Source organism: Nymphalis io, chromosome 17 (genome assembly GCF_905147045.1).
Source record: "Nymphalis io chromosome 17, ilAglIoxx1.1, whole genome shotgun sequence".
NCBI lineage: Eukaryota > Metazoa > Arthropoda > Insecta > Lepidoptera > Nymphalidae > Nymphalis > Nymphalis io.
Genome location: NC_065904.1, coordinates 6,638,408 through 6,852,561, shown reverse-complemented (window position 1 = coordinate 6,852,561; position 214,154 = coordinate 6,638,408). Strand labels below are relative to the sequence as shown.

The following is a 214,154-nucleotide window of genomic DNA, read 5'->3' as shown; positions in this document are numbered from 1 at the left end:
ATACTGCTCCAGCCGAAGATTACCAGTGGTTTATAGCCGAGCAGTCTAGTCAGCTCGCGATCATGGCCAGGATTTTATTGGAACTGGCCAGCACCCAGAGGCGATTTGACACCTTGACTTACCCAAGCCAATGGAAAATTGCTATGATGATACTCCATGTAAAGTACGAAAAAATTGGATAAAGTAAAAAATAGCAACCTGTAAATGTCCCGCGGGCTAAGGCCTCCTCTCCTTTTTGAGAAGGGTTGGAGCTTAATTCACCACGGTACTCCAATGTGGGTTGGTGGATGGACATGGCAGATTTTCATTTTTATTTCGCTCAGCACGAGATAATTATAGACACAAATGAAGCGCATGAAAATTCAATAATGCTTGCCCGGAGGTGAACTCGCAATAATTGCTTAAGATTCTCTCGTCTTCTAACTACTGGGTGATCACGGCTCTAATAAATTGAATAAAAATGAAATTAAAGTAAAAGTTTCTTTAAATGATAAAATTATTTTAATCAGTGTCTTTAAATAGTGATGCTTAACATTTTAATTACGAATCCCCATTCGGGTTTTTCTTGCGAAGAGCTCTGGACTCCTTTTTTAAGTTTTTAAATGTTCACCTGTAGATCATAAAGTGAGCTTCTCCAAAAAACGTCTCACGAAGTTTTGCCATCCCGTAAGCTTATATATAGGCCTATAGGGAAATCTGCCCTTGCCCGCATCTTGTAAACGTGAGAAAAAGTGAGTCTACCTCATGACCTCATCAGCACCCTGAACGCGCATTACCTTTGATAAATAGATTGAAACCAAAATTATTGTCACGTATTATTTCATTTAGAAATAATTTTAGAAAATAACAGTACTACTGTTATTTTCATATATCACTTAGTCTTCTTCTGCCTAGCGTTTTTCTGGCTTAATAACGCTAGGATCCGCTTTCCTACATTTATGTCTCGTCATATCACTTGGTTAAATATACCTAAAATCAACATGAAAATGCTTAATACCAAGCGGTCTACCTCTAGTAGAGCTGGGCAGTATTAGAAATGCGTGTAATTGAAATACGTATTTAGTATTTCATATACGTATCTCAATAATTACTTCTTGAAAATTATTTTCGTTGTTGATATTTCAAATACTAATGGGTTCGAAACACATTTTCACATAAATACATTTAGCGATATTACTACTCGAGCTTTACAAATCTATAATTTGACAAAATTATACAATTTTCCTCAGTAAAAATAGTGAATATTATCAAATTGTACGCTTGTACAGTTTTATTATTAAGGGCTCTGTATCTTGTACTTATACCATATTCCAGATTTACATAACCAATATGGTCCGGGAGGCAACGTTGCATTTTAGGTAGTGATTTTACGCCGATCGATGGCCATCATTTTCAACAGAACTTGAATGACTAATAAGTGAACCAAGCATCAGCTGACGCACCCGCGGTGGGTTTGCTTGTGTGTGTGGGTTGCGAGAGTGGTAAAAAAATGTATTTGATTGTATAAACAATAAGTTTAGAAATCCTTTTAACTTTTACAGTAACAGTAACAGCCTGTTAATGTCCCACTGCTGGGCTAAGGCCTCCTCTCCCTTTTGAGTAGAAGGTTTGGAGCTTATTCCACCACACTGCTCCAATGCGGGTTGATAGAATACACATGTGGCATAATTTCAATGAAATTAGACACATGCAGGTTTCCTCACGATGTTTTCCTTTACCGTCAAGCACGAGATGAGTTATAATCACAAATTAAGCACATGAAAATTCAGTAGTGCTTGCCCGGGTTTGAACCCACGATCGTCAGTTAAGATTCACGCGTTCTAACCACTAGGCCATCTCGGCTTTTTTTAACTTTTTTAACTTTTTAAGTATAAGGTAATAAGATAAAATACAAACAAGTGTTCAAATTAATTATATTTAAATTGATGGCAAATAAAAAAGATCTTAATAGCCTCATTTATTGTAAAATACAATTTTATATTTAATAATTATAAAATGCAAAGTTTTATCGACATAAAAATTACACTAATGTTGAAATAATTCAATATAACTATTACAAATTATAAAAATAACAACAAATTCATATAAGAATAGAAGGCATTTATTTTAAATACATATTTAAATTATTTGACAAAACTTTGTAAACTTTATGGCTTTCTTAACTCGTAAAACTGAATCATATTTTACATTAAAAGAAACATTTCTATATAATATAACTTAACTTACATGTGTAATATTTAACACCTAATATAATTATATATACAGCGATACATAGATGTAAATAAAACATGCATATATTAAAATTACATTTCATAATTATCTACGTTCGTTAATGAATTGTTCGTTTACAAATCTTCTTATTTTCAATTCTGGTAACTGTATAAGAAATTACTTTGCACTGGTCTATTGTACTACACAGTCATGTATTACATAAACTCATCTCCATGTCGAAGAAAAATCACAGCGATGATTCAACTAAATGCAACGGAATATATACTATTCCGATCAAATATCAATATTACAATACTGTGATCATATCGTTATCATACGTCACGTAGGTCATTTTACCGTTTGTCTCGTCATTTTCAAATCTCAAACAATTCTTAAGCTCAAAATACTCATTTACAAATAAGAATTACAATCATAGTGCCATAAAAAATTATTAAAACGAAAAATTGATTTAAGACGACGGACAAAAAATTAAAATCCAGAAATAACAAATAAAGTCCAAGAAAAGCAAAGGGAAATCCTTATTACTAGTGCAGATTAGTAATAAGGACTCATCACGCTACGGACGTATTTTATGAACAAATGAAAAAATTAAATATAATTTGAAACATTATGTATCAAATCTATTAAAGAGTCTGCGATAAGATAAATCATATTTAAATATCGATTATGATAAAAAGTAAGAATTCCATACACTCAAAAATTCAAAACACGTAACAAAGTTTCAGATTTCAGTGCGAAACATGCTTTGAATTCTCTCTCTCTAATTGATGGAAAAAAAACCTTAAGAATCAATCCATTAGCAGTTCAATTTTCAAACTCGATAAATTTATATTTATATATTTTTTGCACGCGAAGTTATTGATAATATTTATGAATATATATCAGACAAAATACACCCTGTCCTGTAATTTGCTCGTTAAAAAAACGTGATGTCGTAACGCAAAAAAAGTTATCACATATACGCACTTCTATGAATAATTATTATTTAATAGTTACAAGTAGGTTATAAACAATTGGATCGGATTTTAATGTTTAGTTTTGTGTTAAAGCTATTTAATGGATTTTAGTGTTATGTACCAATGGCAGAAATAAAGATAAAAAAACAACTTTGACCTTGAATTGACATTAAGTCGATGGTCGAGATGTGTAATATTGGTTTTCATTATGGATTCGAGAAAAAATGGCGTTTTGAACGCTGACTTTTTATTGGAACTTTGGTAGTAAAATTAAAATCGATGTAATTAGATAAGTGAGAATGGTTTTGTATTTTATAAGTAAATGTATATTATTCATGAACTGTTTGTAGTGTATGATATAATAGAGCTAAAAGCAAATCACGCGTAATGTTTACGATTTTTTTATCTTTACTACTGCTGTCATTGGAATACAGTATACGAGTTAAAAAGGCACCATTAACTATAACGGATCAGAAGCTTCAGAAAACCGGACAGTAAGGACAATGTAAAAATATGACATATCTCTCATAGTGTTTCAATCAAAAAAATTAAATGTTATCAAGGCGACAATTCGAAATATATAAATAACCTGGCCATAATTTATATTATATAACAAACATACACTTAAAAAAATATGTTTGGTCATAGACATTTATCTTCTTATCGTACATTTTTATTATAATTATGAATAGAATTTATTTTATTAAAGTGAAAAAAGGGAGGCCAGTTCGTTGTACTCATTCAAGAAATTTAAAAACATTTTCAACATTACTTTTAATATCGCAATTCTAATTAAGATTAAGTCTCAAACATAAATTGTGATCACTTAAATTAATTAATTTAATTTCCATAATTTTAAAATTTAATTGAAATTGACATTAGATCAATAATCTAAAAACTTTTAAAACAAGCGATTAGCCGCGAAAATTTATAATCTTAGCAAAGTTTATTTAAAATGTTCAAATATATAGCAATAATGGCAAAGCTAATAAAAATGGTTTAATAAGGCCAATCATTCCTTTTAGCACCGAATTTCGTCTCGTAATCAGTCTCATCTTCAAAAAACATTCATATATTCAGTTTAATGCTAAAATATATAAACAAACAGTTACCATATAGCTTCAACAATATGATAAATGAATAAAATATGTTCCTTATCATAATATAATATAAAACATATTTAACATTCAATAAAACTAACTGTCACAACAGCAAATTGTAAATTTATATTTGAAAAAATAAATGTTATCGATATATATTTAGTGTTGCAACACTGCAGCTACTAAAATCTCATAAAATGTTTATTAACCGTCACAAATAGTAGCCAATGTAATTTTGTCGTGTAAAATTAAAAAAAGATCACTCGAAATTAAATACACAAGCCACACTTATTGTTACAAAATGTTATACAACAATGTCACAACATTTGTTCCATTCTTCATTTCAATATGGAAGCTTTGAATGCATCAAACAATTCATTACATAATCTATCGTATGTTAATAAATGTCAGAGTATTAATTAATATTTAATAATATTTTAAAACATTTTATAATTGCAGCGTGGCAACACCAATACACAATGTGATTAATCTTACAATAAAAATTGTATCTTTAGTTAACATCATTAAAAGATAATTTAATATCATCTTTGGTTTTGAAGCGATGCAAGAAATTATTATTAAACTTGAAAATACAAATGTTATCTAAAATGTATAAATTTATAAATAAGGATCACTTCCGCTCGCCAGATCATATTCATTTTAAACGGAAATATGTCAAATAAAATATTATAAACATTTCAAGTTTAACAATGATTCCCTAGCAAAAATCATTTATAATATATATATATATATATATATATAACTTTAAAATTATATCTATATTCTAGAATTGACTAAACACAGTCACAATAAAATCTTTCCTAAAGGGCAAGTTCATATCTGTCGTTACCGTAAGATTAACGTAGTTTCATTTCACTAAAACTATTTATAAAATAATTCTTAAACATAAAACCCTAATGTGATCTAATAAAAATTGCATGGAGGTATTGTTTATAACAGACAAAACTGTTAAATCATTTGATTGCACTACATTTTATACATATTTACAAATAGCTATTACAAATTAAAAAAAAAAAAAAACTAAGGCAAATGCGCAAAGGAACCACAATACACATACAATATAGCTAATTTTATATAACATGTCATTTTCTTGTTATGTGCGTATGCGCAACGAATTTGTAAAGTGATAAAACTTACGTCTACTATACTATGAGGTTATCTTTAAGCGATGCTTAAATCGTCGAGATACTATAAGATATGGCGGGCGTTAAGCTGAACGCTGTGTTAAATAAAGTATATAATTTATTGGTCAATGAAGTTTTAAAGATTTTTTTTAGCAATATATCTAATTTAAATATTTAAATATCGTGTAGGTATCATGTATATAAGAACATAGCTCAGCAAAACATTAACTTTAAGGTTAAGGTTTTTTTTTTTTTTATCCGATACATATCGTCATCATTCCAAAATAGTTACACAACACCAAATAATAATAATACAATCGAGATTGATGTCACTCGTTCTATTAAATGTTTTTCGTTGTGTTAAAAGAAAACCTGTCTTATTACCATGAAAAAACATTGACATCAGCTCACTTGTACTCGTCCATGAACCGCTTGCACATATGCACGAGATCGATGAACTTCGGTCGCATGTTTGGGTCGAGCGCCCAACACTCCTTCATGAGATGCCTGAATATTTCTGATGGGCAGCCCTCCGGTATTTGGAAACTGTCAATACAATTATATAAATAAGTATCATATTGGTATTAAAATTATTTATCTTTAGTCATAAATGAAAATAACACATTATAATGGTTACATTATGACAGAACAATTTAATTTTTGAATTTTTAATTATAATTATTTATGATTAAAAATAAAACTCATAACATTTATTTCAAATCAAACTCGTATTATTTTATTTTTTTCAATTTAATACGTTTCATCTTAATTCCTTTTGACACACACACTTTTTTTTAGAATTGTTTTTTACCCGTCACTTTCGCGAATCTAAATTTAAATAAGTATAAAAATCAACATAAAAAGGAGGTTACATTCTAAACAATATATATCAATTGAACTAAAAATATTTTTAACTCGTTACGACGATGACGCATGTGACGTCACAATGTTAATTTGCCTCTTTGTGACGTCGACTTTAAAAGAATACAAATGAATTTATTTTTCATTTATAAATACCAAATTTAAAAAATTGAAAAAAGTCACTTTTTAGCATCTTCATTACTACAATTTATAAAATTATTCGAGATCTCGACCAATAATATCGCTACAATTCAATGTTCAACTTGTCGATTTGTCTTGACTCTTCTCGTAGTTGGAATAGGCTATACATATTGGTGGTACAGCTTTGTGCAAGCTCATCTGGGTAGGTACCACCCACTCATCAGATATTCTACCGCAAAACAGCAGTACTTGGTATTTTTGTGTTCCGGTTTAAAGGGTGAGTGAGCCAGTGTATTTACAGGCACAAGGGACATAACAACTTAGTTCCCAAGGTTGATGGCGCATTGATGATGTAAGCGATGGTTAACATTTCTTACAATGCCAATGTCTATGGGCGTCGGTGACCACTTACCATCTGGTAGCCCATATGCTCGTCCGCCCTCCAACTCTATAAAAAAAAATACTCGTATATTAGTGACCTAATAAACATTAGTAATAGAAAGCTGCACTGCGTACTATGTATACACAAACAAGTTACCAAGAAGCCCTCTCCCTGGGTCGCTCCACGTCGAACTTGGGCACCTCGTGTCGCGCGCGAGTGAAGATCTCCCACGCCGTCACACCGAACGACCACACGTCGCTCTTTGTAGAGAAGTGCCACGGCTCCACGGCGGACTCGGGCGCGTACCTGTGTGTGTCGCGAGCTTTATAATAATCTAATATATCATACTGGATTTATGGCCTGGTTGTGTGGACAAACACATCTATCTCGTCACCATCTACACCGGCTTGATTATAATAAAGAGTGCTATAGCCAACAAACGGCAAGAACTACATAACTATATTAATAGTAGAGATACCATCAACATCAGATGGACCAATTTCTCGTCAATATAGTGGCCGTAGGAACGAATAACTTTCTTTATATAAAACAGGAAGGCGTACAGGCAGATGGGCCACCTCATGGTAAATTGTCACCATCGTCTATAGACATTGGCGCCGTAAGAAATATTAACCATTCCTTACATCGTCAATGCGCCACCAACCTTGGAAACTAAAATGTTTTGTTCCTTATGCCTATAGCTACACTGGCTCACTCACCCTACAAACCGGGACACAAAAATACTTAATATTGCTGTACCTACCCAGATGGGCATGTTTAAAGCTCTACTATCAATCTAAAAAAACATATAAGTGTGTTTTATTTGCAGTTCAATCATATATTTATACTTACGGTTAAAGTTTCGATTGCTTTTCTTAAAATATTGTATGTAAAAAATATTGTATTTTTATTTACTACATTACTAATACAAGTAATTTCAGTACAAACCAATTAATCGGTAGCAATCGTTCGGTCTTGATCCTATATGCGTTCTCCTCTTTAGGTATAATCCTTGCGAGTCCAAAATCTGATATCTTAACGTGATACTTGTTGACCACTAGGATATTACGCGTAGCCAGGTCTCGATGTACGACATTTTTTGCAGATACGTGATCCATACCCTAAAATATAAAACATGATATAGTAAATGTTAAGTAAATTACTGATATTCGAGTATTTTTAATTATAGTTATGAATGTCAAGATGACTAATAATTTATTTAAACAATAGTGTATTCAGTATATTTAATTAATTTAAGGCGTATTATTTTAATTGTATTATACCCGCATTTTTTTTAATTATACAGATATTTACCGTAGCTATATCTTTTGCATATTTAAGCAGATGCGATATACGTAATTTGTCCCCTTGGAACTTAAGGTAATAGTTGAGTGACCCTTCCTCCAAATATTCCATAACGATAAGAACATCAGACCCGTGGTCCCAGGAGTAGCCGAGGATTTCCACTATATTTATATGTTGTAGTGACTAAAATTAAATAAGAAGAATATAAGTTTTCAATAAATAACAACGATCTTTACGAATAACAAAATATCACATATTTTAATAAGGCAGCAAAGCACAAATTTATTGCAATGGACTTACTTCGATGGCAGGACGAGTAAAAATAAATAAACTACTTTGACCTTCAATTGACGTGACATCATTGGTCAAAATCTAAAAGAATATTTGGTATGCTGTAATTCTTATTGAAACTTTGGAAGTCAAATTAAAATAAATATAAAGAGTTAATAGAAATATTTTGATCAATATACATTTATTGATATTGATTGAAAAGCCGAGATGGCCCAGTGGTAAGAACGCGTGAATCTTAACCGATGATAGTGGGTTCAAACCCGGGCAAGCACCACTGAATTATCATGTGCTTAATTTGTGATTATAATTCATCTCGTGCTTTACGGTGAAGGAAAACATCGTGAGGAAACCTGCATGCGTCTGATTTCACTGAAATCTGCCACATGTGTATTCCACCAACCCGCATTGGAGCAGCGTGGTGGAATAAGCTCCAGTACCTTCTCCTCGAAAAGAGGAGAGGAGGCCTTTAGCCCAGCAGTGGGACATTCTAAGGCTGTTACGGTACAGTTACATTTATTGATAATACAACACGTATTATCAAAAAATGTATATTGATCAAAAATAAAATTTTACTGAATCATATAGCCGAGCCAATCAGCAAATCGCATGGCATAATAAAGTTAAAAGTTTGTTTAGTTCTACCTCTTCTGTCATTAGAATATACGTTAAATAACAGTCAGAGGTTGAGAATATTTAAAAAAATTGTTCATTGTCCCTTGATTGTCCTCAGTAAAGCATAAGTTATCTTTATGATAACATTTTTACGTGTTTTTATTTACGGTACTGAATTTTAACTTACTTTCATAATTTCGAGTTCGTTCTTAAAGTCCTCATAAAGACTGCCATTCCTTTCGGACGCCTGCCTGGTCAGTTTTTTAACAGCTACTTCTTTTCGTTGAGATTCTTGGTTGTCTCGCTCCATCCATCCTTTGAATACGTGACCATAGTTACCCTACAACGGACGTACAATTAAATAAATATCTCTCGGACAGTAAGTGCAGTATTTTATTATGTTATAGGTTGGAGTCGTTAAGAGATCACCACCGCCCATAGACATCGGCGATGTAAGAAATATCAACCATTTCTTTCCATCAAACTTGGATACTAAGACGTCGCGTTCGCTGTGCCCGGAGGTACACTGGAACGCAACAATACTAAGGGTTGCCGCTTAGCTCCCACGACTAGGAAAGTGAGGCGGGGCGACTCACGCTGCCGATCTTCTTGGTGACGGTGACGAGGTAGGTCTTGCCCTGCGACACGATGGACTCCATGAGGCGCGGCGCGGCGCAGGCGGCGAGGTCGTCGTGCGCGTCGTGCGCGTCGTGCGCGGCGCACGCGCTGCTGCGGCCGCTGCGCGCGCTGCGGCTGCGCGCGCTGCGCAGCGCGTACGTCAGCGCGTTCATGCTCTCCAGCGAGTTCGAGCTCTTGCTGTCCGCGAACTGACGAGGAGACGAATTTATGGTAGGCGCATTCGCCGATCGAGCACTCGACCGCCTCTACCTCGTATGGAGACGAGGAAGTCGCTCACCATTAAAATCATTCATGGATCGTTCATTTATGGAACGTTGGCATCGGAGAAGTTAGCATGTAATATATGTATGTTTTCAATTTATTTGTAAAATTTACGATTAATTATATTAAGCGTTTCTTTAAGAGAATAATATTCGATTATCGTTGTTATTGTTATACCAGTTGTATACTTTTAACGGTATCGCTACGCCACCAGACATTTGTGTGCATGATCATGTCTGTTTGTCCTGAGTCTGGGTGTAATTATCTATATAAGTATGTATTCACAAAAGAAAAGTAGTATATGTAGTATATCGGTTGTCAGGTTTCCATAGTACGAGCTCTGCATAGCTTGGGATCTGATGGCCGTGTGTGAATAATGTGCCAGGATATTATTTATTTATTTATTTTGCTTACCGGATTATCGTACTGATCCGACATGGTGCCATTCATGGAGGCCGCACTGCTGTCCACTGAGATTAACGATTTATTACTGCCAGCGTCGCTCAACTCGCTCGGAATAAACCTATCGCCTAGAAAAACGAAAATAGTTATTCCCTGATCCAAAATTATTTCTTATTTTTTTCACTCATTATAAGATAACTATAAGGATGCCACTTACTTGACACTGTTTCTGCGTGCTCCATGTGGTCTAAAGATATCTTTGGCTCTTCATACTCGTGAAGCGGTACGTACTCTGCGGTATATAAATCAATATTAAAATTAAATATTAAACAAGTGTTTTGTCATAAAGACCTTAATGATGTGAAATATTATACCATAAAGAATAATTTTAGTAGAGCACATTTTTTAATATCAATAGTGAAACACGCTTTATTACCTAATAAAAAGTATGTATATAATTATTATTTTAGCAGGATAATATCTTGCAGGTTAACAAGGATGGATGCCAGAATTTGCTGCTACGATTACGTAAATAGTCAAATGTCATTACTTTAATTTTATTCTTTGTGGTTAATGACTTACTTACTATATTATTATATAATATTACTTATTTATGCAAATGCTAAGCATTATTTGAATATAACTGTAATTGATTATTTAATAACTTATTTTTATGTACTTCGTTAAATTAATAAATCTGTAATAAGAAGTGAAAAATAATATATTGCTTAAAGTTTGCACCGACTTTCGACATTTTTTTAGTACAATTAATAATGACCTCTTAATTAAAAAAACTTAATGACATAAATTAAAAATCTTTAAAATTTACTAAAAGTGAGTTTTATTTTTTTGTGCATATTTTTTAAAAGATATAGATATAAAAATCTGTGTTCAGCAATCGTAGAAAAAATATGTATAGGGATCTGTTGCCGTACCGCGATGCAGCATGTGGTTCATGTCCCGCATGATCTCCTGCGGGCGCAGGGGGTCGCTGTGCCAGCACTGCCGCAGCAGCGCCCACACCTCGCCCGGGCAGCGCGACGGACGCAGCAGCCGGTCGCCCATCTCGTAGCTCTGCGGGACACCACGCACATAAACTGATATCTCATCTATGTAACCTGACTTTAAGATATTGCCGTACCCAGTCGTAGCACAAGAATAAAACTGCGAGGAAAAATAATATTGTTTACCAAAAAACAAGTAAAAAATATCAATTAGAGACAGGAACACATATACACTGTTATATATGTGTAACAGCTTACCCTTGCAGTCAGCACGGGGTTGGTGTCCGCCGGTGACTGTCCATAGGAGAAGACCTCCCACAACGTGGTCGCGAATGCCCAAATATCACCTACTACTGAACGCTTTGCGAGATTCATATCAGAGAAAAATTCCACCGGCATCCAATGTACACTGTGAACAAAAAAAGCACTTAATAGTAATTTCTTGCTATTTAATTTTTTTTAACCTTTCATATTGTAATGGATATTGTATGATTGAATTCAAATTAATCAAATATTAAATCTAACCATAACATATGTATGTTATACAAATATTATACAAATATTATACAAATATTATACAAATGTTACATAAATTATAAAATGAAATCAATTCAAAATCCATTATTCAACAGAGAAGCATTAGACTTACTTATTAATTGTTAAATTAGAAACTACCAACGGCGTGAAAAACTCAGAAGCGGTTGAATATGTTGATAGATGATTCAGTATGTTACTCACTCTTGCGGCGTGTATTGTCTAAGACTGGGGCCCGACAGCTTGACGATGATCCTGTCAGCTTGGTGAGACGCCAGCAACAGTCGCCGACACCGTATCCCGCCGTGGACGACACCCGCCTCCGACAGGTCCCACAGCGCTCGAGCCAAGCCTGCGGCTACCTTCTTCAGGTGTAACGGCTTCACAAGTTCTTCGTTTTCTCTAAAACATTATATATTTACATAATTAACATAATTTTTATCTTTTGAATAAGCACTTTCTTTCCTAAAACCTCATAGACACTAATAATCAGACGTGACTGGGGTCAAGTGTTAACCCTTTTCTCGATAAAAATTTAAAATGTTCTAATGAATTTTAATTTCCTGTCATAATCTGGATTACATTGTATTAGTAAGATTCTTTATTAAATTATAAATACAACAAGAAAGTCCTGGATAGTCATTTAATTTGAAATACGATTGAATAATAATTTTTTGCCAATTATTAGCACCAAATTTCTCCTAACTAAATTTCAAATAATATTTTTAATATATGATATTTGTATTGTAATGCTATTACTAAAAAGTATATCAGGAATTTCACGACCTGTATTTCATAGCCCCGTTTGGTAACATCTTTCTTTAGTATTTTTGAATATATAATTGAAATTTATATGAATATTCTTGGAGATGATACCTTAGGTAGACATCAAATGGTCCATAAGGCAAAAATTCAAGCACCATGGCTGTGGGCGAGCTGAGAGTAACGCCGTACAACCGGACAATCGAACTTGACTGCACGCAAGCCCATTTACTCGCTAATTCTATGAAATCCTGTAAAAAAAAACATAATTATTATACCTTCTAATAAATTAATAAATTACTATATAAATGTGAAATATATAATTAAACATTTTATACATATGTACATATTAAAGCGAAAGTTGGTGTGTTTTGAAAAAAATCAATCTTACTCTTTTTGTTATAAGTATTTTTATTTTTATTCTAATTATTATTTTTGCAACACCTGCAATTCAGAAGACACTCGATTTGTATAACTTTATATTGAATGACTTAATTGTTTTTATTAGTGTACTCCTTGCTGGTGTTGATATTATAATAAAGTAAATTAATTAAAATACTAGATTGAGAAATGAATAAAACAATAGAAGTACATCGAGAATGTTTTTTAAGGTGTCATATGTATAAAACTATGTTTAGAAACTCAGCAAAGTACCATTGAGAAATGTAAACTATTTGGGATTATTTTTTTGTTATATATATTTACAACCTTTATCTAAGCTGGCACCAACCAGAACACAGCAATACAAATTATAAGTAAAATAAATGAAAAATCAAATCAACAGCCAATCATTGTCCACTGCTGAACATAGGCCTCTCCCAAGGTGCGCCAAAGCTCCAAAAACAAAAGCTAAATTATAAGTAGGCAGTTGTTAATAATACTTAACTATTAATTGACGAAAATATTGAATAAATAATTATAGAATTACCTTTAAATAATCATTAGCTCTTTCCCGCTGAAGTGTTTTGAAAGCAACCAGAAGCTTTTTAGTTTCATCGAGCCTCCATAAAGCTTTGTATGTAGCTGTGATGTTTTCTGATCCCACTTTTTCAGAACCTAAACACAAAATTGATTATTGCTTTGCTAATCAACAATTTAGCAACTATTACTACATTACATATATTAGTTATTATTTTTACCTGTATACAAAAGTATGTCTTTGTTCGGTAAGCATCGAGGACTTTTGTTGTCCTTCAATATATCTTGCAACTCTGCTTGGTCTATCCTAACACCTTTCTTCAATGGTTCACCGCACAGAAGTAATTGAGATTTATCTAAAATGATTATTACACGTTAGTTTGATTAGAAATATGTATTCATCATAGACAAATATTATCTATGGTCTATTCCAACCACAAACAAATTAAAGACAAATAAACAACTTTAACCTTGAATCGAATCGATATTATTGGTCGAAATATCGAATAAAATCTATGATAGTCAATGTGGATTCGCGAATAAAACGGTCTTTTGAATATCGGTAAAGTTGTTATTGAAACTTTGCCGGAGTGAATCATTATAATATTATTCTAATTTCCTTTTAATATTAAGTATTGATTGTTTTTTTTTTTTATTTATTACACGAACTCCCGCCCCTTTTTACTATCGAACGGCCAGGCAAACGCGACCAAAGCGCCATAGGTACACAGTGGAAATTCCCCACCTACGTACGAAGCGCTTTGAATCGACATTCATCATTCGCACTGCGAAACTATGGAATGCTTTGCCTGAGTCCGTATTTCCTGATAGCTACAATGTTGGTGTCTTCAAATCCAGAGTTTGTTTATAGGCAACAGGTTTCTTATAGGCAAGCGTGCTACATCTTAGACCGTGTCGATGCTTAACATCAGGCAAGTCAACGGTCAAACGCTGGCTTATTCATTATAAAAAAAAAAAAAATTTTTTTAGGTTTTGATTTATTGAAAACAAGTATGTCATGTTGATAATTTATTAAATAAATAATATACCAAGAATACGATTTAATTATTATTAATTTATATAATATATTGTTTAATTATTATGTCACTTACCATATTCAGAAGGAGGAATACACTCATTTAAAAATATCCTTCCTTCATTATTCTGGTGACAGCCGACCAGCCTTTCAATGCTGAAGTATTCCTCTTTATTGAATATGTAACAATGTCCTTTGAACTCTAATCTGTATGTCTCTGTGGTACTGCAATATAAAAATATATACATTTACAGATAAAAATATTATTATTGTTGTTGTTTTTTTTTTTGGTGAACTAATTATTTAAAGCATATTATAATTTATATTTTAAGCACAATAGACTATTGTTTTTCTTAATTAAATTAATTAAAAAATTACCTGTTCTTTGTACAAACGTCTAAATAAAATACATTGTAGTCGTCTTGACACTGTCTTATGATATAGCACCCATGTTTCTTACTGCGTTTTTCTTCCAATTTTCGGTACGAAAATGCACCGCTGGAAATAAATTTAAAACAAAAACATTTTTAACATATGTACATTCAAATATAAAGTATTTGTTAATGTGTTTTGTTACTTACCCGACCGGACCATGACATTTTATCCTTTGCAATTCTTTCAATGAGGGAGTCTCGTCGTCTTTTGAAAGGTTGAAAGTCCATTTCACCATCAATCTGGTAAAAATAAAATTAATTATAAATAACAATTAGATTGAATAAAAATTATATAAATAAAATATTGATTTCACTTACCGATAATATCCATCGCATAGTGATATAAATGATGATAACTGTTCTTCAGATTTGAATTTAAAAAACAATGGCGTCCCTCTTCTAGAAACTTCCAAAGAATGGTCACCGTTTCTAGTCAAATATATCAACTCTTCTATCGTGCAAACATGAAACCACTGAAAGAAATAAAAAGTTATTTCATTGATCACTGATTAGTGTGTTTTATTTCAAATATAGTCGCAGTATTTTCCTAACTTACATCTCTTTTTGTAGTATTGAATATTCGTATGCCGGGCTGGTGGGGATGGAACGGTGCGACGACAACTTTCACAGATACTACATCGCTACCATTCTGCCAAAGAACGTTATCATACTCTTCTGCGAGATAGTTAGGCGCTAATCCATATAATTGTTGCAGGTAAAGATTTTTGACATAACTGCAATTTAAAAACAAAAAATATGATATTTTTATATTGAAATGCTGACGTTGTAAATATATATGTTGGCTTGATATCATTGCCTTCAATACTGAAAATTGTGGATGTGAAATACAAGTTTAAGATTGTTACTTGACAGCAAGTGTTAATTGAATATACATTAGCGCAATTTTAGCATCGTGATTCGAGTTATATAGTATTTTTATAAATTTAATTTGTTTATTAATATTTCAAACGTGACTCTTTTATTTGTGCATTTATTAATTTCATGAGTGTGTCAGAGATATCGAATTATGTTTTTCGTATTAATTTTATTCTTATCGTCTTAAATGAGTCATCTTTACGGGTCCAATTTAAAATTAAATTATGATAGAATATATCCTTATTCAAACCTATATACATATTTGTATATAAAAATTATTCTAGTTTTTGTTCGTGATCTAAAATCTCGCATAGTATTCAAACGATTGGTTTATAGTATTATGTCGATTTTGTGGCTTGAGTTTCTATCAAACTACAATTGACGTACAATAGATGTCTCGTTGTATCAGATGATTGTTTGTCTCTAAGCGTTAGGGCAAAGTTCGTTGCACTGCCTCGAGTTATCCGTGATACGGGTATGTGATACCGATCTTTATTGAGACTTCCGAATTGACTCGATCTCCATACGCCTCATGCGGTACTTTAAGTGGGATTGAATTCACCCGAACCGACTGATTGTACAGGCCAAAACCTATACAGGTAGAAGATATATACCCAGGGAATGGATGAGATACGACCACGGAAGTCAAGAGTCCTCGTGGGACGTGACGACGGGACGGGACGACGTGACCCCTCATCCACTTTTACAAGAGTCGCCTCATCATTTGATTCAATCTGTTTCAATCAGCATTTTGACTATCTTATATCCTTATCAAGGCAGATAAACATGGTTATTTAGGTTTTTGATATTAAATAAAAGCAAGTTGGGTTTTATCCTATTACACTTCAAAGGGTAAAAGCTTAAAAAATTGGCTCAAACTCTTGATATTCATCATGCGAGTAAACCTGACGTCGCTTTTCACAATATTCATTATTTTTTTTATAGAATAGGTAGGTGGACGAGCATATGGGCCACCTGATGGTAAGTAGTCACCAAAAGCCCTTAGACATTGGCATTGTAAGAAATGTCAACCATCGCTTACAGCCAATGCGCCACCAACCTTGGGAACTAAGATTTTATGTCCCTTGTGCCTGTAATTACACTGGCTCACTCACCCTTCAAACCGGAACACAACAATATCAAGTATTGCTGTTTTGCGGTAGAATATCTGATGAGTGGGTGGTACCTACCGAGACGAGCTTGCTCAAAGCCCTGCCACCAGTAAATTTTCGAAAACTTAGTCGCTCTTAGATTAAAAGTAACGTGTTTCATAACACCTAATATAAAAGAAGCTACAACAATATTATTATAGGCTACGTAGCAGGTAATAATTCTATTCACACCGCTTATACTATACGTTAATGCATATCAATATATCTGATCAATTCAATTACTTAACGTACATGTTTTTGGCTTGAATTGTGAACGGAAATTTAAATGAAACTGTCACTCGGTGGTGTCACTTCCATCAGTGATAATGTATTTCTCTGAAAATAAAAGACCTACATACTTAAAATTTGGCAGGCGTGCTTCGTTTCATCAGTTAGCTTCAAATAAGAAAGGGATAAATATATTTGAACTTCGTTTAAAAAAAAATCTATAAAAATCGTGGCATTAAAGGGTGTTTACTCCTTTTCATGGGAGTCTTCATTCTTCCACTCTTTTTAAATATGATCCAACAGATTCGAAGTTTTACTGATATGTTTTTAATATGCATGCCAATTTATGGCTTTGTAGCATCCATTTGCTATTGACAAGTCAATTACAATAAACGAAATCAACACCTAAAGAAGTTGACCTATCAACGAAAGTACGATCGACGAATATCAACGATGATAGACAACGAATAAATCAATTTGTTGCTTCTATATTAAAAAGTTTTAAATTTGACTATACTTTGAGACATATATTCTAAAAAATAGAAATAAATGCCTTGAGGTTTCTGGCAATAGAGCAACCCCATCACATTCCGTTGGTTTCGTAAGGGCCGATAACGTTTAACATATCCCATAAAAGCATTCCCATGGACTGGCTGGATGGTCGAAAAAGTCAGTCATATCTTTCCTTTACCTCAAATTGATGGCAAGCGAATGATGATGATAAAATAATTGAGTAACTAAAGAATTACATATTTAGCATTTTTATTTAAACTAAAATAGTTAAATGTTTAATACGATTTGTATATTTAATCATGTATATTACAAATTACAACAGCAGTGAATTTTAAAGAATCGCGTAAGCAAGATAACCCCAGATAAAATATTATTAAACTCTACAAAAAAAGTTTAAACCGGAAATTTCATTGATATATGAGTTTAAATACGTAGCTTTATTTTTATAACAATTTTAACACTGAATGCAAAAAAATACTTACTTTACATTGTGCCCCACGGAGCACAACTGTGGGAGATAATCATGGGCATACTTTTTCGGGAAAGGTCCATGTCTTCTGACGATAACCTTTGGGATATATTTCTTGTAATTACGAACCACATCATTCAAGGGCAATTTCTCTTCTAGTATTGCCCGAGTCCTGAAACAAAACAATCCATCAATACTTTGATGATAAATTATCGTGGAGCTGACAAGCAAAATTTCTATACGACTTTCTCATGTGGAAGAAATTATCAATTGTGATAATTATGACAAAGCTCTGATTCTAGAGTCCAGAGCTCTGACTTTTGTAATAATTTATTTTTTTATATTTAATTTAATTTATATGAATTGCACACTCGTTCGAATGTCATTCTAAATTATCACAGAAAAGGGATCTGCCAGTATGTTTGTCAATTGACAATGCTTTCAAAATGTTTTAAAAATGTACTGTTTGTCGTATAATGTAGTTTTTGTTGTGTCTCATAAACATCGTTCGTTTATATTTCTTATAAGAATGAAGAAAATCGATGAGGCACGTCTCTTTTATTTCAACGGCATTTGAATATTATTTTCGAGAATGTCGAAGCTCGCGCCCACCATCATACACAAAATTCTACGTCAAGCATTTAATATTATATATAAAACATTTACAAAATCGTTTTCGAAAATATATCGAATAGATGCATCTTGAACCAGGAGCATTTGACTTAGTAGATTTGTTTACATTTACACAAATCATACGTCCCTCGATAATGCAAAGCCTTGGATGTCTGCCTCATGTCTGGATTTTTTTCGATTACATGACGATTTCGACCATCAGCCCGAGTAGCAAAAATAAGCAGTTAATTTAATAATTTTACAATTTTTAACCCTTTTTTATTATTACAAATTTGAAAAGGGGTAACTCAATAACGCGGTGACATACCCTATGTATGTATGTATCCTCAATTAGCTGGACCAAATCGATTCGTATTGACCTGAACTTTAATCGCTATCGATACGAGAAAATCATTCATCAAAATATTCGACAACTCCTTAGCCATATTATTTTATTACATAAAATAAAAAGCAATACTAATATAACAAAATATACTTTATAAAAAAAACTAGATCGTTAGTACTGGTTACAAGATTATTTTTGTATAAATATACATATGTTATATACCATGCTCGTATAATTACAGTTAATAATAGATCCAAGTCTAGGTATTATAAAATAAGTGTCTATAATCAATAAATGAAATCAATGTTTTAATGTAAATTAATAAAAATACTTTTATAATATTGCGTATATTTTTTACACAATAATATATTGTTCTAGTGCTATGATGGCGCAGTGAATACAAAATATGACTATCAATGCTGGTCACCAGTTTACGACCGTACGTACATGCAGTCTTGAGGTTGAGTATTACTGAATTTTAAATTACCCACATTAATTCAGGTATTACAAGAGGTCCCTCAGTGGTCGTATCGTATTTCTCGTTCTATCGGATTATTAAATTGCGAAAATAGAAACATGAGGGATAGTATGACTAGTCGGCTATTCCTTTAAAATGGTGCCGTTAACGATTAGATGAACATCATCATCATAAAATAATAAAATTATCATGAACAAACCTTATATTAAAATAAATTATAACAGATATTTAGTATTAAATATCTTATAAAAACATTTTAAAGATGCAGACATATTCATAAATATAGCTTTTGTCGCGGAGACAGCTATCGCTGATTATGAGAACCATTGTTTCATTGGAAGGTAGATAATGATTTTTTATAGACTATTGTTTAATAGAGCATTTATCAGAGCGCAATGTTACATGAAACTTAACAACTATACATAATATTTAAGAAATTGTTTTTTTTTTTATTTATTAATTATAATTGCTCATCTAAAATCCTACAAAGCACTCGGTGCCTTATGTGGATCACCCAATTTAACTGTTACTACAATTCTTTGAAATACTCGATATATTTTTTTAGTTTTGTGAGTAGCTACACAAATGTAGTAAATGTACAAAAGTAATTAAGTAACTCATAGTTATCGGTATTGACCCCATACTGTCAAAAAAGTCATAAAATTGCGTGGTAGTATTGTGTTCGCCATTCATGTAAATAATAACATAAAAGAGAATAGTTTCTAATTATTTTTTACTTCGAAAATAATTGTGCTCGGTGAAAAGGTTCAGTTTTATATATAAAGGTTGAGTATATATCACATAGAAAAACGTATTTACGATAAACTTACTTGCGAATACTTTGATTTTATTTTGATGATGACGGGGAAAATAAAATATGGATGTCTTGGTTGTACCGTCAAAGAATCAAAATTGCTAGCATATGTCAGAAACCGAATGCATCGAAGACATCGTAGAAATTGCTCAGTGGTAAAATAAAAAAAGCTAAAATATTTAAATTTCAGGTTGCGTAAATAGAAAGAAGTACGTTTGTGTTCAATTCATTAACAAAAGACAGAGAAAGTAGATTATGGTCTACATTATTCTGATGCAATTGAAAGAAATAGGAATAAGCCAAATACGACAATCCTACATCCTCTTGATATATAGACATGACCGATTCGTGAATTTAATACTTGTAGCCAAAAACAGCAATAACGTAAATAACTTCTAATCGCAAAGGAAAAACTTTGATCATGTGAAGAACTTTGCCTAAATATGTTAATTAATAAAAATAAAAAGCAAATATTAGATCGAAAATAAATAAAGTGAATTTCAAATCGGTGGATATTTTTTAATACAAAATAAATTCAAAATTTAAATAAATTAAACTGTTATAAGTTCTGTTCAATGCCAAATAGTAGCGTTCATCCAAAGTGTAATGCACATTGAACTGAAAAACATGTATTTTCTAGTAAAATATTTTATTTAGTTTTATTTATTTATTTTCCCTATATTCTATTGATACAAGCATATAAGATGAAGTTTTGTAAAGTAAACTATAAATGCCCCATAGCTAAGCATAAAACTCCTTCTCTTTTGGAGAAGGTTTGGTCACTATCTCAGCTATGCCACTCACCTCACTGATCCAGGATAAGCTGATAATTGAGGCAGAATTTGATATGACAGATGCAAGTTTGGTAGCATTGTTTCCTACATTAATACAGGCTCAGATTTTGTAAAATCATTTAAAAGCAAACACTACCTGAATATTAATACATCTATTTAAGTAAATGCTTTCACCAATCGCGATATTAATTTTGTAATCAACAAATTAAATTCATGAAACTTAATGTTGATAGAGATTTAAACCACTTTCAGTTAAGATCCACATATCCTGGTACTGGTGGTACATCTACTGGTGGTAGGGCTTTGTGCAAGCTCGTCTGGGTAGGTACCACCCACTCATCAGATATTCTACCGCAAAACAGCAATACTTGATATTGTTGTGTTCCGGTTTGAAGGGTGAGTGAGCCAGTGTAATTACAGGCACAAGGGACATAAAATCTTAGTTCCCAAGGTTGGTGGCGCATTGGCAATAAGCGATGGTTGACATTTCTTACAATGCCAATGTCTAAGGGCGTTTGGTGACCACTTACCATCAGGTGGCCCATATGCTCGTCCACCTTCCTATTCTATAAAAAAAAAAAAAAAACCTATTTACTGAATCATCTTAGCTTGCAGTTTAATGAGTATTCCGCAATATAAACACCTTTTTTCACTAAAATTTGCAATTTTATAATTTAGGCATTATTGCACCCTTAACAATCAGTATATTATATATTAATATATTTTGCAATGAAAACAAATTGTCTCATTTACTTCTTCGATATTATACCTTGAATATTTGTCTGTTTATTAGTCAAAAGCAAATTATAGAGCTTTTAAATTAATTGCTTATATAACATTTGCAATTCAAATACATTTATAAATAATGTGTACTTAAACAGTCATACCATAGTACTAATTACATTCCAATAAAAATATTTCATAAATGTAATTATAAAATTAAACATAACTTGTTGATAAAAAATTAAATTACTTTCTTTATAGATATTATTATGATATCTTCTTTAGACGAGCCGGTTGGTGTGGTTGGTAGATACTTGCTTTTCACGCCGAAGGTTGTGGGTTCGATTCCCACCCAGGACAGACATTTGTGTGCATGAACAAGTCTGTTTGTCTGTGAGTCTGGGTGTAATTATCTATATAAGTATGTATTCACAAAAAGAAAAGTAGTATATGTAGTATATCAGTTGTCTGGTTTCCATATAACAAGCTTTGTACAAGCTTAATTTGGGATCAGATAGCCGTGTGTGAAAAATGTCCCAGGATATTATTATTATCTTCCCCCTGTTACATATAATTACTTAATTTTTTATCATTATGTAATAAGTGTGCACATATTATGTATTAACAAATTCTTTATCAGATAACAATTGTAAGAGTTTCAAAACTTATTGATAAAAAACATCAGTTGTATCGTCATCATATGTAACTAATTTCATTTTTTATACACTATTTCATTTAAAAGTATAAAACCAATATTAAGCAAAAAAATATTATGACATAAATACCATAAAAAAGTAATTAAATGGTGCCATAATATATAACTCACATATATGTTATTAGTAATTAATATAATGTTAATAATTACATGTTCTCCTAACATAAAATTTAGTAATTTTAGTTTATAAAATGTGATATGATGATAGATATAACAAAATAATTTTTTTTATTTAATTACAAAAAAATAACTAATTAAAGTAATACAAACATCAAAGAAATACTAATTTTCTTAATGATGCTTGTGATATAGTTTAATTCTATTATGTTCAATAATGAATGAATAGTAGATATTATTATCTTAATGTTGCTGAACTTTTGACTTTATCATTGATAATATATGGTTTGTATAATGCATGTGTCTGATATATATATGTATATGTAACTACGTTAAAAATAATAGTAAATGTCGTCATGTATATACATTGAGATGGAAAATGTTTCTTTTTTTTATTTTTTACATTTTTTGCTTATACTTTACTTGGTGGTTAGGCTTTGTGCAATCCCTTACAGGAAGTACCACCTACTCTTTTCATAATCTACTAAGCTGCAATACTTGATGGATGAGTAGGCCAGTGTAACTACAGGCACAAGGGACATAACATCTCTTGTTCTCAAGACTGATGGTGCATTGGCAACATAAGGGATAGTTAATATTTCTTATAGTGCCACTGTCTATGGGTGGTGGTGATCACTGACCAAAAAGTACTATTAAACCCTAACCCAACAACTGTTAATAAGCAACAAATCCATACCTATTAATAAGAAATAAATTGTGTAAAGCTATATAATCCTAATAAAGTTTAAATACACAGATATTTGTAATGTTATACATTACAATGAATAGGTTAATTGATTTACTCACATATCTGCAATACCAAGGCCCAGCAACTCTTGTTTATGTTCGGGATACTTGATTTCTGGTATTTTGTTCTCATTGACATCATTGCGAGCTTGTTGGAAGTAATAGTCATATGTTGTTTCATCTAAAGTTATTAAGAGTCCAAGGCGAGGTACCTATTAAAATGTTCACTCAATTAAAAGACGGAACTTCTTTGATCTCTATTTTTTATAAATACTCTAAAAGTTTAATTAAAATTTTCAGATAAGGGCTTATATTAGCTAATATTAATTTGACTTTTGAAGTAAAACAAAAATATATTTTATTTGTTAGGAGCTTATGGTTTATATTAATACATTCAGTAGTAAAGTCAAATGTAATTTTCAAGTATAATTTATTTGGTCCTTATTTTTACTTCATTATCGATTAGATGTAGGATATTATGGAACCTTACCTTGAACCGTATTCTCAATTCATAATCTCGTGAACTCGAAAGAACTTTGCTGTTATCTTTGAGGAAATACTCCGTACCTCTGATCCGTAATGCAAATAACGTACGCGTTAGTGGAGGAATGTTATACTTCTTGCATAAAACTATACACAATTCTTCTGCAGTAAAAGAACTTGAACAGGGTATTATATTAGGCGTCGAATCAATCACCACCGACACTTTAACTGTCTCGACCGCTGCCATGGTTTATTTTGTAAACTAAATCACAAAAAACAAGACGCCAACAGTGATAAGACTCAATCTATTTATATTTTTGAGGGATAACATTAAATTTTGTTTGCTGTATTTCGGTCATCTTTTCTTACATTCGCGATAAATAATGCACATAATAAATCAATGAAATAAGTAAAATGTTTATTTATAAACCAACTAAGGTCACCACTGCTAGCCACTAGCTAGTTAGGGATGGCCTAATCATGTCTATGGCCTATAGTGATGCTCTGTTAATATCGAATTTACAAAATAAAATATAATTTATATTATTGACTTTAAAAATTTAAGTGGAAATTTTTAATAAATAAAAATAGCAAATCAGTTATTAATAAATATTTTTACAGAAATATTTAATATTGCTATATAATATTAGGTAGGTACTTTGTACACTCTGTCAAACGCAAACTGGCTAGTTGAGAATCAAGTTCATCAAAATATTTTTATCTAATATGAGTTAAATTATTGTTTGTTAAATAATTGTACCATTTTTCTCCTGCTCACCATATAATATATTTGCCTTGGTATGTAATATTTATAAACCCTTAAAATAAAATTTTAAGTGTGAATGATGCGTACTCGGTATGCGGCTCACTTCGATTTAAATTAACTTTATTAATGAATTATCAATATTACTTTAATAGCATTGAAAATATGTATAAATGTTTTCTATTTTATATTTACATTTATTAAAGCAACTATAAATATTAAATTTTAACAGTTTTCCATAAACTAAATTATCCACAGAATATATAATTTGATGGTAGTTTTATTTATGTCTCTTCTCAAAACAATAGCAACATTAAAATTAATTTTCGTCACTCGCCGCCATTTACTAAGGCACGTCTTTGTTCATATCTTGCAGCTCTTTTTTTTAAATTTAACATATATTATAAACAGTTTCAGTCTTGATTTTCCACTTACGATGGTAAGTTTACAATCATTCATCGTTCTGTTCGATAATATTTGCAAAAAGCATTCAATTTTACTTACTACACGTGTGGATCTTTTATGTGCCGGTGAAGCTTGAATTCTTTTATACTAACCGATGTAGAATTTTGAAATAAAAAATCAATTTATTTTATCTTATAAGAAATGTCTTAAAAGTTATATTTTCTTCTAAAAACATGTATAAAAATGTTATACTCTGATTACGAACTTAAAAATAAGTGTAGGGTAGATATACAAAAACTTAGAGCTGTATTTGTATGATTAGAATGGTTTTTTCCAGTCTCATGTTTATAGCTTGATATTTTATTGTTATTGTTGTATCCTAATTTCAGATGGATGATGAATGGGACGATACCTGTGATGTTGTAAGTACTTAATAATAATTTATGTTCCTATGTAATCTAAAACTATAGTTTCTTGTTATTCAAATCACCTCAAACTTAACAGCTAAAGAAAATATAATATATATATTAATAGTGTGTTGAGTGAAATATGTCTTTAGTTTTATTTTGATTTAAACGAAGTATGTAGGAAGAATATGATATCATTATTTATGTTTTATATGCATATACAAAGCAAGAATTTATTTTAACATTAACAACATTAATATCATATTACTGTATTTGAGATTCAATAAATTTTTATACCATGACGTTTTAATTATTTCATATTCCTTCCTTTATTTTCGAACATTAAGTAAATATTTTAAAATACTTATAAGAGAAAATGACATTATTCTATATTTATTTGGGTGTAGGGCTTTGTGCAAGTCCTGGGTAGTTTAGGTTAATCACTCATATATACTATCGCCAAATAACAATGTTTAGTATTGTCGTGTTCCAGTGTAATTACATTCACAAGGGACATAAAATCATGGTTCCCAAGGTTTCCAATGCACCACGCATTGGTGATGTAAAGAGTCGTTAATATTTCTTACAATGCCAAAGTCTATGGGCAGTGAAGCTGAAATTAAGAGCATAGAGGTTTCTTTCATAATTTAAACATCAATCAAAATTTTGATCAAAAGCTTTATTCTACTGTTTATGAAACAAAGTAGGTTAATGTAAAATTATCTTAAAATAAATAATTAAATTTTACAAGATTAATAGTCATAATGATATTTTGATTTCAGGTGGTACAACCGCCTCCAGCTATTAACAGCTACAGTGATAACAATGTGGATGAAGGTCACAGCTTGTCCAGGGGCAGAGGGTTTCCTTCTTTCATAGAAGACAATGATGGTACAATCTAAATTATAATGTTGAATTATTAAAGCTAAATTGTAATATTATTCATATTTATTAGAAGATTTATTAATAGATTTATCTGATTTTTGTTGACTAATATAATACTAGTTTTAGTGAAATAATAAAAGCTTATAATTGTTACAGACTTTAATAAAGGGGACAGTAATGGATTTGGCGAGCGTCGAGGCCGCGGCGGAAGAGGTGGTCGTGGTCGAGGCGGGCGCGGGGGGCGTGGCGGGGCTCGCGACCGTGGAGACTACGAGAATGGTGGTGAGTAGACGTTGTTTAATACTTAATGCTCTTAAAATTACTTACAATGCTTATTGAAAAAGACTATACTAAAATTAGTTTTTTTTTTTTCACTTTGAAAAGCATAAGTGAAAAATAGAAATTTTAGTTTGTAGCAGTAATACAATATTAAGATTTTTTACATACTTTTATTTATGGTCCACAAAACAGATTATAACTAAAGACACATTTAATATATAAGTAAACATTATAAGCAAGCTAAGTTATAACCCAACAATTTACATTTATACTTTACTAATATGAATTTATAAGGACAATATATTATTATTTTAAAAAAAAAAAGGAATAAATAAAGTGAAAAAATTTATCTTACATAAAGTGTGGGTGCTTCGTATTAAAATTTTTATTATCTACAATAGTTCATTTATACTAATATTATAAATGCGACAATAAATGACTCTTTGTTACTCTTTCACAATTAAATCTGTGAATATATTTTATAAACAAAACAAAATTAATTTTAAATACATTTATTGGAAAATTATAAAAACTATTTATATCAGTGATACGCCTGACCGTAACATGGGAATAGTCTCAGATTTGATGAATTAATTAAAAAAATATTGCAACATTGGAATTTAAACTATTTTGCTTATGTTAACTACAGTGTAAACTCCATGTAACGTCATTTGATTTAACGACAAACTCGAGTGTCGAAATCACTCAACTTTGGTTCGTTTAACTTGTTTCCATACAATGACGCACTCCACGTATATATATACCCACTTCAATAACGACAACAATATGATCATTATTAAGTTGTAAACAGTACTTTCCAAATTGCCCAAATTAGTAAGAACTACATAAGCGTTGTCATCTGGTTTTTAAGATTAATGTTTTTTGTTTCTTACTTTTATATTTGCCACTGCTGGGTTAAGGCCTCCTGTCCCTTTTTGAGGAGAAGGTTTGGAGCTTATTCTACCACACTTCCAATGCGGGTTGGTGGAATACACATGTGGCAGAATTTCGATGAAATTAGACACATGCAGGTTTCCTCACGATGTTTTTCTTCACTGAAAAGCAAGAGATGAATTATAAACAGAAATTAAGCACATGAAAATTCAGAGGTGCTTGCCCATTCTTACCACTGGGCCATCTCGACTTTTAGTAAATAATATTATAATACATAGTATAATATTATTGATTTATCTTTTCTCCATTTAACGACAACGTTATTAATAACGACATAAAATGCGCAGTCCCTTGTGTCGTTAATGGTAAAAAACAATTGTTCCCTAAAATTTTTATGTCACTGAAGGGCCAGGGCACCACTTAATATTACAAGTTCCTCATTACAACCTCTTAGGCACTTAAGTTAATTCAATAAAACACTGTGACATGTGTCACATATTATTTTTACCTTAAATTATTTTAAAGCTTTGTAAATTTTTGCACATACATGAGTAAATATTCTCTAAATTTCATATACTAGGTGATAATTATGATAATGGAGAGAGAGGTGATAGACATGAAAGAGGTGAACGTGGGAGAGGCAGAGGAAGGGGGCGTGGGGGAAGAGGAGGTGGCCCTCGGCCCAATGGTGGTGGAGAAGGTGAGCTTACAGAAGGAGGTGAGGATGAGGCGAAGAAGCCCCCAGTAACCTATGTACCACCGGAACCAACAGAAAATGAGCAGGAAATATTCAGCAGTACCATCAGCTCCGGAATCAACTTTGATAAATTCGATTGTATAGCTGTAAAGGTAGTTCTGCTAAAAAATTTATTACATTGTAAATCATAAGTAATTATTTAACTTAACATAACTTGTGCATGTAATAATAGTTTAGTAACAGAAGTAGCCTGTTTTTAAAACAAATTAATGTGAACAAAACACTAAAATATAATGTGTAAATTATTATAGTACAATTAATTCCATAGGTAACTGGAGAAAATCCTCCACGTGCGATTGACAGTTTCGAAACGGCAAATCTTCGAAAATACGTGTTAGATAATGTTCTTAAATCAGGGTACAAGAAACCAACCCCCATTCAAAAACATGCTATCCCTATCATAATGGGTGGAAGAGATTTAATGGGATGCGCTCAGACTGGATCTGGGAAGACTGTAAGAAATAACCTTTTTACTAATTTTTAAGTGTTTCGTTATTAATATGACAGTCTAAAATAAAATAATCTATTTCAGGCTGCATTCCTACTTCCAATTATTAATACACTACTGCAAGATCAGCGTGAGTTAGTCACTGGACCTAATGGATGTGCACAACCACAAGTGAGTTTACACCTTTTATTAATATGAGTTTTTTTTTTTACAATTAACAGGCCAGCGTTTGACCGTTGACTTGTCTGATGTTAAGCATCGACACGGTCTAAGATTAGCACGCTTGCCTATAAGAAACCTGTTGCCTATAAACAAACTCTGGATTTGAAGACACCAACATTGTACCTATCAGGAAATACGGACTCGGGCAAAGCATTCCGTAGTTTCGCAGTGGGAATGATGAATGTAGATTTAAAGCGCTTCGTACGTAGGCAGGGAATTTCCACTGTGTACCTATGGCGCTTTGGTCGCGTTTGCCTGGCCGTTCGATAGTAAAAGTTGGTTATATATATAATTTTTGAGTTTGTTCTTGAAGACATTAATATAAGGAAAATTTTGATTTAAAGAGGTTTAAAGACTTTCTTATACCTAAATATAAAATATATATATAAATATAATCTGTGTATATAAAAATTCATCTATGCTTGCACTATATAATTTATATAGTTTTGAAACTGCATTATTAATTAAATCATTTCTATAATTGTGAAATGACTATACAATATACTATATTTTTGAATAACCTTATAATTACAGATACTTAAACGTTTTGTAACAATGATTTTTTGTGTAACAATGAGTAACAATGATAATTTCAGGTTGTAATCGTGGCACCTACACGTGAATTAGCACTGCAAATATTCAATGAAGCTAGAAAATTTTCATACGGTTCAATTTTGAAAATAGCCGTTGCATATGGTGGTACAGCTGTACGACACCAAGGCGATAACATTGCCGTAAGTGTTTGTATGATCTTAATATAAAAAAATAGTTTTTAAAGAAACTGCGAAAATAAAAATCGCTACACTGGCGAAACATATAGTAGTTATTGATTTCCCGAAAAGATTAAACTGATTTGGATGAAACTTCAATTAAACTTGAAACTCTAATTAACTTAGATTCCAATATAATTTTATTTCTTAATAAAGTAATACCTAATTTCAATGATTTAAACTGTGTTCTATTTATGGAGATTTGGGCAAAAATTTAACAAAATGTTTTTATGAAAAGAGTAGTCTTTTCTTATATATTTAAAAGTATATGTTCTTACTTCCTTCGAGTAATTATAAAATTTAATATTACTTTAATAATAATTATTATTATGTAAATAACAATATTATTCTTTTCAGATAAAGTAGCAATCATATGCTTAACATGATAATTCTTATGTTATGCATGTGTAGTTTGCTGTTTCAGAATTAACATATTAACATTTGAATATTATCTATCACAGCGAGGCTGTCACATCTTGGTAGCAACGCCGGGTCGGCTTCTCGATTTTGTAGAACGTAACCGAGTATCATTTGATGGGGTACGATTTGTAGTGCTCGATGAGGCAGATCGTATGCTTGACATGGGCTTCATGTCTAGTGTGGAGAAGATTATGGACCACCCTACTATGGTGTCTTTAGTGAGTATTTTTATGTGAAGTGGTATAAAAAATAAATGAATAGTAAAAAAAATATTACCTAAAGAATATATAACATAATTTGTTTCTAGTAAATGATGTCCAAAAAATTTTATTTGTAAAGCTTCTATAGAGTAAGTTAATCTATGTATTATTCACAGACTGAACGACAAACGCTGATGTTCTCAGCTACTTTCCCAGAAGATATTCAACACTTAGCAGGTCGCTTCCTAAATAATTATCTGTTTGTGGCTGTGGGCGTTATAGGCGGAGCCAGTACTGATGTAGAACAAATCTTTCATCAAGTCACCAAGTACGAAAAACAGAATATGCTTAAGAAGCTCATTGAAGAGAATGGTGGGTATTATGTTATGTAATATATATATAATAATATTTTATTTACTACACAAAAACTCGTTTAGTATACAAAACGGTTATTTTAGGTATTACTTACCTGCTTACTAGATTGTCATTTATTAGCTATCATTAATGTCTTTATTAACTTGAAAATTCATCCAAATCAGTTTCAATACAACTTATATATGTTAGAAAATAAATAATAGTAATTAAACATAGTGTTAGTTTGACTCATGTATGACTAAGTGCAACACTGACTGACTGACATAAGATACTTTGACAGTTACATGAGTTATCGTGAGTCAGTAGAACGTGGTTGGAAATCATTGTAATGAGACACTCGTTTGTTCCGCACGTGCATATTGGACGAACAAATTATACTAAAATATACGAGGTACCTCGGCTTCTGCAACATATATTTTTTAATTTTTCAGACGGAAAACGAATACTCGTGTTCGTGGAAACAAAGCGTAATGCTGATTTTATAGCGGCCATGCTGTCAGAGCAGCAGATGCTGACTTCGTCCATCCACGGCGACCGCATGCAGCGCGAGCGCGAGGAGGCGCTGCACAACTTCAAGAGCGGCCGGCACTGCATCCTCGTCGCCACCGCCGTCGCCGCGCGCGGCCTCGGTCAGTTCTCGCATTTAAATACGGAATTCTGCATTTCCACATTGTTTGACGAGTCGGTTGGCGTGGTTGGTAGATTCTTGCTTTTCACGCCGAAGGTTGTGGGTTCGATTCCCACCCAGGACAGACATTTGTGTGCATGAACATATCTGTTTGTCCTGAGTCTGGGTGTAATTATCTATATAAGTATGTATTTATAAAAGAAAAGTAGTATATGTAGTATATAGTAGTATATGTAGTATACTGGTGGTAGGGCTTTGTGCAAGCTCGTCTGGGTAGGTACCACCCACTCATCAGATATTCTACCGCAAAACAGCAATACTTGATATTGTTGTGTTCCGGTTTGAAGGGTGAGTGAGCCAGTGTAATTACAGGCACAAGGGACATAAAATCTTAGTTCCCAAGGTTGGTGGCGCATTGGATATGTAAGCGATGGTTGACATTTCTTACAATGCCAATGTCTAAGAGCGTTGGTGACCACTTACCATCAGGTGGCCCATATGCTCGTCCGCCTTCCTTTTCTATAAAAAAAAAAAAAAATATTAGTTGTCTGGTTTTCATAGTACAAGCTCTGCTTAGTTTAGGATCAGATTTCCGTGTGTGTATAATAGTCCCAGGATATTATTATTATTAACTATTAAAGTTTGTAGTTCTTTAATGGAATCGCCATTTTTTTAACAACACAATACTTGGAATAGAAAAATTATAATTAAATTTTTCATTTGGTTACAGATATAAAAAATGTGGATATTGTTGTCAATTACGATCTCCCTAAGAGCATAGACGAGTATGTGCACAGAATCGGAAGAACTGGTCGTGTCGGCAATCGGGGGATGGCTGTATCATTCTTTGATTCTGATCAGGTAATTATTTATTTAGATAATGATTATTATTTATATAAAAGCCGAGATGGCCTAGTGGTAAGAACGCGTGAATCTTAACCGATGATCGTGGGTTCAAACCCGGGCAAGCACCACTGAATTTTCATGTGCTTAATTTGTGTTTATAATTCATCTCGTGCTTAACGGTGAAGGAAAACATCGTGAGGAAACCTGCATGTGTCTAATTTCATTGAAATTCTGCCACATGTGTATTCTACCAACCCGCATTGGAGCAGCGTGGTGGAATAAGCTCCAAACCTTCTCCTCAAAAAGGGAGAGGAGGCCTTAGCCCAGCAGTGGGACATTAACAGGCTGTTACTGTATTATTTATATTTAAACCATTGACTTTCTCAACCATTGACAGTTAAAATTTTGGTTTAAATTAAAAAAAAAACAGTTGAAGTATTCAGTAAAAGCTTATTTTAAATTAACAAATAATATTAGATAAATTTGTTTTCTTGCACAGGATGTAGCCCTGGTAGCTGACCTAGCCAAGATACTACGCCAAGCAGATCAGCCCGTACCGGACTTCTTAATGGGAGGAGGAACTGCCACTTATAAGGGTAACAAGTATGGTGGCAGTGATATTAGGGTAAGTAATAATATTTTTAACCAATTTTACTATGTAAACACATTACAACTAAATTACTTCACTTCGTAGTAGGGCTTTAAACAAGCCCATCTGGCTACTGCCTGCTCGTCACATTCAAACAGCAATACTGAGTGTTGCTGCCTATTTTATTTTAAGTTTGTCTATTATAAATAAAAAAGCTGTATTAACTAAATAATATATATACATAAAATTTTTGTCTTATTAATATGAAGGGTGTACACTATTAGAAATTTGAAATGACGTTTTAATTATAAAAGCACAACACGCTATTAAATAACATTATTATAAAAAAATCCTTTAAATCAATAAATTCTGTTATCACACCTTAAGCGAGCGTTACTACCTGACGTACAGTCAGTCGTCAACTCAGCGTCAGCGAGTGTCACACTGTTTATTGAATAACAATAAACAGATAAACAATCCCAATAATATGCTATAACGCTGTACATCTGCACTAACGCCGTGGACAGATTTGCTACATGTTGAATGAATGAAATAAAATGGCGGAATTCTTAGTTCATATGATATGCGATCATTATTATTAAATTTCTATATTTTTGTCCTTGCTCACAATTATAGAAGACAACTTTAAGCGAGGTATGTGCTTGTCTCCTTTTTTAACATTTTTGATAATTTATAAGATCAAATATTTAGTATTTCTATACAGTATGAGAAAGTTCTCGGTTCTTATCATAAGCAATCAGTATATTTCAATTTTCATAGTTTTGCCCTTGCTAGCAGTTATAAAGGACACTGTTTTCTCAACTTCCCTTACCCTATATAAACATCAGCATAGCATAAAAATGCCCACACACTTATATTTTAATCTAAAATCATACAAATGCAGTTGTCGATTCTTAGTTCGGCTTATACAAACCTGAATATATTTATAAATGAACTTTGCATTTGTTTATTTTCAGAATTTCAACAATGCAAGCACAACGGTCGATCAAGGCCAGGAGCCAGACGAGGATTGGTAGATGTAAAGGACAACTTGATATTATTATGTAATTATGTTTCCAGTGATTTTGATTATACTGTACAACAAGTGGTGCGTGTATATCATTGGTGCTTGCGGGGGTTCGAGATTGAGTGTCTGAACATAATTTTAAAAATATATGTGTGTGACATACGTAGAAACAAATTATTATCTATAATAAAATTCAAAATACATTTTTTGAATTTAATGTTATGATCATGAATGAAACCAAAAGCACATCTTGAAAGTTTGAAAGTATGTATTTATTTTGCGTTCGTCAGAAATATCGTAACTATATTTGATTAAAATCTGGATATTTGTTATCGCGACGTAAAATAGATTTTGTTTGATGAATATTGTAGTCATTAGTCTTAAAGCCAGCTAATAATTTGTTTCTACTTTAAATCTGTCTATACAGTATCCCTAAGTACAATAGAAGACTGTGTTTTTCTGTACAAGTATTGTAGATTAAGGACGTAACACGTAAGTTTCAATAGCCTTATAAAGTGCTCTGTTTTTTTTTTTGTGTTGCACAATGTTTTTGATTTGAATGCTTACCATTTGATTGTACTTATTATGTTAGTTATTCTTCAAGTTACTCATGGTATTGTTTTTATTTTTTTTTAAGTGTGTTGATTTAAGTTTTTCTTTTTAGATTGTTACATCCAATTCGATAACGTTTAAAAACAATCGTAAAATGCGATATTTTATACGAATCTGTGATGTTTAATGTTAAAGTTGCTCAGTTTAAATTTTAACATAGTTACACATAATGTTAAGTCTATTTACTGCAGCTTTTGTTTACAAAACCTGACTCGTTCAAAAATTCTATATTTTATATTGTTTAGTTTAAGAGAATCTCATAATAAATACTAAACTCGAGACAAAGATGAAACGAAATGTCCACGGACTATTTTTAATGAGAATATTTCGTTTCTTATATTTTATTGTACAAAAAAAAAACTATATTTCAATTAATCTGTGATGATTATTATAAGTAGAATAGTTTGACTTCCAATACAACTTACCGTAGGGCATTGTAATATTTTAGTTAACTTGAATTAAAAACATATCTTTTCTGTATGAAAAGAAACATTTATATTGAACCGATTATGCAGGGTACACCATCATAATACAGCATGTATTTTGAAAGTCCTAAATGAGGACAGAAATAGTACAAATGTGTAACTATGTATACATTACGACTTAAGATAAATTTTAGTTTGTAAGACGCTTGTTTCCTTTTACTTTATGAATAAACAACATAATTTCAGTGCATGACAGTTTTATTTTTTACCATTGTCTCAATGTCTATATGTTTTCTTCATTAATAAGGTTAGTAGTGACTAGTTTTATTTTTATCGGTACAAGTTATTTATTTAATGTTTAATGAAAAAATGTACATTAAACTTAATGAGTACAATACAATATAATACTGAAACATTAACCAATAAAACTTTCCACTAATATGTAAAACATAAAAATTTTAAAAATTAAAGACCAACAATGATTAAAGATTTAAATTTCATGAAGGAAACAAAATCTCAACAATTACATTTACAATTTATTAGTATATTTATTTTTTTATATTATACACAAATATGCATATGTTGTGTTGCATGAATACGTGTATTTATTTTAGGTCATGGCGAATGGTGAACTTCCGCTTAACTTTTGGCTTAGCGTCACTATACTAATGTTAAACGAAACCATTCACTCTCGTGTTCAATCTATTTAACTGTCACAATCTATTTTTTTTAATTTACGAGATTATGTGTTCTTAGGTACGATCATAATGGTACGATTACTCGATATACATCTGTATGTATAGCATAAATAAATGAATAAGTTTATTTTAGAGCGCAGATTTGAAATGATTTCAAGTTAAAGTCAATTAAAGTTTTTGGTCAAAAGAATTCTCTCAAACTATAAAGTTTTCAGCGTATGTTATACGAATTTAATATAAATCGCTTATAGTAACGAAATATGCTCATTTATAAAACGTAACATACGCTTTGGATATATTGGTATAAAAGTTTTTTTAAAAATATAATCTAATATATACCAACATAATTTTAACAATATGTAATAAATATTACATACATAACATGAAATTAAAAAAAAAAAACTTGCTTAAAGCTGTATAATGTCTAATCTAGTTGTATATTCTATAATAAAGAAAAACTACTTTTGTTAAGTACAATTGATAATTATGATTTAATTTACACATAATAGTTTTTTGATTCTGGCATAGCTCACTAACATATTTAACCTTTTTAAACATAATTTTATAATTTATAAATATCTATATATATGATATACGTAAATTAAACTAAATTTTTAATATCACAGTTGGATTTTGTGGAAATATAATATATTAATTTAGATGTAGCTTTTCAAAATACTTTAATACATTCAAATTATTTTGTGTTCACCACACGTTTCACCACCATAGAACTGCACTTGTTTAGTGTCAAGTACAAATGATATTCCTATATAAGATAATTAATTTTTTTGTTAGAAGTTGTTAAGGCCACCACTAAATTTGAAAATACCATAAAACTTACACAAAAATTTGTTCATAGTGAGCATTTTACGAATAAATTGTTTCTTTACATAGAAAATTTTAACGAATTATGTATCTGTAACAAAAATATTGAAATAAATATAGGATTAATGTTATTTATATATAAATTTCAAATTAAACTAGAATCAATACAGGTATATTTTGTGTTATATTTACCAACAGAATTAAGTAGAGAATCATTTCCAGGTGATCTATTCCACAAAAAATATTGTACAAATCTGTAACAATTAAATGTCTATTTAATGATTTTATATAGTTGATTCAATCAAATTCAATTTCTTGGCTTAATCAATCAGTCATCTAATAAGTGTAGCGTTATTAACACGTGTTAAATCATTCGTTTACTATCGGAAGTTGTTCCTATCCAACGAAATTATCTGACCTAGGTAAGTCATAGTAGTCAGTCAGCAATACTTGATATTGTTGTGTTCCGGTTTGAAGGGTGAGTGAGCCAGTGTAATTACAGGCACAAGGGACATAAAATCTTAGTTCCCAAGGTTGGTGGCGCATTGGATATGTAAGCGATGGTTGACATTTCTTACAATGCTAATGTCTAAGAGCGTTGGTGACCACTTACCATCTGGTGGCCCATATGCTCGTCCGCCTACCTATTCTAAAAATAAAAAAAAAAATAAAAAAAAAAAAAAAGAAAAAGTATATTCACGAACAACTTTGATATGTTTTCTTTTAACGCATATCAATCCTAAAACATTACGTCCGTCCAAGTTCATACGGAGACTAACAATCTAATACCTACTAGTAATCTTTTAACCTATTAAACGCCAGGGACCCACGTAGTGGGTTCACTCTTGTCGCAATTGAGGGTCCGGGAGGGTTCCCGGGCCCGCAATTGCGACTGCGTAGTAGGCTCATTTTAAAAGTAAGTTTTTCTTCGTAAAAATGCAATAATAAAATTGTATGGCCACTCTAACAAGACCTTCTTAGTATACGCTTTGGTTTTTATGTTTAGACATTTATTTTTTCAATACATTCTATCTTCTTCTTAGATACCAAAGACCCATGTCGTGGGTTGTTTTGCAGGTGTAGAAAACGTTGAAAGAAATAAAATACAAAAGAAAAACTTTATGAAGGTCGAAATGAAATATAAAAAAATCTACACACTTGTTTTGTCGTTTTGTTTGCTTTGGTGCGAAATATTTTGTTATTTCTTGAATATTTAATTCGTTTATTTTTTTTGGAATATTTAATAGTTATTAAGAAAAAAAAGCTCACTAATTCCAATATTTTTTTTATAAAATGGAATTTTGTTAATGGATAAAAAGGTACAGTGAATAATGTATTATTGCTGCGACTTTTAAGATTTTTATGATTAATTGAGTGAGTTATTTACATCAATTTATATGATTTCGTGTTATATTTTTTAAAAGACCAATTCGAGATTTTTTAAAACCAACTGTTTGATGCTTAACTAAATATTTATTTATTGGAATTTGCGCGAAGTTAAGACGGTGTCTTTACATAGAGACCTAGGGGCCAATTCTAATAACTCGTCCGAGTCTAAATTTTTGCCGAGGTTAAAGGCAGTTCTCAAAACGATGACACATACAAAGGTATATTAAAGGTTCATTCCATTGCAGTACACCTTAATGTTATGTATTGAATTTTTTTACATTTTATTTCTTTCTTCAAACTTAGTTAATATCCCTCTCAAGAGAAATTCGCAGTACATATTATAATGTACAAATGCGCAAACACAAGTGCACTCATTTTATTCGATGGGACGGCAATCCAGCATCGAGCATGCTGGATTGCCGTCCCATCGAAAAAAGAGTTCAGGCGCAAGACTAGCATTAGTATTATAATATGTTGTAATAAATGTGGTAACCAACCGCGACACACGCGTGCGCGGACTGACACACTGACACTGGCTATGTGTTATGATTACACTCACTAAAATCTATCTTTTAAATAATGTTAAAAACAACTTACCCCAACAAAACTATACAGATCACCATCATCGAACTGCTGAGAATATATATAGCTCCAGGGAAAGTCGCTAATGTATACGCGTATAGCGAGTTAAATATAATCGGATATATCATAGGACATATACTTTCAGCTGTGCTTACTAGAAATAAAACCTTCGCAATGTCCTCCACAGGAATCGTTTTTGTCAGAAATGATCGTACTAATGGTCCCGATAGACTTCTGAAAATTGATACTCCAGAACCTGTAACAATAATGTTTGAAATTAATAAAAACAGTTATAAAATGAAAGGCAAAGCCACTGAGACAAATTCCAAAGAATTTGCATTAACGGTGTTTCGAATAATTAATGATTTGACACTATATCAAATTAATATATATATATTTTCAATTATCAACGAGTACGGCGTTCTTAAGTGCTCCTGACTTGTTTGGTTACTTCTCCTCATTTATTTATAAGCTGCACGTTATTTTGTTTACATAAAAAAGTGGCCAGTCGTACGTATCCCAGCGGACATCCTTTTTCTAATGCAAAGACCGTTAAAACTAACTGAATAATGACGGCATGAGTTTATAATAATTATTTTTAACATTACTTGTCATACGGGACCGCTTATTAAATCTTCTTGTACAATTTTATTGCAATGAAACGTTGGATTCACAAAAGAGTATCTTATATATATGGTCATGCAATAACAATTTTTTTTATTTTGGGTTTTAAAATGAAAGTGCTACCAAACGTTAACCGTGTTAAAGTGAGATATGGCCAATATAGATAAAACAATCTTAAGTGTAAACATTATCGGTTGTGTTATTGTGAACAACTTCATAAAATATATAAGCAAATATAACTTACTTAAGTACATGTGCCAGGATTTGGTTGCAAATAATTTTATTAAATTATCCGCTATAGCAGTGATCGATATGAGTATTGCAAAGATTATGTCTCCAAGGCGAAGTACTTTTTGTACCACGATCACACCAAAGAAACCTCCTATGAACAACATTGCAGTGCTAACTGCTGAATACTTTGTGTATTCTCGTAATGACCAATGCAATTTTTGTCTTGTATACAGATACTCCAAACCAACTGTTCCAAAAACGGCCAAAACCATGAGTACCCTGACAAGACATAGGAGGAAAATTTGAGCCCTCTGACGATTAGGTCTTTCTTTCAAACATTCTTGAACCATTTCCTTAATAAGTAAAAAGTCTATGATTTTCGATACCCCACCCTGTAATAGATTTTTACTTTAAAGCTAGTAAAAAACATTTTATTAATATTTAGCTTAGGCACTAGCCCAAAATGTTTTTTTATTAAATATTATTTAATTTAGTAGAAGAAAATATAAATGATAATAATAAATAGAGAAACCTACAATCAGTTGAGCTAACTACCTATATATTATAGGAAATTTACCTGTAAAGCACCATTTAAAGATTCCTTTATCCATACGTTGGTAAAAGCATACGCTATTGTACTGATTGTAGCAGATAGCAAAAGTAAATATGTGTTCCCAATTTTTAATATAAGATGAGTGCTACACGTGGCTCCGAGCACAGTGCCTAATGATGTAGTCGCGTCTATCATTGTCATTCTGAGAAGAATATGTAAACAAATAATATAATTTTAATGCAAATAGGAAATTCCAAAATAAAACCTTGCGACGCCATTTCTCGTATATTAATTAAATTCAGACAAGCGCTGATTTTATAAATAAGCAAAAAGGTCCTGCAGATGGCTGACCTTAGACATTTATTTAGTTTCGACTCCAAAAAAGGAGGTTCAGTCAGACAAATTTTTGAAGTCAGTTTTTTTAAATCGATTAATTTGACATTGCACCTTACCATCATTCCGTAATGTTATGTCTTTCTAGCAATCAAAACTAGAAGGTATTCATCGGTTGTTCTACCACTAAACTAAACGACTATACCTTGTATTGATGTGTTTTGCTTTCAAAAGCGAGATGTCATTATTGTGTCCCGTGCTTGACAAGAGACCTAACATCGTAAATGCTGTTTGCGGGCGGGTGGACAATATAAGAAACGTTTTATAAATGTAAAGTTTCAGCTTGAGTTCAACTCACCCTTCCCGCCCGGTGACGCTGTAGAGGCCGCTAGAGCCAACAGCAATACACATTCCGAAGAAACAAAAATGTCTACGAGCAGACTTGACCAACATCAGTTGGCATTAAACATTTGCCCGTCTTCTATATTTAAATTAAAAAAATCTTCGATATTAAATTTTGATGAAAGTTGTCTCTCAAAAAAGACAAATTAATTATTCACAGACGATATTTAATTCTAGAAAATCCAAAAATGTCGTAATTACCTCAATAACGTACTACTAGAAGAACTGGTATCGCTTACATAGCAGTAAGCACCCGTAAATAATACTACAAATCCACCACTAAGAGAAAATGGAACTGCAGTTAATATTAGCCACCAAGGGCCTAAGCTATCCATCATCCCAAATATAGTTAGCAAGATGTTTGTCATTGTCAAACCTACAAAAAAAATGAAATAACAACTAAGGTTAAAAAACGATTCTAGCTAGTGTTTAATTACGATTTACTTTTTCCGGAATAGATAAAAGAAGATAAAACAGACAAGCAAACATCACCTTGCTTATAGGCCTTGCCTGAATTACTTGCCCTCAAACATTCCCAAACGGCAAAGGTGGCTGTGTATTTGTATTATTTTTATTATTTTATTAATATATCAAAAAAGTTAACTTAAATAGACTTATCAAAATATATTGTCAAATTCAAAGTTCAGTGTTTTATTACGCTACAAAAATACTCTCACCAAATAAAGGCCAAACTATTAAAAGTTTTCTGCCATAGGTATCGGACCAGACACCGAGAAACAAAGATAGAAAAGCTGGGAACACATACTCCAGCACCATCTTTACAGTCGTCACATATGTAGAATATTTCTGCACTACTTCCTCTAACTGTGATGTCGCATTTGTTTTAATGGGTGAAAGGAATGGCTCGCATTCCGCCACAGAATAATTTAAATAATGCACACACGTTCTATAAAGAATGATATTACTGATAGCTGGTCCTAAAAACAATACAGTTTTTAATTATTAATGTTAATAAAATAAATTGTAATAAGAAACAAAAATCTTGATTTTAGGAAGAAGTATTAAAAATTAAAGGAAAAGTTATTTACCTGATAAGGTCACGGCCACTATACAGAGAAACAGCGGTAATTCAATTGTTGTTGAGATCGACCTTTTTGGTATTGGTAGTCCATTAACAGAATTGATGTCATATTCGTATGACATTTTAGTATACTTTAGTAGCTAACCTGGAACGAGGTCAAAGTATATAGATATGTATTAGCTCACTGACATTTTAAATAACTAGAATGTTAATTAATTAACCAAAGAACATAATAACATAGCAACTATAACAAGAGCTATGTTTAAATAAAAACATTACAATAAAAATACTTACTGTTCTTTGAATATGTGATATAGTAAATTTCATTCGACGTTTTTATTAAAACAATAGCGAATACTGACTACAAAATCCTTTGTTATCGCGCAACGAAATTATCATTTATTATCACAACTATGATTCAATCGCAAATAAAGTCAGACATGAATAATAATATTGTATGAATTGCAATATTAAAATCTATCTTGACAGCTGCTGTTGTTCCATTACATACTTACTTCGATAAACAAAGAAATCCCGTATAGCGTATTGGCAATGAACTTCGTCTGTATGTCACTAATTACCCTGAAGGCAATTCTTGTTTTAATACACGATGACTCACAGTAATCATTGGGATTGCATGTATTAACAATAGTGTAGAGCGGTAGATATTATCTCTGTTTTATTAGTAAGCTTTGATTCGTGTGAGTGAATACAATAGGCTTGGTGGTTGTGATTTTAAATATTAATATTTAATATATAGCTGTTGCTTTAAATAAAACACATGTAGAATATTTATTTCTTTATTAAAATTGTTGTAAAGCATTTATAACAATATATTATAAAGTTAAACGGCCTTACTCTTAAATGTTGTTAAGCCGGGAGCTCGGTTAAACGCTGATTTTTCTCTTTCTGTCATCGTTGATTTGACATTCGAAAATAGACAACATTGTTGATCTAATCCAATCTAGGGGCAACAACATTTATAGGTAAAGCCGAAAATGTACAAGCAATAATTATGGCATTGAACACAAAATACATCATATATTATATTATTTAAATAACTATTATTTGTGAAAATTCTCATTTTTTAAAAACGGGTTAAGAGGTTAGTTTTGTGTGGTAACGACCTTTTTATTACAAAATATTTTGTGTGATAATAATTGAATGTTTTGCAAAAAATTAAACCTGTATTGGCAAGATTAAAACAAAACTTTAAAATTATCACAATTATTATAATTATCTCAAAACTAAATAAACATTTTAAGTACGTCACAAAAATATTGTATTTATTATTATTAGGCCTTGGTTTAGAGAATGATTTATTACGATGATCAAAGTTTTAAAAGAAATTAAATTATATACATATTACATATATCTCTCTGCATGAGAATATTTTGGTAAATAACAAAACGAAAGGATCTTTAAACCTTACTCTTATCCCGACCGTGCAGGACCGTAATAAATCTTCTTAAAACGGTTTGCCGATATACTGTGCAATCATTAAAGTTTTTTCATAATATATGAAAGTAATAAAATATCCAAAAAATATGTACTTTTTAGGTCTTAGTGTGACGCGGAGCAACCAATCTTAAAAGAGAAATAAGGCTTTTGATATCACGTCAGAGACGATGGTTATACTATACCTATTATTTTATTTCACGATATTTTGAGATAAAATTATGATAACACAAAAGCAAAGCTATTAATGAACCTTATATTACTTTGTAAGTAATCTTTTAATTGCATTAGCAATTATATTAACTTCGGCGTGTGTTATGTTCTATGTAGCGAGCGATATATTTATCTTAAGATAGCATAAATATAATAATATCCACGTGTGCTCGAAAAGAAAAAGAAAATAAATCACTTTTAGGTCTTTATTCGAAATCCTAATAATTGATTTTTCAACTGGAGTGAAAGTGAAGTTAATTACAGTTGAGCTTGAAAATCATCTATTAAATATATCGTAAAAGGTGCGTCGCGACTTACGCGTCAAAAGATAAAAACGATAAGGAGGTTTTATAGTTAATATTTTTAAACTATCTCATGATTTTTGTTCATGTATTATTAAACAATATTTAATGTAAAAATATAAAAAATTACTTAAATACTATGCTAAAGTTATATTAAATATATTTATTTTTATGACTTTAAAAATATAGTAAAAGCATATAAGCATTCATTTAATAATATTTCATGATATTTTACACATATTACTAGTAGTCGTACTACACAAAAAAATTAAGTCCAATCGATTTTAAATTTTAAATCAAATAAATCACCACATTTTATTATAATGTCGTGTATTTATTACACACGACAAATAACCTTTACGTAGTTATTATTTTATAGTAACATGCTTCGTTCGGAAACATATTTTTATTTTTACACCTTAATTTTATTTTTCTTTATAATATCAACAATGCGAAAATCTTCAGTATAATTTATGTTTTAAAATTGGATTGGACTTTCAAAGGCATTTTTATTAACAAAAAATGTTATAAAATAATCTTTTTTAAAATATAATAAAAAAAGTTTATAAGTGCATTCATTAGTAGTCAGTAAAAATATGCATAATATTTGTAACGAATAAAATCCTCACAATCTATTTAATAGTACTTGAGTTAATAAAATGATAAGCGTTACTAATGTAATTACATTACATATGCAAATAAACTATTTACTTTAATCTTAGCTACAATAATAAGCATGTAAGTCATCTATCAAACTAAAGGTCAAGATTTTGATACACTTTTATTGCCATGTAAGAAAGTAGAATAAAAAAAATATTGGTATTAATTTACCGATTTAAAAGTCAGTCTAATATGTATGATATATTTAAAGGCGGTCTATGTACTAACTAAATAACATACATCCTATTGAGTAAATAATTTTAGTTTTATTTCGGTAAATATATTTTTTGTTATGTTATTTCGTCATTTTATTTTTTTATATAGAATAGGAAGGCGGACGTGCATATGGGCCACCTGATGTTAAATGGTTACCAACACCCATAGACATTGGCATTGTTAGAAATTTATAAAATTTTACATCACCGATGCGCCACCAACCTTGGGAACTAAGATGTTATGTCCCTTGTGCCTGTAATTACATTGGCTCACTCACCCTTCAAACCGGAACATAACAATACCAAGTACTGCTGTTTTGCGGTAGAATATCTGATGAGTGGGTGGTACCTACCCAGACGAGCTTGAACAAAGCTCTACCACCAGTAAATAATATCACAGTATATTTTATATAATTCATTACTGAGATACTTCGAAAAGAAAAAGGTACAAAATGTAAAATGAAGAATATCTCATCTAGTGAAGTTTTCTCCAACATTATATTATGCTTATTTATATGTTACCAATATTTTTTATAATTAGACGATTTATATGTCATTTTCGCATTTATACTTTAAACAAAAATACTGAAAATACAAAAAAAGTGTCAGATTTGTATCTATTTGTGATCTAACTATCGAGTGCCTACTTATGTTAGTAATGTTTACTTCAATGTTCATAAATTATTATCTACGTTACTTTTTTATTATTAAATATCACTCTCGTCACTTAAAAAAAATATTCCACGTCTGCTTAGATGTCTGATATTGATTTAAGTTCCACTCACCAAAAGGTAAAACTTCAAAGTAATATCTGTACCCACAAATAACTTTCGACTAAAAAACCAATAATTTAAGTGTAGAATATTACTTGTAAAACAATGAAAACGAGTAGAGCTGTACGGCAGTTGACTCTACTCCTTGATCTACACGTGTATCCCCTTGGCTCTGTGGCTTGAGGGATATAAACTACAATAATATGATATAAGGTTAATTGACATTTGTGTTGCTTAAGGCACGAGTACGATATAGACGTGCCAACAATGTATGCATATTAATTATAATATTTTGTGACGTTTAAGCACCAAGATGTCATTAATTGTTACGCAATTACGATTCGTTGGACAAACTGTCATAAACTATGGACGATTGTCGCCATCTGTAGTATTGCACAAATCTGAAAAGAAAAAAGTATTTATTAATTATTTGTGATTTTTGGTTATATTTGACATAAAAGGGTATTTTCCGCTTTATTTTATTTAAAACAAAATTAATTACTGAACAAATTAAATAAAAAAAAACTCAATCAGTTGTTATTGAGATATGTTAAATTATAAAAAACGTACATGAATATACATATTGAAAGAAAATCATTTTATGAACGAAAACATTTTAAAAATAGCAGGGCATACAACTTTTAAATGGAAAATTATTAATGAATGAATGAATTACCCAATGTTTAAACAACAAATTATTTAAACAAAGTAATATATCTTATAAAATAAACAAATGCTTCAAATGCAAGTAACACTTTGTTTTAAATATATATAATTTTGTAGTATAATGTAATAATAATGTCCTCCAGACCGATAACGACCACCGCGGCCAATCTCAAGAGAGGTTAGCCAACTAAGCAGGAGATATTATAGTGCACAAGTGTGTGCGCAAACACAGGTGTACTCTTCCTCCACTCTCATAATCCGATGGCACGGCAATCCGACACGACCGAAAAGAGTTCAGACGCAGGAACAACGGCTTTAAGTGCTTTCCGAGGCACGAGTCGTAATAAAGTAAAAAGTATGACAAGATATTTATAAAGATTATGCATCTAACACTTAATCTGTACATACAAACATAAAACACATATTGATGATAGATGATGTTCTAACCGATAGCACCACGGCGATCATTCTTAAGGGAGAATGGCCATCTGCGCAGGACTTATTATAGTGCAGTGTGCAAACATAAGTGCACTCTATTCCCTCGCTCTCATAATCTGATAAGACGTTAAAGTATCACGATCGGAGATATTCCAGGCACAACATTAACGGGTTTACGGAATCCCGTGCCGAGAATTACTCGACAAAAACCCAAACACTTATTTGTACGAAACTTGTTACAAGCCAGGCCATTTTTTAAGCATTTTTTGTAACGTTTATCTTAATTTACACTCACATTGAATCTCAAACTCTTTTCGAAATCTATCTACTAATAAGTCTGGATGATGTCTGTCTGTCAGTACGAAACGTAATTATAAATCCTATAAGATAAAATTTGATATGTAAGATAGCTTAAGGTACGATGGGTTTGACATGCCGCAAGGATAAAAAACCCGTTAAAAAAGAAAAAAGTCTGGATAGGATAGACTCCCCCTCGTTAGCGATTCTACTGCTGACGAGGGGGATTCTATATACTATGTATATATTAAATAGGTGTTGTGTTTTGATTGTGACCCAAGGCACGTGAATTGTATTCTACATACGTCATATCTGACCGATGTTTTTGCGTTGCAACCCGGGAAAACAGGACTAAGCTTTCATGAACCTAATTTGTTTTATAATATTAAATCATTCCCCGGCGGTGAAGGGCATCATAAGGGAACATCATAAGGGCACTTGCATGTGTCCAATGAAATTTATGTGGCAATATGTATACAATATGTATATCCATAAACCCTTGCAGTAGTGTGGTGGAATAAAAAGCTCTAAACCTTCTCCTCCTGAGTAAGACATTTAAGTGGGAACATAACACATACTAACTTACTATTTTTTTTGTTTAAAATGTGAGAGAGAGTTCTATCACAGACACAAGGGTCATTAAACTTAGATCACATGTTTGTACATCCATTTTATGAATGAATGCAGTTATTCACTCGATTCATATTGAAGTACATAATTCGATTAAATGCGAAGATTTAACAGGGACGTTGTTATCGTAGTCGAGTTTATCATAATTAAATTGCATGCAACAATATCCGTACAGCGCAAGGTCAGTTCAGCAGACTGTAGTATTACACCATCGCTTATAAAATACAACGTAAATTTGAAATCGCATTTTTGTACAACAATGAAACTTCAACATAAACAAAAACAGAATTCATACAAGTAAGATTTTTCTATATATTTCAAAGGTGATATGCGAAATTATTCTATCCATTTTGTATGTGTGCATAAAATATACGAATGTCAGTAGGTACATAATTAAAGAAATGTCCTTATTTGTATATACGATTAAATAACGAATCATCAAAATCGCTCGGCTAAGCCCTACAAATAAAAGTAGACAAAGTCTTAGCTATAAAATTTTAATTCAAATGCTTTACAATATTAAAACAACCCAAATCGTTATCGATATTCAAAACGTGTATCCACCAACAATTTTACAAAGGCGGATTTGTAGATTTTGTAGGTGTACCCGTATTGCAGAATAGTGTTGTGGTGCTTACCCCACAACTCTGCTCCAATGCGGGTTGATAGACATACATGTGGCAGAATTTCAGTATAATTAGACACATGCAGGTTGCCTAACGACGTTTTCCTTCACCGTTAAGCACGAGATGAATTATAAATACAAATTAAGCATATGTAAAATTCAGTGGTGCTTGCATCATCATTATATTGTGTAATAAAGATATATAATTACTAACAGTTATCATACCGATCACTATAAAATATATTTGTGTTTATTTATGTGCACACTACGTTGCATGTCGTGAACTCATTAGAAAAACACCGACAATTTTACAATATGTATATTTTTTTGTTGGCGACAATAGGTACATATGTATATGTAACTTTTGTCGAATGCGTATTTATAAAATCAAAAGTAATAAACTTAATTCGCATGCTCTTGCGAGTACTTTTAAACTTTCATTTGACAAGAAACATTAATAAATTTTTTTTTTTTTTTATAGTAAAGGAAGGCGGACGAGCATATGGGCCACCTGATGGTAAGTGGTCACCAACGCTCTTAGACATTGGCATTGTAAGAAATGTCAACCATCGCTTACATATCCAATGCGCCACCAACCTTGGGAACTAAGATTTTATGTCCCTTGTGCCTGTAATTACACTGGCTCACTCACCCTTCAAACCGGAACACAACAATATCAAGTATTGCTGTTTTGCGGTAGAATATCTGATGAGTGGGTGGTACCTACCCAGACGAGCTTGCACAAAGCCCTACCACCAGTAAAATAATTAAATGTAAAGTTATCACTACAAAGTGACGTTTGACGAGCCGGTTGGCGTAGTTGGTACATACTTGCTTTTCACGCTGAAGGTTGTGGGTTCGATTCCCACCCAGAAAAAGACATTTGTGTGCATGAATATGTCTGTTTGTCCTGAGTCTGGGTGTAATTATCTGTATAACTATGAATTTACAAAGTATATAAAGAAAAGTAGTATATGTAGTATATCTGTTGTCTGGTGTCCATAGCACAAGCTCTGTCTGTCATACCGAAATTAAAAGTATATATTACTTTTAAATTTTAGACCTTAGGAGAATTCAAGGAGCAGCTTTAATATTCAATAAAAAAATTAAAACGAAACCTTTAATGAACAAATAAATATTGGGTAAGAACTGCCGTCCCTACAGGAAACCGCCCTAAGTACTTGCGATAACAAGTCATCGTGTATACACCATTGTAAAAAATGTAGTCTAATCAATTGTTCTGTCAATTTTAATCCTAAATTTCACATTCAACGAAATAAAATATAAAAGAATTTTATACCTGAGGAAAGACTGGACAAGAATTTAAAACTTGATCTCGACTTTATTTATCTCTCGCTCACACACTATTGCTGTCTATACTCATAACTGCGTACCTCCTATAGCTGCGGTTGTCAATTGTCAATTAGTATGTATAGTGATAATACAAATGTGACTGATGTGATTTATTTAAATTAGGTAGGCGAACTGGCAGATGGGTGACATGACGGTATGTGGTCACCACCGCCCATAGACATTGGCACTGTATAAAATTTTAACCGTTTCTTACATCGCCAATGCGTCACCAACCTAACATGTTATGTTTCTTGTGTCTGTCGCTGTCTCACAATCAACCCGTTACAATATTAGCATGTTTAGTCAATATATTATAATAGGTAATAGATATTTAAATGCAAATGAATTAGTTGTAACTAATTTTTATCGCAAAAATTTTAGTCTGCAAAATATCATTTCGTTACAAGCAAGGTGATTGACCTTAAATGGAAAAATAAATGCGCTTATATCCTTTATATTATTTATATTGTATTTATGGCCGAATGCCAACCTCCGTCCATCGCAGTAAAAAATTAAAAAATAAGCTAAATTGAAACCGTGCAGGTTCTCTCTAAAAATATTGTATATACTTTTGGTGACCACATTAACCTTAAGTTATTTCGTGTATGTTGCAAATATTATGGATTATATTTAATAAACAAATACTCTCATGCTAATAGAAATTGGGATTACAAATGTAAAAAGAAAGAAAGAAGAAATTTACTCTGGTCTGGATAAGCACCACCCACTTATAACATATCCTAACCAAGAAACAATGCTTAGTATTGTTGTTTTCCGGTTTGAAGGGTGAGTGAGCCAGTGTACATAGCTACAGGCACAATGCCCGTAACATCTTAGTTTCCAAGGTTGGTGGCCGAATTGGCGATGTAGGGAAAAGTTAATATTTCTTACAGCGCTAATTTATGGCCGATGGTGACCACTTACCACAAGATAACCTATTTGTCAGTCGTTTTTTTTAAGTCGAACCGACTTTCCCATTTTCACTGGAATTGAAATAAAAATAAACCAGCTCTTACACCGAAAACCACGTGATCTATTGTTGTATTCCTTGTGTCTGTAATAACTGACTCAGGTGCCATTCAAACCGAAACAATAATATAAAATGTTGCTGTTTAGCGATAGGATAACTATAAAGTGTATAACGACGCAGACGGCCTGCCCTTACATATTTTACATTATGTCCGCCATTTATAACGAACGTGTGATTAATAGCAACAGTGTAAAACCGGTCCTCGCGTCCTGACTTGTACCTCCTGTGCATTATACTTGTTATGAATCCTGATCCTCACTAAACTTTTGACACAGTATTAACACAGGACAGAAGAAATAGCCCAACTCACAACATTTTTATCTGGTAGGAATAGTGCCATGTGTGTTGTTCTAAAACCGTGAATGCCCCTATCAGTTGGGGATAGGGGCGAGGAAGGTGGGACAAACCGGGGTATCTGCCCTGGGCGGCAATACCAGGGTATGCAAAATAGAACAAAAAAAAAACTTGTTACTTGCATCCGGTGCACATCGTTCTATTAATTAATTATTGATTTGATTTTAAAAACCTTTCAGTTGAGTTTTGATCACATCCTGGAGGAGAGTTAACAATCGGGAGAAAAGCGTAAATCGGAGGCTGGTCACTAGTGTAATGTGTTTTTCTATCTGAGTATTGTAATCATTGTTAATAATTTTAATAAAAAAACTTATTAACATATTTATGCAGTTCGTGCATCTCTTTGTGCATGCAAGGCAATTATAAATAATCAATTTACACATATTTGCAATTCAAATTAGATATTTAGGTTAGCTCACGACTTTGTAAATCAACATACGATTCGTAGGGATTTTTTTTTAAATCTATTGGTATATATCGATATATATTATACACAAGTAAATTTGTAGTTAAAATACAGCAAATTAATGTAATTCCTATAGAGATGGTGGTCACTAAATAACGATACATATTCTTAGTAATCATAAGTGTAGTTTTTAATACAATTAAAATTTTAGGAATACTGATGTACAATCTAAATCAGACTCGTATGTGCATATGTATATTGTACAAAACTTTAACATATATAATACTCACTCGACCAGTTCAGATGTATGAAATTTTAATTAGTTTGTGTAGATAATTACACCCAGACTCAGGACAAACAGACATGTTCATGCACACAAATATCTGTCCTGGGTGGGAATCGAAACCACAACCTTCGGCGTGAAAGGCATGCATCCACCAACCATGCCAACCGGCTCGTCATAATCAATAATGTTTAAACGCAGATAAACCAATAATAGTTAATTATATTATAGGCATTTTAATATATCATTAATATATAATATAAGTTTTTACTCACCCTAATAATATCCCACATATAGTCGTTATCACCGCACTCAGCACGTATATAGCTCCTGGGAATGATGATATTGTGAAGGCATATAAGGAGTTGTACATTGCAGGTGATATAAGTGGACTGATGCCCTCTATAGTGCACATAAGCGCGAACACCTTCGCTATATCTTGCGCCGGTAGTATCTTCGTCAGCAGCGATCTTATTAGGGGTGATGATAACCCTCTGAACAGGCTTATAGCAGAAGCTGAAAATGATAATTTTGTTACAAGACTTCCGTAACAACTAGAAAGATCGATCGATCTTAAATCTATGAATCATCTTAAATCCGTATCATTTAAATGGACTTTTAATAAATAGTTAAATGCATAGTTTAGTTATAGTGATAATTAATTAATAACGTTATTTTTTATTATTGTTGTTTGTTGTTATGATATTTTAAATCAGTATATATATCAGTGCAGCTTTATATATAGCCACCGATCACAGAAGGAGTAAAGACAAATAGATAAATTTGAGTTTGAATTGACGTGATATCATTGGTCTAGTAATCTATGGTATTCATAATGGATTCGTGAAAATGGAATAGCGTTGTATTATAAGTAAATATATATTAATCAAAAAGTGTTTGTTTGTTAACATAGAAGAGATTTTATAAAATTTCATGGAATAAGTTTTTTTTTTATAGTAGAGGGAGGCGGAAGAGCATATGGCCCACCCCATGGTAAGTGGTCACCAATGCCCATAGACATTGGCATTGTAAGAAATGTTATCGTTCGCATTGACAATGCGCCACCAACCTTGAGAACTAAGATGTTATGTCCCAAACCAGAACACAACAATAGCAAGTATCGCTGTTTTGCGGTAGAATATGTGATGAGCGGGTAGTACCTACCCAGACGAGCTTGCACGAGCTTGCACACACACACAAAATTCAGTGGTACTTGCCCGGGTTTGAACCTACGATCATCGGTTAAAATTCACGCGTTCTTACCACAGGGTCATCTCGGCTTACTTTGGATATAAATAATAAATATCACTTGTACGGAAAAAAATCTGAATAAAATGACTGCGTAAAATTCCAAGCCGAGATGGCCCAGTGGTAAGAACGCGTGAATCTTAACCGATGATCGTGGGTTCAAGCCCGGGCAAGCACCACTGACTTTTCATGTGCTTAATTTGTAATTATAATTCATCTCGTGCTTTACGGTGAAGGAAAACATCGTGAGGAAACCTGCATGTGTCTAATTTCACTGAAATTCTGCCACATGTGAATTCTACCAACCCGCATTGGAGCAGCGTGGTGGAATAAGCTCCAAACCTTCTCCTCAAAAAGAGGAGAGGAGGCCTTTAGCCCAGCAGTGGGACATTTACAGGCTGTTACTGTAAAATTCCAAACTAATAATAACAGTGATAAATAAATATGTTCCACGTTATACTTTGATATTGTGTTTCTACGCTGGCTTTCAATGTTAATGCACTACTCATTAGTAAACGTAATGCCACAATTTAAATTAAATCTAAATAGAAAATATTGAAAAAAATCTTAATTTAAAAATTAAAAGAAAAAATTTTTATTGCAACATTTGTTAATTTATGTTTTTTAATTGAGTAGACAAAATTATGTATGAGTTATATGTATATATAAATACATACGTATGTATATGAAATAAACATATATACATAAATTAAAGTGGTTTTGGTAAACTAACTACTTAAATGGAAGAAATTAAACAAAAATAATTCAACCTAATGTAATCGTCTAAGAAAGCGCACGGGCGAATACAAAGTTACAAGCGCCGGTGAAAATTGATCTCTATACGTGATGTTAAATTCAATTTTCAAATTTTTTTTTAAGTACTTAAGTAAACAAAACTCAATTAAAAGCTAATTTAAATATCAAAAGCATTTAGGTACAAAACAACAATCGCTATTGACTCATACCTCCTCAGAACTCGATACATTCAAATTTATTTTTAAAAAAAGATAAAGTCAAATTTCATAATAAAACCGCAAACCATTGCGTTTTGTTTTTTGTCTCATTATCATCGTACATTATAAAAAAAAATACGAACCAGTATTTTAATTTAAAGCAAACCGATGGAGAATTAATTCAATACATAATATTACTTATGTCATATTAAAACTGGTTTTATTATATTATAATTATTTCAATTCAAGTGCAATATAAATAGTCGACGCTATAGTAAGTAGAGATTAAGACAAATAATGGAATATTTTTCTTCCGTTTTTCAATATTTTGTAAACGCTCGAATGTAAATATTAATATAATAATTATATTACAAAACAAAACCCCGTTAACTAACTTATTATTAGAACATGACAAATATATATTGAACTTCGATTTTGTTGAAATGATAATATTTCGTATGAAAACTGTATTGTTTTATAACATTAATTAAATATATTAACAGATAACTTACCCAGATACATTTGCCACGATACTGTAGCGAATGTTTTAATTAAATAATGAACAGTTGTCGACATGAAAGCGACGATAGAAAACGCCAAATCGGTTACTTTGAAGAGTCTTTGCACCAATACAACACCGAAGAACGATCCGAAGAATGATATCGTCGTGTTGACAGCTGAATATATCGTATACTGTTTTATCGCCCAGTGCAGTCTTTGCCTCGTGTACATGTACTCCAAGCTCATGAGACCATACATTATAAATATTGAAAAGCTGTTGGCAAATGTTAGTAGAAGAATTTGGGCACGTCCATGATTTGGTCGCTTTTTGAAACATTCGACTAACATCTCTTTTATAAGTTTAAAGTCTAATACTGTTGAAATGCCTCCCTGAAACAACGAAAAGAAAACTTAGGGTCACACTTGATATAGTATACCTGTTTTAAAATGTCGGTTTTCACGAACAAATATAGGCATAACAGCGCCTTTAAACAGGGCCCTTAAAACGTATAATAATGTTTATAAAGAGGCAGATTTAGATTTGTTTGGTGATGGCAGGGGAGCATACAAATTTAAAATAAAAGAATATTATGACGGATTGCATATTTAAATTTAAATGTCAAAGTACTGCCACGAATGGTCCATTAATTAACTCTTTTTGTTTTTATTTTTTTGTTGCGTTTTTGTGTATAAATTTTTTATCATAATATATATAGCCATATATATATATGGCTTGATATAAGGCCGCAGACCCGGAGGTCCTGGGTTCAATTCCCAGGTCGGGCCAATAAAAAGTTATTGGGTTTTTTTGTCAGAAAATTCTCAGTAGCAGCCCGGAGTATGGAAGTTGGAAGTGTGTACACTCCCGTGCCTCGGAAAGCACGTAAAGCCTTTGGTCCTGCGCCTGAACTCTTTCCGATCGTGTCGGATTGCCGTCCCATCGGATTATGAGAGTTAGGGAATAGAGAGTGCACCTGTGTTTGCGCACAAACTTGTGCACTATAATATCTCCTGCGTAGTTGGTTAATCTCTCTTGAGATTGGCCGCCGTGGCCGTGGAAATTGCATTATGAGTTAGCCTATAATTGCGATGTATAGTGTTAATGTGTGTCATTATTTGGAATTGTTATTTTCTGGGACAGACATGTAAAAACATTGTACATTGTGTTGGCTTTCTATTAAAAAAAAAAAAACATCCCTAGCCCGCGACAAGGTAGCTGCGAATTTAAATGTATGCAAGGCGTCTACCAGGCTAGCACTATAAGTCTTATCGAATATAATACATTATAATTGCAAATGTGATAGAATAAACATTAAAAATAACTATAATATTAGGCTAAAAAATAACATACCTGAACAGCTCCGGCTAATGATTCTTTCAAGCAAACATTGGTAAAAACATAAGCTATTACGAACAACATCGCTGATATCAGCAGCAAGTATACATTTCCAACAGCTCGCAACACATACGAACTTGCCACGGCACCTATAACACTGCCGGCTGATACTGAAGCTTCGACTATCGTCATTCTACGAAATAAGAAACAAAATATAATGCATGCAACATAATTCTATATCAGGGAAGTACGTTCGAAATCGTTAATAAAAAAGGGCGACAGGAATCAGGGTGTCGATTTGTCACTTTTACTTAAGTAACGTACGTTTTATTTTTGTTATGAGATACAGGACGGTCCAATACATTCACCTAGGCCGCAAATTTCAGATAAACATACGTCCCCGATGAGCAAGTCGTTCATAGTGATAAGCGTTAAGTTTAAGGCTTTAAGGCACTTCAGACATATACCAAACTCAGAACTCAATAAACAATATTTTATGACAAATCTTTCAGTCATTAAGTATGGATATGGAACTTATGATGATTAAATTGTAATGAAAGATTGAAACAGGATGCATATGGATGATGAAAATAAGCGGGGAAAGTAGCGAAAGGACAAAAGGCAAGCACAGTGCACAAGGGGTGTGAGATTACGCGAGCTATATTTATAGGATGCGCCGAATCGAGCAAGTTCTCGTATATCCTCTTAATTTGAGAGAACCTTCTTAGTGTATTATTTTTAGGGAGGTTTTTATATGATTACATTTCTTACCTAAGAGATCTCTTTTCTTTAGTAGAAATGTCGCTCACGTAGCAGAAGGAGCCCGTGAACATAGCCGTAAAACCACCAGACAAAGATACTGGTATGGACGTGAGGATAAACCACCATGGGCCTAAACTGTCCATCATACTGTAGACCACGGTCAGACCACCACTCAGAGACATGCCTAAAAAATAATTAATATAAATCATGACGCTATCCGTAAATTATTATATCAATCCGTTATTTCAATTTAAATATAAATATACATTAAATCATGCTATTTTCAGTTGTCATTTGACGCGAATTATTTACTGTATGTCTTTTTGTTTTCGCTACTTTTTTTATTTCACACAGTCAGACGAAACTTCTAGAATACAACCGAAACTTGTCATTTAGAAACACAATGTAAGCCTAGACGATATTCATGTATCCGAAATGTATTTATATAAGTATTACTGTTACAGAGTTAAAATGTAAGCTTTCTGATAATAAGCGGGAGTTTAAAAGATTTCGAGAGAACATTCCCTTCAAACTTCCCACTTCCCACAACCTTCACCTGCGATGTTACATCTAAACACACAAACATTAAGTTTTTAAAAACAATATAATATGCTTGTCAAAATGTACATTTTATAACCATTTTGCACAAGTTGTACGCGAAGCAATGTGGTCGTGCTCTTTTCTCTTATTATAAAAATGTTTAATGAACTTTTAGATACTAATTTATCATTTCTACTACATATAATTGAAGTGAAAAAATCTTTAGGCGCGTTGCGCTGGTTTATCGAAGGTGAACATCACGGTAGCATGCGAAAGAGACTCCGTGGCGCTCCTCGTTAAGACGGAAAGGGTTCCGCTGATTTTTTAGTGGATATTCCGATGTTCGAGGCGCACTCGGCGCCTTGGACACCGGCGAGCCCCACATACGTAACAGGAAGCGCGTAACGCGTTTTACCAGTGAAAAAAAAAGAAGATTTATCGTAGGTGATAGACACGTGGCTTCGCGTCACCGAAATGCTAATGTTAATATAATATAATGTTTTTTTTTTCACTATTAATAGGCCAGCGTTTGACCGTTAACTTGCCTGATGTTAAGCATCGACACGGTCTAAGATGTAGCACGCTTGCCTATAAGAAACCTGTTTACTCTGGATTTAAAGACACCAACATTGTACCTATCGGGAAATAGGGACTCAGGCAAAGCATTCCAAAGTTTCGCAGTGCGAATGATGAATGTAGACTCAAAGCGCTTCGTACGTAGGCGGGGAATATCCACTGTGTACCTATGGCGCTTTGGTCGCGTTTGCCTGGCCGCTCGATAGTAAAAAGGGGCTGGAGGAATCAGTTCATGTAATTCCTGAGCACATTCTCCGAAATGTATCCGATAGAAGACTGAGAGTGAAGCAACCACACGTCGATGTTCAAGACTTTGGAGCCTAGAGTCGACCAATGCGTCGTCTCCTATCAACCTTCTGGCACGCCTCTCAATCAACTCTAGAGCCTGAAGGTGGTTCTTGGCAGAGCCATCCCAAAGGTGAGAGCAGTACTCCATACATGACCTCACTTGTGTTTTATACAAGTTGAACAGTTGTTCTGGTGTAAAGTAACGTCTCACTTTGGAGAGGATACCAAGTTTTCGAGCGGCTATTTGGGCTTTGGAATCGATAAAAGAGCCGAAATTTAGAGTCGAATTTGCCAAGATGGTTAGTTATAGGTACAGATACATTTCGGAAGGAGTGAGGTAGCAGGAATTCCCTCTTTTTGGCGGAAAACAAACACGCCTGCGTCTTAGATGCATTGAACTTGACCAGATTGGCATCGCCCCAATCGGACACTGCCTTAAGGGTCACGCTCAGGCGCTCTACCATGGCCTCTCTCTGAGCTTGGATTTGGGCCTCACTAGCTCGCGCGTTGGACTTGTAGCTCTCGACAATTGTGCAATGATCTGCGTACCCATGGATACCGGACAACAGCAGATCATTAATGTGCAGCAGAAATGGTGTCGCAGAGAGCACTAACCCCTGGGGAACACCGGCATTTATAGCCATTTGATCCGACGAGTAGCCATCAACCACTACTCGTAACGATCGATTCCTCAGGAAGTCAGATATCCACGCACATAGGCTAGCAGGTAGGCCATATGCAGGAAGCTTGTTGATAAGGCCATCATGCCAAACCTTATCAAAGGCCTTCGAGATATCCAAAGAAACAGCAAGTGCTTTCCCGTGTTTCTCGATGGCCTCACTCCAGATGTGTGTGACGTACACCAGAAGATCACCAGTGGACCGGTTTCGGCGAAACCCGTACTGTCGGTCACTGAGAATGTCATTGGCTTCCAGGTACGTCAGGAGCCTAGTATTTAGGATACGTTCCATTGTCTTGCACAAAATGGACGTAATCGAGATGGGTCTGTAATTAGCAGGGTCAGCATGACTGCCCTTTTTAGGCACGGGCTGCACGTTAGCAAGCTTCCAGGACTTAGGCACTTGACCAGTCTCAAGAGAGAGGCGAAACAGACGTGTCAGGATAGGAGACAGTTCAGGCGCACAGTTCCTCAGGACAATTGCTGGAATGCCATCAGGTCCACTTGCCTTGTTCACGTCTAGACTGCGTAGCGTTTTGCGAACTTCCTTTTGCCGAATGCGTATATCACTCATATGAGTGTCGGCGGTAGGTGTTGCTGGAGGTGTCGCGCTACTAGCGTCAAGACGTGAAGACTCCGCAAATAGAGACGCAAACACATTTGCTTTCTCTTCAGCGGTGTGAGCAAGCTTCCCGTCAGGCTTCTGAAGGGGAGGCAGTGAGGGCCGACAGAAGTTCGCTTCAACCGCTTTAGCTAGGGACCAATACGCTTTGCTACCCGAGGGGTACGAAGCCAGTTTGTTCCCTATTCGACTAATGTGATCGAAGCGTGACTTTTGCATAGCTTTCTTGCATGACTTGGCGGCTTTATTAAGGGCTGTCTTTTTTTGGCGTATATCCCTCGCTTTACGGTTACGAGCATCAATCCAAGCCAGGTACGCTTGATGCTTCAACGCTTCAGCGCGTCCGCATTCAGGATGAAATCGTTGAAAGTTCAAATAATTTAAATATTGTGGAAATTAATGAGGATAATAATGATTGAAATTTATGTAAATACCAACAGTATACACAAATAATATGTGTATTTTAACTATTATTTAGTTAAATTAAGCTGTATTTATATTTTGTACCGATTTTGCGACATACTGTGTATTTTTGATGAATAAAAAGGTATATAATAAAAAGGAATAGAATTATTAGGTCGAACTACCTACTGCCAATAGATGCGGAAATTGGACAAACAAATTTAACAGTTTTAAGTTTTCACTTCTATCGGCAGTCGCTATGACAGCCTGTTTTTTTTTTCTAAAACATTTTCTTTGTTTAAGATACATATTGAAATGGTTCGCTTTTTAGGTACCTATTGCAAGTTTTTTGCCCTCTATGCGATCTTGATTTCAATATCACATTTTTAAAAGGTCGATACATTACAAAGTCAACAAGTCGATAAATTACGCTTTGAATTTTAATTTAAGCCTGAATAAAATTATAATAAAGGTAGCCATATTATGAAGAAAATGAAACATGTACAAGCAAGTTAGTTTATTTATAATTTTAAATAAAAATTTAATATTCGTTACCTTCCCAAATAAAATAGATCATTGTACAATTTAATTATTTTATTGCAATAGAGCTGTGATTGTACGTTTATTTTTTTATGTTATATAAAGATAAATAACAAAAACATATTTTGGAAAAATATTCTGTCGGCCTTTATAAGAAAGATTGTCATAACTTCAAACTAAACAAACATTATTAGTTAATAGTAATATTCGTTATTTATATATTCGTTATATATATATATATATATATATATATATATATATATATATATATATATATATATATATATATGCGCCGGGACGGCAAATGACTCTACTCCACCTGATGGTAAGTGGTAGTAGAGTCCAAACGCGACAACGGCCAGTACAGTCGGGAAGAATGTTCTGTACTAGCCGTCCCCGCCTTGCCGGCCCGCAAGATGCCCGCATGATGAAGAAGGAAGGGGGAAGCAGGAATTAGAGAGAATAATTCCTCAGAGCACTCGCCGTGATACAGTCGATAGAAAGCGCTGGTAGTGCGGCTATCTCGCGACGCAATTGTAAAGGTTCAAGGGTGTTTGTGACCTTTACGTCGCCAATAATGCGTACTGCACGTCGCTGCAACCGGTCCAAGGCCTCCAGTAGGTACTTAGCGGAGCCATCCCAAAGGTGCGAGCAATATTCAACGCAAGACCGTACCTGTGTTTTGTATAACAGGCACAGTTGTTGTGGCGTGAAAAAACGCCGCACCTTGTTCAGAACTCCGAGTTACCGTGAAGCTGTTTTTATAATAGCCTCGATGTAATCCCTTGGACTAAGGTCGCAGCGAACGTCCATCCCCAGCATGGCGATTTTACTTTGTATCATCAGCGGTGTGCCACAGAGGGAGGGATGAGGGTAAAATGGTGACTTTTTCGCTGTGAGAGCGCATACCTGTGTTTTCTTGGCATTAAACTCAACAAGATTATCAGAGCCCCATTTGGCGATGAGCTCTAACGTCCTATCGAGTTCAATGACAAGATTCTCCCGCCTCTCCTCAGTTTCCGCCCGCCCAGCCACTGCGCGTCCGTGGTATCCACCATGCACTGTACTATCATCTGCATAGCAATGTATGTTCCCAAGAGAGAGCATATCATTGATATGCAAAAGAAAGAGTGTGGGAGATAGCACAGATCCCTGGGGGACCCCAGCATTCACTACATAGAATTGTGAAGCGCAACCATCAACTAAAACACGAAGGCTACGCTTGTGTAGGAAGCTGGCAATCCAGGTGCATAGCTGAGCAGGCAGACCATATGCCGGTAGCTTGGATAGAAGACTTCTGTGCCAGACCCTGTCGAAAGCCTTAGAGATATCGAGGCTGACAGCCAACGATTCTCCATGCTTGTCGATAGCTTCACCCCAGAGGTGTGTTACGTACGCTAGAAGATCACCTGTGGACCGTTTTGGTCGAAACCCGTACTGACGATCATTAATTAAACAGTGATCTTCTAGGTAATGGATCAGTTGGTTGTTTAGAATCCGTTCCATCACCTTACAAAGTACTGAGGTGATAGCTATTGGCCGATAATTTGCCGGGTCAGACCGATCCCCTTTTTCGGGAACCGCTTGCACATTAGCTCTTCTCCAAGCCTCCGGCACACATCCCGAAGAGAGAGAAAGTTGGAACAGGCGCGTTAACACAGGAGACAGCTCCGCTGCGCACTTCTTCAGCGCTATGGCTGGTATTCCATCGGAACCGCTAGCTTTCCGTATATCAAGTGATTGCAGCTCCGTACGCACATCACGTTGCCTGATTTTGATGTCAGGCATCGTGTGGCCACATGAAGGTATTGTTGGTGGCTGCGCACTACAATCATCGATCACAGAGTTGTCGGCAAAGAGTTTAGCCAGGAGGTCGGCTTTCTCCTGCGGACTGTGAGCTAGCGATCCGTCCGGATTTCTGAGCGGTGGCAGCGAAGGTTGGCAGAAATTGTTTTGCACAGACTTGGTCAGACGCCAGAAGCTACGGGAGCACCTAGGATGCGAAATAAGGTCATGACCAATCTGTACAATGCCCTGTGCATCCGCTCTCGTGTATGCCTTCCTACAGGACTTGGAATTTTTATTGTAGTTTGCTTTCAGTGAGTCAATGTTAGATGCCCCGCTAATGCAGCCGATGATGCGCGATATGCGCACGCGCGATATGCGCCTGCATATCGGGCGTGGATCAATAAATGACGCTCCTTTCTTTCTTTTGTTATATTTTATTGTTTGCTGTGTTGTGTTATTGTTTACTAATACAACACAGCAAACAATAAAAATAAAATCGACTTGTTAACGAAGTAAACAATGTGTTACAATACTAAGAAGTTTTTGTATTACAAGTTTTGACAAAATTAAAGGAAAATACAAATTCAATTACCTTATTATTAATGTATTATATTTCATTTATACTTTATTAAAGTTAAAAAAAAGAAATCAGTAGGATATTGTGAAGATACATTAATGCTGATACTGCGTTATGTTAAACAAATGATAAATATCCATATAATTAATAAATATAAGTATTTATTTAAGGATGTGAGTAAAACTTGTTTGCATAAAACATCTGATAAAAAAATGTGCATTAATAAATTATAATGTCCATGACATATTTAGTTTATAAATTGCATTTGTATACTGTATATGATTTCATTCCTGTATATAGCCTTTATTTGGCCATAGAGTTCTTGCCAACTGACGTACTGCCGGAAATTTTACTTTTTCTTTTTGTTCATAAAATAGCGCAAATGCCACGTGCGAAAGCGTGTTAAATAGCCGTTAATGTAAGATTATTTTATTTAAAAAAAAGAATAAAGATTTTTATTGTTTATTATGTGATTTTAAAACCCTGTCATGACTTCGCGAGTGTAATAAAAAAATGAGCTGTACAAAGACAATTAAAAATTTACAATTTTCACAATTTTGTAAGCCGAAAAGAAAAAAAGAGAGAGAAGAATATTCTTAGGCATTATTCAAAAAATGGATATACTATAATTAAAACATTTTTTTTCACGGTATTCTTGAACAATGAGATGAGCTAGCGAAGTTCGCGACAGAACATGTGCAACAAACACTTGCATTTAAAATAGAACTGTTTTGTGCATCACGAAAAATATTTTCAGTGTGTCTTTACAATACTAAAGGAAGGTTGCTTCCAAATTGTTTTATATATATATTATAATGTATTTATTATAAGGTTTTACTGATTTTTAATAATTATTTTGAGATTTTTAGATAAAAATGGTAATATTTTTAACTAAATTAAAACTGGTTGGAAATTATTGAGTAGAAAAAAAAGTCATAAAAAAAACAAAACGTGGGAGAATGGATTCTCTTGATCGTGGTTAGTGCTATTGTATGAATTATAATTATAATACAGTTGTAAAATATTAATTAGTAGGTAGTACCTAAGTCCTACCTATGAGTACCTATGTGGAGCAGTAACCTACTAGTTACATGTGAAAGAGAATAAAGTGTTAAAAGTTATAAAGGATTGTTTTACTGGAGTAATCTTACTTTATAGACTTGGCTGTATGTTGATAGTCAGTCAGTAGTGTTACCAATCGATATAATAGGATCCCACAGGTCGCAGTGCGCAAGCGCACAGTGTGGACGTGTTGTTTGTGTATTAAAAATAATTAATTTACAGTAATATACAAAAGTAAATCCTAGTTCTAAGTACTCTGAATTCATTTTGGTCTGCCGCGCGCTTGTACGGTGTAACAACATCTGCTATCAAACGACTCAAAGAAACACGGAGCTACTATGAATAGTTTACTGCGCTCACCAAATGGAGGTGGCATATGCCGTGGAAGTAGTGATTCCCAATTGAACATGAGTACTGCTTCTGATACTTCGCAAGTTACTTTCAGAAACAAACGTAAACTCCACAGTGAAAATGAGTGTATCATGGATGAATTATTTGAGTTAAAAAAACAAATGGCAGATATGATGGCCCTCATCTCTTCAACCAGTAGCATTCAAAACGACAACATTAATAAGCTTTGCCAGGACGTAACCGCTATTAGAAACGAGGTCAATACTATTAGCCACACCATGGCTAGTATGACCATATAACAAGACAAACTACGGACAGACATGCACCAACTCGTCACATCTGCACAAGACACGGAAAAAAGAGTCAAGCTTTTAGAGTCCGAAATTGATCTACTGAAACTATCTGCAACACAAGACAGCAACAAAATGTTAGTAACATGTGAATCATATGAAAAATTAATAAATGAATGTCAAGAACGTAATATAAGGAGCAAAAACATCATCTTAGCTGGTATAACAGAATCCAGTGCTGACAATAGTCTGCACTATTGTGATATACAAGCACGACATGATATACAAGAAGTATCAAAAATAATTAAGTTACTTATAAACGACTGTCCTGACCCTCAACAAATATACAGACTTGGCAGATACCAACCAACTAAAACTCGCCTTATAAAAGTATGCTTCTCTTCTGAAAAAATTACGAAACAACTACTCCGTAATAAAAGTACTGTACGACTAAGTAACGTTAAAATATTTTCTGATCAGACACCCTATCAAAGAGAATTTTTAAAGAATCTACAAACAGAGCTCCAACACCGAACTGCCAATGGAGAGTGTAACTTACGCATTAAATATGAAAAAGGGGTCCCCAAAATAATAAAAACGCAGCCAAAAAACTATACAGCCACAATAACGAAAATCTAGGTATGTCTTTTAACAATAACGTATCGTATCAAATTGCACATACCTATTCAGAAATCAAAACCACTAGCAAATCAATCAAATGTTTTTATGCAAATGTACGCAGTATAGTTAAACCGGGTAAATTTGATGAGTTAAAATGTATCCTACAATCTTTTCAATACACAGTACATATTGTTGCTCTATCCGAAACGTGGATAAAAGATAAGGAAGAAGCTAGTAGACTTCAATTACCTGGATACTCACACTACTACAACTTTAGACAACATTCAAGGGGAGGTGGCGTGTCAATGACAAACATTGACATGACATATTGACAGTTTAAATCACCATCTTCTAGGGGAAAGCTGTACCAATGATAACCACTTTCTTTGGGTACATATTGACAAGTATTGTATGGATGTAGGTGTCATATATAAACCTGACAGAACAAAATAAAGTGAATTTCTCGAGGAGTATTCACTGCAACTACATAGAAGAAAGAGAATGTTAATTTTTGGAGACTTTAATTATGACTTACTGAAACCCAATGCTGCGGCTCGTAATTATCAGCTTACTTTAAGAGAGAATGCTATCCAAATTTTAAACAAAATCAATCGTGACTACTGCACTCGTGAGACTAATACAACAACAACTATATTGGATCACGTATGCTCAAGTGTTAAACAAAATGAATTCCACTTAGCAATCATAGATTCAGCAATTGCTGACCACAAACAGATTTTCTTAGAAGTAAAGAAATGTCAACAAGTACCAGTTAAACGAATACAATACAATGCAATTGACTACAATAGGTTTTTTAGATCTTTCCAGGAGATGAGCAAAGACAACGTTAACAACACATACACAAACTTGGAGAGGAAAATATTGACCTGTTTATCAAATAGCAAAGTTAAAAAAATCAAGGTATTAAACCCACCCAAACAGGATTGGATCAACCATCCCGGTTGATCCAATCCGATCAAGGTCATAGATGCAATAAATAAAAGAAATAAATTATGGCAGTTAAAAAATAAATCTGACCCCAGATATAAAACTATAAATGAAGATTTGGACAAGCAGAAGAAATTGGTTACCGAAATTATTCAAAATTCAAAACACAATTATTACCTTAAAACCTTTAATACCTGCTTAAATAAGCCTACCAAGATGTGGAATTTAATAAAAAGTCTGTCCATCAATAACATCAAAAGCGTACTATCACCACTTAGACTCCAAATTGATTCCAACGTTATTGTTGATGAGACGGAAGTATGTGAACAGTTTAATTTGTATTTCTCTATGATTGGGTTAAATTTAGCAAATAAGATTATTTCACTATATCCTATACACCACACTCCACATTTGGTTAAAAATGGAAATGAAATTTCAAAATTTGAACCCGTTACCATAAATGAAGTACAGAAAATAGTAAAGGATTTAAAAACAAACAGCAGTTCTGGCCTAGATGGAATAAGTATTAAATCTGTTAAGTCTATTGAGCTGCTGATGGCCGATGAACTAAGTTGCTGCATAAATGAATGTTTTGAAAATGGCATTTTCCCAGATAATTTAAAGACAGCAAATCTGACACCTATATATAATTCAGGAAGTAAATTAGATCCAGGTAACTACCGACCCATTTCTGTTCTACCTGTTCTTTCAAAAGTCTGTGAAAAGTCAATCTATAATCGCTTGTACACATTTCTAACCCGTAATAAGATTTTATCTCAAAAGCAATATGGTTTTCGACAACACTCAAACACTCTTTCAGCCACAATTGACCTCATCACCCGAATTAAAACCAATATTGACAAAAAAAAGATAGTATTAGGTGTTTTTATTGATTTCAGAAAAGCATTCGATACAGTAAGCCATGATATACTACTGCAGAAATTATCTAATATAGGCGTAACTGGAAAGACCCTTGAGGTGTTCAAATCTTACTTAAATAATCGTCACCAAATTGTGAAAATAAATGACAAACAAAGTAGTCCAAGACCCATTCTGTACGGCGTACCTCAAGGTTCCATTTTGGGACCTCTAGTATTCCTAATATATATCAACGATATACAAGATATTGGGTTAAAAGGAGATTTGGCTCTTTACGCCGACGACTCTAGTCTTTTCTATTATGGTTCCTCTATTACTGACATTATCAACGACGTTCAGGACGACCTACAGCTTCTTGATATATGGTTTAAACGTAATTTGCTGACTATTAATATAGAAAATACAAATTATGTAATATTTACTGCAAAAAACAAGAAGATAAAAGCCTACACTGAACCTACTATTAATTCCGAACAAATAAATAAAAAGACGTCGGAAAAATATCTTGGTTTGATACTCGATAATAAGCTGACATGGGAACCACACATCCAAAAAATCAAATCAAAATTATCATCCTTGACCGGAGCTCGTCGTGGTGTAGCGCGATGTTTACCGCGAAAAGTAAAATATCTGATATATAACTCATTGGTGAAACCACATATCGATTACTTAATTGAGATCTGGGGGACTGCGGCGAAAGTACACCTTAAGAAAATACAAACCGCTCAAAATAAATTGATTAAAGTTTTATTTAACTACAACCTCCTAACATCATCTGAAAAAATTTATAAAAATACTAAAATACTAAATATCGCTCAAACATATGCCTATAAAACATGCATATTAGTACGAAAAATATTGAATAAAGAAATCCACACAAATTTAAATTTTAAAACAAAATCAGCTGTACAAAGAATTCAATTGCGTAACGCAGATCATATTACCTTGCGCATCCCTAGAACTAATTACGGAAAAAAAAATATTACTTTCGAGGGAGCTAAGCTGTACAACGGGTTACCGAGAGACATTAATGAGCCCACATCTATGGCAAGTTTCAAAAGACGTCTAAGATTTTATATAACAAACAACATAGTACAATAAATATATATAAATGATAAAACAATAATTCTAAAAAATTCTAAAAACAAAAAAAAAAAAAATTGTCTAAAAAATGAAAAAAAAAGAAAATGGAAAGAAAGGAAAATATATATTAAAAAAAATAATAATAATAATAATAAAATAAAATGATGAACAGATTTCAATAAATATGCCGCATCCATACTTTTGTATTCCTGAGGTGACATGGCGGGTGATATGTTTAACAAGCTTGTCGATTGTTGAAAAATTTCTGCATCTACCTTCTTTCTTATGAATTTTTGTAACACTGTACGCTTAGATTTTTATATTAGTTTGTAACTTTCTCATGTAAGTGAATTTCTGTAATTCTTTATGAGAAATAAAATTCTTTAAACTTAAACTTAATATTATGTCAAGAGAGTTTTTTTTTTTTTATGGAAATATAGATTATGTTGTTTATTAAAAACAATGATTAAAGAATTATATCTTACATTTTGCAATGTCTGCTTTATTGTACTCAAATTGAACTTGCAATTTGTACTTTAAAGTTAAAAGTTGATTAGTTCTTTCATCATGTATTAATATCCTACTAATATTTTCGATGTTTGTTACTACTTTGTTACTCACACAAAGGTGGAAGCTATTATATAATAATAAAATAAAGTACTCACCAAGTAAAGGCCATACAACTAAGGGCTTCCTTCCATGAGTATCAGACCAGACTCCAAGGAAAAGAGACAGGATAGCAGGTGCAACTGATTCTATTATAGTCCGCAGCATAGATACAAATGTTGCATATTTCTGTACTTCTTCTTCTAAATGTTGACTGCCATTGTTCCTAGTTGGTGACAAAAATACCTGACACTCGTCTTGAGTGTGGTTTAAAGAATGAACACAGGTTCTGTACAAGACTAAGTTGCTTATTGCAGCACCTGCAAGAAAATAATTTATTTAACAAGCAGAAAAAACATGTAAATATGTGTAAACAAACAGAATGGTATTTGAATTATAACAAAAGCAAAATAAATTACTTAGCTTGATTTTATTGAATGATTATATGTCGAACTTAACTTACTCAAACTTCACACAGATTTACAAAAACGATTATAACTATATATAATAAAACATTTTTAGGATTAACTTTAAATAATTGCCTTGCTTACCTGACAATGATACCGATAACATGGTGAAAAATAAAGGAAATTCCATGGTGATTCGAAACGGCCGAGGCGGTGTCTCAATAACCGAATTAATATTCGAATTATTTTCGTCAATATTTTCATTTTCTTGAGTCATTTTCGAAATCTATTTGATTCAGTAGTACGTAATTAATTCTTTGGTTTTGTCAAAATCTCTTTATTTTTAAAGAAGCGGAATTAAGTGAATGCAGAGTATAAATCTGCAAGGTTTTGATGCATTCTCTTCGACACTGTTCACCCGTCGAAATCCACGAGCAATTTAACTTTAAACTCATGACGCTGTGCCGTAATATTTGCTTGTTATTGTTTTTATTTTCATCTGACTCAAATAATAATGAATATGACATTTAACGCATCCTGCTTTTTTTTCTCTTGGAAAAAGCAAAGGTATTACAATAAACATGCCCTGAGATGTATTGATATGTATGTAAATTACCATAAACATAATTTACGCGAGCAAATTACAGTCAAAACTGTCAAATATATTTTTATTCAAGATTTTTCGGAGATAATGACATAAGGATAAATGAGTATTATTTACCTCAACATGTGCTGAATTAAATTTATTTTTAATAGACAAATATTAAAACTAATTTATTAAATATTAACCAATACAATAAGTATAATAAGGATTTCTTATCATGAATTAAAAATATATATATTTGAAATACATTTTGAGATGTATACAAATTATTATCTTTGATTATTCACAATCCCGTAATAGAGCAGCGTAGAATAAACGCCAAAACTTTCTATTTAAAAGGATAACCAGAAGATTTCTTAGAACATTAACGGGCAATTACTATACTCTGATAGACCTCCAATAATATAATTGATATTATTACCGGTTATGCTTTAACGATAAATTTGGAAATCGATAATTTTACCGGTTTGTAGCTTGCAAAATACTTTCTAGAAGATACGCCATAAAAAGAAAAAATATATATCTATCTTCAATCTTGTCTATGACAAATCTTACGAAGGCGAGCTTTTCGGATAACAATTTAACGTTTATAACGCTTTACTCAATTTAAAAAAAAACTATAAAAATAAAATTATAGGTATTTGGATTTATAAGGTAAGTGTCATTATGTTCATTCTTTAATTTTGGCATTTAATGTTCTATTATCACGAAAACGATTTTGATGAGTCGTCGTCTGTCATACTTGCATCCGCCGTTAGTTGCTTCTTAAAAAAACTTGTTATAATTTTGCTAATTATATGGGAAATTGATTTAATTGTTTATTATCAAAGAATACAATTAAGATGGAAAGAATGCGTCGTATCAAACACTTTCGTACAACACGTACCGACCTATTTTTAGATCGGCTTTCTTTTTTATACAATGCAGTGATTTGGTTATTAGCCGGTTGTGAATAATTTCTTAATAAAAATATAACTTTATAACTTTGACATTGTTTTAGGTGTTGGCAAAATTTTAGTTCAAGATGGCTGTAAATGTATACTCCACAAATGTGACATCGGAAAATCTATCCAGACATGATATGTTAGCGTGGGTTAATGATTGCCTTCAATCAAACTTTGCTAAAATCGAAGAGCTATGCACCGGAGCCGCTTATTGTCAGTTCATGGACATGTTGTTTCCTGGTAGTGTTCCTATGAAGCGTATCAAGTTCAAGACAAACCTAGAACATGAGTACATTCAAAACTTCAAAATATTACAGGCAGCCTTTAAAAAAATGTCTGTGGATAAGGTAATTATAAATTAATAAAATTTTAATAATCTGTCTATTTAAATAAACTATCAATACTTTGAAGACCGGTAACCTAAACCACTCAATTTTCAATAACGAAGGTAAAGTAGGATGAAAAAAAATTGTATTTGAAAAGCATATTTGTGATATTTATTATTGGAAATTTCACTTCACATTTCATTATTAACTATAATATTGTTTCTATTTTTATTGCTTAGATAGAATAACAATACTTTTTTATATGTAAATTTTTGCTTTCATTCTGATGATTAATATTTAATAACAACTAAGGATAATTTGAGATTGCAGATATGACTCACATATGCACTTTGGTTTGTCTTATCTGTTGATGATACTTATACTTCAAAGAAAGTAAAAACATTATAATTTCTAACAAAATACAATATTCTTATAAAACATGGGTTGCTATTTAGAAATGTCATTATTATAAATGTTATTTCACCATAGAAATATATTCGTTTAGTTTTCATTGGTAAAGTTGTTAGTTGATTAGATTCATATTAATTATAAAGCCAATTAATGTACAACAAATGAACACAGAGAATAATTTTCACATCCTTGATCTGCCTTGATAAATATTTTAGTATTGGTTTGATGTCATTTTGTAGGTAATACCAGTGGACAAGCTGATCAAGGGGAGGTTTCAAGATAATTTTGAGTTTTTGCAGTGGTTTAAAAAGTTTTTTGATGCCAACTATGATGGAAGGGAGTATGATGCGTTTGAGGCCCGGGGTGGTTTAACGATCGGGTCGGGCGCGTGCGAAAGCGGCGTGCCGCTGTGCGCGGGCGTGGTCCCACCGCCGCCGCGCGCGCGCCGTGCTGTGCCGATGCACCACTCGGGCAGTACGCATCCCGCTCCTCTAATCATTTCACGCACATAGACATGTCATGCATGACCGGCTCATTTCATTCTCACATCTACAAATTACTGATTTAATTGTCTGCTACTATGCTATTGGTCCATGCAGACGGTCTAAGTGCTTGCACAACTCGACCTCCCGTACAGGTAGCCAACACCCTATAGACCATTTCTTTCTTTTATTTTACTTTCCTTTTTTCTTTCGTAGATAGTACCCATTGACAGACTGGTGAAGGGTCGGTTCCAAGATAACTTTGAGTTCTTGCAATGGTTCAAGAAGTTTTTCGATGCTAACTACGGCGGCACCGAGTACGACGCCATGGCGCAACGTGAGGGCCTGCCCATGGGGCACGGGGCCGCCGGTGCGGTGCCTCGGGCCGCGCCTCCGTCAGTAAAGAAACCGGCGGCGCCCGTCGCTAAAGTCGCCGCTAGACCCCAAACCAGTACTATTTGTTTACTTTATTAGTTGTTTTCCTTTTAATATATAAAATATAGCATAGTATTTAAATATGCAGTACAAATATTCCTATCAATTATTATATTATTATTAATTTATGTATGTATTTGAAATAATTGGCAATAACAGGAACCATTGCGAATTCTTTTTATTTTTTATAAAACAATAAGTCATATGTAGAATATAATATGTGTAATAATACCGACCCTTAACATGTTACTCACTATTATCATTTGTTATTTTTATGTATTTTTTACTTCCATCTTCGTACTATTCATTTTTTTCATTTGGTTTAATATTTATGCTTAATTTTGAAATTATTTGAACATACTTTACTTTTTAATTATTATTTGATACCTATTTTAATCCTCATAAAGTTTATCAATGGAATGCGTTTGTATTGTTTGAGCAAATTCAGCTCAATTATATCTGTCAAATTAAGAAATTAGTTAAAAGTGCAATGATATATTAAATAAATATAAAGGCTGAGTTTAAAAAATATATTAAAATTGTAAATATACTGTCTATAAATGATTACTGTAGGTTTTTGTTTAATAGAAAATAATCTACAAATTAAATAATTTTTCTGCAGTTAGCAAGGCGAACAGTACAGTAAGATCTCCACCGGTCAACTTATCCAGAATAAATCAAACTGGAAAAGGCGACTCCAAAGTAATTGATGAACTCAATCACCAGGTATCTTTAATATATGTAAATACAGTAACAGCCAATGAATACCCCTCTGTTGGGCAATGGCTATTACTGTGTAAGATGCTTAAGAGCTGAGCTGACCCAGTATATAGAATATGAGGAACTTAGCTGCAGGTTTCACTGAAGTGGATCCAGATCTGAGAGAGTGTGAGCTTGGTTGAATAACTCCAAACAATGGATGAATTTTTGAGTTAATTTAGCTTAGATTATTAGTTGGATATTATTGTTTTATTTTTTAACATTTGTATATAAGTAAGATTTAATGACATTAAATTATATTAATTTTTCCATTTATCAAAATTATCAATAGCCATAGATCAATTCAAATTTCATAATTATAACAACAATTTGTATTAAAATTTGGTATCCTATCTTTATTGAAAGTGATGACAAAAATTTAAATAAATTTATTTATAGTAAAATGTGTAATACACGCGACATATGGCGTCCATACAACACGTGATTTTTCTCGGTCAAGGCATACTCGTTTACTAATCGGAACATGCCTCTATATGGTATGCAGATTATAATTAAGAGTGCAGAAAGTGTAACTGTATATTTTGTTATTTAAGATAAACGAATTAAAAGCAACAGTCGACGGCCTTGAAAAGGAAAGGGACTTCTACTTTGGAAAACTTCGGGATATAGAGGTGATCTGTCAAGAGATGGATGAAGAGCACAATGCTCCAATAGTTCAAAAGATTTTGGACATCTTATATGCAACTGAGGTATACCATAAAATAAAACATATATTATTTAACCGTGTAATAATGACATATATCCTAAATTGAAATGTTTTGATGATGCAATATAGTTATTTATAGTACAGGATAATATTAATAATTTCCTTGTTATTGTAATGATCACTTTGTTGCATTTCAGGATGGATTTGCGCCCCCAGAGGAAATGGATGGCGAAAATCCTCACCCACCAGAGGAAGACGAATATTGAAAACACAACATCTATGCGTATCATAGTGCTCTTTGTATATTATAAACTCGAAATTATATCGCTTAAAATCATTGACAGCAACGAGTGCTTTGTATTTCACAGCCAATGAGTCAACAGTAACAGTGTAATAGGTAATAAATTAACATAGGACAGTGGCCCAAAATGGCTTTATGTAGTTCCTAACTTATACATAAATATTTGGAATTTATCGAATGACTACCAGTAATTCAATGTTACATGGATTTGAATATATTTATACCTCTGTATATATGTAAGATGATGTCAATGCAGTAATGTACACATGGCTGTGTCATACATAAGCACATTCTTTATTTATTAGGAGCATATTTTCTTGACTGAATTTCTGTCTTATCTTTTATGTTTCGGTAGAATCATTACTTTGAAACAAAGAGTTATATTTGTATGAAGGATAGGTTTTTAATGTGCAATGTGGTGCAGAAAGCGTGCTTATATGTATTGTCTTGAAACTGATCGTAATATTTGGGCCACTGTTGCCTGTTTTAACGTGCATTTAATAGGTTGTTATAAATGGAAGAGATTTACTGTTACTTGTTCAATTGTGTTTTAACGAAATTTACTGTAATTAAATTTGGTCGTAAAATTACTCTATTATACAACAATTAGAGTGTGAGTGAATTAGATCTGATAAATTTTGAATTACTTTTATTGACGATTATTTACAATAAATTGGGTAATTGACATGTTTCAAAAATAGTGCATATAATATAGCCTAGGGAATACATAATTGACTACATTTTAGTTAATCGAATAAGAATACCATGTTTTTGCACTAATAGTAACGAATAATAGAAACTATGTTAATGATCAGATTGATTTGTTAATAGGTTAGGAAGTGTCTTAGCAAATACGTTGCGATACTAACGACTTGTTGGCGGGAAAGATGTTATCGCTGGTTACACTTAATAGATAATTAATTTATTTACTTCAAAAGCATACATAAATTGCCTTTACTGCAAATATTAAATCATAATTATAAAATAGCCTCTGGATATCAGATCGTCGAAGTCTTATCAAATAAATAACTACATTAATATGAAAGTATTTTATTTCATGCAAAGATCATGGTACGTTAACTCAGCATTTCCTCAAAAATAAAGACATTAATTACATCAACTACGTTCCGACCTCATAGCTGTGTCGCATCGATTTTCGCTTTCATAGATTTTATTTTATTGCTTAATTCTCATAACACATCAACCGGGCACATTTCCTTTATTATTGTATATCTTAAATTAAAATCAAGATTCTAAAGTTTTTAACTTTCAATACAGTATCAAATTATTATTTCAAAATCGTTCTATTAATACTTGAAAAATTAGTCTATTAATATTACAAACAGTAAAATGTGTCCAATTGAAAACTACAATGACAGTATAATTATATAAGACAGAATACATTGTAACTCAACCCCTAGTGCTGATAGCATAGTAGACCATGCGAACTATCACATTGCAGGGCCTCGCTTCGGTGTTTAGTTCTTATGGAAACATTAATTGAAAACAAACATTACAAGTTAATTAATATATAAAAAATAACAAAAGCGCATGAGTTATAAAAACCTTAAATTTATTCATATCTCTAGTTTGACACAAGAATCTTTCAAACTGAGCAAGCACCATGTCTTGCTTGGCGGGAAAGGAAAACACTGAGGAAACGTGCATGTGGCGGACGAATTGTGCCCCGTGTATCCAACACGTAATAAAGCAGCGTGGATCCAGAGCAGACTGGCTTTACGGGTTGCTACTATTTATTTAATCTTATCGGGAAAGTAAAGAAAAAAATTAACCATTATCTCTATTTATTTTACAATAATTCTTATTACATTATTTCTTTAATATTAGCTATAGAGGAATTGGTCGTCTTTAAATGTCATACTTAAATTGAATAAAATTCGTACTATGTACTTATATGTACATATTACATTAAATGCATTTAACATTTTAAAGTGTATTCATTGAAAATCAATAAAAATATGATTCGTTTCTATAGTAAATAAATTACGCAACATAATAATGTATATTAAATATAAATATCTCGAAACAAATATTATCATGATATCTTAATATATTATTAAAGCGGTCCCGCCGATACGGCAAAAAAGTAAAGAGGAATTTCATACTCTTACAACTTATCCCAAAATATACTTTAATTTGTATAAGTTGAAAATTATTATTTTACAAGGTAGTATACATACTATTTGACAATTAACAAACTAAGATCAATTCATTTTAAAGTTTTTTTTCTAACTCTTAAACTTCTGCTGGATATATTACTAATATTCAAACTTGACTGGTCAGTTGTTTTTTCATTATTTTTTCTAGGGGTTTGTCGGGTCCTGTTTAAAGTGGCATTCTTAATTGAAGGGTTCTTAGCTAGTTTTGTATCCTTATTAGATGTCTCTTTAGTTTTTTTATTTGCTGCTGGATGTTTTTTCTGCACAACCAGTGCATTACTCGTTTCCTTTGAACTCTTGGATGATCTCCCACGTTTAGGTTTGGTAGCACTATCACTAACTTGGGTATTTAAATTAGCCTTTTCTTTTTTTTGTTTTAGGCGGAGACTTTCTCTAGAAGTATTACATTCGTTTCTATCCTGTGAAGTTTGTTTAATAGTTTTTGGGTCTTTGGTTTTAACTGGTTTCACATTCGACTTTTTAACGTCTTTACTCAAATCACTTTTTAATTTGGTTTCTTTATTTTGTTTTGAGGTAGATACTACTTGCTCCTTTTCTTTTTCTTGTTCCTTTTCTTTTTTTTCTTCATTTTGTTTAGACCTAGTTGTTCTATTTAGCATTTCATTATTATTTTCTTCATGATTCTCTTGATAATTATCAGGTTGTTTTCGTTTGGAAATCCTACTAACATCTGACCTACATGACATACTGCTATTGATACCCTTATTTTGAAAACTTCTTACAGTTAGAATAGAACCTTTTACTACATTCTTTTTATTGAGATTTAAGTTTGAAGTATTATTTACAGTTTTATTTTGATTATTGGTATCTGAAAAAAAAAATTATTATTAATGACTTCATCCTTAACATAATTTGTTTAAATTGATGTATGATTCTTAAATGTTTACCTGGCTTTGGTAGATTTCTAGATCTCCATGGTGTTATAGTTCTTTCTTCTATGTCACTTTCAAAGTCTGTATCCCAAAATGACTTTACACAGCTTGACACAGTTGTCTTATTTTGACCTAAAAAAATTAATCATTATATGTTATTTTAAAGATTATGCATATTTACCTGTTTAGTTATTTTTTACTTTTGAACATTATCAATGTACTTACATTGTGGTTTATTTAATTTATTAGTATTAACATTAATATTGCTAGTTATTGGTTGCAATTTTGGTATTACTACTTTACATTCTGTAGTAAATTTTTTATCTTTAATTTTTGGTTTTACTTGGACTTCCTTTCCAGTAAATTTCACAGTACTTTTTTCATCTGTGTCTAATAAAGAATTATTTACTTGTTTATTGTTGGTTTTGTTGTTATTTTGAGTAGTTTTAAATATTTCTTCATCTGTATAAGTGTCACTACCCTCACCATTGTTGCACATTGATATTACAGATGCCACATCCCATTTATCATTACTATTGTTATCATGGTTGCTTTTATTTAATTCTTTCTTGTTTGTAGCAGCTGTGACATTCATTTGATCCGGACGCACAATCTTATGTATTAAATCCAAAACATTATCATCTCCAACATCACGACTAAGACAGGATTGTGAAGAAACTAACTTTCTCACTTTGTTTTTTTCTCTGCATGCCCTGTATATTTTGGTTTGTGGGCTATTTGTTGCCAAATTATCATTACTCATATTTTTACTTTCAGCAACATCTAAATTTTGTGTGAATAGTTTCCTTTTTAAGAAACTTGGCTTCATTGAAACATCTGTAGTAGAATTGTATGTTACTTCTGCTTGGTTAGAACAGTCAGGTTCTAATTCATTAGTATTTTGTAATAAATTTTTGTTTTGTAATTCCAATGCAAGTCTATCCTCAGAATTGGGATGTTGTGGTAATTTATCAAGTGGTAACTCAATTTCTAAACTTCCAGTGAGAGGCTGACGAGACTTCGCTATTAATATTTCTTGCTTTTGATCTTTTTTCGCAATAGAGGTTTTTCGTATGGGCATTTGTGGCTTTTTAAAATTAAAATCATTTTTCTGTATATTATCATTAGACATGCAGTCATTCAATTTTATCGGTGAAATGATAACCTTATTTCTCTTTCTGTCAGATGCATTTGTTTCTTCAACCTCTAAAACCCTTTTACGTTGTTGTATAGTATTTTGTTGATCATTAACATTTCTCGTTGTATTTTCTGAAAAAATTTCTTCTCTGTCGCTGTCAGTATCTTGATTTATAGTATTACCTGTTCCTATGCAGTGATTATCTTTATAGCTATTATTACATGGTATGATATTTCTTATTGACGTTTCATTACTTATTATTTTTGATTTATCAAACCTTTGTGATGGCAATAAAAATGACGATCCCTTTGTAAATCTCTCTTTTAGAGTAACAGTAGAAGTATTTTTAGTGTTTTCTTGAGGTATATTGTTGTGGCTTAATGAATTAACTGCAACCATATTTCTAAGAGAATTCTGTTTGATATTATCTGTACAGTCTTTAAGCATATCACTTTCTCTTATGGAAGTCCTGAAATGTGACAAATCATATGATTTCAAAGGTCTATGTACGGATCTTGGTATGTTTTCTTTGTGAAGTATAGTTCTAGATGATCTACAATCATCACTACTGATTGATGAATCACTGCCTTGCTCTCCCGAGTCTTCGCCTGATCTCTTTCTATTACCTTTCAGAAATAACTTTAGATTACGCCTTTTCTCAATTTTTTTCCTGACTCTATTTTTCAAAAATTTATTGTAAGCTTCTTTTATCATTCTTAAATCATATTTGTTGAATTTCACATTTTTAAATGCCAGTGCAATGTCTGCAGCACTGACACTTGCATTAGAATCTAAAAAATGTACACCAAATTCATTAAAATTATTATTATATGCACAAGTTAGTTGATCTAAAAAAGATAGTTGTTAAAATTAAGTTTCAACAAAAAATTTTTGAATCACACATGCTTTAGCAGTTATTTAAGCTGAAGACAAAATAAATATTTAACAAAAAAATTTTAGAATGGTGATAATTGTTACCAAGAATATTATATACTATAGCTTTGTCATTTATCTACTATTGTTTTCAATTTTTATGCACTGCAATATTATGATATGAAAAAAAATTACAAGCATCTAAAAATAAATAGGTACATATTTTAAAAAAAGTGGTACAACAATATATAACCAATATATAAGAAAAAATAATGGTACCAATGCTCCTCATAGACACTGGTGATCCACTTCTTCCATTAAAAACAGATCTCTGAGAGTTCATGCCACGAGTGTATAATGAATTGTGAAAATTTTGTATGCCAGAATCAGGAAAACTTCTGAGTGACATTGGAGATGTTTCTCTCCTATAATACATGCTTCTATGATCAAGACCTCGCATTCCATATCTTTGCCTTTCCAAATGTGGCATATTAAAAGTAGATGTCATCATATTGCTTCGAAAAGTATAGCCTGTTATGTTTGTATTATTAAAATTCGAGTTAGAATGGATAGCCTGCAATTAAAATTAAATTATTACTATAAATACCACAAATATTAAAGTTTGAAATACATAATTTGTTGTTTAGCAGTGTACACATCTATGATTTGTATGTAAAACTCATATATTATAATAATAAAAGTCAATAATACAATAACATTAAAAACTAAAAAACAAACCTTTAATATAGTACACTAAGTTTAAGAATATAAAAAGTGTAATAATAAACAACAGTTTATTAAGAACATAAAACAAAACACAAACAAACTTACAGTTGGATCGCGTTGATATTTAAGAACATTAGGCATTAAATCCTCGTCACTGTCCGACATTTTAATGTCATTTATTTAAAGTTTTCATACATACACAATTAAAATTTTACATTAGTTTGTTAATGACTATCACAAAATATCGCCTAATACAGCGACAGCGAGCGTCGATTTTATTCAAATTTCAGATTTAACGGACGTTTCCATGACGTGATTGAGTAATAGATAAATTATACACAGAGAGAGCTCAGATAAAATTATAAACTATTCCTAGCCACAACATAGCTCAAAGATGACAGATTATATTATTATAAATATATTTTTTAATTCTTTATTCTTGGAAGTTGCAAATGCAAGTACTTTGTGCTTATGGAATTTTAAACAAATTTTGTAAACAAGAAGTGAAACTACATTTATTTGTTATTACTTGAATATGTATTTATATGATTGCTTTAAATGTATATCATTGCTTGAAATATTAAAAAGGGAAATGTTGTTATCGAAAGTTTAAATTGTTATCTTCCAAGAAGATATGTTCATGTCCAAAAATAGGTAATTATTCATTCATTTGGTATCTAAGTTACTATAGCTACGTTTACTACGTTATTCGTTTTTAGTATATTGCTAATCTGTGATTGTGACAATGTCAAAGTGTCAATGTCAACGGAATTCATTTGCAATTCACACAAGAAAAAAATATAACCATGCTGTTTTTATTAATTGTTAACAAATTATGAGTGTTTATTGATTATTTATTAAGAAATGGCTTTTAATACTCGCTTATTTGTGGGTAATATACCTGATAATTTCAATGAAAAGGCTCTACGAGATGCATTTTCATCATATGGGGACATAACCAATTTCGATTTAAAATCTAAGCCTGGTATAGAAAATGATAAAAAAACTTTTGCTTTCATAACAATAACTGCGTCAAATTTTAATGTAGAATCATGTAAGTATTGCTAGATGTATAATTTTAGACTGAAAAATCCATTTAAAATATTTAATTTTAGTTTATAATAAAGTTATTTTTTTTAATATTGATACCCGATTTTGGCTTCGGCAGTCATTCTTAATGAAGATTATGTCAACTGTGCAGAGCAAATATAGTAACACACTTCCTTGCTGCTACTGACAATTACTTGACAGAAAAATATTTTAACCATAATAATGGATCAGTTTATTGCAATAGAGAATGAGGACCAACTACATATAATGCTTACATTGCATTTCGCGCTTTTATTTTAAAGGTATAAAGCATTTCACCAATGAAGAATTTCAAGGAAACAGATTACATGTGACTAGAGCTCGTGAGAGTTTTCTGGAACGGTTACAAAGAGAAAGAGAATCACAGAAAAATGACAATAAACAGGTAATTTGTTAATTTTGTAACATAATAGTTTTATACAAAATAGTATTCTTGTCAAACATATAAGTATTTTTTTCAGATTGAAGAAACAGCAGTAAGCTCTCTAGCTAATACCTTTCCTAAAATTAACAAGCCAAGTGTTAATAAAAGGAAATTTATCGATGATGAAATAGATGATACACATATTGTTAAGAAAAACAAAATAAAATATGACGAAAAAGCTAACAACTTATCTTCAAACTTCTCCAATGATGATTATAATAAAAAACAAAAATTTTCATCAGTACCTTCTAATCATGAAAATAATAATGATAAAAAAGATAATAGCTTATTTCAAAATGATGAAAAGAAACAAAACTCAGACAAGAAGAGATTGGAGTCAATGAAGAGAAAGAGACAGGAATTCAGTGAAAAGAAAAATATTATAAAATCTGGCTTAATAAGTATAGTAAGTGATAGAATATATACATTTAGTTTTTTTTAAATTGAATTGAATTTAAGTTTGGTATGTTGATGGTCAATAAACATAGCATGAACTTTGACATGTTGCTTTGTAAGTATTTTTACTTTCTTCAACATGTTTATTAACAGGAAAAAAATCAATTAAGTATGTACATATAAAATATATATTATCAATTAACTTATCAGTTTACAAAAATGACCCATGACAGTATTGTATATTTGTACCTTAACTTGATTGTGACCAGCATCAATCATTAGCAAAATTTCAGCTTAATTTATTATGTATAAGCTGAAATTATTATGTAATTATAAGCATAATAATATAATATGGGAAAATCATACTTGATTAACACACTGAATATATTGAGTAATATTATTAACAAGACCCCTTTATTTTCAGGATAAAAAACCTAATAAGAAAGTGATATTTTCGGATACAGAGGAAGATAATTCAGCTAAAAACAGTGTTATACCAAATGGTGAAAATGCCAAACAAACTCATACTGGAAAAACAAGTTTATTGACGAAGCTAGTGATGAGGAAATAAATTTTGAAATAAAAAAGCAGTTTGAGGGTGTAAAAGGACAAAAAGTATGTAGTTTAATTGTATATATTTTTATAAAACAAAATAAAATTAGAGTCAAAATTTCATTAAATTATGTTAAATTTTTTTAGGTATTAGATTTACAATCAAGATATAAAACAGATAAACGTTTTACTTTGGACGAAAGGTTTGTTGAAGATGATTCAGCAAGTGAAAAAGAAGATAATGTAGAACAACGAGAAGAAATTGAGATAGGGCAAGCTGACGAAAAGTCTAAACAACTAAATATTTTACAAGATGTACTTGGAGTAACTATTAAAACTAGACAATATGATACAACCAACAAAACAAAGTATGTTTTTTCTGTAGCAAATAATTGTTTAAATCATTCTCTTTTAATGAATTACTAAATTTTCTTATCTTCTCATATCTTATGTTTCAGAACAAAGCTAGGGATGTTGAGATTTGACCCAATGCAACCAGAGCATGCTAAATATTTAGCACCAGTTGAAACAAAACAAGAATCATCTAAAAAATCTAAGAAGAAAAAGTCCAGAAATATAGAATCGAAAGAAGAGGAAACCACACAACAACCAGAACCTGTTGTGGAAAAAGTTGAAGTTTCAAAGGAACAATTTTATAAAATAAGTGATACATTAAAGGAAGCTATTACTCAGCCCAATTCATTTAGTTTGAGGAGTTTGTTTACAAAGGATGATAATGTTCAAGAAGGTAGATAGATTAAAACTGTTAAATAAGATTATTACTAGGCATGCATCCAATATATCAAAACGAATTCAAAATCCGATTTCAAACACAAATCGATTCGTATCGATTTCACAAACTAAATATCCAATATCAAAAATTGACCTAGCCGAAACAAACGCGAACGATCTATACATTGATACCACTAAAAGATTTTGAATCGACAAATTAAATCAGTGGATATCACCAAACGAATTGTTTATGGTATCCAAATGCAAACTGATTGTTGTGTAATATGAAATTAGCTTTCTCTCTTTCTAACCAATTAGAATAAAGCAGAATAAAAAGATAGTGCGAATTTTGCAATTCGGATTTCAATTTGTTTTGGTTCTGCTATGGAAATCTATCACACATCGTCCTTACTATTAAGTACTTATAGACTATATTTGGCGTAACCGAAATATATCTGAAATCGTTTTGTAAACCTGATTTCAGGGATAAATATCAGTTTCAAACTGAAAACTGTTGTCAAACTGATATTTATGATATGACTAATTATAACGAATGTTTTAATTTTAACTTGTTATATATTTTACATTGACCAATTGTATAGTCTTAAGTTTTAAAGTTTAAATTAATACATATTATAGAATATTTTATATTAAAAATCATCAATCAAATATTAGATCATTTTAATAGTTGATTATTTTTGATTACATTCAGAAACTCCGGAAGAAGATCAAAATTACATTCCTCTGCCAAGTAAAAACATATCAAAAGTTAAAAATCCAATGGAACCTGGTGAGAAAAATCCATTTGTTTATGATTCTTCCGAGTCAGAAAATGAAGAAGACACCAATCAAAATGCTAAAATAGTTGTGGAGGAGAAAATTGAAACTAAAATGGTCTGGCGAGAAAAGTTTTTCTTTTCATCAGATGATAACAGGTTGAAAGGTAAAGATAAATAAATTCAATGATAAGTTTTTATTCTTAGTGGTTAATTATTTGAGATATTTGCATTTCACACATTTTTTTTCTTAGATGGACTATTATTCTTCAGTAAGACTCATGAAAACACTATACAGAAAGAAAGGAGAGAATTAAAATCACTTATGAAAAAGAGGATTTATAATAAAGAAAGAAAGAATACTATGTTCCAGAAAAAAATTGGTGGAAGAAAGAAAACTATGAAAAAAAAATTTAAGAAAGGTTGATATTCAAATAAATAAAGATGTCACATCTATACTTTTATTTTTAAATTTAACATGTTTATAAATCATTGTAATTATCTCCTCTTCCAAGTAGGCTTCTTCCTTGCACCAGGTTGTCCTGGCTTCTTTCGTTCACGACGTCTATGATCTCTTGTTAATAAGCCAGCTAACTGCATAGACTCAAGCATGTCCTTATCAACAAAACTCCGTAATCCCCAAGCTATTCCCCATCGTATGGCTCCTGATTGTCCTGATGGCCCCCCACCTTCGATGTTACACACTATGTCTACTTTATCCTGCATACCAGTGAAAATTAATGGAAATATGACTTGCTCTCTTGATTGTGTATCTTCAAAATATGTTAAATCTTGTCCATTAATAGTAATCTTTCCAGTTCCTGGGGATTTAATAGTGACATCACCCCTGGCTTTCTTACGCAAACATTCATATGTTGTTACAAATGCATTCCCATTTTCATCATAATTTGGCTTTGGGATTTCTAAAGCAAATTTTTGAGTTGCTAAGGGTTTTCTAAACTTCTCAATGAACTCTTTATATATATGAGAATGAGGCAAAGAAACAAGCCTGTCCATGGCTAATTTAAAATTGTCATATTCTAAATCAGTTATAGTTTCAACTAACAATAGTTCTAATTGGTCCTTAGTTAGCCAAACACTGCCAGTCATATTCAGATTTAATTTTTCATCTGGTATCTCTCTTTTTCTAATTACTTTATCCCCATACTTGTACAAGTCTTGGATATTTTCAGTGATATCATACAATAATTTAAAAAAATTTGGCTTACCAGTATAGAACAAAAAGTGGTGAGGCCGTCCTGCTTCATCAAATTCGGCCGCTTTACGTGCCGGAAAAACTTCTTCTGGTGGTTTCATCAATGGTCGAGCAGCGCGATCGTAAATGCCACTGGGAAATAAGTATTCGATAGCGCGATCAACATCTTTTTGAGTAAACGTTTCTGGATCCTCTCCCATCATATTTGCAAGATGTCTTTTGCCAATATTGTATTCGAATTGCTGTTTCTTCATAAAGTCGTCATGTTCCTTAGCTCTTTTTAAGTAGGCTTTCATAGCTTTGCTTACCTTTTTTTTCTTGCTTAAAGTCTCCCAGTCAGTAAAGTTGTTATAAAAATTATCATGGGATGTTGTTTTAGTGCTATAATTGTACACATTTTGTAAAATTAAACTCGACCGACTCGCTATAGGCAGCGCCTGTTTTAAAGTAAATTTTATGGCAAATGACATTTTATTATAACATAAAAACATTTTCAGAAAAACATTTTAGTCCGTTTAAAATAAGAGTTGTATAATATAAATGCTTTAAAAAATATAGCACTAGTTTAGTAAGATATTATTACTTCATAACCTAGTTATTATTATAATTGAAGTTGACGTTTGTTTAGCCTTTCCACTTTTTCCAGTAGTGTTTCCAGAGTCATACTTTAAATTGTCGTGCTTGTAAAGCCTCTAGTACACGTAAGGCCTTTTTTTCGACAATATATTGAGTCAATAACCAAGTCACATTAGACACTGCTTACACGACAATTAGCGTATTATTCAAACATTCTCTACGTTTATATATTCTTTGATTCATTTGATATTGATCGTTTGATGAGAAAAGAGAATGGTGGTAAAACATCGAAATAATAATTTTTATATGTTGATTGGGCTTTGTGCAAGCACGCTTGGATAAGTACCACCCACTCATCAGATATTCTACCGTTAAAAAGCAATACTTAGTATTGCATCAACGCGCGCCCTCTTCAGAATCAAATTAATCTGTAATCGTGATCATTGATTACACGTTGTAATTGTAATCGTTAATCTGATTACATTTTGCCCAAGTTTACTCATACTATTTGCTATCACGGCATACGATTCGGTCTTATATTCTAGGCGCACCAATAGATGTTTCACATAAAAAAAGTAGCATCAGGGTATAACACAAATCATCATCACTTGCTAGTAGGGTTTTGTGCAAGCCCGTCTTGGTAGGTACCACCCACTTAATATTAATATGTTCTGGTTGGAAGAGTGAGTCAGCAGGTGTAACTACAGACTGAAGGGATATAACATCTTAGTTTCCGCGATTGGTAGTGCATTGGCAATGCCACTTATTATTTATTGGGCTTTCGATAGCGAGATCCTGAGTGCTTACAATATATATTTTTCCATTTCAATGCATGTAATAACAATAGTAATAACAAAGGTGTACGTTTTGGATTGCTGTTGAATCCCAAAAACTTTTTACTAGCCTTATCAGCTAGCCACTGGACCAGCGATACTCAACTTTTACTTTATAGAGGCCACAAACAAGTATTACTCATGGTGTCGCGGGCAGCAAACAAAAAATATTTAGGTAATGATTTCTTAGGTTTCCAATTAAATTAAACAACTATGAACAGATTTATCGTGATCGTGTTATATTTTAACATTTTATTTCATCGTTTCATGACTTTTAAAACAATTTGCAATGTCCGAGTTTACAAGCAGTTGTTTAATTCAAATTATTTAGGTATTAATAAAAACCTTTGATATTTAAAACACTACAAAATAAAGTAAATTAAGTGGGCCAACCATAAAACGCCGGCGGGCCGCAGGTTGAGTACAGCTGCACTAGAGCAACAAGGCAGTCATATTATTTACACGAAATATTCATGAAACATATTTTTACTCTGTTAAATATTCTTATAATACATAAGAATATTTAACGTGATTTTTTACAGCTTGGACACACAAATTCTTGGTATACTTGTGTATTACTTACCCTCACTAGTACAGTATTATATGATATCTGCCCTTATATTAATATTTGCATTATAAAAGTATTAAAATGTATGCAATAAAAGACAAAAATATTGTTTATATTAGGTTTTATTACATTTCTTACATTTTACACACTAAAATAAAAAATCTATAAAATCTATTGCTACAAATGTGTCGAAATAAAAAAAAAACAATCAACTCAATACTGTGTCACATAAACCGGATTATTCATTAATACTTAAAAAACGTCAATATAATTAACACTATTTTAATAACACGATATTATATAAGTTTCTATACAACCGGTTATTGAGGAAATATTTTATTTCACAAAAATATAAACTACATTTTCTTATATACTTGTGTTTATGTGTGTTAAAACTGAATACAATTTTTCTTCTACATTTTTTGATTGTGTTACCGAACGTTATTGTATTGTATTTCAAATAAAATAATGTATGAATATCATTTTAAAATGATATATCTCATAAATAAATAATAAATAGAGTCGTGATGTAAATATAAAATTTTGTGCATAACTTTTATTTTATGTTCAAAGTTTTTAAGAAGTAAATAAATAATAATTTTAAGAAGTAATTTTAAAATAACTAAAATTGCTAAATAAATGTAGACAAATAAATATACTATTATACTTTTATTACTTAATAAATAACACAGTTTTAGTTCTTAGATTTCAAAATTACATAAAACGTCCTTTATGTTCAACGTGGCATATAATTTCGTCAAAACATTTAATATTTTTTTTGTTTTGTACGGAGTGAATAGCGAAATAAATTATTTAAGGGGTGGGATGTACCATTGCATAATTCACTACTTTATACTTCTAAAGAATTTTTTTTTTTTTATAAAATATATTTAAATACGAGACAAATGCGTGATATATTCATACCAGAAATACTGATTAACATTAAAATCAAAGCAATATAAAACAAATAAAAATGGTCATGATATTATATAGTTGTTATTATACTAACAACTCATGATGATACTTTAAGTTACAAGTTAATTTTAGAGATAAAAGGCACGGTAGTGACCTGAAAATTAAATATTGTCGTATGTATAGGCGAAACTTGTATATTTTTATTTTAGGACAAAAATATATAAAACGAGATTTTTTAAATTGACCTAATTTCTTAATTATCAGTTCATAAAAACAAAACAAAATATAAAACAGGAATATCTATAATACATTAATATGTATTGTAATGGATAAGACTATACAAATAGTGGAATGATTATTTAGTATATATATTAAATTATATACGATAATTATAGCCGCCGCACTTGACACGAAATGGCGATTGACAAATGCCATAGACTAAAGTTACAGATATATAAAACCTTTGGTTCAAAATTAGTATTGAGTCGCTTATTTACAATAATATTTCATCATCAAAAAACGATAAACAATATAACAAGGCCTTGGGAATTGCGCACCATACTCGCTTACAATTTACATACACTTATATAATACGGACATTTAAGTTAAATAGAAGAAGTGACTGAAAAGCAAATGTCTGCGAGCATGTGTGAAAAAATAAAAAAAAAGTAATTAAACTAATTAATTTCTTGCATATATTGCTACTTTTTATTTTGCGGTTTACGTTTTTTTTCAAGTCATCGAGTCGGTTTTGTCGTGTCATTCAAAAGTACGGCGACTATACTGATAAAACATCACTTTTAATTGATAAAATGGTCTTGCAGACAAAATACTTCTCGAAGTATTTAATATTGATGTAACGTTATCGAAAATTAATCATATATTGGTACTCTTTACATTCTATGCACATATTAGACTAGTAATAACGAAAGGTGTTCACACAACTAACTCTGTGCTTTTCACACTCGCAGCAACTTCATAGCGCGCACTCGATAAGGGTTACGTCGGTTCCTCTGACGACATCAGAGCCTCTGATTGTTCGTCTAATTCTGATATATTCCTTATTGCTCTGTAATATTCATAATAATAAATTAATAAAAAGTAACAACCTGTAATTTTTTTCACTGCTGAGCTACGACCTCCTCTCTTTTCGAGGAGAAGGATTAGAATTTATTCCACCAAGCAGCTCTAATGCGGGTTGGTGTATACGTATTTGGTAATTTTCATCCGACATATGCAGTTTTTTTTTATGTTTTCGCTACCGAGGTCAAGATAAATTATAAATCAAAATTCAGTGGTGCTTGAATGGGTTTGAACCTGCGATCATCGGTTAAGTTTCATGTTACTGGTGGTAGAGCTTTGTGCAAGCTCGTCCGGGTAGGTAACACCAACATCATCAACATCAGATATTCTACCGCAAAACAGCAGTACTTGGTATTGTTGTGTTCCGGTTTGAAGGGTGATTGAGTCAGTGTAATTACAGGCACAAGGGACATAACATCTTAGTTCCCAAGGTTGGTGACGCATTGGTGATGTAAGCGATGGTTAACATTTCTTACAATGCCAATGTCTACGGGCGTTGGCATTGTAAGAAATGTTAACCATCTTATCATCAGGTGGCCCATACGCTCATCCGCCTTCCTTATTATATATAAAAAAAGTGTTCTAAGTAAGTAATAAAGTATTAATGTTTGAAGAAATAATAACTGATGAGCTAGATGATGTATTCAGCTAGACGAGCTAGCACAACGCCCTTGTACATAAAAGCTCGTCAGCATGGATATGTATACACATGTGGGACTTGTGGGAGTGAACTCACGCGAACCCGTCGGCGGCGCGCAGGCGCGCGGCGAGGCCGGCGAGCGCGGCGGGCGCGGGCAGCGCGGCGACGAGCCAGCCCGCGCCCGCCAGCAGCGCCGCCGCCGTGCGCCACGCGCTGCCGCCGTCGCGCCACGCCTCCGCCACCGCGCACAGCGGCAGCGTCAGCGCCAGCGTCGCCGTCGCCGTCGCCGACGACGTCAGGCAGCGCCCCCTGGGGTGTCACCGTCGGAATTATTACTCCGCTCACATTTATTTCGGATCACCTGTTTACTAATATTATAATCGTGAAAGTTTGTTACTCTTTCGTGTAAAAACTACCGAACGGAGTTGGACGAATTTTTGGAACACACAAAGTCTACTGCTCCGCCTGCTCTCTCCTCACACGCGGACAAAAGTTAGTTTTTTATATTAACTTGTAGTTTCATGTTAAGAACAATAAATGATATGTAAAGAAATTACAAAATAATATATTGTGAAGTAAAACTGAAGCTCACCATAGCCACAATGATTCCAGCAGCAGCGGTCCCAGTGCAGCATCTAATAGTAACCAGCTCCAAAGTCGCGGAGACGGCAATTCAGCACGTTCTACGCCACTGACGGCCAAAACGCCACCGACTGCCCAAGCTAAGCAGCCGCAGGCACAACCTACTACACCTGCAAATTTTTTTTTAATAAGTAAATTGAACACATAGATAATTGCATTACAGTTGTACAGTATGACATATCATAAAAGAACTTACCAACTAATAAAAATGAGTTAATTCCATCCCCTTTTCTTAATTCTTGTCTAAATAGCATGAGATGTAAAGAATAACAAAAAGCAGATCCTATAGCGGCTAAAACAGCTGTCCAATTACTTTGATGACTCTCTGATACACCTAAAATAACCTAAAACAAAAAAAAGAAGATAATATGGGTGAAATATACCAAACTAAATATATATCGTATTCCTTCTAATACTTACAAGACCCGCTGTAGTGAGTAGGACAGCGACAAATTTTGAGAGAGAGAATCTATCGGTTGGTACTTGAGCGAAAAGCGCTCCAAACGATAGTGCAAACGCTGCAGTTGTAGACGTATACAGAGTCGCAGAACACGAAGACGAATGAAGTAAACTGAGGCGGTATAAATAGTTGGCGATAAACCACTAGAATGAGAGAAATATTTAAAATTAATATCAAACTATGACATGACTTTTGGGAATAAAAAAATAAATTAAAGTAACATTCTCGATAATGTTCCATAGTTGGGGCAAAAGCTTTGAAGTTACTTGGTGTCAGGGCATTTTGGAAGGTGTAGGGACCGCCAGCACATCACAGTGATTTGTGTGATTAGAGGAACCTTTTGTTATAGGCACAAGAGACGTAACATCTGCGTAACGTTACTGCGGTTGTTGGCGCATTGACGATGTAAGGGGTGGTTAAAATTTTCTTACAGTGAATGTATATGGGCTGTGATGATCTCTCACTATCAGCTGCCTACTTATATTAAATGAAAAAAAGAAGCTGATTCCATCACACTGCTCACTGTGTTTATGGATATACAATTTGTTAATAGAATAGACCAATTCTACTAACAAATTGTCATTTTATCGCAAATTAATTCGAAGCGTAATCGTTGCGTTTACGATTCTTATCGTTTTCCAATTCTTTAATTTAATTATCGACTATTGGCATAAAAGTTAACAATCAAGTTTGGTTTTGGCATAACGGTATACGTTAACATCATACCGATCCGTTATAGATTAATAGTAATGCCCTCTGATCTATCTAACACATAGATTTCCTCTTATCGATTATAATCTAGCACATTTAATACCGTTTTTTTCTGTCTATTTGCAAGTTATCAGCCAAACGGGAAAAAAATACTAACAAAAATTTTAAGATTAAAAAATTGTGTCTGTGTTTGTTACTGTTTGATTTAATTATTAAAAGTAAAAAAATCGCTACATAGCGATAAGACCGCATTACTGTTAATCTTAAATTTATATCTTTTTTTCTTAAACTTATGTGTAAGAGTGAGAGAGCACATGTATTATCGTTAAATCCGACACATTATTCTTGAATATTTATGTAGATATGTTTACATGTTTATGATAACAAATATTTAGAAATGTATTAAATTTGTTTTAGAGAAAATAACCTACAAAGCAAAAGTTGATTATAATTTATTTTTTGAGAGCATTATTTTGAAAATAGATTACCGTTTTGTTAGAAAAAATTTCCGAGAGAAATGAGCCGAGATGGCCCAGTGGTAAGAACGCGTGAATCTTAACCGATGATCGTGGGTTCAAACCCGGGCAAGCACCACTGAATTTTCATGTGCTTAATTTGTGATTAAATTCATCTCGTGCTTTACGGTGAAGGAAAACATCGTGAGGAAACCTGCATGTGTTTAATTTCACTGAAATTCTGCCACATGTGTATTCCACCAACCCGCATTGGAGCAGTGTGGTGGAATAAGCTCCAAAACCTTCTCAAAAAGAGGAGAGGAGGCCTTTAGCCCGGCAGTGGGACATTCACAGGCTGTTACGGGATAGAAAAAATTGTAATGTAAATAAATAATACGTATTTCAAAATCTTATTCACCGTATGCAAATTGTACTTCAATACTTATGTGCAATGTCATTATGTCATAATTAGGTACTGAAATGTAATTATATAACTCATTGTTAATGGAATTTTCCATTCATTAATTTATTCTGTGATGATTTACCCGATAACATAATTGGTTTAATAATTCTGATATTGGACTAAGTCTATTGCTCCTTCTGTATATCTTTTAAGTTCAGATAGTTCATACAAAGAAATTCTATCTAAAATAAAAAAAATAAAAAACTATTTAAAAGAGAAATAAGGAATCCCTGAAAAAAAAGGATAATTCAGTAACGTACACACACAAAGTAATAACCGTTGATCTAGTCAATGTCTTAGAATTAAAAGGCTACAACTATCGAAGTCCTGTGTTTTAATTGCAGTATTTAAACTCCCATGCCTCGGGCAGCACGTAAAGCCGTTGATATTACGTCTGATCTCCCACCGGTCGTATCGGAATGCCATCTAATCGGAATTTGAGAGTGATTGAATAGAGATAGTGCATTTGTAAACGCACATACATGTGCACTATAATATCGCCTGCGCAGTCATATGTTATTATATCATCATAATACTCACAGGTACACAAAATACAAGAGCCAGTTTTATATGTCGTCTCGTAGCTGCAGCCGCGGCTCGACGCTGAGCGTACTCTGTAGCTCGAATGGATGCAGACCACGACAGGCGCGCCAATAACGCTTCTCCAGCCATCGCCGCTGACATTACACGTACCTTGCCAAGAAATATCCAATATCATTACAAAAACATTTCACTGGTAGGGCCTTTAATATATCTGCACAAACTGCCTATATGCTTTTAATACATCAGTTACACTAGCGTCATGATACAATAATGTTTATCTGTATGAGAGCCAGAATTACAGGCGTATTTCAGGGTAGAGCTGACTACTGCCTATCAGATGACCCATTTTTCCGTTTGCTTTTCCTGTTATGTGTTTTGAACTATTATGTTCTATTTTCTAGTTACCTTAACCTAAACTATAAAATGATATAAAGATTTATAAGTTTTATAACGAAAAGAGTTATTTTCCTTCTTGACGAGCTGTTTTTTTATAGTCAATGGATAAATAACTTGATTTATATATTTAAAGTTTTAATAATAAACGCATATAGCGGATGACTTGTTATATACGGATTTGTCTCTTTCTGTCATCAGTGATTTAACTTTCGTAAGAGAAAGATAAAGCATTATGTAACTCTACATTATTTCACACACATCGTAAGGAGTAAAGTGTTAATCGTATGTATATTCAATATCCTTGACATTAAAAGTACCTTGTACAGTGGAAAAAAAAAACATAAAGGAATTTTGCTGTTGACATTTAACAATTCACCTTATACAAAAGCCTTTTCGTTTCGGTCGAGTTAATTTTTACAGTTGTATATAAATTATGCCCGCGAATCCGCTGGCTTGTTTTTGTATCAATTGTTTGAAACTATGATAATTTAAATTAAAAATTTGTGATATTGTAATACATTGAGTTTCATTCAGGATATGAAAATTTAATAATAATTAAATAATATTATTGTTATTTATTTAATACAATTAATTTAATATAGCCTAAGTATTTAATTTAATTTTGTAAAATAAAAATTCGAATAGCTCTAGTAAGTGCATTACTAAATTAAAGTATATTTTAATTTTTATGAAAATAATAGTAGCAAAACAAAATGAAATGGGGGTAAAAGTGTTGTTATTTATATTTAATCTGCTTTATATAATTATACAGTGACCATTCTCTTTTCATTGTGATCAAGAATTATCATGAATCTTAAATTTTATAAGGAAATGTAATTGTAAATTCTAACACAATAATCATTGAGAATCGTGGAACCCGAAGATGGGTCTTCGTCAATGTTGAGAATGGCGAATCAAATCTTTCATTACACAATTAGGCATTACTATTTTTAGATAGTAACTGTTTGACTGTTATCGATCAAAATTATTTACATAATTTGTGAAAGCAGTTTTATCAAACAACATTTATTGATTAGAGATAAAATAGAATAAATATAATCTGTTTTATCATTTATTATGAATGTTGTTTTAGTTCAAATTTAAATTTTTTTGAATAACAAAAAAAGCATTTTGTTTTTATTGATCTGCTCACACATTTGTCTTTATTTAAACTATCTTATGTAATGTTAAAGAGTATTTAAAGCTGCCTACCAACCTTCGCTAGTCAGAGTGGCATTCGAAGAAGAAGAATCTAACGTTAACTATATCTAGAACTTACCTCTGCTACTTTATTGAATCGTACTGCTCTTGGGGTAGCGTCATCACTATCTGTAGTTTCTCCTGCTCGTACAGGAACAAAAGTTGAATCACCCTTTAACAAAATGTATATATTACAGTACTGTTATATACTATGGGTGGCCAATTTTCAAAGTTCACAAATTGACATTTAACATTTAAACAATATGTGTGCAAAATTTCATAATGACTGGTTGAGTAGTTAAGTCATCACCACGGTAGCATGCGAAAGCGATCCCGTGACGCTCTGTGATTCCCATGTACGGGGTGCACTCTGCACTTTTGACACCGGCGAGCTCCACATACCCCCCCACAGTTCCCGTGGGAGAAACGCATAACACGTTTTTCCAGTGTTAAAAAAAACGAAAGTTAAGTCCTCAAAGTGTAACAAACAAACAAGTAAACATACTCACTTTCTCATTTATATATACACACACTGTCACAGGTTTAATCAGATCTTTGGCTATTGTTGGGACAATAGTGATATTATTCTTTGATAGGAAGCTTCAGGTCAAAAAAGTAATTTTTTTTTAAAGAATATTAGGAATAACTCTTCAAGCCATAAATATATATTATAGCTTTAAAAAAAACATACCAAGCTGTTGTTAGATTCTGTGTAAAAGCTCTCATCATCTGTTTCTGTAGTTGGCTCTAATAGTTGCTGAAAACATTATGACCTATTAGTGGTAGAAAGGCAAACAGACAATTAAAAATAGATTTTAATGGTCTAGGTTATTCTATATTGCTTTTGATATATAAGAAAATAATTATTAAAAGAACCTGTGATATTTTAGAAGAAGCAATTATAATAAACTTCACTGCTTAAACATATGTCAATATGATTTTTACTTACAGTATAATCTGCAGGCTGACAAGGATCTCTTGTCGGTGGAGTGAAACATAACACTACGAGATACACAAATAACAATGAACTCCTTACGTATGTCACTAAAAAGGGCCTTTCGAGTTTTTTTTCTATATATATATACTGAAATAAAAGTAATCTGGTTAATGTATGTTAGAAAAACAAAAAGTATCTCAAATAATTAAACAACACTACCTTTGTCAGCTCTGATGAAACAACCCATAACACGCTAACGAGAAATAGAATAAATAATCCAAAGGCAAATTTTCTTTTACTAAAACTTTGACCATCATCTTTGTTATTTTTGTTATTAGATGTCACTCCAAAGTAATTATGGCATAAAGTCAACATGAAGACTAAATCAAAAGTTATTCGATTTGAATAAAACCAGATTAAGGTCTATTTTTGTCCATTTAGAATGTCTTAATGACTGTTTATCGTTTAGTGAATACAATGGTTTCTATTATTCATCTATGTATGTTGTATCACAATACGGTTGTTTCTTTTTTATATACAACTACCACTTTCTATAATTTACGTCCTAGGTTTGAGCGCCCGTCGGAATAGTGAAAATTGCATGAGTATTTATTTCTTTTTGATATTATTTATTCAGTATTCTGATACAGAAATATCACCGAAAGAACAGAAAACCTATAACCTTGACACTGTCAGACGTCAGTGTCAAGTTTCAAGTGTCAACATGGATTTTAAGAAGTTTGTTGACCAAAGATTATATAAACGTTATTGTTATTTATATGATAATAGAAATCTTTTAGCTTAAAATTAATTAATAAATTTTACATTAAACAATTAATAACACAAAGTCGATACAGGATGCCTGCTCAATCAACAAACATGGTTATTTATACTCCCCAATGTTTCTTGTTATCTTAATTCCATTGTGTTTACAAGATTTTTGTGTAATATGATTTGATCAGTAACTAGTACAGTACAGTAGTAAGTAAACTAATCATATGAGTCGTAGATAGAGAAACTAATTCTCTGTCTACGGTATGAGTATAGTTTTGTGCACTCTAGCCTAGGTATGTACTACCCAATTAATTTTTATTTATTGCAATAATAGGAAAATCGAACGATCGAAGTAAGAAATGTCAAATGTTAATAATATTCACATTTGACATTTATTTTGCTTTGAATTAAGAATAAGGTTATAATATAAATATTACAAAGTGAAAAACATTTATTAATAATAAAAACTAAATTATTTAACCATGGATGTTGTAAAATTTGTCGGGAAGTACCTTAATATACCTGTTGGACCATTGTGCTACAATACTGACAAAGTAAGTGGAAATTTTTAATTATTTTGATTTGTAAATGATAGTTAAATATGTATATTTCTTAAAAAATACATTATTGATTGCAGGTATTAACTACTGTGCTAGATAAAGAAAATGTCGAAGGTTTTGCTAGTATCATATTGACGTTAGCAGTAAAGAGTGGTATCCCTATGAGCCTAGAGCAAAAACTCTTAAGTTATCAGTGGCTTGAACATTTAGCTGTGTACATTAATCAAGCTGTTACAAATCCTGCTTTTGCTAAAAACTTTTTACAGGTAAAATCGTACCATCTTACAATATATATATTTATTAGGCAAATAAGGCAACTCTTATTTCATAACATATTTGAAAATATCCTTTATTGCTTTAGCTTCATCACAAATTAATTTATTTTGTTATTATAGCAGAAATTAACTTTTGTTATACCACAGATTAAGTAACTATTTTATACTTATTATTTTTTCAGGGTATTAATAATACACTTAAGGATAATACATATTTAACTGGAAACTTCCTGACCATAACAGATATTGCAGCATACCATGCACTTTATCCATTGATTGTAAGTTTAAATAATACTCAGTGAAACAATTAATTTAAATTTAGTTAAATAAAATTATATTATAAGACATTAATTATTATTAATAATATATATATTTTTTAAATAATTAACAGTATTCATACAATTTATAATAATATTTGGAGTGATATAAAATTTTATTATTTTTTTAAAGCCTAGATCTACAAAAGTTGTATAATTAACAATTATTGTATTGTTTGAAATACAAACCTTATTTTATGATATATGTTATTTTTAGGAACGTCTCACAATCTCAGAGCAAGAATCATTGATGTATGTTTGTAGATGGTCGAAACATATTCAATCTAAACCCAGAGTTGGAGGCAGTAGAACCCCAATACAATTTAACACTTTGTTACTCTCAGTACTGGCCCCTGCGGCGCACTAAAAATGAATTTAATTTAATATTAATTTTATTATTACATTTCGTAATTATATTTTTTATTACATTTGTAATTACAGAACAGAAAACCATTGTATTGTAATAAGAATTAAAATTGTTAAATACTTAAAATGTTTTATTATAATCATCATATAATTTTACAGTTTTGTTTAATAACATGTGTTACTATGGGAGTGAGTATTAAAGTCTTAAGGTAACATTCACAATGATATTATTAATAAAGGTAAAGCCAAATGGTAGACAAAATAATGAAATAGCCTTCCTGACTTCTTTGTGGATTTTGAAGGGTTTTAGGAATATCATATGCTTAAAAAAGAATGTTACTTGTGTGACCATAAAGTCACACATGTTAATCTTATTTTTTTTTAATTTTGATTAATGAGTGTGAGTTAACTTAAAAAATATTATAAAACTAGTTTTTGCCTGCATGTTAGGAGCAGGTGTTAGGTATAAAAAGTATGTCCTTTCTTGAATTCAAGCTTGCTTCATACCGAATTTCATCGAAATTGATTCAGTAATTTAGTTGTGAAAGCATAGCAGACAAACAGAGTTACTTTTGCATTTATAATATTAGTATAGACGAGAAATGGTATTCCTAAAAGGTATACTAACTTAATGAGCTTTTTAAATTCACAGCTGTTTTCTTTTTCAGTTACTTATTACTTTTAAATTCTTATGTAATATAAATATATACATATATAATAATAATGAAATGTAAAATAAATAGTGGTTCAGTATTAGTAATATGTTGTGTCTAGGCATTACAAGGTACTCCTTACTCTTCAAAAAACTTCAGTACTACAAGGGTCGGTGGCAGTACTCTAGTCCGACAAATTCGATCATCCGACACCACCTTGCAAAATGTTTGTCGAATTACCGCTGTTTAACTGCATTTTAATTTAGTAGCAGTCAAATACATTATCGTCTTTATTTTACAGGCTACTAAATCCGTACCACTATGGAATAAGGAACCTTTACCGAAACAGACATATCCACATGAGTTGAAAAATGTTAACTTGGATAAGCCAGTGGTATACTTTCCTCAACCGTTCTCATTTCCAGGATATCCTGTCATTTTGTATTTAAAAAAATAATATAATTACATGTGTAAAAATTGTATGAGTATATAAATATGTGTAGGTGCGATTTCATGCAGAAATATATATTGAAAGAATGTAATATTGATATATAGACTTTATTCTGCTTTACTTTAACATAATCTATTCTAATAATTAAAACATAGTGGTACACAGAAATATCTTAAAACTACAAGTTGTTCGTGATTCATAAAAACTTTTAAAACAAATATTATAAATGTTTCTCGAAAACATCACGGACAGGCTATGAAATATTAATTAAATCAATGCAGTGAAATACAAGTTTGTTCGGATATATTTAATATACTGTTACAGCTCTGCCATAATAATTCAGTTTCTGAAATAAATAGAGAAAAGAACACATTACATATAACGAGAGCCACGATGTCCTAGTCACTGGTGGATAGAAACGTGGATCCAAAAACGATGATCGCGTTTTAAAATCCAGGCAGTTACTACTGAAATTTTTGAGCAATAATGTGAGCGATAATATGTCACTTGCTCGGAAAAATGAGGCTTTTTTATGAAATAGTCGGACTGGCACTGGTCACTTGATGGTAAGTGGTCACCTACAGACATTGGCGCTGTAAAAAATATTTACCATTCCTTACATTGTCAATGCGCCTGGAGTCCCTTGTGCCTGGATTTACACTGCCTCACATTTACCCGTCAAGCCGAGACACAGTAATACTAAGTATCGATTCAAGTAGACACGAAAAAAAAATCACTATATTTTTTAACCTTCATTTTAATCACTTTTGCGGGTTGTTATTTTACTTTTCTTTTATTACATAGGTATTTTATTTAAACGATATAAACCTGTTTGAAGTTGAGTTGGTTGCTGATGAATTCTTTTGGGTCTAATTTACTTTCCTGTCAGCAAAACGGAGCATCAGACAACGTTCTAGTTTGTTAGAATAAGAACACTCATTATCTTCAGACTCTGAAAAGTTTAAAAGATTATTGGTTATATTACACTATAATAATTTATGTAACAGTCATACATACATATATTTTAGACGGCACATTTAATAAAATTTGAAATTTCAATTGCGTGTTTTTTAATTTGGACTATTTTCTACCTGACTCGCTTTAATCCTATCAACTTGATTGCCCCCTCCGATATCCTATGACGTAATATTTTAGATGGTTTCTTATTAATTCAGTATGTATGCAATTTATTAACGAACGATTATGTTAAGTACCTATATGATTAAATCACAAAAGGCTTGTCATCTTTGTAAATTACTAAACGTTGTGCAATAGCCACATTGTTTTCCTCCATTAATACCTTTTTATAAAATACACAACGTGTGTGCATCTTGGAGCAAAGAATATTCTAGTAATGGCAAGCACTAGGATTTGACCTGGTTTTAAATACAAGTATAGCAATAATTTCGAGATAATAAATTGTTTTAAATTATTACTAATGCAGTAATGCTACTAAAAAGGCTGAAATAATTTACCTTAAAAAAAATCAATAGAACAAAACAATTTTTAAAAATTGTTTTATACACTTAATATTATTATTACTCGTTTTTAATCCCGCATCTATTTTTCATTACGGATTGTAATTACTTAAAAATAACAATGTTAATCTGAAATAATATTATCATTATTATTAATCACGGACCACATTAGGTTTCGTCAGTCGTGATTCTGTCTTTATAATTTCATTAGCTTAATAATTAATTGTGCTCAAAACTTCCAATAAGTATTTATATTTGAAACACAGAGATAACACTATCAGTCAAACCATAAAATAAGTTAAGCGGTTAAGTAAAGGGTAAGTAAGTAAGTAGTAAAATTCCAAGTCCTGTAGAAAGGCATACACGAGAGCGGATGCACAGCGCATTGTACAGATTGGTCATGACCTTGTTTCGCATCCTAGGGGCTCCCGTAGCTTCTGGCGTCTGACCAAGTCTGTGCAAAACAATTTCTGCCAACCTTCGCTGCCACCGCTCAGACATCCGGACGGATCGCTAGCTCACAGTCCACAAGAGCAAGCTGATCTCCTGGCTAAACTCTTTGCCGACAATTCCGTCATCAATGATTGTAGTGCACTGCCACCTACAATACCTGCATGTGGCCATACGATGCCTGACATTAAAATCAGGCAACGTGATGTGCGTGCGGAGCTGCAATCACTTGATGTACGGAAAGCTAGCGGTCCCGATGGAATACCAGCCATAGTGCTGAAGAAGTGCGCAGCGGAGCTGTCTCCTGTGTTAACGCGCCTGTTCCAACTTTCTCTCTCTTCGGGAAGTGTGCCGGAGGCTTGGAGAAGAGCTAATGTGCAAGCGGTTCCCAAAAAAGGGGATCGGTCTGACCCGGCAAATTGTCGGCCAATAGCTATCACCTCAGTACTTTGTAAGGTGATGGAACGGATTTTAAACAACCAACTGATCCATTACCTAGAAGATCACTCTTTAATTAATGATCGTCAATACGGGTTTCGACCAAAACGGTCCACAGGTGATCTTCTAGCGTACGTAACGCACCTCTGGGGTGAAGCTATCGACAAGCATGGAGAATCGTTGGTTGTCAGCCTCGATATCTCCAAGGCTTTCGACAGGGTCTGGCACAGAAGTCTTCTCTCCAAGCTGCCGGCATATGGTCTGCCTGCTCAGCTATGCACCTGGATTGTCAGCTTCCTACACAAGCGTAGCCTTCGTGTTTTAGTTGATGGTTGCGCTTCACAATTCTATGTAGTGAATGCTGGGGTCCCCCAGGGATCTGTGCTATCTCCCACACTCTTTCTTTTGCATATCAATGATATGCTCTCTCTTGGGAACATACATTGCTATGCAGACGATAGTACAGTGCATGGTGGATACCACGGACGCGCAGTGGCTGGGCAGGCGGAAATTGAGGAGAGGCGGAAGAATCTTGTCATTGAACTCGATAGGACGTTAGAGCTCATCGCCAAATGGGGCTCTGATAATCTTGTTGAGTTTAATGCCAAGAAAACACAGGTATGCGCTCTCACGGCGAAAAAGTCAACATTTTCCCTTCTTCCCTCCCTCTGTGGTACTCCGCTGGTGATGCAAAGCAAAATCGCCATGCTGGGGATTGACGTTCGCTGCGACCTTAGTCCAAGGGATTACATCGAGGCTGTTATAAAAACAGCTTCACGGAAACTCGGAGCTCTGAACAAGGTGCGGCGCTTTTTCACGCCACAACAACTGTGCCTGCTGTACAAAACACAGGTACGGTCTTGCGTGGAATATTGCTCGCACCTTTGGGATGGCTCCGCTAAGTACCTACTGGAGGCCTTGGACCGGTTGCAGCGACGTGCCGTACGCATTATTGGCGACGTAAAGGTCACAAACACCCTTGAACCTTTACAATTGCGTCGTGAGATAGCAGCACTGAGCGCTTTCTATCGACTGTATCACGGCGAGTGTTCTGAGGAATTATTCTCTCTAATTCCTGCTTCCTCCTTCCTTCTTAAGTCCACGCGAGCTGGTTCTCGATGTCACCGCCTAACTGTGACATCAATTCCATCGCGAACAAAGAAATTTGGCAACTCCTTTCTTTGTCGCACTTCCAAAAATGGAATTCCTTACCAGCTCACGTGTTCCCCTCCTCTTACAACCCGGGTTCCTTCAAACGAGGCGTGAAGAGGCATCTTGCGGGCCGGCAAGGCGAAGGCGGCTAGTGCAGAACGTTTTTCCCGTCTGTACTGGCCGTCGTCGCGTTTGGACTCTACTACCACTTACCATCAGGTGGAGTAGAGTCATTTGCCCTTCTAGCGAATATAAAAAAAAAAAAAAAGTTTTTTGAGTTTCTACAAACTTGGCTGATAGTAGATCTCTTTGTTTCAAATGTAAATATTATTAATAATTTTTAAAATTTTGGGAACTATTAATTTTATGAATATATTACCAGATTGTAATTCTTGAAAACAAGCTCGAATTTGGTTCTGTAATAGTACACGTGACTGTTGAGATGTCACTGACGTTTGTACTTTACTCCACACTTCCGCTTCACGGGGGATACCCTTTGAGTCTACCTAAGAAATAAACATAATGTTGACTCAAATTGTTATATTTATTAAGTAACGTTTTTTACATAAAACGCAATTGTTACCTACCATTTGTAAATTGGCAAAAACACATTGACTGAGGCACTGAAAAGCAAATAGATCAGATAAGAGATATTGCTTTTTTATTAGATCAGGCATAAACGATGATATCCTCTTGACCGATTTCGTTCTCGGTGACCATTCTCAACGGAGACTATTTGCACAGGACATAGTGCACATAATATATAATACAAATGGATTTTCTAGTCCTTTCGCTTATAATTGAATGGGACGAAAAGACGAACACGAGCAAAATAAATTCAGGCGCAGGACCAACGACCGTGCTTTCCGAGGTAAGCACTGCAGACTCTGCCAACTTTGAACTGCCGCTGGGACTTCATCAAAAGAATTATCCAAAAATTTTTAATTGCCCATGATTTGAACCAGGAATTTGGAGACTGCTTATAAGGCAACGAGGTAACATAAATATGATGACACCAGATGTGCTAATAAAATGATAATTATACCTTATGCTTAACTACAAGCTATGTATGATTTTTAAAAATACCTGATCTTTGTCATGTTTATTTATTAGCATTTCGTCCCTCTTGACTCTATGATTTTCGGCATTGCTATGATTATCATTACTTTCATAATTATTATGCATAACAGGGCGGGGAACAGAATTAGAAAATTTCTCTCCCTCATCACCAGTTCCATATCCCGTATAATCATAATCCGAGCCATTTAAAACGTGCATCTGGACAAGAGAATCAGTATTACGTCGTGGATGGACGTATGGGTTTACATCCTCTTTTGTATTAGCGTCTATGCGTGGTATCTGGTAGTTGTAACTGTCTATATCAAATCGCCTATGTCGTTTTCCTATGTCTTTGGAATTTTCTTTATCGTGGATTTGAGTACAACTATTTAGAGCTGCAGCAACATCTTCTTCCATTAAGTGTATATTTCCATCTCCAGCGCATGATACCAATATTGGCAGCATAAAAAATATCACCCACGTCTTCACCATAGCTCTCAATGTAGGTATAATGCTAACATTTTCTCACGGGACTATAAATTTGTTTTTGTTCAGGATGTTGTGTTATTATATGTTTGACAGATAACTGACAATGTAATAGAGTCTACCTTCTACTGAAATATAATTACAATAAATTATTTAACAATTATTTTGCATGTGCATGTGAATATTTCTGGTTAAAAATTCTTTATTATTCTCATTAGAATTAAAATGTAAGTGATAAGAACTTAGAACTATAATTAAAATCAACATTTTCATTATATACGAGAGTACAAAAGAATACATTTTAATCTTTAAACATTTAACTAAAATCGAAAATACACTATCACAATCATTGCAATTATACAAATAAATTATTATGTTTTTGTGGCCTGGCAACAACTTCGGTTACCGTTATGTGGGTTCGAATGACGATGATGAAAAAAAACTGATCCGTTTTAATTGCGGGTTTTCTGATTTAGTAGTAAAACATACATTAGAGTGTATTTGTTTTTATTTATTATCAGTATTTTTCGAATCAATATGCATGTGGAACTTGTGTACGTATATTCTATGTAAATTGCTGAATTTAGTTTCTTTGTATAATTTCATTGTTGGAGTCGTAATTAAATAATACTTTTATTAATTTGTTTTGCGTGGTTTGTAATTATTTTAAATTAGTTTTAGATGCCGGTTCCACTATTTCAATTATTAAGTAGTCAGTGTGTAGTTTAATTAACGAATTAAATATAATGGCATTTAACATTCTTAGATAGGAAATTAACTATACCTACAGCGCAAAGCTCCCGTAAGAGAAACCAATTTCGAATTTATCTTTTCAATGTGTGGTTTCCATGTAAGTTGGTTGCGTAAAGTAAGGCCTAAATATTTTTCAGTATCGAATCTTTCGATGTAAAAATTATTAATTTTTTAAGCTAATTTTAATATAATTCTTTCCTAATTGAGAGAAGTCATGTACACATCTAACGATTAGTGTAGGAGATAATCGATATACATAGGTATTTGTTCCTCTCATTTTGAGGATGCTTATATCATATTTATATGTATTTTTTAAACAGTTATAGTTTTAGTAACATTAGTAGATATAAAATAAAACCGGATATTCTCATATGACGTGTTTTATTATTTTTACTTCCACATAAAAATTACGTTTCCATTGTTATTAACACAATGCAAACAATACATATATCAGAAACATAACTTTACACACCATATTATAGATTGAGTTTATCAGTAGATATCATATTATATCATATAATAAAATCCTTCCGCCGCGTTTGTTTTTTTGAATGTGATAAGCTCAAACACTATCGAACAGATATTCTTTTTTTTTTTCATAAGGTTTTCACAAGTGTACAGTACAGTGATTAATAAGGAAATTTTAGTGTATAATTCATTATGGTTTTGTGTAAATTTGCTGAAATAATACGATAATTGACGATAATTGTTGAAGATGTCGGAAAAAATATTGATTTTTTCCGACATCGCTTTATCTCCGTGCGCCGGTATATTATTTAAATAAAACTTTTTTTAGAAAATGGACTTTCTTGTCCGAATAGGGTACGGCCATAGGCAACGCTTCATTAACGATGAAGAAGTAGAAGTACAAATTGTCAACTGCGTTGCGTAACCTATAAGGAACGACGAGGAGAATTGTAAGAATTTAAGAACATAATTGTTTTAATCAAATTATAATTTCTAGTAATTAGTTGTTATTGTTTTTTAACATTCTGGGAGTTATATCATTTATATGCTATTCCTTAAATAATTTAAGCACGATTAATAATTATACATAATAGTGACTGTTAAAATTATGGAAGGAAACTAATATCTATTGATTTTCTTATATCAATTAATTATGTTACGAAATACAACAAGTTTGAATATCGTTATCAAATTGAAAGAATATTGTTATTATTAATAATTATGACAGATAATGATTGGATTTTTCCTTCAATAAACATTAATATTTATTCATCAATCGATTTATAAATGGTCGACACTGATTACTCAATTTTTCTCGTTGACGCCATCAACTGACTCATTAAAATCAAATTAACGGTGTGATTAATCTTTACATTACGGTATTGCGGTTAAAAATGCTTATTTAAGTTTAAACCACAAACAACTGTAAATATTTAAACTCAAAAATTAAATCCATATTTGAAATAATATTTTACAGAAAAACACCTTTTAACCTTTGCCGTAATGACCCCATTTCCCATTACCCCACCCACTCCACACAGGTCTACTACTACTGCCGAATATTCTTAAGCCAGAATATCCTCCTGATGATTTGTAATTAGTGCCAGCTAGAACTGCTTTGCCTAGGTTGCCATAGGCTTCTGGCATGTCAATGTAGCCGCTACTATAGACACCAGTACCTGAGCCTCCTCCATATGTACCAGATAGGTGGAAACTTAGGGGAACGTAAATTCCTTTTAAACTTGATGAACGAAAGCGTGGCCAAAATGTCTCAGATTCTTCCATTGACTCTGGTTCGAGCGATGTTCCTTCGGAATCTGTAAATGATTGAGCTCAATTAATTTTTATTAATTTTTTATGCCAGCGTCCAAAAAACCTAAGCTATGTCTTGAGTTTATTCACCTCCACAATTCTATTACTGGTTTATACAAACGTGATGCCAGCTTTTTATTCATTAGTTTAGTTTTTGCTTATTTTCTTTCTCGTGGAGATTTTAACAGTTAAACCTTTTTCTTCTTATAAAGAATTAAATGTTGGTGGTTAATATAAAATATGCAATGGGATTAATATAAAGCGATTTTAACATATACAAAGTATAGCTGAAACTTTATTTCAAGTATTCGTAGAAACTTTGTTTTTTATTAGTGTTTATTTTAGCTTGTAAGTTTGTAAGTTAAGCGAAAGTTGTATGCACCTTACAAGCTAAACATTTTTCATTCATATTTTAGTATTAATATACTTATTTTTTAAAGTAGTAATATTATATTTATATTTATATATGTACTATTTATAAAATCAAAGATAAACATACTTTCCAAAAGAAATGTAGCCGAGTTGTCTCTTTCTTTCATCCTTGGAACCATGGATCCCGACCACATTTTTTGTGCATCGTTGTCTTTTGATGTTGTCAAAGGAGGACTTGGAGCCAAATATAGAGCTGGATCCAGAACTACTCCTTCTATTATGCTAGTTATTCCTAACAGACCAAGTATGACCTGAAAAAGAAACATCCATTCAAATATACGAGTAACTTTAATATATACTAGTCTTTATTATATACTAGACTTTTTGATACAACTATAAAAATAACAGAAAAGTACTGTGAATGAGGTTGATTTAAACTTCTAACAACAAAAGGTATTTTTCTGGCTGTCGAAGTAATTACATAAAATTCAATAACCAGAATATTTGGAAGTAGAATTTCATTAAAAATACTAACTATTTTATATTTGAGTTTAAATGTATACGAGTAATAATAAAGTGATTGATTGAAATTAAACGAAGTAACTGAAACACTCAAAAAGTGTTATCGTATAGCCCAAGGTCTAAGTGCGAACAAAAATATATTTGTTTTGAAAATACGTAAAACAAAAGATAGGTTAAATAGGCTAATAAGTTTCTTTAAGGTAAAAATAAACTCGATTAAAAAATTAAGATAAAATAATCAAGGAGATTAGAAGGAATTTAGTGCAAAAAGCGTATAACGAAATAGTTTAGTAAATGTTATAATTTTACAATTTTTTGATCAGTGTGCATCTCTACACAAAATTTTCTCACTAAAACTTGCCCTGTATATGCTCTGTATATATCATGTATTCATAGTATGACTGGACGGTTGGATGGGTGAATTTTGGGTTGAATTTAAAATATACGTATATAGCAAAAAGATAATATGTAGAAAAAAAGGTGTGATTTGCAGAATCAATGAGGAACCGGTAATATTTAAATCTTAAAAAAGAAAAAAACACTCACGTTCATTATTTTAAATTGTAGATTAATACGTTGTGTCGTTCCAAACTAACTGGGAGCACTACTGGGTGTATTCCTGATATTTTTAATAATGGAAAGAGGAGTGCCTTTCACCTCTTTCCGGTTTTTATTTCATCTCAGTTCAAGGCCAGGTTAAGGTTCTCATAATGTTACGTTTATTATGAAGTGAAAGCTGTTACATGGTATGTCGTCACAGTAGATGTCATTGTCTACCTTTTCAATAACAGTTTATCATATTATGTGTGGTTTTTAATTTCATATAACTAAATTTTTTTACTATTATAAGGATAACATTTTTAACCGACTTAAAAACATTCTCAATTTGTCGTATACGAGTATAAATATCTTATTGTATAATTTGTCTTTATGTTGTCTGGTATGTATTATTTGTTTATGAATCGATTTAGATGATTCTTTTTATGTTTTGGACTCAACTGTGATCCCATTATAAATATAATCTAGACATTGTTATTTTTTAACCTTTACATGCCCAAAACAAATTATTTTTTATATATTTATTATTATTATTATTTTTCCTGGCGTCTTATTGAATCTTATAATGGTTATTTATCTCTTCCAGGTATGTTTCACATGATATTATATTATTTTAAAAACCTGTTTCATGTCAAATATCAAAAAGAGCAAATATTCAGGAAAAAGTGACTCGTATTATAAAATTATAATATTATGTAGTTTTAAATCGAATCGGCTAGGCGAATAATGTACCTTAGATTCTTGGTATAATGTATTTAAGGCACGTTTTAAGTAACAGAGAGATAATAAAGAGATATATAATAATGTTTTTAGACTGACCTTGTATTTTTTACAAATGTAATGGACATCGCCTAGATACGTGCGGAAACAAAAATGTTTTTAAAAATCCAAATGTAACGAAAAAGCCATACAAACAGATTTAATTTAGATTTTTTTTATTTTGAAAATGTTACGTTATTATTATACCAATATTCTATGTATATGCGTAAATATTATCCCCACATGCCACCGAGTTTGCCCCAACCAAGCCTGTTTTTCAATTCTTCTAATTGCAAAGGTCCGGTATAATTTTCACAAAATGTTACTGTTACCAAGACACAGAATACAAGAATGGTGTGTGCCTAAAAATTAAATAAACAATTTAGTTTAATTCATCCAAATAAAATATTAACGGTTTCAATTTTTTTTAATATATTGATTGCAGCCATAAAATATTAATAGTCTGTGATTTTTACATTATAGTGCGTAAAAATATGAATGAATCATAAATATCTAGAAATATTATATTTTGTTTAATTATTTATTAACTAAAATATTTTTTTAAAATTGTTTTAATAGTTTTGTAAATTCAATGAATTACAAAAAAACTTACAGTGTACATGTTTATCAATCTCAAAGAGCACAATTTACTGAGCAGTCGATTTCCTACGTTATACTAATATTAGGTTAATTAAGTTTGAACTTAACAGCTGCAATTAATCGCTTGTGATCTGGTTTGATCTGAATCTACAAATAATAATTATATATACTGGCAAAATTAAACGTAAAAGGATGTAGGTAAAGCAATAACTACAGACCATTACAGCATTTATATACAAACATTTAACGTAACTGATGTGCTGGTAAATTGATTTTGGACTGTAAATATGTAATTACAATACCGTGTTGAACCTGTGACGAAACAATTTCCTATTGAATTAAACACGGAAAATATACCAAGAATATAGTGCAGTCTGTTGAAAGATACCTAAAATATATATAATGTAGACATATAGATATTTAAGGTATAAAAATTCACTTTCTAAAATATCATGTTTATTACAAAGACATCGCTAAATGGATTTAAAGTAATTAAGTAAATCACGAGTTAATCAATTTATTAATTATTAAAATCGCAGCAGCCAATCTCAAGAGCTAGCCAACTAGTGTTGGAGATATTAGTTATTAATTATATAAAAGTAATTTCGCCAAAACTCTCTATTTCACTTACTGTATTAATCCATTAGTAAGGGCGCAGTGGAAATCTGGAGTAGAAAATGATCTCGATCCCTCTTTACCAAATCGTTGGTACATACGACAGTACGAGAACATACCGGGCTGACGTTCTATTTTAGGCCGCATAAGGGTCCGTTCACACAGACCGGCTCGGAGAGCATCGGCCTGCTTTTTTCTTTTCACACAGACCGGGTCGTATACGCTTGGAATTGGCCGGAGCGGAGCCGCCAACTATTTCACATCGACCGGCTGGAAGAGATCTGAAAGCGGGTGCGAGCGAGAAAGAGCACGCAAGCGGAGCCGGTCGGCTCCTTTTATTACTTCACACGAAGCGCGTTCAGGCATTTTTAATGACAAAAAAGGTGCAAATGCAAAAATAAACTTTACTACAATCACTCAAAACACTGTTTCCAACGTGATAAAAATCTGCTCTCCTCTCCGAGCCGGTCTGTGTGAACGGACCCTAAAGGGCGCGCGAGGGCCATTTGCTACAATTAATTCATAATTCATTCATAAGTCTTTTGCTATGCAATTTCCTCAAAAATAAAGAGAGAGGAGGCCTTTAGCCCAGCAGTGGGACATTCACAGGCTGTTACTTTAAGTCTTTTGCTATGGCTGCCAGGCATTTCAAATAGTACCTACGTCCCGCGTTCCGAGTGAACCATGAGGAGGTGATATTAAGGTATCTGGGTTTGAACCGAGTACCTTGGTGGGTGGTACTGCATCATGTGTATTTTGCATTGCATGCAATGACTGTCTTTGGCACGGACCGAAGAGACATTGCGATATAATAAAAAATATGTTTAAATAATAATTGTTTAAACTTGTACGAGTAACATCCTCCCCGCCGAATAATATGGTAATGAGCTACTGTTGGTAGTTTTCGTTTTATTGTGATTAGAGCATTAATTACATTTTGTAATTATAATGTATGTTTGTAAGAGTACAATAACTACCACGATAAAAACAATTTAACTATCTTTAAATCTGAATATACTGTTTACACGAATAATACCATTAACAAGTGAATACATATTATATGCAATCGTGAACTTCTCTTGGTAAGCTGACAATTAGTGTTTTATAGGCGTAAAAAATACATATCGTGTTTCATGTAAAGAACTATATTCATGTATTATTTTTATTTTGTTAAAAAATACATAAAATTACTTAGTCTGTAAACATTAGCTCTTTTTGGTATCGTATTTCACGATACAACCGTGCTGAGGTATAACCGAAAAACCGTTTTATATTTTTCCTGTAAAATGAAGAATTATATTTTTCGGTGGATTGCGTTCGGCAATAAAGCAATGTCTGGATCGTTTATTTGATAGAATAAAATATTTTTAATAAAAATATTTTTAGGAGAACTCAATTTAATCAAAACTAATCGTTTTCTAAGTTGCATTCAAATGTACTATATTTAATGAATAAGTTATGAATGAATGAATATAATGATTTTATGGCTTGAAAAAAAGTATATAATGGATATAACGTTGATCTGGGAAGGTCATGAATTCAATGTCGGTCAAGCACCTCGGTTTTTGAAGTGTTAAATTTGTGGTTTGCAATTCATCGTGAAACGGACGATTAATTTATATATAACTAACAAAGTCACTATGTAATCAAAATTAGTTTTGATTTGAGACATTAATATATAAAATTCTTAATCGCAATATAATAATTTAGTATTATCGAGCTTCACGCATATTAATAAATTAAAAAGTGAAAAATGATCTGTAAATTATTATATAATTTTTTTTTTGTTTGATAACTAATTTGACAAGCGCAGCAATAAAAATGTAAGTAGAAAGTACTGTCCGCTTTTTTTTCGAAATACATAATTTTATTGACGGATACACAAAAAGAAGATTAAGAGCTAAGCGCAGTGTTAATTGTTTTATATAAACATATGCAAATATGTACAATTTAATACATGTAGTTTGCCTACTAAATTGTTGTCCTACAGCAACTCTATATTTTAAGATTTTCTATATAGATAGAAATACTGGATAAGAAGAGAAATAAAGGAAATGAATGAATCGACTTTCGGCCACGGCAGGCGGTCTCTGAAACTACCCAACTGCCAGATAATTTAGTGAACAAGAATTAGCGTAGCACAGGTGCACTATCTCATTTTCATATTTCAAAAGGAAGGCAAATTAGTATGACTGGAGGGAGTTCAGGTAGTCAAACAACTACTGAGAATTTCATTACAAAAAAACCTAATATTTTTTGTTGGATTGAACCTCGGGACTTGCAGACTCATAATAGCAATACCCGTTTTTAGGGATTACTAATACTCCTATTACCCCTCGAATTAAGCATAAAGTTGGTGTTAGGAGTGGGGATGACAATAGCCGGCCCTTAAACCGTTGTCATAATTATTTTTTATCTAAAAATTATTAATGATTTTATTATTAAAATAAAGATCACTTGATTATTTATTGATTGTAAACTCAATCATTGTTCAGGTATAAATATAATTGGTACCTTAGAAGAACCAGCGGAGCAAATTCACAGAGATTATAGACAAAGACACAACAGACTTATGAATGCAATTAATCATGATTTGAGTTCATTCATATGAAATAATTTACATAAATTAAAAATTACCTTATCATTTTCTCAATCAACGCTACGAGTGAACAATCGGGATAATCACAAGAAGTAATTAAAAAGTAAGAAACAGCGAGCCCTGCTCGTGGTTGAGGGTTACGTAAAATATTTATAATTAATAGTTTTGGTATTTTTGTGTAAAATTATATAAAATATTCATATTCATTAAGATTTACTGTACCGAATTTGAAATTGATTTTAAATTAATGAATTTAATAATGAATTTAATAATTTAATAACTAATTTAATAAATGTGGACTGTAATGTAATAAAATGGCGAATTAATGATGTTTGCTGATGACACCGTCCTAATCTTTCATGGATCATCTTGAGAAGATGTCAAAAGAACTGCTGAAAAAGGCTTACCCAAGGTTACTGCAAGGCTAGAAAATTTATTATTATCCCTTAATATAAATAAAACTAAATATATATGTTTTTCCATAAACGATCTTGGTAGCCTAAATACTACATTCACCTTAAATACACACACAGTTCCGAGTAATCTTCATTCTGACACTCCACCTAATTGCAACTGCCCCTCTTTAAGCCGCGTTAAAAGCATCTAGTATCTTGGTATCATGATTTATGAACATTGATTGAACAAAAAATGGGATTCTCATATTTCTCTTATATCTGGTCGTATTAGAAAACTAATTTTTGTTTTCAAAAACCTACGCATAGTGGCTAATTTTTCCTTACTTATTAGAACATACAAAGCACTGGGAGAATCACTAATAAGTTATTGCATATGTGCTTGGGGAGGTATTGCACAAGTGCATTTAACCAAGCTAGAAAGAGCTCAGAGAGCCGTATTGAATCTACTTATGGCACTTCCAATTCGCCACTCAACCACATTATTGTATGATACAACTCAAATTTTGAATTGAAGCTATTCATATACCAAATAAGACGCAGATTCCATAGTAGTGAAGGTTTAATAACTCAGATTACTGATAAAAGACTAAAGAAGTGCCCTGTTCCCTTTTTTAGGACAAGATTTGTCCAAAGATTCTACAATCATCTGGCTCCTAGAATATATAACATATTACATGCTAAGCTTAAGCTTAGGAAATACACAAACAGAAAACTAAAGCAATTCATTTTGAAGTACCTTTTGAAACTAAATGCAACACACACACACAAACACACACACACACACTCACATACACACACAATCATACACGCGTGCGCACACTCGTACTCACGCTTACATAAGCATATATGTTCCATTTTATATTTTTTATTATTTCTTACTTCTCACTTTATACATTTATTTTTGTTTTTTGTTCATAAAAACGGGAGTGGAGGCCTTGTAGAGGTGTTTGATTGCAAGCACCAGTCATAACATTATTTAGTTGATATTTAAATGTTATATGTTAATTTGTTAACTTTTTGTGAAGAAATAAATAAAATATTATTATTATTAAAATGCATATTTTTTAAATAGTATTTGGAACATCATTGTAATGATATTACAGTAGTGTTGTGATATTTATATCTATAGTCTATTTCAATTGAAGAATAAGTATATGCCGTGCGATTAACTAATAGCTCTGTTATTAGCTAATCGCACTCAGATATCTAGATGCTACAAACAGTTTTTTCTTAATATATATATATTTATAATATTATTTTATATAATTCTAATTTTTATATAATATATATATTTATAATATATAATTCTATATTTATATAATAATACAACACTGATCAACTACTGTGACGTCAGCACATCGCCTTTTTAGTTGTACTTCATATTTGGCATGATGACGAAATCATAACAACTTCTTATTTGATTATTATAATGTATTGATTAGTCAGTACAGAGTACTCAAATAATTGTGACGAGTCTTAAATGAAAATATATTATTTCTTCGGTCTTTGAGCTACCCTCATACCTGGATCCGTCTCTGAATAATATACGCCTCAGTATCTCAAGATATCCCATACGAACGACTAACAAAACTACTTATATCTATTTTTATTGTACTTACATATGTCAATTAAATGTCAGTCTTTAGCCATAGTCAAAAAAAAAATTCTTCTACTCGTGAAGGACTGTTATATTGGTAGGGTTACCAACCCTAACTACCGTTTAGGTTATCTGTAGTTGATTTATCATTTATTATAAGACCTTATTTTTAGTCCCACAGAGCCATTTTTCTTTTTTTTTCAGTAAAGGCATAATATCCATCCATTTTTAAGTGTACACACAAAAACAATGCTTTAACAAAATATATGAATATAAATTTTAGTAAATAAATATTTTTTTATTATTGAATAATACAAATTAATATATAATAATCAAGATAAAATTTTATTAAGATATTCTCGAAATTCAGTACAAAAAATTATACTGATAAACATTTAAAACAGAATGAACATTTTAAACGACTTTACTTATAAATATTGTGTATGTGTTATTTGCTAAGCAATGCTGTGTCGTATCATCTTCTTATGAATGTCAAATCAATGATGACAGAATGAGATAAATCAATGTTTCAATGAACATCCGTTAATCGACGTTTACAAGTACGCCAATAATATTTTGCTCACCGAGTCTTGGTTAATAGCATCATTGTGTCTTAGGTATGATTTATTATGTTGGCATATAGAATAAATTGTGAAGAAACGCTTTTCGAGGTATTCAGTTCAGAAGCAGCCTGTAAATGTACCACTGCTGGGCTAAAGCCTCCTCTGTCTTTTTGAGGAGAAAGTTTTGGAGCTTATCCCATTTCGCTGCTCCAATGCGGGTTTGTGGAATACACACATGTAGCAGAATTTCAGTGAAATTAGACATATGCAGGTTTCCTCACGATGTTTTCCTTCGCCGTAAAGCACGAGATGAATTATAAACACAAATTAAATTTCAGTGGTGCTTGCCCGGATTTGAACGCACGATCATTGTTTAAGATTCACGCGCTCTTACCACTGTGCCACGGCTGCTCGAGGTATACGAAGATCATATCACTGCAATTTATCACTCTATATATTATTTCATACATAAGTATTAGGTCTGTGATTTTCCTCTATCACTTATGCTAAAGTATAACATAACTGACGATAATTAAGTAGTGATAAGTTGTTTAAAATACTCAAATCTTAATCAAAGACTTCAAGAAGATTTAACAAAGAGTCGGAGAGGTCAAACTTGGATAAGAATCTATAAATAATTATGTATTTACGTTCTGTTACTTCTAACATTCCCTTCACGAATATTGAAGCCCTTAGCCCATTTCCCAGTATTGTGCATTTGCAGGCTGTTACATTCCACCTTATTTTATACTACTCTAGTATTTCATCATAGCTTGTAACTTTTAGATACATATGTTATCGTGATCTGTTAAACTAAAACACATAAATAAATTGTATTAAATTTATTAGAAATCATAACCACAGTGAAAGATCCAAATATTGGACAGATGTAAGTATTGCTTAACGTCCCCAGCCGCCGCCGCCACCGTAACCACCGCCGAATCCGCCGCCGTAGCCACCCCCGTATCCACCCCCGTATCCACCTCCATATCCGCCCCCGTATCCGCCTCCGTATCCACCACCGTAACCACCACCTCGGCCGCCTCCCCATCCTCGGCCGCCGCCCCATCCACGACCTCCATGGCCACCACCCCACCGGGACTCTTCAGGTACTAAGCTCTCGGCGTTTGATTCGGGCTCTGCTGAAGAGCTCGAAGTTTCTAAAGGGCTAGGCAGCGCTAATGCGTATGCCATGCATACGCATACCAACAATCCTATAGATGCTAGCTGAAAATAAAATTTTCACTTTAGAAAATAAAAACATTACTTATATTTAAACATAACATAAATTTGATTTCTTATTATGATGTGAAGTCAGGGCTGTGGTCCGAAGATTTATAAATACAAAACGACTATTGTTATATTATTATGACAATAAAATATTATTAAAACACATATTGAATCACAAAAAGAACTAGATTTGGTTAAATTATTATCACTACTCACAATATTCATGGTGCTAATATGTGCTGAACAATGTGGTCTCAGGTCCGTGGTGCCGATCTATTTATACGTGTTTTGCCCATCCACACCTCCTTGTGACTAATCTTTTATAGGTAAATAACCGCTGCGTATCTCATCTTGTACATATGTACACACGCAAAATGCCTTAATTGCTGTTATTATAGACAACATACGTAGTATTCAATTTTCATAGATCGGGTTATTCTAAACTTTATTATTGCTGTGATAAAATATCTTGTTTATAGAATTTCAAAACGATAATTTAAAATATTTTAAGAATCATATTATCACTTTACTGGTACATACCAGAAAATCAACGGTTCCCATAAAGTAGGAACTTCGATCACTAATAAAAATTAGATAAACAATCAGCTTCAAATAACGTCCTCACCAAATGAGCACCCATTTGAACATTTGGGTGCGCTTTTAATGTAGTATTCGGACGCGCCGACAGTGAACACCACTGAGGTGTTCACTGTCGGCGCTCTTTCAAAAATGCAGAAATCACACGTCTAGGACGCTGAAAAAGGCTTGAGTTTCATATTTTCGGTAAGTATTAATTTTATCATTATATAATTGTTATCACTGTATTGTAAATACTGGTATTTCTTTAGGAAATCTTCGAAAAACATTTTTAAAAACTAAATCGTATTAACCATCACAATTGTCATGTTTTATATAATCCTGACTCTTGATTAAGTTCTTACTGTGTCTATAAATATAGTAGCGTGTAGTAAAATATTATTGATTTAAATTTTAACTGACTAAGTAGAAGAGGTTCTCAATTTGAATCCATTTTTATTTTATGTTTGTACACCGATTATTCCGTGATTAATGGACCGATTCGAATCATTCAAATTTATTTTTGAAAGATTTTAATAGACCAAGAGCTATTATAATTAAAAAAAAAATAGACATATATGAACAAAACAAGTTCTTCGTTTACTAGACCATGGATCCATAAAAGCTTGGCATCGAATCCAAAGCGAGAATTAAAGAGTTATTGCAACATTTTTAGTACTTAGTCAGTTTTGTTTTCTTGATACTTGTTTTGACTACATGTGATAAATTGATGATGAGAGATTCTGTAATGGTTTTTAGCTTTCCTCTAGATCCTGTGCGGAGTGGCGAATTTACATCTGTTATAGCACGTTAAAGATCCGAAGAATTCTTTCCCAACGAAACGTATGTTCGAAGCATTTTTTAGAAAATGATAAATATGTCTATATTTTGATTTTGATGATTGATTATGTAAATAAATAATTATGTCTATATTAATCTTAGTTTCATTGATTATTAATGTCCTTCCCTATTAATAGTACATTATGTTTATAACACAAAACGCACCTTTGAAATAATTACAAAAAAAAATTGCATTTAAAATTTGAGAATAAAAATAAATATATTGAACGGCTCCTTTAAATCCTTGTGCTAGCGGCGAGCCTACCTCGTAAAATTTAATTTTATTTTTACCGTTTTTTAAATTCTACTTAAACTTAGTCACGTAAGGTTGAATTTGTAATGTATATGTATAGACCAGCTATTCTCGCTCGTAAAAATATGTGTATTGTTTTGTGAATACAGCTTTAAGAGATTATCTTAAGATTGAATTTGCATTAATGTGTTTTTGTTTCGACTACAACTACATAAACACATTAAAGGACAGTTTTAAAATGATTTTTGTACGGGACTGTGTATCTAGTTCTTATTAGCGTTCTTACAGACGAACGGCAAGTTGTGAACGGCAGCCGTCGCCACCTATCGACGACAGTCGTCAACGCGTCGGCGGCAGCAGTCAATACGTCGACGGCTGCCGCCGGCAGGCGACCACGGCTGCCGTCGACAGGCGACAACGCTTGCCGCGAGTGCCGCATACTAGCAGTCTTGGTCGGCTTGTACAGGAGCCAGTTGCAAAATGGCGTCCGATGAAGAAACATTGTTATTGCTTTTACTCCGCCATCGCCGACGACAACGAAAAAGAAAGACACGTTCAGTGTGGGTTGAAGAAATATTAATGTATAGAGAACAAGAGGGAGATTTTTATACACTGTATCCACGTTTGCGAAGGTCCGAAAAATACCGAATGCTCTGTTTTTTATTGTCTTGTTACTGTAGTCTTGTAGCTTATAATTCCAAAGACAAAGCCTTTTTTTTACTGCCATAATTAACAATTCGACATCAATTTCGTCTCCGGAGCTCATTTTGTAGACGCACGACGCTTGCGCACTCTTTGTTTATTTGTCGTCGACTGACAAAATGGCGGACGTAACACGCTACAACTGCAAGCGTCGCCACCTGTCGGCGGTAGCCGTCGAAGTATTGACTGCTGCCGTCGACGCGTTGACGACTGTCGTCGACAGGTGGCGACGGCTGCCGTCGACAGGTGGCGACGGCTGCCGTTCACAACTTGCCGTTCGTCTGTAAGAACCCTAAGTGATCGAAGAGTAGTATATGTAATTACCGTTAATTTGACTTGGACGCGGTTGCTCTATGACAATGGAGACATAGTCTTCCTTGGATAATATATCGAGTAATTCTTAATACTTCCTTTATTTGATAATAAAATCGAATCTAATAATTTTAAAGTTATTGGAAAGTATCATTTATAACTTTTACTAGAAAATAATTTTATTATTTAAACATTCATTTTTAGGAGTTTACATTTTACGTTAGGATTAAATGTGATGTTATTTGTAAGGAAACTTTTCCCTTTTGAGATAAAAGCCTTCGTAAACAAGTTGAGATTTTTTTTGAACTTCGTATATATTTCGAGGTCACTTTTGTACTGTAATGTCGTTCTAAGATGATTCATATTCTTTTCTAGGAATTTGGTTAAAATGACGACTTGTGAATAACAACACCGCGTTAAGAATATTAGGATTTATTACAAAAAAATATTCCATTTCTGTGAAAATTAATTATTATATAATGTATAGTTTATGATAGTTAAAAATAGGATTCGAATTATATATCCGATATAAATATTGTTGTAGTTTTGATTAAGTATTTAGTTTCATCTGTATCAAAAATATATAATATTACAAACCAAAAGCGAAAATGACTTTTTTAAAAATAATACATAAATAAGTATTTGACTTTATAATAATAAATATGACAATTCAGGTAATTGTATGTTCGAAGCACCCAAACTTCGCGCCAAGTGATATTCTTCTTTTATGACGGGCGATCACGTACTTTTCTTTTTTTTTTAAATATATTCCGGCACAAGGAACTGATACATTCGATCGAAGATTGGTAAGTGTAATTTATATTTTTATGACTGTTCTTTAACATTATCGAGCTTTACAGCACAAACGTTAAAATAATTGAAAATATTTAATAAATAATTATTATTATAAAAAAGTATTTTTTAAGAAATTCATTTTTATTTGATTGTGATGATCGATTTATAAAAATAAATTAGAAAAAAAATATCAAGCATATCGTTTTAATAATGGTATGAAAAGCGTGAACGCTTAATCATTATTTGTTGAGTTCCCAAAGAGGAGGATGTTCATTGATATCGGTCGAAGACTGATACATAAAAATACACAGTTAATTGAAAAACCTTCGTTTATAAAGTTTCTTCGGCAAATGAGTAAAAATATACAAATGTTACTTATTTTCAATTTTCGTAATAATTTAACAATAGGCTTTATATTTCGTATAGCACATAAAACTTAGCAATCATTGCTTTCATTATATAAATGAAAGATGCCAACTTGTTGCATAATGTTTCGTCATGGTTAAAAGTAGTAAAAAAAAGTTGGTAGACTCGATTGATTAGGGATTAAATATATCTGGGAAACTAAGCGAAGCATAAACGAAGCTAATACGGAATTATATAAAAAAGGTGCAGATACTACGAACAACTCTGAAATTAATGAGGTTTTTACAAAAACATATACTGCAGTTAATACGAAAGCTTTGAGATAATTGCATACAATATGTTCATATATATTTATTTAACTTTTTGCTGTTGTACGTCATTTTGCTTGGTCAATTTATTTTAATGGACATTAATGAAATGTAAACGAAGCTTAAAAGTATAAATTTTGTTTAGTTTATTTCCAAATGGGGTTTTCCGAACAAGTGCAAAGTCTTAAGTAAATAATGACGCAAGTATCAATCAAAAAGTATATACTTATTTAATAAAATCTAATGCTAAAAGTCCTTGATACAACGTTTGAGCAGGCTTACACATTCGATGTTATTGATAATATCATACTTTTCTTATTTTTTTCGTTTATACGAAATCTCTAAAATATTGCATATAATATAATATACATTATAATAAATATAAGTAATTCAATATTGCTACAGTTTAATTAGATGAACTGCATCGATGATGTAGTGCGTTATTACATTGCACATGTCAAATGTGTGTTATGCATGAAATTAATAATTTATTAAATTATGTATGACACAAATAAAAAAAATATTTTTAATTAAAATTAATCTTGACGATCCTTTAATTTAAATTTATTTTTGATTTAATTTAATGTAATTTATTAATATAAATGGCCAACACATTACACATCTGCGATTTGCCGACAACATTGTCATTATGGCGGAGACTACTGGTGGTAGGGCTTTGTGTAAGCTCGTCTGGGTAGGTACCACCCACTCATCAGATATTCTACCGCAAAACAGCAATACTTGATATTGTTGTGTTCCGGTTTGAAGGGTGAGTGAGCCAGTGTAATTACAGGCACAAGGGACATAAAATCTTAGTTCCCAAGGTTGGTGGCGCATTGGATATGTAAGCGATGGTTGACATTTCTTACAATGCCAATGTCTAAGAGTGTTGGTGACCACTTACCATCAGGTGGCCCATATGCTCGTCCGCCTTCCTATTCTATAAAAAAAAAAAAAAATTATGGCAAACCGTCATGTATCCCCGAGACCAGTGGTCGTAAATGGCTCTCCACTTGAAGTTGTGCAGGAATACATCTACCTGGGCCAAACTATACAACTTGGCCGGCACAACTTAGAGAAGGAGGCTAAAAGAAGAATACGTTTGGGCTGGGCGGCATTCGGGAGGTTACGTCATATTTTTGAATCGTCGATCTCACAGTCGCTTAAGACCAGGGTCTTCAATCAGTGCGTCCTACCTGTAATGACTTACGGTGCCGAAACGTGGACACTTACCGTAGGACTGGTCCACCAATTTAGGGTCGCTCAGCGAGCAATGGAACGCGCGATGCTTGGGGTTTCTCTGGCAGATAGAATCCGAAATGAGGACATTCGTCAGAGAACTAAAGTCACCGACATCGCGCTTAGAATTAGCTCGCTGAAGTGGAAGTGGGCTGGTCATGTCTCCAGGCGCATTGATGGCCGATGGAGCCGACACGTGTTGGAGTGGAGACCACGCTTAGGCAAACGTAGTGTAGGACGCCCTGTGACAAGATGGGCCGACGATTTAAAAAAGGTGGCAGGTTCGGGATGGATGCGGACTGCCCAAGATCGGGATGGTTGGCGTTCTATGGGGGAGGCTTTCGTCCAGCAGTGGATGGCAAAAGGCTGAAAAAAAAAGTAATTTAATTTGATTTAATCTAATTTTATTTTATGTATTTGATTTAGTCTAATTTAATATAATTTAATGTGATTGATTTCTTTTGATTAGTGTAAATTTGAATTGATTTGATTTAATTCAAATTTTATTTTTAATTAATTTAGTTTTGATTTAAATAATTTTAGTTTAATTTGGTATTATAATTTAATTCGAATTAATTTAATCTAATTTATAATATGTAAAATCTGTAAAATATTATTATTGTAATTTTTGTCTTTTTACTATTTATTGCTTTGTATTTATGACCCCTGTTTGGTCGAAATAAATGATTTTATTATTATTATTATTTAAAATAACTAATGGTTATTTGAACTTTTTAAAGTCCTCTGAATGTACTTGTGTATATAATACATAATTGTATTAAATCAAAACTAACTTTATCCGAGTCGTGTAGAGAACTGAATTAATTTTACATAATTTCGTGAAAGCGGTTTCAGTTGTAAAAAACAGCAAAGCTATACTAATATATATAAATGCGAAAGTAACTCTGTCTGCCTGTTACGCTTTCCCGGTTAGAACATTGAACCGAATTTGATAAAATTTACTATGAAGCAAGCTTGAAGCCCAAGTATGGACGTAGGATACAACATCTCTCCCCCCATCCTTACTCAACACGGGATAAGCCACGGGCGAGTAAATAAATATAAGTTAAACGAAAATTAGTTATTGTTTGATTATCAATCACATCAGTCTTTATGTTTTAAGTTTTATTTTATGACTTGCATATTTCTTATTTAATGTAACCACATCAGTGTCTCATTTCTCATCCTTGTTTTAATAACACTACGATTAAGATTGAATAGTGAGCTCGGGACTAATCTATCTTTATTACCTCCTCATTAGAAATCACCATCATCTTTGGTCAATTACATAATTAAAAATAACTTTATAGATAGTTATCATATATGTATTTATGGAAAGAAATTATGAATTGTAATCTCTTAGACATTAAATAATCATATTCTTACGAATATAAACGCGAAAGTGAGTTTGTTAATTTGTTTGTTGTTATGTTACGCTCACACGCAACCGATTTTAAAATTTTGGATATACGTTGTAATGTGTACAGAAAAAGTACATAAGGTGTTGCAGTAACTAAGTAAGGACCTATCCTTCGTGTATCCATTTGCTTATATGTGTAGTCATTTGTAATATGTGTATATTTCCATATCATCACTGGCTAGAATAGTGGCGGAACGTGGGCGGCGATTCTTAGATGTTTTAGTTTGTCTTGTATTGATGTTTTCTTAACTTAAATTCAAAAATCAAATACTATCCATGTGAACACATGGATAGTCTTTGATTATCTCTCTCTCGCAAGTAAATGGCTTAGACACTCAAACTGGAGTGTATCAACAAAAAGTATAATCTGATGAATGGCTATTAAGTATTAAAACATCACCTCAGCTTTACTTATGTTATTTACCTTAAATATAACACATGAGATCTTAAGGAAATAATTTAATATAAATTAAAAATAATTACATTCTCATAAGTCATTATAAAATCCTCATAGTTGTATGTAATGTAAATAGTTTGAAACTATTTTATTTTTATGCTCAAAAGAAAATAAATAAAGAGTATTATTTCTAATTAGACTTCAATTTAATTCATTGCACACACCTGAACCAAAAAAATCTCTTATAACAAAATAATATTTTTTAAGTGTAAATCTAAATCGACAACGACGTTTAGGAAAATTACAAATATAAATTATAATAAATATTACTATAAATGTGACCGTGAGTTTGTTGGTTTGTTTATTTATTTATTACACCGATCATTATATTTTGCATATCATGGGTACAGAAAATTTAGAGCTTAGATGACGGTGGTAGTTTCTAATTTGACCATCAATAAGCAAGTGTAATGCTTCAATGTTGAATAAAGTATTTTGATTTTGTACCTAATACTTGCCCCATCTAGATGCGGGCGAAGTCGCACGCGGAAACTATTGTCAATATAAATACATAAATGTCATTACCTACTGTAAACCACATTGTTATTAATGTTTTATAATAATCATATAAAATATATATATTCAAAATAAAATATATCTTTATAATATATGACGTGATAGATAAGGTTCTATATTTATTAAATCAAATAGTTATGTTCCACATTTATTATACTCATAATATTATCAAGATATTTGTAAAGAAAATGCTAATTTTTTTAACGTACGTTATAATTATATATTCACGAACAACAATATAAAGTCAACGAATAAAAAACGAAGCAATTAAGAAATGTATTAGCTTTGAAACCAAACGTCCTTCGTTAGTATTTACCGTTTTTTCGTTTATATTTACCGTAAACAAATTATGTATACGCTGTTGCTCGAAATTTTATACTAAAAACAAAATTTTAAAGACGGCCGAGTTTTTTCGGTGATCGTTAATTGAAGGTCCGTTTTAGATATGCTTGTAAAGCGTGTCCATTACTGGGGACCAATTCCGCTTACAAATTTTTGAAACATAATCGTTGCTGTTTAACAACATTCCTATTTTATTAACGCAATGATTATGTTGTGTTAAATAGGAAAATGCTTAAACGGAAGTTAGATCGCAATAGAATCGGGAACTTACGATACGTTACAAATTAGTATAATTAGTAACAGCGAGATACTAACATCTGTGACGCGTTTTGCTAGCTACCTCCAATGCTATAAATTTTTATTTTCATTATATTAGATCTTAAGCAGTTAAGATGCAGTGTGATTTGTGAAAACCGACTTAAATAAATGTTTCATAAAAACGTTGAAAATATTTGAGATTTGAAACCTGTTTTGTGTATGATTTTTGTTCTCGTTGTAAACAATAAAACCACTTTAATTTAATTGAGTCTACTGTTTCATACTGCGTAAACATAATATTTGTTAATATTAATTGTAATCTTGTTTTCAAGGTTAAGTGGGTAATTAAGATTACTTAATATAATAATGAGATTTGTTACTTAAAAACAAAATATTAATTTCATCAAAATAAAGCTGAAAATTAAATGAAATCTGTAAAGTTCTTTAGAAGAACGAAGTTGAAACTCACCGTAAGACGATTATAGATTCATGTGTGTTAAATTATGGACCATAAAAGATGTAAATTAACAATTTCTGAAGTCTAAACATTTTTTCCAAGGAGCTAGAATTTTTGATTTAATTTAAAGAAAATTAAAGAAATTCTTAAGCACGTAGGTAACGTAGCTTATAATATTTATCCCTTATTAAACACGATTGCTTGGGACATAGCCAAGGGACAAAGAACTAAAATTTTATAACCGCAGTTTCAGTTATGTAGTTATACCCATTAAGGAAATTTCAGATAAAATTTAAGCTATTTCATATAGTTGTAATGCGTACTTAATGTATTTGTACGGAAGGATTCTAACGTAAATAAATAACCTTTCAAAGATTTTTTTAATCATAAATATTTTTCCTTATGTATGAATAAGAAATATTTTCATCAATAAGATATATGTGAAGACAAAATATTTTCTTCGCACTTTTTTTATTAATTTGTCGATTTAATGTGTCAAGTACTTGGGCGACCCAGCTTCGCATGGCTCTAATAATAATTAGTTATATTTTTTCTGTGAAAAATTGCGTTTTACGAAACGTAATTATAGATAAACATAAAACGCCTTATCTAAATATAAAATTTGACCGTTTGAAATCGTTTGTGACGTTTCCGAGATACCAAGTATACCAATGTACAAGAATTGCATATAATATTATAGACCTTTCTATTCAATGATCAAAAAAATATACAAGAGATTTTTTTGTACTGTTTCTTCAGCTTTAATTCAGCAGATGTTTTTCATATCATATTTTTTTAAGCTATAAAATAGGTAATTATATAATATGAAGTTGTAAGCCAGCGTAAAGAAGTTTTACTTAATAAAGTAACCTGAAACAATATGTTTTACATTTATTTCGTAGACTCAGTTGTGATTTTGATTTGTAAGCAACTTAAACTTCGAATTGTAAGAAAAATGGAGAAATATTTATGAACATTAGTCACTGTTTAATAAAATAACAAAAAATACTGTCATTCTTTTCGACACAATACCTTCTTAACTTTGTAGCATTATATTGTCTTCTTGATATGGACGATAAGTTAGTTAGCGGCGCAGTTTTAACAGTGTAATTATTTATCAAACTCGTTTTAACAGTTGAGGTAATAACCGGTAAAATTTTTGTGTTCAAAATAATTGAATTTGTTATATTTTCGGTAATAAATTTTGGATTTTTTGTTTCTTTTGATGTCGTCACATTTAATGTATCTTTATTTTTTTTGACAGTACTCGTAAATTGTGTAGTGGTTGATATTGATGATCTCGACAGCCTATAACGAAGGCTTAAGGAATTATCGGCACCATTATTTACTGTATCTCTAGCTGGTGGTCGTCTAGGATTATCGAATGGTCCTACTAAATATCCACACTCTAGTCTACCACCACGAATTCTACATCCATTTCCTAAGTCAGCAATAACATCGCTAATGTTGCCTTTATTTTTATTGTAACCACAAATAACTCTATCGTCGACTGTTTTGCATAGAGTTTCGTCGTAATCATAACCCAGGCAAGGTTTCTTTGTCGTTTTATCTGTCTTCGCTGGCATTCGGAGGCTTTCCTCTAGCCAATCGTCTTGACTATCATATGTTTCTTTTGAGCGTCTTGTGAGTTTAGCTTCATACGATAATGGATCAAACAAAACATGTCCAAGTTTTGGAGCAGATTCGATAACGGCCGCACTTAATAAAAAACAAACCTGAAAAAAGTTTAAAAAAATTGTATAGCAATTTTGAGTGTTATTTTTTTAATTATTTAATATTTTTAGTTTCCAAGAGGAACATTACTATTTGTTTAGTTATAAGTTTTTATAGGCTTTCGGTATCATGGGCATAAATAAAAATTACTTTCTAATAATTCCCAGAATGTCAAGCAACAGCACTTACTGATAAGAATATTGACATTGTACGTTCATAAAACGTTGAAGTAATTCATAAAAATTGATTTGATTGCTGTGACTAATAATTTAAGTACAGTCAGTTACAAATATCTTTGCATTTGCTTACATAAGCGCCGAAACAAGAAGAAAATTTTATGTAACTAGATAGCCCTTAAAGCGTTTATTCTTATTAATGATGAAAAAAATCGCTAGAAAGATTTCATGTTATGATAAAAGTAAAACTGTGTCTATTAATAAATTTAGTGTTTTAAAGTAAGAAAAAACTTATAAAATAACTTATATACGTATATGCGATATTTTTTATCTATACTTTTTTTTTGATTTGAATGACATTCTTGTCATAAAATAATGATTATGGTTGTACAAGCTATTTTCCAGACCCTGTTTCAGAGTAAGGTTATTAGGTATTCTCCAACATACGAGACATTGGCATAAAATTTTGCGCTAATTAGCGCTAATACCTCCCATTACTAAAATAAACATAATAGTAACTTTGCTTCATTGTGTTTTTGGCGTATAACTGCACAAAATGATTGATCCGTATCACAAAAATACGAAATGAAATATTTTTTTAATGAAAATGAAAATACGAAATATTTTTTAATTTTTACATATAACGCAAACTAAAAATATGTAAATTATGAATAATCCTCTAGTGTCCTAATATGTTTAAACGTCCAAAAAAAAGTAAGTGTAAAAAAAACATTTTTTTTTTAATTTATGCAATTTTCATTCGTATTACTTTTATATTTTTCAGGAGTAAAACTAGTAAATGTAAGAACAAAGAAAAAATTAACGTGTTGTCAAAAATGTTCACGTATAATTCGCAAATGGTTATGTAGAAGAATTAAACGATGTATCAAAAAGAAAGTTTTTGGTACACCAGATCCACAGTTAGATGACTTTGAAGTTGCTGGTATAAATTTGGGAAGTGTCCGGGATAATCTGAAACTAAATAAAAGTCAAGAGGCTCTTGATAAAGATTCGGAAAATTTTGCTGAAAAGAAGCCTACACTAATTATACTTTTTAGAAATAAACTGAAGAAATCAACAAAAAGCATTCCAATGAAAAATGCATTTATTGATGCAATTGATAAATATTTTGTACATCGATCATTGGGAAACAGAGTGAAATCATTTGTCTACGATTTCAAAGAACGAAATTTATCTCTTGATGTATTAAAAGATTCTCAATTATTTTTAAATAAAGAAGAAAAGAGTAGGTTTAAAAAACCCGCACACAAAAAATATGAAAATAAAAGTGCATTGTGTAATAGTTACGAAAACTTGAAGAGAAATATCTTGACTGCATCAAAAAGTATATTTCGAAATATGATGGATGATAATAAAAAAGGTACTTACTCATTTACTGAGTTAACCAATAAACAGTTAAAGGATGTAAATAATATGAAGAGTCAAGATCTCAATAAGTTATTGATTCAATATGAATCGACGAAAAAAAAGAATAGTATTTTCAAAAATATTAAAAATAAAAAAATAGATTCAAAATTTAAAAACTTCAGAAATTTAGATTTATTAAAAAACATGAATAGCCACGATTTAAAAAAACCATTTTCACTGACTAATTCAAAACATAAGATGCTAGGAAATATGATTGAAGATTACAAAAAAGGGAAAATTTCACTAACGGAATTACAGCGTGACATAAAAAATGGCAAGAAAATGTTGAATAAAGAAAACATAAATCAAATGTTGAATTATTATAAGGATCAGAAATCGAAACACCAGTCAATTGTGAAACAGTCTAAATTTAAACAGCTTAAGTCTGATCTGAGGGCAAAAATAGATTCTTTGTGATTATTTATTTCACCCAATACAAAAATTCAAATAAAAGCAAATGGTATTCTTTCAATATTTCATAATTTGAATATCACTGTAGTAAGCGAGTCTAAAAGTTAATTAAAAATATTCTATTACGTTATTTGTGATAAGAGAGATGTTTAAGCTATGGTGTATTTACTATTGACTATGGTTAGAATAAGTGTTTTTTAATATAATTAGATTGCGTTTTGCATTTCTTAGAGTGCTAATAAAGATTAGACATGGCTTTAAAAAAATGTAATCCTGTCAAAACTTATTATTACAGATTTGGATAGCGGTAACATCTTCTATAATTAATGCTTACGATTGTGGTGATAAGGATGGTATTGAAAAACACACTGAACAACCTGGACAAAAACTCAGTAATTTAGAAAGTACAGAAAAACTGAAGAAGGAAAAAAAAAGAAAACGGTGTTGTCCTTATAACTTTGATGGAAAATTATGTAGAGCAGTAGGCGATAGAGTCTTATGCGGATATAATAGAAATGTAGGTGGCCCAGAAAATGGAGATGAAGATATAGTATTACAAAATGGCTGTCGTATAAGGAAAGGGAGGCTAGAATGTGGTTACAACGAACCGCCGTTTTTAAATTCTCGAAGACCACCAGTTTGGGACTATGCGATGCCAGAAGACAATGACAAAAACCTAAACGAATTGGATGTGCCAAGTAAAGAAGATAAAATTCAAAAACTAATTTTACTTAGTACAGATATGCCAAAACTAACCACCCGTTGTGTTGAAATAAAGGAGCGCATTGTTTGTAGACAAATATAACCTTAAATATTTAGTCAAATCAAATCAAAAATGTCTGTATAATTTATTAAGCGCCTATAATATTTAGGAGGCAAACTCAAAACATAAAATAATTGCTATTTAGTTTTCGAATAAAATGTTACGATTTATTAGACCTAACAAAATTTTTATTATTATTTTATATATAAATACTATTATATATAGTTCAGCTTTGGGAAACGTGATATGATAATAATAATTAATGTAAACAAATATATACAAATAAAATTTCACTAAAACATTAAAAGTGAGTATGAGTCATTTGTGCACCAACATCATCGTGCATAACAAACTAAGAATAACTTAAATTAAAAAGATAAGAGTCAAATAAAACAACAATGTAATTATTATTTTAAATCTTTAATATACTTATAATTATTTAAATAACTTAAAGACAAGAAAGACATAATATGTAACTTTTTTTAAGCCGACGTTCAGAATTATGTAATGTCCAAAAATTACATCATTCATGATTTCCGGCTTAAGTCGAGATAGCCCAGTTAGAATACTTAAAGCTGAATCTTAAATAACTAAAAATTGTGAGTTCAAATCTAGTCAGGAACTATTATTTTTTATGTGCATAATTTGTGTTTATAATTCGTACTCGGCGGTGAAACGTCTTGAGGTAACTTGCATTATTATGTCAGATAACGTTCTGGTATATATATTTTGCATTGGAGCGCTGTGGTAGAATAAGCATATACAAACTTTTTGTTTTTACTTTATTTTCCAAACTCATATGTGTATAAAACGTATCAATGACAGCAAATTTTATTACGTCAAATGAAGTAGATTTGAAATTTTAATTTATTTCTCTACAAATAAGGTTTACTTCTCAGCAATCTAAGCCGTCGCCGACGTATATGAAATAGGTAACCCAGTATTTGTGACAATATATTTGTTTTCAATGGCTACTTGTAACCTCATTTCATAAAATCATTTATGGTTGTTCAAAACGTTGTTTGAATAACTTTATAATGTTTCTGTACAGTCGTCTGCAGTCAATGAAAGTAAACTAATAACCTCGAATGTAACCTACATTAAATATTTAAATATATATATTTTTAATCGCTTGTTTTGAATTTCAAGGCTCAAGGCTCAAGGTTTCAATTGTTTTAATCAAAATAGATTTTAAGCAATATATTCAAACACATCTACTTTAAACACGGAATTTGAGTTGTACTGTAATATCCGATTATGATATTTTCATAATGAAATAAACAGTTATCTTAGTTAATTCTATACAACAAAATTTTCATATTTTAGTACAAGTCAAAAAATAAGGGCCACCTCGTCCTAATGAAGCATGGAATTTTCAGATGTTTCATCTCAATTTTCCTAAAATCCCTTAAAAAGTACAGTTATTAAAATAAATACAGTTATTAAATATAATTACTGATTAATATCACAACCGATCAGCTATTTAATATATTTTCAAACATCACGGTAACACAAGAGCGGTTCTTGTATTACATCGATTTCTTTATGTCGCATGTATTGTGAAGTAATTAATTTACTTTCATTCTGACAGGAAATCTAGCGCGTCCAATGACCCTTCCAGTCCCGGAATTTCATCGTCAGCAAAGAATCCAAACAGTTCCTTCAAAATTCTCGTTTCTCTGTCTTCTTTTGGGAATAAGTAATCCAAGAATTTTGTGATCGCATCTGCCATACTTCTTGCCCCGGTCTCGGTACCAAAAAATCCTTGGATAATACTGGTAAATGCATTACAAGAGCAGACAGTGATTAACAAAGTGAAGGTCGTTGTTATTAAAATTACTTTTTCAGGTGTCATGTTTCTGAAACAATGTACATTTATTATCTTTAATTGTAAGTTTTTTCAATTGATTTAATATGTATCCTATTATTTATACAAAACCAAAATTTTCTTAGATACGTCGATGTTGGCTTTTAGATATTTTCTTTGTAAATAAACGTGTAAAATTAATGATTGAATTAAATAATCTTGACTAAGTGAATTATCTGACCTAGTTAGCTAGGTTAAGGTTGCAATTTTATTCTAGCAAGAATAAGCTAAGAGGTTAGCTAAGAGGTAATTGATTTAATATAATGTTGTTTACTTGGTGGCCCATCTGTGTAGGTAACATCCACTTATCACATATTCTACCACCAAATGGCAATACTTTGTATTGCTGTTTTTCTACTTTGAAGAGTAAGTCATAAGTATAACTACAGGCATAAGGGACATCTTAGTTCCAGAATTGGTGGCACATTGGTGATATAAGAGATGCTTATATTTATGGGGTATGGTGACTATTTACGACTTTTCATGTAGCCCTTTGTTAGTTAGCTTATACAAGCATAAAAAAAAATATGCTCTTCGTCTAAATTAACTAAATGTTTAATAAAGGAAAAAGCGCAAAGTAATCTAAAGAGAATAAATATAGACTTTATGATTCTTATTGATTAAAATATTTTTAATAAATAATATCCTGGGACATTTTTCACATACGGCTCATCTGATCCCAAACTAAGCAAAGCTTGTACTATGGAAACCAGACAACTGATTTACTACATATACTACTTTTATTTTGTAAATACATACTTATATAGATAATTACCCAATTCACCCAGACTCAGGACAAACAGACATGTCTGTCCTGGGTGGGAATCGAACTTCCAACCTATGGCGTGAAAGGCAAGTATCTACCAACCACGTCAACCGACCCGTCAATAACGCTAATTATACTGTACAGGATAAAGGATTATAAAAATTATAGAAGAGCTTGTTAACTACAAGTACTACTCGTTGATGTTCATACAGGTGTATAAATATAATTGTTCATGATTATTATATGTAATTTTTTTTTTGTTAAAAAGAGTAACTATTAAGTTTCTTGCTGGTTCATTCTGGTAGAATCTACGTTCCGACCGTTGGTATCTTTATATTAAAATAAAAAAATGACGATTCAAAAGTGCTTGTGTGAAAATACCCTTTTCGAATAAAAGTATATTTTATCTGTGATTTACTTGTCGTGAGACTAAACTTGCTAGCTATTCCTTATACATATATTATAAAATCAAAAACGTGCAAATTATCATAAAATCAAGCATTTTTTGTTTTTTTTTCCTTAAGTATACGTAATTTATATTACGTATATATATGTAATACTTAGATATAATATATTTCTTTCTTATATTATTACTATACTTTCTATAAAAAAAACTAACAATTTATTTCATGAAAAAATATTTGAAATTGTTGCTATTCCGTCAGTTCTTAATACGTGTGTAAAATGACCATATTCGGAAATCCCGACGTAGATGAAAATTTGTTTTGAACGATTGAAATCTTGGAATACATTCATACAAATACTCGTAGGCATGTATTACGTTACAACGGATTATATGCGAGCACATGTCATTATAAAGTGCTTGAAAAATAAGAAAGTTGATGAAATGCCTTGGAATTATTTTCTTAGAAATATAATAATTAAATGTCTTACGAGTATGACTGAGAGACATATGTGGTAAGACCAGTTGTCGCGTTATGATCTTATATTTCGATGTATTTGTATCACGTACGGAACAAATAATTACTTTGAACAACTTTGTACATTTTTTAGTCGAATACAAACTATTTTTACCGACTCTAAAAACATCTGATTCAGTGTTGTAAGTTTACGATGTCGATTTTTTTGTTAAAATTAATTTTATTTAAATAAGTTTTTATTTTTTATTGTGGTCGAAGATCTTAGTTATTCATATAAGTTATTCTTCTTATATATAATGTATTGTAATGGATTCAAACTCTAATAAAAATATATAACTAATACTAATAACATACGATTTATTTTTGTGTAATTATCACTGGCGCTGATATATTATACCTTCGAATATTTAATGTTCTCGTAAACTACAATTATTATATATTACGTAAAAACTTTCTTAGTATTTATAATTTAGGCAGACTTTCTTTTTTGTTACCACATTATTATATCTATTATTCAATATGTTAATTTTTATTTGAGGCTTTACTCAGATACTCAAGCGCCACAAGTATTCACTTTTATCTAACGATAATGTATAAGTTTGAAATGTCCGTGGTCATCAGATATCAAGAAAGTAGTTGAAGACCTTTCTAAGAAACTGGTCCACAATTCTAGTGACTCAATGGCATCTAAGATATTTTGACTCTTGTGCTGTAATTACTCAGGCTCATTGACATTCCTAATTGGAACGTATCAACAGTAATAGTTGGTTTATCGCTCAGTAAACGGTACCCACACAGACGGGCCGGCACAAATACCTAACATCGCTTAAAATAATCTTATTTGATATCGTCCACAGCCTGTGAATTTGCCTTTCAGCCTTTTTGAGGACAAGGCTTTGGAGTTTAATCCACCACGCTGCTTTAATGCTTGTTGGTTTCATCTGCTATAAGCAGGATTCTTCACGGTGTTTTCGTTTACCGCCGAGCATTAGATGAATTATGAACAAATTTATCATATAAAAATGACAACGAAATGAAAGCACCACTGAAGTGCTTGCCTCCTTGTAAATAATGTTATTTAAGAAGCCTGTACAAGCTAGGAAAAGTAGTACAGATTGCCTTACCTTAAAATCGTACTATTGCGTAAAATTATGTCTATACACAATAAATAGATGGGGTCTCACATATACCATCAATTGTTTAAAGTATAAATTATTTTAATATTCACTTAAAAAAATATCACATTGTTTGAATTTTCACATATCCATAAAATTGATGTATTTTTCACTGTATCATTTCGAATGGTATATGAGGAGGAAGACGACTTCACTGAATTAAACGAACGACTGTCGCGTGAGCAAACCCCACGCCACTTTCTACCACCCGATAGGCACTTGGGAGTGGCGCTTAATTAGCATTGATTATGAAACACATGCTAACTTAATTCACATAATCTGTGTTATTTCATTGATTCTGCACTAATAATATTAATGTTTTTGAAAACTAATTCGTTGTTGTTATAAAGAATTGACCTAGTTTTTATTCGATGCGTTCTCATATCGTTTGAACATATATTATTTTTTTCTTCTTGGTGTGTTTGTTTCTTCGCCGGCAATCTTGTGTAAATTTTTATCGGATATTTGTTTCCAAAACATATATAATAGAGAGCAAAGTTTTAGATAAATTTACAATATAACGTATATTGTAAATTTTACCATACATAAAAAAAGATATTTATTTTATTGAAATCGGTTAAAAATATTATATTGTATTTGTTTATAAATTTAGTGCTTATCAACTAAATAATTTTGGAAGTATGTTCGGAGAATAATAATTTTATAAAGTAGAGACTCAAAAACGGAAAAAATTGGTTAACTTTTTTGGAAGATGATAAATACTTTACAACGGATGTATATTATCATTCTGGCCATGCTTTCGAAACCAGTAATTTTACTTTCCAACGATTGTGTACCCTTCTTTCCGTTTACAGCTCACGTCCGAATTCTCTATTGATTTATTCATTAACCTTAACGAAATTTTTAACACATTACAAAAACGTACACAATTCGAAAGATATGCTAAGACAGTTAACCTAGTTAAAGTTTTGTCATATTTACAACTTCCGGTACTCTACTTTTAAACGAGAGCCAAGATTGTCTAATCGATTTAACATTGATCTAAACTCAATATATTGAGTTCAAATCCTGATAAACACAAATTTTAATTTGCTTAATTTGTGTTTTAATTACATAGCGTGCTCGGCGGCGAAGGAAAACCTCGTTAGGAAACCTGGAACTGTCGGATGAAATCCTGTCACATGTTAACCCGAATAGCATGCTCATTCTCATTAATAGGAAATGTCTGCCCAAATTTGGGACATTTAAGAGCTGGTAATTAGTTTACTTTTAAAGAAAAAGTTTTTGTCATTACGATGCTAAAAAGTAAACTAAATCAAAAAGTTTGATTTAGTTTTGTATTGGAACTACTTGATATATGATTCTAATTTATATTTCACTAGCTGCGTCCGAGGCTTCATCTTGTTACTAGTGAAACAAAATAAAGCCTTTGTTACTTCTGGATAAAGTTTCTTCTAATTGTGACAAAATTATTAAAATCGGTTTAATTATTATAAACAAGAAAATCTTTCCTCTTATAACATTAGTATACATTAAAATTAAGTATTAAATGTTAGCATGCCTGAGATATTCGCAATTGTTTTGCAATGATTTTTCCTTGTCCCAGTTTACTAAGAAGAAATGGTAGCGTGTTTTAGGTCCTAATGATCTTTTTGCGTTATGATAGCACATTGAATACAATAAGACAAAGTTTATTTAAAGGATTGCTAATAATTTTATATTTCATATTTCTTGTAGTGTTCTAGCGATAAGTTAAATATGAATTTTTCAATACAGGTATTCAGTGAATTGTTTTAAATTTATTTTAATATTTTTTAATTGTATAATAAAATTTTATATTAAAATTTCACAAAAATATTGTTTGTTTTTAGGTTTCGATCGTTATTTTAACCATACAGTGTTGTGAAATAGTGTGCAGACCTCATTATCAATTGAATAAAGGAATACAAAAGAGTTTTCACTTTGAAATAATTCCATTACCATTTAAACATTTTAGTTTTGTATGGGAGAAAATAATCCCATTCGGGAAGTTTGAATTGAAACATGATATCCATAAACGACAGATTACAGAGGCAGAAATATCTCCAATATCTAATGAAATACCAGTTGTACCAAATGAAGAACTCAACAAAATACCACCCAATGAAGTACTGGATAAAAAAGAAGAAAATTTGACGCCTGAAGTCATAATTACTTCAATCATAAAGCCTGTCGAAAAAGGTAAATCACTTTCATTTGTTCTACCAGTGGAATCAGAAGTCGTTATCTCACCGGCTGAGAAAGGTGGTGATATTATAAAACAATCTTCTAGTGAAGTATTAATAACTGAGGAAGTGATACCGAAACCTGAGGAAGCTGTTCCTCAACCGGGTCCGATTGTAGAAATAAATCCAAAGCCCGTGGAAATTCCACCACCAGTAGAGCCTCACCCTGTTGTGAAAAATGTGGTGTTAGGTACTCCTATAGAGAGTACAGTACCACCATTTAATAGTGCGCCTGTGGTTCAAAATTCGAAAGAACCAATTATAAGTCTGGTCCCAAGTAAGTTACCGGTTATACCTTTATTACATACGGATATATCAAAAATACCATTGAGCGGTATACTACCCACCCCATCAGCAGTTCCCGTTCCTGAAGTTATAATTTCACCTCCTCCACCACCGCCACCGCCAGTAAAAGAACCACCAGTAGTTAAGGAAGAAACTCCAAACTTCTTCGTAAAAGGTTCTCGATTTGTTTTATACTTTGGTTCTATGATGCTTCAAATGTTATCTCAACTCGTGAATGGACGATTAAATTTAAATCAACCTCTACCAGCAGTTCTACCAGACACAATAAAATAAGTATTTTTGTAATTATCTTTTAAACTAATTAGATTTATTATAATAAAACAGAATAAAATTTAATATCTACAAAACATATGTTGATTTTTTAATAATTAACATTAAAAGCCACGGCCAAATCCACCCTGCTGGTTATTCCCACCAAATGCTCCTTGTGCACTTCGACCACCACCACCACGTCCATTGTTTTGTCCAAATCCTCTACCGTTCCCGAAACCACCTTGTCCACCGCCAAATCCACCGCCATTTCTAAAACCACCCTGTCCACCGCCATTTCCGAAACCACCTTGTCCACCGCCGTTTCCGAAACCACCTTGTCCACCGCCAAATCCACCACCGTTTCCAAAGCCACCTTGTCCTCCGCCAAATCCACCGCCAGGTCTACCACCATTACCTCCTCTTTCAAAATCACGACCAAAGGCAGCGATGGTGCATATCAAAGCAAATATTACTGCCATTATGAAGATAATCTGTAAAACATAACGATTTTTTATTTATAAATACTTTTTAATTTTGTATTTTTTTAGTAAGATTAATTTAATTATGTTGAATTAATTTATTATTATATGTCAAACAAATTTATTATGACGGCGATGGTTTTTTAAACATATTTTATTATAAATTTATACAAATATACTTAAATACAGAACAAAAAAATCCTTTGCTTTCTATAGAATATAAAATGATTTTTAAATTGTCAGGTCACAAAAATAAGATAAAGATTTCGCCTTGATAAAAATATTCAGGCAAGTGAACATTTGATATAAAATCATTTATGATTAAAATAATCGAAAAAGATAATTACAGTATTACTTTACTATTAATGTATAACAACGTTTCATTTAACATAATAAAATCACATTAACAGCTTTAATTAAATGACGTGACGTTAGTAATTTGTATTTGTAATTCTTAAAATATCGTGTAATTAAATTATAGTATTATATTAAACTTACTTTAGACGCCATATTGAATTATATAATATTTAAGACGATTGCTCATCAGCTGATCTGAATAGTGTTTGACAAACTTCTTATAACATCAATCCTTAAGTAATTTCAGAATACTGATTTATGTATTTATAGGCAGTCTGTTTACGTGTGTATCAAATTATTGAAATGATGTGAAAATCAAATAGATCTACACAAAATTATCACTTCATTTTTTGGATAATAAACCAAGATTTAGAGTTAAATAACTCGACTCAAGTAAATCCTCATATAAAAGTAAAAAAATTATTAAAGTAAAAGTCAGTAAATGTCCTATTGCTGGGCATGGGTTTCCCTTTTCTTAAAAAAAAAACGGCTTCGAGCTTATTCCATCACGTTGCTATATTGGGTTGAATGGTTGGGAGAAGGAAAGCTGATATATATCTTTTTATTTTTTGTAGGATGATTTTATTTTTTGGTTATTCTTATTTTATTTAATAACAGATTTTTGCTAACAGCTGAATTTGATTGATTGATTGATTGATTTTATATAAATAAAACAATACTAATAAATCAAAAATGTGATAAAACTTGTGATTTTGTTAATTCAGAAGTACCAATTTTCATAGCTTCTTCTTCATAAATGAAGGATTTTTATACAAACTTTTCTCCCTTTTATCACTACACAGAGGTAATATTTTCAAAACTGCTTTATTAGTGCTAACATATATATAAGCACAAGTTTTACTGGTGATAGGGCTATGTACAAGCTGGTCTGGGGAGGTACCACCTACTCATCAGATATTCTACCGCAAAACAGCAGTCCTTGGTGTTGTTGTGTTCCGGTTTGAAGGGTGAATGCGCCAGTGTAATTACAGGCACAAGGGACATAGCATCTTAATTCCCAAGGTTAGTGGCGCATTGGCGATGTAAGTGATGGTTAACATTTCGTTTAATGACAACGTCTATGGGCAATAGTGACCATTTACCAACAGGTAGCCCATTTGCTCGTCCGTCTAACTATTCTATATAAAAAAGACACCGATAGTAGTTAATTATTTTCATAACATTTCTAACCTTCGGTCGCTCGATTGATTCATTATAATGTTAAATTTTAATATTAGTAAATAATGATACCGAACATTATACCTTTTTTCTAGTTCCTTGGGTGTTTGCGTAATATTTGTTTTATTTTTCACAAATATCATATCGCCAAAGTTAAATCGAAACGAATCAAATATTGTGTTCGTTGTGTTTTTCTCGCAAATTCACACTTACATGTTAGTTTTGTTTTATAAATATGGGAATTCGAATTCGTACGGATACAATAAGAGTCTATAGAACCTTCGAAGTTGTATGCAAAAACTCTACAAAGTTTTATAACAATCATATGTTTGGTTTAGTAAAACATAGAGGACTAACATAAAGGCATTCATTTTTATTATATTAATTAAGAAAAAGAAGAAGAGGGAGGTTGCTATAAAGTAAAAATAAAGTTATTGTTGGTTGAACATATATTTAATCTTGAGAAAATAAAGTCGTACAATTTAAATGATTAGTTATCATTTGGTAAAGATCAATAGTTTTCATATTTGTGTATTGTTAACGTCCATAGCCAGACTTTGCTCCATGGCTTCCGCCGCTAGATCCACCTTGGCTTCCACCAGATCCACCTTGACCGCCTTTTGCACTCTCATGACCATCAGATTTTTTTCCTACTTGGCTAACGGCGCCAGTCAGTCCGGGAGAGACAATACCACCCGATTCACTTAAACTTCCAGGTACCTTCTGACCACTGCTCTGTCCATCAGGACTACTTCCACTTTGTCCTTTAGATCCTGGACTTCCGCTGATACTACTGGATCCACTTTTACCTTCATGTCCTCCTTGATGACTTCCAGATCCACCTTGACTACTTCCCGCCCCTCCTTGAGCACTTCCAGGCCCTCCGGGACCAATCGAACTGCTACCACCTTGTCCTTCAGAGGCACTTTTAGCCTGTTTTCCAAGATCTTGGTTACCACCTGGACTATCTATACCTGCTTCTTTTCCAGATGCCACCTTACCTCCACCAGAAGAGCCGCCATGGGTATTGCCAGCTGGTATGCTACTAGAGCTACTGCCATAGCCTGTTTTATGATTTTCCCCCAAAGTTGTAGCAACGAGGGTAATTGCCACAGTCAGAATAAGTAAAGTCTGGAAGTTATGAAATAAATAATTTTAGTATTTTTGTCATAAATAATATATAAGTATTAAACATATTTAATGGATATCATCTGCTATGGCAGAGAAATGTTATGACATTCGGTGGACAATATTTATATAATTAATTCTTCGTTTGATTAGTTATATTACATAAAAATAGTTTATTGCTTAAGTTGTTCAGTTACAGGATATTATGATATCTATTTTTTATTTATGTACATATTTTCAATACAAATTAAAATTATTAATATTATAATATATGCTAAATTACTTGCAATAGAAGTTAACCTACCTTAACTAGAGCCATTGTGGGTCAGCTATACAACTAAGTCGCATTTCAAACCATTTATATAGATGCGAATTAATGTATTCCATAAATAATATTCTCACGAGGAGAATAACTTTGTTTAGCTATGATGTTTTTCCTATTAAGATATAATAATAGCCGTCTTTTGCACTAACATTTTAACTTGTATTCTTGTTATATTTTATTATTATTATCATTGATATATAATTCTGTTTTTTTTTTGTGTCGTATGCATTACTGGACTATTCATTTGGCATAATACTTAATTTAGAACCTCCGGTTATAAACTTATGTATTTCATTCATACTATTTTCTTCATTTATTTATGTTTCCTTTTATTGCTAGAAAGATGGCGTGAGACTTCTTATATTTTATTTTGATCTGTTAATTAATTTGTAATATTTAAATCAAATTCAAACTTTGACTTCCATTAAAGCTCGAATTCAGAGAAAGAAAATACTTTTATTCGAACACAAAGACAACAAAAAATAGTTATTTAATTAATTGGTACTTACTTTTTATTAAGAGAAATTATGTGGTGCAAAAAAAAAACTCGGCAATAAGATGCAGTAAATTACATCGCTGGGCTTCAATGGTACCTGAAGATCTTATTCGTCTATGCGTTTGCTTTAAAATAACTTTACATACCAACTAATGATTAACTTGTTCATAACTTACTGCTCTCGATATCCTCTTTACTTTTTATATGATTGGCGTTATTTGAGGGTAAGACCGACTGTTTGCCTTGTATGCATAATGCTCTCTTATGCCTTCGTGCTGCCGCCACCGCTACTCCCTTCGTGTGAGTGGCGCGTTTACTATTTGCTTCGTTGCTTCAATGTACATTATTACAATAATAAGAAAATATATTTATTTTATCACCGAAATTATTTTTATTTAACGTATAATCATCAACATGACCATGGTCACACGAATGGCCACACGGTTTTTTAATTATCTTATTTATATATCAACCACCTACACTACTGTATCATCATTGCACAATAGGTGGTGCATGAGTCATCTAACTGTACGACAAATGTTTTTAATGATGAATATAATTTCATATGAGTAAGGTATCGACCTTTATATCTTCTAAAGACTAAATACCCCAAATTTGTTAAATATATAAATATTATATTACTAAAAACAAACAAACATGACAGATTATATATTTATTATATAATTTATGCAGCCTTGCATTTAATCTATATTTATGTCGCATGTAAGAAAATCTTTCCGATTACTTATCTCAATATAATTGATCGTGTAACGTCAATGTTGTTGAATTGAAATAGCTTTACATACTAATAGGTAACTTGTATATAATTTATTGCTCTTAACATCCGCTTCACTTTTTAATGATCTTACATTTTTTTATGCTCAGTTTGATAAAACCTAGTAATTGTTCAAGGAATTAGTTATCTTCGTATTTTTTATTAGATTTGAAGCAGAGAGCTTTAAGTGGGTTAAATATATCGGGATGCCCTTATAAATAAACTAATATGAGAGTTTGAGAAGTCTCGACATTTTTGAAGTCCCGGGACACGAGTCACCCTGAAGTCAAACTCCCGAGACTTCATGGGACTTCTAAGTAAATAGAATAAAATGTTTTTTTTGGTTAGATCTATCCACAAAATCATTATAGTAATAATTAACATTTAGCTTAACATTATATCAAGCAATTCGCAACATTTTTTTTAATTTTGATGTGAACATTATTATAAATTTAATGTAGCAATAGCTTAGTTAAAGTAAGCCAAGGTGTGAGACTCGACAACTTCATTTGATAGTATTTAAAGAACTCTAGACTCACCACTTTTAGACCTTCTGTACTTTAGAGTAATATCTATTTTTTACAAGAGTAGGTACTTGTTATTGGGCCTCTTGACGACGAGATGGCCTAGTGGTTAGAACGCGTGAATCTTAACCGATGATCGTGGGTTCAAACCCGGGCAAGCACCACTGAATTTTCATGAGCTTAATTTGTGTTTATAATTCATCTCGCGCTTGACGGTGAAGGAAAACATTGTGAGGAAAGCTGCATGTGTCTAATTTTATTGAAATTATGCCACATGTGTATTCTACCAATCCGCATTGGAGCAGCGTGGTGGAATAAGTTCCAAACCTTCTCCTCAAAGGGAGAGGAGGCCTTAGCCCAGCAGTGGGACAGGCTGTTACTGTATTGGGCCTATTATCAAGTAACAGTATCTCTTTTATAGGTATTAGTTATCCATATCGCAATGACCATATTAATGTTTTATAAAATATAACACTAATTGAACAAATATACATTATAGGTAGTTCTTTTACTACATAAACAAACCAAAGAAAAATGTATATATTTCAAAATTTTATTTAAATATTACAAACTTTACCTATTTCACGTATAAAATAATAAAACAAATGAACTTTAAAAATGATCGGTGATAGTTTATTCCGTCTTGAGGACCGGCTTTTCTTTGATTTCCTTTTTGATGAAGTAATTAAATTCTGGGTATGAATAAGTTGGCCTGTAATAACTTTCCCAAAAATAGTATGGAAACGTGTATAGTCCAGGAAAATGTGGTCTCCCAGTTTGTATTAGAAACTTATCTTCATATTTGTCCTTGTTTTTGATTGGCTTTATACGGTCATCATAAGAACTGTAAACTGGTCGCCAAGATTCTTCTTTTTCACGGTCCTTAAACTCGAGTCTGTCTTCGTACGGTCTACATGATACCGATACAAATATACAAATTAACAGTAAATACACTGAGAACATTTTTATTTTATATTTACACGTTAAGTGTCTATTGTGCAGGTTTGCTGAATACTTATATGATTTTTTTAACGTCTTTAAATATTATTTCAGTCCAATTACGATTATCAGAGATTGCATTTACCGTAGACAAAAGTGGTTTTTTATCTAAGTCCTTGAGTAAGCTATGAAAAAGTATACCTAATTGCTTTTCTAGAATGTATGGTTTTTCCAGATTGCATAGCACTTATAATTTTTTTATTTTTTATTTTTTTTTTATATTCGCCGGGAGGGCAAATGACTCTACTCCACCTGATGGTAAGTGGTAGTAGAGTCCAAACGCGACGACGGCCAGTACAGACGGGAAAAACGTTCTGCACTAGCCGCCTTCGCCTTGCCGGCCCGCAAGATGCCTCTTCACGCCTCGTTTGAAGGAACCCGGGTTGTAAGAGGAGGGGAACACGTGAGCTGGTAAGGAATTCCATTTTTTGGAAGTGCGACAAAGAAAGGAGTTGCCAAATTTCTTTGTTCGCGATGGAATTGATGTCACAGTTAGGCGGTGACATCGAGAACCAGCTCGCGTGGACTTAAGAAGGAAGGGGGAAGCAGGAATTAGAGAGAATAATTCCTCAGAGCACTCGCCGTGATACAGTCGATAGAAAGCGCTCAGTGCTGCTATCTCACGACGCAATTGTAAAGGTTCAAGGGTGTTTGTGACCTTTACGTCGCCAATAATGCGTACGGCACTTCGCTGCAACCGGTCCAAGGCCTCAAGTAGGTACTTAGCGGAGCCATCCCAAAGGTGCGAGCAATATTCCACGCAAGACCGTACCTGTGTTTTGTACAGCAGGCACTGTTGTTGTGGCGTGAAAAAGCGCCGCACCTTGTTCAGAACTCCGAGTTTCCGTGAAGCTGTTTTTATAACAGCCTCGATGTAATCCCTTGGACTAAGGTCGCAGCGAACGTCAAACCCCAGCATGGCGAATTTGCTTTGCATCACCAGCAGAGTACCACAGAGGGAGGGAAGAGGGGAAAATGTTGACTTTTTCGCCGTGAGAGCGCATACCTGTGTTTTCTTGGCATTAAACTCAACAAGATTATCAGAGCCCCATTTGGCGATGAGCTCCAACGTCCTATCGAGTTCAATGACAAGATCCTTCCGCCTCTCCTCAATTTCCGCTCGCCCAGCCACTGCGCGTCCGTGGTATCCACCATGCACTGTACTATCGTCTGCATAGCAATGTATGTTCCCAAGAGAGAGCATATCATTGATATGCAAAAGAAAGAGTGTGGGAGATAGCACAGATCCCTGGGGGACCCCAGCATTCACTACATAGAATTGTGAAGCGCAACCATCAACTAAAACACGTAGGCTACGCTTGTGTAGGAAGCTGGCAATCCAGGTGCATAGCTGAGCAGGCAGACCATATGCCGGCAGCTTGGAGAGAAGACTTCTGTGCCAGACCCTGTCGAAAGCCTTGGAGATATCGAGGCTGACAGCCAACGATTCTCCATGCTTGTCGATAGCTTCACCCCAGAGTTGTGTTACGTACGCTAGAAGATCACCTGTGGACCGTTTTGGTCGAAACCCGTACTGACGATCATTAATTAAACAGTGATCTTCTAGGTAATGGATCAGTTGGTTGTTTAAGATCCGTTCCATCACCTTACAAAGTACTGAGGTGATAGCTATTGGCCGATAATTTGCCGGGTCAGACCGATCCCCTTTTTTGGGAACCGCTTGCACATTAGCTCTTCTCCAAGCCTCCGGCGCACATCCCGAAGAGAGAGAAAGTTGGAACAGGCGCGTTAACACAGGAGACAGCTCCGCTGCGCACTTCTTCAGCACTATGGCTGGTATTCCATCGGGACCGCTAGTTTTCCGTACATCAAGTGATTGCAGCTCCGCACGCACATCACGTTGCCTGATTTTAATATCAGGCATCGTATGGCCACATGAAGGTATTGTAGGTGGCAGCGCACTACAATCATCGATGACGGAATTGTCGGCAAAGAGTTTAGCCAGGAGATCAGCTTGCTCTTGCGGACTGTGAGCTTGCGATCCGTCCGGATTTCTGAGCGGTGGCAGCGAAGGTTGGCAGAAATTGTTTTGCACAGACTTGGTCAGACACCAGAAGCTACGGGAGCCACTAGGATGCGAAACAAGGTAATGACCAATCTGTACAATGCGCTGTGCAACCGCTCTCGTGTATGCCTTTCTACAGGACTTGGAATTTTTATTATAGTTTGCTTTCAATGAGTCAATGCTAGATGCCCCGCTAATGCAGCCGTTGATCCACTTGCGATATGCCGCCTGCTTAGATATTATAATATTTTATAATTATAACAGCTTATTAAGTTAATTTAGGCTTAATTTTTTTTATTTAAAATTGTAAGGCAGCCATTTAAAAGCGCTACGTGATGGTAAGTGATCACCACGTTCTATATACATTGACATTATAAGAAATTTTAACTATCCTTTACCTCGTCAATGCACCATAAACCGTAGGAACCAGTTTTTATGTTTTATGATTTATTTTTATTTATTACCTTACCTTAATAAAGTTACGAATGTGTTATTTCGTTTTAAAAAAACATAATTTCAAAGTTACTCCATTTAAAAGGTAGATAAGATTAATATTTTAACATATGAATGTTCCACTGTGTCGTACGGCTACAGTGTTAAGGTAAACAAGTTCTTTGTTAAGAAATTACAATAGTGAATATTGCTTTTATATTATTGTCTGTGAATAATTAATGAGTATATTCATTTACTTTAGTTAGTATTGCTGGTCAGTATTCAGCCATAATTTTTTCTCTCATTTTTTTAATCTCTCATCATTCGAAATTCGAAATTTATATGAAATTCGACTATATAGGATTAATTTCCTATCCTAGCTAATATTATAAATGCGAAATAGGGTTTTTTTATTCGTTACGCTTTCAAGTCGTGACTGCTCAAATTCCATGCAATTTTGCTTACACGTTGCCTGAAGTACAGAAAAGGATAATGGGTATCATCATCTGCCACACCTCCCATCTCTATTGCTGGAAATTTATATTCATGGTGCAATTATATAATATAATTATACTGGCTTACTCACACATCGAAATGCAATACATAAATACAAAGTATTAATCTTCAGTAATACTCAACAATTAATTTTATATAATTTAATTGTTGATTGTATTTTATGTGTTTTGTATGTATTGATCTAGTTACGACGTTAATATACCACGTTCTTGGTATGTACTGTTCGTACCTTGACATAGTTATATTTTATTTCTATCATTAGGTAAGGCAACATATTAAAAGTTTTCTTTAAGCTATAATTATATATTGATGTTAAGTTATTATTATCAATAAATAATAATATTATAAAGAGGTATGTATAATTTGTTTGTTTTTCGGTTTTACGTAAATACTACTGTTGAGATTGATATAGAACCTCAATATTATTTTAGAACGGACTCAATATTGATTTAGATTCTACTGCACTATGGAAATGCTAAAGATGACGGAAGATGTAGAAATATTATTTCCTTTACTTATGTTTCGAGTATTTCAAAGCGAATTTTGCATAAATAGTCGTTTTCTAAATGTTATCAGAATTTAGTTTGTATTTTTCTGGAAAAAAGTACAATATAAAATATTATAAAAAATAAAATAATATTTATTATAGAAATTAGACATGACTTTGATGGTTCAACAGAAATACATTTATTTATTATTTCAATATTCAGTATAAAAGGTTCAAGCTTGTCAATTAAAACGATAACGCAATGTTGTTAGTTTCATAAATATTTATTATTTTTACTATTATATTTTAAATAAAATATTATATTTTAAATAAAATATCAATTTAATAACTGGTTTCTTATTTCGGCAGATCTTCAGCACTTACATCGTCGACAAAATGGTCACTATTATTGACTCCAGAGTCATCAGTAGCGACGCCAAATTCTGTGTTGATGTTGTTTGATGAGCCATCTTCTTTATCGACAAACACTTTGCTGGCGGTGAATATTACTCGATAGATAGTGACGGACTGCGCAGACGCTATCAAACAAACGAGCAAAAGGCTCAACATAATCTGAAAAAATTAAATGACATATAGATATTATAACATTACAAAGGTCAATCTGGTATTTGAAAAAAATGTTTTAAATAAAACGTAAAATTTAAGCTATATTAAACTTGGCAATTATTTCTAGAAAAAACAGTATTCTTGTTTTGAGAAATATGGAAATATGTACAAATATAATTTAAGATATTACTAAACACTTAATTTTAACTGAAATTAAAATGTTTATATATTTCACAGTTATTTTGTATTTGATTAACTACTTCATATTTGTATTTCGTATTCAGTGCAAGTAAAATGATTCAAAAGCATTTGGGAATAGTTACTTTCAAAATGGTGACGCTCTTGTACATATATTATTATATTAAAACCAACTTTCCAAACTTAATTTTTAACGTACACTACTTTGATATTTACGCTTTAAATATTTATTGGGACAATTATTACTGATTTCTTTCTAGCAAACCGCATTGGAGCAGCTTAGTGGAATAAGCTACAAACCTTCTCCTCAAGAAAAGAGGATGCATTTGCTTTGCCTCGGTACATGTAGAGGCTATTACTTTCTTTTACTTTTTTAACCGAGGTCACAGACTTGTCTGTGATAAAAGAGGTGACATATCTTTAGACAAGAATCATAATTGATAAAATATTGTATGATATGGAGACGAAAATGGAATTAAAATGATATATCATATATAGATAGATCTAAATTTTTCCAAAAATTTGTGGTGTTGCTGACAATACAATATAATGACATAATATTCGTTTTAATAGATTTAATAAAAAGCATGTTTTAAAAAAAGTTAAAAATTTATTGCTCACTTACCTTAGACCCCTTCATGTTGGTAATTACTAATTATAATAAAATGAATAAAATAAAAAGAAAACTACGTATTTATTTGTTCGTTCTTGGTAATTAACCCAAATTATCATACGTATTAATTAATTGACATTAGCTGAAAACATTGATAATTCTTTATCAGTTATTTAATTAAGTCAATTTATATTCTGCAAGAAAATTAAATATGAGGTCTTTACCTTAAACTCGTATATTTTTATAAATAACCTGTTAAGTTAGTCAAATGATAACATTGTTTTTAAACTAGCTACTGCCCCAGCTTCTTATGAGTAGAATAAGGATCTACATTAATACGTTTATATAAACGACGAAGGACAACCACACAAAGAAAAATCCTGATTTTTTTGGGCTAGGAATATTCTCGAGTGAATAAAAATTTTTTTTTTATCACAATTGGATCAATTTTATTCTTATATTTTAATTATTTACTTTGTGGTACAGTGAATAGGAAAATGTGTAACTGATTCTGATAATATACTAACACCCCTAAAAAAAAAATGACTGTGGGGTTAAGACTGCTGACAGCTGTTGCATAGGTTTTCTAGTTTTGGCGACTATCAGTGGCGGCCACTTAACATCAGGTGACGAAAAATTAAAGGTCTGTCAAGAGAACTTCCTTGAATTGCTTTAATATTCTCATGGATTTTATGTAGCCAAAATGATATACAGCTTCGCTATTTTGTTTCAGTAATTATAAATTTATATAAGAAACACGATGACAACGACATTTTCAACGTTTCTATCATCATCATCATCATCACATCAGCCGAAAGACGTCCACTGCTGGACAAAGACCTCCCCCAAGGATTTCCACGTTGGCCGATCTTTGCGCTGCCCGCATCCAACGGCGACTCGTTCTAAGTCGTTTAATTAAAATTTAACGTTTCTATGTACATACATAATTATGTGTTCACGCTCCAATCACGCATACGAAAATCGAGCGTAATGATCGCTTAAATAATATTGACCCTGTTGATAAATATAATATGTAAAGAAATAGGATAATAAATTTTATTCATAACCGTATAATATGTTTAGTTATTCAATATATTTATTCGATAAAGTTAGATTAATTTGTGTATGACACAAGTGATTCCATTCTAAAATCCTACCGTTTGATGTATTAAAATATTAAAACAAATGAACTTTGAAATAATACTTTGTATTAATATTTTGATGATTGATAATATTTCTGGGGTTAAGTATAAATCATCGTAATGATGTAATCGTTAGAAGTAATGGAATGCATATGACGTTGTATTTATATGTATTTATTTCTTAAAAAAATATATACATATTTCCGTATTGTCAAAGCGTAAAATATTTTACAAGCGTTGAGTTTTTAATGATAATATTCAAATTGTCTACCTAAGATGACAGCTACGGACCCTCATGTTTTCTTTAGTACAATTATGATTATTAATAATAATAAGTTCTACCAAATTAACAAATCATACATGATTAACATAAAACAAACTTGTGTTTTAAGAGTTTTTGATTGTTTGTTTTATTTAAAATATCACCTATTCCGTTTTGACATTATAAAAGGATGCATCGTATCGCATTTTGTATCTTAATCGGGAAATGTTGCAAGACAACTTGCGGTAATACGCTATTTTGACATGTGTATTCATTAAATGTATAGTATAATTCTAAAAACTGTTGTAATAAGCAATTTTTTTTTGCAACCACAAAAGATCCACGGAAGATATTTATCTGTTTGAAATCGGGGAGCCAATTCTACTAATTTATAACGGTTACGATAAGTTCCTGGCTCTATTCCGATCCATCTTTGACAGAATAATTGGATCCTTTTTTAATTAGAATACGAGTATGGTTAAATTAAATTTCGATAGTCTGTACTATTGACCACACACACTTGCATTTCGAGCGCCTTGTATCATTTACTTATTTTTTTTTATAGAATAGGAAGGCGGACGAGCATATGGGCCACCTGATGGTAAGTGGTCACCAAACGCCCTTAGACATTGGTATTGTAAGAAATGTCAACCATCGCTTACATAGCCAATGCGCCACCAACTAAGATTTTATGTCCCTTGTGCCTGTAATTACACTGGCTCACTCACCATTCAAACCGGAACACAACAATATCAAGTATTGCTGTTTTGCGGTAGAATATCTGATGAGTGGGTGGTACCTACCCAGACGAGCTTGCACAAAGCCCTACCACCAGTAAAACGAGGCGTGAAGAGGCATCTTGCGGGCCGGCAAGGCGGGGACGGCTAGTACAGAAAATTCTTTCCGACTGTAATGGCCGTCGTCGCGTTTGGACTCTACTACCACTTACCATCAGGTGGAGTAGAGTCATTTGCCATCCCGGGGCATATAAAAAAAAACAAGCAAGAGGCTGTCCTGATGGAAAGTGATTACCACGGTCCAAGTGGCTGTGCGAGGCAGGAAATGCTTTAAAAATGATGGAAGAAAGCTTTTTTATGTAAAACAAGGGTTCTTTTTTTTTTTATAGAATAGGAAGGCGGACGAGCATATGGGCCACCTGATGGTAAGTGGTCACCAACGCTCTTAGACATTGGCATTGTAAGAAATGTCAACCATCGCTTACATATCCAATGCGCCACCAACCTTGGGAACTAAGATTTTATGTCCCTTGTGCCTGTAATTACACTGGCTCACTCACCCTTCAAACCGGAACACAACAATAACAAGTACTGCTGTTTTGCGGCAGAATATCTGAAGAATGGGTGGTACCTACCCAGACGAGCTTGCACAAAGCCCTACCATTTCTATTCGTATTGTCGTGGAATAAAATATAATTTGAGATGCGTAACAAATTATTGAAACGAAACTTAGGATCCAATATTCTCCTTAAAATAATGATAAAACTTTATTTCTTTAGTAGCTTTTATGTTCAATTATTCAAATTATTACAGTATTATTTTTAACGATATACCATACAGCTTATATTTATATTCTTGTATTTTTTTATATTCTCTTTTAAAAAATTGCACAAAGTGAATTTTTTTCTCCGATACAAAATTATGTACGAACTACTACTATTTATTAAATATAACTTAACATATATACAATCAATCAATCAATCAATTAATCAACAGCCAATCGTTGTCCACTGCTGAACATAAGCCTCTCCCAAGGTGCGCCAAAGCTCCCTGCCCTCCGCCTTCCGCATCCAGTTGGTGCTCGCCACCTTCTTAAGGTCGTCGGTCCACCTGGCTGGAGGGCGCCCTACGCTGCGCTTGCCGATTCGCGGTCTCCACTCTAGGACTCGTCTGCTCCAACGGCCATCGGTCCTACGACATACGTGACCAGCCCACTGCCACTTCAGCCTGCTAATTTTGCAAGCTATGTCGGTGACTCCGGTTCTTTTCCGGATAATCTCATTTCTGATCTTATCCTTCAAAGATACTCCGAGCATAGCTCGCTCCATAGCACGCTGAGCGACTTTGAATTTGTGGACTAGTCCCGCAGTGATTTAATTTGCGACTTTATTATAAAATACATTGAAATAATGTATTGTATATGCTATGTAAGAAAAAAAATTTCTTCATGTTTTTTGTGGTGTAGTAGTAGGATAAATAAAAGAAGACAGAATAAAAAACGTAAATAAAGAAAATATAATTTATTAATTCAATTCAGGTGTTCAATATAAAATAAATCTATCGGTATATTATTGTGTGGATTATAAATTATATTGTAATGAAAGTTAATTAATATGTTCGTTGTTAAATTGCCAGTGCATTTGGATTTTCTACATCAAAATTATTGAACGGATTATCATTAGAAACAATTCCGGACTCGAGAAAGGTGCCATCTTCAGGATCGGGGATCACTTTGGTGACCGTATATATAGCTCGATAGATGGTAGCAGATTGTGCAGTAGCAATTAAACCGACGAGCAGGAGAGATAATATAATAATCTGAAAAAAATTAAATCTTTTACTGCAACGATTGAAATGTATATAACACTGAAGTAAAACTCCCACTTCTTAATTGAAAAGGCAGTAAACGGTGAGAAAAAAATAATTCAGCCAGTAGGAGGACGCCTTTTTGAGAAATACTTCAATTGAATATATTATAATAATTAATACAATATTATTAATTCTTGAAGAGGATCAAACGACTTCTTTTATAAGCATAAGTTATTTGATCAGAATTAAACGAATTTTTAAAATTTAGAAAAACCAATTCCATTTTATTTTTTTATGCTTACCTTAGACCGCTCCATGTTAGGAATATAAATTTTAAGATACAAGGAAAAATTAATTCGGAGTATATTATATTTACTTCTAATGCGAACCTCTGAAGAAACCTCCTTATATACAAACTAATGATGAATTTTAATAATGGAAATTCTTAATCAGCTATTAAGAATGATAATAATTAGAAAAAATTAAATAAAAAAGTACTAGCATTGCATTTATGAATGTACTACCTTTGTATTTTTAATTCAGAAATTGATAACAATATAGACTACAGATAAAAATATTTATCTATATTTAAGGATTATAATTTTGTTTGGTTATTCGAAGATTTACTTCAAGGTTCAGGCGAGCAAACTTACCAACGAATTTTCATGAGCTTTATTTGTGTTGTTAGTTTATCTCATGTTCGGCGGTGAAGGAAAAAATTGTGACTACATTGGAGAATAAGAGTAGCTTGGTGGAATAAGCTCCATGTTTCTGCTCCATGGAACTGCTTACAAGCTGTAACTTTACTTTTTGCTTTTATATACTCGGGGATCAGCACTTGATGTAACGTTTCTTTATAGAATATCGACTAGTTCCGGCTTAAATATTGTCAAACATCAGAACTCTACATCATTCGTACAAATGTAATTATTATGTAGTTAATGTTTAGTTAATTTATGTAACTTATAATCATTGACAATTAACAACAAAATTTAAAGATAAAAAATATCAGGATACCGTCCAAGTGATAAGTATCATTTTAAGTGGCAGGAAGCCGAACAACCTAAAATGTCAATACTTTGTGGAGTACACATGCACGAGACACATAAGCATAATAAATAGTTGAGATGCTAGCATTGTTGCCACCAGTACAGGCCTAATTGTGATTTGTACAATAGGTAGCTAGCTATGTAAATAATTGCCATTGTGAGCCGTATGTGAAATTGAATTGAAACCAAAACTTCTGATAAATTATATAAAATATTTAAGTAATAGCTAATAATTTTCAAGCTGACAGACGTTGGCTACTAAATTTATTAGCATATTGCCTATTTTATGAGACACAAGTTATTATATCGACGTAATCGTTATTGTTATTTATATAATTTTTTTAATATTATGGAGTTAATTTCTAATTATAATAATAATAAGTCGGGTAGGGTAAACCTTGTTAAACATGAAACTTGAGGTTTCAAATATGTACATATATTAAATGTTGGTACGATATAAATATATGTAAACGTAATGTTTTATAGATTTTTTTAACTTTAAACGTATATTAATTTGCAATTCAACATAATAAAACTATTTATACTAGTTAGCATAATTAACTGATATGAATATTACTATAAGTATTATTTTTTTCGTCAAAAACTATCATTATACATTAGTATACCAAGTCAAATTCTACTAGAAAGTCAACAATGACATCCAAGGTATCATATATATTTATTATAATGTAAATTATATTATTTTTATCTATTTTCTATAAAATATATGTCGTATAATTAAAGAGTTTCGAGTTATTAAAGCCAAGCCTATCACCAAATATTTTTAAAATATTTTGTAATAAGTAGTTTGAGTTTTAGCTACGTCTGTCTTATCAATCATTGAATTCTCGAAATTCATTGCTCATCGGAAAAGGAGACGTGGGAATATCGTTATCCTATTTCATCTCATTCATTTCGGTCATTTACGAAACATTAACAGTTTTCTCCGTCCATCTTCGCTTGATACCTTTAATTACCTTTAATTGTCATCAACTAACGAAACACGAGTATTTTAATCTCTATTTTTAATTTCCTATCAGTGAGGAACCGTGATATTTCCAAATGGAGTTTTTGAGAATTTGAATAACTAATCCAAGTGTTCAAAGAATGTTTAAATATTTTTTACTACTTAGTTATTTCATAAGATTGTTTTATGCATATAACTTATTATATTTTGTTTCAGATTCGTATCGCTTTATTGATCTTTGTAGTATGTTACATCAATATAGTACAGCTTGTACCTGATTCTGAACCACAAACTACAAATGATGGCAATGAAGTTACTGAATTTGTTGGAATTACAGAAACTCCATCATTTAACGGCACGAAAAACGTCTTTGGTAACAATATTGGGGAGTTTATCAAAAGATTCACATCTTTAGCAAGAAGTTTATAAAAAATTGCTTAATCACTTATGTATTGTATGTATTTTTTGTTGGGAAGTAAATTTTGTTGAATTATTTTGACTAGTCTCTATTTACTTCAATCAGCGTAAAACTCATATTTTACTCTTTCATTGGTGATTTTTCAAATCGCTAAATATTTTTTTTACTTAAAAAAAGAATAAATAATCATCAATCATATTTGACATCTTAGGAATACCTAATGTATTCCTAAAATCAATTGACTTAACAATATTTAAAAAAAAATAGATGTAATTAATTACAATGATTACGTTGACGTTATTAATAAGCTGTGTTTCAGAAATTTGAATTATTTTACCATTTTAAAAAGAGTATAGCCAACTGCGCAGTATTTAATTACCATATTCAGCAATACAATTCAGAAGACATTATTTTATTAATACGTGAATTCATCATTTTTTGTCATTCATTGTTTCACTATTTATTAAATGTAGAAGAAGGATAATGAAATTAATTTTTTCGAATACATTGTGCCATTGACTTGCAAAGAAATGCGTCTAAGTCCATCTAGAGAAAACTCGAACAAAAAAAAATCAACCAAATTTTGGCAGCACGCGATACTATTTAATATATTTGTATGTCATGGTCGTCATGACATATATGTCATTTATATCATCTTATATTAAAGAAGAAATTTTGGTTTAACTGTTGCGAAATATAATAATTGTAGTAAAATAACCTTAAATAGACTTTTTTTTTTCATATGCCTAGACATAATACCTAACATAATATTATATATACATTATATAATCTGCATTTAAAATCTACATTTAACAATAGTTAAAGATTTTGTGTTTGGTAGAAGGTATTCAATATTAGAAATGATAACAAGATATAAGCAAGTCAGATTGTTAAATCTGACTAAATACCGAGCTCTCATTGGTCACATCTTGTGTCATCGGTTGCCATCGACCAATGACCGTTCAGAATAAGGTAAAATTAGTTGACTTTTATCAGCGTTTTAGAGAAAAGGTGTTAATCATAAATGATTGTTTAATCACGCCTAATATAATAAGCCTGATGTTTATCCTACCAATTTATATTATTTTAAATTATTTTGTTGGTTAGATAATTAAAAAAAAAAACTCCTATTATATCTATTTTGTAATCTCGACTGCACCAAATACTTTCCTGTCTTTTGATTTGATCACTAAACAGATTAATTAATTTCATTTAATATTTATAGTCGTTTTTCTTTTTGTATGGGGTGCAATCACATTAACCTGTAACCAATTAATTAAATTAAACTATATAATAATTCTTTTCCTAATAATTGTAGTTTAATATAATCATCAATAATAAATATAATCTTAACAACTTCCATTTAAACGCAAAAGACACAATATTTAAATAATAACCATGAGCCATAATATGTAAGTCGTGCATCATATGACAAAGTTATATGGTTATATGATTTTACTTTGGCTCAGAGTACTTTATGACATTTTAACTGCGGACTAAAGGCAACTATTGTTTTAAAACAATAATAATGTTATACCCGCCCAATGATTGTTGACGACGCAGGTAAAATTGAAATATGTTAATGTTAACATTCTTGTGTATAAAAATTGTAATGGTTATTTTTATATAGTAAATAAATAAATAAGTAGACTGTAATATATTAATGTAACCTGAACTGTTTTTCTATTGGTTTATCAGTACAGTACAGTAACAGCCTGAATTTTAAACATAGCTTAGGACTTAATGACGTAACAAGAAAATTAAAAACAATTTTTTGTTCGAAGGAAGGATTGATTACTAAGCGAACATGAAATTAAATTCTTTTTTGTCGTAACATTTCCAATGTAAGCGACAAAAAAAGTACTTTGCGACATAATGATTGAGAAATTCAACCTTTATTAAGGGATATCCTTTTCCAGAAGTACTGTTTGGATAGGATATAATAATTTAAGCAAACATTAGACGATAGATAAGTAAGCGGTATAAATTCGTTACTTTCAATCCAAACATTACAATATTCAAGAATCTTACTCACAATGGCATCTAAGGTAAGGTTATATCCTGATTTAAATATTCTTAAAACTAAATATTATTATTTTTATTTATTACGCATAGGTAGGCAGACTGGCAAATGAGTCATCTGATGGTAAGTGGTCACCACAGCCATTGGCATTGGTGCTGGAAGAAATATAAGCCATCTTACAATGTCAATGCGCTACCGTGATTGAAAACTAAGATGATTGAAAACTATTATGCCTGCGTATCTAACGCTGGCTCAATCACCTTTCAAACTGGAATACCACAATACATAGTTTTGCTGCTTGGCGGTAGAATATATAGTTAGTGGTACCTACGGAGACGGGCTTGAAAAGCATAAAGTGCAGTTTTTGTAGAATTCATTGTTTGCTTAAATAATGGATGTAATAAATATGTCTCATATGGGTTATCTTGTTATTTTGGTTTATTTGGCTAATAAGTGCTTAACTAGTGTTAGTATGCCTGTCTAGGTTGATACTCACTCATCAATTATTCTACCGCCAAACATCTATTGCTGTGTGCAGATGTGCAGATTTAAGCGGTGAGTGACCCAGTGTAATTACAAATACAATATTTACATACATCTTAGGTCTTATGGTTGGTTACTAATTGGTGGTTTATGCTTCTTACATGCTAATATCTATGAGGGAAGGTTAACATTTATCATCAAGAGATAAGTATCGTCTGTCTTTTTCAATAAATAAATTACAAGAGTCATAAATTACTAAATATTTTCGACATGATGTTTAAACGATAAAACTATTTATATTTGCATTTAAGTATTTTCATAAAATAAAGATATATTTTTTTTATTTAAGGTAATCATCTTCAGCGTCATCATGCTCTTATGTATCATCCAATCATTGGACTGCGCAAGAGTTCGAAGGGACACGCAAGAACCATCAGAATCGACCGATTCTGAGGCGTCTGCTTCTAATCCGGACTCTATTTCCAATAACATTGGACAATTCACCAAAGAATTTAATCCAAGCGTGTTTATGACCGTCTTAAAAGAATGGCTTAAGATCTAACATCACAGACAGATCGCTTAAATGACGTTGTGTTAATTTTATTAATCTGGTCATATTCGTTTGGTAAAATATTAATATAAGTACTCAAAATTATATGTATTATTTATGAATTTGGACTGAAATGAATAAAATATTATTGAATTGCTATATTGTATATGCATTTTTACCTCAACTATGGTGTAATTTCATTTGCTCAAATATACTTTATTTCACTAACGAAAATTGTTTAAAAATGGTTGAGTATTTTTTTTTTTTGATTAAACTACAAGTATCTACGCAGTAAGATGATAGTGATTATTTCATACATCATTTATATTTCAGGCCAGGTTTTAATGTTTTTGTTAATATTATTTATTAAAACAACAGTACAGTAACGGTCTGTTAATGTCCCACTGCTGGGCTAAGGCCTCCTCACCCTTTTGAGGAGAAGGATTGAAGCTTATTCCACCACGCTGCTCCAATGCGAGTTGGTAGAATACAAATGTGGCAGAACTTCAATGAAATTAGACACATGCAGGTTTCCTCACGATGTTTTCCTTCACCGTCAAGCATGAGAATTATAAACACAAATAAAGCACATGAAAATTCAGTAGTGCTTGCCCGGGCTTGAACCCGCGATCATCGGTTAAGATTCACGCGTTCTAACCACTAGGCCATCTCGTATATTAAAACAAGTAGTGGTTTAAATCTGAGACAATAACAATACAAATTTTGAGCAAACATGAAGCAACTATTTACGAGGCTATTTAGTGGTGTAAAAGTTGCAGGTTCGATTATGTTCTTAGCTTGTTATTTATTTAAATGTTTTTAAATGTTATCATTTAAAACATTTTAACTAATCCAATATAATTGATATTAGATATATTTTTTTATTTTTAATTTTTATATATAGATCACCAACAAAATACACACTAAAAACATTCCAGATACATGAATAAAAAATAAGACTAGTGGTATCTTACTTATAGGTGATAACAGCATGCACAAAATAAGAGTTAAGCGACAACAAACAGAAGGTAAAAAAAGCTAATTAAAAACCGTTATATAACAACAATAAATTAGAATAAAGATAAGGACATAAGTAAACTATCTAAACTAAACAATTTTGAGTATTTTTAATTAATATTTTATTTTTAAATATATTACATGATCGATACAGGCGTCGCGGTGGAGATGCATCGGAGCGGCGTTGTCGAATAAGCTTCAAATCTCCGCAAGATTCTAGTCAAGGGATGGCATGGATCTATTATAAGTATTATAGTCAGAAACAAAATTAAGTATAAATATAATAGTCAGTATATATTTGCTCAGTTGGGGACATATTTATTTATGTTATAGGTAAGCGGACGGGCACATGGGCCACCTGCTAACTTCTAAGCTAACTGTGACATCAATTCCATCACGCATCAAATTTGGCTACTCTTTTATTTGTCGCTCCACTAAAAAATGGAATTCTTTACGAGCTCACGTGTTCCCCTCCTCTTATATCTTGGTTCTTTCAAACGAGGCTTGAAGAGTCAAAGCGGGGTTGGCTAGTGGAGATCATTCTTCCCGGCTGTACTGGCAGTCGTCGCGCTTGGAATCCACTACCACTTACCATCAGGTGGAGTGGAGTCATTTGCCTCCACTCGGAAAAAAAGGTAAAATAATGGGATATTCGTCATTACGTGCACGCGAGCGAAGTCACGATCATTGCAATTATAAAGATAACAAACATAAAATTAAGGTTAATTAAAAGAAAAAAGCGAAAAAATATCATTCTTCGAATTCGATCTTTAATTGTAAAGAATAAAGATAAGAGAGGAGTATATATTTCGAATTTCGTTCAAACAAAAATAAAATCAAAATGGCATCAAAAGTGAGTAGTCATTTAGTGTTTTTGTTGTAATTTATAAATGTGTTAGTTGAATAATTTCCTCGTTGAACTATCATTATATTTGAAGATATAAGTGGAAGGTGTTATGAAATAAAAATATTATTTTAAGTAATTGACGGTTTCTTGTTTTTGAGTTTATTACTTATTCGTGTACATAGTCCATTCATTTTTAGTATCAAATGTGAGGGTTGAAGGTACCATCACGTGTAAAGTGATTTAAAATACTCATTGATTCAACAAATTTAAAAAGATTAAATATTTTACATTGCACCTTAATCCACTTATGTCTTCATTTGTTATTTATAATAATTCAATGCATATAATATTGTGACTTGATTGTCTTGTTTCAGATAATAATAATAATTAGTATCATTTTGCTCGTAAGTTTACTTCAGCCTTCTCTCTGTGAACGATATAGAAGAAATACAGAAGAAGCTGAAGCAGCTGAAACTAAACCTCAGCAAGAAATTGAAGATCCTAAAAACGCACAGGAAAATAAAAATGTATACAAAGTAATCACACCAATTAACAAAGTATTTGAAAAGTATACATATCGTTTCAAATGGCTTCGTTCGAGACCGTCGAGGTCGGTGATAGGTGGGTAAACGAAAAAAAAAAAAATTAAATAGCAACCAAATAGAATTATTGGATCTGATTCATACGATGATTTAATGAGAGAATATATTTTCAAATTTTGGTCAAAATTGTCTTATAAATTATAGTCTTTGGAACGGACTGGTTTTAGAAATAAAATTATGAGTAAAATATTAATGTTTTTTTAAATGTGGAATTTATGTTGTTACAAAAAAAATTATGTCTTGTATTAAAATAAAATACTAAAACAATATTTTACGATTTTTTGAAAGACTAGTAAAATAATGCAATCATGCAAAAAAAGGAAACGATTAAAATTATTGCACGACGAACATATCTTTATATTTTAACTACGAGTGTCATCATCATCCCGTATCAGGCCGCATTATATTTAGGCTGTACATAAAGAATGAAATATTCTAATTTAGTCTATTGAGTTTTAATAATAGTCTTCTATTATTAAAACTCCGCAGCAGCTGGGAGCTGCTTAATAATCTTATAATAAAACATCTCCAGGAAAATTGAATTTAAATATAGCAGCGTAACATTCAAGAGACAAACTTAATATTAAACTATATGTTTCATGGAACGGTTTTCATTGAATTTATTTATATTATGAATGCGAAAGTACCTCTGTTTGTTTGTCTGTATGTTAAGTTTTCACGGCTAAACCACTGAATCGATTTTGATGAAATTTTAGTCAAATTAGTAGTCTATTTTATTGACTAAATAGCTTACTCCCGCGGCTTAGCCCACGTGTCCATTTCTGTGCCCCTGACAACGTCTACGCAAAGCTTCATAATTATCGGTTGAGTAGTTAAGACGTGAAAACGTAACAAACAAACTCACTTTCGAATTCAATTTAAATCTTTGCATTTTCTTTTAGTATAGCCGACATGTAACCAATATGGTTTTCTGGTTATTAGGCGTAGTGCCAAGTTGGTATTTTATAGGCCTTTATTATATACATATATATTTGGTTGATATATAGGCCTGTATTTTGAAACTTCAAATGGTAATATCTCAGGAATGGCGAATCTTAAAAAACTTATACAAACAATTATTGCTTTAGATAATATTTCGACCTTGAATATTTTTTTAGCAGACGTACGAACGTTCATGGTATATAGTACAACTAATATCTAAATCCATTTTCAACTTTATAAAAATTATTGTGAGTTAACCTCTATTTTTGGTGTATTTTTACCATACTTACGGTTTATATTTATAAAATTACAATTGATACAGTACAGTACAGTAACAGCCTGTTAATGTCCCACTGCTGGGCTAAGGCCTCCTCTCCCTTTTGAGGAGAAGGTTTGGAGCTTATTCCACCACGCTGCTCCAATGCGGGTTGGTAGAATACACATGTGGCAGAATTTCAATGAAATTAGACACATGCAGGTTTCCTCACGATGTTTTCCTTCACCGTTAAGCACGAGATGAATTATAAATTGATACACATTTATAATAATTATTAAATTATTTAAGTTATATTTCACTAATCTAAAGCTGATTAGCTCACCTAAAATATTCTATAACATTAAAACTTACTTATGGGTACTATTAGACGATTGCAAGCAACAGTCTTCACATTATTTAATTGATATTTAAATGTTATATGTTTATTTGTAAACTTTTTGTGAAAAAATAAATAAAATATGATTATTATTATACATAAAAAACTCAGATATATATAAAAGTCTGACAGTACCTGTGCGACCGAACATCGCTTGGATCCTAGTTATTAGTTTTAATTTATATTTGCGTTTTTAGGACCTCTATATTTCCTTGTATTTGTTTTTTTTTGTTTGAATAATAAAACTTAGAAGTGAAAAAAACAAACATTTCTCTTTACAGAGGTTGCCTGGAATATAATAAGGCCGCCTTTACATACTATATGTTCTTCTCGTTATTATATGTTATTTAATGCTTGTAAATTGTGTGCAATAAAGGATTAACAAATAAATAAAATTTAGTGAAAAACCTTATCCAAATACAAAATTTGTGCCATATTGTTAGAGTCGTTTCCGAGCCGAGATATAGATTTATACATATAATATATATATTGCCCATTTAATATTACACGAAATATAAATGACACATGATAACTTTTTAATAAAACAAGTCTTAGTCATTAAAGAATCATACTAAGCTAACAAGAAAGCAACATTATGTAATAGATAAAAACTACGATGTCGACGGGTTATTTTTTTTTTTACAATTAATAGGCCGGCGTTTGACCGTTGACTTGCCTGATGTTAAGCATCGACACGGTCTAAGATGTAGCACGCTTGCATATAAGAAAGCTGTTGTACTCTGGATTTGAAGACACCAACATTGTACCTATTATATAATAGGTGCAATGTTGTACCTATTATATAATAGGTACAATGTTGTACTAAAATAAATTTATGGTTATAAAATGATACAAATTTATAATCCTTCATGTTTATTATTTGCAAAAGCAGTCGTAACAAATTTTAAAGCGAACCGTGTCCATTTATACCTAGATTATGTTTTTATAAATTGCTTGAAGATGCCAATGAATTCTTTTGGACCCATTTCCTTCATAATTTTACCAATATTGGTCATAATGGTCGAATCAGGTAATTTTGCACCGGACAACTTATCCTTTATACCCCCTAGGGGATTTTTGTTTCCCTCAGTTGGTTTTGCACTCTCCTCCTCGGGTTTCTTAGTCTCTTCTTCTACATCTCTCTTTACCCTGCTGCAGTGGCTCTGAATAATACATACGAGCATAATAACGCTGAAAACAGTTATCTGTAAAAGAAAAGATGTAAGAGTAAAGAACCAAATTGGGTTAAAATTTAGATTAAAAATGTATTTTTACGGGCTATTTAAACAACATAACTTAAGGTTTAATAATAATTAAACATGAGTTGGGTACTATCATCATTTCTCATCAAAATGCATGCATGAAAAATGAAGGGAAAAATATTTGCTACGCGAGAAACAACTTAATAAAACTATATAGATCAAGCGGATTGAACATCAGTAAGTTGCAATAATTATTTGTGAACATAATATAGAATTAATGTTGCTCGAAACTTACTTTAGACGCCATGATGTTTGAAGAACTCTAACTAAAGTTTGGATAAACCTTACACGATATATATTATATAGTTCGCATGTCCCTATCGTGAACATAAAAAGGCGGTTTATTAAAGGATTTGCTGATGTGAATTGACTTGTAATAAAAAAAAAAGAAAATATGCACTGAAACTGAAAGTGTCGTTACTTGAAAATATTAATTATAAGATTATTTAAAAATATACATTTTTTCATTTGAATAGAATAATAGTTTTCTACCACAAAATCTTGATACAAAACTGTCTAAGCAATGTTGCTTATCAATCTTAATACAAATATAATGAAATATTATATATCATTATAGGCGTCTGAATCTTCTATTAAAAAGTTACCTTCAAATAAATATTTTCTTCTTTTATATTTGATTCATGTAGTACATGTACTGTTACGAAAAACAATTTAATAATATTTAAATCACAAAAAAACACTATAAAAAATCAGAATTTGAAAGTAAGTAAAATGATAGCAGTTCTACGTGCAAGAAGCTTTATAATTAATTAGATGTTTGATGAAACATTTTTTAATCGAATACAAAACAATAGACGCATATTCCATATTTTCCTTATTTACTCAGATGTGCAAACGTATAAAAAGGGACTCAATATTTTTGATTCATACTCACATATTCCAATTATAAAATAATTCAAAAAGTATTCTTATTCTAGTGTACTAGAACTATATAAATACAATTCTAGCTTACCAGTGTACATTGTATAACGATTTCAATATTTATTTGCCTATTGTTCTAATACACCTACTTCGATATGCAAATAGAAAAACTTTAAAAACTATTCGACGTACCCAGTATATTTGTTTATTTATATCAAAATAGACAAAAATATACAGCTTAGGTCTTGTTTCTCCTTCGTTTGTCAACTGTTTTTTTTAATTTTTCTTAGCTATTAACTGGTTTTAGTGCTATCAATAATTATAAGATTACCATTCATAAATGTTTTCTAAAATTTTCAATAGTGATTACAATCGAACACTAGTTTCAATAAAAGCAAAACTCAGAAAAAAATATATTGGTTGACGCTGCCAGCTTCATTCATGGAAAATATACATATTTGACGTGGCAATTATAAGACATTTTACGCACTTCGATCACTAATTACCCAAAATGTATGTAATTGAAAATTAACTATGCAACAGGAACATTTTTATCTTATGTGAATTAGGAAAAATTATAGAAACAAATAATTTATTTTAATTATAAGTATTAAAACACATTAAAAATTAAAAACTTGATTTACAGTTTTTTGTCTAACAAAATAGATTTCATTATAACAATAATATTTTTTATAGAAGAATTCCATTCTAAATAACCTGAACCAATCCCAAATTATTAAGTAAAAGCAAATTAAAAAAAGTTATTTGTTGTCTACGATTATTATTTGTTAAAGTTAAATATTCTCGCACTAATCAATTTAAAACGATCTGTATACTTTTCAATTTCTTCGTTAATTGGTATAATTATTTTGTAAATAAGAGTTCTCGAGTCATTTTCAGGTTCTTGAGTTACTTAAGCTGTGTTGTCTGCGTCACTGAGTCCTACGAGATCTCTTTTGAATCGGGCACAGGAGGAAGTTTGAAGTAAACTTCCAAGCAAGATGATGCTAACTATTAATATTACCTTAAACAAGAAAAAACCAAGATCTTTGTTAAAAGTACATCTAATTTTTATAAGGAACTGAGAAATGTAAATTATAGTTTAAAAACATTTAGGAAATTATTCAACTATGTATCTGGTGGTAGGATGTTAAACATCCGCCTGGCTTGTTACTACCGTACGCATGGTGAAAAACTCGTGAAGTGGCTTGCAGCCGCGTTTCGAGGTCAGCCAGCGTACAGCCAGTGCCCGAGCGAACATTGCCGCGATGGCTGTTGGTCCAGTGGAGTCGGCTGTTGAACCAATGCCGGGGGAAACTGTATTGACCTGCCGGAGAGGGAGACCCGAAGAAACGGCTGTTCCGCTGGCCGCCCGTGGCATAGTACAGGGGCCCGAGCGTGCCTAACCAGCTCGCGAGGCTGCCCCACCAGGCCACGCATAATCTCGGGGTGGACCGTCGTGCCGGTTGGTGACCGGAAGGTGGGGTCCCGGCGGCCACTTCCGGGGGGGTTCGGGGGCCCTTCCGTCCGGCGGGTCAGTGTATTTTTCCTTTTGGCAACCACTTGGGGAAACACGCCTCCACACTTTGCCCATCCCTATCGTGGCAATACGTCGCTCGCTTCACGTCTCTTTTCAATTTTTTTTCCAAATGGTAGCGCAACAAAACAGAAATAACGGTCGTACAGCGGTGCACACCCCCACCATACCCTCGCAGTTTCAGGTCGAGTTCTCTAACATCCGTGGACTCCACACTAACCTCAACGCTCAACGGAGACACAAATACTCCATCCTGCCGATACCAGCTACCTTAATTATCCCGGCTACACGCTTGAAGAATCCTTCAAAGCGAAAGCCGGAGTATGCTTGTTCGTCAGGACGGATGTTTGCTGTCACCGACTGCGCTGCTTGGTGGATCTCTCCTTCTCCATGTTGGTGATACGTGTGGACCCGGTTCGTCAGAGTCGAGTCTACGTGTGTCTCTACGAACCCACAATGGTGACTTGGAGACAAGCCGATTATTTGACCATCTGAGTCGGGTGGCAGATGCTGCGCAAGAGCAATTTCCTATAACTATAAGTCACTATAAGTCGGAAGATTGGAACGGTATGCGCGATTACTATGCGTCGGTCCCTTGGAAGGAACGTTGCTTCAGTGGGAATGACCCGACAGCTAGTGCCGCTGCTGTTGCTGACGAGATCATGTTGGGAATGGAATACTACATTCCTAGCTCAGATCTCGTCAGTAGAGGTACGCGTAACCGTTGGTTCACTCGTGAATGTACCGATGCTGTATCATCTAAGCAGGCGGCATATCGCAAGTGGATCAACGGCTGCATTAGCGGGGCATCTAACATTGACTCACTGAAAGCAAACTACAATAAAAATTCCAAGTCCTGTAGAAAGGAATACACGAGAGCGGATGCACAGCGCATTGTACAAATTGGTCATGACCTTTGTTCGCACCTTTGGGATGGCTCCGCTAAGTACCTACTGGAGGCCTTGGACCGGTTGCAGCGACGTGCCGTACGTATTATTGGCGACGTAAAGGTCACAATCACCCTTGAACCTTTACAATTGCGTCGTGAGATAGCAGCACTGAGCGCTTTCTATCGACTGTATCACGGCGAGTGCTCTGAGGAATTATTCTCTCTAATTCCTGCTTCCCCCTTCCTTCTTAAGTCCACGCGAGATGGTTCTCGATGTCACCGCCTAACTGTGACATCAATTCCATCGCGAACAAAGAAATTTGGCAACTCCTTTCTTTGTCGCACTTCCAAAAAATGGAATTCCTTACCAGCTCACGTGTTCCCCTCCTCTTACAACCCGGGTTCCTTCAAATGAGGCGTGAAGAGGCATCTTGCGGGCCGGCAAGGCGAAGGCGGCTAGTGCAGAACGTTTTTCCCGTCTGTACTGGCCGTCGTCGCGTTTGGACTCTACTACCACTTACCATCAGGTGGAGTAGAGTCATTTGCCCTCCCGGCGAATATAAAAAAAGAAAAAGAAAAAAACTAACATGTTTATCAATAAAAGTCATATTACACAATATTAACTAATAAGAGAAATACTAAAGGAATATGCTCACCTTTGACGCCATTTTTGATTTTTTTTTGTCGTTTGAAGGTAATTTTAAAAATTTTGTAAATATATACTCTTTTCTTATCTTTAATTATAAGCTACAAATTCGAAAGATTAAATTTTCATGTTTCTTATTTCTAGTAACAGCCTGTTAATGTCCCACCGCTAGGCTAAGGCCTCCTCTCCCTTTTGAGGAGAAGGTTTGGAGCTTATTCCATATTATGGAGCCGCGATGGCCTAGTGGTTAGAACACGTAAATCTTAACCGACGATCGTGGGTTCAAACTCGGGCAAGCACCACTGAATTTTCATGTGCTTAATTTGTGATTATAATTCATCTCGTGCTTGACGTGAAGGAAAACATCGTGAGGAAACCTGCATGTGTCTAATTTCATTAAAATTATGCCACATGTGTATTCTATGTTTCTTATTTAATTAACCTTAATTTTATATTCAATATCTTCATACGTATACGTCGGAATTACGTCACGTCGAACGCACGTTGATACAGAGATACCGTTATATCACTACGAAAGTACGAAAGGAGACTGTTTTTCTTGTTAAAGGTAATAAAAATATAATTAGTATCACCTTGCTTGTTCTTATTATTTTTTAAATAAAATAAATTATTTGTTTCTATAATTTTGCTTAATTCACATAATACGAAAATGTTCCTGTTGCATGTTTATTTTTTATTTACAAACGTTTTGGATAATTTGTGATCGAAGATGCGTGAAAGATTTTATTGCTGCCATGTCAAATATATTTTTATATACAGCGTTAATCAAAATAACCTATTTGCGTTTTAGTTTTAATGAAACTTGTGTTCGTCCCCAAATTTGTACATACGTAAAACATTCTACAAGGTACGTCAAACAGATTAAAAACAATTCTTACACTTTTTTACTTACACAGAAAGTAGACAGAAATATACATACATGAAAATATAATATGCTACAAAATATATACAAAGTTATATTATATATAGTACCTATAAAAATTTAAATAATATAATATTACATATGTTATAAGACGACAAAAACTGGGATTGTATTCATATACAGTACTCGTTACAGAATAATTAAATTAACAATACCATCCCGTCATATAAAAATAACATCTCCTTTTTTATTGTATCAACATTGAGAAGCAACAATACTTTGGTAGATTTGCATCTAGTACTTGTGGTTGTGTTGGTTTTCTTAATCTATCCAAACGAAAAAGTTTATTTCTTTTTAATCAAGTTCACGATGAAACGAAAGTTTTATAAAAAAATAATATTATTTATAATTATTCTTTTCAAGTAACGATAATATATCAGTTCTAGAGCGTATTTTGTTTATTTATCACAAACAAGTCAATACACATCAGGAAATCCTTTAATAAAGCGCCTTTTATGTTCACGATAGGGACATGCGAACTATATATATATCGTTTAAGGTTTACCCAAACTTTAGTTAGAGTTCTTCAAACATCATGGCGTCTAAGGTAAGTTTCGAGTAACATTAATTCTACATTATGTTCACAAATAATTATTGCAACTTACTGATGTTCAATCCGCTTGATCTATATAGTTTTATTAAGTTGTTTCTCGCGTAGCAAATATTTTTCCCTTCATTTTTCATGCATGCATTTTGATGAGAAATGATGATAGTACCCAACTCATGTTCAGTACAGTACAGTAACAGCCTGTAAATGTCCCACTCTGCTGGGCTAAGGCCTCCTCTCCCTTTTTTTTTGAGGAGAAGGTTTGGAGCTTATTCCACCACGCTGCTCCAATGCGGGTTGGTGGAATACACATGTGGCAGAATTTCGATGAAATTAGACACATGCAGGTTTCCTCACGATGTTTTCCTTCACCGAAAAGCACGAGATAAATTATAACAGAAATTAAGCACATGAAAATTCAGAGGTGCTTGCCCGGGCTTGAACCCACGTTCATCGTTTAAGATTCACGCGTTCTTACCACTGGGCCATCTCGACTATTACCATCATGTTCAATTATTATTAAACCTTAAGTTATGTTGTTTAAATAGCCCGTAAAAATACATTTTTAATCTAAATTTTAACCCAATTTGGTTCTTTACTCTTAAATATTTTCTTTTACAGATAACTGTTTTCAGCGTTATTATGCTCGTATGTATTATTCAGAGCCACTGCAGCAGGGTAAAGAGAGATGTAGAAGAAGAGACTAAGAAACCCGAGGAGGAGAGTGCAAAACCAACAGAGGGAAACAAAAATCCCCTAGGGGGTATAAAAGATAAGTTGTCCGGCGCAAAATTGCCTGATTCGACCATTATGACCAATATTGGTAAAATTATGAAGGAAATGGGTCCAAAAGAATTTATTGGCATCTTCAAGCAATTTATAAAAACATAATCTTGGTATAAATGGACACGGTTCGCTTTAAAATTTGTTACGATTGTTTTTGCAAATAATAAACATGAAGGATTATAAATTTGTATCATTTTTTAACCGTAGTTTTTATCTATTACATAATGTTGCTTTCTTGTTAGTTTAGTATGATTCTTAAATGAGTATGATTTGTTTTATTAAAAACGTTACCATGTGTATCTTTCGTGTATTATTAAATGAGCAATTTTTGTATATAAAATATTTGTATATCTCGGTAACGGTCAGGGCGAATGGCGACCGTCCAGGATCAGCGGAGGTGGGGTGAATCAGGACTCTAGCCCAACATGCCCTGTCTCGCAGTTGGTAGGAGGACGTGGGGTCCCCATCAGCAGGCCTGGCGACAGTGGAGGTAGTTATAGTGAGGCTGGAGGTATTACCCTCCTGCCTCGAGTGTGGGGTGCCACTGGACACGGTGCACCACACCCTGGCGGAGTGGCTGCGTGGCCTCAGAAGTATTCCCTGGCGGTGTCAGTCGGCGGAGATTTCTCGCTGTCGAGTATGCTCACGAGCATTATCACGCTGCTGCTGGTGGAAGGGCTGGATGTGATGGCCTCCTTCTGCGAGAGTGCTGTGTCTGTATGCTGTAAATGCGTTTTTCCAGCGAAGTAAAAAATAAGGCTTCTAATCCGCATCATTCATCTCTTTCCAAAATGCTTTTAAGTAACGGCAGGCGCTTAAATGGTAAATAATTTGTTTCATATCGAATATTATGCGTCCTTAACAGGCTTTAAATATATGTGGAATTCTGCAGAATTCTAATTTATATTTACTTTCGTTTTCTAACAATATACCCACATGTATGCTAATATAGTGTGACCATTATAGCAAATATTACAAAAATAAAGCATAAGAAGGTATATAAGTAAAGTAAGTAAATTAAGGATAGGTAGACTGTTATAGTTAAAAAAAATTACAAGACATTACCCTGTTTTAGTTATTCCAAAGTATATGATAAGCAAATAAGCCATTACATGTAGTTTAGAGATATAATTAAAATCCAAACAAATTATTTTTTGTCCCGATTAGTATTTTCAATTAAAGATTAAATATCAGTTTTAAAAATTATTCTTTTTTAATGGTAAATGGTCAATGTATTTCTGCATTTAATTAACCACCAAAGATATATGACGTACTAGCTGTGCCCGCGGTTTCACCCGCTTATAACTTAAAGAAATTACTAAGACAGACTTATAATATTTCAGTATATACAACATTTTTAGTTATATTTTCGTAGGATATTAGTAGAGTATTTATTGGTATTCACCGCACCCGGATCTAGATGGGGCAATAAACCATTGGCCATGAGAAAAACAGCATTCCCTTAAATCTATTCTGATATACTTAAATGTCTTTCCCTGTGCTTTATTTATTGTGACTTCAAGCGATACTAGTGTAAGAATTATTTATTTAGAAATGACAAGAACAAAGTAAAAGTACAAGTAAAATGGGTGGTACAATCGATGCATAAGCTGTTCTTATCCCTGAAACAGGGGTGTTCTTACCCCTGTTGCATTAGTTTCCATGTTGCAGAAAGAGTTTGTTTTGTAAGTTGTAATAAAAAGTAACGTGTAGTTTCTCTGTTGTATACGAACTGCATGCATGTATTTAATTAAAATTATTACACAGAAGGAGCGATTTATGTCCTTTGCCCTTGAAGTCACAAAAGGACGTGATGTTAGCGTTAAATATTTTTTTTATTATTATTCATAAGTCCACATTGACTTCACATTTACATAACCTCGTTGTAAGATCAAATATGCGGGCAATCATATAACCTCTTATCGACAGTGCTCTCTGCGTCCATTCATTGTCTTCCTCTAGGCTTAATGGTTAAATCCCTTACATTTACATTGATGTACTATTGCTAAGCCATTAACTTTAATCGCAATGGCTGTTTCTAAGAATTTGTCACCAGCTTTGAAGGCCATGATCACACTATTTTTTAAGATTAATTGCTAAGCTGTTTCGAAATATTCTACATAAGCGGTCACAACTTTTTCAAACCACAAGCTGATGCTCAGAGCAGAATCATATCATCAGCGACATTATTTCATTCATCTAATATTACTCGTTCTCTATTGTATTAACTCCATCTATATGACGTTCAACGATGTAGGCGCTTAGTGCAGTGAGCTCGTTGATTTAAAGATTAAAAACCACAGATAAGCTCTGCTAACCGTCGTTTGTAAAGTTATTTTTTATGCTTTAAAATTTCGACATAATGTTATAGTTAAAAAATAAACACTGGACTAGATTAACCTGTTTTAGTCTATAGTCCAAAGTATATTATATATAATAGAGTAGCAACTCAAATGCTCTGCAAAGCCTATGCACGACTAATGGTTATTACATTCACGAGAATCAAGATCCCTACACCCTTAATAAGAGAGGTGTTATACAGTAAGGCAGTAAGGGTTCCTATTTAGTGCGTCAGAGTGCACCCGGTCGGCCATACTCCCTTAGTGCCTTTACCACGGTGCAGTGTAAATTATTAGTAAGGGCAGTTTGGGCACTTATTCGACCCGCAACAAGCGCGGAGAGTGTTCGTGTGTTTTGTTATCTTGTTTCTGTTTTTGCACGTTTTTAGCCATGTCCAACAAAGATAATGAAGTGTTGTTGTTTATAATAGACTTGTACAAAGATATGCCCTATTTGTGGAAGAAGGACGACAACGACCCATATCTTCCTTTTTCTCCTCTTTTCTTTAATATTAATTGTTGCCGAAAGGATGCAAAACAAGATAAGCATTCGCATTGAATGCTTTTTTTGTTTTGATAATATAGGTGACATGACGTCCAGCCACTCCAAGATTCGTTCTCTAACTGAGTAAGGGCATAAAATCAGTGTAGTGTAATAATGGACGTCTCTAATTAGGGACTACATCCTTCTTAATTCAGGGCCCTTATTCAGCGTGGTGTAATACATACCCGTTTAAACATAGCGAAACCTCTTTATTTGGAGACAAAATAAAAAACTATTCTTTTTGTACCGGTTAGAATATTCAAAGATAAAAACCAGTTTTAATTTTATTTTTACTCTTTTATTCTTAATTTAATTACATAATAGTCAATGTGTTTCAGGATATCCGTTATAAAAAGTGCGTTTTATGCTTATTAAATTGACAAGCAAAAAGTATATTACGTATCTTAAATTTTACCAGAAAATTAGTCTGTTCTTCAGCCATGACGTTTAAGGTAAGATTAATTCACCCTTACAAATATGTTTAGTAGAATCTATCTGTTTATTCTATGTGTATTTATGGATTAAATTAATTCTTATTTATTTAAGAAATATTTTCCTATGCATTTTTCATGCAGTAAAGTGAAATAATTAACTGACTAATTAAGAAATATATATTACTATACTAACTAACGCACGGCATGCGTTGTAAAGCGTCTTGTTTGTAAAGTATTATACTACAATACAATATGTTATTATAATACGACTCCGCAAAACTACTTTCCGTGCTCAAATGTATATTATCTGCTATGGGGATTGATTGAACGCTCCAGAAGTTTTTTGTTCTGCAACGATGAATCTGCAATATCTATGGGCGTTGGTGACTTACCATTAGGTGGCCCATATGCTCGTCCACCTAAATATTCTATAAAAAATGGTATAATATCCTACTCCATGAAAAAAAACAATCCTGCCCCATCATGCATGGTGATCAGTCAAATATTATCGAAGTGCATTGACCTCATACTTACATCCATTTTAAAATAAAAGATTCCCGGTAATGCTAAATTTAAATGGAGACGTATCACAGTTATTGCATAATTTTACGAACATTCATTTTACGAAAATATTTATTTTCAGAAAATGAAAGTTTTCAGCGTTATTATGATCGCATGCATTATTCAGAGTCATTGCAGAAGAATAAGTAGAGAATTAGAAGAAGAACCAATGAAACATGTCGATGATTCCCAGAAACTAGATGTGAATAATAATGAAACGATTGAGGAAAGCAAAAATCCTCTTGAAGAAAACACAGACAAATTATCTGATTCGACTATTACGAATAGTATGAATAAAGTAATGGGGGAAATCGGTAAAAAAGTAGTCATAAAGGTGATCATGATATTCCTTAAGCTAAAACCATAATAAATAATGATAGCTATGAAATGCATACGATCATTTTGTTCGAGAATAAAACTGTCACAATTTTATTTTATTATCATTTACGTTCAATATTTGCACTTACACTTGCAATGCATTTTACAATGGTTCTAAAAAGTAAGTAAGTAGTTAGCTTTTAAGCTATGAAAGTTGTTGTGCTTACGAAAATTGTTTGATTAAAGTTTGTGTTAATTAGAATTAAATAAAATTATAAAAAAAAATCTTACTTAATTATTGACAAAACATATCCTAAAAAGTATGATCATGTATGATTTTATTCGATGATAACGAAACTAATTAAGAAACTATATATAATATTCTGCATAATGAAGTATTACTTTAATTAATCTTTATGCAGATTTTATACACCTTGCTAATATATATATATATATACTATACTTTGTATACTATATTTATATATATACTTTGCAGAGTTTTCCTCTAGCATTTACGACCTTACTGTTTCTTATAAAATAATTCTATAATTGTTTTATATGGGAAATGTAAACATAAGTACATATATAATAGAACTTACTATATTACCTAGACAGAATTATAAAACAGTAGTAATACATATATTGATACTTTGTGGTGAATACGTTCATAATTTATAGAAGTGAAGTGAACTGGGGGAAACGAGTAAACACGTTTTTCCAGCATGAAAAAAAAACTATATTCATTTTAACAGGCTCCTACCACCACCACTACCACTACCATCGAATTTTAGTAGGAACTAATTTCCGCATAACTCGTTCTGTATATCATATGTATATATGTTTTATATAATACTGGCTGCCACGAATGCATATGGGTATAGGTACATTTAATAAAATCCTATAACCTGATTGTAGCGCTTGCGCCATCGGTTCCAGTATTTTTTAACTGTTACCTATCGAGTGCAATTATATCTAATTAAGTACCATTGAAGTCACAAACCACAACAAAATCGATCCAGCCGTTAAACAAGGATTCTCAGATAACGAGGACTTATCCTAAATGATAACTCAGAAATATACAAACGTAAAGAATAATTATATATATAAGATATTAGGTAAATAAAGAAAAAAAGTGCTTACTATAATCTCTTACGGCCTTATTTTTAAATGTTGCTTAGAGATTGTTTCGATTTGAAATTCGAAATAAAAATACACAGTATTGTTTAACTAATCACCAGCTTAAAATGTTTATAAGTAAGGCCGTTAAACTATAAAATATTAATACCTTATCATAGTAAATATAAAGTTACAGCTTTAAAAAAACAAACCATTTCAAATTGATTTCGATAATTCATTGTTTAAACACATAAAATATAACATTTTTTTACATAAAGATCTACACGTCCTTAAAGCGATTCTTTTCGTTTTATAAATACAAAATAGCACTAGATACTAAATATCATTATTTTTTAAAATTGATAACAATTTAATATATTATATTAAAACGTTAAATATATACAATTAAAAATAGCTACTGTACAAATCACCGACTGGAATGCTTCCAAGAATACTAGCAGCATTTTCCCTTTCAACTGCAATTCCGATAAAATGATCTAAGACGTGTCCGAACGATCTGGACTAACCTCTTAAAATTTGTTTATTATTGTTGGGACTAGAAAACATTAAAAATATACACAATACAGTATTAAAAATAAAACATTTTGAAAGAACTACTACATTCAATTATTAATTATTCTTTTTCGCATTATGGTAAATTCAATATGTTTTAAGAAATTAAATGGAGAAAAAGTAAATAAGAGTGTTATTAATATTGCATATAGCATTACATAAACAAGCAACCGGTATATATAACGGTAAGGCTTAACAAAAACATAGTTCGAGTGCTTCAGTCATCATGGCATGTAAGGTTGGTTCGTAATTTTATTACTATTTTTTGTTAGAAATGAACGCTTAATGAAAAAGATGAATAAAACAATATTTTAATAATTAAATTATAATTGTTAATAATTTAATAATTCTTTGTCAATGTCATAATTTAAGGAATTTTTAAGTCAGTTTTTATATTAACAATATCTAAGCTGTTCTTCACTTTTATGTAGTTGGAAAGTAGATAATTTTTTGATTCTTATTATGTACCTATTGTGGTTTTGTTATTAATTTGGTTGATTCTTAAAATTAGTGAAAACAATAATAAACAAAATAAAAGGTATAATATATGTATAGGTGACGAATATGAGAAACTCTTAACCGAACTCCTAACTAACTAATAAGTTGTAACTCATGTAAGACAGATTTTGTAACTGCGTGGTTGGTATAGTGCCCATTCTTTTAGCCTGCAAAAAGCTTGTGCCAATAAAAAGTTTCTAGACTTATGTTATTGTTATTACGAAATTTTTCATAACAGCAAGCAGTTGGTAGTGTTGCGCTGAAAATACGTAAACCATTGATCATGAGCTTGATCTCTCTACGTCGTATCGGATTACTGTCCCACTTTACTTAGTGGATGAGGGAAAAACGAATGCAGTTGTGTTTACGCACACACTTATGCTATATTATAGGTCTATATCTCTAGTCTCCCGTGAGATTGTTCGCTATGGTAGAAATTTGTCAGGAGGACAACAACATCAAGAAATATTTTCCCTATAATTCGTGCAGTGAAAATACCAAACATATTGAAAAAAAAAGAATAATTAAATCTTAAGTAGCGTGGTTTTATTGCCTGTACAGTTATAGTGTTAAATAAAAAATTTCAATCACAAAGTTTAACGTAAAAAATTTTTACACTACACAGCACTTTTAATTTTTTGACTGCCTTGTTGAAACGGAATTGAAACCAGGAACCCGGAGTTCCTGGGTTTAATTCCCAGGACGAGCCGATAAAAAAAGTTATTGGGTTTTTCTCAGTAACGTCCCGGAGTTTGGAAGTTGGGAGTGTGTACACTCCCGTGCCTCGGAAAGCAAGTAAAGCCGTTGGTCCTGCGCCTGAACTCTTTCCAGTTGTGTCGAATTGCCATCCCATCGGATTATGAGAGTGAGAGAAGACAGAGTGCACCTGTGTTTGCGCACACACTTGTGCACTATAATATCTTCTGCGCAGTTGGCTAACCTCTCTTGAGATTGGCCACCGTGGCCGAAATCGGTCTGGAGGACCTTACCTTACCTTACTATTAATTTTACCCGATTCTAAAAATAATTCATTTATTTTTGTTTTATAGATAATGGTTTTCAGTATAATTATGCTCGTATGCATTACGCAGAGCCACTGCAGTAGGATAAAAAGAGAAGGAGAAGAAGAATCAACAAAAGCTGTCGAAAACGCAGAAGGTGAGAATAAAATCCCAACAACTAAACGGAAAGGTCCTTTCGAAGAAATCAAGGAGAATTTACCTGATTACACAATTATGAATAATTTTGGCAAAGTTATGGAAGAAATTAAACCGAAGGAGTTCGTAAATGTTTTCAAACAATTTTTAAAATTTTAGCTGTAGTATTATTTCATGATTTGTAACAATTAAAAATGAAAAAAGGAGATATCTGTATTATTTCATGACCCAAATACAGTAAGTAAAAAACAGCTTGTAAATATGGGTAATATAATAAGCTGCTGGGTGAAAATTGAGGATGAGGAGCATGTTTGGTATTTTTCTACCACTTGCTTCACCATCCCGGCTTCGCTCGGGTAAAATAATGTTTGCATAAAACGTTTATGTCGTAATACATATAACTCTGTTAGTTTTCGCGGTGCATCTTAGTAAAGCTTTCAGACGGCATAATTTTTTTCGATATTCCTGATTCACTTCGTCCATCGGTGAAAATAGTATGAAATACCGTTCGGTACTTTTTGAGTTTATTGCGTACTGACAGACAGACAGACGCGGCTGAGTGACTTTGCTTTGTAATATGTAGTGATGCTTGGTTCTGTCGGTAGATGAAATTTAATTTGACGCATGCAGGCTTCGTACCATATCTTCACCACCGACCATGAGATGAACTATAAACACAAATTAAGCACATGAAAATTCATCGGTGCTTGCCTGATTTTGAACCCAATTACTGTGTATTAACAACGGGTATATTTTTGTTCTGTGAATTAGATATGGTTTTTGGATAATTCATTTATCCTTTGTGTTATGAACGTCATTGTGTGAAGTGTTTGGACGATTTTATTATCACGCGAGTTAACAGGCTCGTCATCTCCGGTGGTTACCCAATTTAAGTAGAGTGGTCTTCACAACCTGGTATTTTGCACAACATTATATATATATATTCTTAGGATAATTCAGTGTGATAAAATTTTAAATTGTCGTTTTAATCAAAATTGGCAAGCTTTCGTATTAAAAACAAAACTAAAAAATTTCATTTATTTTTATTTTGAAAGCCTTTAACTTTCTATTGGTCCTAAGGTTTGAACCAAGGATCTGTGTCTGTTGCTTTATAAATTAGCTATATCAACGAGAAAGTAAAGGTAGTTAAGTAGAAGTCGTTTTATAATACAGAAATAGTTATAGATAAGAAACTGGTGATTTAAATCTAATGAAGGCTACATTAATTTTTATTACGCAATTAAACTTGAAGGAGGCACAATTGCAAAAAATCGCATGGTTTGTAATATAATTATTTATTATCAAAATTTGCGAGTAGAACAGAACCGTTCATGATCTATTTATTCTTGAATATATGTATTTCCATTACACTTCCGATTTCAAACTACTTAAATAGGTAGGTATAACTATTTATAATAATGTTCAAAGCAATTAAACTAATCATGCATACATAATTTACGTCAACATTTCTCATTTAAGCGCGAATAATTGCGATTGTTTTGGCCTATTTCTATGATAACGAATAAGGTAGATGTAGAATAGACGTAGAATAACGTTGTCGAAATAATTAACTATGTTCATCCAAAAAATTGTTAAATTAACTTATAACAATTTAAGTTTAAATCAAATAATATTAAAAAACGTAAATCTCTTGTGTCGCAGCCCTTGTGCGTCGTACTGTCCCCAGTTATATAGTCCTCGCGCTTATTTCTGACACACGTGCGTGGCCGAAGCAAATCAGACTTTCCTGTTGATCTTCTGAAATCAGTAGGACCTCAGATTTTATATCAACCAGACCACTAAGAAATCAGTTCTACATATCAACAATGGCTTATCGACTAGTAATATTTATATATCTTGTAAGTATTATAGATATAAGTTCCTAAAGACTTTATAAAGAAGAACTAAGATGATTCGTTGTCATTCCTATTGGTTCAAAGCATAGGTTAGGTTCGAATCTACTTTATGTCTTTTTTTATCATTATTTAGTAGAAGTATTGAATAAGGAAATACAGTCAATCATTTAATATCTTACCATTCATTTTAATATCGTAAGTTGTAAGTCGTAATTTATTGGTTACACTTGGTTATACCAAACAAATAATAATATGATATATCATCCTGTGGAATTAATTATACTGTACTAGCAAACCGTCCCGGTTTCGGTCAGAAAAAATGGCCTTATTTTACGATATTTGTTTAAATAATTATATAAAAGAAATATTTTGATTCATACGATTTTTTTGAATCCGAAAAAGAACCTTTCAACGACTTAATAACACATTAAATTTCTCTACTATTGCTTCATACGTTAATAATGAAATGTTCACGCAGAATTTGTTATGAAATCCGGATCAAATTTCGTGTAATATTTATAAACAAAGAAAATATATAGAAATACCGGTATTTCTGATAAAGTGAGGGCAATAAAAACATCAACAAATTGTTTTGTTATGTTATTAAAATGAAATATTTCATTTGCTTTGTTAACGCTGTTTCATTTCGTTTCGCAAAACACTTTTTTTTTAAATTCAATTATAGTGAATTGTACACGTCATGGCTTTAAACAATTAAATTATGCTACTTCATTTGATATGGACATATTTAGTTATTTATTTACATTTTTGTTCTGCACTATACAAAACAATGAACGAATCTGACCTTGCAAATTAATTGACAAACATACCTTTTGGTAAAATCTATAAATATTTTAAATTAGTCAAATGGTTTTTAAATCGTAGACTGGCAAATATTAGCAGCAAATAAAGACTTTTTTTATTAATATTATAAAAATAATTCTTCACCAATAATATTCGAATATACATATATTATAAAATGTTTTAAGCGAAATAAATATATTCTTGTTAGATGTTTCATAACCTTGGAGAGTATATTAATGTTCTGATTGACAAGGTTTTTTAAGCAATTATCATCATTTAAAAAAAAAACAATTAAAATGTTTGCTTGGTATTTGTGATTATTGCAATAAAAATCATCGAATTACATTTTTTTTTAAATAAAATAGGAAGGCGGACGAGCATATGGGCCACCTGATGGTAAGTGGTCACTAACGCCCATAAATATTGGCATTGTAAGAAATGTTAACTATCGCTTACATCACCAATGCGCCACCAAACTAAGATGTTATATCCCTTGTGCCTGTAATTACACTGGCTCACTCACCCTTCAAACCGGAACACAACAATCCCAAGTACTGCTGTTTTGCGGTAGAATATCTGATGAGTGGGTGGTACCTACCCAGACGAGCTTGCACAAAGCTCTACCACCAGTACACATTAATTAATGTACGTAACTCTATAAATATACGTGCTATTAATCTGAACAAATGAATACCCGCACAATTTCCGCTGCGCCCACGCTCGCTCCCATAAATGAACAGAAATTGGGACAAATTCTTTTTTTACTAAACAGTTGTAGCAAACGAAGTCTAAATAGAAATTATTTCGATTCCCCATTTATGAGCATGCCATTGAGTTCGCCATTCCTATATGAGTTATATATGTAAACATATGACTAGTAACAATTTACTTAGTAGAAGAATATTTATAAAAACTATTCCTAGGTGTATCAATATTTTTTATTGATTTTTGTTTATTAAATAATAAATCTGATCAATTCTCATTGAATTCTCATGATCAAAAAGTTTGAAACTTAATAATAGGTATGTGTATTATATAAGTACTAACTAGTGTTAAATTTAATACGTACCATCGGTATCTTCAAAAAATAACAAGGTTTCTTTGCATATCAATGGCATAATTAATACTTGTCACTTTACCGGTACTATCGTATCTAACATTATATTTGCCTCAAATTTGTAAGAAATGTGTTTAAAATGTAATAAGCAATGGCAAAATGACGATATTGGATAATATCGTTGAATCGTATAGTCTTTTAGTTGTATAAATGAGTGGATAATGACGAAGTGGTCATGTCATAACATTTCTATTGACTACCTCATTGGTTTAGTGGCTAGCTTACAAGGCCGAAGATTCCGAGGGCCTGGGTACAACCCTGGATCGGCCCAATATAATGATTTTTCTGTCGGAAAATTCTCAGTAACAGCCCGAAGTCTAGAATTCGCAGTTTGGCATTTGCCTTCCCGGCGCATATAAAAAAAGAGTACACTCCCACTCATATAAAGCAATTGGTTCTGCGTCTTAATCGTTTTTTTCAGTCGTGTCAGGTTTGACGTCCAATGGGTTTATGAGAGTCAGGGAGCAGGCAGTGCACTCGAGTTAGCACAATCACTTGTACGCTATATTATGTCCTGTGCAATTAGCTAATATACCTTGAATATGGCTGCCCAAACCGCAATCGGCTTGGAGTACATAATATCCATTACCATTTTTAAACTCTACGCAATATTTAAGATCCTAATAATAAGATAGTATAGTATCTATAATAAGATAGTATATAATTTTATTTTTTATTTACAGTGTTTTGCGATATATGTATCAGCTTTATCGTTAGAGTCTGACGCACGTTCTAAACGAGATGTTATGGAATCTATGAAAAGTGCTTGGAATGATGTTGTAAAAACCCTAACAGACGCTGGTGATGCAGTTGTAAATGTATTCAAGCCAACCGAGAAAAGTGTCATTGACAAAATGGCGGACGGGGTCAAGAGCCTTACACAGTAACCAGTTTGAAAGTATTGCAATATTATACGCCGATAGCCGCTATACTGTCTTTAGGATACTTAATACATATGCGTAGGTGACGTACAATAAAATTAATTGTCTTAAAATTTAATTTAACTTGTGACATAAGAAGCGAAAATCAATGTCAAATAAAGTTTCTAAACTAACAGTACAAATTACAAACGTAGTCGGAATTACAGTTGCCTTATGAATCGTTTATCTTTTGGAATTTTTTTTCTTATTTTTAAATAAATTTGTTAAATCATTGTAGAATATAAAAAGCAGAATATAAGACGGAATTGATGACATAGTCTATTAGTTTTCGTAATTTAAATATTTTCAATTATGTTAGCTTTAATAGATATAGCTAAGTTTTTTTTTATTATTCAATATGTAAACTAAAATAGTTTATATTTAAACAATTATTTATCTGCATTGTAAATTTTACATTAAAATAACTTTTTTTAATAAAATAAAATACTTTTATTTAAATAAGTTACCTTAGAATTACATACAGTGGAATATAATACAAAACATAATACTAAATGTGTATTGTAATCGAACAAGTGGTTGCGTAATACATTTATACATCACTATGGTATCGAACGTTTGAGTCGATATCGAACTCGACACATTTCCGCATCTCTGTGTCCTGAGGACTGTCATTAAATATCTCAATCAGTTTATCAGTTCTAGGCTGTGGATTCATAACGATACCCTCTGGATAATCTGGTCTCTTATCGTAAGTATATTCTTCTTTCTGCTTGTGTCGAGACGGCATCATGAATATACCAGCTGTTACTTCCTTGGTGTTACATTCCTGCTGCTCTTGGGCGATTTCGTAATTCTTACGACGCAAATCTGACACATTGTACTGATAATGTTCTGACTTATGTCGTTCTTTACAAAACATGCAATACGCTATCCAAGCGATCAGAAACGCCGACTGTAAAAAATATAAATATCACATGACCGTTTATTTTTTATATTTTAAAGAAATGTATAGATTAAATACTTACCAGGATTAATGCGAATATGAATCCAACGATGTAAGTGGACATAGTAGTAGTTTATATTGCTCTAGAACGTAACTTGTCTGACACGAGTGGTGCAATCGAGATTGAAACAGTCGCTGACTATCGGTACAGCGTCGTCTCACTCAATTAAAGCCAGTTGTAAACTCTTTTAATATGTGATGTCATTGGGATGATTTGTGTATCTTTATTTGGAACAATGTCTTAATATAAATTGATAATTAAATAATATTCGTGTAATTTAAAAATCGTAGCACAAACAATTGAACATTGTACACGTTATAACTTAAGATGTTTACTGTCTTACCTATGTACATATGTATGCTTCCTCGTGATTGGTACTTAATAATGTTATGTTGTATGCATCTTATTATAAGACATTGTATTTAGTGATGCGACATTGTTACTTGGTTTATATTGTTCGTGTGGTGTAATCTTCGATGAAATACATAAGTTATTCCGTAACTCCACGTGAGATAACAATATTGGTATCGTTAAAATAAATTATTAAATATCAAATTCAACTAAATAAAATGTTATGTTTAGAATTGTTACTATTAAAAGTGCAGGTTTTTTTAATTTGATTTTTACGTTAAGTGTGAGTATATTTTTTCTTAGTGTTTTTTGTACAAGTAATTCAATAATCTGTGTATTAAAAGTACAATCCAGTCGGTCGCATGATTCAATTGACGTCGAACAAGTCTAGAAGGCAATTAGCAATGTGTTACGTACGACCGGCTAGAATATCTATCATAATATACAAGGCCTAGTTTCTAGTACTTACTAATGTACTTACATTCAACGCACGTCGTATCTTATAACAGAGTTATAGAATTATTTTTAAAAATATATTTTTCTAAGCTTGTTTGTAATGTTGGACAGATAAATATATTTTTGATATACAAAGAAATCAAAATAATAAAATAGATTAATGTTTATTTCTTTCTGCTTAAATTTCTGATATAGTATATACCATTGACATCCAAAAGGCTGGACTGGATTTAAAAAAAAAAAGATTCTAGTGAATTTTCAACGCTGCTGCTTAGTGTTATATACGTAATACTTGTATATTTATATTTTGAATACCGCTGTTCTGATATTCGATATTGCTTTTTTAATAATATGGATACCTAAGAAATACTATAAAGTTTTGTAGACATGTGTTTTTTCAAGTAAACAATTAATTGAAGAGTACGAAACCTAAAATGATGTTTAAATTAAACTTTGGTGATATGGACTGGCACCTTATTAGGGATTATGATATCTCAGAAGATCCCAGCTGTGGTGATGATGATGAACTGAATAAAAATAAATAATTACTGCTAATTTTTATTTATTACTTTATTTTCAAAATATTTGCTATTTAAAAATAATAGGCGTCTTAATATAATTTGGTTTATGTAAAATCTGTATCAAATGAACATTGTTAGTATGTAAGGATAAAGTACAGCCGTTCTTAAACCTTATTTTTTATATTAATTGTGGAGTATTCGTGATATTATGCCTTGTAAAGCTAAGTGGCACTTTTTGAGTAAGCTGACCATTGAGAGACTAATACAGACTCAAGTCAAGCCTTTCAATATAGCATTCCCTACATGCTGTAACCAGTTCTGAACAATGAAACTACGTGCACACTAACACCATGAGCCATTGACACCTCAACGTCCGCTACTCATTAGAGTGAACTGCTTGGCATTGGAAAAAAGTGCTGGCTTAAACATAGCTTTAAGCAATGGTTGTCGGTAAGCTAAGAGAATATGAATGGCACTACTATTGAATATGCTGTATCGTTTACCCAGCTTCATCGGATTTAGTAAAGATTCTGCTGAAATGCAACCGCTCGGCGGAAAAACCCGCCAACCAATTTAACTTACAATTTACTCCTTTTACGTTGCCTATATCTGCTTAATAGGTAATTAAATACGGGCGTGTGTAAGGACAGAAGGTGGGTATTAGGTAGCCAATAAGCTATCTCAATCCCAAGTTCCATTTAAATCCTTTTAGTAGTTTTTGCGTGAAACAATAACAAAAACCGATTTTTCGTCGTAATTCCTTTCTTGTAAGGACAAGGTTTAATGATATGTGAATTAGTATAATATTATTATCTGTTATATATATATGAATTATTGTTGGTTATATTATACTGTCAATCTATGTTAGTATATTACATAATGACAACAATGCGGTCTTTATTTCGATCAATCAACCATCCCAGCGGATGTAGCGGACTTGACCCCTTTGCTTAATCTGAGGTCACATGTTTTATTATCAAAGTAGCAATAAAAGACATAAATATCGCTCTAAATTGTATTTAAAAATGAATATCAGCATATTTAAATGAAATTATGACGTTTATGAAGTATATTCCTTTGAATTCTTAGATAATAAAAGTTCTTAATGTGTCTAATTATATTCAGCTCCGCAAAAATTGTGATCCATCTGAAAAAACACATAATGTCAAGATAATAGGTTCACTAAAATAGAAAAGACTAATTCTTGTAATTTTTTGTGTTTATCTTTAGATAATATACATTAATATTGATAGTAAGAAAATCGTTTATATAATTATTGCAAGAAAAATGAGGAAAAAAATCACGTGAATAAAGTAAATTTAGGCCCGTTACAGTTTTTTGAATGTAACAACATTGTTTTTTATTGACTAAAATACATTTTTTAACATTTTATAGTTTAATTTAGTTTGGCACCACACACACACTTTTATAGTGCCAAACTAAATTAATTTATTTAAAAAAAATATAATGCATTCATTAATACATTTTTTTGAATCAATAAGTAAAATAATTTATTTCAATACTTACCATCTTCATCTACTACATGAACTGAAAAAGAAAAAAAAAATTATAAATAGGCTTGATGGTGGTAAAGATTATCTTTGATCATTTAAGTTATAGTGAAATTATTTGAAAGTCTAAAATAATTTAAGTTATCAATAAAAATATATTTTGTTCTGTAATTGTGAGTGAATTTCAGAAGAGTTGCAAATATTTTGCAAACATATAAATTGGCAACTATTTTAGTTGAAATGTCATGTGTGAGATATTAATTAAAGTTATTTATGAGATATTATACGATATGTTGGAATGCAGAACATGCATATAAAACATTAAATTACTATGAATAAGTTAAATATGTTACTTCATTAAAATTTACACTTCTAAGCGGCAAGTTTTTTTTAAATATTTATAAAAAAAATAGTTACCTTGGCTACCTCCATCCACAACGTTCACTGTAATAAAAAATAACTTGTTTAAGAAACACTTTTTTTTTTAATAATTTATTTTTTTATCTATGGATATCAAAAATTTAGTTAGTTTCTAAAACAGATAAAGAAACAAGACGTAGTTTTTATAATAAATAATGTTCATTCGATGTCTCCAATGCCAAATATTTTGAAATCACGAATAAAATTATTTCGAAATTTTGATGTATAATTATTATTAATCAGAATTTAGTAGCATTGTTTTACAGATGCAAACAATAATATGTAAAAAAGGTGATCTATAAATCTTGTGGACGGGGTTAAATTAAAAAAAGTAAACATTACTATTAAATATATCACAAAAATAGTACATTTTATCTCTCGGTCAATACTCATTTACAAATATGTATCTTATGTATCGTAAACGATAAAAATTTTTGATAAATAAACAGTGTATATATAATTATACTCCATAATATGTGTGTTTCGACATTATTACCTTGATTTTCTCCATCGACGACAGACACTAAAACAAATAAATTATCAGTTATTGTATTTATTAATTAATACGATATAATCAAGAGACAATCAAATTATTATACTTTGATTCTCACACGGTTCAATAATAATTGTCTTATGAAAGTGTAAAAATATATAAAGTAAGTAGGAAAACTGGCAAATGGGCCATCTGTAAGTGGTCATCATCGCCAATAGACATTGGCACTATATAATCTACCAATCCATCGTTAATATGTCACCAACGTTGGTAATTAGGATGTGATGTCCCTTGTGCGTTAATCAAATTAATAAAAATGCATTGTTAAGTAAATAAGAAAAACTGAGACAGTGTGCTTGTAAGTTGGATGTTTTTTAACTTAGATAAAAAATGTTTACATCGTCTGCCAACTAAAATTATTTTTTTCTTTATTTATTTATTTTTTTCGACAAAAACTTAAAATATTACCTTGACTGCCGTCATCGACGTTGGATGCTAAAATAAAAAAATAATAATTAAAGATGGTGCTTTAAACACATTAAATATATGTATATATTATAAAGTTTAAACAAATCTAATTTAATTTACAGTTAAGAATGCAAAGTTTAAAGTGTATGTATGTGCGAGTTTAAGATTGTAAATAACTTAACAGTAAAGTATTTTAATGAAATCAGCTTATAAAAGCATAAGATACGGTTAATTAATGTAAACTCTCCTTCCGCATATAGGCCGATTGTGCTGCTAAATGAGGCCGGCAAGGCTTCGAGAAGATTCTCGTTGCCCGTGTTATTCAGTAACTCGAAGGGCGGGGTCGGGTCTTTCAGAAGCTCAGTACGTGTTCAGGGTGGGTCGATCAAGTCGGAACGTCGAACATGGTGGACCGAATAGAAAGATTAGGTTGGGTTAGGCCTGAAGGCAGAAACTCCATGCCAGCGCCTATACGCTGATGTGTTGTGTTCTAGAACACTGTATGGAGCACCCATATGGGTGGACGCTCTTACCGCGCGTAATAAGGCTCTTATACTTATATCATCATCATAGCGGTGAGAGCGATACGTGGTTACCGTATGATGTCGTGGACGGCGGCCAGCGAAGGTGGGACGAAGGTGGCTCTAGCTCAACAAACCCTGATTCGCAGATGGGAGGAGGACCTTCCTCGATACATTTTGTTTATTATTGTGAAACGACAAAGGTATCGTTTTTGTGTTATATTATGTGTAAATAGCTAGGTACCAAGTAGAATTAAACAATCTAATTGTGGAAATCTAGACGAATCGTGTTGTGTACATAACATATAGGATATATTTTAATAAAACATTACCGTCTTGGGGACGAGCTGCAACAATGGCTAATACAGCCATGAGAACGAGGATGTACTGAAAAGATGAAGCTAAATTAATACATAAACAAGAAAACATTAATTTGTCTAAGATCTAAGAATATAAAGAGATTGCAAGTATTATCGCTCGTAACACATGACATCTAAATTAAGCACACAGTATTCCGTTAGAACAAATTCGAAACTCATCGCAGTAAATGGTCGTGAAATGCCAAAAAGTGTTATGCGACATTGACTATAATCATTATAACATTTCAAGAATACAAGAATCAAAATAGTATATCACCTTAAGTCGGTTGTCAACATTTCAGTTGAATAATGAAGTGAGTTCTTACAGAATAGCACTGCTGATCAACTTCAGTCGTTTCTTTAATAGTTTGCATTTATCGGACACAATATGAAAATAAACACTGATGAAATAACTCGGTTATTCAAATTAAAAATATACCTTTTGTTTATTTAATGTTCAATTTGATTATATTCTATTCTATTTAAATTTATACAGAATTATAAATTAAAAATTTTAAATGTTTTTCTATAGTTTTTACGAGCTTTTATATAACTTCACGTAACAATTATCAAGCACTTTTGGTGACAAAAACAAGCTAGTACTCTAAATGTTTTTTGTGTATATTAATAAAAGTTTGTATTTTTTTTTTAATATATAAATTTTACATACCGTCAGCTTGGACATTTTTTCACTTTCCTTCAGCCCGTCGTATAGAAGTAATGACAATAACATTTTCAGTAACGTGATTATTGCTTAAATAATGATGACCTATTGATCCTGGCACGAAACATGATAACCTAATTTTTTTCCGAGTATTAATGAAGACAATTATAAATCGTTTTATTTTCTCTCTTATTTTATCTCTTTATTAAAAAGATTAGAATGTTTTGTTTCAAAATAATTAAATAATAGGAAAAAATCGTACCGAATAATACGTTACTCCATGGTAGGTGGTTCCGGCTTAAAGGGTGAGTGACCCAATCCAACTACAGGCACAAGGGATATGGCATCTTAGTTTTCAAGGTTGGTTGTGCATTGACGAAGTAAGGGAAATAAATCACTAAGAGCAGACGTCTAATAATAAAAATATCAACATTTTTAATTTTATTTTCGTGGGATATTATATTATATTTTTCTATATATAATAGGGCAACATACAATTGGTAATGAGAAAAACAGCATTCCCTTAAATCTATTCCGATTTCCCTGTGCTTTACTTATTGTGATTGATTGATTGATTGATGATTGTGTGTGTATTAAAATATATGCGGCGACGAAACGAAATACTAAGTAGATATTTCGTTTCGTTCGTACTTATAACTTTAACTTACAAAGTTATTTACATACCGAAAACAAATACTTAAATATGAGTATTCTCAAACAACCTACTCAAGTACCTGTTGAAATATGTCAAAACTATGAAAAATACTAAAAACTGTCTATGATCTCATCTTGATATCCTTCATTTTTTTTATTTTTTATTTTATTTATATTTGGGAAACATACAGTGTGTTATTACATAGAATTAAGGAATTATTACTAAATCATAAACCAATAAAGTTTCCACTTAAAAATAGTACAAATGTTAGAGTATGCGTGTAAAAAAGACAACAGAAAGAGACAAAAATACAATGCAATCTACGAGTACAATCAAATCGACTAATTACAAAGTTAAAAAAAAAAATCAAGAAGTTAAATTACAATAATATTAATGAACATAAATATAAACAATGTCATTAAAAATATTTAAATTTTTTTTCAACAATTAAAGTAACATCATAAATCATCAATTTATGGCAAGTAATTGATTCAATATACATATACATTATTAATTTACAAAAAAATATTAATTTTATTAATTATTTATTAAACAAGTATTCTTTCAATAATTTTCTTATTTTATTAACATTCTCTGTTGTAAAAAAATCAATTTCGCTAAATCGTTTATTGTAATCGGTGCAGGCTCTGTATACAAATATATTTTGCGCATACTTGCTTCGGGTGAGTGATGGATTAAAAAGTAAGCACTTACGTGTGGTGATTCGAGAGCATCGGAAACTAATACAACCTAAGAGAAACGGGGAATCAACTAAATTATTAATTAATTTAAATAAGAATATTTGATCTCTGATCGCTCTTCTGTCAGCGAGTGATAACGTATTTAAGCATTCATTATTATGTATAAATTCCTTAAAACGCACAAATCTTATAAATTTATTTTGGACTCTTTCCAATCGGTGTATGTATGTTTTGTAATGCGGATTCCAAACAGTGGAAGCGTATTCGAGGATAGGTCGTACAAAGGAATTATATAGAAGAGTTAGGGTACTAGTTTTCTTGAAATCTTTCGACGTTCTAAACACAAAACCAAGCATTCGACAAGCTTTAGCCACTGTCTTACTTATATGCAAACCGAAGGTCAACTTATTGTCCAGATGTATACCCAGGTCTCTCACCTCGGTCACTCTATTAATCTCAACACCGTCTAGACGATAATCATATATAGTAAGATCGCGTTTCCGTGAAAAAGGAATGACGCTACATTTATTTATATTTAAATATAGAGAATTGTGTTTACAATATAGACACAATCTGTCTAGATCCTCTTGCAAAAGTGAGCAATCCAACGGAGTCGCAATCTCTCTACAAATTTTCATATCGTCTGCGTATAACAGAATACATGAGTTTTTAATTATGCCATTGACGTCATTAATATATAAATTGAAAAGCAGGGGGCCAAGGTGAGATCCCTGAGGTACACCTGAAGAGACAGGAAAGAAGGATGAGCAATAACCTTTGATTGTCACAGCCTGGCTACGGTTTCGAAGGTATGAACTTATCCACCGAAGTAAATCGCCGTGTATACCGACTTCTTTCAATTTTTTAAGTAATATGTTATGTGAAATTTTATCAAAAGCCTTGGAGAAGTCGGTATAAACTACATCTACCTGGTTGCCCTTATCCATAGATGAAGAAACACGGTGCACTAACTCACAGAGGTTGGACTCTGTCGATCTACAGTTAACAAATCCATGTTGTTGTTCAAGAATAACTGGACGTAATAAAGGAAAGATAGAATCATAGATAATTTTCTCAAAAGTTTTCGCTATGACGCATAATTTAGAAATAGGTCTATAATTCTTTATGTCGTGCTTATTACCTGATTTGAATATTGGTACTATATATGATCGCTTCCATACAGAAGGCATATTACCAGTAGTCAACGATTTATTGAATAACAAATAGATCGGATATGATAGAGTAGCGCGACATGATTTTAAAAATAAAGGAGGAATGCCATCAGGCCCGTATCCCTTTCTGATATCAAGACCTTTAAGATAGCATTCGACCATCTCTTGTGTAATAGTTATAGAGCAAATACTTAAATGCGTCTTGGATGATACATTATCTAAATCATGATCAGAAATGCCAGAAACTGTCGCTTCATAGACCGAATTAAAGTATTGGCTGAAAAATTGACAAACATCATTGCCACCAGTAGCAACTGAATCATTATAAAACATAGTTTCAGGGAAGCAATTAGAAGCATGTTTCGATTTAACAAAAGTCCAGAAAAATTTACTGTTCTTTTTAATTTGAATTTCGGAATAATTAATGTAACTGTCGTAGCAATAAATCTGAACCCTTTTTTGTCTTTCCCGCAATAAACAAAAAGTATCATAGTCAATATTTCTGTTGTACATTTTCCATTTTTTGTGATATTTAAGTTTTTCAGCAATAATCTTTACTAATGATTTTGAGTACCAGAATGGATAATGACGGTTGCATACAACAGTTTTTGTTGGCACCATTTCACGTATAACATTGTTAACCGTTTCATAAAATAAATCTACTGCTTTTGTAATATCTGATTCACTAAGGAGATCAAACCAATCAATGTCACCCAGAGCTCTATTAACTGCTGTATAATCGGCTATATGAAACATGCGTATGGTGCGAGAAGCCTTAGAAATTGCACGCGGTACGGTTATCTTAGGTAAAATGAGTAATGTAGGATGATGTGAGTCTTCGGGTACAAGTGGGTCGCTGTGTCTTACTATTGAACATTCACAATTACTTATAACTAAGTCGAGAAATCTATTATTAATATTAGGTACTGTATTGTATTGCTTTAAGTTATTAAAATTCAGAAAATGGTATATAGAGTCAATAAGAATGTCATTGTCAGAAATATTCTGAAGATCCATACTATTCTGGCAGTAACTCCATTTAGCATTTGAAATGTTAAAATCTCCCAATATTAAAAAAATGTCGTCAGGATTATAAATGAGTTCTGATGATACTAATTCAAAAAACTCGCATAATGTTTCATAGTGGTATTTACCATGAGGGAGATAACAACAGTATATATGCACTAATCTAGATGTTGGTAGCAAGTTAATTGATAAGCTAACTTTGATCACTTCAGACGCAGAATTTGTCAAATTTATTTTAGATGAGGAGTGAAAATTGAGATGAGATCTTATAGCTATCAGAACTCCGCCACCTAAGCTATCTCCTCGTAAAGTGTAATCACGATCGCTTCTGTATACAGAATACCGTGTGTCGAAGAATTCCGAATCAAATAGAGACTCATTCAGCCAGGTTTCGCTAAGACATATAATATCACAGTCGACATGAATAAGGTTCCTATAAAAAATATTAGTTTTAGATCTGAGTCCACGAATGTTTTGATAAATAATACTAAGATCCCTAGCCATTATAAGCGGAAAAGGCAATTGTGCACAATAAAATATCATTTAAAATATTTGCTAATTGTTCAGCAAATGTACTAGTAACACCTGATAAGTGATTACCGCTCTCTTGCAAATAATATAATTGAATAATGTAGCTGCGAAGTGCCCAATACGCTCTTAGAAATATAAGCATTAAGTATATTATTCTAGAAGCAAGTACAGCGAAATACACTTGGAATAAACATAACAAATAAGGATAATGATACATAAATAAAATGCAGTATAAGAATATTGAATAGCCATACAGAGCCTGCCTTATAACATACAAAATAACAACAAGAGAATACAACATAATATAGGAAATACTTTTTTTGCAATATACGATAGTACTTAAACAATTTTTTTTACATCACAAGAATTAACTATATGTAAAACCGGACTGGTATCATTTCGGCGTACCATTATGCAACAATTTTTAACCCATACGTATCTATAGGATTTTTCTTTACAAGTCTTCTTTACCAATTGTAGCAGTAACTTATTTGTACTTGTAAGATGATCATTGAAATAAATATTCTTGTTATTTGATAAGAAGCCGATGTCATGGCATTTCAATTTAAGTTTTCTCACTCGAGACAGAAAGTCATCTTTTTTCCAGCGACAAAGGAATTTTACAATAATAGGTTTAGCTCTTTTAACATCTTTGTCCTTAGAAGCAACTCTTGTGATGAAATCTATGTCTGTATTAACATTGAGGTTGAAGTCGGCCTTGCCAGCGATGTCCTGTAAAATGGTGAATAGGTTTTCGTTTTTTTTTTCGGGTATTCCATATATCTCTACGTTGGATCTACGGGACCATTGCTCGCGGCTATTGTTTTCGACTTCGATGGCTTCTACCTTTGACTTAAGAGAATTGACTTCCAGACACTGCTCAGATATACGTTTGATTTCAGTCTCGCTGTTATTTATTCTTTTATTAAATTCTTCAAATTTGTTATTTAAGAATTCTAAGCAGTTTTTAAAGCTGGAAACCTCTTCTCGTATTCATATATTCATATGAATTAATGCTCTCGCAGACTTTTTTTAGAACTTTTCATGAGGAACAATTTCGTCATACATGATTATTGTGTAACTTTAACCGTTTACGCAGTACACGCAACGAAAGCTCACAAAAGGAATACATTTTCCCCGTTTTTGCAACATTTTTATTTGATGCTCCGCTCTTATTGGTCGTAGCGTTATGTTATGTAGCCTATAGCTTTCCTCGATAAATGGTCTATCCAACATTAAAATATTTTTTAAGCAATACGGTTACGGGATTTCGGGCTACAAGCATCGTAGATCGGAAAACTTGTATGAAATTGATTTTGGTTAAACCTATTTAGGTCACTATAAAATATGTTAACACGTTGACTGTCCAGGCCAAATCCAACAACCTTCACGTGGCGTCCTGCGGTTTTTTTATTAAAGGTAGTTGGAAATACTTCACATTTAATAAATTTATACTTGAAATCTCCGTCACTGTAATATTACAGTTATTTTTAGCATGTATCACATGTGATACAAGGACGTCTCGTCCTTAATTTTAGTGTATCACATATGATGCAGGGAACGTCGAAGCAAAAAATGTGGGTATTCATATAACTAATTGTTTTAGTTTTCTTACGGTAGTTGCATAAAAATAATTATAAACGTTAATCATAATTAATCGAGCATCGCAGATCTATTGTTGCACAAAATAGTTAACAAAAATGAGTTCCCGACCGTTAAGTGATGCTAATTTGCTGCGTATTTTGGAAGAAAGTGATGGAGAAGATGAAGTTTTCTTGGAATTAGAAGATGCCGCAGTCAGTGATTCCATTGATATCCAGTTACCTTTGGAAGATCAAGAACTTTTGGAAAACGAAGATTCCATTGAGGTAATTGAGCAATTTATAATGGAAACTAACGATCCTGTCGAACCAAGTGGTTCACCAGCTCCCACTCACCCGCCCTCTCAAGATTGGCATACTAATTTGGTAACTTTGCCCAGAGAAAGTTTTACAGGTTATAGTGAGGGACTACGCCATGAAGCCTTATTCCATGTAAATGACGATTTATTATGGAATATTTTTGTGCTATTTTTGACCGTGATCTCATTCTGTTAATGGTGGCCGAAACAAACCGATATGCAAGGCAACAGTTAGAGTCAGGCAGAAGCAACACACGCAATTGTCGTCTTACTCGTTGGAAAGATGTGACTCCAGAAGAAATGACCAGGTTTTTGGGAGTGTATCTTTTCACAGGCCTTTTAAGTTTTCCTACTCTAGAATCATACTGGAAAAAGGATAAGTTGTATTACCACCCACTTCTTCATGAAATTGGCATGTCATATAATAGGTTTTCTTCAATTTTACGATGTTGGCACTTTTCTGATAATCAAGCAGACCACAAGAATCAACTATTGTATAAAATTCAGCCTTTTATTGATAAGTTTATTACTAATTGTCGAAATATTTATACCCCTGGTGAAATAGTTGCAGTAGACGAGTCTATGGTTGGATTTAGGGGTAGATTAGCATTTAGAACATTTAATCCTCAAAAGTCTAACAAGTATGGTATGAAAATTTATAAATTATGTGCTTCAAATGGATATACCTGGAGCTATAAAATTTATTGTGGCCAGGATGAACAAGTTGAAGGCTTAGATAAACCAGGATCTGTTGTCGTAAATTTGAGTCGTGATCTATTGAATGAAGGTATAATTTTGATCGCAGACAATTATTATACCAGTGTACCTTTAGCTAGATTTCTTAAAAACCAGAAAACTGATTTTTGTGGAACTGTCAGAAAAATAAGGCGAGGGCTTCCTTATGAGGTGGTACACCAACCATTGAAAAAGGGTGAAGTCACCGCTCAACAAAATGACTGCATGACGTGCCTCAAATGGCACGACAAACGTGATATTTTCATGTTATCTACATGCCACAATCATGAAATGCAGCTATCTGGAGGTTTTCGACCTATTATGAAACCAAAGACACGTATTACGTACAATAATGGAAAAAAAGGAATTGATCTAGCGGATCAATTAGCAAGCTACAATTCTCCTGTGCGAAAGACATGTATTTGGTACAAAAAGATAGCAGCAGATATTTTGTCTATTGGAGTTGTGAACGCCATCATCCTTCACAATGAATTAAATCCAACCAAAAAATTTAGATTATTAGCTGGCCATGAATACATAATAAAAAAAATATTGACAATTGGAGCATTAGCTGTACCCGCTACAGGGCCATCAAGATCTCTAATGGCTTCATCGCATAAAATTACCAATATACCTAGAATAGCTAAAAATTGCAAGAAAACGTTGTCTTAGTTGCTACAAGAAATTGAAAGATGCTGGCAGCACCACAAAAGAAGCTCAGAAGAAATCACCTCAGGTACACACAGAGTGTAAGCAATGTAATAAGCCATTTTGTATCCCATGCTTTAACGAATTTCATTGATTTTTTGTCTTAGCAATATTTTCATTCAGTAAAAAAATGTGTTGGTTCATTGGTGTTTTACTTTTCTTAATATCTATTCTAGACGTCCTAATAATATTTATTTCCCTAACTGAGACGTCCTCGCCAATAAACGGTGTAGAGTCTGTACGCCTACTTGCATCAGATGTGATGCAAGGACGTATGGTGAAAGATAAATTTGTATCATATGTGATGCAGGGACTGTCAACGTGTTAAGTCAAACTACAGTAGGATACGGCGCGCTTTACATACACGGGTGGGTGTGTTTAACCGACGAGTACCAGCATAAGCTGAATCCTATTGAATATGACTGATCATAAAGATCCGAGCTTAACTTACATTGGAAGATACTAAATTTCTAAAACTGATCATTTTTTAACTTAGTTCTCTTCCTATAAATTTTCATTCATCGTAACTTTACAGACTATTATTATAGGTAGCTAAACTTTCATTCAACTGAACAGTTATTTTATATAATTTCGATAAATGTTCGACGTGATTCTTTAAATTAACATAACTTTTTTATTTACAAGTTGAATGAAATAAAACATAAAAAAATTTAAGTGAAGTTTGCCACAATACATTAGTGAAAACCACACTCAAATCAGTTAAGCCGTTTCTAAGATTACACATACACACAAACGCACAGACAAACAGACAAAAATTCTAACAATCATTGTTTTGGTTTCTATTGTATTGATAAAGATCCCCGATAATAGTTTTCGTATATATTTTCCATATATAAACGGCGATCAGTTACATTTTTATTATATGTATAGATAAATTGATATATATATATATATATATATATATATATATATATATATATATATATATATATATATATATATATATATATATATATAACTTAGTCGACTTTAAAATTGGATACCGATATGTACATTTATATTTTTTTATCTTAGTTTTTTTAATATATTGATTTATTTATTCGAGGTAATTCCACGTCGGGTTGATTGAAGTCATTGGGTTTAATTGGATTTAATGTTTCATTTTGAATACACAGATATATAAAATATGGAAAAGCAATAATTGTTTTTGGAGCATGAATGAAGCTAGAGCGCTTACACCCCGACGACAGACCTTATAGGCCGAGGCCTTTGACGCCGGCTCAAGCTCAGCTAGCTGGATGGCGTGGAAAAAAATCTAAAGGGAATCAGGGAATCTAAAGTGTGAACAAACTGGAGAAAGCCAAATCCAGTAGGAGGAATCTACTCGACCAGGCGGCTGTAATGTCTTGGATGATGATGGATAGTGTGTTTAGGTATTTCTAACGAGTCAATTACATGCAGGCAAATGAATATTTACTTAATTAGTTTTTTGTTATAAAATTCTTTTTTAACTTTTATTATGACGCTTTTCAATACTCGCGTTTTAAATAAGACTCCAAGTCTAACTTAGGTTTATTCTCCCCCATTAGTAGATTAGTCAGACAGTATACACACAATACACAATAAGTCAGATGACGATATATTTTCAAATAAATTTGTAAAATTTAAGACTATTATATATGTTGAACTATTTTACGTTATTGACTCATAACGACTGATCTCTGTTTTATTTGTCTTTATTTTGTTATTATATAGTTTCTAGTAGTATCGTAATATCAATACCACTTATATTTCATTATGTACTTCCAAATTGTGTTAAATTTATTTTTATTTTATTTATCTTTTCAATCATTATTATTTAAGATGCTTAGTGTCATTTTTGCATGTCGTGGTTACCTATAAGTATGACAACTTTTACCCTTAGATCTATTAGTTTGTAAACTTTTAATTTGTAATTTTAACTGTGTCATGTTGGTGATCCTAAATAAATAAATAAGACTGTGCCTTACACCTTGACTTAGAAAAACATAGTTTTCCACAATGAGTAGTGGAATTTTTATTCTAATTTACATAAAACCTCCTTCGAAGTAATCTATTCATAAAAACAGATTTATTAACTCGATTTATAATCGGAAAAAATATTGTGCAATAAACAATAACGTAGAAGTTAAAAAACCCCCTAATTTTCCGGCCTGGAAATAATATATTTTCTTTTTTTTTAAATATTATTTACATTTTAGATAAGAATCCTTAAAATTGATTTCAATAATGAAAGGCATATACGTCGATTAATAGTATCTAGTTTTATACATAAAATATAAAAAAATATATATATATATATTCATAAATTTGCTAGTTTTATACCTTTATTTCAGGTTCTTTGGTGTTTTCTTTAAATTAAAATGTTATCCTCGTAACATAATCGAAGCTATTGTAGTAACCATGAAAATAATAATAACCGCGTTTGAGGCCAAATTGTTAATTTCCTTCAAATTCGACTAAAAATAAATTTATATTTTTTTATAGTGACACAAATATGTCATAAACTTATTCGTGAAATGATAATATAAACAATGAGTCATATACACATACAGGTGCATGTCTGGTAATGTTTATGTTTTTTTATTTCATAACGTATATATTAATGCAAATACTGTACTTGTATATACTTAAAGTGTTTTGCATAGAATGTGTATTTTTCTTGATTTTAGTAATTTTTGATTTTTTTTAAAACGCTGGTGGCTAGTTCAAATAAACAAAAATAATACCCCTTATCACATAGGGACAGACTAGCTTAAAACTACTGTATCTAGACACGCGGTAGTGTCAACCGAAGTTCAAGCTTACAAAACTGGCGAGCAGCACCGTGTGTAATATTACACGAACCATTTGGAGCCACTTTTGACCTCATAACTTAAAAACTATTTTACATAAACATGTCAAATTTGGCTCGTATATTGAGACTTGCAAGATACATATTTGCTCATAAACACGCCTCAAACGGTTATTAAGATATTAACGTCCAAAAATCGTCATTTTTATCACTGACTGACCTATAGACCAAAACTCTAACCCAGTTCCAGATAACCTAGAAAGTTCAAATTTGGCATCCAGATAGGTAATTGGGTGAATACAATGGAATAAATCAGTAACTAGTAATTTTTTATCATTTTATTATAATTTTTTAATTAATTGATTATATAGTAGTAGTAGTAGTAGTAGTAGTAGTAGTAGTAGTAGTAGTAGTAGTAGTAGTAGTAGTAGTAGTAGTTCAAGTGTAGGAACACTTACTTATAGTGCTTGTAATGTAAGAATCAGCAATCAACATTGATGACAGCCGGTCTTTATGCGGGTTTTAAGGTCTTCACGTGACGAGACGTAACGAGTGGAATAACACCCTTAATTTTTTTTTATCCAAACATATCAGTTTTTGTACTTATAACTAAGAGTATAGTCGACATTCGTATTTATTACGTTATTAATAAATATTTATAAGTAATGATCTTATACTATTAGTGTGCGCTAAATATTGAAATAAAAAATAATACTAAATCCCAGTTAATAATCTTAAAATCCAAATAAACTCCGGTTGTCATCAATTTTGATTGCTGATTCTTACATTACATGCTCTTTAAGTAAGTGTTCCTATTATTTTATAGCTACTTAAAATATTATTTCTTCTTATAACTTAGGATAATATGTTGAAGCCAAAGGTCTGACTTGGCTAATTTCACATATATATAGTGTTCATCTACAACTAAATCGTTAACTGGAACGGGAAACAGGGATCTTAGTCAATGAAAACTGTATGACTATTATAATTTAAAAGAGGTAAGTGTTATCTGTTATTTCATTCATAATTACTACGTCGATTTACTTTCAGATCGTGTAGCATTATTATGTTGACGGGTAGCCGGTCAAGTGTGGTTTTTTTCCGTTCATAGGCAAGTGCTTGACCGTTGACTTGCCTGATCTTAAGCACAGTCACGGTCTAGGATGCAGCGCGCCGGCCAAGAAGGAACCCGCTTACCCTGGATTTGAAGACAATGTATGTTTAATAATTGTGAGATGTATAGGTTTATACGTGTGTATTTTTTATTAACACTTGTATTTATTGTCAAAACTTGTATCACGTTATGTTAACATTGATAAAAGTAAATAAAATATACACGGTTTATTTCAAACATATGAAGAACCATTGAATAAAACCCGGATGTTTTTTTTTATGTATTGAAGTAAAGCTTACGTGTAAATGGGCCACTTGACCTTTGTGCTTGGACGCTAGGCGCTGTCATATACATATAAAACGTTTCATAAACCTAACATGTAATATTTTATGTATATATCTGTAATTTCACTGGCTCACTCATAATTAACACCATCTTACGCAAAGCCCTCGTATTATATTTTTCCCTGATTAAACATGAATAGAGTTGCAATCGATTATTCATTCATAAAAACATGTTTTACTTTTTAAATTCGGTTCATTTGTTTCAATTATATTTAAGGAGTTTTAAGAGATAACAATATATTCTACCCTTGCGAAGCCACGACGGGTAGCTTATTTAAAATTATTTTTTAAATGTTTGTTCATTCATTTTCCACTTTCCTATTCATATTGTACAGCTTCGGCCCATGTGTTCTGTTATCGCTTATATTCAACGAAAATGTTACAGGTAACTCAGAACCTTTAACCCCCCAACAAGAAAAGCAACATATTGTGATTTTAATATTGATCGGCTTTCTTATTATTTTACACGTTCTTTTAAATGTGGACGAAATGTTCACATTTTAATGGAATGAAAAGGAAAAGATTTCAAGGTAAAAATATGCACAGCTAACATATTTATTCACAAAATATATTTATTTACATATTACTGTATACATTTGATTACATCACCTTTGTCTAAATCAAAGGTCCCCAAACTATTTATTTTATATACCTCACGTTTTCTTTAAAAAAAATTCTGTCATCAACTATTTTGTACAGTATGATAGTCATATACTTATTTATTTTAGATATAGATAGATATATATATAAATCTACGATAAAATAACAGACAGTAAATTTTGAAAAAAAAAAAAACATATTGTTTATGGTAATAAAATAAGCTAAAGAAAAAAATGTGATACGAGCGTCTAATAAAAATTAAAAGAAAGTATCGGTCATGTCAAATTTTATTATTTGAAAGTATTAAAATATTATATATTAGTTATTTATATTGCTAAGATTCATTGGCCTTGACACCGACTTCAGAGTATTAGAGTACATAGAAAATGAAATTAAGTTATTTAACCATGAGTGCGTTTTCTGTTATTTTAAAAGTACTTAAGTTTAACATTTTTTATTTTAATCAAATTCATTGCAATGAGGAATGCATATGCAAGTCAGATCAACCACGAAGTCCTCAGAAGTCGATATAAAATACCTTGACACCGACTTCAGAGTATTAGAGTACATAGAAAATGAAATTAAGTTATTTAACCATGAGTGCGTTTTCTGTTATTTTAAAAGTACTTAAGTTTAACATTTTTTATTTTAATCAAATTCATTGCAATGAGGAATGCATATGCAAGTCAGATCAACCACGAAGTCCTCAGAAGTCGATATAAAATACCTTGACACCGACTTCAGAGTATTAGAGTACATAGAAAATGAAATTAAGTTATTTAACCATGAGTGCGTTTTCTGTTATTTTAAAAGTACTTAAGCTTAACATTTTTTATTTTAATCAAATTCATTGCAATGAGGAATCCATATGCAAGTCAGATCAACCACGAAGTCCTCAGAAGTCGATATAAAATACCTTGACACCGACTTCAGAGTATTAGAGTACATAGAAAATGAAATTAAGTTATTTAACCATGAGTGCGTTTTCTGTTATTTTAAAAGTACTTAAGCTTAACATTTTTTATTTTAATCAAATTCATTGCAATGAGGAATGCATATGCAAGTCAGATCAACCACGAAGTCCTCAGAAGTCGATATAAAATACCTTGACACCGACTTCAGAGTATTAGAGTACATAGAAAATGAAATTAAGTTATTTAACCATGAGTGCGTTTTCTGTTATTTTAAAAGTACTTAAGTTTAACATTTTTTATTTTAATCAAATTCATTGCAATGAGGAATCCATATGCAAGTCAGATCAACCACGAAGTCCTCAGAAGTCGATATAAAATACCTTGACACCGACTTCAGAGTATTAGAGTACATAGAAAATGAAATTAAGTTATTTAACCATGAGTGCGTTTTCTGTTATTTTAAAAGTACTTAAGTTTAACATTTTTTATTTTAATCAAATTCATTGCAATGAGGAATCCATATGCAAGTCAGATCAACCACGAAGTCCTCAGAAGTCGATATAAAATACCTTGACACCGACTTCAGAGTATTAGAGTACATAGAAAATGAAATTAAGTTATTTAACCATGAGTGCGTTTTCTGTTATTTTAAAAGTACTTAAGGTTAACATTTTTTATTTTAATCAAATTCATTGCAATGAGGAATGCATATGCAAGTCAGATCAACCACGAAGTCCTCAGAAGTCGATATAAAATACCTTGACACCGACTTCAGAGTATTAGAGTACATCCGTATCCGTAACAGCCTGTGAATGTCCCACTGCTGGGCTAAAGGCCTCCTCTCCTCTTTTTGAGAAGAAGGTTTGGAGCTTATTATTATTTATTTATTAGAGTACATAGAAAATGAAATTAAGTTATTTAACCATGAGTGCGTTTTCTGTTATTTTAAAAGTACTTAAGCTTAACATTTTTTATTTTAATCAAATTCATTGCAATGAGGAATCCATATGCAAGTCAGATCAACCACGAAGTCCTCAGAAGTCGATATAAAATACTTTGAAAAAATCTGGTCTAAAGTAATTCAAAAAGTATTATCAAAAATATGTGGTACATCATGTTTATATTTATATGTAATAGCGTTGTACATTTATTTCAATCAAACCAATTTACATATGTATGTACTGGAAATATTCAGTAGTCTAATTTTGTTTTTAACGTTATTGAATATATTATTTTTAGGTGTTCCATTTAAGTCTAGAAACTTTGATACTTTTTATTTTTATCGTTAATTAAATAAGTATCATAGTTTTGTGCTATAATATGTGTCCGTCGTTCGTAATTTCGTACAGGTGTTTTTATTTTTTAATTTATATTTGTAAAAAAATTCATGGTGTCAAATCGCAGCGCTACCTAGCGAGTCCAATCTAAACCAATAAAACTATAACCATCACACATAAACACAAAAAAATCATCACTTTTTCATTTATCACTCAATAATTACATATAACATAATTATTTGACGATATCAGTGCAGATAAAAGCCAGCAATGCACCTGCAAGCCTTCGGGTGTTGCAGATGTCTATGTGCAGTGGTACTCACTTTCCATCGGGTGAAGGTGGTGCTAGTTTGTCCCCTTTTTCATAAAAAAGATGAATCGTCATGGGTGTACAAAAGATATTTACATAGAATTAATTCAATTAAAACAGTATCACTAAAACAAACTTTGTTGGCTAAAACAAAAAAAAATGATCAATCAAATGCTAGTGTTTACGATTAGCTATTTTTTTTTAAATATTTTTATTACTCGTAGGTGTAATTGTTAAAAAATATGTTTAAAAAAAATGATTTATTATTTGTTAACCTCCATTTTTTTATTAAATGAGTATAAAATAAAAATAGTTCAATTGGACAATTATAAAGCGATAAATGACACAGTATGCATCTCATCCAATTCTGTAGAACTCATTTCATTACTCAACCGTGAAATGTTGAAACCCATTTCTGATGATACTATTTTGATGCGAGTATTCATGAAATGTTATGATTTTTATGGTCAATGTCGCATATCACTTTCTGACATTTCACGACGATTTCTGTACTAAGTTTCGAGTTTGTTATTAAAGAAAAGCCTTACCGAGCGGTCCCTCGGAGTTGTAACTTTAATTTCGGTACATAACATTCTTTCTCATTCTATATTTCTTTAAATTCGTTAAGATTTATATAACATTAAAAAGTATTTCTTGTTATTTTTCGTTTATATTTATTAAATGTTAACTTTTAGAAATAATATTTTTTGTATCCTGTTCTTATGTGTTTCGTCTCTCGCGATTCTAGATCTTATTTTTCTTGATATTTTTAATTGGTTTTATATTTCGTAGGTCAGGACAGTTATCAATGTTTTTTTTTCAGATTCATGTCTTTATCTGTCTACTGGTCACTGGCGTTATAATAGCGTTAGATATGTATTTGGAAAGCTAAAGATGCACCGTACGTTAGGGCTAAAATGACGGATTCGTAAATATGTGACTCCCACGCATCCATATTTTATCCACTTACACAAATTGTCTGATAGTTTATCTTACACATATATAATTATGATTATTGTATTTATGTATGTATGTATTTTCTTATGAACTTTTTTTTTATTGAATAGGAAGGCGGACGTGCAATTGGGCCACCTGATGGAAAGTGGTACCAACGCCCCTTAGACATTGGCAAAGTAAAAAATGTTAACCATCGCTTACATCACCAATGCGCCACCAACCTTGGGAACTAATATATCCCCTGTGCCTGTAATTACACTGGCTCACTCACCCTTTAAACCAGAACACAACAATACCAAGTACTGCTGTTTTGGCGGTAGAATATCTGATGAGTGGGTAGTACCTACTTAGACGAGCTTGCACAAAGGTCTACCATCAGTAAACTGTTTTGAATACAAATGGTTCCCATTACATGCCTAGTTCTCGTATTCAATTAATATGCATTTGTTATTATATAATAGGTTTTTAGCAATTTTCACTAAGAAACCTAAGCAAACTGCAATTATTGTCAATATTTTTTATTATTATAGCAGAAATACAATTTGCAAATGGACAATTAACAAGTCATACTCGTTTTACAACTACAATTATTAATAATAATTATACTTGTGTATCTTTTACCTTCTTAATTAATTATTACATCGCTTGTTTCTTCATAGAATGGCATCTAATGGTAAGTAGCCACAATAAGAACTATTACCATCCTTTACATTGCCAATGTGCCACCAGTTCAATCCATCTTAAAAAATCATTGTAAAAAAACATCCAAATAGGAAGTGAAAAATGAAACATTTGCATAGTTCGTGTTTGACAAACAATGAGGTAACTGCAAATGGTTAGCGTTGTTAAAACAATAAAATAAATTAAACAACATTCGTTGTTGAAAATGGCCATTATCACGTTCGAGCTAACCCTGCGGAATGTCATTTGTTTATAGTAGTATTTGAAGTTTACGTGTCTCATTTTAGCCTTTAATTGTATGTAAATATACATATATATTATATATAATAGTGTATACATATACCATTGGATGGATAATTCAAAGAAATGTTAAAGTCTAACGAATCAGAAAAATCCTAAGGAAGAACATGTTTGTGCTTTTTTAATTATTAGTAAAATCGCTTTAGCTCGATATTGCCAAGTCAAATTGTATAATCAACATATTTTCTACGGAATCTCCCGACGTGACCGATGAACAAAGACAATCTATATTTTTTATATAATAGGTTTTATTAATCATTGTCGGTGGAACTGGTTATCTGCGTGAGTAGATTCAAAGGCTCTTGAAGATGTTTATATTTCACGAAATCATTGAATTTGCTGACCAATTTGTATGGACGTGTTTTCCTGCTATAAGTTGCATATATAAGATTGTTTAACAACAATCCACGCAGTATTAGCACAGACTAGATACAAGAAACTTGAAATGTGAGTTAAATTTATATATTTTTTATTTATATATAATGCTTATTCACATTAAAATTAGCTTATACCAAGTATTAGTATATGGTAGTTTTGAAGTCGATATAATTTTTGTATAATGTGTATAATTTTCTTTTAAAATATATTTTAATTATAATTTTATTTGCATTTTTTTAGTGATACTTAATTATTATTTATTTAAATTCATCAATACTACGTCAATTTGTGTTTTATTGTAGAAACACCTTTAGCTTCATCGATGATCAGAAGATCTTCTTAAACTAAAAAACTTAATTTTTTAAAGTATTTTTAAAGACGAAATTTTACGAAGAAATTTTTCAGTTTAATAAAAGAAGTATTTTTTAAAGCTTTACCTGAAAATAAAAACGGTAGGTTTTTCACAAATGCCTTGACAATAATAAATTATTCTAAGATTTCAATGCTGTTCGGTTACTAGGTATGTATGTATGTGATAAATTTTACGATTATACTTATAAAATTGGTCGAGTAAAGAGACTTTATGTATGTTTGTATATAGTTTTATCAGTAATTAGTACTTAACGTTTTTATATGTTATCTAATAGTATACTGTGTTCATTAGAATGAGGACAATTGTTGTATTGGCAACCGTTTTTGCGGCGGCGCTCGCCCTTCCCGCCGACACGTACAACCCTAAATACGATAGCTTCAACGCTGAAGAACTCGTCGGTAATGATCGTCTTCTCAAGAGCTTCGTGAATTGCTTCCTGGATAAAGGAGCTTGCACACCCGAAGGATCTGACTTCAAAAGTAAGACTGCTTCTATGTTAAAAAAAAGGTAAAGGACTCCTCATCTTTTTGACGAGAAGCTTTCCTTCGCCACCGAGCATCAGAATTATAAACACAAATTAAGCACTTGAAAAATTGAAGGTGCTTTGTTTTCTCGTTTATGCATTTCCCCCACATGGAGGGGGTGAATGTTCGGCGTCCGAAATATCCCACAATTCCTAGTGGGCTTCCTAGGTACAGGAAGGTGCGCATAACGCCGTTCGCCTCCTCCCCGGTCTCAGCGGATCGGGTCAGCGGAGGCACTCAAAATTGATCCCACAATTAGTTGACTGCTCAATGGACTATTCCCCGATAAGAATCATCATATATGTATGTTATAGATAACATTATAAGCCTACTCGATTGTCTACCGTACTTTTACACGTTACCGAAAGATAATGAATAGATCAAGAAATATATACTTTAAAAAAAATAAGTATAATGTAGGACATTCTGTAGAATCGTAATAGGCTTGGATAGTAATATTAGTGGTAATTTTTTAAAAAATAATATTGTTTATTACAGGGGTAATTCCTGAAGCGCTTCGGACTACATGCGCCAAATGCACCCCAAAACAGCGCCAGCTGATTCGCATTGTTGTTCATGGTATCAAAAATAAGATGCCTAAAGAATGGAATGAGCTTATCCAGAAGGAAGACCCAACGGGCGAGTTCAGGGAATCATTTAATCAGTTCATCAGTGCCTCTGATTAAATACAATATATACCGATTTGACGAAAATATAACCTGGACAATATGTACGACTTTGTAAAGTTTTTGGAAGTATCATCATCGAATTAAACTAAGTAAAGCTATAAAACATCACATAATTTAGTACTCTATTTTTTTATATAAGTATTTATTAACATGTAATAAAACATTTTTTTTTTATTTCTATCATTTTTATTTCGGCCTATCTATATAAGTTCTATAATTTTAATTGTCATTAAAAAATATTTTTCATTCTTTCTTGACTTCAAAACATGTAAATAACCTCTAGGATATACAATCTACTATATAAATAATTAAATAGTTCAAATAATTCCGATACCGTAACCGTACCGTAACAGCCTGTGAATGTCCCACTGCTGGGCTAAAGGCCTCCTCTCCTCTTTTTGAGGAGAAGGTTTGGAGCTTATTCCACCACGCTGCTCCAATGCGGGTTGGTAGAATTGACATGTGGCAGAACTTCAGTGAAATTAGACACATGCAGGTTTCCTCACGATGTTTTCCTTCACCGTAAAGCACGAGATGAATTATAATCACAAATTAAGCACATGAAAATTCAGTGGTGCTTGCCCGGGTTTGAACCTACGATCATCGGTTAAGATTCACGCGTTCTTACCACAGGGCCATCTCGGCTAATAATAATTCCGATAAAGTGACAGTAACTCATGTTTACATTTCATACGAATAACTCATAATTTAATAAATCATTACACTTTATTCAAGTATTCTGGCTCTCACAAGCATTTTTGATACGTTATTTTACAAGATTAAATTACATTTAAATATAAGAGTGTTGTGCCAAAAACCGTGGTTTATCTTCCACCATCATCATCCAATTAACAGTTTTGCAGCAATGATGGGCAAAGTCTCTTCACCTTCCTGCATGAAAGGAACGTAGTTGAGGATGTGATTCACATAATGGCTGAGTATGTCCGGAACGAAGCTGAACGTCTGGATTTTTTTATATGTAATAACGATGTAAATCCCTTAAATACAGAGGTCTGGAACAGCATTCTTGCCTTTCCGGAATCCGAAAAAGCAAGAATGCTTTATAAACTTGTAATAATAGGCCTAAACCGCAGAAACTCGATTATTTAGCTTATAATTCTGTATTTTAAGCTCCTACAGGAGTAACATGATCGCTATGTGACCAAACTCCTTAAAAAAATAGATTAAAAAAATGTGTCTCGATGCTTGATGCTGATGGTCTATGATAATAAAATCACTATATGTTATAAAACGAAGTCCGAATCTCTGTTTAGACGCGATAAACTCAAAAACTACCGAACGCCACCGAAGAGTAGTTTGTGAGAATTCTTTGAATTGCGTTAAAGATGTTGGAAAAAATCATGCTGACTGGAAGCTTCACTAGCGTGCGCGTGCGCGTAAATAAATAGAGTTATATGTATTACATTATTTTCGTTTAATGTATACCCTTATTCTACCTGTGCACGAGTAAAGTATAAAAAGAAATAAATACATAAATAATAATACATAAATACATAAATAAATTCGTGTATATTCAGGAATTATTAATTTGTTCCAATTTAATTGTGTTATGTAAAATTATGTCCACCGGAAATGTTAGGATATATGTTGTGACATATATATAAATAAAAAGCAATAGAACTATATTTATAAATTAGAAATTTTCTGCTACTTCTAAGATGCCTATGAATTGACGATACCAGAGAGATTCGTTTTAATCTGGACTTAATCACTACTGTTATTAAAATTCATCAGATTATATACGTAATAGCTCCCCTGCTCCCTCCTTAAAGCTGTTATGCGCGAGAACTAACATTAGACGTACACTTAAAAAAACATTTTTTATCACCCAATCACGTAATCGTTAAAAAACAAGAAACTTGAATATCTAATTGTTTTTTTAAATAATAACACAGAGTTATTACTATTTCTAATTGACTTGTACGAGCCACGATTCGGAGCCATGTCTAGGATACATTTTAAAATTTTGATGGTGTAAAAATGTTAAATTGTTTTGTAATATGTTTTAAGTTGGTAAATATAATTTGAAATGTTTTGCTTCCTTGAGCTTTGTAAACGAGAATCGTCAATGAAAACTGTTAAAGCAATTACGTGATTTATGGTATTACAAACGGAATGAAATAACGGAATATAAAGCTGAAGAAGAAGAATAATTTTAAAACTTTTTTTTGTAGTATAGTTAGGCGGACTGGCAAATGGGTCCTGAATCCCCTGATGGGTATAAACGACTGCTCACATACATTGGCACCGTAAAAAATATTAACCATTCCTTATAAACTAAGATTTTATATTCCTTGTGCCTGTAGTTACACTGGCACACTCACTTTACCAACCGGAACACAACACTCAGTTTAGCTGTTTGGTGATATAATCTGTGATTAGGACCCAGACGGGTTTGCACTAAGCTCTACGGCTGTCGTGCATCCAGTAAATATAATTAAGATTAGGTCCTTACATATGAAATTGGCGTGTTTGTATGGGAGGAATATAAAGTCAATTTTTTTTTAAATATATTTAATTAATCATAGTATGCACCGTTGTTATCTACGCACTTTTGCCATCTCATAGGTAGTTGATTGATCCCTTTTAAAAAAAAAACATGGGGTGAGAATCAATAAACTCTTTGATGGCGGTTTGGACTGCCGCATCAGAGTTTAATTTTTTTCCTTGTAAGAAGTTGTCCAAATTCCGGAAAAAATTGTTATCTGTTGGAGCAAGGTCCGGGGAGTACGGTGGATGTCGCAGACATTCCAATTGTAGCTCATCTAACTTAGTGGTTGTTTGTTGTGCAGTGGTCTTGCGTTGTCGTGAAGCAGCAGTGGCCTAGAGCGATGCCCAATCTCGGTTGTTTAACAACTAGCTTCATGGTTTGCAGTTGCTGACAATAGATATCTGCCGTAATCGTTTGACCAGATTTTAGAAAGCTGTAGTGAATGACACCGGCTCTTGTCCAAGAAACACTCACTGGTGTGTGGTGTGGTGGTTTGGCTGGATCTCCAGGGTTCAGCCATTGCGAAGAGCGCTTCTGATTATCGTACAGTATCCACTTTTCATCACAAGTAATGATTCGATTCAAAATCCCTTTATTATTGTGTCGGTTGAGCAAAGTGACACAGCAGTCGACGCGTGTTTGCAAGTTCGATTCACTCTATTCATGAGGTACCTATGGGTACCTCATGAATAGAGTGAATCGTGAAAAAAACTTGAACTATGGTTCAAGTTTTTTTATTTTCCCGATTTTCTTCAAGTGAATCTTTGAATCTGGCCATCCATGGGATTGGTTCTGAAGGTCGAAATTTCCAGAACGAAAACGGTTGGTTTCAACCAAAAACGTACCGTGCTTTCTTTTTCGACACAAGCGCCGTACACATCATTAATCCTTCGAGCTGTTTCTGCAGCACTGGTGCCACGGTAGAACTCGTACTCGTAATATACCGATATTTCATTTTTCCATTGTGTGGTAATAAGCGATGCCAAAGAAAAAAATAATGAGGAAAAAACAAATGAATGACTGTTGTCAAAACTCAAATGTACCAACTAAATGAATTTATAAATTTGAATTTAGAATTCTTAACCAAAGAGGAGATATTTCAGATCAAAGTGGTCAGTACGACAAAACGCTAATTTCATATGTAATGTACCTAATATATTTTTTTACAGAAAGAACAGTTAATAATTTAATTAAGTTTGGTAACAAATCGTACTTAAAGAAAAAATATAATAGAATAGTAATCAACTCAGATGTAAGACAAATTGATTAGTAATATTGTTTTTTTTTTAAATTGGATGTTAAATGCGCAAATGGTCACCAGATGGTATGTGGTCATCTTTATCAACAAACATTGGCAGTGTAAAGATTAAACATCTTATAAACTTTTTTCACCGTCAAACGTGGAATCTAAGATACTATGTCCATTGTGCCTGTGATAATACTGGCACTATCATTAAAATCAATACAATAGTAATACATAGAGTACTGTTTGGACGTTTGGACTGTTTAGTTGCTACCATTGCTTAAACGGGTACTGAGTGTAAAACTTTTCTATCAATGCTTTAGCACGGCATAAAAATCTCAAGCTCCTTATAAATAATTAATAGCAATTCTATTTTATTTAGCGATTGCAGATTATTCACGCGAATTCTGTACGTTAATTATTAAAATAATTTGTGGACGTCACAACTGTTAATGTAATAGAAACAAAAATAACATTAAATAAAAATTTAATACAAGTGAATCGTGATTTTTTTTTGGCGTTATTAGATCGCTATCACGCTGCTTTGAATTTTAAATAAGCCTGGATAAAAGATTTTTAAATAATGTATACGCTTTGCTGACATTGTTGAATATATATTTGTTTTTTTTTATTGTCCTTTAGAATAATACTATTTCTAATAAGAGCAAGAAAGAAATAAAATTAACATACTTTATTTGCTTTATGCAATTGGACATTGTATTTAAATATTTTTTTTTGGCTATGACGTCTATCACTATTGTAGGCAAACGGTAGTAACCTGTAATGTTATAACCTTAGAAATAGTAATAAGTATTAACCTTATATTTGGAATCAATAATTATTATGTTTAATCGATTTAATTTTTTTATTCTGATATTTTATTATCTGTGGAAAAAGGAAAAGTGTCTGGCGGGCTTTTACAAGAAAGTTACATGAGCATTAATTGGAAATGGCGGTCTTCGAATTTATGTAATAAATTACAAGATTGCTTTGAGTACATTATTGTACATAAGAAATAATGTTTATTTCATTCGCATTTTTCTACAAGCTTTTTGCAATTTTTCATAATACATATTTATCGATATTAAGTTAATGCGGTGGAATTGAGATACTTGACCAAAAGAGAAGACGAATGAGGGACAAAAGTAGTGGTGGCCTATGGAAGCGAGCATTCCAGTAGGCAGAGTATCTGCCTGATAATATGAAAACATCGAGAAAATTACGAAGTGCTTCCACGGATTCTACTGACACAGGACATAGAGAAATAAAGAATGCAGCATAAAATAAATATTATAAATAGACTATTGAGTTATGAATACATACACACGTTTTCTAAGTAAAATATAATTTGTTCAAAGTTCAAATGAATATATATAATTAAGCTACGTGACATAACACAAGTTTAATGACGCACTACAAGTTTACAATGAAAGAATATATTATCATAATTACAAGATTATTAAAATTTAGGACTTAATTAAATAGATACAGATCAAAGTAAAAAATAATAATTATTCTATAAATCATGGCGATGTAACCGCATCCGTCGTCAAAGGTGACATTAAATTTGGGTACTAAATCTGTATGACTTTTATTTGCAATATTACTTTAAAGTCCAACGGCTCAGGTTGTAAAGGACACAATGTTGAAGGCGCTTTTCGCCTTTATTTACAATTCTCTGACTTTAGGAAGGCCAATATGTATTTTTAAGATGTTCGAACCTTGGAGAATGTCTCAGAGAAAGAGCTTCAGGAAAGTTTTTAACTCGCAATAATCCCTCGTCGGATTAAAGACTTTGATCAAGATATTCTTCGCAATGTTACACATATGTGTATATTACATTTTATTATATTAAAATATTCAAAATATAAAATGATAAACGGCTGAATACATGTTCATAGATGACTTTGTATTCTGCTTCTCGGTTAAACTTTAAACGATAATTCGTACCTTCCTACAATATTGATATAACCTGTCTTATCTTATTACATTTATAGTCTTGAGTATAATTAAAATTATATTATTGTTGTAAATTTTTAAAGTGTTCCTGTAATTTTATAATTTGTATTCCTTGGTAATACTGATTATGGTAAAAACGCCTTAAATATCATTGCACTATATACCGATTACTATTCTTGATGTTTTCTCTAATTCTGAGGTAGCAACAACAATGAAATCATTTGATCAATTTGTATTCTAAGCGTTTTTCTAAGATTATAATCAAATATTCGTCGATTTTTTTTTCCACAAAACGTGCTTCTTTGAACCTTGAGGTTTCCTCAAAACACGATACTATATTTTGTGTGTTTTCCTTTAAATATAAAAATACCGACAGTTATTTTATCAAGTCTTATCAAGTCTTTAAAAAATCAAATAAATTATAATATCTATTTAATTTTATTTACTATGTTTTTTATTTATAAAATAGGCAAATGATCAACAGAAGTTAAGTTGTTACCAATGACAATAGTTTGTCGGAATTCCTAGAATAGTTGGTAGCTAATTAACGCAAAAGTTGTCAGTAAGTATCAATAGAAGATTAATAAGGCTAACACATCTCCATTCGTAGAACACAGTTAAATTCGTCCAAATCATTCAATAAGTAATTATGGATACATAAAAAGACATCATTTGTTTTTCTTTTTTCTTTCTTCTTATGTTTGAGGACTTATCGTTTTATTCGTTGTTGCTGTATAATATGTATTTATATCATATACTTGTAATTTTATATGTACTGATAATATAATTTATTTATTGATATATAATATGTGTATTTTATATTTACATTTGTTTATTGATTTTGTTTTAATTTAATTTTTACTTAATTAAATATAAATATTATTTTATTCATACCGCCACCTACCTCATATCCTATCTGTAACTACTTACACCGTTGGTTGCCTGGAAGAGATCGCTATGTAGCGATAAGGTCACCATAATTGTACATTTATTTAGGCAGTATACATATTGTGTATTTTTCTCTTTGTGGTGTGGTGTACAATAAAGTATAAAGTAAAGTAAAGACATCCGCGTCGAACATAAAACCTTTTCTTTTTTTCACAATTTGGTTAAACATTATTTCCTATCATATATATATATATATATATATATATATATATATTAATATATGCATTAAAAATTTGAATTAAAATTTACGAATTAAGTTATCACAAGACTTTTTCTACTCTGTATTAACTTGAAAATTCATATAAAATTTATACAAAATAATACAGCCAAATCATGATGCCCTTGCTAGCAAGACAAAGGATATCTTGAAATATATAATCAAAGAAAATGTTATTAACTTTTATTTGTACGCTAGTGTAAACGTGCTATTCAAAGAAGTCGCAGCCATGTAGACAAACATAGTTTACCTTGCTTAGATTTTTCTTCTAATTTAGACCCAATATAACCTATCGAATAAAGAGCTCATCAAAATCAATTCACTCACCGTTGTGAAGCAATTATTTTTTAAGTCTGCTTAAACTGATAATATGTTTATCAACGATGTATTCCACAAAGTTTACATGGTAGGGCATGATTCGAATATCGATGAAAATACCTCGTGTCGGGTTTCCTAGCGATGTTCTATTCGAACAAAAGTACTAGATGTTATAAAAACAAAAGAAATACATAATGGTACTTACCCGAATCTGAAGCTTTTTTATTGATATGGATTTGTCGTTCTGACTGACTGGAGACTATTCAAACTGCGCTAAATATATTAGAGTGCACAAGTGTGAGCGCAAACACAGGTGAAATATCTATTTCCTCACTCTAATAATTCCACGGGAAGACAAATCCAATACGAAAAATAACAGGCTAAGGATTAATAACGGATTTACTTTGTTAAAATAGAAATAACAAAATTGATAGTATCGGTTTGTCTAGACATAAATATTGACATAAATTTGTTATAGTATCATAGAAACAAAAAATATTTGAAAAATTGTTTTTTAGACGTAATATGACGTTTATGGTGATGTTTTTCCTTAATAAATATTACTAGCTAATATATATTAATTTCAAAGCGTATGGTGTCCGTGTATTTTAATTTTACAATGGGATGTATGCTTAGCTATCAATAAGACCAAGCGTAACTAATGTCTAGAGTTTATGTGGTAAAATTTTCAATCAACCAATCACTGGGCAATATTGTTGTAAATTAATACATTGAAAGTGATTTTAT

At 32.1% G+C, this 214,154-nt stretch overlaps 21 protein-coding genes and 1 long non-coding RNA gene across 34 annotated transcripts; 8 read left to right on the top strand and 14 right to left on the bottom strand.

Annotated features, from left to right (window-relative positions):
• Positions 1-1,946: 1,946 nt before the first annotated feature.
• Positions 1,947-24,524, bottom strand: LOC126774815 (tyrosine-protein kinase hopscotch). 2 transcript variants are annotated; one of them, XM_050496427.1, is made up of 22 exons: positions 24,089-24,524; positions 23,659-23,810; positions 18,266-18,424; positions 15,572-15,749; positions 15,334-15,488; positions 15,163-15,255; positions 14,960-15,079; positions 14,658-14,806; positions 13,767-13,901; positions 13,556-13,683; positions 12,742-12,878; positions 12,070-12,267; positions 11,590-11,740; positions 11,263-11,401; positions 10,545-10,619; positions 10,340-10,455; positions 9,622-9,852; positions 9,213-9,365; positions 8,132-8,305; positions 7,766-7,938; positions 6,974-7,123; positions 1,947-5,979 (listed from the first exon to the last, which is right to left on the bottom strand). In XM_050496427.1, exons 1-22 carry the CDS (start codon positions 24,326-24,328, stop codon positions 5,841-5,843), a joined length of 3,345 nt encoding a protein of 1,114 aa, XP_050352384.1. In that variant the 5' UTR covers positions 24,329-24,524; the 3' UTR covers positions 1,947-5,840. The 2 variants fall into 2 exon arrangements, with proteins under 2 accessions (XP_050352384.1, XP_050352385.1); XM_050496428.1 differs by having other exon boundaries at positions 5,897-5,979; positions 6,952-7,123.
• A 651-nt stretch (positions 24,525-25,175) lies between these two features.
• Positions 25,176-35,281, top strand: LOC126774832 (ATP-dependent RNA helicase vasa). The gene is made up of 14 exons (XM_050496463.1): positions 25,176-25,283; positions 25,639-25,671; positions 26,439-26,547; positions 26,698-26,823; positions 28,295-28,563; positions 28,740-28,925; positions 29,004-29,090; positions 29,738-29,875; positions 30,373-30,549; positions 30,708-30,903; positions 31,338-31,535; positions 32,265-32,395; positions 32,880-33,005; positions 33,947-35,281. Exons 1-14 carry the CDS (start codon positions 25,281-25,283, stop codon positions 34,004-34,006), a joined length of 1,839 nt encoding a protein of 612 aa, XP_050352420.1. The 5' UTR covers positions 25,176-25,280; the 3' UTR covers positions 34,007-35,281.
• A 268-nt stretch (positions 35,282-35,549) lies between these two features.
• On the bottom strand, positions 35,550-42,246 carry LOC126774845 (proton-coupled folate transporter-like). Of its 3 annotated transcripts, XM_050496481.1 has the most exons (10): positions 42,007-42,200; positions 41,720-41,857; positions 41,348-41,608; positions 40,872-41,046; positions 39,960-40,137; positions 39,396-39,774; positions 38,543-38,783; positions 36,749-36,810; positions 36,629-36,647; positions 35,550-36,567 (listed from the first exon to the last, which is right to left on the bottom strand). In XM_050496481.1, the coding sequence occupies exons 2-9, from the start codon at positions 41,832-41,834 to the stop codon at positions 36,640-36,642; spliced, it is 1,419 nt and encodes a 472-aa protein (XP_050352438.1). In that variant the 5' UTR covers positions 41,835-41,857; positions 42,007-42,200; the 3' UTR covers positions 35,550-36,567; positions 36,629-36,639. The 3 variants fall into 3 exon arrangements, with proteins under 3 accessions (XP_050352438.1, XP_050352437.1, XP_050352436.1); XM_050496480.1 differs by lacking the exon at positions 42,007-42,200 and adding an exon at positions 42,228-42,246 and having other exon boundaries at positions 35,550-36,647; XM_050496479.1 differs by having other exon boundaries at positions 35,550-36,647; positions 42,007-42,199.
• A 252-nt stretch (positions 42,247-42,498) lies between these two features.
• Positions 42,499-68,966, bottom strand: LOC126774843 (proton-coupled folate transporter-like). The gene is made up of 7 exons (XM_050496478.1): positions 68,619-68,966; positions 68,127-68,387; positions 56,225-56,399; positions 55,469-55,646; positions 54,129-54,507; positions 51,691-51,931; positions 42,499-45,734 (listed from the first exon to the last, which is right to left on the bottom strand). Exons 1-7 carry the CDS (start codon positions 68,749-68,751, stop codon positions 45,668-45,670), a joined length of 1,434 nt encoding a protein of 477 aa, XP_050352435.1. The 5' UTR covers positions 68,752-68,966; the 3' UTR covers positions 42,499-45,667.
• A 609-nt stretch (positions 68,967-69,575) lies between these two features.
• LOC126774864 (microtubule-associated protein RP/EB family member 1) lies at positions 69,576-74,453 on the top strand. Of its 5 annotated transcripts, none has more exons than XM_050496509.1 (6): positions 69,576-69,732; positions 70,079-70,369; positions 70,999-71,233; positions 72,299-72,378; positions 72,990-73,145; positions 73,300-74,453. In XM_050496509.1, exons 2-6 carry the CDS (start codon positions 70,103-70,105, stop codon positions 73,366-73,368), a joined length of 807 nt encoding a protein of 268 aa, XP_050352466.1. In that variant the 5' UTR covers positions 69,576-69,732; positions 70,079-70,102; the 3' UTR covers positions 73,369-74,453. The 5 variants fall into 5 exon arrangements, with proteins under 5 accessions (XP_050352466.1, XP_050352464.1, XP_050352465.1 ...); XM_050496507.1 differs by having other exon boundaries at positions 72,299-72,402; XM_050496508.1 differs by lacking the exon at positions 70,999-71,233 and adding an exon at positions 71,458-71,692 and having other exon boundaries at positions 69,577-69,732.
• Positions 74,454-75,294: 841 nt separating this feature from the next.
• On the bottom strand, positions 75,295-79,476 carry LOC126774819 (myb-like protein X). The gene is made up of 5 exons (XM_050496435.1): positions 79,319-79,476; positions 78,767-79,061; positions 76,702-78,405; positions 76,492-76,608; positions 75,295-76,412 (listed from the first exon to the last, which is right to left on the bottom strand). Exons 1-5 carry the CDS (start codon positions 79,376-79,378, stop codon positions 75,634-75,636), a joined length of 2,955 nt encoding a protein of 984 aa, XP_050352392.1. The 5' UTR covers positions 79,379-79,476; the 3' UTR covers positions 75,295-75,633.
• A 508-nt stretch (positions 79,477-79,984) lies between these two features.
• On the top strand, positions 79,985-83,638 carry LOC126774833 (probable RNA-binding protein CG14230). The gene is given in 9 exon segments (XM_050496464.1): positions 79,985-80,267; positions 80,566-80,687; positions 80,764-81,132; positions 81,547-81,649; positions 81,652-81,737; positions 81,822-82,042; positions 82,133-82,422; positions 83,119-83,349; positions 83,437-83,638. Coding segments are annotated over 9 exon segments (1,785 nt in total). The 5' UTR covers positions 79,985-80,077; the 3' UTR covers positions 83,610-83,638.
• On the bottom strand, positions 83,630-85,020 carry LOC126774854 (28S ribosomal protein S9, mitochondrial). The gene has a single exon (XM_050496492.1). It carries the CDS (start codon positions 84,887-84,889, stop codon positions 83,681-83,683), a length of 1,209 nt encoding a protein of 402 aa, XP_050352449.1. The 5' UTR covers positions 84,890-85,020; the 3' UTR covers positions 83,630-83,680.
• Positions 85,021-86,544: 1,524 nt separating this feature from the next.
• On the bottom strand, positions 86,545-95,500 carry LOC126774847 (solute carrier family 35 member F5). Its single transcript, XM_050496484.1, has 10 exons — positions 95,040-95,500; positions 94,833-94,967; positions 94,575-94,640; positions 93,963-94,055; positions 92,285-92,437; positions 90,076-90,258; positions 89,852-89,999; positions 89,606-89,765; positions 89,110-89,322; positions 86,545-88,359 (listed from the first exon to the last, which is right to left on the bottom strand). Exons 1-10 carry the CDS (start codon positions 95,193-95,195, stop codon positions 88,290-88,292), a joined length of 1,377 nt encoding a protein of 458 aa, XP_050352441.1. The 5' UTR covers positions 95,196-95,500; the 3' UTR covers positions 86,545-88,289.
• A 470-nt stretch (positions 95,501-95,970) lies between these two features.
• On the top strand, positions 95,971-98,313 carry LOC126774890 (uncharacterized). 2 transcript variants are annotated; one of them, XM_050496542.1, is made up of 5 exons: positions 95,971-96,148; positions 96,232-96,420; positions 96,612-96,707; positions 96,964-97,301; positions 98,067-98,313. In XM_050496542.1, the coding sequence occupies exons 1-4, from the start codon at positions 96,077-96,079 to the stop codon at positions 97,111-97,113; spliced, it is 507 nt and encodes a 168-aa protein (XP_050352499.1). In that variant the 5' UTR covers positions 95,971-96,076; the 3' UTR covers positions 97,114-97,301; positions 98,067-98,313. The 2 variants fall into 2 exon arrangements, with proteins under 2 accessions (XP_050352499.1, XP_050352500.1); XM_050496543.1 differs by having other exon boundaries at positions 96,964-97,321.
• Positions 98,314-98,355: 42 nt separating this feature from the next.
• On the bottom strand, positions 98,356-103,386 carry LOC126774875 (odorant-binding protein 59a-like). 2 transcript variants are annotated; one of them, XM_050496524.1, is made up of 5 exons: positions 102,821-103,386; positions 102,322-102,357; positions 102,114-102,240; positions 99,045-99,168; positions 98,356-98,562 (listed from the first exon to the last, which is right to left on the bottom strand). In XM_050496524.1, the coding sequence occupies exons 1-4, from the start codon at positions 103,283-103,285 to the stop codon at positions 99,086-99,088; spliced, it is 711 nt and encodes a 236-aa protein (XP_050352481.1). In that variant the 5' UTR covers positions 103,286-103,386; the 3' UTR covers positions 98,356-98,562; positions 99,045-99,085. The 2 variants fall into 2 exon arrangements, with proteins under 2 accessions (XP_050352481.1, XP_050352482.1); XM_050496525.1 differs by lacking the exon at positions 102,322-102,357.
• Positions 103,387-104,564: 1,178 nt separating this feature from the next.
• LOC126774889 (uncharacterized) lies at positions 104,565-108,811 on the bottom strand. The gene is made up of 4 exons (XM_050496540.1): positions 108,636-108,811; positions 107,252-108,384; positions 106,311-106,494; positions 104,565-105,816 (listed from the first exon to the last, which is right to left on the bottom strand). Exons 2-4 carry the CDS (start codon positions 107,255-107,257, stop codon positions 105,488-105,490), a joined length of 519 nt encoding a protein of 172 aa, XP_050352497.1. The 5' UTR covers positions 107,258-108,384; positions 108,636-108,811; the 3' UTR covers positions 104,565-105,487.
• Positions 108,812-115,239: 6,428 nt separating this feature from the next.
• LOC126774912 (glycine-rich protein 3-like) lies at positions 115,240-115,949 on the bottom strand. The gene is made up of 2 exons (XM_050496571.1): positions 115,859-115,949; positions 115,240-115,639 (listed from the first exon to the last, which is right to left on the bottom strand). Exons 1-2 carry the CDS (start codon positions 115,865-115,867, stop codon positions 115,313-115,315), a joined length of 336 nt encoding a protein of 111 aa, XP_050352528.1. The 5' UTR covers positions 115,868-115,949; the 3' UTR covers positions 115,240-115,312.
• An 8,980-nt stretch (positions 115,950-124,929) lies between these two features.
• Positions 124,930-126,470, bottom strand: LOC126774867 (uncharacterized). 4 transcript variants are annotated; one of them, XR_007669841.1, is made up of 3 exons: positions 126,368-126,429; positions 125,516-126,219; positions 124,930-125,353 (listed from the first exon to the last, which is right to left on the bottom strand). XR_007669841.1 is itself a non-coding variant. In XM_050496513.1 (3 exons), the coding sequence occupies exons 1-3, from the start codon at positions 126,422-126,424 to the stop codon at positions 125,341-125,343; spliced, it is 735 nt and encodes a 244-aa protein (XP_050352470.1). In that variant the 5' UTR covers positions 126,425-126,470; the 3' UTR covers positions 124,930-125,340. The 4 variants fall into 4 exon arrangements, 2 of the variants coding, with proteins under 2 accessions (XP_050352470.1, XP_050352469.1); XR_007669840.1 differs by having other exon boundaries at positions 126,308-126,422; XM_050496513.1 differs by having other exon boundaries at positions 126,407-126,470.
• A 615-nt stretch (positions 126,471-127,085) lies between these two features.
• On the top strand, positions 127,086-128,238 carry LOC126774731 (uncharacterized). Its single transcript, XM_050496266.1, has 3 exons — positions 127,086-127,107; positions 127,178-127,524; positions 127,951-128,238. Exons 1-3 carry the CDS (start codon positions 127,086-127,088, stop codon positions 128,236-128,238), a joined length of 657 nt encoding a protein of 218 aa, XP_050352223.1.
• Positions 128,239-128,323: 85 nt separating this feature from the next.
• On the top strand, positions 128,324-129,267 carry LOC126774887 (uncharacterized). The gene is made up of 2 exons (XM_050496538.1): positions 128,324-128,412; positions 128,528-129,267. The coding sequence occupies exons 1-2, from the start codon at positions 128,389-128,391 to the stop codon at positions 129,035-129,037; spliced, it is 534 nt and encodes a 177-aa protein (XP_050352495.1). The 5' UTR covers positions 128,324-128,388; the 3' UTR covers positions 129,038-129,267.
• A 6,125-nt stretch (positions 129,268-135,392) lies between these two features.
• LOC126774730 (uncharacterized) lies at positions 135,393-136,488 on the top strand. Its single transcript, XM_050496265.1, has 2 exons — positions 135,393-135,421; positions 135,517-136,488. Exons 1-2 carry the CDS (start codon positions 135,404-135,406, stop codon positions 136,486-136,488), a joined length of 990 nt encoding a protein of 329 aa, XP_050352222.1. The 5' UTR covers positions 135,393-135,403.
• An 88-nt stretch (positions 136,489-136,576) lies between these two features.
• Positions 136,577-137,544, bottom strand: LOC126774902 (uncharacterized). The gene is made up of 2 exons (XM_050496560.1): positions 137,445-137,544; positions 136,577-136,958 (listed from the first exon to the last, which is right to left on the bottom strand). Exons 1-2 carry the CDS (start codon positions 137,454-137,456, stop codon positions 136,590-136,592), a joined length of 381 nt encoding a protein of 126 aa, XP_050352517.1. The 5' UTR covers positions 137,457-137,544; the 3' UTR covers positions 136,577-136,589.
• A 1,369-nt stretch (positions 137,545-138,913) lies between these two features.
• LOC126774878 (sericin-1-like) lies at positions 138,914-140,005 on the bottom strand. Its single transcript, XM_050496527.1, has 2 exons — positions 139,915-140,005; positions 138,914-139,613 (listed from the first exon to the last, which is right to left on the bottom strand). Exons 1-2 carry the CDS (start codon positions 139,927-139,929, stop codon positions 139,020-139,022), a joined length of 609 nt encoding a protein of 202 aa, XP_050352484.1. The 5' UTR covers positions 139,930-140,005; the 3' UTR covers positions 138,914-139,019.
• A 2,257-nt stretch (positions 140,006-142,262) lies between these two features.
• On the bottom strand, positions 142,263-145,349 carry LOC126774924 (uncharacterized). Its single transcript, XR_007669844.1, has 2 exons — positions 145,225-145,349; positions 142,263-142,640 (listed from the first exon to the last, which is right to left on the bottom strand). It is a non-coding gene; the product is annotated as an uncharacterized LOC126774924 (long non-coding RNA).
• Positions 145,350-181,273: 35,924 nt separating this feature from the next.
• On the bottom strand, positions 181,274-181,984 carry LOC126774898 (uncharacterized). The gene is made up of 2 exons (XM_050496551.1): positions 181,785-181,984; positions 181,274-181,711 (listed from the first exon to the last, which is right to left on the bottom strand). The coding sequence occupies exons 1-2, from the start codon at positions 181,824-181,826 to the stop codon at positions 181,349-181,351; spliced, it is 405 nt and encodes a 134-aa protein (XP_050352508.1). The 5' UTR covers positions 181,827-181,984; the 3' UTR covers positions 181,274-181,348.
• A 22,587-nt stretch (positions 181,985-204,571) lies between these two features.
• LOC126774903 (allergen Tha p 1-like) lies at positions 204,572-206,384 on the top strand. Its single transcript, XM_050496561.1, has 3 exons — positions 204,572-204,693; positions 205,289-205,476; positions 206,020-206,384. Exons 2-3 carry the CDS (start codon positions 205,290-205,292, stop codon positions 206,205-206,207), a joined length of 375 nt encoding a protein of 124 aa, XP_050352518.1. The 5' UTR covers positions 204,572-204,693; position 205,289; the 3' UTR covers positions 206,208-206,384.
• Positions 206,385-214,154: the final 7,770 nt, after the last annotated feature.

Coding starts and splice junctions, on each gene's coding strand:
- LOC126774854 (XM_050496492.1), bottom strand. CDS start 84,889: ATGTTTTTATGTTATAATAAAATGTCATTTGCCATAAAATTTACTTTA.
- LOC126774815 (XM_050496427.1), bottom strand. CDS start 24,328: ATGGCAGCGGTCGAGACAGTTAAAGTGTCGGTGGTGATTGATTCGACG. Junction 11,741..12,069: donor AGACAATACACGCCGCAAGA/GTGAGTAACATA, acceptor TTTTGTTCACAG/TGTACATTGGATGCCGGTGG. Junction 10,456..10,544: donor GCACGCAGAAACAGTGTCAA/GTAAGTGGCATC, acceptor TCGTTTTTCTAG/GCGATAGGTTTATTCCGAGC.
- LOC126774731 (XM_050496266.1), top strand. CDS start 127,086: ATGTTTAAACGTCCAAAAAAAA. Junction 127,108..127,177: donor GTTTAAACGTCCAAAAAAAA/GTAAGTGTAAAA, acceptor TATATTTTTCAG/GAGTAAAACTAGTAAATGTA. Junction 127,525..127,950: donor ATGCAATTGATAAATATTTT/GTACATCGATCA, acceptor TTCAGAAATTTA/GATTTATTAAAAAACATGAA.
- LOC126774887 (XM_050496538.1), top strand. CDS start 128,389: ATGGTGTATTTACTATTGACTATG. Junction 128,413..128,527: donor TGTATTTACTATTGACTATG/GTTAGAATAAGT, acceptor TTATTATTACAG/ATTTGGATAGCGGTAACATC.
- LOC126774843 (XM_050496478.1), bottom strand. CDS start 68,751: ATGACTCAAGAAAATGAAAATATTGACGAAAATAATTCGAATATTAAT. Junction 54,508..55,468: donor CATTAGCCGGAGCTGTTCAG/GTATGTTATTTT, acceptor TCGTTGTTTCAG/GGAGGCATTTCAACAGTATT. Junction 51,932..54,128: donor ATCGTGGCAAATGTATCTGG/GTAAGTTATCTG, acceptor TATCATTTTCAG/CTTCTGCTATAAGCCTGTTC.
- LOC126774847 (XM_050496484.1), bottom strand. CDS start 95,195: ATGTTGACTTTATGCCATAATTACTTTGGAGTGACATCTAATAACAAA. Junction 94,641..94,832: donor GTCAGCCTGCAGATTATACT/GTAAGTAAAAAT, acceptor TAATGTTTTCAG/CAACTATTAGAGCCAACTAC. Junction 94,056..94,574: donor CAGAATCTAACAACAGCTTG/GTATGTTTTTTT, acceptor ATTTTGTTAAAG/GGTGATTCAACTTTTGTTCC.
- LOC126774890 (XM_050496542.1), top strand. CDS start 96,077: ATGGATGTTGTAAAATTTGTCGGGAAGTACCTTAATATACCTGTTGGA. Junction 96,149..96,231: donor TGTGCTACAATACTGACAAA/GTAAGTGGAAAT, acceptor TATTGATTGCAG/GTATTAACTACTGTGCTAGA. Junction 96,421..96,611: donor TTGCTAAAAACTTTTTACAG/GTAAAATCGTAC, acceptor TTATTTTTTCAG/GGTATTAATAATACACTTAA.
- LOC126774864 (XM_050496507.1), top strand. CDS start 70,103: ATGGCTGTAAATGTATACTCCACAAATGTGACATCGGAAAATCTATCC. Junction 71,234..72,298: donor GCCGATGCACCACTCGGGCA/GTACGCATCCCG, acceptor ATTTTTCTGCAG/TTAGCAAGGCGAACAGTACA. Junction 72,403..72,989: donor TTGATGAACTCAATCACCAG/GTATCTTTAATA, acceptor TTGTTATTTAAG/ATAAACGAATTAAAAGCAAC.
- LOC126774898 (XM_050496551.1), bottom strand. CDS start 181,826: ATGTCCACTTACATCGTTGGATTCATATTCGCATTAATCCTG. Junction 181,712..181,784: donor TCATATTCGCATTAATCCTG/GTAAGTATTTAA, acceptor TATTTTTTACAG/TCGGCGTTTCTGATCGCTTG.
- LOC126774903 (XM_050496561.1), top strand. CDS start 205,290: ATGAGGACAATTGTTGTATTGGCAACCGTTTTTGCGGCGGCGCTCGCC. Junction 205,477..206,019: donor CGAAGGATCTGACTTCAAAA/GTAAGACTGCTT, acceptor TGTTTATTACAG/GGGTAATTCCTGAAGCGCTT.
- LOC126774845 (XM_050496480.1), bottom strand. CDS start 41,834: ATGTCATACGAATATGACATCAATTCTGTTAATGGACTACCAATACCA. Junction 41,047..41,347: donor AATAGTTTGGCCTTTATTTG/GTGAGAGTATTT, acceptor TTTTTTTTGTAG/GTTTGACAATGACAAACATC. Junction 36,811..38,542: donor ATCTGTATAGTTTTGTTGGG/GTAAGTTGTTTT, acceptor TAATTGTTACAG/ATTTGTACAATATTTTTTGT.
- LOC126774832 (XM_050496463.1), top strand. Junction 25,672..26,438: donor GGGACGATACCTGTGATGTT/GTAAGTACTTAA, acceptor TTTTGATTTCAG/GTGGTACAACCGCCTCCAGC. Junction 26,548..26,697: donor TTTCATAGAAGACAATGATG/GTACAATCTAAA, acceptor TAATTGTTACAG/ACTTTAATAAAGGGGACAGT.
- LOC126774819 (XM_050496435.1), bottom strand. CDS start 79,378: ATGTCGGACAGTGACGAGGATTTAATGCCTAATGTTCTTAAATATCAA. Junction 79,062..79,318: donor AATATCAACGCGATCCAACT/GTAAGTTTGTTT, acceptor TTTTAATTGCAG/GCTATCCATTCTAACTCGAA. Junction 78,406..78,766: donor AGTGTCTATGAGGAGCATTG/GTACCATTATTT, acceptor TACATTTTTTAG/ATTCTAATGCAAGTGTCAGT.
- LOC126774875 (XM_050496524.1), bottom strand. CDS start 103,285: ATGGTGAAGACGTGGGTGATATTTTTTATGCTGCCAATATTGGTATCA. Junction 102,358..102,820: donor ATAAACATGACAAAGATCAG/GTATTTTTAAAA, acceptor TTTGCTTTTCAG/TGCCTCAGTCAATGTGTTTT. Junction 102,241..102,321: donor TTTTTGCCAATTTACAAATG/GTAGGTAACAAT, acceptor TTTATTTCTTAG/GTAGACTCAAAGGGTATCCC.
- LOC126774889 (XM_050496540.1), bottom strand. Junction 105,817..106,310: donor GGCTACATTTCTTTTGGAAA/GTATGTTTATCT, acceptor AATCATTTACAG/ATTCCGAAGGAACATCGCTC.